Source organism: Miscanthus floridulus, chromosome 15 (assembly GCF_019320115.1).
Source record: "Miscanthus floridulus cultivar M001 chromosome 15, ASM1932011v1, whole genome shotgun sequence".
NCBI classification, from domain to species: Eukaryota; Viridiplantae; Streptophyta; class Magnoliopsida; order Poales; family Poaceae; genus Miscanthus; species Miscanthus floridulus.
The window spans coordinates 51,333,209-51,621,566 of record NC_089594.1 but is presented as its reverse complement, the minus strand read 5'-3'; the positions used below and the strand labels follow the sequence as shown (position 1 = coordinate 51,621,566).

General features: G+C 43.4%; 1 protein-coding gene across 1 annotated transcript; it reads right to left on the bottom strand.

Annotated features, from left to right (window-relative positions):
- Window positions 1–78,770: 78,770 nt before the first annotated feature.
- LOC136507471 (uncharacterized) lies at window positions 78,771–79,073 on the bottom strand. Its single transcript, XM_066502185.1, has one exon. It carries the CDS (start codon window positions 79,071–79,073, stop codon window positions 78,771–78,773), a length of 303 nt encoding a protein of 100 aa, XP_066358282.1.
- Between the last annotated feature and the right edge of the window lie 209,285 nt (window positions 79,074–288,358).

Sequence of the window (288,358 nt, the reverse complement as noted above, 5' to 3'; positions counted from 1 at the left end):
ATACGGCACGAGCATGCATCATGTTAAATTACCATTCACATAATTACATTGTTCCTCCTCTTATAAAATTCTTACTCGGTTATGTAACTCTTATCCATTATGGCATTGTCTCACCAAGTGGTGCATGTTAATGGTGCAGATGGCACGCACCAAGTAGACTGCTCGCAAGTCCATCAGAGGCAGAGCTCCTAGCCATCAGCTTGCTCCACGTACCCATCAACGTCACACGTTCCTTGGAGAGTTTGGGATGCCTACACTCTTGTGGAGAGTGCTCAGCTATGTAGGCTATCCTGATGGAATGGAACCCCGCTACTTCTGGGCGAATGAGCAGTTGGGAGAAGGTCTCTTAGTTACTGTGGAGGCCATTGTTTGTCCCCGAGGTGATGATTCTGAGTGGATCGGTTGGTGTTATGAGTCAACTGGCAGGACTGCTGAAGAAGCAGCTGGCCGGGTAGCCTTTGGGATCCTAAGGGATATCATGGATCATTTTCCTCAGGAGCTAGCAGCCGCTTTGGTTGGAGTTTTTCCGAGGGGCAACCCTTCCACTGACTCATGGCAGTAGGCAAGAGGAAGACCCTTGGAGATTGGTGCAGCAGAAGGGCAGAACAGTGACAACCCTACCATGAGTGCCATGTTCGCAATGATGAGAGTGTTAGATGGAGTGGAAGGTAGCCTCAGACGTGTATCTGGTGCTCTTGGTCATGCCCGTGACGACCGACGTCAGCTTCAGAGGGAGCATGACGCCAAGATTGAGAGGCTCACTGAAGAGATGACTCGGTTAACTCACCAGCAAAATGCAGCCTAGACCAGGGAAGATGTCCTGAGAGCTCGACAGTTTGAGCTAGTGCAGCAGCTGGCCAATGCAGAAGAATACAATGATAATCTACATGAAGAGGTTCATCTACTAAACAATCAGCTCCACCCTTATGTCCCACCTGGAGCCGTGGAAATGGATCTAGAAGGGTACAAGGTAGAAGAAGAAGTGGAGCCTGAAGAAGAAGTAGAACCTGAGGAAGGAGATGATCCTACGTCCGACCTCGATAGTGATCATGATGAGGATTAGATTGCTTAGCACTTAGTGGAAGGACTAATGTATCACTTTTATTCATATAATGGACCTGTAGTTCGAATTTGGTAATAGTAATCCAACTATCATGTAAAGTTGTTAATCGTACGACTATCGCACTTTTGGTTGAACATCAATGTTATTCTAGTCCTTTGTTGGTGATCACGATTTAAATTTGCATGCGTTATGAGCACGATAAGTGGTCAAATTGGGGATGTCATGTTGCAAGAATGAATTATTATGCCTCTGTTTTTATTGTGATTTTGAGAATTTTCTCTAGTAATTGCAGTTTGGCATGAGTACATAATTCTTCTGCAATCTCTTGATCTCAACCAATAATCGCTTATTGTTGTAACTTCGCAGATGACGCGCACCCGTGCAGGAGCTAGTAGCAGCCAGGATGGCAATGGTGATGACTTACCACCACCGTCGCCGCCGTCTGCTCAGGAGTTCTTTATGCAGTTCCTAGGGAGCCAAAGGACAATGGAGGAAGCTTTGCGCCTCATCGCGCAAAACACTGCTCATGGCCACCCACATCAACTTGGGGCCGAGCCAAATCAGCACAGTACATTCAAGGAGTTTCTAGACACGAAGCCTCCAATCTTCAAGGTGGCTAAGGAACCACTATAGGCCAATGAGTGGCTGAATACCAATGAGCAGAAATTCCATCTGTTGAGGGTCACGGAGCATCTGAAAGCAGAGTATGCTTCTCATCAATTGCAAGGACCAGCAGGGATCTGGTGGACACATTTCCTATCGTCTTTGCCTGCTAATGCATGAGTTACCTGGGAACAGTTCAAGCTGGCTTTTAGGGGACACCATATTCCCCCAGGCCTGATGCGCATGAAAGCAGCCGAATTTATGAGGCTCACTCAGGGAACAAAGTCACTCACAGAATATATGCACGCATTCAACAACTTGTCAAGATATGCTCCCAGTTTCATGGATACCGAGGAGAAAAAGATAGAGAGTTTCAAGTGAGGTTTGGGTACCAAACTGATGAAGACTATGGCAAATTCTAGATGTGCCATGTACAATGAGCTTATTAGTGATGCCTTGACCCAAGAAAACCACAACAACATGCATGCAGTTGCTAAGGGTCGCAAAAGGACATATGAGGCCAGTGCATCCGGATCCTTCCAATCAAAAGCGCCTATCACATCTAGGCCACAATTCCGTCCACCTGCACCCAAGTTTAGGCCTCCACCACCTAAAGCTCAGAATAACAGGGCACAGAAACCATTCCGTAAGGCGTTCACTATTGCCTTACCAAAAGGAAATGGCAATCAGGACAGCTCCACTGGATTTAGAAGTAATCAACCATGTTTCAACTACAACCAACTGGGTCATTGGTCCAAGGAATGCCCCCACCCCAAGAGGAATAGCAACCAAAATCAGAATAATCAGAGGCAGGTGAATGCCAGGGCACGCCAGGGACAAGTGCATTATACCGCTGTAGAAGAGGTGCCCACCGGAGAAGTTGTCACGGCTGGTATGTTTCTTGTCAACAAGCATCCCGCTGTTGTTTTATTTGATTCAGGAGCTTCTCATTCATTTATGAGTCAAGCATTTGCATCTAGACATGATCAAGAAATAATTGAAGTAAGCAAAGGGGGTTTTAACATAAGTTTAGTAGGGGGAACTGTTACTACCAAAAAGATAGTCAAAAATGTACTCATCTCGATACAAGGGAGGGAGTACACAATAGATTTGATAATATTGCCGGGGTTGTCGATAAGTGTAATCTTAGGCATGAATTGGATGAAGTATCATGGTGCTCTTATTGACACTAGCACCCGTACTATCATGTTGAGAGAACCCACGGGAGGGAATGCTTTTCTAGTACCACTCTCCTGTGATTTCAAACCCCAACATTTAGCCTATGCTATCCAAACCACCACAGTATGTGATATCCCCGTGGTTTGTGAGTTTCCGGATGTATTCCCAAAAGAATTACCAAGTCTACCACCAGATAGGGATGTGGAATTTAAGATTGAATTAGTGCCAGGTACCGCACCCATATCTAGAAGGCCCTATAGAATGCCACCCAATGAGTTAGCGGAACTTAAGGTTCAATTGCAAGATCTATTGGACAAGGGTCTTATCCAACCTAGCTCATCTCCATGGGGATGTCCAGCCTTGTTTGTGAAAAAGAAGGATAAGTCACTGAGAATGTGTGTAGATTATAGACCACTCAATGTTGTGACCATCAAGAACAAATATCCGTTGCCCTGCATCGACATCTTGTTCGATCAGCTAGCGAAGGCAAAGGTATTCTCCAAAATTGATTTGAGATCAGGTTGCCATCAGATAAAGATCAGACCAGAGGATATACCTAAAACTGCTTTCTCTACTAGGTACGGCTTATACGAGTATTTGGTTATGTCTTTTGGACTAACAAATGCTCCAGCCTATTTCATGTACCTGATGAACTCGGTATTCATGCTCGAACTTGACAAGTTCGTGGTCGTGTTTATCGACGACATATTGATTTATTTAGAAAATGAGTCAGATCATGAGGAGCATCTAAGGATTGTCCTATCTAGACTGAGGGAGCATAAGTTATATGCCAAGTTTAGCAAATATGAATTTTGGATGAGCAAAGTACCTTTCTTAGGTCACATTTTATCAAGAGATGGAATCTCAGTAGACCCATCAAAAGTACAAGAGGTCATGGATTGGAAAGCCCCAACTTCAGTTCATGAAGTTCGGAGTTTTCTAGGGTTAGCAGGGTACTATCGTTGGTTTATTCCAGATTTCTCAAAGATAGCTAAGCCTATGACTAGACTACTTTAGAAAGATGAGAAGTACAAATGGACACCAGAATGTGAAACAGCTTTTCACACCCTCAGAACTTTGTTGACTACCGCACCTGTGCTAGCACAACCAGACATTGAAAAGCCTTTTGATGTATTTTGTGATGCATCTGGAATAGGTTTAGGATGTGTGCTTATGCAAGAAGGGAGAGTAATTGCATATGCCTCTCGGCAATTGAGAAAACATGAAGTCAACTACCCTACACATGATTTGGAACTTGCAGCCGTTGTTCATGCATTAAAGATATGGAGACATTACTTGTTGGGCAATGTATGTCATATCTATACTGACCACAAAAGTCTCAAGTATATCTTTACCCAGCCAGAACTAAACATGAGACAACGAAGATGGTTAGAATTGATTAAGGACTATAATTTAGAAGTGCATTACCATCCGGGTAAAGCAAATATAGTAGCCGATGCACTTAGTCAGAAGTCCCATTACAACACTATGGAAGCATTGTTGGAAGATGGATTCAACTTGTTACATCCTGCTATACTACACAATATCACAATCAGTTGTTCACTGGAGAGCAAAATCATAGAGCTACAGCAGACAGATGTAGGAATAAGTCACATCAAGAGAAAAATGCAAGAGCAGGAAACCAAACATTTTAGATTGGATGAAAGAGGTGTATTATGGTTTGAGGACCGACTGGTGGTACCAAAAGACTATGAGCTAAGGAATCAAATTTTAGAAGAAGCTCACTCATCCAAATTGTCTATCCATCTGGGTAGTAGTAAAATGTATCAAGATTTAAGAACCCGTTTTTGGTGGACTAAGATGAAGAAAGAGATCGCAGCCTACGTTGCTAGGTGCGATAACTGCAGTAGAGTAAAAGTTGTCCATATGAAAACTGCTGGATTACTTTAGCCATTGCCTATTCCAGGATGGAAATGGGAGGAAATCAGCATGGACTTTATCACAGGCCTTCCAATGACGCCAAAAGGTCACGATTCAATATGGATCATTATTGATCGTCTCACCAAGTCAGCACACTTTATACCCGTGAACACACGGTATATAGTGGGAAAATACGCTGAGATATACGTTTCCTAGATTGTGAGACTACATGGAGTACCCAGGACTATAATCTTAGATCGAGGACCACAGTTCATAGCTTGTTTTTGGGAGCATTTACACCAGGCTTTGGGAACCAAGCTAATCAGAAGTTCAGCTTACCATCCGCAAACTTCAGGACAGACAGAGCGAGTGAACCAAATCCTAGAAGATTTACTTAGAGCTTGTGTTATATCTTCAAAAGGTTCATGGGAGAAATGGTTACCTTTAGCTGAATTCTCCTATAACAACAATTATCAAGCAAGTATCAAAATGGCTCCATTTGAAGCCTTGTATGGCAGAAAGTGCAGAACTCCATTGAATTGGATTGAGCCCGGTGAAAGGAGATACTTTGGTATTGACTTTGTCAATGAAGCCGAAGAGCAAGTACGTATCATCCAACAACATATGAAGGTAGCTCAATCAAGACAAAAGAGTTATGCCGACAAAAGAAGAAGACCACTGACTTTTGAAGTGGGTGACTATGTATACTTGAGAGTATCACCCATGAAAGGTGTGAAAAGATTTGGGATGAAAAAGAAGCTTTCACCAAGATATGTAGGGCCATACAAAATTTTGGAACGAAAAGGGAAGGTTGCGTATAAGTTACAACTTCCACCAGAGATGAGTGCAATCTTTTATGTGTTCCATGTTTCTCAGTTAAAGAAATGTCTTCGAGTACCGAAAGAAGCTATTGCACCCACCAACGTGCAGCTTCAATTGGATTTGACCTATGAAGAAAAGCCAATTTGAGTATTAGAAGAGATGGAGATAGTAACAAGGAGTAAGATTATTAAGTTCTATAAGGTGGTGTGGAACAATCATAGTGAACAAGATGCTATGTGGGAAAGAGAAGATTATCTACGAGAAGTTTATCCCGCCTTTTCCAAGAATGGTAGGTCTTGCAAATCTCAGGACGAGATTTTTATAAGGGGGAGGGGCTATAACACCTCGGGTGTTAGCCTTGCATAACATGAGCATGAGCATCAAGCATTCATAAATCATCATTTACAATTGAAACATTTGATGGAAACATATGAAACATTGCTTGTTATCTCGTGTTTCTTGAAACATATGCAACGTTTGCTTGTTTTTGCATGTTTCTTTGTACTTATGCAAATAATCATGAATGAAAACATGTACTTGGTAGATGTGAGTCACAAAAACATGTAACCACACTTGGGTTAGCAATTAGTGCATGGTTCATGAAAGTCACTTTTCATAATCAAGCCTTTAAGGCATATTTCATGTGATTACTTTAAATAGCTCTATGAGTGACTACTACATGAAATGATTAAATGACCTTGAAAATTGCTTAAACATGTTTAGAGTATCATTATAAACAACTTTGATATTCATGGTTAGGGGTAAATAGGTCATTAAGCCATGCTTTGATGTGTTTCATCTTTTAAATGTGACATGTTTGATCAATTTGGAACTAGGTGTTAGAGACCTTGCATGGAGGAGTTCACTAAAGCAAAGTTGTAGTATTTGACATAAGGAACAACTTTTATTTTTGGGTCATTGACTGATTTAGCTTCTAACATGCTTGAATTGGTCTCACAAAAATCATCAAATCACTGATTTCAACACTTAGCAAATTTCACCAAGTCTTTTTCAACTGACAGACTGACAGCCGATGTTTGGGGCAATATTACTCTGTTTCTGTAATGAATTAGAATGAGTTCTTTGAACAAGATTTGTAGCTGGTACTTAGGTCTACAAAAGTTGTTTAGGTCAGTTACGAATTGGAGCCATGGATTAGCCATTGCATCAGCGTGAAAACTTGGCGTCAGGCTCGGCTTCGGGTTGTCTGAACGAACTGAATCACGGCGTCAGTGGCCGATCGCCTTCAGGCCATGGCCACCGCATGGAGGAGGAGAGGCCATGCGTCGCCTCTGCTCTGCCCAGCCAGGCCACGTCGGGCCAGTACACGCCTTCAACACCCCCACGCTCGCCCGCATCGCCCTGCGCTTCCCATTTCGCTTATCTGGCTTCTCCTTCACCATAGCGTAGCCTCTGAGCACCCGCCATGCCATCGCCATTGTAGCCACTCCACCGAGCTCACCAGCGCTCACCATCGTTCCATTCGCCAATCAGTCGCGCTCGTAGCTCCATCTCCACTTTCCCCACCGTTTCCACCTTGCAGCACCCACGATTTTGCCTTGGTAAGCCACGTTCAGCGTTGCGCCGTCGTGGGTTTGCCTTCACCGGAGCTCCGCCATGGCTACTGCCATGGCCGTGCTTCGTCGGAGCCGCTCTAGCCGTCTTGGTCGCGTAGCCACCGTCGTAGAGTCTCCGTAGTCCTGTAGAGTGCGTCACTTGACTTTGCCATGGCTTCCACCGGCGCCTCGCCGTCGTCCAGCGCCACCGCTCCGCCATGAGCGCCGCCGCCATTGCTAGCACTGACGAGTAGTCCCACCAAGTAGATGGTTGGGTGCGCAATGTCGAGTAGAACATCCGGTGATGATGTCACCGCCGGCAACCCCGCCGTCGGTGAGCTCCGCCGTTCCCACATTGATTCCACGCCGTTGCTCTGTTCCATTTCACTGACATGTGGGGTCCCCTGACTTATGGGTCCCGTTTGTCAGTGACTCCAACTTGAAAGCTAGTTCATTCTTTTTAGATTTAAATCCTGATTTCATGTGTTTTTGTTATTTTTAGATCTCTAGTTTGGTAACTTCAAAAATTGTGAAATAAAGTTGGTTGTGTTCCTTAGGAAGTGTAGTATTTAGGAAAAATATGATTTTATCTTCAATAGTAGAAATTTTTGGAGATTTAAATAGGGATTTGAAATGTGCTTTTGAATGCACTCAAATTTGTTTATTTTATATCTAGAGTTCCTTTGCTCCAAAATTTATGAAATTTTTGTGGTAAGCTAGTCTTAGCATATATGAGCTCTGGTAAAAATTTGAGGACCAGTGCATGGGTAGATTTATAGTTATAGATTTTTCTTTTATGGATAGTCAATCCTTGCATGAATTTTCATAAATTAATTATGAGTCCAAAATTCATGAAATTTGTTGGAGGTAATCCTAGTACCATATGGATGTTAAGAAAAATAGGAATTCTGTTGCTTGACACTTTTCAATAGGATTTTCCATTTATGCTATTTCAATCCTTGCTTCCTTGTCATTTTTGTATAGGATGTTCTACTTGGTAAAATGACATGAAATTTTTATAGTAGTCCTTTGATAGCATTAGTAAGGCACTGTAAATTTTTGAGAATTTATTAAGTATATCTGATATATGTTTATTATTTAACCTAGATATCTAAATAAAATAATAAAGGTAATTAAATAAATAGTTTGGGCTTCACCATTATATGATCTTAAATGTATTTGGTATGCTTAAACTGTTGGTAGATTCTATGTTGTCAAATTTTGAATGATTACATGAAGTAGAAGTATTGTTACTTTATATTGCATGTTGAATAGTTTCCAGATAGATTCTGTAGTTTGATGAGTTACATGTGGAAAATGATGTGTACTGTAAAAATGGTTAATAACAAAGTTGTAGAGAATTTGATAAGCTTTCTAGAAAGTCTAGGATCACTAGATTTGGATTTGTAGAACTCCAGTTATGAGTGAAACAAGTAGCTGCTATTTTATGGTATAATCGATGCCTTATGGAAGTAGATAATTAAATAACCGAGAAGAGATATGCACCTACTCAATAAACATGATGCACTTGTTAACATATATGCATTCGTAATACTTATGCCATATTCATGCATCTAGGATCAGAGGAAGAGATCACGTTGCTGGAATTTGAAGAAGCAGAGGAAGGGAATCAGCAGGAGGATCCGCAAGCCGCAGCTCCCGAAGGCGTGGAGCCAAACCCTGAAGAGCTTCCGGAGTGTCCTAACCACCGCCCAACTTCCTTTCTACAAGGCAAGACCTAGAGCATTATAAGTCTCCCAGTAATTTACAAATGTTTACTTAAGTACTTATGATTGCTGCATTAGATTATAAGAGTTGAATGAAACCACTTGATGCATGTACATTCCTTGTCCAGATATTACACCTTTAACCAGTATAGGTCTAGGATCGAATATATATGCTTAGCCATGCTTAGACCGGTAGAAGTCGGGTGATGTCCTATCACCTGTGAGATATAGGTGGATACCGGAGCACGGTTGGCTATATTTGCTATCGTGGAACAAGAACCATGGGGTAAAAGTAAATCGAGACCGGATGGGAAGTCGATAGAGAAGCGACAAGACATGGAGGTCTTGGGTGTGGATTTATCCCCGTCTATGTCGATTAAGGACTGTACTGTTGTTGGCGCTTCTGACAAGATTGAACGCATGCCTCTCACTTAGCTGGCCGGATAACTCGTTCCAACCACGAAGCCGAGTAATTCAACTCAGGCCGGGAATCGTTCTATTGTGCGCTCCTTCTGGGGAACGATCAGACTGAGCCCAAGGGCAGGCTTGGCCTGAGCATCCTGGCTCTAGTGTTCCAGATTGTGCGGTGCAGTACGGACCCATGAAATGTGTACCAGAGTTGTACCAAAGGTGACCTAAGTCTATCATGGCTGGTAGACCTGGGTTTGTGTTAGGAATAAATTCCCAGCTGGTTGAAATCGATTTGAATCACCGTCTCTCTTGGATAGTGAGAAACTTGGGTAGTCCCAACATCGTAGCAACTATGTTATGAAACATGATGGTTCGGATAAAAAGGGAATTACAATACCTGCTATGGTTACTATTGTATGCTTCTAAATGATATACCACATGTTTGGCATAGGATAGTTGCTAACCTAGAAATGGATAGTCATAATTAACCTGGTAAAGAATTTGTAACTATACCATGATTCAATTGCTTTTACGCAAAAATGTTGCCGAGTTACGCCCACTTATATAGCCTTGCATAATCCTTGGAGTCATTTTATTTCTGGTTCATGATGAGTAAGTCTAGCTGAGTACCTTCTCGTACTCAGGGTTTATTTTCCCATTGTTGCAGATGGCACTATGTATCATGGTATTGCAAGAGTTGCTTCTATCTCGCTGTGGATGAGGAGTAAGCCTTGGGTAGGCTTCTTTATTAATTCCTATCCTTGCTTTTGTGGACCATGATCTGTTTTGGCACTGTATCAAACTATGTTGGAAACTTTATCTTTGAACTTATTTGCTTTCGCTTTATTTATCAAACTTGGTTTGTAATAACTTTTATTCGTACTCTAATGATGAAATGTATCTGTGAGCTTTATGTAATATGTGGCATGTATGTTGAATCCTGTACGATCTTGGTTGTTGTAAATCGTTTATCAAGACCCGTCATGGTACTTGACGGACTACCGGGTTTATATGGGTTCAAGTATGATAGTGTGACCGCTTGCGGGATACTATTATACTTGTACTCTTATAAATTGGTCGGTTCTACGACAATCAGCGTCACCTACGTTTGTGAGAGGCAAAGCTTCATGCTCAAAGAGGCTACCGACATCTCCATCTGCATGTAGGACTGCCTCGCCGCTGCCCAGTAGGTGCCACTAGAGGAGTAGGAGATTTCTACCATAGAGGCCCCTCGAGCAGCTACCAAGTCCATGGAGGTCAAGGAGGTGGTCCTCATCCCCGTCAACCAGAGCAAGATAGCTCGGATCGAGGCCAATCTTGACCCCAAATAGGAAGAAGCACTCATCAGCTTCCTATTTGGGGTTGACATGTTTGTATGGAAACCTATAGACATGCCTAGTGTACCTCGAGAGCTGATCGAGCAGAAGCTTTGATGATTCACATAGGACAAAAAGGAGGCAATTAGGGTAGAAGTATTATGGCTCTTAGAAGTCGGTTTTATTAAAGAGGTGTATCACCCAATGTGGATAGTCAACCCGGTCCTTGTAAGATAGAAGAATAAAGAATGGAGAATGTGCATTGATTACACCAATCTCAACAAACACTACCCTGAAGACCCCTTTGGCTTACCTCGCATAGATGAGGTCATAGATTCTACTATCGGTTGCGAGCTCCTATCCTTTTTGGATTGCTACTCTGGTTACCTCCAGATGTCCTTAAAGGAGGAAGACCAGATCAAGACTTTGTTCATCACACCCTTCAGCCCCTACTACTACACCACCATGTCCTTTGGGCTCAAGAATGCTGGTGCTAAAGCCATCCAGCGTTGCTTCAAGGACTAGACCGGGAAGAACATGGAGGCCTATGTTGATGATATAGTGGTTAAGTCTAAGACTATCGATAAAGTCATCTCCAACCATGATGAAATGTTCAAAGCCCTAAAGGAGTACTGATGGAAGCTAAATCCCACTAAGTGCACTTTCAGCATTCCGTCCAACATCCTCCTGGGCAATATCGTTAGCTGTCGTGGCATTGAGGCCAATCCAGAGAAGATAGAAGCGATGACCAAGATGAAACCACCAACCTATGTTAGAGACATCCAAAAGCTAATGGGGTGTATGGCGGCGCTAAGTCATTTCATATCCTGACTAGGCAAAAAGGGACTCCCTTTCTTCAAATAGCTCAAGGCTCAAGAGAACTTCACCTAGTCGGAGGACGTAGACTAGGCATTCGCCAAGCTCAAGCATTTCCTCACCTGACCTCTATCATGATGGTGCCCCAAAGTGGTGAAACCCTACTAGTCTATATCACGGCGACCAATCAGGTGGTCAGCACAGCTATCGTCATTGAGCACGAAGAGGTTGAACATGCCTAAAAGTCTAGCGACTAGTCTATTTCATTAGCGAGGTCTCAAACGAGACTAAGACTTGCTACCCTTAGGTCCAGAAGCTACTATACCCCATCCTAATCACATCCTGGAAGCTCCATCATTACTTTGAGATGTTTCCCATAGCAGCGGTGATAGAGTAACCAGTTGGCGATATCCTCTAGAAATAAGGAAGGCAATGGCCACATCATTAAATGGGTGGTCGAGCACAGCACCTATACCATTGATTTTAGACCACACAAGACAATCAAATCGTAGGCGCTTCATAGCTCAGTGGATGGATATGTAGACTCCTATCCCAGTTAATCACCCCAAGCACTAGACCATGTACTTCAACGGTTCCCTTAACATCAACAATGCTAGGGTAGGCATGTACTTTATTTCTCCATCCAGGGATAAGCTTCGCTATGTCCTTTGGATTCACTTCTGTGCCTCCAATAATGCCATGGAGTACAAGGTGGCACTACACGGTCTCCGCATTACCATAGAGCTTGGCATTAAATGCTTCATGGTGTTCTATGACTCCGCACTTGTGATCAACCAACTCAATAAAGGTTGGAATTGCACCAATGAGAAGATGGATGCTTACTGCGCTAAGATGAGGAAGCTTGAAGGCAATTTCTATGGTATCGAGTACCATCATGTGGTTCAGGTTGATAATCAAGCAACCAATGAGTCATCAAAGCTAGGGTCGACTAGAGCCAAAGTTCTAGCTGGAGTATTCGTTTAGGACCTTGTGACTCCATCAATCAAGCTAAGGCAAGAAGTCATTGAAGAAGCACCACCTGCTGAGTAGATAGTTGTAGTGATCCTTGGGCTGAGCAGTGACTAGAGAGAACCTATCATCAAATACCTAACAATGGCAGACATCCTAACTGATAGGATAGAGATGGAGTGCCTCATTCATCATAGCAAGCAATATGTCCTAGTTTCATCATAGCAAGCAATATGTCCTAGTTGATGGGAAGTTGATGCACAATAATGCTAAGGAAGAACTACTCCAAAAGTGTGTCTCCATAGAAGGAGAGAAGATACTCAAGGAGATCCATGCCGGCACTTGTGGCAACCATGTAGCCTCTAGAGCAATGGTCGACAAAGCTTTCTGAGCTGGTTTCTACTAGCCTTCAGCCATAGCCGATGCTGAAGCACTTGTTTGTCGGTGTGAAGGCTGCTAGTTTTTTGCTAAGCAAATCCACGTTCTAGCCTAGGCTCTACAAACGATTCTTGCTACCTAGCCTTTCACATGCAAACTAGATATGATTGGGCCATTCAAGCCCATGCTAGGAGGTTTCCGCTGGGTCTACGTCGCTATTGACAAATTCTCCAAATGGATCGAGTACAAGCCCCTTGTTCAGGCTACGACAAAAAAAGCCTACAGAGCTCATCGACGATATCATCCACAAGTTTGGCCTACCGAATGACATCATAACCAACCTAGGGTCTACATTTACCGATAGTGACTTCTAGAATTTCTGCGATGAGCAGTGTATCTCAGTCAAGTATGTTTTGGTCATGCACCCTAGAGCTAACGGTCAGGTCAAATGCACTAACGGCATGGTCCTCGATGCCCTAAAGAATTTACTATATGAGAAAGAGAAGAAGCACCTAAGCAAGTGGCTTAAAGAATTGCCAGCTGTGGTTTGGGGACTAAGGACCCAACCTAGCCGCAACACTGACATCTCCCCCTACTTCCTAGTGTTTGGCTTAGAAGTCGTGTTACCTACTGATGTTGCCTTCCGAGCACCAAGGGTGGAGCACTATGATGAAGAGGACTCTGACCATGCCCCACTTGTGGATGTTGATTGCCTAGAGGAGGAGCACCTGGTCACATGTGTTTGGATGGCCAAGTACTTAGAAGGCCTATGAAGGTACTACAACTGCAACATCCAAGACATATTCTTCATGGTCGGCTATCTAGTACTCCATAGAAAATAGAAGACTGAAGGGATGCACAAGCTTTCTTCACCTTGGGAAGGCCCCTACATCATCAAGGTAGTCACTCGACAAGGGTCCTATAGGCTATGCAACATGGACAAAGTAGATGTCCCAAACTCTTGGCACATCAATCTCCTTAGATGTTTCTATCCCTAAAATGTTCCATACAAAGATATGTACCCTTTATATTTGATTATTCAATTAAATTTCTGCTATGATGTTTTCTCCATGTTGTTTTCTTCGTAATTATTTTCAAAATGGATTTTCTCCATGTATACCTCTTAAAGATGACATACGCCTTTGCCTCAGCAGCTCCCCGAACAGACATGTTTACGCTTGTGCTTTCCAAAGATGGCCCTGTCTCTCGTTTCTCCCTACACATGCACGAGCGCTAGCCCTCTGCATTATGCGTGGTTAGTGTAACAGAGCTGTCTAATGTATAAGAGCACAAGAACAATAGCAATCACCAAAGCGATCAAACTATCATACTTGAGACCATATAAACCCGGTAGTCAGATGAAATCATGAAGGATCTCAAACCAACCTACATACAAACCAAGATTGTACATGATTCAACATAACCAGTCACATGTTACATCATAGTTCACAAATAGTTCACAAGTATCTCACATACATCGGAGTTCACATAGTTATTACAAACCAAGTTTAAATAGCGGAAAGCAAAGTAGTTTGACATCAACATCACACTTAGTTCAAATACATGCTAGTAACACGGTTATTTCTAGCAAAAGCAGAATAGAGAGGATATCTTAGGAGTACCATGCCCCATGGTTTAGTCCTTATCCACGACAGGATGAAGGCAGTTCTTACAGTACCCATGATACATCATATCATCTACAACAAGAGAGAATAAACCCTAAGTACGAGAATGTACTCGACTAGACTTACCCGTCAAAAACAAGAAATAATATGACACCAAGGAGTACGCAAGGCTTTATCGATGGAGTTAGCTTGATAACATTTTGCATAAAAGCTTAAGTAACATAACTTGGAGATTTAATACCTCTAGCATCAATTTGAATACCTATTGAACTAAGCATCTCTAGATTAGCACCTGTACTAGAGTAATCACATGATTAAGCTAATCAAGCATTAGTAACCATATTCGGTGTATTAATTTGAGCATCATCATAACCATCAAGTTCTATAAATTAATGCTACATTGCCATTGCTCAGTCAAGTTCTCACTTTTTGGGAGAGATGGCGACTCAAATCGATTCCAACTAGCTAGGGAGTTATTCCTAATACAAACCCATACTTCCCCATCGGGGTCATGTAGGGTTACCTTTGGTACAATTTAGGTACAGTTGTGGGTCCGATCAGCGCCGCACCCTCAGGGATACTACTAGTCTGCCAGGAAGTTCAGGCCCGGCCTACCCTTGTACTCATGCCACTGGCTCCCCGCACAACCTTACTACCTCTAGTGTGCGTACTTTCACTTACTGGGTCCCAGCCTAAGTTGAGCTACTTGGCTTGTGGTCAGAACAACTTATCCAGTGAACTAAGTACTAGGCATGCATTCAACATGACATGAAGATGTACAGCGAATCAGTCCTTAACCGACATAGACAGGGATAAATAGGCACCAAGACCTCTAAGCCTTGCTGCTTCTCTATCACAATCCCACCTAGGTCTCCTTTTTATTCATCAACATATGGTTATTTCCACGATAGCAATTATAGCCAACCGTAATAAGATATCTAACTATATCTTGTAGGTGATAGGAAATCACCCGACTTCTACTGGACTAAGCATGGCTAAGCATATATTCAATCCAAGACCTATAAAGGATTCAAGATATATTAGTCTAGGCAAGGAAAATATATGCAACAAGTGTTTTCAATCAATTCCTATAACCTAATGCATCAAACATAAAGGACAAAAGTGATATTTGTAAAAACATAGGAGGCTTATAATGCTCTGGGGCTTGTCTTTTCAGAAAAGAGCAAGGTTGGTGGTTTAGACACCTAGGAAGATCTTCCACAATGACTCCTCCTTCTGCCTAAACCTCCTGCTCCTGGGCTGCCTATTGCACCTCCTAATGCTCGGGTTTGAACTCGAGTAGAGTCACTCCTTCCAGGGAACCTATTTCATGCATATGCACAAATGAGTATCATGAATGCATAAGAGATGATATGATAAATTGTATACGCATGAGCATGGTTATCTACAAGATGTATGATAAGTTTAACATTTGTTGACCAACTAAATGTATAACTTTCTTCTAGTTGATCTTTACTGAGTAGGTGCATATCTCTTCTATAGTACAAGAAACATACACTCACCAAGTTCTAGTAACTAAAGGTAAAATTGTTCATCATCAGTAAGACGCTTAGAACCTACAGCTAACAACTAATCTCAATTAGCCTAAGCATCTACACAAGCATCACATAAGACAAACAATTACAATTTGACTTCGTCATTTCCAGGACTATAAATAGAAGCTACTTATTTTGGTCATATCTAGAGTTCTACTCAACCAAATACTAGGATTTTGGACTTTCTGGAAAGCTTATAAAACTTCCTACAACTTTCTTACAGTCATCTCAAGATGATTCAATGGCTATCAAGGTCAAACAAAGCAATATCCTAGATCTATCCAGAAATTCCAAAGAATAAGCATTTCTAGAGACTAACTTCTAATAGCTATAACTCTCAAACCATTTATCCTATTGCCATGAAAATTTGACACAAGCAATATAAGTAAGTTATCTACAACTTTGTTATTGACAAGATTCACAACAAACATAATTGTACCCATGCATTTTACTTAACAACAGAAACTATCAAAAATAGTAACTAAAATTGAATTATAGAGCAATTAATATTTCATTGCATACAAACCATCAAATTTGGGTACATACCAACAATTCATAGACATCATATACACTTTAGAAAACATAATGGTCAAGCCCAAATAAATTATTTAGATGCCTTTATTAATTTATTTGGACACTAAGGTGAAATAAGGAACATATATCTAAATTGAACAGTAAATTCTAAGAAAATTATAGTAGCCTACATATGACCCCAAAAGTGTACTGTACAAATTTCATGTCATTTGAATAAGTATAGCCATCTCTACAAAAATGACAAGTTGCATAGGCTTATTTTAGCAAAAAGAGTTTAGCCTAGTGAAAAGTGTCAAACAACAGATTTTATATTTTTTTACTTTCATCCTAGCATCATAACACTGTATAAAATTTTGTATGATCATTAGTTATGTATTTTTACCCCATTTATTTTCACTAGAAACTAACAATTAGTTAAGATTAAATAGGAAAACCATATTCCAATTATGCTTACTGTATGTTTAGTATTTTTCTTAGCTAGAGCATGTTAATACAAACTCAACAAAATTGGAATATTATTTGTACCACTTTGCTTGCTCAAGATATGCATTCTACAAGATTGAAAACAATTTAAAAGCACTTGCATAGCTTAATTTAATTCTCCCAAAAAAACATCCCAAACAGTGGATTTCATATTTTATCAAATGGTACACTTCATGATGAATCCAACAAATTTTGGTTCACCCAAATTGGATACTCCTATATCTAGATATGAATTTTTGAAATACGTATTCAAATCTGTAATAAAAATTAGAAAATCAAAGACACACAAACTGACAGATGGGATCCGCGGTCAATGGGGCCCATTCGTTAGTGAAACAGAAGTAGGGACAGAGGTTGACCGGCGATAGCTCACCATCTGTGAGGTCACCAGCGACAAGATTACCACCATCATGTTCCCCACCCTCTCGCACACCTAATGGTACCCTCAATTAGTTCAGTGGATCACCGAAGTTACATCGTCGGCGAGCATGGCGGCCTAGCGGCGGCGTGTGGTGGCAGACTCACCATCTCTGGTGATGACACGACCATAAGCATGGCTATGGCTTCCACAGACTCTAGCGGAGCTCTTGGGTTAGGTCTAAGCCATGGTAGAGCGGCGGTGAGGTCCGGCCATGTGCGCGGAGCTAGGCGACGCTCGGTGCATAGCGGTTGCGCTTGCCGTTCCGGCAAGGGGGCTATCGGTGACTTGCCTCCATCATAGGCTATGGATCTAGAGCTTAATGTGACTCGGTAACAGGCACCAGAGCAAGCTAAGTGTGACCGGTTGGGGTTGGCCACGGCAAGCTTGAGCTCATGACCATGGCGGGTGCACATGGTGCGATCGCACATTCTCATGCGGTGGCGGCGGTAGCGGATTAAATGGATGGTGGCTATAGCTTCTAGGACCTACAATGAAGACCATATGAGGGAGAGAGAGAGCGGATGTGCATGGGTTGTAGTTGGCCATGGGTGAGTTCATCCTCGGTGGCACACCTGCGGCCATGGCGGTGACAGTGACTCAGAATGTGGCCTCACTTGGGCTCGAGCGTCTACAATGGTGGATCGGGGAAGTAGAGCAAGTCACGGTAGAGCTATATGCATGACTAGATTGAATAGAGGGGCTACGATGGTGGCTTGTGAGCATGGTGGAGGTGCATGGTGATTGTGATGGTGGCGCTAGCTGCTGCTTGCTCTGCGTGCGTGGGCGAGAGAGGAGTGTGTGAGTGGGTGTGGAGCAGTAGGGGCGCGGCCCTCTTGTCCGAGCACTGGCTTGACCAGCCTGGCCATCGCTGGTGTATGACCACCATGTGGTGGCTATAGCCTGGCGCGGTCGGCCACTAACGGCATGTGGCACCCGGTTCAAACCCAGCCATTAGGCCATCTGACATCACATGTTCAAACCATTAGTACCCCTAATCCGTGTCGAGTTAGAAAAAATTCCATTTCTAAGAATTATAAAGCTACTCGTGATCTCCAACTTTGCTTAAATGAGCATGGTCTAATTTGAGCTAGTTTTCAAATTGCAAAGCTTCAAAGTATGGTACATGAAACTATAAATTAGTTCTTAGACTTAGAAAAAATTTCTAAGTTTGAAAACAACATTAAGTTGCTACTTGTGAGTAGTTTTTGACCATGCTATGCACTAAATTAGGTCTTGGCCCAAAAATGAAAGTTATTACTCTAGTCAAGTACTACAACTTTCCTTAAGGGTGCACTGCCATGGAAGCACTCTAAAGCATAGTTCAACTTTCATCAAACTAGTAACATGAAAATGGAAGTTTAGGGTAACTAGGACTTAGAAGCAAAAATTGGCCCATGTCATGAATACAAACATTGTTCCATTTACCATCCTAGATATGTCTAATGTGTTTTTGTGACCTCACAACCATTTCTCACATTGGTCATCCATGATCACAAGCAAATGTATGTATCTAAGCAACATCACATGTGATAAAGATAAAGTGAATGAGATGAAACTTCTTATGCTCATGCCCATGAATGGTTGAATGAAGCTTGTGCTCTTGAAATGCAAGTGCTAAATGCAATGCTTGACACTAGGGTGTTATAGCACCTCCCTTTTATAGAAATCGTGTCCCGAGATTTGAGAGACCTACCATTTTTCATAGAAAGTTGGATAAACCACATGTAAATAATCTTCTCGTTCCCACGTAGCTTGCTCCCTATGATTATTCCACATCACTTTGTGAAACTTGATCACGCGGTTGTGAGTTACTCTATCCTTGCTATTTATGATTTGCACCGACTTCTCTTCATAGGCTAGATCCGATTTCAACCTGATATCTCTAACCTCCTCTCTTTCTTCTGGAACACGTAAGCATTTCTTTAATTGGGATACATGACAACATTGAAGATAGCCCTCATTTTAGGATTTAACTGGATCTTGTAGGTTACTCTTCAGTTTTTCTCAATGATTGGATATGGACCTACATATCTGGGTGCAAGCTTTCTTTTGACCCCAAACCATTGTACCCTTTTCATTGGTGACACTTTTAGGTATACATAATCACCTACTTCAAATTCAATGGGTATTCTTCTCTTGTCGCATAACTCTTCTGCCTTGATTGAGCACTTCTATATGTTGCTGAATGATATGCACCTGCTCTTCAGCCTCTTTGACAAAATCAATACCATAGTATCTTCTTTCTCTGGGTTCAACCCAATTCAAAGGAGTTCAACATATACGGCCATATAAAGCTTCAAAAGGAGCCATCATAATACTCTCTTAATAATTATTGTTGTAGGAAAACTCAGCTAAAGGTAGCCACTTTTCCCATGAACCCTTTGAAGAAATGACACAAGCTCTCAACATATCTTCCAATATTTGATTTACACGTTCAATTTGTCCGAAGGTCTTAGGGTGATAGGCAAAACTTCTGACTAAGTTGGTGCCTAACATCTTGTGCAAATTTTCTAAAAAATGAGCAGTGAACTGAGGCCCTCTGTCAGACACAATGGTCCTTGGTACACCATGTAGATGTACTATGTGGGAGAAATACAACTCAACATACACATGTGGTCGATAGTTGGTTCTGACTAGAATGAAATATGCAAACTTGGTTAGGCGATCCACAATCACCCATATGGAATCAAAATTCTTCTAAGTAGGTGGAAGTCCAACAATAAAATCCATGCTAACTTCTTCCCACTTCCAACCTGAAAAAAGGACTAGTGGTTGAAGCAGTCTAGCAGGTTTCAAATGAACTGCCTTAACACGACAACAATGATCACATTTAGCAACATAAGCTGCAATTCCCTTCTTCATTTTGGTCCACCAAAATGGGTCTTCAAGTCCTGATACATTTTACTACTACTGCAGATGAATGGATAGTTTAGAAGAGTGAGCCTCACCTAAGATATGGTTTCCAAGTTCCTTATCCTTCGACACTACCAGTCTATCTTTAAACCATAGAACACCATTCTCATTGATCCTAAAATGCTTAGTCTCTTGCACTTTCATCTTTCATTTGATGTGGAACACACCCGGAATCTATGTTTTGAAGCTCAATGATCTTGCTCTTAAGAGAACAACATATCATAATATTGTGTAGCATAGCAGGATGTAACAAATTGAAGCCATCTTCAAACAAAGAATTGCAATGAGACTTTCTGCTCAAAGCATCTGCATCAATATTTACTTTGCTAGGATGATAATGTACTTCTAAATTGTAATCTTTGATCAATTCTAGCCATTTTCTCTATCTCATATTCATTTCAGATTGAGTGAAGATATACTTAAGACTCTTATGATCTGTGTAGATATGACACATATTGCCAAGCAAATAGTGTCTCCAAATCTTCAATGCATGGACAATCATTGCTAATTCCAAGTCATGGGTTGGGTAATTGACTTCATGCTTCTTTAGCTAATGTGAGGCATAAGCAATGACTCGGCCTTCTTGCATAAGAACACATCCCAACCCGATACCTGATGCATCACAAAACACATCAAAAGGTTTATCGATATCAGGTTGTGCCAAAATAGGAGCTGAAGTCAACAAAGTTCGTAAAGTGTTCAAAGCAGCTTCACACTCCAGAGTTCATATAAACTTCTCATCTTTCTAAAGCAATCTTATCATTGGCTTAGAGATTTTGGAGAAGTCTGGAATGAACCGATGGCAGTAACCTCCTAAACCAAGAAAACTCTGAACTTCATGAACTGAAGTTGGGGCCTTCCAATCCATTACTTCTTGCACCTTAGAGGGGTCTACAGAGATCCCATTTTTTGACAGCACATGCCCTAGAAAAGGTACATTCTGAAGCCAAAACTCACACTTGCTAAACTTAGCATACAACTTATGTTCTCTTAGTTAGAACAACTCTCAGGTGCTCTGCATGATCCTCCTCATTTTCTAAATAGATCAGAATGTCATTGATGAACACAACCACGAACTTATCTAGCTCGAGCTTGAACACTGAATTCATCAGATACATAAAATATACAGGAGCATTTGTTAGCCCAAAAGACATGACCAAATACTCATACATGCCATACCTAGTGGAGAAAGCAGTTTTAGGTATGTCTTCTGACCTAATTTTAATCTGATGGTAACCAAATCTCAAATTGATCTTGGAGAACACCTTAGCCCTTGATAATTGATCAAACAAGATATCAATTCAAGGCAAGGGATACTTGTTCTTGACAGTTACAGTATTAAGTGGTTAGTAGTCCACACACATCCATAAGGATTTGTCTTTCTTCTTCACAAATAAGGTAGGACAACCCCATGGAGATGAGCTAGGTCGAATGTGACCTTTCTCTAAAAGCTCTTGCAATTGAACCTTAAGCTTGGCTAGCTCATTTGGTGGCATTCTATAAGTCTCCGAGACATGGATGTTGTACCTGACAATAACTCAATCTTAAACTCTACATCCTTGTCAGGTGGCAACCCTGGGCAATTCATCTAGAAACACATCTAGAAACTCACATACCACCAGAATATCAAGTTGGATCATGGTCTGAATAGCATAGGCTAAGTTTTAGAGATCAAAACTCCTAGGAAGTGGCACTAGGAAAGCATTGTTACTTTGGGGTTCCCACAACATGATGGTTCTAGTCAAAGTGTCAATGAGAACTCCATGGCCAGTCATCCATTTCATACCTAATATTACATCTATCCCCAACCCTAGCAATACTACAAGATCTGAGGTATACTCTCGATTGCTTATTAAGATGCGCACATCTCCGACTATCTAGTTGGTAGATATATTATTTCTGGCTACACTTATGCAATAGCCACCCTTATCTACAGTAACTACCCCCTGATCATGCTTGGATGCAAATGTTTGACTCATAAATGAATGTGAAGCTCCAGAATCAAACAAAACAACTTGTGGGGCTTTGGTTCATAAGAAACGTACCCATAGTATGAACTTCACCAGAAGGGATCTCTTCTAGGGTGGTATAGTGCATGTGTCCCTAACATGCATTTGGATTACCTAGCTTCTAGTTGTTGTTCTTCTTGGGATAGGGGCAATTTCTTGCCCAATGGCCAGTCTTGTAATTCCAGCATGGCATGCTGCTAAGTGGAATGCTAGAGCTTCCTTGCCCTATGCTACCCTTTGGTAGGGCAATAGAAAAGGCCTTGCAATACACTTTCTTGGTCTAACTGGTCTGTACCTTCTTCTGAAGTGGTCTATACTTTGGAGTAGGTGGGCGGAACTGAGGTCTCATAGCAATAGGAGATTTTGACTAAGATGCACCTACTTCATAAGCTCTCTTATGACCCTTAGATGCTAAATAGATGTTGTTTTGATTCTCCTGAGTTAAAGCATCACTAACAAACTCATTGAAAGTGGCACACTTGCTGTTAGCTAGAGTCTTCGTCAGCTTTGGACTAAGCCCCCTCTTCAAACTAGCAATCCTCTTTGCATCAGTGTCAACAAACTCTATGGCATACCTTGGCAGATTATTAAAGGCATGCAGGTACTCAGTTAGGCTCTTGGTACCCTGTGTTAGCTTTATGAATTATGTATGCTTCATGCTCATAAGCCCCGAGGGAATATAATGTCCCCTAAATGTATCCTTAAACTAATTCTAGGTAATTTGAGCATCCTCAGGCAAAGTGGATCGATGATGACTCCACCAAATGCCTACAGGCCCCTATAGCTGGTGTGATGTGTATTCTACCTTTTGGTGCTTTGTGACCCTTAAGAGATGGAACTTCTATTCAATTATATTCTACTAATCATCTGCCTACAATGGCTCCTCTGCTTCCTTAAAGATAGGAGGCTTGGTGTCAAGAAAGTCCTTAAAATTGTTGAACTGGTTAGGTTTAGGCCCTTGGCATTGGTCCCTTCCCCGTGCATGGCTGGCATTCTACGCAAGACCGCGCAAGCACTTCTCCCATGGAATGTTGGGTTTCCTTGAGTTGGTCCATCATCTCTACTGGCGTGTGATGCTTGTGGTGGTGGGAGGTCCTCATTGTCATTGCCAAGTGAACCACTACCACCCGCATAGTCTCCACCATCTCCCCTACAGGTGCGCATCATCTGGAGAATTGCAACCACAAGTAATTATTGATGATATCAAAAAAATTGAAGAGGAATTATATAATTATGCCAAACTAAATTTACTGGAGAGAATTTACATTCATACAATAAAACATAGGCATAATAATTCATTTCCACAACACAACATCACCAATTATATTACTTAGCGATCACACAATGCATTCCCATACATGCCAAATACTTGGCCAGCACATAAACTGGACATTTATTAAGGTTCAACAACGACATAGATTAAACATGCAAGGTTATGAGATTACATCAAAGGAGTACATCATGAGATTGAAACCTAAATTATGAGTTCATTACATAAAGGATCGCAAAAAGACATCATCTAGCTCATCCAGCTAGGTACTATAGCTAAGCTACGCCTTGGAGTGGTCACTGTCAATGTCGGACACATCATCACTAGTGGTCATCCTCAAAAGGCTCGACCTCCTCCTCAGGCTTAGCCTCGGCATCCACCTCCATGCCATCATCCTCAGTAATCAACACATTGGGATCTTCTTCCACCGCTGGAGCTAGAGGAAGAATTGGGTTCACCATGTTGTTGAGACAATGAACATCCAGCTGAAGCTCCTCAATCTGGCATATGAGTTCCTACTCTCTGTGATCACACTATGTTGCCTGCCTAGCAGCCTAAAACACAGTCTAGATTCTAACTACCTCCCTAGCCTCAGCAAGGCGAATGACCTCATCCCTCTCAGCATGGACGTCCTGTATCTCTGCCCTAGCTACACTCTTTCTGCAACAGCATTAACCAACTAAACCCAGCGAGCTTCCAAATCTATAATAACATTATTGGTTTCCCGCTGAGCCTCTCTAGCTACCCTTCAATGCTTACGCACATGCCCTCGCAGCTGGCATTGCATGGCCTGTGCTCACTGGAGCTCTAGCATGTTGCTGACATAGCTTTCTTGGCAGGAGTAGAACATCTTTAGGACGGCGAACATAGCGCTCATAGCAGCACTAGAGCTCTCTGCTTGCTCATCATGGTCTCTCATCAGTGCATTATAGCCTGACTGCATCCAAGCAGTCATTGACGGATCCACCCGGGGAAAGGTTCTGGCTAGACCATTGACGAGCTCATCACCAAACTCCTGGCAGATCTCACTCAGTGCCTTCAAAGCTACCACTTGGGCACCTTCCCAAGGAGACTGCCCATCTAACTCAATACTCCAACCTTGCCACTGTGGATTGTCTGCATGGGCTAGAATGGTCACACGCACATCATACTACAGCTACCCCTCAGCTGCCACTTCCTGTCCAGAAGTAGCGGGGTGACTTAGCATACCCAACTAAGTTTAGCACCCTCCACAACAAGGTAGGAGTGCCAAACACAGCCAAGAATGTGTCACTTAGAGGCGGGTCTCCTAGTGCTACCATCTGTCGCAAAGTGTGCAACTTTTGTGAGAGGATATCATACGTGAGAAGAAATTTAATGAATGGGGTGAGCAATTATAAGGGAGGGAGGAATGCAAAAATGTAAATGCATGAGTGAACATGATGCTTGCACATTTCATACGTCCTCACGAATCTTAGGAAAAATTTAAAATTCTAACAACATACATGGTGGCATACATATGTTCTCTCAATATACGTAACTAAATGGGCTACACATTTCGCTGATAGTGTACCTGCACAAGAATTTATTTTTAGCCCAACCCAACAATCATATATGCCAAAATGTAAATCTAGGCTCTAGGTTGCAACTAAATACTTCTATATATATACCTATACATATACTTCTGTATCAAAGCTACCTAAAAGTAAATACGTGCCATAAATACATATAAATGTGCATCTACAGCCATATGAAAGCTAACCCACAATTAAATACCTTAGTATATATATATGGGAGATATATAAATACTGCAGTACCAAAGCTACCTCCCCTTAGACCACACGCTCACCCTTGTGGTCATGCCACTCTTACCTTGGGCGTAGAAACAATTGATCCATACACTACCACTCAAGTGAATGGCATCCATACAATAGCACGTTGTATGGACGATGAAAGTAAAACCCCCATGTCAGTAGTTATTTTGCCACCTGATAGTCCTTAACTGGGCATAAAGGATATGACCACTTGGCACACTCTAAATTTAAAATTTAGATTTTAACACACCTATATATATAGCTATAAGTTATCAAACTAATTTTATAAAACAAAACCTTTGTTTTAAATACCCATAAGACAAGTTTAGTGTTGAATCCTTGCTCCGATGCCAGTTGTGACAGAACCGTCCAATTTATAAGAGCACAAGTACAATAGCAATCACCAAAGCGATCAAACTATCATACTTGAGCCGGTAGTCCGATGAAATCATGAAGGATCTCAAACCAACCAACATACAAACCAAGATCGTATATTATTCAACACAACCAGTCACATCTTATATCACAGTTCACAAATAGTTCACAAGTATCTCATATACATCGGAGTTCACATAGTTATTACAAACGAAGTTTAAATAGCAGAAGCAAAGTAGCTTGACATCAACATCACACTTAGTTCAAATACATGCCAGTTACACAGTCATTCCTGCAAAACCTGAACAGAGAGGATATCTTAGGAGTACCATGCCCCATGGTTTAGTCCTCATCCACTGGTAGGATGAAGGTAGTTTTTATAGTACCCATGATACATCATATCATCTACAACAAGAGGGAATAAACCCTGAGTATGAGAATGTACTCAACTAGACTTACCCATCATAAACAAGAAATAATATGACACCAAGGAGTATGCAAGGCTTTATCTGTGGAGTTAGCGTGACAACATTTTGCATAAAAAGCTTAAGTAACATAACTTGGAGATTTAATACCTCTAGCATCAATTTGAATACATATTCAATTAAGCATCTCTAGATTAGCACCTATACTAGAGCAATCACATGATTAAGCTAATCAAGCATTAGTAACCATATCTGGTGTATTAATTTGAGCATCATCATAACCATCAAGTTCCATCAATTAATGCTATGTTGCCGCTGCTCAGTCAAGTTCTCACTATCCAGGAGAGACGGTGACTCGAATCGATTCCAACCAGCTAGGGAGTTATTCCTAACACAAACCCATACTTCCCCCATTGGGGTCGTGTTGGGTCACCTTTGGTACAATTTAGGTACAGTCGTGGGTCCGATCAACTCCTCACCCTTAGGGATACTACCAGTCTGCCAGGAAGTTCAGGTCCAGCCAGCCCTTGGGCTCATGCCACTAGCTACCCACACATCCTTACTGCCTCTAGTGTGCGCACTTTCACTTACCGGGTCCTAGCCTGAGTTGAGCTACTCAGCTTCACAGTCAGAATGGCTTATTCAGCCAACTAAGTGCTAGGCATGCATTCAACATGACATGAGGACGTACAACGAATCGGTCCTTAACTGACATAGATGGGGATAAATAGGCACCAAAACCTCCATGACTTGTTGCTTCTCTATCACAATCCCACCTGGTCACCTTTTTATTCAACAACACATGGTTATTTCCACGATAGCAATTATAACCAACCATGATCAGATATCTACCTATATATTGCAGGTGATAGGAAATCACCTATCTTCTACCGAACTAAGCATGGCTAAGCATATATTTGATCCTAGACCTACAAAGGATTCAAGGTATATTTGTCTGGACAAGAAAAATATATGCAGCAAGTGTTTCCAATCAACTCCTATAACCTAATGAATCAAACATAAAGGACACAAGTGATATTTGTAAAAACATAGGAGGCTTATAATGCTTTAGGGCTTGCCTTTCAATAATGAGGAAGGTTGGTAGTCAGGACACTCAGGAAGATCTTCCACGTTGAATTCTCCTTCAACTTGAACCTCCTGCTCCTCCTGATGCTTAGGTTCGAACTCAAGTAGAGTCACTCCTTTCGGGGAACCTATTGCATGCATATGCACAAATGAGTATCATGAATGCATAAGAGATGAGATGATATGATAAATTTTATATGCATGAGCATGGTTATCCACAAGATGTATGATAAGTTTAACATTCATTGACCAAGTAGATGTATAACTTTCTTCTAGTTGATCTTTACTAAGTAGGTGCATATCTCTTCTATAGTACAAGAAACATACACTCACCAAGTTCTAGTAACCTATAGCAGAACCGACCAATTTATAGGAGCACAAGTACAATGGCAGCCCACAAGTGGTCGCACTATCATACTTGAGCCCATATAAACCCAGTAGTCTATCGAGTAGCATGACGGGTCTTGATAAATGATCCATAGAGAACCTAAGATCGTATAGGATTCAACATACATGTCACATATTAAAAGTTCATAGATACATTTCATCCATCAGAGTGCAGAATAGGGTTATTACAAACCAAGTTTGATAGATAATAGCGGAAGCAAATTAAGTTCAAAAGTAGCATTTGCCAACATAGTATAATATAGGGCCAACATATGATCACAATCCATAAAAGCATAATAGACGGATTATTAAAGATGCCCACCCAAGGCTCACTCCTCATCCACAGCGGGATAGAAGCAATTCTTATAGTATCCATGATAAACTATGGCATCTGCAACAATGGGAATAAAACCCTAAGTACAAGAAGGTACTCAGCTAGACTTACCCATCATAAACTAGAAATAAATTGACTCCAAGGATTATGCAAGGCTGTATAAGTGGAGGTAGCTTGAAAACATTTTGCATAAAAAGCGATTAACTCAATTATACAATTATAGTTCTATCATCAAGTTAATTATAACTATCCATCTCTAGATTAGCAACTATCCAATGCCAAACATGTGATATATCATTTTAAGAGCATACAATAGTAACCATAGCAGGTATAGTAATTCCATGTTTATCCGAACCATCACATTCCATAATACAATTACTACGATGCTAGAGCTAGCCAAATTTCTCACTATCTAGGCAAGACGGTGATTCAAATCGATTTCAACCAGCTAGGAATTTATTCCTAATACTAACCCAGGTAGACTAGATCAATGGTCACCTTAGGTCACCTTTGGTACAACTCAAGTACACATTTTGTGGGTTCGCCTAGCGCCGCACAATCAGGGACAATGATATGCCTAGGATGATCAGGACTACCCTGCCCTTAGGCTCACGCCTAGCTCCCTGCACATCTTTACTACCATTCAGTGTGCGCACTCTTATAGAGTGGGCCTAGCTTGAGTTGAGCTACTTGGCTTCACGGTCGGAATGAGTTATCTTGGCCAGCTAAGTGATAGGCATACGTTCAATCTTGTCAAAAAGTTCCAACAACGGTATGGTCCTTAATCAGCATAGATGGGATCACTATGAGTCAACCCACACATAGATTCCATCTAGCCTCCATTTACATTACCCCATAGTTCTTTTCCACGATAGCAAATATAGCCAACCGTGCTTCGGTATCCACCTATATCTCACAGGTGACAGGAAATCACCTGACTTCTACCGGTCTAAGCATGGCTAAGCATATATTCGATTCCTAGACCTACATAGGGTTAAAGGTGTATATATTTGGACAAGGTAGTTCCATGCATCAAGTGTTTCTAGTCAACTCTTATAACCTAATGCATCAATCATAAAGGACTTAAGTATTATTTTGTAAAACAATGGGAGACTTAGAATGCTCTGGGGCTTGCCTTTCAGAAAAGAAGTGGGGTGGTGTTCAGGGCACTCTAGGAGCTCTTCTAGATTCTGCTCCTCTTCTTTGGGAGCTGCAGCTTGAGGAATCTCCTGCTGGTCCCCTTCCTCTTCTTCGTTGAATTCCAGCAACGTTATCTCCTCGGTCGATCCTATATGCATGATCAGGGAATAAGATATCGCGAATGCATGTATGATGACAAGTACCATATGGTAAAATGTGATGAATGCATCCTTGTAAGTATTTTCAATAGCATGGTATAAAGGTAACAACAAGTGCATCCTATTTTACTGAGTAGGTGCATATCTCTTCTTGATTACTTAATCAAACACTTCTGCAATTCATTTACTAAACCGCAAAACAACAGCTACTTGTTTTACCCATAACTAGACTTATATACATCGAAATCATATAATTGTGGACATTTTGGAAAGCTTATGAAATTGTATACAACTTTCTTTTGAATACTCTTAAGGTGATTTAACAGTTATCTATGTCAAACAAATCAGTCAAGCATATCTGTCCAGAAAGTAAACATTTCAGACAGGAAACTTGTAACAGCTACAACTCTTAAACCCTAAGGCCTATGACTATGAAAATTCAACACAAGGGAGATTAGTAAGTTATATACAACTTTGTTATTAACAAGTTTTACAATAAAGACAAGTATCCAAATGAAATCATCCACACAATCAAAACTATACATGCAACCATCTTTTTGAATTACAAAGTAACAATTAATTAATTGCTTACAACCAATGGCTTCTAAGCCTTACTATGAATGTCAACAGTTACTAGGCATCACAAGCATCATAGAAAACATCATGGTCAACCCCAATTTAATTACTTAAATGCCTTTATTAGTTTAATTAAATAATTAGGGTAAATAACAAACATGCACCAAATTTGCACAATAAATTCTTATAAAATTACTGTGGCTTCCTAATGCTCACAGTAGACTACCATAAAAATTTCATACCATTCGAATATGTACAACATTCTATGCAAAAATGACAAGCTAGCAAGGCTTATTTTAGTAAAAATAGTAAACCCTATAGAAAAGTGTCAAGCAACAAATTATATATTTTTCCTAACTTCATATTAGTTCCATACTACCGTACAAAAATTTGCATAGTAATATGTTACATATTTTTATCCCTACAAATTTCCTTAGAAAATAACATTTATTAATAGATAAATAGAAAGACCATATTTCAATCAAGTTTACTGCAAGTGTAACATTTTTTTCTAGCTAGAGCATGTCAACACAAACTAACTAAATTGAAATCATAATTTTATCACATTTCTAGCTCAAGATATCTAATTTACAAGTTTACTAACATTCAAAAAGAACTTATATAAATACATTTTAATCACCAATAAAAATATCAAAAATTGTACACATCATATTTTTATAGAATACTACACTTGCTAAGGAACACAAAAAAATTTGGTTCACATGATTTGGATCTCTAGAACTCCACCTATCATTTTCCAAAGTTGGCATCAAATTTGAAAATAAATGAACTACCCTTCAGCTATGTGCCACTGACAGCCGGGACCCGCCACTGATAGGCGGCACCCACGCATCATATGGGCCCGCATGTCAGCGACTGGCAAAAATAGAGGAACGCACAGGACGGTCAGAGTTCACCGACGACAAGCCTCTCTGGTGTACCATCAGTGATCTACATCTTCCCCCACATCGAGTGATACCCCAGGTGGTAGTGGGACACACCGGAGCTACCTCATCGCTGGCCATGGTGGCACGACTGACGCTACTTAGTGGTACATCGGCCGATGCTAGCCATGGTGATGCTCGATGAGAGGCGCATGAGATTCGGGGCGACCAGGCGACTCTAATGTGACTACCCTAGCTAGATGAGATGCTCCGACGAGCCTCGACCACGTGTGCAGTAGCATGGCAGCGAGAGTGGGATGGCATGGGTCGTCGTGTTCAGCATGGTGACACAACATTTCATGGTAACATCATGCTACAAGCAAGAACACATCCTAGACAAGCCCTAACGCAAGGAAGGAGGGAAAATGCACAAGCGAACAGTGCAGCGGTGAGCTCGCCATGGAGGCGGTCATGGGAGCTAAGATCTCCGGTGAGGATGAAAATGGCGAATACGCCCTCACCAAAGCTCATGTGGCGCTAGGACTGTGCTAAGGAGGTGGAGAGGAAGTGTCAGTGCAAAAAGTGACCAACAAATAAATATTTGTAGTTTTTCTATACATTGTGATCGAAGGTGGCCTAACACTCAATGACATAGGATTTATACTGGTTCAGGCAATGTGCCCTACATCTAGTTTGAGTCGATCGGTGACTTTATTCCTAAGCCTAGGTGCTCGAAGATTGCATTGGGGTCATAAATGAGAAGGAGAAAGATGGGGGGTACAAGAGGTCCGGTCGGCTTTGGTCGGAAGGGCTGAGAGCGATAGGAGCTCCGCTATGAGCTAAGTGTTCAAGCATGTGCTTGAGGTCCAAACCTGGCAGTCCTATGGTTGTTCAAGAATGACTTTGATCAACTTGGATCAACTAAGTCTTTTGGGAGAGAGCGCATCCCCTTTTATAGATGAAGGGGATGGCCTTACAAGTGAGAGGGAGAGAGTATGTATGCTTGTAAACCTTGTTGCCCACGCCGGTAGGTACAGGATGATGGTAGGCACCCACAATACTGTTGGATGTCAGATGCACATGGGAGGTTCCATTGTCCTTGTTTGGGTATGGCAGATGTCAGTACCTGCATATATTGTTGATGCCCAAAGGCATGTGAGGAGTTTCACCATGTGCACTCGGTACGGTAAATCTTGGTGCCCACAACACTATTGATGCCCAGAGGCATGTGGGGGAGCCTGACCATATGGGAGTTTAATGGCGCCCACAATACTATAGGGGAAATGTAGGCACCTACAACACTGTTTGTGTCAGGGCAGTTCTAGAGTACTGTTCCTGTAGGTATACAGGGTATGGTCCCTGGTATCGTGGTTTGACTTGTGTGTCTTGCCCTGCTTTCTCCATCCGTTGCCTGATCCTTTCCGAGCAGGCGTTCCCGGTTGGTTACTCCTAGTCAGCTCTGGTCATGCCAGTCATAGAAGAGCAGCGAGCAGGGTTTTTGCGTACCCTAGATGGAGACGCGGGGTTGGAGTCAAAAGTGGCACTTCGGCCAGGCCTTTCAGTCGGAGAGGCCGTCTAACGGTGACTAGAGATCAAAGTGAGTGCTTCAGTCACAGAGGTGGGCTAGAGTCATAAAGTAGGTGCCATTCATCCTCGGTCAGGCCTTTCGGTCAGTGATTGCATCACCGTTCTGGCCTGTTGTTCTGATATTTGGGCCAGCCCAAGAGTTATGTGTTGTCTGCTTGGGCCAAGCTCTTGTGAGGAAGCCGGTCCATGAGGGACCTCAGGTTTATGAACCCGATAGGAGCCCCCAAGCCCCCAGGCGATTTGGGCAAAATCATCTAGGGGATTTTTTGTCTTGACGGTGGGTGTGCGCGAGCACACCCGTGGGTGTAAACCCTGGGCCCTAGGCGGTTTTGACAGAATTGTCTAGGGGGTTTTGTGCTGCCAGCGGGGGAGGTTTTTGTTTTGTTGGTGGGTGCGCGTGAGCGCACCCGCGGGTGTAGCCCTCGAGCGGTTCGGCAAGAACCATCTAGGGGTGTTTTGTTTAGTGGGCGTGTGTGCATGTTCTTCAGTTGAGATGGAGTTTTGTTTAACCAAGGCATTGTTACACAGCCAAGGTAGTTTGGTTGTTTTAGGGATCGGGTGAGATGGAGCTCGTGGATCCTAGCGTCAATGCGCGCCGTGGGATCGGGCGAGGTAGTTAGTCTATTTAGGGATCAGATGGGACAGAGCTCATGGATCCTAGGGTCGGTACATGCTGTGGGATCGGTGAGTCAGAGTCATGGATCCTGGCCTTGGTGCGGCCTGCGCAACCAAGGTAGTTAGTTTAGTTAGTTTGGGATCGAGCGAGCTGGAGCTTGTAGATCCTGATGGGGCAAGATTGGGGTCGTAGACCTAGGTATTTTTGGAGTGCAGTCGATGCGTAGCTAGATGGGGCAAGATTAGGGTCACAGACCCAGGTTATTTGGAGCATAGTCGGAGCATAGCCAGATGGGGTGAGTTCGGGGTCACAGACCTAGGTGTTTGGAGCACAGTCAGAGCATAGCCAAATGTGGTGAGTTTAGGGTCACAGACCCAGGTGTTTAGAGTGTAGTTGGAGCATAGCCGGATGGGGCGAGTTCATGGTCGTAGACCCAGGCGTTTTGTGTCTTGAGCCCCTAAGCCCTATTGGGCCTTAGTAGGGGTCGTTGTGAGTTGTGTGCGTTACCCTATCCTCGGTTCCTCACAACCGGAGGGGCTAACTTTTGTCGCTTGTCTCGATCGCTCGGGCTCGAGTGACGCACTTGGTGAGTTCGCTAACGGGTATGATCGAGTGGAATCTGGGTCCATCATTCATGATGGGGTTGACATAGCCCTCTTATGACATTCCACTACTCCTTTACTAGCATCCTGGTAGATGCCTAAGTCATTCCAAAGAAGGACCTGGGTGGCCTAACGGCCTCCCCTCGATGGAGACTCTATGGGCTTGGCAAGACATTCAGGATTGAATGAGAAGGTTGAGATGACCCTATCAGCCAGACTGGGCAAGGGCCACACAAGGCTCATCTATGTTTTTCTCCCCTGGCTCTGTTGGTTGCTCATGTCGAATGATGCAACCACCGCTTTGTGACGCAACACGGAGCGTTGTGATGCATTTCGCTACACGTGCAATGCTTAGGTCCTGAGCCCCTAGGTGGTTTAGGGCCCAAATCATCCAGGAGGCATGAGCATACAGAATGAATGCATGTATGGATGTATGAAATGATTTATAAAGAAATAGAGGGGGTTGGTAGTGTTACCACGATGACCCGAGTGATGGGGTTTGAAGAGCTCTAGTCAGAAATGTCCAACCGAGACCCATGCTCATCATTCATGATGGAGTCAGCATGACCTACATGGGGCGTCCCTTTGCTCCCTACCCATCTCTTGATGTGTTTCCTAAGCCATTTGATTGACTTGAGAAGCTCGACGATTTCTCCCAGTGGAGATCTCATTTTGGGTTTTTTTCTAAGTCCCGCCTGGGGATGCGGAGAGCTGCCTGTGTGCTTTGGCGCTTTGGTTCTTGTGCCCTAATGTGTAGTAGTGGCTAGTGTGTAGTAGTGGTCGGCCATACCTAGGCCACATCCCATCTGATCAGGAGTCGTTCCATCGGGCAGGTCAAGTCTCATCGGTTAGGGCACGTCTCATCTGCATTAAATGGGAAAGAGAGAGGGTTTTTTGCTCTAACATTTTGTCTTCCCTGATTGGTGCGCTCTCCCCTAACTGTTGTTCTCTTTTCCTTAAGTAGGAGAAGGGAGAATGTTTTCGCCCTGTTCTTTCACCTATTCCTCATTTGCCGCCTCCTTTTCTCTTTCTTCTCGCCGAGAGTGTTCTTGAGAGTCGCTGAACGGGAGAAAGCGAGGGAGAAGAGAAAAAACTCACCAATCCTTTCTACTGATCCCAAAGCGAAATGTTGGACTGGAGGTCATCCACTATGAGGGAGTTGGTGTTGAAGGCCTTTGTCGTGAAGGGGTTCCTGCCACCAAAGGAGGTGGCGCATTAGACTGCTCCTAGGGAGGGAGGAGTTCCCACAACCTTGGCATGACAAGGTGGTGTCCTTTCTCACATTCTATGAGCGCGGGTTAGGGTACCCCATGCACTGGTTCCTGTGTGGGCTCCTTAATGAGTGGGGTCTAGAGTTGCAGCACCTTAATCCAATGGGGGTGCTACACATCGCTGTCTTCATCACCATCTGCGAGGCTTTCCTCAGTGTGGAGCCACACGTGGACTTCTTCCGACAGCTATTCTCTGGGAGAGCCTTGACGGTGGGGAATCTAGCCGATATCGCGCTAGTCGAGGGTTTCGCCCTACAGAGGAAACCGAGCACGGGAGGCTCGTATCCCATGTACATCCCCTATGACTCCAACTAGGGGTGGCATGGGGAGTGGTTTTACATCAGGAATCCAGTGGAGACATCGTTCTCGGCATTCACTGGTGGGAGGCCAAAGAAGAAGGATAGTTGGTCGTGGGGTTGTGCCCGCAAGGAGAAGAAGAAGGTGGAGGTCATCGAGGAGGAGCTATGGAAGATCATGTGGTGCGGTCTTGACGGGGTGCGGGTGTTCCACACCCTCTACCGCCACTGGGTTGCACTGTTGGCAGAGAGGATGCGACTGATGTGGATGTACGGTGGCCCGTGGGACTAGGACTACGCGTCACCTAGGATCTACTGAATGATGAGGTCTGGAGTCACCTTGGCTAGGTGCTACAACTGAAGCCCAAAGAGAGGGTCAAAGGGAAGCCCGCACCTTTCAACTCCACGATCATGTCCAGACTACTATGCTCCCTTCTATTCATCCGTGCTTCTTCCTCTGCTTTTCCTATTTCTTGATTTTGGGCCATCCATTCCATAGGGGCTTAGAGTTTACAAGTCCCAGCTGCTCCTTCCCAAGGGACCGGAGGGCGTGGCCCGGCAGGCCACCCTGAAGGAGGTGGTAGATGCTAGGAAGAAGTAGAGAAGCAGGGAGGTTCGATGGAAGCATGAGAAGGAGCAAGAGATTGCCTGGCGCATGAAGGCCAGGGAACATAGGAGCAACGTTGAGTTAGAGCTCGCGTCAAAGGATCCAACGGATGTAGATGACATGGTTTTCTCCAAGGAGGAGGAAAGTCGGGAGGTCATTGTGACCATGGATGGAGCATCGCAACCCTGCGGCGACAGTCCACTGGTGATGAGTAGGAGGCAGAGTGGTGCGTAGCAGTTCCCATACCGAGGAAGCACGTGGCGAGTGCAGATGCCATCGGTGAATAGGAGGCAAAGCGGACGTGGTCACTATGCCTCTTGGTGGCGTCGCCGGTCCCTTCACCGCCTACCGCGGATGTGGTCGACCAAGCCGGGTGGTCCGAGGAGCGGACTGGCACCCATGTGTTGCTAGTACCAAGTGCCAGCATGCAACTCATAGCTAGAGGATGCCCCACCTATTGTGGAAATGGTCGAGCAAGCCTGGTGGTCCAAGGAGCGGACTAGCACCCTGTGCGTCGCATGACTCGCAGCTAGAGGAAGCCCCACCCACTACTCCGGTCAGGAAGTCCCGAGCCAGGGTTGTGGCGACCCATAGGCCGAGCAGGAGCCGATTGGGATGACTCCGCTCCTAGCTAAAGTGATGGGGTGTGGTTCATAGCCTGGGAGCAGCCCTTGCCTCATAGGCCCATCAACGTCGAGTCTTACCTTCAGAGTTGTGTTGCTCACCTCCCGGTATGTTTTTCTTTGTTTCTTTTTGATATTTCGCCATTGAGTCTTTTTGGAGTGTGATTTACCTACACTTTCTGTCAGTGGTTGGGCGATGACAGGGTTGAGCATCACCCCAACTCCCATGCAGGAGGCTCAGAGGCCCACCCTACAGCATGTCACGGTGAATGACGGGTAGAATAGGGCGGCGGTAGTGAACCCTTCCCTTCCAGGGGTGGTGCCCCAAGGTCAGTTGCTGGTACAGTGGCGGCATCGACATTGGTGGCGATCCCGATGCCGATGGCAGAGGTCGCGTTGGAGGTGACTCTCGTAGCCCCTCCTCCACTAGCTGCGATGGAAGAAAAGAGGGAAACTAAGCTCCCTGCCTCACTGGGTGGAGAGCTGCAAGGCTCACCCTTGCAGTCAAAGCCAAAGGCACTGGGGGGAGATGTGGCTAGGACAGAGTCAAAATGCCTAGCGGTGGCCCGTGCAACTAAGGTGGTGGAGATCCCTGTCTGATGACGAGGTGATTGACATGGTGGAGCTATCGGTGTCGTTGTGGGAGCTGGCGGTGGTTCAGTCGGAGGCTAGGCCCTCCGGTGGGCTGCCAGAGGGCAACCTGGAGTGGCCCTGCCCCAAGGACCTAGCAAAGGTGTGGTTCATCCTTTGGGATTCACAAGAGCGTTAGCTCTAGGACATCCTTAGGGAGCAAGGACATGCCACGGTGTCTAAACTCACCAAACTATCCATGAAGCTTGGAGACGCTTAGGAGCTATTTAAGTCCACCCTATAGTTAGTCGAGGTTAACCTATAGCTTGCTGTGGAGGTGAGTTTCCTGTACTTGTCCTTGACCTCTAATTTTTTGTTGGTTGCCTTAGCATGCTTGTTTTTTCGTAGAGTCTCAAGGGATGTCGTCCCACAAGTTCCAATTCCTCCGAATGGAGCATTCTCGGGTGGCTGAGCTTGAGCATTAGCTAGAGTCTGCTCATTGCGAGTCCCATGACCGAGTGGCTGAGGCGACCATGGAGCGGGTGGACATGCAGCATGCAGTAGAGTGGGTGACTGCCATCGAGTGAGGGCTCAAGGTGGTGAAGGCCCGCTAGGCGGAGACCTAGGTGGGGTTGTGGACATCCCTAGTGGACACTGAAGTGGTGCTCCAGAAGTCCCTAGAGACCCTTGAGTCAGAGCAGAGCACCTTGGTGTCAGAGCAGAACACCCTAGAGTTGGTGCGGAAGGCCCTAGAGTTGAAGCGGAAGGCTCGGTCGGAGGTAGATCGGGAAGTGCTCGCGCTTTGGGGCCAGGTGATGGGGATGGAGGAGGTGAACGCCTAGCTGTGCACATAGGCGACTCGACAAGCAGAGGAATTCTCTAGTCCTTGAGAACTTCCACATCAGTATGTACCTTTTCTGTTTTTTGTCATGTTGGTTTTTTTCTTCAGCCTATTTCTTAGCTTGTCGCCCTTCTTTCAGAGCTAGGTGGAAGGGTGAAGATGCTAGAGCGGGACCTAGAGATGATCAAGGCGACCTTCAGCTAGAATGCACAGGAGCTAGGCCAAGTCCTGTGAAGAGCAACGTGCTCTCGAGGGGGAACTTGACCAGATCTGCAACATTGCCTAGCTCATCATCTTGGAAGTCTTTGGGTCGGTGCCAAGCACTAGCACGCCCGCCGTCTAGCTAGCGGAGGTCCTAGATGCGATCTACCTTATCATGAGCGGGCTGTTATACGAAGCATTGGGGGTGCTGACTTCAGTGGCGATGCACCACCTAAACCCAAACTTTGCTACTATCTGCAGTGGGTATGCTGAAGACTTCAGCATGGAGGACATCCTATCGATCGGGGAGAGCTTGCTGCCGCACGCAAGGTCGGTGGCAGAGCAAGTCTCTGCTTAGTGGGTGATGGATGTCCATTGTGAAGACATGGCCAGAAGCATGTGTGGGGAGGATGTTGTCTAGCCTATGGATGGCTAGAGCCTGGGTCAGAGTTGGATGTCGCCCCAGCTTTGACGGAGCCAAATGTCGTGCCACCAGGGAGTGAGCAGCCCACGCCTTTGCTAGTCGCACCGACAGCAAATGCTGCCGAGCCGGTCCAATAGCTTGTAAAATATAAGTAGTTTAGTGAATGTAAAAAGTTTAAGTTCATGGGGGAGCCCCCATGTAAATGTTCCTATGTGCTTAATGACTACATTTGGGTTCATTTTCTATGATGGAGTCACTCCATTCGGGGAAGCTTGTTCCCTTTTGTTCCTTAGTTTTCCCTTAGCATAATTTTGTTTTTTATTCTTTCTTTCTCATACCAGCCCATTTGTCCTATAGGCTGCAACCTTGGGAGCCTGGGGCATGGCCCATGAGGCTTAGCTGCTCGTAACCGTAGGGAAAGGCAGGGTGCGATTGGTTGGAATGTTTTAAAGTAAAGCTATATAAGGGAAATTAAAGGAACGAACTCCCCTTTTGATCGGGTAGGAAGGAATTTAACCATATGATAGTAAACAAAATAGAGAGGGAGTAGTGCCCCCTAGTGGAGCTCCCAAGTGCCCTGGGCCGAAAAGTGTTTGGGTCAGGGTGCTTTTATAGGAGCATATGCTAAGTAAACAATGGTAAGACTAAAACTTAGGGGAAGAAAAATGACATAGCTGCTCCAAGTGTTTAGAGAGAATGTCGTCATTATTGTCCTTTAGTCAGTAGGCATCTAGTCGGATCACTTCAACCTTCAGTTGTCTGGATCCTTGCCTGCTACGCCCCCTTTCTCGATCGCTGCTTCTTTGCCTTTTTCTTCCTTTAGCCTGCCAGCTTGCCACAGAAGGTGCTTGAGGAGCTAGCAGTCCATGTAGAGGTGTTTGATGGGGTAGTTGTGGTTGGTGCACGGGCTCTCCATGAGCTCATGGAAGTGTCCCATAGGGTCCTGCTAGGGCTGCGTGCCCACGTGGTCAGCCATGGCAACCAACACCGAGTTGGCCGGTCGGCGGTGGTCCTTTCTGTTCTTTTTCCCCCTCTGCATGGAGGGGCTCTTGTCCTGATCCTAGCGCTTGGCCTTGCCTTTGCCTTAGTCTCCATTGGAGCATGGCAGGAGTGGCGCTTGCTAGAGGTTTTGGACAAAGGTCCATGGTCCTAGGCCATCAGGGTTGGGACTCCGGTCGCTACTGTGTGTGTCTCGGTTTGGCCTGAGCCACTCATAGATAGGCGGTCGGTATGGAGTGGTCATCATGTCAAGATGAGGTGCCAATGTGGCCTCTTGTGCCATGCTCGTTGGTCATCGTGGTGATCAGGTGGGGCAACCCATCTGCTGTGTCCCTATTCCCCTGGTGGGGAGTGAGGCCATGAGTCGGCATTGCGATACGGAGCTCTCCGCTTGTTGCATGATGGCGGTCTCCACTAGTGCCCGAAGGTTCTGTTGGATCACCTATTCATGAGGGTCGTTCGGCTCAGATAGGCCATGTAGAAGCATTGTCGTAGTGGCATTGTTCTGACTGGCCTGAGTGAACTATGGTGGATCGTTCCCCCTATCCATGGTGTTGTGCTAGACCCGATGGGCCCGACCCCGGGCACCGCTCACTGGTCTAGCGCATGGGGTGCAGTGTGGTGCGCCGAGCACTGCTAGCGTAGTCGGAGGCTAATGCAGACACTATTGTCATAGTGCCCCACCATGCTCCCGTGTGAGCTTAGGGGTCTTCACATGAGAGTCCGGTGAGGTGTGAGTCTATGAGGACTCTGCTTCCACCGGTGGGTGTCCCGAAGCATCCGCCATAGCACACTCCCAAGACAGATGATGGCTAGGTGCCATGTCGCCGATGCTAGAGCCATCACTCTCACCATCGTCATCCATGAGGTTGAGGAAATAGGTGGGAGAATAGATTGCCATTCCCACGAATTTGGACGTGAGAGGGGGTGGTGCCAGCATCCTTCGGAGCCCCTAGGCATACATGTTCATGGGAGACATGAGGCCATAGGGGAGCTGGTCATATGGCGGTCGCGTTGAGGACAATGGGGTCTCTCTAGGTAATTGGTGGAAGATAGGGAATAGTAAGTAAATAACAGCATGTACATTACTCATAGTGGGGTTTGAGCAGAGAGTTTGCTCAGAATGAAGCGTAGATGCTGCGTCAGTCGAAGTCATTTTTCCCAGAGTCGATGGAGGGCACCCCTTCGACGGGTACTAGAATGTGAGCCTCCTCGCTGAGGTGTAGTACGCCGAGCCAGTCGGCGACAAACTCCAGGCTTTCAAAGAGGAAGGCCTAGGATGGCTCGAAGATGGGTGGAACCCGCATCCCAAACAGTGGGAGAGCGGGAAACTCGAGTGAGCCGAAGTGAATCATATCACCTAAGCCCACCATAGCAAGGGTGGCAGAAAAGTGGGCCATCTGATGACCAAAAAGTGTTGAACGTACATTGTCCTCTCCACGGACGGCGCCAACTATCGGTGCAGAAAGTGACCAACAAGTAAATATTTGTATTTTTGCCGTATATTGTGATTGGAGGTGGCCTAGCACTCAATGACATAGGGTTTATACTAGTTCAGGCAATGTGCCCTACGTCTAGTTTGAGTCGGTCGATGACTTTATTCCTGAGCCCAGGTGCTCGAAGTTTGTAGTGGGGTTACAAATGAGATGGAGAAAGATGGGGGTACAAGAGGTCCAATCGGTTCTGGTCGGAAGGGCCAAGAATGATAGGAGCTCTGCTATGAGCTAAGTATTCAAGTGTGTGCTTGAGGTCCGAACCTGGTGGTCCTGTGGTTGTGAAATAGTGAACTTGATCAATCTAGTGAAAATGGAATGACTTTGATCAACTTGGATCAACTGAGTCTTTTGGGAGAGAGCACATCCCCTTTTATAGATGAAGGGGATGGCCTTACAAGTGAGAGGGAGAGAGTATGTATGCTTCTAAACCTTGTTGCCTATGTCGACAAGTACAAGATGATGGTAGGCACCAATAACACTATTGGATGTCAGATGCACATGGGAGGTTCCGTCATCCTTGTTTGGGTATGGCAGATGTCGGTACCTACATATATTGTTGATGCCTAGAGGCATGTGAGGAGTTTCACCATGTGCACTCGGTACAGTAAATCCCAGCGCCCACAACACTATCGATGCCTAGAGGCATGTAGGGGGAGCCTTACTATATGGGAGTTTACTAGTGCCCACAATACTGTAGGGGAAATGTAGGCGCCTACAACACTGTTTGTGTCAGGGCGGTTGTATAGTACTATTCCTACAGGTGTATAGGGTATGGTCCCTAGTATCATGGTTTGACTTGTGTGTCTTGCCCTGCTTTCTCTGTCCGTTACCTGATCCTTTCTGAGCGGGCATCCCCGGTCGATTAGTCCCAGTCGACTCTGGTTGCGCCAGTCGTAGAAGAGTAGCGAGCAGGGTTTTTGCGTACCCCGGTTGGAGATGCAGGGTCAGAGTTGGAAGTGGCGCTTTGGCTAGGCCTTTCGGTTGGAGAGGCCATCTAGTAGTGACTGGAGACCAAAGTGAGCGCTCCGGTCGGAGAGGTGGGCCAGAGTCAGAAAGTAGGTGTTGTTCCTCCTCGGCCGGGCCTATCGGTCGGTGATTGGATCACCGGTCTGGCCTATCATTCTAATATTTGGGCTAGCCCAAGAGTTGTGTGTTGTCTGCTTGGGCTGAGCCCTTACAAGGAAGCCAGTCTGTGAGGGACCCCAAGTTTATGAACCCGATAGGAAGATTGCACAGCTGATGGCAAGACAGAGACGGCGATGGTGTGATAGCGAGAGCAGGCGCTAGAGAGTGTGTGAGTGAGCACGGGTGCGTGGAAATGAGGCGCAAGGCATGCAGATAATGGGCGCTAGCACACAGCATCAAGGGTCCATCGCCAGCCAGCGGTGACCATGCTTTGTTCCTGATCGGCCATGACAGCACACGGCGGCGTTCTTCAGAGCGCATGGATGAGCCTGACAGTGTATTTTCAATCCGTTCTAACTCCTAAATGAAAGCAAATCCGCGAGCAATCCCTTAATCAAAGTTGGAGATCTACAAACTAGCTACGAAGTTGTTTTAGAAATCAAAACCTAATTCACAATGGTTAGGAAGATATAACAGCCCAAAGTCGAGCTCATCACATTGTCGGCATCAAACACTTAGCAAATTTCAAGCATGTTAGGAGCTGAACCAGCTTATGACCCAAAAATAAAAGTTGTTTCTCTCATCAAATACTACAACTTTGCTTTAGTGAACACATCGATGCAAAGTCCCTATGACATAGTTCAAACTAGGTCAAACATGCTACATTCAAATGATGGCATACACTTAAACTATGACTTAGTGACCAAACTAGCCCTAGTCATGAATACCAAAGTTGTTCATAATGACATTCTAAACTTGTTTAATGTATTGCTAAGGTCGCACAAGCATTTCATACTTTGATTACAGATAAAACTCCCTAGGTCAACATGTATATCATCAATTAGGAGCTTAATTAGACAAAGTGGTCTACATGAACAATGTTCCAGTAGTCATCCTAAGTATAGCTAAGATGTTTTAGTGACTCACATCAACCATTTACATATATTCACTCATGCTCATAAGCATATACCAAGGGAACATGAAATAACAAAGCATGTTTCATATGTTTCGATCATATGTTTCAAATGTAAAAGCTTATATATGATTGCTTGATGCTCATGCTCATGCTCATGCAATGCAAGTCAAATTATGCAAGCCTAACACCTAGGGTGTTACACCCCCTCCCCTTATAAAAATCTTGTCCCGAGATTTGCAAGACCTACCATTCTTGGAAAAAGGCAGGATAAACCTCACATAAATAATCCTCTTCTTCCCATGTGGCATCTTGTTCACTGTGATTATTCCACACCACCTTATAGAATTTAATGACCTTACTTCATGTTACCCTTTCCATCTCTTCTAACACTCAGATTGGTTCCTCTTCATAGGTCAAATCCAATTAGAGCTTAATGTTGGTGGGTGCAATGGCTTCTTCAGGTATACAAAGACATCTCTTCAACTGAGAAACATAGAAGACATCGAATATTGCACTCATCTCTGATGGAAGTTGTAACTTGTAAGTGACATTCCCTTTCCATTCAGTAATCTTGTATGGCTCTACATATCTAGGAGCAAGCTTTCTTTTCACTCCAAATCTTTGTACTCCCTTCAAGTATACATAATCTCCCACTTCAAAAGTCATAGACAATTTTTTTGACACTAAAGAAAAACTAACGGGTCACACACTAAGCATAGCAAATATATTAAAAGATTTATTAATTTTCATTAAATCTTATAGAAAGAGGGATATTGTTGATGTTTTGGACCGGCGGGCCCTCAACCAACTAGTAAAAACGTCCTGTGTGCCCCTAATCCCGAATGGTGATACAAAGAGACACAAGATTTATACTGGTTCGGGCAATGGGTGCCCTACGTCCAGTCTAAGAGATCGATGTTGTATTCCTTGCACCAAAATGCTCGTAGTAGGGGGTTACAAGGAGGGCGAGAGAGGGAGCTAGTCCCAGGTCTCTGCACGGAGCAGCGTGGATTGCTTGAGATGTTGATCTCAGGCGGCGGAGAAGTGTGCGTGTTATAGAAAATCGAGTGTGTGTTCATCTACTTCATGAGTTCGTCTGCCCCCCGAAATGGCCCAAATCCCTCCCTTTTATAGTTGAAGGGGGGACAGGGGTGATACATGTGTTTAACCATGTGGCGTCGTGCGAACAGGGGGGCATGTCCAAGCCCTATAGCCTATTACTATGATGGTATGGTTGATGGAGACATCTCGTCCTCGAGTGCTGGAGCAACGCTTCGGTCACATCTGATCTTGTGCGGCGTGGGAGCTCCAATGATGGCTAGACGCAGGGCCTAGCGAGCCACGTGCAGGTTGCAATGCGTTGACTACGTGAGGAGTCGAGGCCTAGCTGGTGCTGAGGCCGAGCCATCATAGGGGGCTTGGCAAGCACGAATGTCGAGGTTGCCGAGACCCTGAAGTGAATTGCCGAGGCATGGAGGGAGCAGATGGTTCCGTGCACTGCTTCCGAGGCTATAGTAACCTGGACTTGACTCCGCACGCCGCGTTGTTTCTAGAGCAGGGGTTAGGTAGCATAGTGTAGTTCAGGTGCCGGTCATGGGCACAGTACCGAGCATAGTGGTTGGTAACCCCTGTCTAGTCCTTGTGACAGAACCGCCCAATTTATACAAGATCAAGTATGGCTGTCCCCACTTAACACGTTGACACATGCATACTCTCACTTATATAAACCCGGTAGTCCACCGAGTGTCACACAGGACCTCGGTAAATCAACATCACAACCAAGATCGCGTGATTAAACAAATACACATCACATACGCAGAGTTGCAGCGGAAATAATATTACAAATAGATTCATAAATAATAATACAAGTTTGGATTTCAAAACCGATTAGTGAAAACAACATTTCTTTCGAAGGATTTCATTAATGAGTTCCAAATACATTGCTAGCATAAGTGACATCCTCAGACAAAAGCATGTAGATGAGAAGTGAATATAGAGTCACCGAGCCCACCGGTGGTTAGCCACCCTCCTCAGCAGGTCAAAACCTCACCTGCAACATGGTGGGATAAACCCTGAGTACTCGAATGTACTCAGCTAGACTTACCCGTCATAAATCAGAAATAAAATTGACTCCAAGGAGTATGCAAGGCTTTATAAGTGGAGGTAGCTTGACAACATTTTGCATAAAAAGCGATTAACTCAATTATACTATTATAATTCTGTCATCAAGTTAATTAGAACTATCCATCTCTAGATTAGCAACTATCCTGTGCAAAACATGTGGTATATCTTTTTAGAGCATACAATAGTAACCATAGCAGGTATAGTAATTCCATGTTTATCTGAACCATCACATTCCATAATCCAATTACTACGATGTTGGGACTAGCCAAGTTTCTCACTATCTGGGAGAGACGGCGATTCGAATCGATTTCAACCAGCTGGGAATTTATTCCTAACACAAACCCAGGCAGACCAGATCAACGGTCACCTTAGGTCACCTTTGGTACAACTCAGGTACACATTTTGCGGGTCCGTACCACGCCGCACAATCTGGGACACCAGATGCCAGGATGTTCAGGCCTAGCCTGCCCTTGGGCTCAGTCTGATCGTCCCCCGGAAGGAGCGCACAACAAAACGGGTCCCGGCCTGAGTTGAATTACTCGGCTTCACGGTTAGAATGAGTTATCTGGCCAGCTAAGTGAGAGGCATGTGTTCAATCTTGTCAGAAGCGCCAACAACGGTACGGTCCTTAATCAACACAGACGGAATCACATGAGTCAACCTACACATAGACTCCGCCCGGCCTCGATTTACTTTTACCCCATGGCTCTTTTCCACGATAGCAAATATAGCCAACCGTGCTTCGGTATCCACCTATATCTCGCAGGTGACAGGATATCACCCGACTTCTACCGGTCTAAGCATGGCTAAGCATATATTTGATCCTGGACCTATACCGGTTAAAGGTGTAATATCTGGACAAGGAATTTATAAGCATCAAGTGGTTCCATTCAACTCTTATAACCTAATGCATCAATCATAAGTACTTAAGTAATCATTTGTAAAATACTAGGAGACTTAAAATGCTCCGGGGCTTGCCTAGGATCCGACACAAGTCAGTTCAGTTAGCTTGCAACGACTTGGTGACATCTCCGGTCCTAGCACTTGCTTAGTCCTTCCATCTTCGAGATAGATCCACCAAACACCGTCTTCGGGTTTGACCCCACATCACATCCTTCACGTGGTTCATCTAGCGTACCTAAATGAGATGCAAGATGCATGTGTATGAGTACATGGAAGTGCAATAGGCAATGCATCGCATGTAGTAAGTAAGACAAGCACAAGGTTACATTAACATGCACAAGCACTTCACATTGTTTACTATAAATATCGCACAATTTATCATGCCACGATAGCAAGGAAGATGTCAACACCAAGCATCACACAAGTTTCCCAAGATCTCAGGTACTCTAACTCAACCATCATCAAAGGTATGAGCCACACTTAGCAATATTCAAGCAAACAACAAAAATGGGAATCTGTCAATTTCTGGACATGCAAATAGCAGCTACAAGATTTAGCTATAACTGGAGTTACAAAAATCCAAATGACTTGAAAGAAGACATTCTGGAAAGCTTATGAAATTTTTGACAATTGATATTAAATCATCTTAGCATGATTCTCAAGTTAACTAAGCCAAATATACCCATTTACAGAAACTGGTCTAAACAAGGCAGAGAGTAATCAATTCTGTAACCCAACTTTAAACAGGCATAGCTCACAAACCACAAGGCCAAATACCACCAAATTTTAACAGGAGCTAGATACATGAATTATCTACAACTTTGTTATTATCACCAAAAACTCATTCAAATCCTAACTAGATCAAACCCTAGCCTCTTTCAGATCTGCTCAGACTAAAATCAAAACCTGACAGAAGACTTAAAAGTCATGTAACTCCTACACTATCTGGCCTATGACCTTACAATTTGAACACAAGCAAGATCATGAAATTTGCTACAACTTTTGTATGCACTACAACCATAGCAAACATCATTTACACCACGAAAATAATTGCACAAGCAAAACTGCAAATCCAGCCCAACAGCAGTGGTATAGAAAACTGATAGCATCTTCAGAGAAGCATAACTGGAGTTCTAGACCTCCAACAAACATGAACCATAAATTTTTGAAAAGCTTAGGAAGTTACCTACAACTTTCTTATTCTCATATTAAGATGATTCTACAGTTAGAAGGGTCAATTAATCCAATAATTGCATCTCTGTCCAAAACATAGACAGAAACTGACATGCCACTTTAAACAGCTATAAATGGAGTTATCCATGTCCAATAAATGTGGTTCTGGACTTTTTAGAAAGCTTAGCAAATTCTAAACAACTTTGTTGTAAACACCTAAAGCTAATTCTACTAGTAAGAAGGCCCCACAGTGAGAACAAGGAAACCCTGTCTGGGTTTGGGCAGAAACAGCCACAGAGATTTAAGCAAGTATAACTCAAGATCTACTTAGCCAAAAATCATGATATTTAACTTTTTGGAAAGCTTAAGAAAAGTACTAAAACTCATGTATTGTCATCAAATCATGATTCATAACTTAACTGAGCCAATTAATTCAAACATGCAGAACTGTTCAGAATAGGAGCAAATCAAAACAGGGCATTTGTTATTTTTATAACTCTTAAACTATAAATCCTAAACTCATGAAATTTTTACCAGACAACAACAATCACCTTAGTAGCACTCCACAAAAAGTTCACATTTATTCGAGCACATCAACTGCAGTTATAAAAAAAACAAGTAAGACTAGCATTCAAACCTTGACTGCACAAATCCATTTTTACAGCTAAAACTTTAAACTAAAACCTGACATATTATAGATCTAGTGCATAGAGAATTTCACACGGATTCCAAAAAGCCCTCATTTACTATTTTACGAATTTTCTATGATTTACTATGAATTTCCAAAGTTTCACCCGATTTACAACAAATAGGTCCCTCGAGGCACTATTCACTTGAGTCAATGACATTGCATTTAGGCCCTTCCCTTTAGTCAAATTTTAAGACGAGTTCCCTGACGGGATTTGGAGCAGAGGATGCACTGGACTTCGTTGAATCCGGCCGGAGGAGGCTCGTCGGCGACGATGGGGCGGCGGCGGAGCACCAGGGGGTTGGTGCGCACTCGAAGGTGGCCGTAGCTTGCTCTGAGGAGGCCCAACGCGGCCTGGCCACGAACGCCGGCGGCCTGGGCGACGGCGACAGGCGGCACCAGCGCCATAGGGTGTGGCATGGCCAACGAGGAAGTGCGGGAGGGGCGTCGGGGTGAGAGGAAGATGATGGTGTAGTCGGTCATGGACAGAGGAAGGGCAGAGCAGCGGGGATGCGACGAGGCTGAGCTCAGCCGGTCGGCAATGGCAGACGCTGCACGGGAGCGAGGAGAGCGCGAGATGGAGCGAGTAGGGAGTGGAGAGGGGGATGGAGAGGGTGTGCTGGTGCCCCTCCTCATCGGAAGTAGGGCGCAGGGCATGGCAGTGGAGGCGGACCACGTGGCAAGAAAGCTCAGCCATGGTGGCCATGTCCATGGACACGCGTCGCCGTTCGGGCAAATCCTCGAGCACGTGGTGGGCGTCGGTGTGGGCGAGGTGGGGAGCCAATTTGGGCCACTTCCAGGCCGAATCAGACCTTGGGCCAAAAATAAAGTTTGTTCACCTCAGCATGCTCTACATTTTTGATTAAGGCACTCTAGTCATTTGAGCATCATAACAGTGGGTAATTTAGTCTCCAAAGTGGCATTGTCAATGCGTTGACGGCGATTAACAAACTCCAAAAATCGATGGTCAAGACAAGGTCCAACGAGTGCCATCTTTATACATGCTCTTCGCTATCATGTACACTCCAACTTTTATCTTTGGACCAAATTGAGTTGCTTAACAAAATTTAGAGAACGCGAGACGCCAATGCCGATGTCGATGAATTTCTAGACTTCGAATATTTCTAAGTGCTGAAATCAGCAGCAGGTTCCAACATCGAGCCTCTGTTTGACTTATTTCCAAGTTGATCTAGCTCTTGGTCCAAAAACAAAGTTTGTTCTACATGATATGGACTACAACTTTCATTTAAGGTCCAACCTCAAAACTGGTATAGAACCTACTGTTCTACTTTGACTAAAGTAGGTTCACTATGGAGCTTAAATTATCCTTTTTGATCCATTGGAGCGTTTTCTTGGCATTTGCCCAACATGAACCTTTCATGACTTTTGTTGTAGATCTCAATTTGAGTCGTTTGGGCAAGGTAGCAAGGTTTGGTTGACGATCTATAATTCCATTCACTTAATAAAGCAATCCAAGAAAGATTATAACTTATCATTTCATGTAACTTTTTGATCCCAAACTTCACGAAACTTTTCCAATCATCCATGTGGGTGGAAATTGATGTGAGGCACATGAAAGAAGTAGATCCAACATTACTCAAGCATACTTTTTGGAAAGGGCAACATGTAAGCAATGGTGCATGGTCCAAGTTTAAGTGGTCGCTCATTTTGTAGATTTGATCTTGAAACTTTCATCACCACTTAACATGTCATGTTTGAGTTTAAACCCATTGCATAACTGGTGACAAACACCTGGGGTGTTACAGCCCTCCCCCTTAAAGGAATCGCGTCCCGAGATTCGGTGCAATAGACTTTTAAGAGAAGAGAAACATGTCAACCAGTTTCCAACATCAGTGATAGCATTAGGCTACTTAACTTTGGAGTATCAGAGAGGCTAATTTGGTCATGACACTTTCTGATACTTGCTCTTCTTCGTAAGCTATTGTCTGAAGAATCTCCTTCGTTGGCATCCATAAAGCATTGTTACATTGGAAGAAATCTAAGATAGCACTGTCCTGCGTACTTCGTCCAATAGAGCCTGGGACAAATCTGTTTGTGGTACCTAGGGGCACAATGATGCTGATCAAAACTAGGGATATACTTTCTCTAGTTCTTTACTTAGCTGATATAACATCTTGCACTATATATGTGATTGTCCAAGATGGAATTGACTTGATAGCACATTTGGAGAAGAAGTAGCACTTGCATTGCAGGGCCAGGTTTGTTGTTTCCTTTATCAACATTGTTCTGTGAGATCTGGTCTTCATAGTTACCAAATAGTCGTTACCTGACTGAAGACTAACTTTCCTACTGGTAACTAATCAGTTGTCTCTCAACACTAAAAAGGTTCCAAATCTTCACTCTTGATAACAAAATTGTGGTCAAAGCATACAGATGGTCGCCCTTGAAGTCAGCAGAAAAGGGTCACACCAAAGAAGGTCGGATCGTCCATGTGATCCTTATGCACCTAAAGATTGAGAACTTGGACAGGAACTCATATATACTAGGTGACCTATTACAGCACATAATATCTTGGTCCCTTTATCTTCCGACTGATAACTTGTCCAACTTTAAGTGTGGTGCACCTTTCTGATCCAACATGGATGACATAAGTTGCTCATTAGATGACCGATGTCATTATAGGGACAACCAAGTGGAGTCACTTGTCTACCACCTCTTGCAGTCTGTTTATGTTCCTGTTAGTGACCTATTCTTCAAAGGTTAACCATTGGACAACTTCAAAAGGGAGTCCAATTGCATTTGATTCAACGTACAGATCTTCTACCATGCTACGGAGAGATAACCAAGGAAGAGCTCATGTGAAAATAACATATCGGTGTAGTTTTGTAATGGATCACAACTAGAAACCTCGATACCAGTGCGTGCCGAGTAGCATAGCCTTGTGTGTGCACCCACAGGGGGCTCTCGGTTTCGTCGCGGCACCGTAGATTGCTAATTATGGCACCATTACTGAACATACAGCCCACAAGAAATCTCACATGGCACAAATTGGGTTGCATAAGAGCAAGCACAATACGAAGGAGGGATAGCAAACAAAGGTAGTCACAAGGTTGGGAGTCAATAAGCAGGGGATCCAAAGATTAAAACACAGCACGAGAGAGCATAGCCTAATTGCCGAAGGCAACTAAGCAGGAGACTCTTGCTGAATTTCCATATATGCCTTGTGTCCACCAAGTGATTACCAGATAATGATTACCCTGAGATTTGGTCTTGTCGAGCAGCAACATGAGATCAAGACTGATAAATATTCAGAGACTTGAAAGAGTTGGGGACAAAACAAACGAGATTCGAGGAATAGAGATAAGGCACTAACTAAGGATTTAGTTGATAAAGCAATGATAGGATCTACGAGGATAAGGTTCCAAAGCCAGGGTAGATAGCGATTAGCGTTGCACCAGATCATCTGTAGAAGAAGGAGCAATGAAGTCCGACAAGGATTTCGGAGCAAGGTCCTTCCACACAAGAGTGGGACAACCACGACACATGCAAGAAATCATGGAAACTAAGCTTGGGCCTAAGGTCAAGCAAAGGCATGGATAAAGGTCTTCGTAGCGCAACATTCAAGGGCTAGCAACCACATGTATACAGGCTTACGCTCCTAAGAGAGAACTTAATTGGAGACGACAACCATGAGACTACCAAAACTTGGACGTTGTTCCAGGATAGCGCTCTTCAACACTCAAATGCTTTCCGAGGACCAAAGGAGTGACAGCTACGGCACTACCTAGATTACGAGCATCCACACCTACTTCATGGTCTTAAGCAAGCATTTCGAAATACTCAATCTAATTAGCTTAAGCGACTATTACTAAGCACAAAGATCACACCTAACAAGTAGTCACCTACAACAACACTGCTACACATATCATGCAAAACATGGTGGTAAAGTATTGTTATCTTTTATTTCCTTTTTACTGAGTAGGTGGATATCTCTACAAAACAAGTTTTACTTACATTTAGCAATTTAGTTTTCAAAGGGGTGAACCTTTTGCTAACTATTAACTTTGTCATCTATTTCCTTTGGAAGCAAACATACAAGGCAAAGCTAATCACCCACTACCTTCAAGCACATCTATTCAAGCGGCATGGAACAAGGCACTTTGTCTAGCTTCACACAAGGAAGATAGTAGCATCACATTGATCACAAGTTACTTAGTATTAGGACAAGGTGAGGGAAGCATATTTATGCACAAGCACAATCATGATGCATGCTCGTCCTATTCGTCCTCACAAAATTGCCAGCCTAAGGCGGCAATCACGTTCTATGTCGGTGGCATAACATGTACTCTCTCGATATATAGCTAGTCGTTAGCTACATTCAATCTACGCATTCGTGGTTAGCATACCTGCAGGCAAACTCATTGCAGCCCATCCCCACAAGAGATAAATAAGCACACAATGAAAGCGGTAAACTAAGACACTCTCCATATACACATCCCCAGATGTATATACTTTGATATCCATAGCTACTCGATAAATATACCCGCAATTAAGTACCTTCATATATACATGTATGTAACATGTAAATATTCCAGTAACCATAGCTAACTCTCCCCTAGACCGATAGTTGGACGGTCATGCTCTCACAACTCACACTTACCTGGGCGTAGAGGCAATTGATCCATACATTACCATTCAAGTGAATGGCATCCATACAATAGCACGCCATATGGACGACGAAAGAAAAAATGCAATAAAGTACATCCCCCAAAGTTAGTACTTAGATGGCCACCTAATAGTCCTTAACTGGGCATAAAGGAGGATGTCGCTAGCATAGTTTTGTAATTAAGTTTTGACAAATTTGCCTATCGCTAAAGTTTTAGTCAAAATAGGCTTTTTAAAACCAAAACTTTATTTTTAAAATGACGTACATGACAGTATTATGCTTAATCTCGCTCTGATACCAGCTGTGACAGAACCGCCCAATTTATACAAGATCAAGTATGGCTGTCCCCACTTAACACGTTGACACATGCATACTCTCACTTATATAAACCCGGTAGTCCGCCGAGTGTCACACAGGACCTCGGTAAATCAACATCACAACCAAGATCGCGTGATTAAATAAATACACATCACATACGCAGAGTTGCAGTGGAAATAATATTACAAATAGATTCATAAATAATAATACAAGTTTGGATTTCAAAACCGATTAGTGAAAACAACATTTCTTTTGAAGGATTTCATTAATGAGTTCCAAATACATTGCTAGCATAAGTGACATCCTCAGACAAAAGCATGTAGATGAGAAGTGAATATAGAGTCATCGAGCCCACCGGTGGTTAGCCACCCTCCTCAGCAGGTCAAAACCTCACCTGCAACATGGTGGGATAAACCCTGAGTACTCGAATGTACTCAGCTAGACTTACCCGTCATAAATCAGAAATAAAATTGACTCCAAGGAGTATGCAAGGCTTTATAAGTGGAGGTAGCTTGACAACATTTTGCATAAAAAGCGATTAACTCAATTATACTATTATAATTCTATCATCAAGTTAATTAGAACTATCCATCTCTAGATTAGCAACTATCCTGTGCCAAACATGTGGTATATCTTTTTAGAGCATACAATAGTAACCATAGCAGGTATAGTAATTCCATGTTTATCTGAACCATCACATTCCATAATCCAATTACTACGATGTTGGGACTAGCCAAGTTTCTCACTATCCGGGAGAGACGGCGATTCGAATCGATTTCAACCAGCTGGGAATTTATTCCTAACACAAACCTAGGTAGACCAGATCAACGGTCACCTTAGGTCACCTTTGGTACAACTCAGGTACACATTTCGCGGGTCCATACCGCGCCGCACAATCTAGGACACCAGATGCCAGGACGTTCAGGCCTAGCCTGCCCTTGGGCTCAGTCTGATCGTCCCCCGGAAGGAGCGCACAACAGAATGGGTCCCGGCCTGAGTTGAATTACTCGGCTTCGCGGTCGGAACGAGTTATCCGGCCAGCTAAGTGAGAGGCATGCGTTCAATCTTGTCAGAAGCGCCAACAACGGTACGGTCCTTAATCGACACAGACGGAATCACATGAGTCAACCTACACATAGACTCCGCCCGGCCTCGATTTACTTTTACCCCATGGCTCTTTTCCACGATAGCAAATATAGCCAACCGTGCTTCGGTATCCACCTATATCTCGCAGGTGACAGGATAACACCCGACTTCTATCGGTCTAAGCATGGCTAAGCATATATTCGATCCTGGACCTATACCGGTTAAAGGTGTAATATCTGGACAAGGAATTTATATGCATCAAGTGGTTCCATTCAACTCTTATAACCTAATGCATCAATCATAAGTACTTAAGTAATCATTTGTAAAATACTAGGAGACTTAAAATGCTCCGGGGCTTGCCTGGGATCCGACACAAGTCAGTTCAGTTAGCTTGCACCGACTTGGTGACATCTCCAGTCCTAGCACTTGCTTAGTCCTTCCATCTTCGAGATAGATCCACCAAACACCGTCTTCGGGTTTGACCCCACATCACATCCTTCACGTGGTTCATCTAGCGTACCTAAATGAGATGCAAGATGCATGTGTATGAGTACATGGAAGTGCAATAGGCAATGCATCGCATGTAGTAAGTAAGACAAGCACAAGGTTACATTAACATGCACAAGCACTTCACATTGTTTACTATAAATATCGCACAATTTATCATGCCACGATAGCAAGGAAGATGTCAACACCAAGCATGACACAAGTTTCCCAAGATCTCAGGTACTCTAACTCAACCATCATCAAAGGTATGAGCCACACTTAGCAATATACAAGCAAACAACAAAAATGGGAATCTGTCAATTTCTGGACATGCAAATAGCAGCTACAAGATTTAGCTATAACTGGAGTTACACAAATCCAAATGACTTGCAAGAAGACATTCTGGAAAGCTTATGAAATTTTCGACAATTGATATTTAATCATCTTAGCATGATTCTCAAGTTAACTAAGCCAAATATACCCATTTACAGAAACTGGTCTAAACAAGGCAGAGAGTAATCAATTCTGTAACCCAACTTTAAACAGGCATAACTCACAAACCACAACGACAAATACCACCAAATTTTAACAGGAGCTGGATACATGAATTATCTACAACTTTGTTATTATCACAAAAAACTCATTCAAATCCTAACTAGATCAAACCCTAGCCTCTTTCAGATCTTCTCAGACTAAAATCAAAACCTGACAGAAGACTTAAAAGTCATGTAACTCCTACACTATCTGGCCTATGACCTTACAATTTGAACACAAGCAAGATCATGAAATTTGCTACAACTTTTGTATGCACTACAACCATAGCAAACATCATTTACACCACGAAAATAATTGCACAAGCAAAACTGCAAATCCAGCCCAACAGCAGTGGTATAGAAAACTGATAGCATCTTCAGAGAAGCATAACTAGAGTTCTAGACCTCCAACAAACATGAACCATAACTTTTTGAAAAGCTTAGGAAGTTACCTACAACTTTCTTATTCTCATATTAAGATGATTCTACAGTTAGAAGGGTCAATTAATCCAATAATTGCATCTCTGTCCAAAACATAGACAGAAACTGACATGCCACTTTAAACAGCTATAAATGGAGTTATCCATGTCCAATAAATGTGGTTCTGGACTTTTTAGAAATCTTAGCAAATTCTAAACAACTTTGTTGTAAACACCTAAAGCTAATTCTACTAGTAAGAAGGCCCCACAGTAAGAACAAGGAAACCCTGTCTGGGTTTGGGCAGAAACAGCCACAGAGATTTAAGCAAGTATAACTCAAGATCTACTTAGCCAAAAATCATGATATTTAACTTTTTGGAAATCTTAAGAAAAGTACTAAAACTCATGTATTGTCATAAAATCATGATTCATAACTTAACTGGGCCAATTAATTCAAACATGCAGAACTATTCAGAATAGGAGCAAATCAAAACAGGGCATTTGTTATTTTTATAACTCTTAAACTATAAATCCTAAACTCATGAAATTTTTACCAGACAACAACAATCACCTTAGTAGCACTCCACAAAAATTTTACATTTATTTGAGCACATCAACTGCAGTTATAAAAAAAACAATTAAGACTAGCATTCAAACCCTGACTGCACAAATCCATTTTTACAGCTAAAACTTTAAACTAAAACCTGACATATTATAGATCTAGTGCATAGAGAATTTCACAAGGATTCCAAAAAGCCCTCATTTACTATTTTACGAATTTTCTACGATTTACTATGAATTTCCAAAGTTTCACCCGATTTACAACAAATAGGTCCCTCGAGGCACTATTCACTTGAGTCAATGACATTGCATTTAGGCCCTTCCCTTTAGTCGAATTTTAAGACGAGGTCCTGACGGGATTTGGAGCAGAGGATGCACTGGACTTCGTTGATTCCGGCCGGAGGAGGCTCGTCGGCGACGATGGGGCGACGGCGGAGCACCAGGGGGTTGGTGCGCACTCGAAGGTGGCCGTAGCTTGCTCTGAGGAGGCCCGACACGGCCTGGCCACGAACGCCGGTGGCCTGGGCGACGGCGGCAGGCGGCACCAGCGCCACAGGGTGTGGCATGGCCGATAGGGAAGTGCGGGAGGGGCATCGGGGTGAGAGGAAGATGATGGTGTAGTCGGTCATGGACAGAGGAAGGGCGGAGCAGCGGGGACACGACGAGGCCGAGCTCAGCCGATCGGCAATGGCGGACGCTGCACAGGAGCGAGGAGAGCACGAGATGGAGCGAGCAGGGAGTGGAGAGGGGGATGGAGAGGGTGTGCTGGTGCCCCTCCTCATCGGCAGCAGGGCGCAGGGCACGGCAGTGGAGGCGGACCACGCGGCAAGAAAGCTCAGCCATGGTGGCCACGTCCATGGACACGCGTCGCCGTTCGGGCAAATCCTCGAGCACGTGGTGGGCGTCGGTGTGGGCGAGGTGGGGAGCCGATTTGGGCCACTTCCAGGCCGAATCAGACCTTGGGCCAAAAATAAAGTTTGTTCACCTCAGCATGCTCTACATTTTTTATTAAGGCACTCTAGTCATTTGAGTATCATAATAGTGGGTAATTTAGTCTCCAAAGTGGCATTGTCAATGCGTTGATGGCGATTAACAAACTCCAAAAATCGATGGTCAAGACAAGGTCCAACGAGTGCCATCTTTATACATGCTCTTCGCTATCATGTACACTCCAACTTTTATCTTTGGACCAAATTGAGTTGCTTAACAAAATTTGGAGAACGCGAGACGCCAATGCCGATGTCGATGAATTTCTAGACTTAGAATATTTCTAAGTGCTGAAATCTGCAGCAGGTTCCAACATCGAGCCTCTGTTTGACTTATTTCCAAGTTGATCTAGCTCTTGGTCCAAAAACAAAGTTTGTTCTACATGATATGGACTACAACTTTCATTTAAGGTCCAACCTCAAAACTGGTATAGAACCTACTGTTCTACTTTGACTAAAGTAGGTTCACGATGGAGCTTAAATTATCCTTTTTGATCCATTGGAGCGTTTTCTTGGCATTTGCCCAACATGAACCTTTCATGACTTTTGTTGTAGATCTCAATTTGAGTCATTTGGGCAAGGTAGCAAGGTTTGGTTGACGATCTATAATTCCATTCACTTAATAAAGCAATCCAAGAAAGATTATAACTTATCATTTCATGTAACTTTTTGATCCCAAACTTCACGAAACTTTTCCAATCATCCATGTGGGTGGAAATTGATGTGAGGCACATGAAAGAAGTAGATCCAACATTACTCAAGCATACTTTTTGGAAAGGGCAACATGTAAGCAATGGTGCATGGTCCAAGTTTAAGTGGTCGCTCATTTTGTAGATTTGATCTTGAAACTTTCATCACCACTTAACATGTCATGTTTGAGTTTAAACCCATTGCTTAACTGGTGACAAACACCTGGGGTGTTACAGTCCTGTCTCAAGCGGCATGGCTTCGATGTGACTAGCATCCAGTTGTCCACGCCGCTATGTCGAGCCATCGTTCGGCTGATATTGCGGGAGCAGTCAAATGCACCGATCGGACACAATGTCTTGTCCGAGAAGTTGGTCAAGGCGGAAGCAACAGGGATGTTTTGCCAAGCCGGCCTTGAGCGAGGAAGAGAATCGGTGTCTCATCCGAGGTAGGACGCGCGGGGCCTCGGGCGAGATAGAAAATTAGTTCCTCGGTTGAGGCCTTTCGTGCAGGGCCTCAGGCAAGATAGAGAATCGGTTCCTCGATCAAGGCCTTTCACGTGGGGCCTCAGGCGAGACGGAGATTCGGTCGGCCAGCTGAGGCCTTCTATGCGAGGCTTCTAGCGAGGCAGAGAGTAGGTGGCATCAGACATGGCTGGGGTTTGGTCAACAGTTGTCCCTTGGCTTTGACCCTGATGGGGTCTAAGTGATTTTTTCGATTGTCGCTTAGGGGACGCCTTCTCGTGGTACCCGATAGTAGCCCCCGAGCCTCAGGGAGAGTGTGAGCGCTCTCTTTGAGGTTTTGTTAAGACTCGGCTCATAGCAGCTCTTGGTGGGATGGTGTTTCATACTCGAGGCCTTGGTGGGTGTGCGCGAGTGCACCCACCGGGTGTAGCCCCCAAGGCCCTGGAGGAGTGATTTCATTCCTCCAGGGGCTTTTCTTGCGTCGTGAGTGAGGTTTTATTGCATTTACTGGGCCCATGAGTGCGAGTTCAGGTCACTGAGCCTCGGCAAGATTGTAGGAAGAGCCCCCTAGCCTCTGCGCGGAGCGAGAGGGCCGTCAAAGGTTCCCCTAGCTTTTTGTGTGGCCCTCATGCATCCTTTTCGTTTAGAAGGAGGGGTGGAGGGTGCCATGCTACCCTCGGTGGGCATGAGCAGTGACACCCCCAGTGAGCTGTTATTGGGTAAGTCCGAGTGGAGGCCCGAGCCTCGTTCGCTAGGGGTTGGCTAGCGGTCTAGAGACGCACTCCAAGAGTACCAGAGGGTTTCTCTAGTGGGTGCCAAGCCGTTCGCTGGGCCTCGATGGCTCAGTGGCTCCCTACGGTGGGATCCCATTTGGAGACCTCCCTGTCGGTCTTGGACATGACTTAGGGTGTCCTGAGCAAACGTTTGCTTAGGCCTCGGCCATGCGTAGGCTCACCCCTAGTCGTCCCTGACTCTGCTGCCCTAGGGCAGCTATCAAAGCCCTCGGGGGCCTAGCCTTCAAACCCCTGGACCATAACAGGCTCGATGCCCTTTATCGTGTTTTTCGGGTCTTCAAGTGCAAGCTTAGGTTGTTTGTCTTCGTCCTAGGTGCAGGAAGAGCCCCCGAGCCTCCGCATGGAGCGAAAGGGCAGTTGGGGGTTCCCCTGGCTTTTCATGCCACATCGTATATCCTTTTCGTTCGGATGGAGGGGTTGTTTGCTGAGCCCCCTCGAGTGCAAGCCTAGGTCGCTGGGTCTCGGTAAGGTTGCAGGAAGAGCCCTCGAGCCTCTGCACGGAGCAAGAGGGCAATCAGGAGTTCCTCTAGCTTTTTTGTGCGCCCCTCGCGCATGAGGGTCTGTTTGCTGAGCCACCCTCGGGTACGAGCCTAGGTCGCGGGTCTTGGCATATTTGCAGGAAGAGTTCCTTAGCCTCTGCATGGAGCGAGAGGGCCATTAGGAGTTCTCCTGGCTTTTTGTACAACCCTCATGCAACCTTTTCATTTGGAAGGAGGGGTTTGTTTGCCGAGCCCCCTTAAGTGTGAGCCTGGGTCGTGGGTCTTGACAAGGTTGCAGGGAGAGCCCCTTAGCCTCTGCACAGAGCGAGAGGGCCATCAGGGGTTCCCCTGACTTTTTGTATGACCCTCGCGCTTCCTTTTCTTTCAGAAGGAGGGGTGGAAGATGCCAGGCTACCCTCGATGGGCGCGAGCGGTGGCATTTCCGGCGAGCTGTTATCGGGTAAGTCCGAGTGGAGGCCCGAGCCTCGTTCGCTAGGGGTTGGGTTGTAGTCTAGAGACGCACTCCAAGAGTACCAGAGGGTTTCTCTAGTGGGTGCTGGGGCCGTTCGCTGGGCCCTGGTGGCTCGGTGCCTCCCAATGGTGGGATCCCATTCGGAGACCTCCCTACCGGTCTCGGACAAGACTTAGGGCGTCCCAAGCGTTTTGCTTGCTTGGGTCTTGGCCCCGTATGGGCTCGCCCATAGTCGTCCCTCACTCTATTGCCCTAGGGTGGCTATCAAAACCCTCAGGGGCCCAGCCTTCGAACCCCTAGACCATAGTGGGCTCGGCGCCCAGTTCCTTCGTCTGAAAGGAATCGGGTGGGGGATATTCCCTCCCCCCATCGGTTTGACAATGGTAGGCGTGCCTTTTGAGGTGATTTTCTCAAGGAGGCAGAACAGCGCCTGCTGCTGCCATGGTCGGATGCGATGTCATGTCAACGGAGGGAACATAACTGTTCACGCGATTAATGAGGGAAAGCTGGGTACGTGGGTGGTAAAATTGGATCTGGATTAACTGCGCCGGATCTAGGGGAAACTTTCCCAATTTTGTCGCTCGCCCATTTCACCTCTTTCCTGCATAAATACGCAATGAGCCTCACCCCTCCCCTCCTTACCTTGCCTGCATTTGCCCTTGCTGCCCTTGAGCCCTTGAGGCTCTGCGTCTACTTCCATAACCTCAGGCTTGGCCGAGGGGGTCTCGGCGATGAGGGGGGGGTCTTGAGCCCTGTGGTGAGCTCAACTAGTGGGCCCTCTCCTACTGCCGAGACGTGGTCGATGGAAGGCTTGTGGAGGTCTCTGGCGAAAACGTTCGGGGGACCGGAGCCCGCGCCAACGCCATTTTTGCCAATTCGTCCACGGCCTCGTTGAATTTACGCATGATGTGGTTGAGTTCGAGACCGTTGAACTTGTCTTCAAGGCGATGTACCAGCTTGCAGTATGCCTCCATCTTGGGGTCTTGGCAGTTTGACTCCTTCATCACCTGATCGACAACAAGCTGCGAGTCGCCCCACATGTCGAGGCGCCGTACTCCGAGTTCAACGGCGATCTACAAGCCATTGACAAGGGCTTCGTATTCGGTTGCGTTGTTGAAGGCGGCGAAGTGGAGCCGAATCATGTAGCACATGGTACTCCGAGGGGTGAGATGAAGAGCAGACCCACACCCACCCCGGTCTTCATCAGGGACCCATCGAAGTACATGGTCCAGCATTCCGCCTAGAATGGGGCAGGTGGCAGTAGGGTGTCGGTCCACTCTACCATGAAATCGGCCAAGACCTAGGATTTGATCGCTTTTCGAGGCACAAAGGACAGAGCCTCCCCCATGAGTTTAGCGGCCCACTTGGCTATCCTACCTGAGGCCTCTTGGTTGTGGATTATCTCCCCCAGGGGGAAAGACGACACCACGGTTACCAGGTGGGATTCGAAGTAGTGACGCAGCTTGTGTCGAGCCAAGACTACGGCACAGATTAGTTTCTAGATGTGGGGATTGTAACACCCCAGGTGTTTGCCTTCCACATTTGCACTTGCATTTCATGAACATGAGCATCATTCATCCATTCATAAGCTTGTGTTGCCTGAAACATGTTTTTGAAACATTGCAACGTATCGTTATATTTCATGTGTGTTGTTTCTTTTATGAAATGAAAAGTGTGCAACACTTAAGTGCAACATGTGCAACTCACTTTAGTGAAATATGGTTAGTTCATACTATGCAACAAGATCCTAAAACATGTGAAACATGACTATGAAATAGATGTAACATTTAATGTGTTTTTCATTGTTTCAGTACATACAATGCTTGATTCTTGTGTGATCAAGGTGTGGTGTGACTAATAATTCTCTTAAACAACTTAGTGACACCTAGAATGTCATTTGGAACATTGTTCATATTGATCATGTTGCCTAAATAGGATTTCAAAAAGTGGTTTGACTTGTTTTGACCCCTAAACCCCTTTTGTTTGACTGTTTAAAAAGTGTAGCTTAGAATGTTTGCATGTCTGAGCAACCTAAAACAAAGTTGTAGCAAATTTTATAAGGAACAAACTTTGTTTAGGAGCCAAGTCATGAAAATGTGCACAACATGTTAAAAAATGGCCCACAAGTCAGTTTTGAGATCTATTTTGTAACTCTGAAAATTTTCTAAGTCACATAGCAAGTTTCAGTTCCTTGTACTGATGTTTACCGCAGTGTATCTCCCAAACCAAGCCAAACCAGCTCAAGATCCAATTGTAAAAGTTGTAGCCTGCATGTAGATCTCCAACTTTGTTAACTACGGCATGAGCTAGATCATCACGATTTGGAAGTTATAGATCATAGAAATGGCGTTATCAATTGTCACCATGGAGCACTGAATCGAAATTTCAGATCGCTATAGTGACATGACCGTTCAGACGTTCACCGCCGCATGGTGCCGCACTGTTGCCGGCTGCCTTGATCGCGCAGGCCATGCACCATGGCTGGCCTGATGCCGCTGCCCGCTGTCCACTACAAAAGCCCACGCCCTGCTGCCCTCTGCACTGCGCTCTGCCTCCTCTTTCGCCTTCTCTATTCATTCACCGTAGCTGAAGCGGAGCCACCGCCCCGCCATTGTCCTGCCAAGCTTGCGCATGCTTGCCGTCATGTCCTGCCTCGCTCCAGCTAGCCAGAAGCTTTGCCTTGCTTAGCTCCGTCATCTCCACCAACTTGTAGCATCAAATCGACCTTAGGTGAGGACCCTTGGCCAGTTTCCGACGCCGTAGCCATGGCCATACCTCGCCGAAGTTGCAGTTCGTCGTGGCCAGCGCATCACCGCATCGCTCCTCCATCCCTAGCCTTTGTCTCATCTTCTCCATCATGTGTAATTGCTCTAGTGAAGACGCTACCGATAATGCTGGTCTGGCCAAGCCGGAACATGGCCGCGCACCGCCGTGCCATGGTCACCACCGGTGGCCTCACGTGGCCAGCTCGTCTCCAACCACTATGGGTCCTTCTATAGGGTGTGCTAGAGTCACGTTGGGTTGGGGAAGCTTAGAGTAGCCAGCAATTGCGCTATTTTGGTCGCCATCGATGCCTCTCCGTCGGGCCAAACCACCGCACCACCATGGCCGCCGCCACCGTCTTGGTCACCGGCAATTGGCCAAGCCAAATAGGTCTATAGACATGGGAGGTCGATGTGAACGTGTTGGTACCCGTGCCGTCACCGGGGACGTCGCCATCGGCAAGCTCCGCCGGTCGCTGTCGCGCTTGGCAGCATAATCTGCTTCGCTGTCGCTGACAAGCGGACCCACTGACATGTGGACCCCACTTACCAGTGACTGTTAGTAAATAGGATAGCTCATTTATGCAGATTTTGATGCTGTTTTGTGAATATTGTATCTCCAAATGTGTAGATCCAAATGGTGTGATTCAAATTTTGTTAGACTCACAGGGAGGTCTGGTATTTAATAAAAATATGACATGAGCACATGATGTAGAAATTTTGGATGAATTAAATAGGAACTTGAAATATGTTTTTGAATGCATGCAAACTTGTTTAAATCATATCTTGAGTTTCTATGATCAAAAAATTATGAAATTTTGTGGGTAATCTAGCCTTGCTTAGTAGAACCGCTGGTTAAAATTTGAGAATCATTGCATGTAGGGTTTTTGAGTTATAGATTTTCCTTTTATCATTGATTGATACTTGTGTGAATTTTTGTAAATTATCTAGGAATCATATGACCATGAAACTTGGTGGATAGTATCTTAGTACCTTAAGGATACTAGGAAAAATATGAAATCTATTGCTTGACACTTTTCACTAAGGTTTCCTAATTATGCCATTTTAAGCCATTATGCCTTACCATTTTTGTGTAAGCTGTTATACTCACTCAAATGGTGTGAAATTTTTATGGTAGTCTACTTAGAGCATGTAGTATCTACTGTAATTTTTATAGATTTAATGGTGTAGTTTTCATATATGTTTACCATTTCCTTGAATTAATTAAATAAATTAAGAAAGGTATTAAAAGAAATGTTTTGGTAATGAACACCCTACTTTCTGGTGTTCTTGTGATATGAGTAATAAGTGAGTAGAGTTAGTTTTGTCCAATTATGTGTTTACATCATAAGTTAATAATTATTTCGTTTGCATTATGTCCCTCTGGACAGATCAGGGAACTTTAGAAAGTTCCCCATGATATTTTGATTTGCTGTGAATGTGATGAATACAAGAGTTGTAGATAATTTATGTATCTAGCTCCTGTCAAAATTTGAGGGCCTTTGGCCTAGTAGTTTAGAAACTACAGCTGTTTAAAGTTAGGTTCCAGTTTTGCTTACTCTCTGTCTTGTGAGGACAGAGTTCTGTTGATCAAAGAATTCGACTTGGTAAAGTGTTGAATCATGCTTTGAGGTATGAAAATGAATTGTATACAATTTCATAAGCTTTCCAGATTGTCTTGTTGCATGTCATTTGGATTTATAAATCACCAGTTATGGCTAGTTTACTGTACCACTATATAGTCTTCATTTTTCTGAAATACAAATGCTTGAGTGTATGCTTGATGCAATATTCTCGTTGATTGTTTAGGGGTTAGCCTAACTTGAGAATATGCTTAGGTGCAGGTGCTAGGTCATTAACTGAAGATGAACAATTATACATTAGGTTGTATAAACTTGGTAAGTAAAAGTGATTTGAATAGGGCTTAAGTTGGAATATGCAAACTACAGCGAACATGTGCATTCCACGAGCATCCCTGATATTCGTTCATGTGCATCCACGATATTTATCTTGCGCATTCATGCAATAGGTGTGCCGGAGAGAGTGACGTTGCTGGAGTTCGAGGGAGCCAACTAGGAGGAGCCCGAGGTGCAGGAAGTCGACGAAGCAGCTGCCGCAGAGGAGTTGCCCGAGTGCCCTGACCACCAGCCTTCCTCGTTCCTGAAAGGCAAGCCCCAGAGAATATTAAGCCTCCCATGTTTTTACAAGTACATTGAGTATCTTTTATTCATTGATGATGCATTAAGTATAGGAATTGGTTGGAACCAATTGCTGCATTATATATCCCTCCTTGTCCAGATATCGCACTAGAATCCTATTTAAGTTCAGGAATGGGTTAAATTCTTAGCCATGCTTAGTGCGGTAGAAGTCAGGTGATTTCCTATCACCTGCGAGCTTTAGGATGAGGTGGATCACGGTTGGCTATATTTGCTATCGTGGAAAAGAACCATGTTAATAATGAATTAAGACTGGGCGGAGTCCTGTGTAGGTTTGGACATAGTGACTCCATCTGAGTCGTTTAAGGACAGATACGCTGTACGTCCTTATGTCATGTTGAATGCAGCCTAACACTTAGCTAGCTGGATAAGTCATTTCGACCACGAAGCCTAGTAGCTCGACTCAGGCTAGGGACGCGAGCAGTGGCGTGCATTCTAGAGGTAGTAAGGATGTGCGGAGAGCCATTGGCATAAGTCCAAGGTGGGTTAGAGTCCCGAACAACCTTGGCAGAGTGGTTCTCTGAGAATGTCGATCTGTTTGGACTCACGACTCCTGAATCGTACCAAAGGTGACTCATTTGCGACCCTGACAGGGGAAGCAGGGTTTGTGTTTAGGAATACCCCTCCAGCTGGATAGGAATCAATTCAAATCGCCATCTCTCCCAGATAGTGAGAACTTGACTGAGCAGCGGCAATGTAGATTCAGTTAATTTAACGATATGGTTAAATGGATGATGATGATGAGGTTACCACAATGAATACCTGATATGGTTATTAATGTTTGCACCCTAATAAAATGATTGCTTAGTACAGGTGCTAATATAGATGACAGGTTAATGGCTAAAAGTCACTGCTAGTCAGGTTAAGAGTTGATCATATTACTTATGCTTTTCCGCAAAAAGAAGGTGTCAGTCAGATCCACTACATTAAGCTATGCATAATCCTTGGTGTCATTTGTTTGGTTTTCAACGGGTAAGTCTAGCTGAGTACATTCTCGTACTCAGGGTTTATTCTCTCTTGTTGCAGATGACCTCCTATATCAGGGATTCTGTAAGTATTGTCTCCACCCGGCGAGTGATGAAGACTAGATCATGGGCATGATCTCTGTTCTCTTATCTGAATACTTTTGCGGGCTGTGATCAGCGAACCAGTATTTGTATTTGAACTCGGGTGTGTAAGTCAAACTATTTGCTTCCGCATGTTTTACAAGACTTGTTTTGTAATAATGATGACTCTGTGATGATGTAATCTATTTGCAAACGTCTGCGAAATGTTGTAACGTACGATATGTTATGTTAAATTACTGTGATCTTGGTTGTATGCAAGTTGGTTTGAAATCCTTCGAGATTTCAGTTGACTACCGGGTTTATATGGGCTCAAGTTCGAGAATTTGATCATTTCGGCGATTGTTTTTGTACTTGTGCTCTTATAAATTGGTCGGTTCTGTGATAGCTGGCATCAGAGTTATATTCAACATTAAACATGTCTTATGGCTATTTAAAACAAAAGATTTTGTTGTAAAAATGGTTTTCCAACTCATAGTTATATATAAGTGTTCAAAAATCAAAATTTTTATGGTATACTGGTGATCACATCCCTTATAGCCCACTTAAGGACTTCTAGGTGGATTATATATAATTACTAACTTGGGGGAAAATTGGTTGTTTCTATTTTGTCGTCCATGCGGCGTGATATTGCATGGGTACCATTCGTTTGAATGGTAATGTATGGATCAATTGCCTCTATGCTAAGGTAAGTGTGAGTTGCGAGAGCATGACCGTCCAACCATCGGTCTAGGGGAGAGCTAGTTGTGGTTACTAGAGTATTTACATGTTGCATACATGTATATATGAAGGTACTTAATTGTGGGTACATTTGTCAGGTAGTTTGGATACTGAAGTATATATATCGGGGGATGTATATATGGAGAGTATCTTAGTTACTACTTGTGATTATTAGCATTATATCTTGTTGGGTTGGGCTGCAATGAAGTTTTTGCAGGTATGCTAACAATGCACCGTGTAGATCGACTAGTTCCCACTAATTGAGAGAACGTATGTATGCCACCGTATATTCCGCTAAAGCTTAAATTTTCATAGGTTTGTGAGGACGTACGGAATGTACATGCATCATATTCACTCATGTCATTCATATTGCATTACTCCCTCCCTTATAATTGCTTATCCCAAGTGGAAAGTGCAATCTCTCAGCAAAATAATCCTCTCACATGAATTGCATCCCTTTTTGATACAGATGGCCGCGCCCGTGTTTTCTACTGGTAGCAGCACCTTTTTGGACCAGTTCGGTACTCCCACCTTGCTCTGGAGGGTGCTCAATTCAATTGGGTACCCGGAGGCACCCAGCTACACATGGAGGCAGGCGGTACCATTGGGAGATGTACCATGGTACGTCGTGACCTTTGTAGTGCTACAAAACCCCACAAGACCATTGTGGCATGGGTGGAGCATTGAGACTGATGGACGAAGCCCTTGGGAAGCCGCTCAGGTTGCTGCCCTTGATGTGCTGATGGATATAGCATAGAGCTTTGGGGATGAGTTAGTGGGTGGACCAGCTTCATCCATTCCCTGAGTGTCTCCTACTGAGGCTGAGTGGACACAGGACGTTGGTCAGGCTTTGGTTCGAGGCCGTGGCGAACATGTGCAGAGCGACAACGCTGGAATGAGTGCTATGATGGCAGTCTTGAAGCTTTGTTGAGTTAGGCAAAACACCCTTTCAAGTGTGCGAGATGAAGCTGGCAAGCCAATGGAAGCCCAGCACAAGTTTAGGTTGCGTGTCTGCAAGTATCTCCGTAGGGCGGATGCATGTGGGAGAGCTCAGCAAGAAGTTGAGGAGATTCGCGGTATTGCAAATTATCGTCTGCAATAGTGGGGTCAAACAGCACGTGAGAGAGATGAGCTTCATAACCAGCTGATGAACCTCACTATTGAGAGAGATGAGGCTGCGCAAGAATTAGGTCATGTGACCCATCATAGAGATGCAGCTTTAGAGTTAGCAGAAGAAAGACGTAGGGGTTGGATTTTGGCTAACCACAACACCTTTCAAAGGGAGCAAGCACTACAAGAACAGCTTGAAGAGCTTTAGGTTGAGCTCCATCAGCTTCACAACCGTCTATTTCCTATTCCTTGCCCCATACCAAGGTATCCAAATGTGGGTGGACCTCAAGTGATTGAGGCCGATGAGGAAGAAGAGGACGTGTAGATGGAGGACAATGCAGCTGACCCTGCAGATGAAGAAGAAGAGGAAGACCCAGAAGAAGTCCAAGGTGTCTCCGATGTGGACAGCGACCACTTCGACGAGTAGTTCGTTAACAAGTCTCACTAGTTAAGCTTTTGCAGTCATTGATGTAATGAACTTAAGTACGAAGACTGATGTTGGATGTACCTTTTTAAATTCAAACTCAGGCATGTAATGTACTTTAATTCGCTCCCTTCGGGATGCGTATCGTAATGGTTAAGTTTAAAACTTGTCATGTTGGAATGCACTACGTATGGCGCTAGTAATCTACTTGATGATGTGGTGATTGGAGAATGAATTATTGCCTCTGTTTATTGTATGAAGTTTTCATTCTCGTCAGTAAATTTAGTTTGGCACAATTACATTGTTCCTCTCCAATGTGCTAACATCATCAATAATTACTGGTTGCGCATTGTGTAGATGCCTCGTACTCGTTCCACCGGTGCGGGTGATGATGATGATCTTCCACCACCACCACCACCCACACCAACGGAATTAATAGCAGTGCTTGCGGAAGGACAACGCACTATGGCTGAGGCTCTCCGTACGATTGCGAATCGAGATGGCCATGGTCCATGCTAAGGACCAGAACCAAATCAATACAGTGATTTCAAGGATTTCCTTGACACAAAACCCCTGATCTTCAAGGAGGCTAAGGAGCCTCTACAAGCTGATAAGTGGTTGAATACTCTCAAGCAGAAGTTCTAGCTGCTCCACTTGACTAAGGTGCTAAAGACTGAGTATGCATCTCACCAACTGCATGGGCTAGCTAGCATTTGCTGGAGTCATCATCGATCCACGATGCCCGCTAATGCCCAAATCACTTGGGATCAGTTCAAGTCTACTTTCAGGGGAAATTACATTCCTCTTGGTCTCATGGCGATCAAGCATATAGAGTTCATAAAGCTGACCCAGGGGAACAAGAGCTTGAATGAATACCCATAGGCTTTCAACAATCTTGCAAGGTATGCTACCGAGTTTGTGGACATAGATGCCAAAAAGATTGCTAGCTTCAAGCGGGGACTTAGCCCCAAATTGATGAAGACCATGGGAAATTGCAAGTGTGCTCTTTTTAATGAGTTTGTGAGTGATGCCTTATCGCAAGAGAACAACAATGCTGTGTATGCGGCTTTGAAAAGTCGTAAGAGGGCCTATGAGGCAGGAACCTCACAATCCAAGGCTCTAGTCGCATAGAGGGCTCCATTTTGTCCTCCAGCATCAGCCGCTAAGTTTCGCCCACCACAGAAGAAGAATTCCCGCCAAGACTAGGGTTTTGCAAGGCGTTTACAGTTGCTCCTCCCAAGGGCACTACCATTCAGGGTAGTTCCAAGGCTCCTCCAAGCAACATGCCATACTGGAACTACAACAAGATAGGCCACTGGGCAAGGGAGTGCCCTTACCCTAAGAAGAATAACTACCAAGGTGGCCATCTGGGGCAGGTGAACCACACTAATATTACTGAGATTCCTTCAGGAGAGGTAGTGATTGCTGGTAAGTTTCTGATTAATCAACACCCTACAGTTGTACTATTTGATTCAAGTGCTTCGCATTCCTTTACTAGTCCAGCATTTGCATCCAAGATTATGTAGAAAACATATACTGTTGAGGGTGAGGGTTATTGTATTAGGGTTGCCAGTGGTATTATCCCAACCAAGCTAGTAGTTGGGGATGTACAATTTGAGATAGAGGGGCAAAGTTATCAGGTTGATCTGGTAGCTTTACTGGGGCTAGGTATCAATGTGATATTGGGAATGAATTGGATGAGCCATCATGGAGTGCTTATTAATACATCGACTAGGGTAGTCATGCTCAGAGATCCTAGTAATTAGGAGGGTTTTCTAGTACAGTTACCTTGAGACATCAATCTTTCTTGCATGACCAATGCGGTGCAAGCAAAGTCTCTGGCAGATATCCCTATTGTGTGTGACTTTCTAGATGTTTTTCCCGATGATTTGCCTGGATTGCCCCCAGATCGAGAAGTGGAGTTCAAGATAGAGTTGCTTCCTAGCATAGCTCCCATCTCTAGAAGGCCATATAGAATGCCTCCCAATGAACTAGCTGAACTTAAGACCTAGTTGAATGAACTTCTAAAGAAAGGTCTTATCCATCCTAGTTCATCTCAATGGGGTTGCCTAGCTATCTTTGTGAAGAAGAAGGATCAATTCCTATGCATGTGTGTAGATTATAGACCCTTGAATGCAGTTACAATCAAGAATAAGTACCCTCTAGCCACGCATAGATATCTTATTTGATCAGTTGTCTAAAGCTAAAGTCTTTTCCAACATTGATTTGAGATCTGGTTATCATCAAATCAAAATTCGGCCTGAGGATGTCCCAAAAACTGCATTCTCTACAAGATATGGTCTGTATGAGTACCTTGTTATGTCTTTTGGATTGACCAATGCCCCTGCACATTTTATGTATCTAATGAATTCGGTATTTATGCCCGAGTTGGACAAATTTATGGTGGTATTTATAGATGATATCCTGGTCTATTCTGAGAATGAAGAAGATCATGTTGAACATTTGTGGGTGGTTCTCACTAGATTGCGGGAACACCAGCTGTATGCAAAGTTCAGCAAATATGAATTTTGGCTTCACGAGGTACCTTTTCTTGGACACGTGTTGTCCGATGGTGGAATTATGGTTGATCCCACCAAGGTGCAAGAAGTGTTGAACTAGAAGGCTCCAATCTTGGTGCACGAGGTTCAGAGTTTTCTAGGGTTGGCTGGCTATTATCGTCGCTTCATCCTAGATTTCTCTAAAATAGCCAAGCCTATGACTTGATTGCTGCAAAAAGACATGAAGTTTGTCTGGACTCTAGAATGTGATGCGGCTTTCCACACCCTGCGAACTCTTCTAACATTGGCTCTGGTTTTAGCACAATCGGATATCGAGAAACCTTTTGATGTGTTCTGCGATGCATCAGGTATTGGGTTAGGAGGTGTTCTTATGTAAGAGGGTAGAGTCATTGCTTATACCTCTCGCCAACTTCGAAAGCATGAAGTGAATTATCCAACGCATGACTTGGAACTCGCTGCTGTTGTTCATGCTTTGAAGGCCTAGAGACATTAATTACTTGGCAATGTGTGCAACATCTACACTGATCATAAAAGTCTCAAGTACATCTTCACTCAACCTAGAGTTGAATATTCATTAGAGAAGATGGCTTGAGTTGATCAAGGATTATAACCTCCAAGTGCACTATCATCCTAGCAAGGGAAACGTCGTAGCAGATGCCTTGAGAAGGAAATCTCATTGCCACTCATCGATTGAGAGCGATGTCCATTTGTCAAAGCTCCTTCATCCTATAGTCCTTCACAACATCACTGTCAGTTGTACTCTACAGAGTCGAATTATCAAGCTACAGAAGATAGATGCAGGTGTGTTTCACATCAAGCACAAGATGAAAGAGCAAGAAACCAAACATTTTCGAGTAGATGAGGAAGGCGTGTTATGGTTCAAGGATAGGTTGGTAGTTCTGAAGGATAGAGAGCTTAGAAATCAAATCATATCCGAAGCCCATTCCTCTAAATTATCTATTCATCTTGGTAGTAGCAAAATGTATCATGATTTGAAGCCTCAATTTTGGTGGACCAAAATGAAGAAAGAGATAGCCGCTTATGTGGCTAGGTGTGACACTTGTTGTCGAGTCAAGGCTGTGCACATGAAAGCTAGGATTACTTCAGCCACTCTCTATTCCAGGTTGGAAATGGGAGGAGATCAGTATGGATTTTATTGTTGGACTCCCTACTACTCAGAGGAATTTTAACTCAATTTGGGTGATTGTAGACCGACTGACCAAGTCTGCACACTTCATTCCTGTCCGCATAGATTTCCGTCCAACCGACTATGCGGAGTTGTACTTTAATCAGATAGTCCGACCTTCATGGGATCCCTCGTACTATTGTATCAGGATAGAGGACCATAGTTCACTGCTCGCTTTTGGGAGCACTTACATGAATTATTAGGAACTAAGTTAGTAAGAAATTCTGCCTATCATCCACAAACCAATGGACAAACTGAACGAGCGAATCAAATCTTAGAAGATATGTTGAGAGCATGTGTCATCCTGGTGAAGGGCTCATGGGAAAAATGGTTGCCCCTAGCTGAATTCTCGTACAATAACAGTTATCAAGAGAGTATCAAGATGGCACCGTTTGAAGCTTTGTATGGACAGGAAATGTAGAACCCCGTTGAACTGGGTAGAAGCCGGTAACAGGAGATATTATGGAATTGATTTTGTTCAAGAAGCCGAAGAACAAGTCCATACTATCCAAACCCACATGGCCGCAGCTCAAGCTAGGCTAGAAAAGTTATGCTGATCGACGTAGAAAACCTATTGAGTTCAAAGTTGGAGACTTCATTTATCTGAAAGTCTCACCCATGAAGAGTGTCCAACGCTTTGGTGTGAAGCGAAAGCTTGCGCCGAGATATGTTGGTCCATTTGAAATCATTGGACAAAGTGGTAAGGTGGCGTACAAGATTCAATTACCTCCTGAGATGAGTGCTATCTTCAATGTCTTTCATGTATCCCAATTGAAGAAATGTCTTCGTGTCCCTGAAGAGAGAGTTCCATTGGGGGATATCGAGTTAAAATCTAATTTGACCTTTGAAGAAAAGCTGGTTCGAGTGATTGACACTCATGAACGAGTGACTCGGAGTCAGGTGGTCAAGTTTTACAAAGTCATGTGGAGTAATCAGGGTAGTGAACGCGATGCAACAGTGGGAAAGAGAAGATTATTTGAGGGATGGTTATAAGGAATTCTATCAACAATGGTACGCTTTTCAAATCTCAGGATGAGATTTTTTGAAGGGGGAGGGCTGTAACACCCCAGGTGTTTGCCTTCCACATTTGCACTTGCATTTCATGAAATGAGCATCATTCATCCATTCATAAACTTGTGTTGCCTAAAACATGTTTTTGAAACATTGCAACGTATCGTTATATTTCATGTGTGTTGTTTCTTTTATGAAATGAAAAGTGTGCAACACTTAAGTGCAACATGTGCAACTCACTTTAGTGAAATATGGTTAGTTCATACTATGCAACAAGATCCTAAAACATGTGAAACATGACTATAAAACAGATGTAACATTTCATGTGTTTTTCATTGTTTCAGTACATACAATGCTTGATTCTTGTGTGACCAAGGTGTGGTGTAACTAATAATTCTCTTAAACAACTTAGTGACACCTAGAATGTTATTTGGAACATTGTTCATATTGATCATGTTGCCTAAATAGGATTTCAAAAAGTGGTTTGACTTGTTTTGACCCCTAAACCCCTTTTGTTTGACTATTTAAAAAGTGTAGCTTAGAATGTTTGCATGTCTGAGCAACCTAAAACAAAGTTGTAGCAAATTTTATAAGGAACAAACTTTGTTTAGGAGCCAAGTCATGAAAATGTGCACAACATATTCAAAAATGGCCCACAAGTCAGTTTTGAGATCTATTTTGTAACTCTGAAAATTTTCTAAGTCACATAGCAAGTTTTAGTTCCTTGTACTGATGTTTACCGCAGTGTATCTCCCAAACCAAGCCGAACCAGCTCGAGATCCAATTGTAAAAGTTGTAGCCCGCATGTACATCTCCAACTTTGTTAACTACGGCATGAACTAGATCATCACGGTTTGGAAGTTATAGATCGTAGAAATGGCGCTGTTAGTCGTCACCATGGAGCACTGATCGAAATTTCAGATCGCTACAATGACATGACCGTTCAGACCTTCATCGCCACGTGGAGCCATGCGTCGCCGGCTGCCTGACGCCGCTGCCCGCTGTCCACTGCAAAAGCCCACGCCCTGCTGCCCTTCGCACGCGCTCTGCCTCCTCTTTCGCCTCCTCCATTCGTTCACTACAGCCGAAGCAGAGCCACCGCCCCGCCATTGCCCTGCCAAGCTCGTGCACGCTCCCATCACGTCCTACCTTGCTCCAGCTAGCCAGGAAGCTTTGCCTTGCTTAGCTCCATCATCTCCACCAACTTGTAGCATCAAATCGACCTTAGGTGAGGACCCTTGGCCAGTTTCCGACACCGTAGCCATGGCCATACCTCGCCGGAGTTGCGGTTCGTCGTGGCCAGCACATCACCGCATCGCTCCTCGATCCCTAGCCTTCATCTTGTCTTCTCCATCATGTGTAGTTGCTCTAGTGAAGATGCTACCAACAATGCTGGTCTGGCCAAGCTGGAACACGGCCAGTGCATCGCCGTGCCATGGTCACCGCCGGTGGCCTCACATGGCCAGCTCGTCTCCGACCTCTACGGGTCCTTCCATAGGGTGCACTAGAGTCATGTTGGGTTGGGGAAGCTCGGAGTAGCCAGTGATTGCGCTATTTTAGTCGCCGTCGATGCCTCGCCGTCGGGCCGAACCACCACACCGCCATGGCCACCACCACTGTCTTGGTCGCCGGCAATTAGCCAAGCCAAGTAGGTCTATAGACGTGGGAGGTCGATGTGAACGTGTTGGTACCCGTGCCGTCGCCAGGGATGTCGCCGTCGGCAAGCTCCGCTGGTCGCCATCATGCTTGGCAGCGTGCTCTGCTTCGCTGTCGCTAACAAGCGGACCCACTGACATGTGGACCCCGCTTACCAGTGACTGTTAGTAAATAGGATAGCTCATTTATGCAGATTTTGATGCTGTTTTGTGAATATTGTATCTCCAAATGTGTAGATCCAAATGGTGTGATTCAAATTTTGTTAGACTCATAGGGAGGTCTAGTATTTAATAAAAATATGACATGAGCACATGATGTAGAAATTTTGGATGAATTAAATAGGAACTTGAAATATGTTTTTGAATGCATGCAAACTTGTTTAAATCATATCTTGAGTTTCTGTGATCCAAAAATTATGAAATTTTGTGGGTAAGCTAGTATTGCTTAGTAGAACCTCTGGTTAAAATCTGAGAGTCATTGCAAGTAGGGTTTTTGAGTTATAGATTTTCCTTTTATCATTGATTGATACTTGTGTGAATTTTTGTAAATTATCTAGGAATCATATGACCATGAAACTTAGTGGGTAGTATCTTAGTACCTTAAGGATGCTAGGAAAAATATGAAATCTATTGCTTGACACTTTTCACTAAGGTTTCCTAATTATGCCATTTTAAGCCATTATGCCTTACCATTTTTGTGTAGGCTGTTATACTTACTCAAATGGTGTGAAATTTTTATGGTAGTCTACTTAGAGCATGTAGTATCTACTGTGATTTTTGTATATTTAATGGTGTAGTTTCCATATATGTTTACCATTTCCTCTAATTAATGAAATAAATTAAGAAAGTATTAAAAGAAATGTTTTGGTGATGAACACCCTACTTTCTGGTGTTCTTGTGATATTAGTAATAAGTGAGTAGAGTTAGTTTTGTCCAATTATGTGTTTACATCATAAGTTAATTATTATTTCATTTGCATTATGTCCCTCTAGAGAGATCTAGGAACTTTAGAAAGTTTCCCATGATATTTTGATTTTCTGTGAATGTGATGAATACAAGAGTTGTAGATAATTTATGTATCTAGCTCCTATCAAAATTTGAAGGCATTTGGCTTAGTAGTTTAGAAACGACAGGTGTTTAAAGTTAGGTTCTAGTTTTGCTTATTCTCTGTCTTGTGAGGATAGAGTTCTGTTGATCAAAGAATTAGACTTGGTAAAGTGTTGAATCATGCTTTTAGGGCTGAAAATGAATTGTACACAATTTCATAAGCTTTCCAGATTGTCTTGTTGCATGTCATTTGGATTTATAAATCTCCAGTTATGGCTAGTTTACTGTACCGCTACATAGTCTTCATTTTTCTGAAATACAAATGCTTGAGTGTATGCTTGATGCAATGTTCTCGTTGATTGTTTAGGGGTTAACCTAACTTGAGAATATGCTTAGGTGCAGGTGCTAGGTCATTAACTGAAGATGAGCAATTATACATTAGGTCGTATAAACTTGGTAAGTAAAAGTGATTTGAATAGGGCTTAAGTTGGAATATGCAAACTACAGCAAACATGTGCATTCCCCGAGCATCCCTGACATTCGTTCATGTGCATCCATGATATTTATCTTGCGCATTCATGCAATAGGTGTGCCAGAGGGAGTGATGTTGCTGGAGTTCGAGGGAGCCAACCAGGAGGAGGAGCCCGAGGTGCAGGAAGCCGACGAAGCAGCTGCCACGGAGGAGTTGCCCGAGTGCCCTGACCACCAGCCTTCCTTGTTCCTGAAAGGCAAGCCCCAGAGCATATTAAGCCTCCCATGTTTTTACAAGTACATTGAGTATCTTTTATTCATTGATGATGCATTAAGTATAGGAATTGGTTGGAACCAATTGCTGCATTATATATCCCTCCTTGTCCAGATATCGCACTGGAATCCTATCTAAGTTTAGGAATGGGTTAAATGCTTAGCCATGCTTAGTGCGGTAGAAGTAAGGTGATTTCCTATCACCTGCGAGTTTTAGGATGAGCTGGATCATGGTTGGCTATATTTGCTATCGTGGAAAAGAACCATGTTAATAATGAATTAAGACCGGGCGAAGTCTTGTGTAGGTTTGGACATAGTGACTCCGTCTGAGTCGTTTAAGGACCGATACGCTGTACGTCCTTATGTCATGTTGAACGTAGCCTAACACTTAGCTGGCCGGATAAGTTGTTCCAACCACGAAGCCTAGTAGCTTGACTCAGGCCGGGGACGCGAGCAGTGGCATGCATTCTGGAGGTAGTAAGGATGTGCGGAGAGCCATTGGCATAAGTCCAAGGTGGGTTAGAGTCCCGAACAACCTTGGCAGAGTGGTTCTCTGAGAATATCGATTTGTTTGGACTCGCGACTTCTGAATCGTACCAAAGGTGACTCGTTTGCGACCCTGACGGGGGAAGCAGGGTTTGTGTTTAGGAATACCCCTCCAGCTTGATAGGAATCGATTCGAATCACCGTCTCTCCCGAATAGTGAGAACTTGACTAAGCAGCGGCAACATAGATTCAATTAACTTAACGATATGGTTAAATGGATGATGATGATGAGGTTGCCACAATGAATACCTGATATGGTTATTAATGTTTGCACCCTAATAAAATGATTGCTTCGTACAGGTGCTAATATAGATGACATGTTAATGGCTAAAAGTCACTGCTAGTCAGGTTAAGAGTTGATCATATTACTTATGTTTTTCTGCAAAAAGAAGGTGTTAGCCAGATCCACTACATTAAGCTATGCATAATCCTTGGTGTCATTTGTTTGGTTTTCGATGGGTAAGTCTAGCTAAGTACATTCTTGTACTCAGGGTTTATTCCCTCTTGTTGCAGATGACCTCCTATATTAGGGATTCTATAAGTATTATCTCCACCCAGCGGGTGATGAAGACTAGATCATGGGCATGATCTCTGTTCTCTTATCTGAATGCTTTTGCGGGTTGTGATCAGTGAACCAGTATTTGTATTTGAACTCAGGTGTGTAAGTCAAACTATTTGCTTCCGCATGTTTTACAAGACTTTTTTTGTAATAACGATGACTCTGTGATGGTGTAATCTATTTGTGAACATCTATGAAATGTTGTAACGTACTGATATGTTATGTTGAATTACTGTGATCTTGGTTGTATGCAAGTTGGTTTGAAATCCTTCGAGATTTTAGTTGACTACCGGGTTTATATGGGCTCAAGTTTGAGAATTTGATCGTTTCGGCGATTGTTTTTGTACTTGTGCTCTTATAAATTGGTCAGTTCTGTGACAGGGATAGCGCATCTTGGTCTCAGAAAGCACTTCGCTGATGAAGTAAACTAGGTCATTGGATGGGTAGAGCATGCCCCTCTTCCTGCCTCTCGACTACTATGGCTGCGCTGACCACTTGGGTTCGTCGTGGCGACATAAAGTAAGAGAGCCTCACCCTTGGGTAGCGGTACCAGGACAGGAGGATTAGTGAGCAATGCCTTGAGTTTGGCGAGGGCTTCTTCAGCCTCAGGGGTCCACAAAAAGCGTTCTGATTTCCTCAAGAGGCGGTATAGAGGCAAGCCTTTTTCGCCAAGGCGTGAGATGAAGCGGCTCAGAGCCGCAAGGCATCTTGTAACCTTCTGTAATCCCTTGAGGTCTCGGATCGGTCCCATGTTGGTCATGGCCAAGATCTTCTCCTGAGTTGGCCTCGATGCCACGTTCCAAAACTATGAATCCTAGGAGCATGCCTTGAGGAACCCCAAACACACACTTCTCGGGGTTGAGCTTGATGCCCTTCTCTCTGAGGCATTTGAAGGCTATCTCCAGGTCATCGATGAGATCCCTGGCCTTCCTAGACTTGACCATGATGTCATCCACATAGGCCTCAATGGTTCGCCTAATGTGCTCGCTAAAGACCTAGGTCATGCACCACTGGTAAGTGGCCCCTGCGTTTCTGAGGCTGAATGGCATAGTCACGTAGCAGTACATGCCGAATGGTGTGATAAAAGAAGTCGCGAGCTGGTTGGACTCTTTCATTTTGATTTGATGGTAATCAGAATATGCATCAAGGAAAAGACAGGGTTTCGCATCCCATAGTGGAGTCAATGATTTGGTCGATCCGAGGTAATGGGAAAGGGACTTTTGGATAGGCTTTATTCAAATCGGTGTAGTCTACACACATCCTCCACTTCCCATTTTTCTTTTTGACTAACACAAGGTTAGCTAACCACTCTAGATGGGATACTTCCTTGATGAATCCAGTCGCCAAGAGCTTCTATACCTCCTCGCTAGTGGCTCTGCGCTTTTCCTCGTCGAATTGGCGCAGGCGCTGCTTTACCAGCCTGGAGCTAGCCCGGACATCCAAGGCATTGCTCGGCGACCTCCCTTGGTATGCCTGGCATGTCCAAGGGACTCCATGTGAATATATCAGCATTCGTGCAGAGAAAGTCAACGAGCACAGCTTCCTATTTGATGTCGAGGGTGGCGCTGATCCTCAGCATCTGCTCATTGGGGCAGGTGGGGTTGACTGGGACGAGTTTGATGGCCTCCACGGTCTCGAAAGTCCCGGCGTGATGCTTAGAGTCGGGCACTTCACTGCTGAGTTGGTCGAGGTTGACAATGAGGGTCTCAGCCTCCATGATAGCCTCAGCGTACTTGATGCACTCGATGTCACAGTCGTATGAATGCTCGTACGCCGACTCGATAGTGATGACGCCGTTGGGGCCCAACATCTTGAGCTTGAAGTATGTGTAGTTAGGGACCGCCATGAACTTGGCGTAGCACGACCGCCCCAAGATGGCAGTGGTAAGTTCCCTTGAACCCAACCACCTCAAAAGGTGAGGACTTCCTTGTGGTAGTTGGAGGAGGTACCGAAGCAAACGGGCAAGTCGATGCGCCCAAGGGGCCGCGTGCGTTTCCCCGACACAATGCCATGGAAAGGCGCAGTGCCACCCCTAGAGCTATGACTGGTTGAGCTCCAAGAGCTCCAGGGTGTTGGCTGTAGAGGATGTTGAGGCCACTGCCTCCGTCCATCAGGTACCTTAGTGAGCCGGGTGTTGCCGATGATGGGGTCGATGACAAGTCGGTACTGCCCTGGGCTTCGGGACGTAATCGAGGTGGTCGTCCTAGTCAAAGGTGATTGCCTCCCAAGACCAGTTGAGGTACTAGGGGGGTAGCCACCTTCACCGAGAAGACCTCTCGATGTTCTTGTTTCTGCTGTCATGCCGTGAGGCACACCAAAGCCCCGCCGAAGATCATGAAAGCATTGTGCACTTCGGGGAATCCATCGTCCTTGTCATCGTCCTTATCGTCGGCGTCCCTCTTCCTAGCATCGTCGTCGGGGAGCCTGAGCTTGGCATAGTAACGCCGGAGCATGGTGCACTCTTTCGAGGGCATGCTTCACCGGGCCCTAGTGGTAAGGGTAGGGTTTCTTGAGCATGTCGTCGAAGAGCCCGGGGCCTCGAGGGCCTTGGGGTTTTTTGCGCTCTACGGCCATGACTAGACCAGCCTTGAGGACTTCTTGCTTCCCCTGGTGACCCTTCTTCTTTTTCTTGGGGAGGTGGGGAGCCGAGCCCCCGGGGGTCTCGTCCCTCTGCTTCCCCTTGGCGTCATCATCAGGGAAGATGGCCCCAACGGCCTCTTCGCCCGAGGCAAAGTTGGTGGCAATGTCGAGGAGTGCGACCACCAAGGTTGGTACGTTCCAGCCCAATTCTCGGACCAGGTCTTGGTAGGTGGTGCCTAGAAAGGAAAGCCTGGACAATTTTTGAGTCGCCTGATGCTTGGCAACTCAGTGCACTTTTTGGAGAAGCGCCGGATGAAGCCTTGGAGAGACTCATCTGGCGCCTAGCGACAACTCTTGAGGTCCTAGGAGTTCCCAGGGTGCACGTATGTGCGCTAAAAATTCCCGACAAAGACCCTCACCAAGTCGCGCCAGTCGTGGATCTATGAGGGAGGGAGATGTTCAAGCTAGGCTCGCACCGAGTCTGACAGGAACAATGGGAGATTGCGGATGATGAGCAGGTCATCGTCCGTGCCGCCTAGCTAACATGCTAGGCGGTAATCAGCCAGCCAAAGCTCAGGGTTGGTCTCACCGTTGTACTTCATGAGGTTGGCCAGTTGCTGAAATCGGGCAAGGAAATGAGCAACGCGGATAGCTCTACTAAAAACTCAGGGGCCAGGCGGCTCAGGAGAAGGACTGTGGTCCTCCTCACTGTCGTAGCGGCTGCCCCGGTGTGGATGGTAGCCCTAGGCAGGCCCTCACTGTCGTGGCGCCATCGTCGGCCGACCACCTCGTGGTCGCCTTGTGCCTCGCGTCGATTGTCGAGGCGGATGCAGACCGAGGGGACCCTATTGGCTATCGATACCTGAGCAGGCTTAGGACTGAACTGAGGCCCCCCTATCCTACTGAGGCGGTGCTGTGGGAAGTTCTAAAGCGCCCCCAGTACCACCTAGAGGTGAAACTCTTGGCCTACTATACCACGGTGGTCTCGAGGAGATCCCAGAGCTCGCCATGGACCCATCGCCCCTCCGTTGTAGAGGGCTCGAGCATCATTCAGACAAGCATTGCCATGGCCACGATGTTCTGGCTGGCGCAATTGAAGATTGGAGGTTGCTCACCCCGTTCGTCATTATTGATGCGGTGGTGGACGTCGCGGGCCCGCCGCTAGGCTCCTCCGCCATCACCGTGAGCTTGTGGCTCCTGCTCGAGAGTGTCTCGGAGCTGCTACAGGAGGAGTCGATCTTGGTCAACCTTGGCCTAAAGCTCACAGAGCTGCTCTAGGTTTGGTCGTCGAAGTTGTCTAGGGGGCAAGGTTCTCATTCCGTGCTGCTGGTGGGACAACGCGTGAGGGTGTGGCATCGCCTGCTTTCTGGCGAGGCGGGGTATGGTTGCCTGCTCCCTCATCCTCATCGCCCAGTGCTCAGCATCTCGAGTCCAACGTGGAAGCATTCATGAGTTGGATCGTAAGTGCCTTCGTCGTCAGAGTTGGAGTACCGAAGCAATAGTTGCTCATGGCTAGGAAAGCGACGCATGGCTTTAGGGTCGCGAAGTCCAGAGAAGTCCGCTCCAGCCCATGCCTCGTCCTCCTCCGAGGAGTCAGCATGGGAGTGAGTTGAAGTCGTGTTGCCGAAATCGAGGGTGAAGCGTTGGTGGCGTCCTGAGGGCTCTGTGTGAGTAGAAGCATAGGCGGAAGCATAGGTGGCAGTGGCATTTCTCAACCCGAAGGGATACGGGGATGGTGCCATTGCCAAGCCTTGCTCCACCAAAGTCGACTCCTCAGGATGTGGTGGGGCAGAGCTCGATGTCGAGGCATCGTTGTGTGCCACCGGCATCATTCCCCTATCTAGGCTCAGGCTAGATAGGTCCCCAACTAGGGACCTTGTGCCAACAGCTGGGGGTGGGATACCGGTGGAGAGTGGTGTATCGCCCTGAGTTCAGTGTGGTGTCAGGGTGGCCCCGCTCGCGTCATGCCTGGCGAGCATGACGAGAGCGGCCGCCCAGGCGCCGCCTGTGCCTAGGCTGTGGGTGCGTGATGTCGTCATTGGTCGATGGGGCTCGGGGTGTGAGAAGTACCATATCGTACTCACATCCTAGAGACATGAACTCTAGGCTCCCGAACCAGATCACCGTGCCGAGACGCAGTGGTCGTATGGGATCTGCCATCCGGAACTTGTTAGGGATATGAGGCTGACACACAGAGCCCCTACCTGGTGCGCCAACTGTCAGTGTTTTGGACTGGTGGGCCCTCAACCAACTAGTAAAAACATGCTGCGTGCCCCTAATCCTAGGATGGTGATACAAAGAGACACAAGGTTTATACTGGTTCGAGCAATGGGTGCCCTACGTCCAGTCTAAGAGATCGATCTTGTATTCCTTGCACCAAAATACTCATAGTAGGGGGTTACAAGCAGGGCGAGAGAGGGAGCTAGTCCCAGGTCTCTGCGCGGAGCGGTGTGGATTGCTTGAGATGTTGATCTCAGGCGGCGGAGAAGTGTGCGTGTTATAGAAAATCGAGTGTGTGTTTGTCTACTTCGTGAGTTTCGTCCGCCCCCCCCCCCCTCGAAATAGCCCAAATCCCTCCCTTTTATAGTTGAAGGGGGGATAGGGGTGATACATGTGTTTAACCATGCGGCCTCAGTGCGAACAGGGTGATGAGGACATGGCATCTTCGGATACGAACAATGATTATAAGGTGTGCTCATTCCAACATTTGCATAGTGGCTTTGGTTATAATTCACTTGGTTCCACATGTACATGTCACTATTTGATTGTAGGTTCAAATGTGTTTCATAATGGAAGTTCATCAAAGTTGAACTTTCGGTTCGTCGGCAGCCCGACAGTGCCTCATTGGGAAGGCCATAACTCATCCATTCAGAGTGCGATCGAGGTCAATGAGCACATGATGGAAAGCTTGTTTGATAAGATTTCAAATAGATCTAGTTCCATCTCAATATCATGTCGGCAAGGCCTCCAAATCGCCAATATATTCTATCGCTATTTCTGGCGGGAGCTACACTGTCATCATGGGTTTGTTAGACATCCTTGGGACCCAGGCCCAAGTTGGAGCATGTCCCAAGAAGATGGAGAACTGCCTAAGAGATGGCCTTGTACGTCCTCCTCCTTGGCCACCACCTTAGGAGGCCAGCAAGGACGTCCAAGCCAAGCCAGAGGCCCAGTCCAATCCAAGATCGAGTCTGCCTCGGCCGTCAGGACTAGTCTACAATAAAACGGATGTCCAGGATGCATCCGATCTCCGTTTTTGATGATCCACATATGGATGGAAAGATAATTTCATAAGGAAACCAATGGAAGTGGTCCCACATCAAAATTCCATCAGAATCAATGGGAATAATCGAAATAAGTTGATGTCCAGAATCTGTCACGGCGCTACGTCGTCGTCTTATGGGCCGTTGGGCCTTGTAACGTGTTGGGACACCTTTAGGATGTGAAGAGGGATCATTGGACGTCCTCTTAGGATATATAATCAGTAGCCACCACCTACATTAGGTTTTGGGTTTTGTTTTAGATCAATCTGTCATTGAACAGTCGCCGTTATCGGTTTGCAAGACCCCAACTTCGAGTGCTTAATCATGCATCTGCAATTGTCACTTTAATTGAGTTGCTTTTTATCTTGTTCTTGCTTGTGTTCTTTGATTCGCAGTAGGGATTAGCCTTCTTGGCGAGGTCAACTAGATTATGACACGGTTGATAACCAGAGGAGACGTGGTGCTAAGGTTGCAGGGTTTGGGTCTTTGTGATCTGAAGCCGGATCGGTGTGTCGCTCTCCGAACAAATCAGTTGTTTATCTTGAACCTAATGGAAGATCGGGATCCCCGTCTACATTAAGTGGTATCAAAGCTTCAGGTATACCGTCAAGTTCATATCTTACCCTTAGTTCGAGTGTTTTTGCTTTTATCCCATAGTCCAATGCCATATTTGTTTCCTGTCCTATAACCATCCGCGCCATAGCCTTTGCATGATTCAGTTTCAGAGTCCGCTTTGTTGAGTGTGTCCTAGGTCAAAGTCTTGTTGCTTGTTTAGATTGTGTTCTTTTCTAGTTTGTGTTGATCCCTTCACCCGCCGCTATTCCTGTATCACCATCGGTTTGCATCTTGTGTCCACTAAAATCCTGATTCGAGCAGCTTCCTTAAAACAGTCATAACTTTTGCATCCGAACTCAAAACAGGGGAAAATTTTATATCTACGGAGAATGCCAGAAAATTTTAGATCTATTTCATCCCAGCATTTCTAGGTTCGCAAAAATTAGATTTGCAAAATTCAATTAGGAAAATTGAGTTTCTAGGCCCACAAGTTTTGGTATGCTTTTTAGCATAGTCCTAATTTTCTATAGGCCACATCTTTTATTCAATTGAGCTCAAATTTTTTGTGGTTTATTCTTGTGTGCTCCTTGCTGAGAAAAAAAATATCAAAAGAGCAAAAGCAAGAAAAAAAGATTGGACAAAAAAAATAAAAGAAAAAAATAGTAAAAGAGAATAGAAGATATCAAAAAGGAGCACATAAGGAACACACAATAGCTCTATTGTTTGTGGTATCTTTTGTCTTGTTCATATCCATTGCTACCTTTAATACTTGTTTCCTTTCATCCTTGTTTCCTCTCTTGTTTATCACAACTAGTGATAGAAACACGTATAGGCCAGCAACTAGGACAAGTGCTCTGGACATTTATTCAATATTGCTGTCTGTCACTGACTTGTGTGCCACATATATATATTTGTTCTTTTTTGTGCCTCCCAAGCTCCACATATACTTCAGATCGGTACAGAAAAAGACCCTTGCAATCTTAGTGTCACACCCTCATAGGTATCACGAACCAACCACCGGTTGTACCATCCACTGCTTTACGTTGGTAAGAACCTTGTAAGAACTTGGTAAGACGTGTGAGAGTGTGATTCCACTGACCAATAAATAGTTGATAGGGCATTTATTTTGATTGCTAACAATGCCAAACAACGAGTTTCTTTTTAAGTGTGAAATACAGGACATCATGGACCGACTGACTACAAGGATGGATGAAATAATTGTAAAAGCGGTCACTAGAGCGTGCACACAACCTTCCTCCTCCGCTGCTACAACGTCATCACCGTCACCTCCCGCATGTACTACAGAGTTTGCATAGCGCATGCTCAGTTCTCAAATGGAGAAGGCAGAGCAAAACCAGTTCAACAACTTGTTCCAAACATACTTTGTTGTGAAGGAATGACGTTGTTGTGTTATGATTGATGGTGAGACTTGCAACAACCTTGCAAGCTTAGAGATGGTTGAGAAGCTTGGTCTGACCACACAGCCACATCCACATCCATATTACATGCAATGGGTAAATTCTTGGGATAAGATAAAGGTAACTGAAATTGCTCGTATTGAGTTTTCAATTGGTCTTTATAAGGACAACGCAGAATTTGACATAGTACCTATGCAAGCATGTCAATTATTGCTAGGCAAGCCATGGATATCTGAAAATAATGTTTTGTACAACACAACTACTAATAAATATTTGCTCAGATATAATGGTAGAAAAATTACTTTTATACCTATGACTGCTACTAAAATTTTAAGAGAAGATCTCATGAGAGCAGAGAGAAGAAAAAATGAGCCTTTTAGAAAAGAATGGGCTATTTCAGATGTTACAATACCATCATCTAAATCTGAATTTTTACAAAATGGAGATAGTGCTTTGCCTCTTGTTGGAACTAATATTTTTGCAGCATGTATCCCAAAAAGAGGACAAGGTGACTGAGAAAGAACAGGTAAATGTATCAGGTAAGAGCTCTCTTGATGTGCTGATTTTTTCCACCAATGATGCTAATAATTCTATACTAAAATCTTCTATTGATTTACCTTTGACACATGGCGAATGTTCTACTGATCTTTGCGATAGAGAAGAGTTGTGTGATAGTGATATGATTATTAATGTGCCGCAACTAGTGAATGAGAATGATTCTTTTGTTTTGGAACCAAATACTTGTGCTAAAAATAAACAATTGCTTCCAATTGCCACTGAACAAGATGAACTAAAATTGTTGTCTTCTCTAAATACTTTGGGGTATATTGAGTTTGAGACACTATGTGCTCTGAGTAGTTTAGAGGAGAAATTTAATTGTGTAGGATTGCCATGGTTATCTAGATGTACATGTCACTTTATTGGCAAATATAATTGTAAAGGAGAGTATATGGTGCATCGTGTCTATATTTGTTCAACTCTGAAATCTCCTTTTATTGTGCAAAAATATGATCAACTAGAGGGCACCAATAGCGATAATGTTGTCATGTCAAAATCCCCAAGTTTTGTAATGAGGCAACATGTTAAATTTCAAGAAGGGGAGCACTGTTGGCTACTACTGGCAACTTGTCCACCAGCTAAGCTCAAACCGAGGATGGTTTGTTGTCAAGAAGGGGAGGATGATGAGGACATGGCACCTTCGGATACGAACAATGATTATAAGGTGTGCTCGTTCCTACATTTGCATAGTGACTTTGGTTATAATTCACTTGGTTCCACATGTACATGTCACTATTTGATTGTAGGTTCAAATGTGTTTCATAATGGAAGTTCATCAAAGTTGAACTTTCGGTTCGTCGGCAGCCCGACAGTGCCTCATTGGGAAGGCCATAACTCATCCATCCGGAGTGCAATCGAGGTCAATGAGCACTTGATGGAAAGATTGTTTGATAAGCTTTCAAATAGATATGGTTCTATCTCAATATCATGTCGGCAAGGCCTCCAAATCACCAATATATTCTGTCGCTATTTCTCGGCGGGAGCTACACTGTCGTCATGGGCTTGTTAGACATCCTTGGGACCCAGGCCCAAGTTGGAGCACGCCTCAAGAAGATGTAGAACACCTAAGAGATGTCCTTGGACGTCCTCCTCCTTGGCCACCACCTTAGGAGGCCAGCAAGGACGTCCAAGCCAAGCCAGAGGCCCAGTCCAATCCGAGTTCAAGTCTGCCTCGGCCATCAGGACCAGTCTGCAATAAAATGGACGCCCAGGACGCATCCTGAACTCCGTTTTTGATGATCCACATATGGATGGAAAGATACTTTCATAAGGCAACCAATGGAAGTGGTCCCACATCAAAATTCCATCAGAATCAATGGGAATAATCGAAACAAGTTGACGTGCAGAATCTGTCACGGCGCTGCGTCGTCGTCTTTTGGGCCGTTGGGCCTTGTAACTTGTTGGGACACCTTTAGGACATGAAGAGGGATCCTTGGATGTCCCTTAGGCTATATAATCAGTAGCCACCACCTACATTAGGTTTTGAGTTTTGTTTTAGATCAATCTGTCATTGAACAGTCGCCGTTATCGGTTTGTAAGACCCCAACTTCGAGTGCTTAATCATTCATCTGCAATTGTCACTTTAATTGAGTTGCTTTTTATCTTGTTCTTGCTTGTGTTCTTCGATTCGCAGCAGGGATTAGACTTCTTGGCGAGGTCAACTGGATTATGACATGGTTGATAAATAGAGGAGACGTGGTGCTAAGGTTGCAGGGTTTGGGTCTTTGTGATCTGAAGCCGGATCGGTGTGTCGCTCTCCGAACAAATCAGTTGTTTGTCTTGAACCTGACGGAAGATCGGGATCCCCATCTACATTACAGGGGGGCAAGTCTGAGCCCTATAGCCTATTACTATGATGGTATGGTTGATGGAGACGTCTTGTCCTCGAGTGCTGGAGCAACACGTCGGTCACATCTGATCTTGTGCGGCGTGGGAACTCTAGTGATGGCTGGACACCGGGCCTGGCAAGCGACATGCTGGTTGCTGTGCATTGACTGCGTGAGGAGCCGAGGCCTAGCTGGTGCCTAAGGCCGAGCCATCATAGGGGGCTTGGCAGGCATGAATCCCAAGGTTGCCAAGACCCTGAAGTGAACTGCCAAGGCGTGGAGGGAGCAGATGGTTTCGTGCACTAGTTCTGAGGGTATAGTAACCTGGACTTGACTCCGCACTGCCGCGTTGTTTCTAGGAGCAGGGGTTAGGTAGCACAGTGCAGTTCAGGTGCCGGTCATGGGCATAGTACCGAGCATAGTGGTTGGTAACCCCTGTCCAGTCCTATCTCGGGCGGCATGGCTTCGATGTGACTAGCAGTCTAGTTGGCCACGCCGCTGTGTCGAGCCGTTGTTCGGCTGATATCGCGGGAGCAGTCAAATGCGCTGGTTGGACATGATGTCTTGTCTGAGAAGTTGGTCAAGGCAGGAAGCAACAGGGTTGTTTTGCTAAGCCAGCCTTGAGTGAGGCAGAGAATCGGTGTCTCGTCCGAGGCTGGACGCACGGGGCCTTGGGCGAGACAGAAAATCGGTTCCTCAGGCCGAGGCCTTTCGCGTGGGGCCTCGGGCGAGATAGAGAATCGGTTCCTCGGCCGAGGCCTTTCATGCGGGGCCTCGGGCGAGACGGAGATTTGGTCGGCCAGCCGAGGCCTTCCGTGCGAGGCTTCTAGCGAGGCAGAGAGTAGGTGGCATCAGACATGGCTAGGGTTTGGTCAACAGTTGTCCCTTGGCTTTGACCCTGATGGGGTCTAAGTGATTTTTTCGATTAGTCGCTTAGGGGACCCCTTCTCAGTGGTACCTGACAGATACTTTCTTCTCTTTTGTCTTGATTGAGCTGCTTTCATATGTTGTTGGATAATCCAGTACTTGCTCTTCAGCTTCAGTGACAAAGTTAATGCCAAAGTATCTTCTTTCACCGGGCTCGACCCAATTCAACGAAGTTCTGCATTTCCTTACCGTACAAGGCTTCAAAAGGAGCCATCTTGATGATTGCTTGATACTGTTATTGTAGGAGAACATGGCTAAAGGTAGCCATTTCTCCCATGAACCCTTGGAAGATATAACAAAAGCTCTCAACAAATCTTCTGAGATCTGGTTCACTCGCTCAGTCTGTCCAAAAATTTGTGGATGGTATGCTGAACTTCTAATTAGTTTAGTCCACAAGACCTGGTGCAACTGTTCCTAGAAACTGAGCTATAAGCTGTGGTCCTCAATCTGAGATTATAGTCCTAGGTATTCCATGTAGTCTCACAATCTAGGAAACATACATCCCAGCATACTTCGCCGCGTGATATGTTGTGTTAACCGGTATAAAATGTGCTGACTTGATGAGACGATCTATAGTGACCCATATTGAATCGTGACCTTACTGTGTCATTGGAAGGCCTATAATAAAGTCCATACTAATTTCTTCCCATTTCCAACCTCAAATAGGCAAAGGCTAAAGTAATCCGATAGATTTCAAATGAACAACCTTTACTCTACTACAATTATCGCACCTAGCGGCATAGGCAGCGATCTCTTTCTTCATCTTAGTCCACCAAAAATGGGTCTTCAAATCTTGATACATTTTGCTACTACCCGAAATGGATTGACAACTTGGACGAATGGGCTTCATCTAAAATTTGATTTCTAAGCTCATGGTCCTTTGGTACCACAAGTCGGTTCCTCAAACCATAGCACACCTCTTTCATCTAATCTGAAATGCCTGGTTTCTTGTTCTTGCATCTTTCTCTTGATGTGAAATATACCTACATCTATTTTCTATAGTTCTATGATTTTGCTCTCAAGTGAACAACTAATAGTGATATTGTGTAGTACAATAGGATGTAATAAATTAAATCCATCTTCCAACAATGCTTCCATAGTGTTGCAATGAGATTTCTGACTAAGTGCATCTTCCACAACATTGGCTTTCCCTGGATGGTAGTGCACTTCTAAATTGTAGTCCTTAATTAGCTCTAACCATCTTTGCTGTCTCATGTTCAGCTCAGGTTGGGTAAAGATATATTTGAGACTTTTGTGGTCAGTATATATATGACATAGGATTGCCCAACAAATAATGTCTCCATATCTTAAATGCATGAATAACTGCTGCAAGTTCTAAATATGTGTAGGGTAATTGACTTCATGTTTCCTCAATTGTCAAGAAGCATAGGCAATCACTCTTCCTTCTTGCATGAGCACACCCCCAAACCTATACCCGATGCATCACAAAATACATGAAAAGGCTTTTCAATGTCGGGTTGTGCTAAAACTAGAGCGGTAGTTAACAGAGTCCTTAGGGTGTGAAAAGCTGCTTCACACTCTGGTGTCCATCTAAACTTTTCATCTTTCTAAAGTAGTCTAGTCATGGGCTTAGCTATCTTGGAGAAATCTAGAATGAAAACAACAATAATAACATGTTAAACCAAGAAAACTCCAAACTTCATGAACCAAAGTCGGGGCCTTCCAATCTATGACCTCTTGTATTTTTCATGGGTCTATATATATTCCATCCCTTAATAAGATGTGACCTAATAACGGTACCTTACTCAACCAAAATTCAAACTTGCTAAACTTTGCATATAACTTATGTTCCCTCAATCTAGATAGAACAATTCTCAGATGCTCTACATGATCTGCCTCATTCTCTGAATAAATCAAGATATCATCGATAAACACAACCATGAACTTATCAAGCTTGGGCATGAATACTGAATTCATCAAGTACATGAAGTAGGCAGGAGCATTCGTTAGTCCAAAAGACATGACCAAATACTCAAACAAGCCAGTACCTAGTGAAGAAAGTTGTTTTAGGTATATCTTCTGGCCTGATCCTTATCTGATGATAGCCTAACCTCATGTCAATCTTGGAGAATACCTTTGCTTTTGCCAACTGATCGAACAAGACATCGATATGAGGCAAGGGATACTTGTTTTTGATGGTCACAACATTAAGTGGTCTATAATCCACACACATTCTCAAGGACTTGTCCTTCTTCACAAATAATGCTGGACATTCCCATGGAGATGAAATAGGTTGAATGAGACATTTGTCCAATAGATCTTGTAGCTGAATTTTAAGTTCAATTAGCTCATTTGGTGGCATCCTATAGGGTCTTCTTGAGATAGGTGCCATACCTGGCACTAACTCAATCTTAAACTCCACATCCCTATCAGGTGGCAAACCTGGTAACTCATCTGGGAATACAACAGGAAACTCACAAACCACTGGAATATCATAAAGGGTAGTGGTTTGGATAGCACAAGCCAAGTGTTCAAGTTCAAAGTTACAGGAAAGTGGTACTAGGAAAGCATTACCTCCCTTTGGTTCTCTCAACATAATAGTACGAGTGCTAGTGTCAATGAGAACACCATGATCTTTCATCTAATTGCATGCCTAAATTTACACTTATGGATCATCCAGGCAATACTAACAGATCCATTGTATACTCCCTCTCTTGTATAGAGATGAGCACATTTCTAACCATCTTATTTGTAGAGATAGTAGCCCTAGCTAAACTTATACTATAACCACCCTTGCTTACTTCAACTACTTTCTGATCATGTCTAGATGCAAATGATTTGCTCATAAATGAATGAGAAGCTCCTAGATCAAATAAAACAATAGCGGGATGCTTGTTGATAAGAAACATACCAGTGGTGACAACCTCTCCTATAGGCACCTCTTCAATAGTAGTATAGTGCACGTATCTAGGACATGCCTTAGGGTTCACCTGCCTCTGATTTCCTTGGTTCTGATTGATGTTCTTCTTAGGGTGGGGAGCATTCTTTGGACTAATGGCCCAACTGATTACAGTTGAAGCAAGGTTGGTTGCTCTTAGGTCCTATGGAGCTTCCTTGCCCTCCATTCCCCTTAGGTAAGGCAATAGTGAACACCTCACGGGATACCTTCTTAGGTCTGCTATTCTAAGCTTTTGGTGGAGGAGGTCGGAACTTGGGTGCTGGTGGTCAAAACTGTGGCCTAGCTGCCACTAGAGCTCTAGACTGTGAAGATCCTGAGGCACCTGCCTCTACTACCCTCTTGTGGCTGTTTGTTGCCACATGCAGATTGTTGTGGTTTTCCTAGGTCAAAGCATCACTAATGAACTCATTGTTGGTGGTGCACTTTGAGTTGGCCATAGTCTTCATCAACTTCATGCCAAGACCTCTCTTGAAGCTCTCTATCTTCTTTTTCTTCAGTGTCAACAAAACCTGGGGCATATCAGGATAGGTTGTTGATAGCATGCATATATTTAGTAAGGGCCTTCATCCCTTGTGGGAGCCTCATAAATTCAGCCACCTTCAAGTGCATCAGCCCTAGGGGAATGTGATGTCCATTAATGATGTAGACTAGGCCCGATCTTCCGAAAGGTATGATAGCATCAATTGGTGGAGACTCGATGTTCATGATCTAGGCTTCGAACCAAGATTGATTCAGACCCCCCCCCCAACCGTTATACCACTGCTCCGTTGGTTATCAACCACGCGAACGTGATTGACCTCGCCGAGAAGGCTTTTCTACAAGCGAAACGAGAACACAAGCAAGAACGAGATGAACGCAATCTGAAATTGCAAATAAATATGAGGCTTATAAAATCAAGAAGGAGTTCAAGTCTTTATTCAAAAGGACTAATCACCACAGGCGAACAGGATCAATAACTGGGGCCCTAGTTCACAGCAAGCGGCCTTGGCGACGACAGTTGCAGCAAAACGACATCTGTTTCACGAGGAAATCAAGAACTAAATAAAACCCAAACCCTAAGGAGAGCAAAGGCTGCTATTTATAGAGTCTTGGGCGTCACCTCCTGGATGCGCCCCCTAATGGGCCCAAACATGATCAACGGTCCAACGGACCAAAAGACGGTGTCACAGCACCCTGGCAGATTCTGGATGCTGACTTGTTTCGACGATTCCTGTTGATTCTGAAGGTCTTTTGACATGAAATCAATTGGGTTGGCTTCCTTATCCAATTAGCATTCCATCCAAATGTGGATCATCGAAAGCAGAATCTAGATGCGTCCTAGGGTGACCAGTTTAAGGTAGACTGGTCCTAGAGGCCAAGACAGACTCGAACTTGAGTTGCTTTGGGCCTCCACCTCGGGGACTCGAACCGAATTATCCTCGGGCCTCCTTGTTGACTTGGACACCCTTGCTGATCTCCTTGGTCTCTATATGGTTCTCCAAGCATGGTCATATGTATGGAGGTCATGTCCTCATCATCCTCCCTTTCTTGACGAAAAGCCGTCCTCGGCGTCGATTTTGTTTGAAGTTGACCCTACACAACATGAGGACAATCGAGGTTTCCAAAATAATGAAAATGGACAATGTTGTGAGAAAGAATATGACCACATGTCCAGGTTTGTATCATGTCTTGTCCTACAGACATGTAGTCTGCTCGATTGAAAGACACACGATCTTTGCCAATACTATCCTGCAAAAGATTAGTACTAACAAGAAACATATACTCCCTTTCTTTAGATTCCACTTGTGTTCGAATAGCAAAACTAGAGGAATATAGCATAACAATAGTGGTGATTTTACTATCCTCTAGTTGATCATTACTTTGCACAACAAAAGGAGAATTCAAATTTGTACAAATGTAAACTCGTTGTATCAAATATTGCCCTTGGTTGTTATATTTACCAAAAACATGATATGTATGTCTAGAGAACCATGGTAAATCAGCATATGCATAAAGTTTGTCCTCTAAAGAACTAAGATTACATGGAACATCAAATTCAATGTAACCCAAAGTATTTAAAGAAGACAACAATTTTGGCTCATCAATTTCACTAGCATTATGAATAACAAGTCTATTTTTAGCACAAGTGCTCGATTTCAGCACTACATATAGCATGATCATTCTTCAATGATTGCATGGGTATAACATAAATATCATCATGCAAGTCATCATTCATCACAAAAAACATCAAGCAAATCATCTTGTGACAAAGGTAAATCAAGTGAAGGCTCTACTAAAATTTGCTCTATCATAGCATGATTGGTGGAAAAATTCAGCACATCAAGAGAACTCTCACCTTCCTGTGAGTTTAGCATCGTGGGCTTTACCTTTGCTCTCATGTTCAGCAGGAGTAATAGTTGATAGTTCTGAATTGTCACATGAGACTATGAGCATCTCATTTTCTGTCACGTCATCCTCGCTCTTTTGTACATTGTCCTGCAAAAGGTTAGGCATAGCAGGAGGAATAACAAGAGATTGATCTAGTTGATGCACCTCATCATTTGAATTAATTACAAGAGATGGATTAACAAAATTTTCTCTCATAAGATCTTTCATATCATTCCAAGTTTCAGGTTTATCAGAAGGATCTAAAGACTCCCACCAAGATAAAGCAGAATGTCGCAAAACACTAGATGCATTTTTTACCTTCCTCATTGGACACATAAAGCGAGTAGCAAATATGATATCTATGGCAATTTCCCACTCTATGTACTCATCAGCACCTATACCATCATAAGTCGGTGGATATGAACAACCTATCATTGTTAGAATCAAACAAGAAAACACACAAGTATGTATTTTCCTATGAACTACTATAGGATGTAGACAAGGAAAAACAAGGCACTCAACTCTCAAGCGTCTTACCAGTGTTCTTACCAAAGCAACAGGTGGTGCAATCGGTCGATGACTGTGATACCGTTGTAGCTTGAGTGTAACAGTTGCAAGGTGAACCTGTACTTGTTTAGAAGAAAGTGGAGCTTGGATAGGCACAATACAGTAGCAAGGAATAGCAATAATTTAATTTAGAAATTACAAGATTGAAAAGTAGTCCCAAGCTAGTCTATGTCGCTGGCCTAAACTCGTCCTGAACCTAGTTCAAGCAAGCAATACAATACAACTCAGCACAAGGACTCAAAAGGATGCAAGCACTTCTGAACTTTTTTTTCACTTTCTTTTTCTTTCCTTCTTTATTTATTTCTCTTTTTTTAGGTACGGCTTTTTTTCCTTCTTTTGGTTTTTGCACCTCTTTGCCTTTTTCTTTGTTTTATGTTTTTTATCTCACAAAAGTGCCACACATAAGAGATTAGACTTTAGATATTTCCACCGTGGAAGAAAAATACTTAACTGAGGAAGTCATAGAAGGAATTGCTAGACAAAATAAACTCAATCACGCAACCCACTTCGTGACTATTTCAGATCCTAAAAAAACTAGAGATCAATCTGATGCAAGCCACACTAGGAAACAAGACTTGACACTAGACCAAGAACAAGATCAGAACATAACGAACACTAAGACGCGGCGAGGGACGACAGTTCAATAAAGCAAACTGAAATTAAAAAAATTGCAAAGGCACAACGGGGCTATAGGACTAGAGATATGTGATAGTGTATATTTTTTTGGGCTTTTTGTGGATTATAGGTAAAATAAAAATAGTAGCAATCTAAAGGGGGAAAACAAAGTTATACCTAACGGGCAACAAGGTCTCTGATACCACTTGATGTAGACTAGGCCCGATCTACCAAAAGGTATGATAGCGTCAATTAGTGGAGACTCAACATTCACGATCTAGGCTTCGAACCAAGATTGATTCGGACCCCCCCAACCGTTACACCACTGCTCCGTTGGTTATTAACCACATGAACGCGATTGACCTCGCCGAGAAGGCTTTCCTGCAAGCGAATCGAGAACACAAGCAAGAACGGGATGAACGCAATCTAAAATTGCAAATAAATATGAGGCTTATGAAATCAAGAAGGAGTTCAAGTCTTTATTCAAAAGGACTAATCGCCACAGGCGAACAAGATCAAGAACTGGGGCCCTGGTTCACAGCAAGCGGCCTGGGCGGCGACAGTTGCAGCAAAATGATGTCTGTTTCACGAGAAAATCAAGAACTAAACAAAACCCAAATCCTAAGGAGAGCAAAGGCTGCTATTTATAGAGTCTTGGGCGTCACCCCCCTGGACACGCCCCCTAATGGGCCCAAACACGATAAACGGTCCAACGGACCAAAAGACGTGTCACAGCACCCTGGCAGATTCTGGACGCCTACTTGTTTCAACGATTCCCGTTGATTCCGAAGGTCTTTTGACATGAAACTAATTGGGTTGGCTTCCTTATCAAATTAGCTTTCCATCCATATGTGGATCATCAAAAACGGAGTCCGGATGCGTCCTGGGTGACCAGTTTAAGGCAGACTGGTCCTAGAGGCCGAGACAGACTCGAACTTGAGTTGCTTTGGGCCTCCACCTCGGGGACTCGAACCGAATTATCCTCGGGCCTCCTTGTTGACTTGGACACCCTTGCTAATCTCCTTGGTCTCTATATGGTTCTCCAAGCATGGTCATATGTATGGAGGTCATGTCCTCATCATCCTCCCTTTCTTGATGAAAAGCCATCCTCGGCGTCAATTTTGTTTGAAGTCGACCCTGCACAACATGAGGACAATCGAGGTTTCCAAAATAATGAAAATGGACAATGTTGTGACCACATGTCCAGGTTTGTATCATGTCTTGTCCTACAGACATGTAGTCTGCTCGATTGAAATACACACGATCTTTGCCAATACTATCCTGCAAAAGATTAGTACTAACAAGAAACATATACTCCCTTTCTTTGGATTCCACTTGTGTTCGAATAGCAAAACTAGAGGAAAATAGCATAACAATAGTGTTGATTTTACTATCCTCTAGTTGATCATTACTTTGCACAACAAAAGGAGAATTCAAATTTGTACAAATGTAAACTCGTTGTATCAAATATTGCCCTTGGTTGTTATATTTACCAAAAACATGATATGTATGTCTAGAGAACCATGGTAAATCAGCATATGCATAAAGTTTGTCCTCTAAAGAACTAAGATTACATGGAATATCAAATTCAATGTAACCCAAAGTATTTAAAGAAGACAACAATTTTGGCTCATCAATTTCACTAGCATTATGAATAACAAGTCTATTTTTAGCACAAGTGCTCGATTTCAGCACACATATAGCATGATCATTCTTCAATGATTGCATGGGTATAACATAAATATCATCATGCAAGTCATCTTCATCACAAAAAACATCAAGCAAATCATCTTGTGACAAAGGTAAATCAAGTGAAGGCTCTACTAAAATTTGCTCTATCATAGCATGATTGGTGGAAAAATTCAGCACATCAAGAGAACTCTCACCTTCTGTGAGTTTAGCATCGTGGGCTTTACCTTTGCTCTCATGTTCAGCAGGAGTAATAGTTGATAGTTCTGAATTGTCACATGAGACTATGAGCATCTCATTTTCTGTCACGTCATCCTCGCTCTTTTGTACATTGTCCTGCAAAAGGTTAGGCATAGCAGGAGGAATAACAAGAGATTGATCTAGTTGATGCACCTCATCATTTGAATTAATTACAAGAGATGGATTAACAAAATTTTCTCTCATAAGATCTTTCATATCATTCCAAGTTTCAGGTTTATCAGAAGGATCTAAAGACTCCCACCAAGATAAAGCAGAATGTCGCAAAACACTAGATGCATTTTTTACCTTCCTCATTGGACACATAAAGCAAGTAGCAAATATGTTATCTATGGCAATTTCCCACTCTATGTACTCATCAGCACCTATACCATCATAAGTCGGTGGATATGAACAACCTATCATTGTTAGAATCAAACAAGAAAACACACAAGTATGTATTTTCCTATGAACTACTATAGGATGTAGACAAGGAAAAACAAGGCACTCAACTCTCAAGCGTCTTACCATGGTCTTACCAGTGTTCTTACCAAAGCAACAGGTGGTGCAATCGGTCGATGACTGTGATACCGTTGTAGCTTGAGTGTAACAGTTGCAAGGTGAACCTGTACTTGTTTAGAAGAAAGTGGAGCTTGGATAGGCACAATACAGTAGCAAGGAATAGCAATAATTTAATTTAGAAATTACAAGATTGAAAAGTAGTCCCAAGCTAGTCTATGTCGCTGGCCTAAACTCGTCCTGAACCTAGTTCAAGCAAGCAATACAATACAACTCAGCACAAGGACTCAAAAGGAGCAAGCACTTCTAAACTTTTTTTTCACTTTCTTTTTCTTTCCTTCTTTATTTTTTTCTCTTTTTTTAGGTACGGCTTTTTTTCCTTCTTTTGGTTTTTGCACCTCTTTGCCTTTTTCTTTGTTTTATGTTTTTTATCTCACAAAAGTGCCACACATAAGAGATTAGACTTTAGATATTTCCACCGTGGAAGAAAAATACTTAACTGAGGAAGTCGTAGAAGGAATTGCTAGACAAAATAAACTCAATCACGCAACCCACTTCATGACTATTTCAGATCCTAAAAAAACTAGAGATCAATCTGATGCAAGCCACACTAGGAAACAAGACTTGACACTAGACCAAGAACAAGATCAGAACATAACGAACACTAAGACGCGGCGAGGGACGACAGTTCAATAAAGCAAACTGAAATTAAAAAAATTGCAAAGGCACAACGGGGCTATAGGACTAGAGGTATGTGATAGTGTATATTTTTTTGGGCTTTTTGTGGATTATAGGTAAAATAAAAATAGTAGCAATCTAAAGGGGGAAAACAAAGTTATACCTAACGGGCAACAAGGTCTCTGATACCACTTGATGTAGACTAGGCCCGATCTACCAAAAGGTATGATAGCGTCAATTAGTGGAGACTCGACATTCACGATCTAGGCTTCGAACCAAGATTGATTCGGACCCCCCAACCGTTACACCACTGCTCCGTTGGTTATTAACCACATGAACGCGATTGACCTCGCCGAGAAGGCTTTCCTGCAAGCGAATCGAGAACACAAGCAAGAACGGGATGAACGCAATCTAAAATTGCAAATAAATATGAGGCTTATGAAATCAAGAAGGAGTTCAAGTCTTTATTCAAAAGGACTAATCGCCACAGGCGAACAAGATCAAGAACTGGGGCCCTGGTTCACAGCAAGCGGCCTGGGCGGCGACAGTTGCAGCAAAATGATGTCTGTTTCACGAGAAAATCAAGAACTAAACAAAACCCAAATCCTAAGGAGAGCAAAGGCTGCTATTTATAGAGTCTTGGGCGTCACCCCCCTGGACACGCCCCCTAATGGGCCCAAACACGATAAACGGTCCAACGGACCAAAAGACGTGTCACAGCACCCTGGCAGATTCTGGACGCCTACTTGTTTCAATGATTCCCGTTGATTCCGAAGGTCTTTTGACATGAAACTAATTGGGTTGGCTTCCTTATCAAATTAGCTTTCCATCCATATGTGGATCATCGAAAACGGAGTCCGGATGCGTCCTGGGTGACCAGTTTAAGGCAGACTGGTCCTAGAGGCCGAGACAGACTCGAACTTGAGTTGCTTTGGGCCTCCACCTCGGGGACTCGAACCGAATTATCCTCGGGCCTCCTTGTTGACTTGGACACCCTTGCTAATCTCCTTGGTCTCTATATGGTTCTCCAAGCATGGTCATATGTATGGAGGTCATGTCCTCATCATCCTCCCTTTCTTGATGAAAAGCCATCCTCGGCGTCAATTTTGTTTGAAGTCGACCCTGCACAACATGAGGACAATCGAGGTTTCCAAAATAATGAAAATGGACAATGTTGTGACCACATGTCCAGGTTTGTATCATGTCTTGTCCTACAGACATGTAGTCTGCTCGATTGAAATACACATGATCTTTGCCAATACTATCCTGCAAAAGATTAGTACTAACAAGAAACATATACTCCCTTTCTTTGGATTCCACTTGTGTTCGAATAGCAAAACTAGAGGAAAATAGCATAACAATAGTGTTGATTTTACTATCCTCTAGTTGATCATTACTTTGCACAACAAAAGGAGAATTCAAATTTGTACAAATGTAAACTCGTTGTATCAAATATTGCCCTTGGTTGTTATATTTACCAAAAACATGATATGTATGTCTAGAGAACCATGGTAAATCAGCATATGCATAAAGTTTGTCCTCTAAAGAACTAAGATTACATGGAACATCAAATTCAATGTAACCCAAAGTATTTAAAGAAGACAATAATTTTGGCTCATCAATTTCACTAGCATTATGAATAACAAGTCTATTTTTAGCACAAGTGCTCGATTTCAGCACACATATAGCATGATCATTCTTCAATGATTGCATGGGTATAACATAAATATCATCATGCAAGTCATCTTCATCACAAAAAACATCAAGCAAATCATCTTGTGACAAAGGTAAATCAAGTGAAGGCTCTACTAAAATTTGCTCTATCATAGCATGATTGGTGGAAAAATTCAGCACATCAAGAGAACTCTCACCTTCTGTGAGTTTAGCATCGTGGGCTTTACCTTTGCTCTCATGTTCAGCAGGAGTAATAGTTGATAGTTCTGAATTGTCACATGAGACTATGAGCATCTCATTTTCTGTCACGTCATCCTCGCTCTTTTGTACATTGTCCTGCAAAAGGTTAGGCATAGCAGGAGGAATAACAAGAGATTGATCTAGTTGATGCACCTCATCATTTGAATTAATTACAAGAGATGGATTAACAAAATTTTCTCTCATAAGATCTTTCATATCATTCCAAGTTTCAGGTTTATCAGAAGGATCTAAAGACTCCCACCAAGATAAAGCAGAATGTCGCAAAACACTAGATGCATTTTTTACCTTCCTCATTGGACACATAAAGCAAGTAGCAAATATGTTATCTATGGCAATTTCCCACTCTATGTACTCATCAGCACCTATACCATCATAAGTCGGTGGATATGAACAACCTATCATTGTTAGAATCAAACAAGAAAACACACAAGTATGTATTTTCCTATGAACTACTATAGGATGTAGACAAGGAAAAACAAGGCACTCAACTCTCAAGCGTCTTACCATGGTCTTACCAGTGTTCTTACCAAAGCAACAGGTGGTGCAATCGGTCGAATGACTGTGATACCGTTGTAGCTTGAGTGTAACAGTTGCAAGGTGAACCTGTACTTGTTTAGAAGAAAGTGGAGCTTGGATAGGCACAATATAGTAGCAAGGAATAGCAATAATTTAATTTAGAAATTACAAGATTGAAAAGTAGTCCCAAGCTAGTCTATGTCGCTGGCCTAAACTCGTCCTGAACCTAGTTCAAGCAAGCAATACAATACAACTCAGCACAAGGACTCAAAAGGATGCAAGCACTTCTGAACTTTTTTTTCACTTTCTTTTTCTTTCCTTCTTTATTTTTTTCTCTTTTTTTAGGTACGGCTTTTTTTCCTTCTTTTGGTTTTTGCACCTCTTTGCCTTTTTCTTTGTTTTATGTTTTTTATCTCACAAAAGTGCCACACATAAGAGATTAGACTTTAGATATTTCCACCGTGGAAGAAAAATACTTAACTAAGGAAGTCGTAGAAGGAATTGCTAGACAAAATAAACTCAATCACGCAACCCACTTCGTGACTATTTCAGATCCTAAAAAAACTAGAGATCAATCTGATGCAAGCCACACTAGGAAACAAGACTTGACACTAGACCAAGAACAAGATCAGAACATAACGAACACTAAGACACGGCGAGGGACGACAGTTCAATAAAGCAAACTGAAATTAAAAAAATTGCAAAGGCACAACGGGGCTATAGGACTAGAGGTATGTGATAGTGTATATTTTTTTGGGCTTTTTGTGGATTATAGGTAAAATAAAAATAGTAGCAATCTAAAGGGGGAAAACAAAGTTATACCTAACGGGCAACAAGGTCTCTGATACCACTTGATGTAGACTAGGCCCGATCTACCAAAAGGTATGATAGCGTCAATTAGTGGAGACTCGACATTCACGATCTAGGCTTCGAACCAAGATTGATTCGGACCCCCCCAACCGTTACACCACTGCTCCGTTGGTTATTAACCACATGAACGCGATTGACCTCGCCGAGAAGGCTTTCCTGCAAGCGAATCGAGAACACAAGCAAGAACGGGATGAACGCAATCTAAAATTGCAAATAAATATGAGGCTTATGAAATCAAGAAGGAGTTCAAGTCTTTATTCAAAAGGACTAATCGCCACAGGCGAACAAGATCAAGAACTGGGGCCCTGGTTCACAGCAAGCGGCCTGGGCGGCGACAGTTGCAGCAAAATGATGTCTGTTTCACGAGAAAATCAAGAACTAAACAAAACCCAAATCCTAAGGAGAGCAAAGGCTGCTATTTATAGAGTCTTGGGCGTCACCCCCCTGGACACGCCCCCTAATGGGCCCAAACACGATAAACGGTCCAACGGACCAAAAGACGTGTCACAGCACCCTGGCAGATTCTGGATGCCTACTTGTTTCAACGATTCCCGTTGATTCCGAAGGTCTTTTGACATGAAACTAATTGGGTTGGCTTCCTTATCAAATTAGCTTTCCATCCATATGTGGATCATCAAAAACGGAGTCCGGATGTGTCCTGGGTGACCAGTTTAAGGCAGACTGGTCCTAGAGGCCGAGACAGACTCGAACTTGAGTTGCTTTGGGCCTCCACCTCGGGGACTCGAACCGAATTATCCTCGGGCCTCCTTGTTGACTTGGACACCCTTGCTAATCTCCTTGGTCTCTATATGGTTCTCCAAGCATGGTCATATGTATGGAGGTCATGTCCTCATCATCCTCCCTTTCTTGATGAAAAGCCATCCTCGGCGTCAATTTTGTTTGAAGTCGACCCTGCACAACATGAGGACAATCGAGGTTTCCAAAATAATGAAAATGGACAATGTTGTGACCACATGTCCAGGTTTGTATCATGTCTTGTCCTACAGACATGTAGTCTGCTCGATTGAAATACACACGATCTTTGCCAATACTATCCTGCAAAAGATTAGTACTAACAAGAAACATATACTCCCTTTCTTTGGATTCCACTTGTGTTCGAATAGCAAAACTAGAGGAAAATAGCATAACAATAGTGTTGATTTTACTATCCTCTAGTTGATCATTACTTTGCACAACAAAAGGAGAATTCAAATTTGTACAAATGTAAACTCGTTGTATCAAATATTGCCCTTGGTTGTTATATTTACCAAAAACATGATATGTATGTCTAGAGAACCATGGTAAATCAGCATATGCATAAAGTTTGTCCTCTAAAGAACTAAGATTACATGGAACATCAAATTCAATGTAACCCAAAGTATTTAAAGAAGACAACAATTTTGGCTCATCAATTTCACTAGCATTATGAATAACAAGTCTATTTTTAGCACAAGTGCTCGATTTCAGCACACATATAGCATGATCATTCTTCAATGATTGCATGGGTATAACATAAATATCATCATGCAAGTCATCATCATCACAAAACACATCAAGCAAATCATCTTGTGACAAAGGTAAATCAAGTGAAGGCTCTACTAAAATTTGCTCTATCATAGCATGATTGGTGGAAAAATTCAGCACATCAAGAGAACTCTCACCTTCTGTGAGTTTAGCATCGTGGGCTTTACCTTTGCTCTCATGTTCAGCAGGAGTAATAGTTGATAGTTCTGAATTGTCACATGAGACTATGAGCATCTCATTTTCTGTCACGTCATCCTCGCTCTTTTGTACATTGTCCTGCAAAAGGTTAGGCATAGCAGGAGGAATAACAAGAGATTGATCTAGTTGATGCACCTCATCATTTGAATTAATTACAAGAGATGGATTAACAAAATTTTCTCTCATAAGATCTTTCATATCATTCCAAGTTTCAGGTTTATCAGAAGGATCTAAAGACTCCCACCAAGATAAAGCAGAATGTCGCAAAACACTAGATGCATTTTTTACCTTCCTCATTGGACACATAAAGCAAGTAGCAAATATGTTATCTATGGCAATTTCCCACTCTATGTACTCATCAGCACCTATACCATCATAAGTCGGTGGATATGAACAACCTATCATTGTTAGAATCAAACAAGAAAACACACAAGTATGTATTTTCCTATGAACTACTATAGGATGTAGACAAGGAAAAACAAGGCACTCAACTCTCAAGCGTCTTACCATGGTCTTACCAGTGTTCTTACCAAAGCAACAGGTGGTGCAATCGGTCAATGACTGTGATACCGTTGTAGCTTGAGTGTAACAGTTGCAAGGTGAACCTGTACTTGTTTAGAAGAAAGTGGAGCTTGGATAGGCACAATATAGTAGCAAGGAATAGCAATAATTTAATTTAGAAATTACAAGATTGAAAAGTAGTCCCAAGCTAGTCTATGTCGCTGGCCTAAACTCGTCCTGAACCTAGTTCAAGCAAGCAATACAATACAACTCAGCACAAGGACTCAAAAGGATGCAAGCACTTCTGAACTTTTTTTTCACTTTCTTTTTCTTTCCTTCTTTATTTTTTTCTCTTTTTTTAGGTACGGCTTTTTTTCCTTCTTTTGGTTTTTGCACCTCTTTGCCTTTTTCTTTGTTTTATGTTTTTTATCTCACAAAAGTGCCACACATAAGAGATTAGACTTTAGATATTTCCACCGTGGAAGAAAAATACTTAACTGAGGAAGTCGTAGAAGGAATTGCTAGACAAAATAAACTCAATCACGCAACCCACTTCGTGACTATTTCAGATCCTAAAAAAACTAGAGATCAATCTGATGCAAGCCACACTAGGAAACAAGACTTGACACTAGACCAAGAACAAGATCAGAACATAACGAACACTAAGACACGGCGAGGGACGACAGTTCAATAAAGCAAACTGAAATTAAAAAAATTGCAAAGGCACAACGGGGCTATAGGACTTGAGATATGTGATAGTGTATATTTTTTTGGGCTTTTTGTGGATTATAGGTAAAATAAAAATAGTAGCAATCTAAAGGGGGAAAACAAAGTTATACCTAACGGGCAACAAGGTCTCTGATACCACTTGATGTAGACTAGGCCCGATCTACCAAAAGGTATGATAGCGTCAATTAGTGGAGACTCGACATTCACGATCTAGGCTTCGAACCAAGATTGATTCGGACCCCCCCAACCGTTACACCACTGCTCCGTTGGTTATTAACCACATGAACGCGATTGACCTCGCCGAGAAGGCTTTCCTGCAAGCGAATCGAGAACACAAGCAAGAACGGGATGAACGCAATCTAAAATTGCAAATAAATATGAGGCTTATGAAATCAAGAAGGAGTTCAAGTCTTTATTCAAAAGGACTAATCGCCACAGGCGAACAAGATCAAGAACTGGGGCCCTGGTTCACAGCAAGCGGCCTGGGCGGCGACAGTTGCAGCAAAATGATGTCTGTTTCACGAGAAAATCAAGAACTAAACAAAACCCAAATCCTAAGGAGAGCAAAGGCTGCTATTTATAGAGTCTTGGGCGTCACCCCCCTGGACACGCCCCCTAATGGGCCCAAACACGATAAACGGTCCAACGGACCAAAAGACGTGTCACAGCACCCTGGCAGATTCTGGACGCCTACTTGTTTCAACGATTCCCGTTGATTCCAAAGGTCTTTTGACATGAAACTAATTGGGTTGGCTTCCTTATCAAATTAGCTTTCCATCCATATGTGGATCATCGAAAACGGAGTCCGGATGCGTCCTGGGTGACCAGTTTAAGGCAGACTGGTCCTAGAGGCCGAGACAGACTCGAACTTGAGTTGCTTTGGGCCTCCACCTCGGGGACTCGAACCGAATTATCCTCGGGCCTCCTTGTTGACTTGGACACCCTTGCTAATCTCCTTGGTCTCTATATGGTTCTCCAAGCATGGTCATATGTATGGAGGTCATGTCCTCATCATCCTCCCTTTCTTGATGAAAAGCCATCCTCGGCGTCAATTTTGTTTGAAGTCGACCCTGCACAACATGAGGACAATCGAGGTTTCCAAAATAATGAAAATGGACAATGTTGTGACCACATGTCCAGGTTTGTATCATGTCTTGTCCTACAGACATGTAGTCTGCTCGATTGAAATACACACGATCTTTGCCAATACTATCCTGCAAAAGATTAGTACTAACAAGAAACATATACTCCCTTTCTTTGGATTCCACTTGTGTTCGAATAGCAAAACTAGAGGAAAATAGCATAACAATAGTGTTGATTTTACTATCCTCTAGTTGATCATTACTTTGCACAACAAAAGGAGAATTCAAATTTGTACAAATGTAAACTCGTTGTATCAAATATTGCCCTTGGTTGTTATATTTACCAAAAACATGATATGTATGTCTAGAGAACCATGGTAAATCAGCATATGCATAAAGTTTGTCCTCTAAAGAACTAAGATTACATGGAACATCAAATTCAATGTAACCCAAAGTATTTAAAGAAGACAACAATTTTGGCTCATCAATTTCACTAGCATTATGAATAACAAGTCTATTTTTAGCACAAGTGCTCGATTTCAGCACACATATAGCATGATCATTCTTCAATGATTGCATGGGTATAACATAAATATCATCATGCAAGTCATCTTCATCACAAAAAACATCAAGCAAATCATCTTGTGACAAAGGTAAATCAAGTGAAGGCTCTACTAAAATTTGCTCTATCATAGCATGATTGGTGGAAAAATTCAGCACATCAAGAGAACTCTCACCTTCTGTGAGTTTAGCATCGTGGGCTTTACCTTTGCTCTCATGTTCAGCAGGAGTAATAGTTGATAGTTCTGAATTGTCACATGAGACTATGAGCATCTCATTTTCTGTCACGTCATCCTCGCTCTTTTGTACATTGTCCTGCAAAAGGTTAGGCATAGCAGGAGGAATAACAAGAGATTGATCTAGTTGATGCACCTCATCATTTGAATTAATTACAAGAGATGGATTAACAAAATTTTCTCTCATAAGATCTTTCATATCATTCCAAGTTTCAGGTTTATCAGAAGGATCTAAAGACTCCCACCAAGATAAAGCAGAATGTCGCAAAACACTAGATGCATTTTTTACCTTCCTCATTGGACACATAAAGCAAGTAGCAAATATGTTAGCTATGGCAATTTCCCACTCTATGTACTCATCAGCACCTATACCATCATAAGTCGGTGGATATGAACAACCTATCATTGTTAGAATCAAACAAGAAAACACACAAGTATGTATTTTCCTATGAACTACTATAGGATGTAGACAAGGAAAAACAAGGCACTCAACTCTCAAGCGTCTTACCATGGTCTTACCAGTGTTCTTACCAAAGCAACAGGTGGTGCAATCGGTCGATGACTGTGATACCGTTGTAGCTTGAGTGTAACAGTTGCAAGGTGAACCTGTACTTGTTTAGAAGAAAGTGGAGCTTGGATAGGCACAATATAGTAGCAAGGAATAGCAATAATTTAATTTAGAAATTACAAGATTGAAAAGTAGTCCCAAGCTAGTCTATGTCGCTGGCCTAAACTCATCCTGAACCTAGTTCAAGCAAGCAATACAATACAACTCAGCACAAGGACTCAAAAGGATGCAAGCACTTCTGAACTTTTTTTTCACTTTCTTTTTCTTTCCTTCTTTATTTTTTTCTCTTTTTTTAGGTACGGCTTTTTTTCCTTCTTTTGGTTTTTGCACCTCTTTGCCTTTTTCTTTGTTTTATGTTTTTTATCTCACAAAAGTGCCACACATAAGAGATTAGACTTTAGATATTTCCACCGTGGAAGAAAAATACTTAACTGAGGAAGTCGTAGAAGGAATTGCTAGACAAAACAAACTCAATCACGCAACCCACTTCGTGACTATTTTAGATCCAAAAAACTAGAGATCAATCTGATGCAAGCCACACTAGGAAACAAGACTTGACACTAGACCAAGAACAAGATCAGAACATAACGAACACTAAGACGCGGCGAGGGACGACAGTTCAATAAAGCAAACTGAAATTAAAAAAATTGCAAAGGCACAACGGGGCTATAGGACTAGAGATATGTGATAGTGTATATTTTTTTGGGCTTTTTGTGGATTATAGGTAAAATAAAAATAGTAGCAATCTAAAGGGGGAAAACAAAGTTATACCTAATGGGCAACAAGGTCTCTGATACCACTTGATGTAGACTAGGCCCGATCTACCAAAAGGTATGATAGCGTCAATTAGTGGAGACTCGACATTCACGATCTAGGCTTTGAACCAAGATTGATTCGGACCCCCCCCAACCGTTACACCACTGCTCCGTTGGTTATTAACCACATGAACGCGATTGACCTCGCCGAGAAGGCTTTCCTGCAAGCGAATCGAGAACACAAGCAAGAACGGGATGAACGCAATCTAAAATTGCAAATAAATATGAGGCTTATGAAATCAAGAAGGAGTTCAAGTCTTTATTCAAAAGGACTAATCGCCACAGGTGAACAAGATCAAGAACTGAGGCCCTGGTTCACAGCAAGCGGCCTGGGCGGCGACAGTTGCAGCAAAATGATGTCTGTTTCACGAGAAAATCAAGAACTAAACAAAACCCAAATCCTAAGGAGAGCAAAGGCTGCTATTTATAGAGTCTTGGGCGTCACCCCCCTGGACACGCCCCCTAATGGGCCCAAACACGATAAACGGTCCAACGGACCAAAAGACGTGTCACAGCACCTTGGTAGATTCTGGATGCCTACTTGTTTCAACGATTCCCGCTGATTCCGAAGGTCTTTTGACATGAAACTAATTGGGTTGGCTTCCTTATAAAATTAGCTTTCCATCCATATGTGGATCATCGAAAACGGAGTCCGGATGCGTCCTGGGTGACCAGTTTAAGGCAGACTGGTCCTAGAGGCCGAGACAGACTCGAACTTGAGTTGCTTTGGGCCTCCACCTCGGGGACTCGAACCGAATTATCCTCGGGCCTCCTTGTTGACTTGGACACCCATGCTAATCTCCTTGGTCTCTATATGGTTCTCCAAGCATGGTCATATGTATGGAGGTCATGTCCTCATCATCCTCCCTTTCTTGATGAAAAGCCATCCTCGGCGTCGATTTTGTTTGAAGTCGACCCTGCACAACATGAGGACAATCGAGGTTTCCAAAATAATGAAAATGGACAATGTTGTGACCACATGTCCAGGTTTGTATCATGTCTTGTCCTACAGACCTGTAGTCTGCTCGATTGAAATACACACGATCTTTGCCAATACTATCCTGCAAAAGATTAGTACTAACAAGAAACATATACTCCCTTTCTTTGGATTCCACTTGTGTTCGAATAGCAAAACTAGAGGAAAATAGCATAACAATAGTGTTGATTTTACTATCCTCTAGTTGATCATTACTTTGCACAACAAAAGGAGAATTCAAATTTGTACAAATGTAAACTCGTTGTATCAAATATTGCCCTTGGTTGTTATATTTACCAAAAACATGATATGTATATCTAGAGAACCATGGTAAATCAGCATATGCATAAAGTTTGTCCTCTAAAGAACTAAGATTACATGGAACATCAAATTCAATGTAACCCAAAGTATTTAAAGAAGACAACAATTTTGGCTCATCAATTTCACTAGCGTTATGAATAACAAGTCTATTTTTAGCACAAGTGCTCGATTTCAGCACACATATAGCATGATCATTCTTCAATGATTGCATGGGTATAACATAAATATCATCATGCAAGTCATCTTCATCACAAAAAACATCAAGCAAATCATCTTGTGACAAAGGTAAATCAAGTGAAGGCTCTACTAAAATTTGCTCTATCATAGCATGATTGGTGGAAAAATTCAGCACATCAAGAGAACTCTCACCTTCTGTGAGTTTAGCAATGTGGGCTTTACCTTTGCTCTCATGTTCAGCAGGAGTAATAGTTGATAGTTCTGAATTGTCACATGAGACTATGAGCATCTCATTTTCTGTCACGTCATCCTCGCTCTTTTGTACATTGTCCTGCAAAAGGTTAGGCATAGCAGGAGGAATAACAAGAGATTGATCTAGTTGATGCACCTCATCATTTGAATTAATTACAAGAGATGGATTAACAAAATTTTCTCTCATAAGATCTTTCATATCATTCCAAGTTTTAGGTTTATCAGAAGGATCTAAAGACTCCCACCAAGATAAAGCAGAATGTCGCAAAACACTAGATGCATTTTTTACCTTCCTCATTGGACACATAAAGCAAGTAGCAAATATGTTATCTATGGCAATTTCCCACTCTATGTACTCATCAGCACCTATACCATCATAAGTCGGTGGATATGAACAACCTATCATTGTTAGAATCAAACAAGAAAACACACAAGTATGTATTTTCCTATGAACTACTATAGGATGTAGACAAGGAAAAACAAGGCACTCAACTCTCAAGCGTCTTACCATGGTCTTACCAGTGTTCTTACCAAAGCAACAGGTGGTGCAATCGGTCGATGACTGTGATACCGTTGTAGCTTGAGTGTAACAGTTGCAAGGTGAACCTGTACTTGTTTAGAAGAAAGTGGAGCTTGGATAGGCACAATATAGTAGCAAGGAATAGCAATAATTTAATTTAGAAATTACAAGATTGAAAAGTAGTCCCAAGCTAGTCTATGTCGCTGGCCTAAACTCGTCCTGAACCTAGTTCAAGCAAGCAATACAATACAACTCAGCACAAGGACTCAAAAGGATGCAAGCACTTTTGAACTTTTTTTTCACTTTCTTTTTCTTTCCTTCTTTATTTTTTTCTCTTTTTTTAGGTACGGCTTTTTTTTCCTTCTTTTGGTTTTTGCACCTCTTTGCCTTTTTCTTTGTTTTATGTTTTTTATCTCACAAAAGTGCCACACATAAGAGATTAGACTTTAGATATTTCCACCATGGAAGAAAAATACTTAACTGAGGAAGTCGTAGAAGGAATTGCTAGACAAAACAAACTCAATCACACAACCCACTTTGTGACTATTTCAGATCCAAAAAAAACTAGAGATCAATCTGATGCAAGCCACACTAGGAAACAAGACTTGACACTAGACCAAGAACAAGATTAGAACACAACGAACACTAAGACGCGGTGAGGGACAACAGTTCAATAAAGCAAACTGAAATTAAAAAAATTGCAAAGGCACAACGGGGCTGTAGGACTAGAGATATGTGATAGTGTATATTTTTTTGGGCTTTTTGTGGATTATAGGTAAAATAAAAATAGTAGCAATCTAAAGGGGGAAAACAAAGTTATACCTAACGGGCAACAAGGTCTCTGATACCACTTGATGTAGACTAGGCCCGATCTTCCAAAAGGTATGATAGCGTCAATTGGTGGAGACTCGACATTCACGATCTAGGCTTCGAACCAAGATTGATTCGGACCCCCCAACTGTTACACCACGGCTCTGTTGGTTATCAACCACACGAACGCGATTGACCTCGCCGAGAAGGCTTTCTTGCAAGCGAATCGAGAACACAAGCAAGAACAGGATGAACGCAATCTAAAATTGCAAATAAATATGAGGCTTATGAAATCAAGAAGGAGTTCAAGTCTTTATTCAAAAGGACTAATCGCCACAGGCGAACAAGTTCAAGAACTGGGGCCCTGGTTCACAGCAAGCGGCCTGGGCGACGACAGTTGCAGCAAAACGACGTCTGTTTCACGAGGAAATCAAGAACTAAACAAAACCCAAACCCTAAGGAGAGCGAAGGCTGCTATTTATAGAGTCTTGGGCGTCACCCCCCTGGACACGCCCCCTAATGGGCCCAAACACGATAAACGGTCCAACGGACCAAAAGACGTGTCACAGCACCCTGGCAAATTCTGGACGCTTAATTGTTTCGATGATTCCCATTGATTCCGAAGGTCTTTTGGCATGAAACTAATTGGGTTGGCTTCCTTATCAAATTAGCTTTCCATCCATATGTGGATCATCAAAAACGGAGTCCGGATGCGTCATGGGTGATCAGTTTAAGGCAGACTGGTCCTAGAGGCCGAGACAGACTCGAACTTGAGTTGCTTTGGGCCTCCACCTCGGGGACTCGAACCGAATTAGCCTCGGGCCTCCTTGTTGACTTGGACACCCTTGCTGATCTCCTTGGTCTCTATATGGTTCTCCAAGCATGGTCATATGTATGGAGGTCATGTCCTCATCATCCTCCCTTTCTTGATGAAAAGAATCCTCGGCGTCGATTTTGTTTGAAGTCGACCCTGCACAACATGAGGACAATCGAGGTTTCCAAAATAATGAAAATGGACAATGTTGTGACCACATGTCTAGGTTTGTATCATGTCTTGTCCTACAGACATGTAGTCTGCTCGATTGAAATACACACGATCTTTGCCAATACTATCCTGCAAAAGATTAGTACTAACAAGAAACATATGCTCCCTTTCTTTGGATTCCACTTGTGTTCGAATAGCAAAACTAGAGGAATATAGCATAACAATAGTGTTGATTTTACTATCCTCTAGTTGATCATTACTTTGCACAACAAAAGGAGAATTTGAATTTGTACAAATGTAAACTCGTTGTATCAAATATTGCCCTTGGTTGTTATATTTACCAAAAACATGATATGTATGTCTAGAGAACCATGGTAAATCAGCATATGCATAAAGTTTGTCCTCTAAAGAACTAAGATTACATGGAACATCAAATTCAATGTAACCCAAAGTATTTAAAGAAGACAACAATTTTGGCTCATCAATTTCACTAGCATTATGAATAACAAGTCTATTTTTAGCACAAGTGCTCGATTTCAGCACACATATAGCATGATCATTCTTCAATGATTGCATGGGTATAACATAAATATCATCATGCAAGTCATCTTCATCACAAAAAACATCAAGCAAATCATCTTGTGATAAAGGTAAATCAAGCGAAGGCTCTACTAAAATTTGCTCTATCATAGCATGATTGGTGGAAAAATTCAGCACATCATGAGAACTCTCACCTTCCGTGAGTTTAGCATCGTGGGCTTTACCTTTGCTCTCATGTTCAGCAGGAGTAATAGTTGATGGTTCTGAATTGTCACATGAGACTATGAGCATCTCATTTTCTATCACATCATCCTCGCTCTTTTGTACATTGTCTTGCAAAAGGTTAGGCATAGCAGGAGGAATAACAAGAGATTGATCTAGTTGATGCACCTCATCATTTGAATTAATTACAAGAGATGGATTAACAAAATTTTCTCTCATAAGATCTTTCATATCATTCCAAGTTTGAGGTTTATCAGAAGGATCTAAAGACTCCCACCAAGATAAAGCAGAATGTCGCAAAACACTAGATGCATTTTTTACCTTCCTGCTTGGACACATAAAGCGAGTAGCAAATATGTTATCTATGGCAATTTCCCACTCCATGTACTCATCAGCACCTATACCATCATAAGTCGGTGGATATGAACAACCTATCATTGTCAGAATCAAACAAGAAAACACACAAGTATGTATTTTCCTATGAACTACTATAGGATGTGGACATGGAAAAACAAGGCACTCAACTCTCAAGCGTCTTACCACGGTCTTACCAGTGTTCTTACCAAAGCAACAGGTGGTGCAATCGGTCGGTGACTATGATACTGTTGTAGCTTGAGTGTAACAGTTGCAAGGCAAACCTGTACTTGTTTAGAAGAAAGTGGAGCTTGGATAGGCACAATATAGTAGCAAGGAATAGCAATAATTTAATTTAGAAATTACAAGATTGAAAAGTAGTCCCAAGCTAGTCTATGTCGCTGGGCTAAACTCGTCCTGAACCTAGTTCAAGCAAGCAATACAATTCAACTCAGCATAAGGACTCAAAAGGATGCAAGCACTTCTGAACTTTTTTTTCACTTTCTTTTTCTTTCCTTCTTTATTTTTTTTCTCTTTTTTAGGTATGGCTTTTTTCCCTCTTTTGGTTTTTGCACCTCTTTGCCTTTTTCTTTGTTTTATGTTTTTTATCTCACAAAAGTGCCACACATAAGATATTAGACTTTAGATATTTCCACCGTGGAAGAAAAATACTTAACTAAGGAAGTCGTAGAAGGAATTGCTAGACAAAACAAACTCAATCACGCAACCCACTCCGTGACTATTTCAGATCCAAAAAAAACTAGAGATCAATCTGATGCAAGCCACACTAGGAAACAAGACTTGACACTAGACCAAGAACAAGATCAGAACACAACGAACACTAAGACGCGGCGAGGGACGACAGTTCAATAAAGCAAACTAAAATTAAAAAAATTGCAAATGCACAATGGGGCTGTAGGACTAGAGATATGTGATAGTGTATATTTTTCGGGCATTTTGTGGATTATAGGTAAAATAAAAACAGTAGCAATCTAAAGGGGGAAAACAAAGTTATACCTAATAGGCAACAAGGTCTCTGATACCACTTGATGTAGACTAGGCCCGATCTTCTGAAAGGTATGATAGCGTCGATTGGTGGAGACTCGATGTTCACGATCTAGGCTTCGAACCAAGATTGATTTGGACCCCCTCAACCATTACACCACTGCTCCCTTGGTTATCAACCACGCGAACACGATTGACCTCGCCGAGAAGGCTTTCCTGCAAGCGAATCGAGAACACAAGCATGAACGGGATGAACGCAATATAAAATTGAAAATAAATATGAGGCTTATGAAATCAAGAAGGAGTTCAAGTCTTTATTCAAAAGGACTAATTGCCATAGGCAAACAAGATCAAGAACTAGGGCCCTGGTTCACAGCAAGCGGCCTTAGCGGCGACAGTTGCAGCAAAATGTCATCTCTTTCACGAGGAAATCAAGAACTAAACAAAACCCAAACCCTAAGGAGAGCGAAGGCTGCTATTTATAGAGTCTTGGGTGTCACCCCCCTAGACGCACCCCCTAATGGGCCTAAACACGATAAACGGTCCAACGGACCAAAAGACGGTGTCGCAGCACCCTGGCAGATTCTGGATGCTGACTTATTTCGACGATTCCCGTTGATTCTGAAGGTCTTTTGACATGAAATCAATTGGGTTGGCTTCCTTATCCAATTAGCATTCCATCCATATGTGGATCATCGAAAGCAGAATCTAGACGCGTCCTAGGTGACCAGTTTAAGGTAGACTGGTTCTAGAGGCCAAGACAGACTCGAACTTGAGTTGCTTTGGGCCTCCACCTTGGGGACTCGAAGCAAATTAGCCTCGGGTCTCCTTGTTGACTTGGACACCCTTGCTGACCTCCTTGGTCTCTATATGGTTCTCCAAGCATGGTCATATGTATGGAGGTCATGTCCTCATCATCCTCCCTTTCTTGATGAAAAGCCATCCTCGACGTCGATTTTGTTTGAAGTTGACCCTACACAACATGAGGACAATCGAGGTTTCCAAAATAATGAAAATGGACAATGTTGTGAGAAAGAATATGACCACATGTCTAGGTTTGTATCATGTCTTGTCCTACAGACATGTAGTCTACTCGATTGAAATACACACGATCTTTGCCAATACTATCCTACAAAAGATTAGTACTAACAAGAAACATATGCTCCCTTTCTTTAGATTCCACTTGTGTTCGAATAGCAAAACTAGAGGAATATAGCATAACAATAGTGTTGATTTTACTATCCTCTAGTTGATCATTACTTTGCACAACAAAAGGAGAATTTGAATTTGTACAAATGTAAACTCGTTGTATCAAATATTGCCCTTGGTTGTTATATTTACCAAAAACATGATATGTATGTCTAGAGAACCATGGTAAATCAGCATATGCATAAAGTTTGTCCTCTAAAGAACTAAGATTACATGGAACATCAAATTCAATGTAACCCAAAGTATTTAAAGAAGACAACAATTTTGGCTCATCAATTTCACTAGCATTATGAATAACAAGTCTATTTTTAGCACAAGTGCTCGATTTCAGCACACATATAGCATGATCATTCTTCAATGATTGCATGGGTATAACATAAATATCATCATGCAAGTCATCTTCATCATAAAAAACATCAAGCAAATCATCTTGTGACAAAGGTAAATCAAGCGAAGGCTCTATTAAATTTATCATAGCATGATTGGTGGAAAAATTCAGCACATCAAGAGAACTCTCACCTTCCGTGAGTTTAGCATCATGGGCTTTACCTTTGCTCTCATGTTCAGCAGGAGTAATAGATGATGGTTCTGAATTGTCACATGAGACTATGAGCATCTCATTTTCTGTCACGTCATCCTCGCTCTTTTATACATTGTCCTACAAAAGGTTAGGCATAGCAGGAGGAATAACAAGAGATTGATCTAGTTGATGCACCTCATCATTTGAATTAATTACAAGAGATGGATTAACAAAATTTTCTCTCATAAGATCTTTCATATCATTCTAAGTTTGAGGTTTATCAGAAGGATCTAAAGACTCCCACCAAGATAAAGCAGAATGTCGCAAAACACTAGATGCATTTTTTACCTTCCTCCTTGGACACATAAAGTGAGTAGCAAATATGTTATCTATGGCAATTTCCCACTCCATGTACTCATCAGCACCTATACCATCTTAAGTCGGTGGATACGAACAACCTATCATTGTTAGAATCAAACAAGAAAACACACAAGTATGTATTTTCCTATGAACTACTATAGGATGTTGACAAGGAAAAACAAGGCACTCAACTCTCAAGCGTCTTACCACGGTCTTACCAGTGTTCTTACCAAAGCAACAGGTGGTGCAATCGGTCGGTGACTGTGATGCTATTGTAGCTTGAGTGTAACAGTTGCAAGGCGAACCTGTACTTGTTTAGAAGAAAGTGGAGCTTGGATAGGCACAATATAGTAGCAAGGAATAGCAATAATTTAATTTAGAAATTACAAGATTGAAAAGTAGTCCCAAGCTAGTCTATGTCACTGGCCTAAACTCGTCCTGAACCTAGTTCAAGCAAGCAATACAATACAACTCAGCATAAGGACTCAAAAGGATGCAAGCACTTCTGAACTTTTTTTCACTTTCTTTTTCTTTCATTCTTTATTTTTTTTCTCTTTTTTTAGGTATGGATTTTTTTCTTTCTTTTGGTTTTTGCACCTCTTTGCCTTTTTCTTTGTTTTATGTTTTTTATCTCACAAAAGTGCCACACATAAGAGATTAGACTTTAGATATTTCCACCGTGGAAGAAAAATACTTAACTGAGGAAGTCATAGAAGGAATTGCTAGACAAAACAAACTCAATCACGCAACCCACTCCGTGACTATTTCAGATCCAAAAAAAAAACTAGAGATCAATCTGATGCAAGCCACACTAGGAAACAAGACTTGACACTAGACCAAGAACAAGATCAGAACACAACAAACACTAAGACGCGACGAGGGACGATAGTTCAATAAAGCAAACTGAAATTAAAAAAATTGCAAATGCACAACGGGGCTGTAGGACTAGAGATATGTGATAGTGTATATTTTTTGGGCATTTTGTGGATTATAGGTAAAATAAAAACTGTAGCAATCTAAAGGGGGAAAACAAAGTTATACCTAACGGGCAACAAGGTCTCTGATACCACTTGATGTAGACTAGGCCTGATCTTCTGAAAGGTATGATAGCGTCGATTGGTGGAGACTCGACGTTCACGATCTAGGCTTCGAACCAAGATTGATTCGGACCCCCCAACCGTTACACCACTGCTCCGTTGGTTATCAACCACGCAAACACGATTGACCTCGCCGAGAAGGCTTTCCTGCAAGCGAATCGAGAACACAAGCAAGAACAGGATGAACGCAATCTAAAATTGAAAATAAATATGAGGCTTATGAAATCAAGAAGGAGTTCAAGTCTTTATTCAAAAGGACTAATCACCACAGACAAACAAGATCAAGAACTGGGGCCCTGGTTCACAGCAAGCGGCCTTAGCGGCGATAGTTGCAGCAAAACGACGTCTGTTTCACAGGGAAATTAAGAACTAAACAAAACCCAAACCCTAAGGAGAGCGAAGGCTGCTATTTATGGAGTCTTGGGCGTCACCCCCCTGGACGCGCCCCCTAATGGGCCCAAACACGATAAACGGTCCAATGGACCAAAAGACGGTGTCGCAGCACCCTGGCAGATTCTGGACGCTGACTTATTTTGATGATTCCTGTTGATTCCGAAGGTCTTTTGACATGAAACCAATTGGGTTGGCTTCCTTATCCAATTAGCTTTTCTTCCATATTTGGATCATTGAAAACAGAGTCCGGATGCGTCCTGGGTGACCAGTTTAAGGCAGACTGGTCCTAGAGGCCGAGATAGACTCGAACTTGAGTTGCTTTGGGCCTCCACCTCGGGGACTCAAACCGAATTAGCCTCAGGCCTCCTTGTTGACTTGGACACCCTTGCTGATCTCCTTGGTCTCTATATGGTTCTCCAAGCATGGTCATATGTATGGAGGTCATGTCCTCATCACCTAAAGGCTAATTTGAATTGTTCCCACATGACCTGTGCATTCATAGGTAGAGAGGACAGGAAATGGGTCCACCAAATCCCTGCTGGTCCCTATAGCTGATGGGATGCTTGCTTAGTCTTTTAGTGCTCGGTGACCCTTAGCAGATGGAACTTCTGCTCAATAGTGTTGAGCCACTCATCCACCTAGAGCGGTTCCTCAGCCACCTTGAAGATAGAAGGCTTTGTATCTAGAAAATCCTTGAAGGTGCTGTACTGATTTGGCTCAGGCCCCTGTTGCTATGGGTGGGCATGAGGCGTGTTATGCGCTATGAGGCATAGGGCTTCCTCCATAGTCCTTTGGCTTCCCAGAAATTATGCAAAGAACTCATTAGCAGATGGTGTTGGCGGTGGTGGTAAGTCACCATCATTGGCCTCTTGGCTGCTGCTGGCTCCTACATGAGTGCGAGTCATCTAGAAAGTTGCAACAATAAGTGATTATTTGATGATGTCAAGAGATTGCAGATGAATTATATAATCATGCGAAACTAAAATTACTAGAGAGAATCTTAAATTCATACAATAAAAATAGAGGCATAATAATTCATTCTCGCAACATGACACCACCAATTTGATCACTTATCGGGCTCGCAGCGTGTTAATATTCAAATCATAATCACCGATAAAATGAACTGGAATTGCATTAATGTTCAACCAAACGTGAGATAACATGCAAGTACCAATATTACATGATTGTCCAATCCCAAATACCAAACTTAAACTATAGGTCCATTACATAAATAGCGAGGATACATCTAGCATTTCCACTAGTCACTAAGCGCTACTAATCCTCATTATGATCACTATCAAGGTCGGAGATACGATCATCTCCCTCCTCCGGCTCCACTTCGTCCTCATCCCAGCCATCATCTTCTAACATATCTAGACCATCTTCTTCCCTGTCAAGGATTAGGTGCAGTTGGTTGTTCAGATATTGCACCTCATGCCGAAGGTCCATCACTGCAAGCTAGGAGCTGCTGACGCAAGTCCCTCTCACCACGGTCTTACATGGAACTTATGGTGCGGTGCCTATCTTGTTCTGCTTTTGTTGTAGTGGCACGATTGTTTGCTATGTCCCACTGGCATGTAGCTATGGACGCCTCAGCACGGGCAGCCTCCATCTGCTCCTACAGTCCTACTAACATAGCTTGATCATCAGCTCTAGCTTCTTGGGCTGCAGCTCTCTATTGATCCACTTGCTCCATTTGAGTGTGGAGGTTCCCTAAAGCTACATAGGCTTGGCTAGATTCCCATCGGGCTTCACTTGCTACCTTCTTGTGCTTGCGCACATGCTTCTTGAGCTCAGAGATAAGTTGAAAGATGTGTTAGCCCCATAATCTTGTCATTATGTTGCGGCCTGCATGATTCTACCTCATGCCCCCATGATATTAGTAATGAGTTAGGGTCATCGAGTCTATTGTTGTTTCTACGGCCTGCATGATTTTGCCTCATGCCCCACTGGTCATGGCAATAGATGAGATATAACATGTTCATTAGATTTATCTTTATTAAATGATTAAGTGATGTTGAATTGTTTCTTTATATAAAAAGGAGTTTGGTTGCTTGTAATCATTGGCTCAGTATGGACCGATCATCATTGATATCTTATTGCCATTGGTTTATATTCATTTAAATGATGTTTATCCTAAATGATAACCGATTCTCCTCACACGACCCCATGAGCTCTAACTGACTTATTCTCATGAATATACTGGAATCGGCTATTTAGCTGATTTCCTTTCATATCAGCTCTCACAGCCGTACATTCGGGACTATCTAGCAACACCGGCAAGTTCCGCCCTTAAATACTGATGAACTTTCTCTCCTTATCAATTGCAGGGTCAAATTGACTGGCATGCCTCAAGAGGATTGCATAGGATCAACCACCCCTGTGCTAAAGCTAGGCAGATCTGCTCCATCGAGTGGACCCTTTCGGTTTCCTGCGTGTGTCCTCGGCACGGGATGAAATTCTGTGTTGACACACGTTTCTAGCATGCCTAGTGGGACACCATAGTCATCATGGTAGTTCACAACAACAACAACATCCTTATGGTATGTTATGAAGACCTACCTGATGAAGATAAGGATACCATCAACAAAGCTATGGAAGAATTTCAGAAGAAGTGTTTGTTGTCCTACACCAAAACACGTGACAGCACAATTATTTAGAAATTTCCACTACCAAGAGTTCTACTACATGGGCAGACAGATATGGTCAAAGCTGAAGATAGGCGTTTCTTTACAGAAGCCATAGACAAGTCTGTTCGTGATGCCATATCAAGCCACAATGAAGCTTTCGTTGACACATTTCACAACGTCATGAAAGAGGTGATTCATGGAATTCTAGTTGGTCAGGTTGGATCAACTTGTTATAATATTCTAGATCCATTGACCCAAGGGACTAATCAAGTCGGTACTAGTCATTAAGAAGCAGCACCAACTAGTAATGGTGGCATCCAGACACTTCAAGGTTCATCTGAACAAACTCTGGGTACTTCTACAAATCAGATACAGTACAATCCTGGACCATTAGTGCAGCATGTGCAATAGCCGGCGGGGCAAAGTCAAAACCAGGTGATCAATTTTGGCACATCAGGCCACATACCATCATCGGCTCAGAAGATAGCACCATCCATTCAGAGGATCCATAGAGATATAGATCCTTATGTCTATAATCAGAGACTTCAAGCAGCAAGCCAGCAAAGGACCCAATAGATTGAGATTCCACAAGGCTATCATTATGGCACAGATTATAACACCCTCCACATGATACCAAATCTAGGATATCAAGACACGTGGGATTTCAATCCATAGATGGGTCAGCAAGTACCAAGAAATCCAAACCCGCAAGCTAACGAGTTGCTGCTTAAGGTGACCGAGATGATGAAGAATCAGTTCAGTCTAAAGCCAAAAGGAATGACTTTTTCATACAAATGTCCATATCCAGAATGGTATGATCTGATCGCCCTTCCTACAAATTATAGGCTCCTGAAATTCACCAAGTTCACTAGTCAAGATGGTACAAGCACAATAGAACATGTCAGTCGGTATCTTACATAATTGGGCGAAGCGTCAGTTGAGGATGCCCATCAAGTTCATTTCTTCTCCTTGTCCCTATCAGGGCTAGCCTTCACTTGGTTCTCGTCACTACCAGTCAACTCCATTGCCAATTGGGCTAACCTGGAGAAGAAGTTTCATACATATTTTTACACTAGGACTAGAAAGAAGAAAATAACTGATTTGGCAACCATGAGACAGAGGACTAATGAATCGGGCACTGAATTTCTTTAGAGATTCCGAGAGACTAAGAATCTATGTTTCTCGTTGAGCTTGGCCGATGATCAACTAGCTGCTTTAGCTGTCCAAGGAATGTTGCTGATGTGGAAAGAGAAACTACTGGGATTAGAATTTGACAACTTGGGTCAATTGGCTCAATGAGTGGCAACACTTAACAGCCAATTCCAGAGCATACATAGAGATACCCAATTCCAAAAGAGTACCTTAGTGGCCAAAGCTTACAATCCATATTCAGTCAATGATGACTATGAAGAAGAAGAAGAAGAGGTTGCTGCAGCTGAATGGAATTGTGTCAAGAAGACAGTGATGGTGCCAAATCCTTGGGGAAGAGGAGTTGAGGAGAGTTATGACTTTGATGTTACCAAATCGAACAAGCTCTTCGATTTCTTGCTTGAGAAGGGGCAGATCAAGTTGCCCAATGGTCATGTCATGTTGCCCCCTGATCAGTTGAAGAACAAGAAGTTCTACAAATTCCATAATGCTACTTCTCATTCCACTAATGAATGCAGAATCTTCAGGCAGCATATACAGAGAGCTATTCAGCAAGGGAGGCTCAAATTTGATACACCTTGGAAGATGAAAGTTGATGATAATCCTTTCCTAGGAGATCAGAACATGGTTGATGCTGGGCTATTCAAAGGAAAAACCAAGGTCCTAACATCGACCAAATCAAGGGAAGATGGGACAGTCGATCCTAAAATGCAAATATCAGCTGATGAGTATAGAGAGATTAGAAGACATTGTGCCAAACAAAAGAGCCGATACGAGCAGAGGAAGATGTCAAAAGCAGAGACATCAAAGCTGTGGGTCACATCTCAGATTCTATTGAATAAATGGCAGCAGTAGAAGGAAAAGGATTATCAACATTGGTTAAAAGATCAAGCATACCAGCATCAATTAGAAGAACAGAGGTATGAAAGGGAACAAGCTAAATTACATTGGAGTTGTCCCTTCTTTAGGCATTGCTAGAATGAAGGTTTGAAGTTGCCTACCAGACATGACTATCTAGAATGTTGCAATCAATATCAGGAGTATAGGTAATCTCGAACAAACCACCAATCTATCCATGCTCAAGATGCATATCATCATAACAACATGGATCGACGCTTAAAAAATGAAAGTGTTCATGATCGGTTGGGAAAAAGAGTCATTGGACAGGACTGGGCTGATCATAAAGAGGAAGGCACTAAAAGAAGATACACATGGCAGGAAGGCTAGTGGTGCCTAGGAGATTTGATGAGAAGACAAAAGAGGAGGGTGTAGCGCCTAAGGAACAGAGAGATGGAACAGGCTCAGGCACTGGGTAAAACTCAAGTATGGCGTACCAAGCAGATAGCTAATAAGAAGCAACCATCGGCTAATATCCAAATGGTTTTTTCTGTTACCATCAGAATTCAGAGCTCTAGCAGATCAGGAAGTTTATTTAGACTTTGATGAGTTAGAGTATGAAGAGATGGTTGCCAAGTTAATAGTTGTGCAGCAAACAATATTTGATAAGACAATCAAGCATCAACACCTAAAGGCTTTATATATGAAATGTTTTGTTGATGGGAAGCCGATGAACAAGATGTTGGTGGATGGAGGTGCTTCTGTCAATCTTATGCCATACACCACTTTCCGTAAGCTTGGCAAGGGACCAAGAGATTTGCTTGAGACTGACATGATTCTTAGAGACTTCGGAGGAAATACATCCAAGACCCAGGGGCAATAAACGTCAAACTAACAATCAAGAGTAAAACTCTGCTCACCACGTTCTTTGTCATTGATGGGAAAGGATCATACAGTTTACTCCTCGGTCATGATTGGATTCATGCGAATTGCTACATACTGTCGACCATGCACCAGTGTTTGATTCAATGGCATGGAGATGATGTTGAACTAGCTTGTGCTGATGAATCTATAAGCATCGCAACAGCCGATCCAGTCTTTTGGGAACTAGGAGATTTCGAATGTTTTTTTGACAAGTCATGGGAAGGAGGCTTCATTAAGATCAGCAATGGAAGCCAACAGCCGACACAAGCGATCAGCTCTGAGAGTTTATTTTAGTAAAAAAAAGGTTATGGCTTCATATCGGCCATTGGAATAAAGGAAAACAAGTGTTAGTTATGAGGTTTAGGCCAATGTATGAATGCTAGATAAGGTGGTGAATTCAGAGTTAATGAATTTGAAGAAGTCATGTTTCACTTAACAGGATGTTCGACCTAGGTTGATTGCTCGTTCGACTTTTGATGTGAAAGTTTCTATGGTACGTTATCCTGACACCCGGGCAACATTTGATAGCCGATTCATTCTCGGCTCTAATAGCCGATACCAGAAGGGTATCACCTCTGGTTCAGAAAATAAAGATCTTCAAAGGCATGAAAGCTGATATGATGTGTATCGCCTCAAGAGCAAAAAACAAAAAGAGCAAGAGACATTCACAGTCAATCACGAAGGCATCACATTGAAACATATTCATGAAAGAACAAGAGTTGTTGTTCATCAGATTACCCTAAGCACAGACTAACCAAAGACCTTGTTCACCACATCCTAAGCCAATGTGATTTCTACTACAGCCTCTGCTGCCACGGTGAATTCTCCAAGCAGGTCCTCGTGCTCCTAAGGGCCGTCGCCCATTGGGAAACCTATTTCCATGGTGTGAAGCTCGTACCCAGTTCGGACTTGTGCTCTAGTCAGCGCCACCACCACACCATGACAAACTCCATGGAGGGTAATCTCTCGAATGTGGATCGAGACGTCTTGGAGACAAGCATCGATGGAGGAACCCTGGGCATTGACAGTGTCTATGGCTGCGTTTGCCACTAGTTGGAGAGATTCCAACTGTGCTGTCAGGGCTGATAATCATGAGAACAAGAAGACAGTCCAGATGAAGATAATGGAAGTCAGAGTAAAAAGCCTTCATGGGATTCATCTTACCCGCCACCATGGCATCAGTTTCAGCCAGTCATGCTCAAACGGTGCTGGCCTCCTCCTTAGCCGCATGAAGGGTGGCCTGAGAAACCCCGAGGTGAATCTCCAATTGCCCGTTCTCCCAAGTCGCCTTAGAATAATGATTCTAGGCCATCCTCCACTCATGAAGGTAGTGCCGGGCGTCATCTCCATTATAGGAGTCAGAGGAATCTGATGACGAAGTCGGGATGAAAGATGTGGCGTCAGAAGGCCCACCGGCCCTTAAGAGAGGACGAAGGCTGTCATTCACAACAAACCTACAGGCGAGTCAGAACTATTCATCATCATGAACAAGAAATGTTGATCTCACCTCATACGTCGGAGACGCTGGTTCATGGGCATACTCTCCTCTAGGATTTCCTCCGCCGCGTGCTTACCTCGGTTATGTTCGCCGGCCATGGAAGAACAATTGGATCTATGAAGGGGAGAAAGAGAACCGCTATAGGGTTTTGACAGGTGGAGAAGAGTGGAGAAACAATTGTGAGTAAGGATGTATTCAAGGCTGAAACCACCAATTGGTATTTGAAGACCTAAAGCGAAGGGAGGGGCGCCTCGGGACGTGTAAAAGGCTGTTGATGCAAAAGTGATCTGCAAACACAAAGGGCTAATACCCGAATCAATATCCAAAGCGTGCCAGTCGATTTGACCTGCTAATCGACAAGGATGAAGATACGAACACTTTGGTCCTGACAACAGCGATACGCCCGGAAGTCACGGCCAAGAGGTGCTCACGCGGAACTCGAGAATCGCCGAAGGTCGCACTGAAACGATGCAGCTCGCCGAATCAATGAGAACTCGTAAAAAAGGAAAAATATGCAAATTGACGAAGTCGCCGAAAAGTAAGTAGATGCAAATAGGAGTAAAAATTGGTTTTGATATTGATTGATATATCTATTACATTGCCCCTTACTCCATATTTATACCCTGATCTAAAGAGACACAACCAAACACAACTAGGACACCAATCCCATATCTAAGGAAACACGTGACTCTTACATGAATCATACCCTAACAAATATAGAAAAGGAAATCAACTCCTATCTATTTCCCTGTCCGCCTCAATTACGATGGAAATCTCACCGTCCTCCTTCCCATCGGCATACTCCCTATTTCATCGGCAGTATTCTTCAAGTCTTCCTTCATCAGCATACTCCCTGTTTCATCGGCAGTAGTCTTCAAGCCTTCCTTCATCGGCATACTCCATGTTTCATCGGCAGTAGTCCTCAAGCCTCCCTTCATCGGCATCGACAATAACACCTCCAACCTCATCGGCAACGCCCGAGTCCAAATCAACCTTTCCATCGACCATCACCAGCTATCGGCAACCATCTTTACAAACTGGCTTTCATCGGCTATCAAAGTATTCAATAACTTTCCCCTTGCCGATTAGTCCACTCCGATTATTTTGACACGTGCAAAAAACGGTGTCAACACATGCCCCCCAATTTCGGAGTATAAAACCATTAATGCTCCAAAATTTACTCCAGATAACGCTTGCCTTTGCCCGATTACCGTAACTCATTCTCCAAGCCAAAACTTGATTTGTTATCAAATCCAATCAAATCTAATCTTGATTCACGCACTTCAGTAAATATCGCACAATCGCCAACCACTCTTGCCTTGATTATGGTTAAGATACCGAAACAATAACCCATCGGCAAGATCTTAACATGATAATGCTGCCATTTTCAGAATTAAAATATCATGTATCGATATCCCCTCCAAGTCATGATTACTTGTCATCAACTCATCTGTACAATCCCCTGATTATCGCGCGAACAGTTACCATATCCCTCTGAACCGCCTTGACCTATATGCGCGCGACATAGAGATAAGTCCAAAATACCCTTATTCCGGGCGGCTTATAAATAGATTTCTCCGGAACCCTCATTTTCTACCTTCAGCCTCCAATCCTTGGCATTCTCTCTCTCCGGCGGCGATTCCGACGAACAACCGCGCGACCTCAACCAACAAGAACCCTTCTCCGACGCTAACTTCAAGTTTCTGGCTCGTACCTCCACCTTCCTCAAGACAATGGCCATCAACTTCGATGTCCCCGCGGTTCGCTCCACTTCCATTACCTTTTACTTTGATCTTTTTGCAAATTCATTCAGTTGGTGATTTTTCCTTTCTTCTGTCTTCTGGATTCCATAACCTTAGGAACTACGCAACAAATTAGTTATCCCAACCGATCAGCCGCACGTCCAATGCCTTGGACCAATGGGCAACCCAGATCCAACCGATCTGATCAATGCAGAGGTTAACAGAATCCCCTTTAGAGCCCAAAATTTCTCTCTGAATTTGTGGAAAGACACATTCCGATCTTGGCCCAAAACCACCAAAGGGTGGAAAGATTGGTACTTGAGGGTTAATAGATCGATGCAAGTATACTGGGCAGAACGAAGGTTAGACCAATGCATTAGGCTCTCTATTGCTGATATGCAGAAAAATGAATCAATGATAATTGCAGCTGCTTATTTCTGGTCAGACACGACCAATACTTTTATGTTTGGACATGGCCCAGCTACTCCTACCCTTGCCGATATCCACATGCTTACTGGCTTGGACATCTCAACTGCCGATGAAGGCTCCATCTATGGTAGAAAGTCTGAATATAGGGTGAATACCCGTAACATCGGCGGTTGGATAGGATATATTCAAGAATACCAGAAAACTGGGACACTTAGCCAGAGGGAACATGCCACATTCCTGAATATGTGGTTAGAAAAATTTATCTTCTGTGGTCGATCAGTAGGACCAACCAACGCCTTCCTCCCTGCAGCTGAACTTTTGGCTAATGGCGTAAGGTTTCCTCTTGGCCGATACCTTCTGAGCTCCACTTATCATCTTCTTCATCAAGTGTCTCAGAAACTTTTGCTTGGCGAACCCATCAGCAACCTGGGAGGCCCGTGGTGGTTTATCAACATGTGGCTGAATGCCCATATGCACAAACGTTTGCAATGGGACTTTTTTGCTCAACAATTCCCACGAGAAATTGCTGAAGACTATGTGCTTGGGGATGATGAATCGGCAACACGCTCACCCCTCAATTTTGGTGAAGCCATAATTGTCCTTCCTGGAACAGAAGCCAACGAAGACCAAATCGGCAGATTCTTTCAAAGCTTCTACAATGGTCTTTCTCGTGATCATAGGGCCTGGGTGCCTTATATTGACGAAGAAAACAGATTCCCCCTTCTTTTCAACTTTGCCGATGACACTCTGAATCAAGATAATGAGCTCATGATGGCTATCATCACTCCCAGGGCAATTCCAGTAAACACATTCGGCAGCGGGAAAAACACCAACATTACATATGAATTTTACAACCCATCGGCAGTATCCCGCCAATTGGCTTTTGGGCAACTGCCAATCAAACTCTGCTTTGCCGATGTGATCAAACCCAGGGAAACAATCACCTGCGGAACAGATTGGAACAAGGTAGTACAACTCTCCCCCGATGCCGATACTACAGATGTTGATATATCCACCTGGACACCAATATCTTTCATCACTGAGTCATATAAGCAATGGTGGCGAGAGTGGAAAGAACAACTGTTCGCAACTTCTGCTCACACATATCGGCACATGATCGACCCTGAATATGCCATCCCTGACGACGCGGTAAGTTTCCTTTAACTCCCTTCTGCTTTTCCCTTCATATATCAGTAACTGATTCTCTTGTAACAGGTTAACAACCCAGCACCATCGGTGAGCAAAAGTGGGAAACCCTTCAATCTCCGACCTGTTTCCCCAACATCGCCGATCGGCTACAACGCTCCCACCTTAGCCGCTTTGACCCACCAGAAGATTCGTACCAAGACCATCACTTCTAAGTCCAAATTGGCTACATCCAGGGCTACTCCATCGGCCGCTGCTACAACCTTGGTCAAAGCATTTAAGGTAACAACCTTGTTTATTTTCACTTATGCCGATCACAAACTGTATTAACCTTAATCATCAGGGGGTAAGAGCTGCTACTGGATCGTCATCGGCAATTCCACCGATATCAAGCACCACTTCTTTCGATGAACCTTCAGAGGTAGCTTCTTGACTTTACATTTTATCTGTTAAATATCATATCTTACACTTGTTTTGCAGCAACAATTGGGTACATCGGCAAACGTACCAGATGTCCAAGCTTCACAACCAACAAGTGTCGATGCCCCCCAGCCAATCGTTGCCGATGCCCAAGCAAAGCGCAAAGCTTTAACAGATACTGAAGCACAGCCAAAACGACAAAGGTCTATGCCGATCCCTACATCTGCCCCAATGTCATCGGTCATCATACCTCAAGAGCCCACCACCGATGAAGTCACAGAGGATATCCCATCGGCAAGCTCAGTCGATCCCCCACACGACATACTCCAGGTTGCTTCCTCCAGTCAAGCACAGGAAATTGCCTTGAAACAGGTAAACCAATCAACCTAGCTGATTTTACAATACTCATACTTACCCCTAACTGATCTCCTTTTCTCTCTCTCAGGAACAAGATTCCCCGAACAGCCTATTTTCCTTTGCCATTGACATTTCTGACGACGATGGAGAGGAGACAAGTTCTTCCCTTGCACTGGGAACAATATCGGCAGAGACTAAATCCAAGTTGGAAACCCTCCTGAACTTGCTACAGCAAGGTACCGCCCAACTGGTAGATGACTCGGACCCCGCAAAGGCAATTTTCAAAACAATTCGTGGCCAGGTCCCTGCCGATGTTGAAGAAGTACTCTTCCCAGCAGCTCACTTAGAAAGCCGCCAACTGCAATATCAACGGGCTGCTCAGCGCATTGCCGATAGAGTAGCTCAAGCTCAACTCAAAGAAGAGATGCTACAACTGAAACAAATCGCTGATGAGAAGCACAAGGGCATCGTCAACTTGCAGACTTCGGGTGCTGCACTTAAGCAGAAAATCTTGGATCTATCAGCAAGGAAGATAGCTCTATTGGCTGAATTGAAAGAAATCGATGCAGCCTTAACTCATGCTCAACAAGAAGAAAGCCAGCTACCCAATGCCGTCAAAGCCCTTCAGCAAGAAAGAGATATCCAAGCTCGCAAAGCTTTAGCCATGAAGAAAAAACTCAAGCCTGTGGAGGGTGCTGCCGATGACGATATCAAAGAAATGGAGGAAGCCGACCAGATTCGCCTGCGTGCGATATTAGCTATCCAATCCTTGTTGAACGTGTAATCTTATTTATTGTATCGGCACTTTATGAGACATTGACATCCTTGCATAATTCTAGCCGATAGTACTGTTATCGGCACTTATACTTTTATGCATCTATCCAGATACTAGGGTAATATTTCTTTAAATATTTTCCATTTAACGCTCTGGGAAACACAACCCCTTCGAGGGTTTCTAAAATATATGCATTACCAGGAACAGACTGATTTATCCGATATGGACCTTCCCAATTAGGAGACCACTTTCCAAACTTTGAACTTTTAGTCCCAATCGGTAAAATCAATTTCCAGACCAGATCTCCATCGGTAAACTCTTTTACTTTCACCTTCTTGTCATACCATCTAGCTACTCTTTTCTTATTTTCTTCGATACTAACTAAAGCCCTTAACCGATGACCCGCCACATCTTCCAACTCATCCTTCATAAGAGTATTATAATCATCGGCTGTCAGCTGATTTTGAGAACGTATTCGTCTAGAGCCAACCTTAATTTCCCAAGGCAATACTGCATCGTGTCCATATATTAACTGATAAGGCGTTACTTTGGTTGCACCATGACATGACATCCGATATGACCACAAGGCTTCATTTAATACTGTATGCCACCTCCTAGGATTTTCTTCAATTTTGCGCTTAATGAGTTTGATGATCCCTTTGTTAGAAGCCTCAGCTTGACCATTAGCTTGAGCATAATATGGAGAAGAATTTAAAATTTTAATTCCCATACCTACAGCAAACTCATCAAATTCTCCTGATGTAAACATAGTGCCCTGATCGGTAGTGATAGTCTAAGGAATACCAAATCGGTAAACAATATGCTCTTTCACAAAATCAATCATATTGACCGATGTTACCTTTTTTAAAGGAATTGCCTCAACCCACTTTGTGAAATAATCGGTAGCAACCAGAATAAATTTATGTCCTTTACTCGATGGCGGATAAATCTGACCAATGAGATCAATAGCCCATCCCCGGAACGGCCATGGTTTGATTATAGGATTCATAGCCGATGCAGGCGCTCTTTGAATATTACCAAACTTTTGACACCCCTGGCATCCCTTAAAATATTTAAAACAATCTTCAAGAATAGTTGGCCAATAGTACCCATTCCTTCTGATCATCCATTTCATCTTGAAAGCCGATTGATGTGCCCCACATACTCCTTCATGAATTTCACCCATCAAGCTTTTCGATTCATCATTGCTAACACATCTAAGTAAAACTCCATCTATAGTTCGATAATATAATTCATCATCGAGGAGCACATATTTGGTAGCTTGGAACCTTATACGTCTCTCAACCTTTCTATATGGATCCTTTAAATAATCGACAATCTCTTTCCTCTAGTCATCGGTATCAACTGCCGATGTTAGCACTTCCTGAATAGGCTGATACCCTGAAGCATGCTGAGCTAGTCGATTAGCTTCCTCATTATGCAATCGAGAGATATGTTCAAGATGAAAATCTCTAAATCCTTTCAACAATTGCAAACATCTTTCATAATACGAAATCAAAGCTTCACTTCGGCATTCATAAATTCCAGCCAATTGATTTATAACTAGCATAGAATCACCAAAGATTTCAACAACATCGGCACGTATCTCCTTTAGCAATTCTAACCCTTTTATCAAGGCTTGGTATTCAGCTTGATTGTTTGTCGCTGTAGCAACAATCGGCAATGAAAACTCATACTTTCTTCCTTGAGGTGAAATTAACACAATGCTGATACCTGCTCCTTCACCACATGTGGACCCATCGAAGAAAAGTGTCCAGGGAGCAATCCCCAGAGAGTCCACTGTATTACAATGCTGAGTGACAAAATCAGCCATCACTTGCCCTTTAACTGCCTTAGTTGATTTGTAGCGTAGTTCAAATTCTGATAATGCTAAAATCCATTTGCCGATTCTACCACTTAATATCGGCATCGACAGCATATACTTGACCACATCGTCTTTGCATATGACCGTACATTCGGCAGATAACAAATAATGCCTTAATTTGACACAAGAAAAGTATAAACACAGACACAATTTTTCGATGGCCGAATACCTCATCTCAGCATCCACTAATCTTCTGCTCAAATAATAAATAACACGTTCTTTCCCTTCAAATTCTTGAATAAGAGCTGAACCGATAACTGTATCATCAGCTGACAAATATAACCTGAAAGGCTTCCCATGTTGAGGTGGAACTAGCACTGGAGGATTTGATAAATATTTCTTAATTTCATCAAGGGCTAATTGCTGTTCAACTCCCCATACAAATTCCTGATCAGCTTTCAATTTAAGTAGTGGGCTGAAAGCCTTGATCTTACCCGACAGATTAGATATGAATCTTCTAATGAAATTAATCTTACCGATCAAAGATTGCAATTCAGTCTTATTGGCAGGAGCAATCACCTTGTTAATTGCATCAATAGACTTCCTACTAATTTCAATGCCCCGCTGATGCACCATAAAACCCAAGAATTGTCCTGCCGATACACCGAATGCACATTTATTAGGATTCATCTTCAATCCATGCTTCCTTGTGCACTCCAGTATCTTTCGCAGATCGGCTAAATGTGCTGTGATATCTCCAGACTTAATCACTACATCATCAATGTAGATCTCCACTAATGTGCCGATGTACTCATGAAAAATAAAGTTCATAGCCCTTTGATAAGTAGCACCGGCATTTTTCAAACCAAACATCATGACTATCCACTCGAACAACCCCACATGACCTGGACATCTGAAAGCAGTCTTGGGAATATCTTCCTCAGCCATGAATATTTGATTGTAACCTGCATTACCATCCATGAAGCTGATAATTTGATGTCCAGCCGCAGCATCAATCAACAAATCAGCAATCGGCATTGGATAGCCATCCATCGGTGTGGCTTTGTTGAGATTCCTAAAATCAATACAGACACGAAGTTTTCCATTTTTCTTATAAACAGGAACCACATTAGAGATCCACTCTGCGTATCGACATTGCCGAATAAACTTTGCTTCAATTAATTTAGTTATTTCGGCCTTAATGTCAGGAAGTACATTAGGGTTGCATCGGCGCGCTGGCTGCTGATGTGGCCGAAATCCAGATTTGATAGGTAACCGATGTTCAACTATCGATCGGTCTAATCCAGGCATCTCAGTATAATCCCAAGCAAAACAATCTTTATACTCTTTTAACAAATCTGTTATTCGCTGCTTACACTTGGAATCTAACTTAGCACTAATAAAAGTAGGTCTTGACCTATCACCATCACCGATATCTACTTCTACTAAATCATCTGTCGATGTAAACCCTTGACCTAATTTTCCATCATCGGCAAACTTATCCATTAAAACTCCTCTTCAGAACCGACTGCTTGGATCGGTGGAATTTCATAATCAGCAACTCTAAGGAACTCTTTTTCCCAAGCTTCTCCTGATATGCATTTAGTTCGCTCATAAGTATCTGATTCTGCCGATGCGATGATATAAGAAGAATCACCAGGGACGACCTCAATCTTATCCCCAATCCACTGTACGAGGCATTGATGCATTGTAGAAGGAACACAACAATTAGCATGAATCCAATCCCTCCCTAGAAGCAGATTATATGCACCCTTGCCGTTGATAACAAAGAACGTCGTTGGCAAGGTTTTGCTGCCGATGGTCAATTCAACGCACACTGCCCCTTTAGCCGGTGACACATTGCCTTCAAAATCTTTCAACATCATATCGGTTTTGGTCAAGTCTTGATCTCCCTTACCAAGTTTCCGATACATCACGTAAGGCATAATATTAATCGCAGCCCCTCCATCAATAAGTACCTTAGACACAGGCTGCCCATCAACTCTGCCCTTCACAAATAAAGCCTTAAGATGCTGTCTCTCGTCATCGGTAGGTTTCTCAAAAACAGCCATCATTGGATCTAGTGTTAACTGAGCTACTTGATCAGAGAGAACAACTTCTTCCTCATTATCAGATAGTGCCAAAAACTCCATCGGCAACATGAATACCATATTAACATCTGCCGATGGACCCTTATTTTTGTGTTTTACCTGCCACTGCTGATGACCAGGCCTTTCATTGGAGGAATTTTCCTCTTGGTATAAATCCTCCTGACGCTCACGTTGCATCCTCCTTCTCTGCGTCTTTGTCAGACCCTCTGGGCACCATCGAGGAAACTTGGTTTTCCAAACCGGCTGATAACAAGTCCTAGTTGGTTCTACACGACGTATATTAGGGTCCCTGTAGAATATTTCCTCATCGGGAACTCTTGCGTTTGCCATCTCCTCAAGCTCCTCTTGATTCCTTGGAAAATATCCAGCGCGTTTACCAAGCCTCTCATGTACACTAAGTCTGCCCCCCAGCCGATCATGCACTGATGCTCTGCCTCTGATCGGCTCATTGATAGACAGACCCTGATTACCAAGTTGAAACCTCCTTTCTGAGCGATTGACTCCGTAATAACCATTACACTCAGGGCAATTTTCAACAGTTGGCAATTTAATACCTTCTTCCCAGCAATGGATGAAAAACGGACATCTCCAATGATCTTTATGTCGATTCCATTCTTCCTGACGTCTCATTTCTTGCTGTTGTCGATATCGGTCATTACGTTGACGCCAACCCTCCTGCTGCCTTCGATGAGTAATCACAATGCCAGGTCGAGGAGGATTTTTGGAACTACTGCTTTCTCCTAGCAAACCCTTACTCTTTGCATCATCGGTAGTTATCCGATGTTGGGGGTCCACTGACGCGTTTTTCTCAGCAGCCTCTGACGTCAATACCTTGGTCTTTCCTTTGGCATCCAACATATTTGCTGGAAAAGGGTGTTGATCAATTTTCATCGGCTTCTAGGCCTTGGAAGTACCAAACTTAATTCTCCCAGATTCAATAGCCGATTGTAACTATTGCCTGAATACCTTGCACTCATTTGTACTGTGTGAAGTTGCATTGTGCCATTTGCAGTACAAAATCTTCTTCAACTCTTCTGCCGATGGGATCACATGATTAGGTGACAGCTTAATTTGGCCCTCTTGAAGCAGAAGATCAAATATTTTATCGGCCTTGGTGATATCAAAGGTAAACTTTTCTGGCTCTTTTTGACCAAAGGGACATGATATCGGCTTTTTATTCTTAACCCACTCAGCTAAGCCGATAACTGGTTCTTCATCAGAGTCAGAATCTCCTACTTCTTCAACAAATGATACCTTTTTACTCCAGTTCTTTTTAGGTTCAAAAACCCTAGTATTTTGATCAGAGATCCTTTGCACAAGATGACTGAGGCTTTCAAACTCCTGAGAAGCATATCTGTCTTTAAGATGTGGCAATAACCCTTGGAAAGCCAGATCGGCAAGCTGCCGATCATCCAGCACCAGGCTGTAGCACTTATTTTTTACATCTCGTAGCCTTTGTACAAAGCTCTCTACCGATTCATCATTACGCTGTCTCAATTTTACTAAATCAGTAAGCTTCTTTTCATAGATTCCAGCAAAGAAATACTTATGGAATTGTTTTTCTAGATCAACCCAAGTAATAATAGAATTTGGTGGTAATGAAATGAACCATGTAAATGCTGATCCAGACAAAGATGATGAAAATAATCGAACTCTTAATTCATCTCTGTTAGCTGCCTCTCCACATTGAATAATGAAGCGATTGACATGTTCCATTGTTGATGTATCATCTTGCCCAGAGAATTTAGTGAAATCCGGTACCTTGTACCGATTTGGGAGAGGAATTAAATCATATGCAGGAGGGTATGGAGTCCGATAAGAATAAGTATTGACCTTGGGCTTTATCCCAAACTGGTCCTTCACAATTTCTGCTATCTTATTGGCCCAAAAAGCATCAGCCTCCTGCTGACGAACTGGTTGAATTTCTACAGGAGGTGCCTGCTGACATCCCTCCACATATCTTTGTAGCCCACGATCTCCAGCAATCGGCATATTTGCCGTTACTTGTGGCTCATTAGCCTATTGGAAAGGATTCATCGGCTGGGCTGCCGATGCTTGATTCTGGAAACCAGCTTGCATATGACCTTGTTGAATCCCTGCAACCTGCTGATTTTGCTGAACTGTATGTTGAACAGGTAACTGTCCTGACCAATCATTATTAGAACTCATCGGTACAAAACTTACCGATGGCTGGTAATTTGCTGATATTGTTGGATAATTATAACTGGTTTGAGGCATGAACTGAACCCCAGTTTGACTCATAGCAGGGGCTTTCTGCTGCATCGGCAGTAAGCTCGCCGACGGACCTGAATTGAATGTTTGAACCATAGGCATCTGGAAACCTCCTGGAGTTGGTTGCACAGAAGTAGTTGCGGCATATTGAGGCACTTGAGCCATCGGCGAAATGGCCGATGGTATAGGCGCTCTTCCTACTGCATCAAACACTTGAGGTAATCTAGGATTGAAAGCAGATGACTCTGGAGGCATGCCATATCCCCACCAATTAGTAGGAATCTGGCTATTCTGAGACACAGGGCCTGACATAGCTGATGCCGATAGATCTGTATTAAGCTGAACTCGCCCTCCTAGTAGTACCTGATCTGATTGTATCGGTGTAGATTGAATATTAGGTGAGCCTGCCAATACTAGAAGGGAAGTAACTTCTGTACCCACAACGGCCGAAGGAGCCGATGGAGTTTTGACAGATGCCGGCTCTGGTTGATGATAGGCAGGCCCAACGTAATGTGGTGCCGCTTGTCCTTCTTTGAGAGTTCGAACCACAGCATTATGAACAATATTGGACAGCACATTGGAATGATTAATCAAAGCATGATTTACTGCAGAATTAACCATCTCTTGAAGTTTACCAGGATTGGAGTCAAAGGTAACCTGCCGAGGCAATGGCAAATCTTGCTTCTGGATGACTTGTCCACTCTTGTTCAAGCTAAACGATCTCAAACAAAGCTGCTTGTATTCTTCTACAGCCTTTTCCATAGCCTGCCTCTGTTCTTCCTTGAGATCTTCTTCTGATACTGCGATAATGTTCCCTGAATCGATCTTGGGATTGAACATATTGATTGATTGGTCCCACCGAGCGTGCCAAAAGATGTGTTGATGCAAAAGTGATCTGCAAACACAAAGGGCTAATACCCGAATCGATATCCAAAGCGTGCCAGTCGATTTGACCTGCTAATCGACAAGGATGAAGATACGAACACTTTGGTCCTGACAACAGCGATACGCCCGGAAGTCACGGCCAAGAGGTGCTCACGCGGAACTCGAGAATCGCCGAAGGTCGCACTGAAACGATGCAGCTCACCGAATCAATGAGAACTCGTAAAAAAGGAAAAATATGCAAATTGACGAAGTCGCCGAAAAGTAAGTAGATGCAAATAGGAGTAAAAATTGGTTTTGATATTGATTGATATATCTATTACATTGCCCCTTACTCCATATTTATACCCTGATCTAAAGAGACACAACCAAACATAACTAGGACACCAATCCCATATCTAAGGAAACACGTGACTCTTACATGAATCATACCCTAACAAATATAGAAAAGGAAATCAACTCCTATCTATTTCCCTGTCCGCCTCAATTACGATGGAAATCTCACCGTCCTCCTTCCCATCGGCATACTCCCTATTTCATCGGCAGTAGTCTTCAAGTCTTCCTTCATCGGCATACTCCCTGTTTCATCGGCAGTAGTCTTCAAGCCTTCCTTCATCGGCATACTCCATGTTTCATCGGCAGTAGTCCTCAAGCCTCCCTTCATCGGCATCGACAATAACACCTCCAACCTCATCGGCAACGCCCGAGTCCAAATCAACCTTTCCATCGACCATCACCAGCTATCGGCAACCATCTTTACAAACTGGCTTTCATCGGCTATCAAAGTATTCAATAACTTTCCCCTTGCCGATTAGTCCACTCCGATTATTTTGACACGTGCAAAAAACGGTGTCAACAAAGGCAATAGCAATTAATGGAAGGTGAAGTGCCACTTCACTAATGCCAATGGAAGTACAGCACTGAGCAACTGAAAGGCAGGAAATCAAAGGGTTCTCTTAATAAAAGCCGTGTTTTTAGACTTGGTTAAACTAAGGGCCTAGATCGGCTATATCAAATCGGTTCTTTAGCCGAAGAAGGAAGCATGAGTAAACTACGAAGAATATGATCAGTTCTACACAAGATTCGTGATGACATGCAGATCTCGAGTCTAGGGCACCATGGGTCACTCTTGATATTTCTAGTCAAGTGACATCAGCTCCCGCAGGCTATTGACTTCTTCGCTGATCTAGAAATGCTCTCAAAGACGCACTTATGACGACCAAAAAGCAAGATAGCCGGTATGGTCACCTAATTAGGGGAAACCTTATCGGCTCAGGCATTGCGCGCCTGATACATTTTGGAGACACTAGGAGGAGGAGAAGGATTTAGCAGATCAATAGGGAATATTTGAAGGAATATTACCCTAATGTTTGGATTAATACTCAATGACCAATTCGCTTGACTGATAGCTCTAATGGCCAATACCAGAAAGGTATCGCTGCTGGTGCAAAAATAGACTTAGAAGAGTAAAAGCTGGTACAATGCATATCATCTGTGGGGGAAAAGCAAGCATAAACAAAAGTAATGCGCATGGTGTCAAGACAAAAAAATTATCTGCTAAATATCGCCTATTACAAACTATGGGCCAAGGAAAACCTTGCCTACTATGTCATCGGCCAAGGTATTAAAAGCTACAAAATTGGTGGCACTCATGAAATCCTCGACCAAGCGATCCTGCTCCCTAGGGTATGCTGCATCTAGAAAACCATGGGGGAGAAGCTAAAGATTTTGGCCCGAACGAGCTTGGGCGGTAGCCAACACCATGGCAGCGCCATGACAAACGCCATGGAGAGCAACCTCCCTAACACGATTTGGGATGTCATGCAAACAAACCACTGGAACGGTGCCCCTAGCATTGACAAATCCCGCCGCATGATCCACAGCTGATCGAAGGCTCTCTAGTTGGGTAGATAGATCTAAAAGATTCAAAGGGGAGGTGATCAGAGTCTTAGAGACAAAATTGAAAATAACCAGAGGTTACGACAAGTATCTGTAACAACCCAAAAATCCACACACCAAAAATCACAACTACAAAATTTTTGTGTTAGTCTTATGTGATGTTGAGTGACACATGTAGAAGCCCAACCCTAGTTTTGGATTGGATGTGACCCAACTAGGTTAAAATCATAAGCATAGTTTGGTTTTATGCCACATGTGTAATTAAATTCCTAAATAAAAAAATCATGCATGCATCCTTAGACCCACATGTGATTTGGATTCTTATGCCTTATGTGGTGTTTAACTAACTTACTTAATATTTATGATAAACCCTAACCAAATTGGTAACAAATAAAAGAGAAAGGAAAGAAGCCCAGGCCTGCTCGGCCTTGCGAACCAGCCTCGCCTGCCCTTTCATGCGCGTAGCCCACAAAGCTGGCCTAGCATCGTCGCCCACATGCGCATAGCCACTGATAAGCCGAGCCCGCTCGTTAGCCATCACGCGCAGCACGCAGCCACATCGCGCCAAGCACCTGATGACCCAACCCCGCTTGTTAGCACAGTAGCGTCTTCTTCCCCTTGCCCACGCATTCTCCCCGCGTGATCGGAGATCGACCAGCGTGGCAAGCATGGGCCCAGGGTCACACAAATCACCTGACCTTGTTCCCCTTGCGTCGCGCCTACGCTATCGCACGTAGGCCGTCGAATGCGCTGCATGTATCACTGCCACCGTTCACCGTGGCTAGAGCCCTAGGAAGCCCTAGTCGTCGCCCCGACCCCACCATCGCAATCGCCATGGCATGGGGAAGCTATTGCCTACCCTAATCGGACGCTAGTGCTGCCACAGGGGCTCGCCAGTGACCTCACCGTCGGTGGGAGCCCCATCGGGGAAGAGAAGGGGATTTTTACCACATCGACCACATCCCGAGTAGCTCCGACCATGACCTCACCGACCACGATCACGTCGACCACGTCCCGAGCAGCTCCGACCACGACCACGTCGACCATGACCACGCCGACCACATCCCGATCAGCTCCACCGAGCAGCTCCGACCACAACCATGTCGTGCACATGAACCAAACCCTAGGAAGGAGTAAGTGGACCAAGTCCTTCATAGACCGGCTCTATGGTCTATGGACCAACGCAGGCAGGTTCACCATGAACCGTGCCTCACCTGTGCCCATGGACCACGGCCCGTTAGTGGCCTAGTATGATGATGTGGCCACACCAGCACGCGCCACATGGTAGGCAAAGCCCAGCCATATCTAGGCCCAACCGGCCTAGTTTGGACCCGGCCTGTATTGACCATTGACCGATCAAATGTTGACCGTTGACTGGGGCCCACAAGTCAGCGACACAGAGCCGCTGGACCCACTTGTCATTAAGTGATGTCATGCTGATGTCATACGGGACCCCACCTGTCAGTACTAGAACCGAGACTATGACGTTATGCTGACATCATACTGATGTCAGCATACCACGTGGACCAACAAGAGTGTGACACGTGTCAGCACGATATTAATTCAGCCTTCTTCCCATTATCAGAAATGATTTAAACTTCAGAAATTCATAACTAATTCATACAAACTCAGAAAAATACAAGACTAGGACCAAAATTCATCTAAAATTGAGCTCTACGCAATGAACCCATGTTTGAGTGCATTTGGCTCTTTTTGAATTTTCATTGCTTTTTGTGCTATTCTATAGACGTCGCTAACACGACTATAATGCGATTGCAGACTCGGAGGAGAACCAGACGGACGAGGACCGAGAGTACTGTGAGGAGTACGAAGACAACTTCACTAAAGGTGCCACATCCCACCCAACCTTGTAGCACCTATTACGCATGGCTCATATAGAACTGCTATTGCTTTACTTTATTGTTATACTCACACTATGATAGGAGTTGCATGGTAGTATGCTTACTTGATGGCCTTTACCTTGACGCAACCTTACCCCTGCTTACCCTGCTATTAGGCTAGACACAAGCTTGCTACTATATTTCATTGCTTATACTTCTACTATGCTTATACTACATTGATGCATGGTGAAAACTAGAGTTATCTGGACTATGGGGAGAGTGCTGCGTGTGTGACTTGGGTGCATGGAGGGTGAGGGTTGTGTCGACCAAGTTGGAGTATACGACGAGCCTAGGGCAAGTCTTGTCGTGGGGTGCTACCTAGGCACCCCTAGAATGGATACCTATGGTGGGTAAATGGTATATAAGGTGGTCCTGGGTGTGAACCTATGATGGGAGGAGCCCGGGGTGGAGGTGCTATGGTGGCACGGTAAATGGAAACCCTAATGAAGACTTTCTGGCTTGGTCATCCCTAAGGACTTACTAGTACTCAGATTCACCGAGAAGCCTTACATACCACTCGCTCTATATGGTGTGGGACGGTCGGACTACTTGGTAGGATATTTGCCACTACTGCTAGGTTGATAGCGGACAGTGTAAGGAGGTACAGGGCATAGAGGATTCCCCCACACCCTTCTAAGACTTAATGGAGACCTTGTGGACTCGGCTCATGACTCACAGTTTTAGCCGCCTAGACTAGACTTAGGGTGTACCAGGGCTGAATGGTAGAGTGGCATTATCCTAGGCTAGCAAGCGGCCAGAATCAACCCAGTTAATGACGGTTAGTGAAGAAGGCAGATCTTGTGGTTATGTAAAACCTCTGCAGAGTGTATGGTTGATCGATCAATACATATGCTGACTTGTCAGCTATGGACCTTTCCTGGGTTTCGCTTAAACTAGATAGTGAGATGAGTCCTTCTCTTCTTCCCCTATGAGAGAGTGTTGGTCATAGCCAAGGGCTATGGGCCTTGAGACAGTGCCAAGAGGGAGTTGGCCTATCGACTGAGTGATGGTATGGTGATGGTGTGGAGATGGTGGTGTATCGATCCCTGGATCGAAACCTAGCTCTGGACGGAAAGGGGGTGGAATGGGTGTGGGAATGGTGTTAAAACTTGACCAACTATTATTATATACTTGATATGATAAAACATAGGAAACCCTAGCCTTATAGGTTCCTTTTGAATATATCCAACTTGCATCCAATTTCCACAAAGCAATGCTCATAGGGTGGGAGTGGCCAGTACAAATCATACTGATAAATTTTGGCACACAGGTTCTGCTGAGGATTATAGCTCTGAGGAGTTTGACAATTGAGGGGTTCGTTCCTACGCTCGAGTTTGGCAATCTTATCTTCAAAGTTGTTCTGAATGAATGCTACTTTTGTTTCCGCCAATGCGGCGATGTAATAAATTATGTAATTCCACACTATTTGTACTCTGATATTATCGTTGTATGGATGTGGTATTCAACTGGAAATTTGGGTAATATGATCTACAATGGTCTTATTACACTTTGACTCTGTGGATTTCCCATTGTGGAAATTAGGTCACTTCAGTATCTCACCCGCAATTCTGGCCTCAGCCTTGGCCAACTTATCCTCCATCGAATCGACCATAGGAGGTGATCGGCATCGAACCATGGCCAGGGCTGATTCTATGAGGGATAAACACTCAGTGAGACTCTGGCCATGTCGATCAATGGAGGCAAGCAGATCGTCATTATCAATCTACCTCATTTGATGGTAAGGGGGCTGGCGGCAAGCTGTCGATGAGGAAGGCCCTGAAGGCCAAATGGAGTTGGCCTTGTTCCCTGAGGCAACGAAGGCATCATGAGATATACCCTCCTGATGACGAAGGCGCTGACACGATGATGCAGACCCGATGAAGACCTTTTCTATAAACCTCTTGCTGTTCTCCATGATCTCTAACCTACGAAAAAGCAGGAACTATGCTAGGGGTGCAGAAGGTTTGAGGCAAAGTGAGTTATCCTTAGATCAACTGCCGAGATCCATTTATATAGCCTAGGAAGGCGAGAAGATAGATTTTGCCAGGGGTGTGAGGTTGGAATTAGAAACAGAAATGGATCGGCACTCTAGGAATTTAGGGGACAGATAACGGAAGGATAACAAATTCGAACTTATTGTTTCCCCAAATTATGAAGCATCATGAGACCATACAAAGAATCTATATTGACTAGAGATCTACCCACCAAGGCTTCTTTGGATTGAAGGGAGTCTAGATCCCCATAAGGCCGAGGGTCATCATGAACCAAGTCACATTGGCCCATTGACAAGATTGTGCAAGAGAAAGGGAAGAGCCGCCTGCCTAACAGATACCCAACTAATTCCTCAGTGACTGGGAGACCGCTAAAAAGAAGCTTGTGGCTTTCCCGATAGACATTTGATGGAAAAAACAAGGGGAAGGTGTCCACATATTCTAGCCTTCACAAAACACTAAAATAGCTTTGTGAGCATGGAGAAAAGACTCAGGTGATTTCACAAGAGTTCTTCTAACCACAATGGCTGGTCTTCTTGCTCAACGAAGCGCTAGAATAAGTGAAACAATCACCCCATGCACAAGAATTCTTCTAACCGCTTGAGATTATCATAACAAAACGATAGGCCATGGAAGGTCCAGCGGAGTTGCGAGCACTCAAAAAGACGGATGGAAGGAAAACATGGCTGAAGGGCTAAGTTGCTCTTGCCAGGGTAGGATAAGCGTTTTATAGCCGGCCCGGGAAGATGAATCCAAACGCCCGTGAAACAGTGATGCTCTTGTAAGAAGTTTTGAGGCATGGGCTCATGAATGGACACAAGCGGTGACAAATAGTGGGCCCCAGATCAAGGTTCTCTACCCATGACTGTGGACCAATCAGGGATGCAGACATGATAATTTTGGAATAAAATTACTTTTATTCCAAAATTAGGGGGCATGTGTTTACATCGGAATTTGATAGAAGGATCTCAGAAGCTCGAGAGCTCCTAGGATCATGACAGCAGGGGATCAGCTGTGTGCAGATCAAAACCAGTTGATTCAGATGCAACACTAGAATTGGCTTTCTTTAGATAGCGCCAGCAGATAACGACAGAGGCTATGATCGGTGCTGAGACGAGACATGCTGGACTCTACGAAAAGAGAAAGATTAGAGTCCAAGTTATCTTAAATTAGGAATGTTTTCATTATGCCAAATATTGTATTAAGTCATACTCGAGTAGGGTTCATTTTAGGCCCCGTGTATAAATACCAAACCCTAGCTATTGTAAACATCAACCAATCAATCAAATACAAGTCAATTACTTTTTCGGCTCTGGCCACCCCTTAGGAGTAGGAGTAGAGTAGATCTTGGCGAGTTCTTTAGCAAGTACGGCTGCATCGATCTGGTCGACCTCCACTGCTTGTTGTAAGTACCGTCATGGTTTATACCTCTGTTCGTATGGCTGCATCAATCTGGTTGACCCCCACTGTGGCTCTGGTATAAGCTAGTTATCGACTCTTGCCTAATTCAAGTATGGCCTGTGTGATTTTGCCTCACACCCCACTGCTTGAATTGGATCAAGGTTAAGTTATCATCTCTATCTTAGAATGGCAGTCTTTGGTAGATTCATTAAGTTACCGATATTGCTTATTGCTTTCATTGCTTATCTAATTACAACAATATCACTCTGCCCGATTGAGATTGATCTAGATCAGCCTTATATCTTGTGTAACTCATTGTTTGCTAATCTAAAACTAATCTAATCTACATCTTAAGTGATGAGTTATATTTTTATCGACTGTTTTGAGTCAATCTTAATTGTGCATAGCATGCGGTTAAGTCATGTTCGATCTTGAATAGATCTATCGGTTAGCGAGAACCGTTTCATGGCCCGTCATCATAGCCTATGGGATTCTACCTCTCACCCCACTATTGGCACCATGGAGTGGGGATCGTTGGTTAATAGACCCATTCCTGAGAAGACATGACCTTAACTGTGCGCTATGCCTGAATCGGCTATTTAGCTGATATCAAATGCTTTTATGGATAGTTCAAATCACAAGATCGTTGAAGTAGAGATAAGTTGAAAGATGTGTTAGCCCCATGATCTTGTTATTGTGTTATGGCCTGCATGATTCTGCCTCATGCCCCACTGATATTAGTAATGAGTTAGGGTCGTCGAGTCTATTGTTGTTTCTACGGCCTGCATGATTCTACCTCATGCCCCTCTGGTCATGGCGATAGATGAGATCTAACATGTTCATTAGATTTATCTTTATTAAATGATTAAGTGATATTGAATTGTTTCTTTATATAAATAGGAGTTTGGTTGCTCGTAATCATTGGCTCGGTATGGACTGATCATCATTGATATCTTATTGCCATTGATTAATATTCATTTAAATGATGTTTATCCTGAATGATAATCGATTCTCCTCACACGACCCCATGAGCTCTAACTGACTTATTCTCATGAATACACTGGAATCGGATATTTAGCCGATTTCCTTTCATATCGGCTCTCACAGCCATACATTCGGGATTGTCTGGCAACACCGGCAAGTTCCGCCCTTAACTACTGATGAACTTTCTCTCCTTGTCAATTGTAGGGTCAAATTGACTGGCATGCCTCAGGAGGATTGTGTAGGATCGACCACCCCTGCGCTGAAGCTAGGCGAATCTGCTCCATCGAGCAGACCCTTCTGGCTTGCTACGTGTGTCCTCGACACGGGATGAAATTCTATGTCGACACGAACCCTGCAATCTTAGCACCACAACTCCTCTAGTTATCAACCGAGACACGAATCCAGTTGACCTCACCAAGAAGACTAATCCCTTCTTGCGCAACAAAGAACATAAGCAAGAACAAGAAAGAAAGCAACCAATTTGTAGATGAATGATTAATCTGATGAAGTTGGGGTCTCACAAACTGATGAACGGTGAAACTGTTCTTGATAGATTAATGTAAGCAAAACCCAAAACCTAATGACGGTGATGGCGTATGATTATAAAGGTCTTAGGGTCATCACCTACCCTAGACGCGCCCCCTAATGGGCCCAAACATGATACACGATCCAACGGACCAAAAGACGGTGTCGCAGCACCCTGGCAGATTCTGGATGCTGACTTGTCTCGACAATTCCCATTGATTCTGAAGGTATTTTGGCATGAGACCACATGGATTGGCTTCCTTATCAAATTAGCTTCCCATCTAGTTTAAGGCAGACTGGTCCTGGAGGCTGAGGCAGACTCAAAATCATGTTGGACCAGGCCTCCAGTTTCTGTTGAATGTCCTTGCTGGTCATCAATGCCTCCACCTCTTCCTCTAAGTCCCTCATGACCCTCTCCAATGTTCCTAAGCAAGATAACATCATTAGGTAGTAGTCTATTCTCAAAAGTATGAAAAGGATCGCTTAAGAACGAGCTCACCTCTAAATTGAGTTAACGCATTCGAGCCTGGGTCATTGGACCTTGCATGACAATTGGAGGATCAGCGGGTACATCCAAAGGAGTGATGTCCTCATCATCCTCCCCCTCTTGAAACTGAGTCATCCTCGACTCAAGCTCATCTTGTTCTCCCAAATAAGGCTTCAAATCTGCAATATTAAAGGTGGGACTAACCCCGAACTCGGGAGGAAACTCAAGTTTATAGGCATTATCATTTATTTTCTCAGTTATCTTATAAGGTCCAGCTGCTCTTGGCATTAATTTAGACTTACGCAGCTCAGGAAATCTATCTTTTCTCAAATGTAACCAAACCAAATCACCTGGTTCAAGTTTAATTTCTTTTCTACCTTTACTACCAGCAATTCTATACTTTTCATTCATTCTTTCAATATTTGCTTTAGTTGTTTCATGCAACCTATGAATGAAATCAGTATGCTCTCTAGCATCACTATGTGTTCTCTCAGTGGTAGGTAAAGGCAAAAGATCAATAGGAGTGTGAGGGTTAAAACTATACACTACCTGAAAAGGACTTACCTTGGTGGTGGAATGTTCTACCCTGTTATATGCAAACTCCACATATGGCAAACACTCTTCCCACATCTTCAAATTGTGCTTCAAAACTGCTCTCAACATGGTGGACAATGTTCGATTCACTACCTTAGTTTGCCCATCAGTTTGGGATGACATGTTGTAGAAAACAACAACTTGGTCCCCAATTTATTCCACAAAGTGCGCCAAAAATGACTCAAGAATTTTGCATCATGATCTAAAACAATAGTAGAAGGCATACCATGCAAGCGAATGATTTCTTCAAAGAAAAGGTCAACAATATGAACAACATTGTCACTCTTATGACAAGGAATAAAATGTGTCATATTAGAAAAATGATCAACCACCACAAAAATACTATCCCTCCCCCTCTTAGTCCTTGGCAAACCCAACACAAAATCCATAAATATATCAGCCCAAGGAGTAGAAGGAACTAGGAAGAGGCATATACAAACCATGTAGGTTCAACCATGACTTAGCTTTTTGACATGTGGTGCACCGAGCCACGTACCGTTCTACATCTTGCCTCATCCTAGGCCAAAAGAAATGTGTGGATAGCAGCTCCTCTATCTTCTTGGCTCCAAAATGTCCCATCAATCCGCCTCCATGTGCCTCCTGCAACAACAAAAGATGAATGGAGCCAACTGGAATGCATAGGCGGTTAGCTCTAAACAAAAACCCATCATTGATCATAAACTTATTCTATGTACGTCCTTCTCTGCAATTTAGTAACATGTCCTTAAAATCAAGATCAAGCACATATTGTTGTTTTACTGATTCAAGCCCAAAAATCTGATAATCAAGTTGGTATAGTAATGTATATCGTCTAGACAAAGCATCAGCAATCACATTATCCTTCCCTTTCCTATGTTTGATAATATAAGGAAAAGATTCAATAAATTCAACCCATTTAGCATGCCTACAATTTAGATTATGTTGAGAGCGAAGATACTTAAGTGATTCATGATCAGAATAAATAACAAATTCTTTAGGCCACAAATAATGATGCCAGTCTCTAAAGAATGGACAAATGCATACAATTCCTTATCATACATGGAGTAATTCAGAACAGGACCATGCAATTTTTCACTAAAGTAAGCAATGGGTTTACCATCTTGCATCAAAACACCCCCAATGCTAACTCCACTAGCATCACATTCTAGCTCAAAAGTCTTACCAAAATTTGGAAGTTGCAGTAATGGTGCATGTGTGAGCTTGTCCTTCAAAGTGTAAAAGGACTCCTCATGTGCCTTTCCCTAATGAAACACCATCCCTTTCTTCGTCAACTCATGCAACGGGGCAGCAATGGTGCTGAAATCTTTGATGAAGCGGCAGTAGAATCTTGCAAGACCAAGAAAACTCCTCACCTATGTGATGGTTTGAGGAACCGACCAGCTCTTTATGGCTTCAATTTTCATCTCGTCCACCTCAATTCCCTATGGAGTTACAACATAGCCAAGAAAAGAAACTCAATCCATGCAAAAGATGCACTTCTCAAGGTTACCAAATAAACGTGCATCACGTAAAGTATTAAAAACATCACGTAAATGATCCATATGTTCATCAAAAGACTTGCTATAAATCAATATATCAACAAAGTAAACTACCACAAAACGACCAATAAAAGGTCTCAAAACCTCATCCATTAAGCGCATGAAAGTGCTAGGTGCATTGGTCAAACCAAAAGGCATTACTAACCACTCATACAACCCAAATTTGGTTTCAAACGTGGTTTTCCATTCATCTCCAGTTTCATTCTAATTTGGTGGTAGCCACTTCACAAGTCAATCTTGGTGAAAATTATAGAACCACACAACTCATTAAGCATGTTGTCCAACCTAGGAATAGGATGATGATACCGAATAGTGATATTATTGATGGCTCTACAATCAACACACATACGCTAAGTTCCATCTTTCTTAGGGACCAAAAGTATAGGAACAACACAAGGACTAAGGCTTGCACATACATACCCATGGTCCAAAAGGTCTTGGACTTGCCACTAAATTTCCTTAGTCTCCTCGAGATTGGTTTGATAGGCAGCACGGTTGGGCAAGGTTGCTCTCGGAATCAAATCAATTTGATGCTCTATCCCTCTCATAGGTGGTAGCCTCGGGGGTATCTCCACTAGAAAAATGTCCTCATACTCCTACAAAAGGGTAGTGATGGTAGGAGGCACCGAGCTAACAATATCATCAAGCGAATACATAGCTCGTTTGCATACCAAAGCATAGCAAATATCATTATCAGAAATTTTAGCAAAGTCACATTTTGTTGCAAGCATAACACCACCTTGAATTTAATCCCTTCAGCCCTAGAAATAGGTGTAGACTTATCCTTTTTAGGTGGAAGAATGGAATTAGCAACTTGCTGATTTTCAGATTGAACATCATTCAAACTAGCAGCGCGTTCTCTAACAGCTTGTACAATTTGAGCAGGGGTCAAAGGTACCAAAGTAATTTTCTTTCCTTTATGCACAAAGGTGTATTTATTACTTCTACCATGGTGTGTAGCATCAATATCATGTTCCCAAGGACAACCTAATAAGAGTGAGCAAGCTTGCATAGGTACCACATCACAATCAATAGAATTAGCATAAGAACCAATGGAAAATGATACTCTGCAAGTTTGTGTTACCTTTGCTTTACTAGAATCATTTAGCCACTAAATATGGTATGGACATGGGTGCAGACATGTGGTCAAGCCAAGCTTCTTGACCAATTCAAAACTCACCAAATTATTGCAGCTACCACCATCAATAATGACATGTGCTCAACGGTTGCTGATGACGAAGAAAATCTAGAACAAGTTATGGCATTGTAGCTTCTCAGGTTGTTGTACTTGTGAGCTGAGCACCTGCTGTACAATGATGCTCCTATAGGATGCTGTGGCCTCATCACCAAGGACTTTGCCATCCTCCTCATCTGTATCTTGGTCTTCTCCATCCTCAATGTTAGAGGTGCTGATGTAACCATCTTCTATAGCAATGTATGCCCGCTGACTTGGGCAGTCCTTCTACACATGGCCAATGCCATGGCAGTGGTGGCGCTGAATGCCCGAAGTGCGTCCCATCGATGCAACGGATGAGGCACTGTTGGTAGGCACCTACAAAGAATTTTTACCTGAATCTAAAGGTCATGCGGGAGGTGCCTTAGGTGTAGCGGTAACTCTAGAAGTTGCTGGTTGCTTGCTCACTGGTGGAGGTGCCCAAAAAGTGGTTGGCTTGGTCAGCCTCGAAGATGGTGCCCAGCGTGGCATGTATATGGTGCTGACCTTGCTCTTGCTCTATTGTTCACAGCCCCTGCAATTCCTTTTCTGCAAGCATAGCAAACTAAACAATTGGTTGACAAGTGTTAAATTCTTTAGAATCAACAATGTCCTAAATCTCGCACCTCAAACCCGAATAAAAATGACAAATGGAATCTTTGTTCCCCTCCACAACACTACAACGCATCAATCCCTTTTGGAGCTCATCATAGTAATCCTGTACAAATTTCTCTCCTTGTTCTAAACGTATCAATTTCTTACACAAGTCTCTATGATAAGGAGGAACAAAATGATCACGCATAGCTATCTTAAGTTCTTCCCACGTACCAGGTAAAGCATCCTGTGCAGCTAGCCCATTCCACCAAATAATGGCAAAGTCCTTAAACTCACTAGTAGCTTGTCGAACTCTATGATGCTTAGGCACAAGGTGGGCACTAAACTTTTGTTCTACCATCATCTCCCAATCATGATATCCCTCAGCATCATAATGACCCAAAAAAGATGGTATTGTGAACTTAATCTTAGCATAAGGATCATTTCGATGATTATTACCTTGATGGTGGTGGACACCACCCATACCTATCATGTTGCGACAAAGACATCATCGTAATCTTGCTTGTCGAAAAGCTGCTCAATCTATGTTTCTAGTGGCATCATGCACCATGTCTTCTAGTAAGAGACCATCGGTGTTGCTGCCGAAGACATCGTTGTTGACCGCCACCAAGGTTTCTAACTTAGTAACCTTGTCAGTTAGCGTGGAAATTCATTTGTCCAATCTCTCCATGCTATTGCCAATGTTGAGTTCAATGAGTGCAGTTAGTGACGGCCTTCCTGATGGCCTCATTCATCCTTTTTTGGGCATTATCTACAGCAGCTTGCAGTTGCTCTTGGCTGACACACTCATTGAAATCCTTAAGACTGTTATCTCTAATCTGATCACCTCCTACCATTGTAAACACAAAAACATGAACAAACGGTGAAAGTTATCCCTACCAAATGACTACGTGGTTGTAGTGGTGTCACTTTTCACAGCTAGTGGAAGCGTCTTACCAAGCTCTTACAAAGCTCTTACCAACAGAAGCAGTGGATGGTACTAACCGGTGGCTGGTTCGTGATACCTGTGAGGCAGTAGTACCGAGATTGCAAGGCCCTTTTTCTATACTAATCTGAAGAGTTTGTATAGCTTGGAAGGCACACAAAGAATAATATGTATATTTGTCACACAAGTTAGTAACAGAAAGTAATGCTGAATTATAGTCCAAAGTATTTGTTCTTGTTGCTAGTCTAAAATGTTCTAACTACCAGGTGTGTAACAAACAAGTATGGTGGATAGCAAGGTGACAGGGGTGTGAAAAATATGTATGGCGGATATCAAGAGCAACACAAACAAGGAACCAGACAGCACACGCTAACACAGCTCACTTTGGCCTTCTCTATGTGCTCCTCTAGATATTGTTCCTCTTTTGCCCCTCTCTTTTTTCTATCTTTTGGGGCTATCATTGTTTTTTTGGGAAATTTCAACTTTTTATTTTATTTTTTAATATTTTTTGTCACTTAGGAGCACAAAAGAAGTAACCACATAAATATGAGCTTAAACAAGTGAAAGGCGTGGCCTGTGGAAATTTTAGAATATGTGCTCAAAATTAACAAAAAGCTTATGACCACGAATAGAGGATCTTGTGACCAGTTTTTGACCAAATTAAAAATTTTCGACCCTGAGAAGACAAGGGATGGACAGATCCGAATTTTTTTTCTAATCTATTTTGATATATGGAATGTCAAAATCCGAGTTCGTATGCGAAAACTAGACCAGTTTTAAGAATTGACTCCGAATTAGAGGACAAAACGGTAACAATGTGTGCAAAATTGGTCACTACAACAAAGATTTGATGGAAACGATTGGGGGAAACACACGAATTGGAATCTAACATGACCTAACTAGCAACAAGACCTCGACTAGGACACAAACTTAACACGACGGACTCTGAAACTGAAATATACAAATGCTATGGCGCGGAAGGTTCTAGGACAGGAAAAAAATATGGCACTAGACTATGGGACGAATGCGAAACACTCCAAACTAGGGGATAAATGTGAACCTGATGGTATACCTTAGCTCTAATTACCACTTAATGGGAATGGAGATCCTAATCTTCCGTCAAGTGGTCATAACTATCATTGTGGTGGAGAATGACACACCGATCCGGCTTCAGATCAAAAGATCAAACCTTCCAATCTTAGCACCACAACTCCTCTGGTTATCAACCAAGACACGGATTCAGTTGACCTCACCAAGAAGGCTAATCCCTACCTGTGAAACGAAGAACATAAGCAAGAACAAGAAAGAAAGCAACCAAATTGCAGATGAATGATTAATCTCATGAAGTTGGGGTCTCACAAACTGATGAACGGTGAAACTATTCTTGACAGATTAATCTAAGCAAAACCCAAAACCTAATGATGGCAGCGAACATATGATTATAAAGGTCTTAGGGTCATCGCCTACCTTGGACGCGACCTCTAATGGGCCCAAACATGATACACGGTCCAACAGACCAAAAGACGGTGTCGCAGCACCCTGTTAGATTATGGATGCTGACTTGTTTTGACAGTTCCCATTGATTCTGAAGGTCTTTTTGACATTAGATCACTTGTATTAGGCTTCCTTATCAAATTAGCTTTCCAACCATATGTGGATCGTAAAAAACGGAGTCCGGATGCGTCCTGGGTGTCTAGTTTAAGGCAGACTGGGCCTAGAGGCCGAGGTAGACTCAAAATCATGTTGGAATAGGCCTCCGGTTTCTGTTGAACATCCTTGCTGGTCATCAACGCCTCCACCTCTTCCTCTAAGTCCCTCATGACCCTCGCTAATGTTCCTAAGCAAGATAACATCATTAGGTAGTAGTCTATCCTCAAAAGTATGAAAAGGATAGCTTAAGAACGAGCTCACCTCTAAATTGAGTTGATGCATTCAAGCCCGGATCATTGGACCTTGCATGATGGTTGGAGGATCAGTAGGTACATCCGAAGGAGTGATGTCCTCATCAATTACTTAATCAAACACTTCTGCAATTCATTTACTAAACCGCAAAAGAACAACTACTTGTTTTACCCATAAATTGAGTTATATACATCAAAATCATATGATTCTGGACATTCTAGAAAGCTTATTAAATTGTCTACAACTTTATTTTAATACTCTTAAGGTGATTCAATAGTTATCTAGGTCAAAAAATCAGTCAAGCATATCTATCTAGAAAGTAAACATTTTGGGCAGCTAACTTGTAACAGCTACAACTCTTAAACCCTAAGGCCTATGATCCTGAAAATTTAACACAAGGTAGATTAGTAAGCTACCTACAACTTTGTTATTAATAAGTTTTATAGTAAAGAAAAATATCCACCTAAAATCATCCACACAATCAAAACTATACATGCAACCATCTTTTTGAATTACAAAGTAACAATTAATTAATTGCATACAACCAATGGCTTCTAAGCCTTACTATGAACATCAATAGTTACTAGGCATCACAAGCATCATAGAAAACATCATGGTCAACCCCAATTTGATTACTTAAATGCCTTTATTAATTTAATTAAATAATTAGGGTAAATAACAAACATGCACCAAATGTGCATAATAAATTCTCATAAAATTGCAGTGCCTTCTTAGTGCTCACAATAGACTACAGTGAAAATTTCATACCATTTGGACATGTACAACATTCTATGCAAAAATGACAAGCTAGCAAGGGTTATTTTAGTGAAAATAGTAAACCCTATAGAAAAGTGTCAAGCAACAGATTATATATTTTTCCTAACTTCATATTAGTTCCATACTACTGTATAAAAATTTCATAGCAATATGTTACATATTTTTATCCCTACAAATTGCCTTAGAAAATACCATTTATTAATAGATAAATAGAAAGACCATATTTCAATCAAGTTTACTGCATGTTTAATATTTTTCCTAGCTAGAGCATGTCAACACAAGACTAACAAAATTAAAATCACAATTTTATCACATTTCTACCTCAAGATATCTAATTTACATTTTTACTAACATTCAAAAAGCACTTATTTACATACATTTTAATCGCCAATAAAAATATTAGAAATTGTACACATCATATTTTTATAGAATACTAAACTTCCTAAGGAACACAACAAAATTTGGTTCACAAGATTTGGATCTCTAGAACTCCACCTATCATTTTCCAAAGTTTGCATCAAATCTGAAAATAAATGAACTACCCTTCAGCTAAGAGCCACTAACAGCTAGTACCCAGGCATTAGACGGGCCTACGTGTCAGCGATGGCAAAAATAGAGGAACGCGTGGGACAACCGAAGTTCACCAACAATGAGCCTCTCCGATGAAACAAACTATACCATTGTGATCTACATCTTCCCCGCGTCGAGTGATACCCTAGGTGGCAGCACAGACACACTAGAGCCACCTTGTCGCCAGGCCATGGCGGCACGGCGGTGCCTGCTCGGTGGTACGCCAGCTGATGCTGGCCATGGTGATGCTCAGCGAGAGGCACATGAGATCCGAGGAGACCAGGTGACTCTAATGCAACTACCCTAGCTAGATGAGATGCTTCGATGAGCCCCGACCACGTGCGCGGTGGCACAGCAGGCGAGAGCACGACGGCGCGGTTCGCCATGTTCAGCGCCGGTGACACAACTATTCATGGTACCATCATGCTACAAGCAAGAACACATCCTAGACAAGCCCTAACATGAGGAAGGAGGGAAAATGCATAAGTGAACAGTGCGGCGGCGAGCTCACTGTGGAGGCAGCCATGGGAGCCGAGATCTCCAGCGAGGATGAAAATGGCAAATGCACCCTCACCAAAGCTCGTCTGGCGTTGCGACTATGCCAAGGAGGAGGAGAGGAAGATTGCACAGCTAATGGCAAGACAAAGATGGTGACGATGTGGTGGCGTGGGCACTAGGCGATGGCGGAGGGGTGCGGTGCTTAGTGGTGCTACACTTTTCCATGTTGAGAGCGAGAGTAGGTGTTGGAGAGTGAGTGAGTGAGCGCAGGTGTGTGGAAATGAGGCGCGGGGCGTGCAGATAATGGGCGCCAGCGCGCAGCGTCGAGGGCCCATCACCGGCCAGCGGCGACCACAGCGGCGGCCATGCTCTGTGCCTAGTCGGCCATGACAGCACGTGGCACGGCGTTCTTCAGAGCGCGAGGGACGAGCCTAACAACGTATTATCAATCTGTTCTAACTCCTAGACGAAAGCAAATCAGCGAGCAATCCCTTAATCAAAGTTGGATATCTACATACCAGCTACAAAGTTGTTTTAGAAATCAAAACCTAATTCACAATGGTTAGGAAGATATAACAGCCCAAAGTCAGACTCGTCACACTATCGGCGTCAAACACTTAGCAAATTTTTCCTAAGTGCTAAAAAGAGGGAATTGCTAATTTTTGTGAGCAAATTTCAAGCATGTTAGGAGCTGAACTAGCTTATGACCCAAAAAATAAAAGTTGTTCCTCTCATCAAATACTACACCTTTGCTTTAGTGAACACATCCATGCAAAGTCCCTATGACATAGTTCAAACTAGGTCAAACATGCTACATTCAAATGATGGCTTACACTTAAACTATGACTTAGTGACCAAACTTGCCCTAGTCATGAATACCAAAGTTGTTGATAATGACATTCTAAACATGTTTAATGTATTGCTCAGGTCACACAAGCATTTTGTACTTTGATTACACATAAAACTCCCTTGGTCAACATGTATATCATCAATTAGGAGCTTAATTAGACAAAGTGGTATACATGAACAATATTCCATTAGTCATCCTAAGTGTAGCTAAGATGTTTTAGTGACTCACATCAACCATTTACATATATTCACTCATGATCATAAGAATATACCAAGGGAACATGAAATAACAAAACATGTTTCATATGTTTCGATCATATGTTTCAAATGTAAAAGCTTATAATGAATGCTTGATGCTCATGCTCATGCAATGCAAGTCAAATTATGCAAGCCTAACACCTAGTGTGTTACATAACTTAAGGTAAAATTGTTCATCATCAGTAAGATGCTTAGAACCTACAGCTAACAACTAAATTCAATTAGCCTAAGCATCTACACAAGCATCACATAAGACAAGCAATTACAATTGGACTTCGTCATTTCCAGGACTGTAAACAACAGCTACTTATTTTGGCCATATCTAGAGTTATACTCAACCAAATACTATGATCTTGGACTTTCTGGAAAGCTTATAAAATTTCCTACAACTTTATTATAGTACACTCAAGATGATTTAATGGTTATCAAGGTCAAAAAAAGTAATTTCCCAGATCTGTCCAGAAATTTCAAGGAATAAGCATTTCTGGAGACCAACTTCTAACAACTATAACTCTCAAACTATTTAGCCTATTGCCGTAAAATTTTGACACAAGCAATATAAGTAAGTTATCTATAACTTTGTTATTGACAAGATTCACAACAAACATCATTTTACCCATGCAATTTACTTAACAACAGAAACTGTCCAAAACAGTCACTAAAATTGAATTATAGAGCAATTAATATTTCACTATGTACAAGCAATCAAATTTGGGCAAACCCAATGGTACCAACAGTTCATAGACATCATATACACTTTAGAAAACATAATGGTCAAGCCCAAATAAATTATTTAAGTGCCTCTATTAATTTATTTGGACACTAAGGTGAAATAAGGAACATATATCTAAAGTGCATAGTAAATTCTGAGAAAAGTACAGTAGACTACATATGACCACAAAAGTATACTGTAAAAATTTCATACCATTTGGATAAGTATAGCCATCTCTACAAAAATGACAAGTTGCATAGGCTTATTTTAGCAAATATAGTTTAGCCTAGTGAAAAGTGTCAAACAATAGATTTCATATTTTTCATACTTTCATCCTTGCACCATAACACTATGTAATAATTTGCATGATCATTAGTTATGTATTTTTACCCCATTTATTTTCACTAGAAACTAGCAATTATTTAAGATTAAATAGGAAGACCATATTCCAAGTATGCTTACTATAGGTTTAGTATTTTTCTTAGATAGAGACTGTTAATACAAACTTAACAAAATTGGAATCAAATTTTTATCACTTCCCTAGCTCAAGATATGCATTTTATAAGATTGAAAACAATTTAAAAGCACTTATTTAGCTCAATTTAATTCTCCAAGAAAAACATCCCAAATAGTGGATTACATATTTTTATCAAATGATACACTTTATGATGAATCCAACAAATTTTGGTTCACCCAAATTGGATACTACTATCTCCATATATGAATTTTTGAAATAGGTATTCAAATTTGTGAAAAAATAAGAAAATCAAAGACACACAAACTGACAGATGGGGCCCAGCGGTCAACGGGGCCTGCTTGTTAGTGAAATAGAGGTAGGGGACAGAGGTTGACCGGTGATAGCTCGCTGTCGGCGAGGTCACTGGCGATGAGGTTACCACCGTCGTGTTCCGCACCCTCTCGCGCACCTAATGGTACCCTCAGGTTGGCTCGGCGGACACCAAAGTTACCTCGCTAGCGAGCATTGTGGACTAACAGCGGCACGGGGTGGTGGACTCATCGTCTCTAGTGATGACATAACCAAGTAGGCATGGCTATAGCTTCTATGGACTCTAGTGGAGCTCTTGTATTAGGTCTAATCCACAACAGAGCGCTAGTGAGGTTCGGCCGCATGCGCGAAGCTAGGTGGCGCTGGGTGCATAGCGGTTGCGCTTGCCGTTTCAGCGAGGGGGTTAATGGAGACTTGCCTCCATCATAGGCTTTGAATCTAGAGCTCAATGCGACTCAATAATGGGCACTAGAGCGGGCTAAGGGTGACCAGTTGGGTTGGTGGTGAGCTTGAGCTCGTAGCAATGGTGGGCGCGCACAGTGCAATCACACATTCCCACGCGGTGGTGGCTATAGCGGTTAAATGGATGGTGGCTCTAGTTTCTAGGACCTACAATGAAGACTAGATGAGGGAGAGAGTGAGCAGAGGTGCACGGGTTGTGGCTAGCCATAGGCGAGCTCAGTGCTCGACGGTGCACCATGGCCATGGCTGGTGACGGCGACTCAGAATGTGGCCTCACCTAGTCTCGAGCGGCTATAATGGTAGGTTGGGGAATTAGAGCAAGTCACGACGGAGCTATGCGCATGACGGATTGAATGGCGAGGCTATAGTGGTGTTGTGCGAGCATGGTGGAGGCATGTGGCTGATGGTGATGGTGGTGTTGCTACATGCTCTACGTGCGCGGGCAAGAGAGAAGGACTACTGGGGGGGATATACCCCCGGGTACCACAAGATGGTACATGGGTCCGCACCATCCAAAGTGGCCTAGCCCGTGAGATCAAGGCAGTACATGGCAAGATTACAAGTTGTACTAGATATTGCAATAGTACCAAATAGGATGCTTTACTTGTAACCCTCCTCCTCCAGAGTATATAAGGAGAGGTAGGGGTCCCCCTCAGGGATAGATCATACAGTATACATCTCAATACAATACACCAAAGATATAGGACGTAGGGTATTACGTCGATTAGACGGCCCGAACCTATCTAAATCGCTGTCTCTGTGCCTTGTGTCACCATCTGGTTCCTGATTACACGCATCCTACCGATAATCTACCACCATGGGCACCCCCCTCGGTGGACTGCCGACCATATTTCGTCGACAGTGGCGCGCCAGGTAGGGGCCCCCTTTAGGGGCATGCGCGCTAATCCATGGTGAACTAGATGGAATTTTCTTCACCAACAACGTTAGCCGCAACCCGGACGACGTTCTTTGGTGGACTACGACGATCAAGCCCTGGTGCCAAATGCAACTCGCAATAGCGCTTTGAGCATGCGGCAGCGGATGTCCTTCGGCAACAACAACTACGGTCTACAACCGGACTAGCCACGCTTCCTGCGCGAGCCATCTTGGCAGATCAAATCCTAGCAAGATATGGCTATAGAGCTCGGAGTACTCAGCGGCGCCATGCGTGGACCAGCCAACAAGATCCCAGAGCAAATCCAAGATGTATCTCATGTGGAGCATGTACACCAAGCAATTAACGATAGAAGAGTGCCCACATACCTCATTGGTTGGACATGCAAGCAATCAGCACTCACGCATTCTTCAAGATCCAATCGGCTACCAGGAGTCATACTGCATGATAGCATGCATGATGCCTTGATCTCCGTGGCCTCTCGATGACATGATGATCTACACCACCGTGCAAGGCTAATTTAATTGCTCGTATGGGTGTATGTACACATACGTACAGCATATACGTGCACGAATGATGCAAGCCTACACGTGCCCATAATGAGCTAAGTCATGTTTCTATTTTTTAGATTAAGCATTCTATTGCGTGTCGTATGCTTCTACCATCTGCTTCATGATTATCTGTAGCTTCCATGGCAGTAGGACTAGCAGTGTACTTCGATCTCGCTGGGCAGAGGCAAGACGATGCCAAATTTGGCACAGAAGAACGATGGTTTTGCACCGAACGATGCATAACCAGTCCAAGCAACCCACAGTGTTGAGTCATCAAGTGAGCCGTCGGCGAGCCACGCTGAGCCATCAAGCGAGTCATGTCGAACCAAGCGAGCCGCTAAGCGAGCCACTGCCGAGCTTCGACCACGTCGACCGCGACCACGTCGACCACATCCCGAGTAGCTCCACCAAGCTCTGACCACATCGATCATGACCACATCGACCACGTCCTAGAGTAGCTCCACTGAGCTCTGACCATGGACCACATCGACCATGTCCCGAGTAGCTCTACCGAGCTCCGACCACGACCACGTCGACCACGTCCCAAGCGGCCCCGCCAAGCTCCGACCATGTCGACCACCAGACCACGACGACCACGTCCCGAGCGGCTCCACCGAGCTCTGACCACCAGACCACCAGACCACAGTCGCAAATGATGATCGCCGCGAAGAACGGCGCTACGACAACCACGACCACCGTTAGAACAGGCCAAAAAGCTCAAGGACCGGACAACTTCATCGCCACCGACCAGATTTATATCTAAAGATAAGTACACTTCTAATATTTATAATTAATACAATTTTCATTACAACATTTCTCCACAAACGTCCTCATTATGATTATTCTTCAAATAACATTTGTCCATGTATACCATCTTAAATATAACATACAGCTATACTTAATGCAAATCCTCGACCAGTCATGTTGATGCTCGATGCCTCTAGAGACGGCCCTATCTCCTGGCTCCTCCCTACACATGCACGAGCGTCTGCCCTCTACATTATGGGTGGTTGGCAGCGGCTCCTTAGCGACTGCTTTGTTCTTCCTACACGTGCACGGGCTCCGTGCCCCGCGTTATGGTTAACGAGCTAGCTAGGGCTGGAGACTTAGCTACATACTAACTGGTTAGGCAGTTTATATTAAGTATAAACACAAACTTCACATTAACACTGATGTTTATAAAGCACCAACTGCTTTATCACATCATGCTCATTTGCAAATGACCGCTGAGCGTCATACGCTATTTCTTCACCGCTGATTTTTTCTCCATAATTTATTATTTTATACATCATGTACTACTATTCTACATATTTATCTACAGGAATTTCGAGCTATGCTCGGGGACTTTGTCGCTCGCTCCTCAACCTATGCTCGAGGACTGCCTCGATCACTCTCCGACCACAGCTCGGGGACTTCGTCACTCGCTCCTCAACCTGTGCTTGGGGACTTCCTCGACCGCTCTCTGACCATGGCTCGGGGACTTTCGTCGCTTGCTCCTCGACCTATGCTCGAGGATTGCCTCGATCACTCTCCAACCACAGCTCAGGGACTTCATCGCTCGCTCCTCGACCTATGCTCGGGGACTGCCTCGACCGCTCTTCGACCACGGCTCGGGGACTTCGTCGCTCGCTCCTCGACCTAGTGCTTGGGGACTGCCTCGACCACTCTCTAACCACGGCTCGGGGACTTTGCATCTCGACTACATGTGACTGGCAACTCGCATACAGTTGGGATATTTTTTCTCACTTAGACCTTGCTACAAGGCTCATACCTCGCCTTCCAGCAAGCTCGGGGACTACATCGGTACGATGCACCTGCCGGTGCATCTCATATCGCCTGTATGACGATTGGATTCTCAACTTAACTGGGAATTCTTTTTAGACCCTGGCACCATGTGCCTGCATCACCTACTACTAGGCTCAGGGACTAAGTGGGCACACTTCACCTTGCGGTGAATGTGCTCGATCTGATGATCAAAGACGCTACGCTTCAAGACGCACTTACATTTCTTTTTAGAAATACAAGTGGGCACACTTCCCAGGACGAAAATCTTTTTCTTTCTTTTTAAGAGCACCATACATTCTTCGGACAACCTATTTCTCCGGCGACGACGGTGGTCAGAGATGTCGAGAACTCAAGCCTCACTGTTCGGAGAAGGTTAAAATGGCGTGTTGCATCAGAATACATGGCGCTCGGGGACTAGCTATGGGGGATATACCCCCGGGTACCACAAGATGGTACATGGGCCGCACCATCCGAGGTGGCCTGGCCCGTGAGATCAAGGCATACATGGCAAGATTACAAGTTGTACTAGATATTGTAATAGTACCAAATAGGATACTTTACTTATAACCCTCCTCCTCCAGAGTATATAAGGAGAGGCAGGGGTCCCCCTCAGGGATAGATCATACAATATACATCTCAATACAATACACCAAAGACACAGGACGTAGGGTATTATGTCGATCAGACGGCCTGAACCTGTCTAAATCGCTGTCTCTGCACCTTGTGTCACCATCTGGTTCCTGATTACATGCATCCTACTAATAATCTACCACCACGGGCACCCCCCTTGGTGGACTGCCGACCATATTTCATCAACAGACTGCGTTAGTGGGAGTGGAGTAGCTAGGGCATGGCCCTCTTGTCCGTGCGCTAGCCCGACCAGCCCAGCTATCGCCGGTGTACGACCACCACATGGTGGCCACAGCCTGGCACATTCAGCCACTGATAGCGCAAGTTTAAGGCATTAGTACCCCTAATCCATGGCGAGTTATCAAAAATTCCATTACTAAGAATTGTAGAGCTACCCGTTATCTCTAACTTTGCTTAAATGAGCTTGGTCTAATTCGAGCTGGTTTTCAAATTGCAAAGCTTCAAAGTATGGTACATGAAACTATAAATCAGTTCTTAGACTTAGAAAAATTTTCTAGTTCAAAAATAGCATTTCGTTGCTACTTGTGAGCTATTTTTGACCATGCTATGCACTGAATTAGGTCTTGGCCCAAAAATGAAAGTTGTTCCTCTAGTCAAGTACTACAACTTTGCTTAAGGGTGCACTGCCATGCAAGCAATCTAAAGCATAGTTCAACTTTGGTCAAACTAGTAACTTGAAAACAGAAGCTTAGGGTAAACTAGGACTTAGAAGGAAATTTGGCCCATGTCATGAATACAAACATGTTCCATTTACCATCCTAGATATGTCTAAGGTTTTTGTGACCTCAAAACCATTTCTCACATTGGTCACCTATGATCATAAGCATATGTATGTATATAAGCAACATCACATGTGATAAAGATAAAGTGAATGAGATGAAACTTCTTATGCTCATGCCCATGAATGCTTGAATGATGCTTGTGCTCATGAAATGCAAGTGCTAAATGCAATGCTTGACACTAGGGTGTTACAGTTGGTAGCGGCTCCTCGGTGATGCCTATCTTCCTACATGTACATGAACTCCAGCGCTCTGTGTTACGGTTCACAGGCAAGCCGGGGTTGGGGATCCAGCCACAAACTAATAGCTCAGGGCAATTTATATTAAATATAAATGACCCTTAGTGTTCATAACTCCAAAATAACGCTTAGTGTTTATGCCAACTGTTAGGAAACTTTATATAACATTTCCATACAAATGTTTTTCCTAATCTACTCGGCATTGTTTTCTGCCTCACCAAATAGGTCTACATCTCTAACAACCTTTGCTGCTGCCTCCTCTACCTTGTCCTCTAGCTTTGTGATCTTCACTGCACTAGTCCCTTAGGCAAAGCTGGTCATTATCACCTCAGGCTTTACTGAAGGATAGTGTGACTAGAGCACTACGAGTGCGTGGATGATGGTAGAATGGGCGGTGCTATGGGTGAACCCTTTGAAGTCTTCCTAGGCGTCCTAGCACCGATTGAGAATTAGCCATGGAGGTCTATCACTAGGTAGCAGCACTGTACCCTTCAGTGGCTCAAAGCTGTTGCAGTCGAGCATGGGTTTCATCTAGGCAACCACTACCTCAAACTTATTCTCTTGACCCTAAACCCGGTCTCAGAACACCTTGAACTATGCCTATGCATTATATCGGTATTCTACAAAGCATGACATCAGCATGTTAAACATGTTCACTACACTGCAAAAATGGACCCAATAGAAGATTTACTTATGTTTAAGATCTCTGGTGACCTTATCGGCTTTCTCCTCCACCTCCTCCTTCTCCTTTTGAAGTTGGGCAACAACTTCATGGGAAAGGCTGACCTTCGTCTTTAGATCTGCACAAGACAAGTTACATATGTGGACAACTTATGGAACTGAGCATCAACACAGCAAGGCCTAAGGTCATACCTTTTCTACTGGTTGGCACTATGGCTAAGCCACTCGGTCAGCAATCATTTTTCTGCCTCCAGTGCCTCACGCCCCATTTGCATATCCAGCACCTATAGCTCCAACTCCCTCTCCCAGTCACATGCTCAAGTCAAGCTAGCATCAAGATCATCAATGCAAGGAGGTCGCCTTCGCAAGGACTAAAGCCATTTCATCTAGCTACCGCTGGCAACGCTCAAATGTCTCCATCACCCCTTGTAGCAGCAATAGCTGTAGATTGCACCTCAAAGGGGTTTAGCGATAAAGTTGTTCTTAACTTACCTTAATGTGATGCATCATTGCCATCAGGTCAGCTCTCAGCACCTTCACCTCTACGGTGGCCACATCTTCTTTCAGCATGTCAAACTCATCTCCGCGGTGGACAACTATCCAAAAGACTTGAGGGATGGCATTCATTGGCTCCCGCTGATTTCTCCTCCACCTCTTTAGCAGCAGGCCTCGAAGGCAACCTCCTTGCGTGAGCTTATGGCCACACAAGACCTCTGAGGCCCATCTCCACTATAATAGAACCAACCAATTTATAAGAGTACAAGTACAAAAGCAATCACCAAAGTTATCAAACTATCATACTTGAGCCCATATAAACCTGGTAGTCCACTGAAACCATGAAGGATTTCAAACCAACTTGCATACAACCAAGATTGTACATGATTCAATATAACAAGCCACATGTTACATCCATTTCTCAAGTATCTCACATACATCAGAGTTCACATAGTTATTACAACACAAGTTCACAAATAGCGGAAGCAAAGTAGTTGGAAACCCTCACACACACTTAGTTCAAATACAAGCCAGTTCCATAGTCATATCCAGCAAAAGCATCATGATAAGATAACATAGAAGATCATGCCCATGATCTAGTCTTCATCACCAGTAGGGTGGAGACAATACTTGCAATAACCATTATAAAGCACGTCATCTACAACAAGAGGGAATAAACCCTGAGTACGAGAATATACTCAACTAGACTTACCCATCATAAACCAGAAATAAATGACACCAAGGAGTATGCAAGGCTTTATTGGTGAATCTCACTTGACAACCATTTTGCATAAAGCTTTAATGATACAAGAGCATAATTTAAATTTTGAGTTAAGCAGCAAGTTACCAATATTAAACCTATCATCTAGATTAGCACATGTACTAGAGCAAGCACATGATTAGAGTCCAAACATTAGTAACCATATCCGGTATAACGTTGTAACATCATCATCATCATTATAACCATCAAGTTCAATTAAGTGTCTCTTCATTGCCACGGCTCAGTCAAGTTCTCACTATCCAGGAGAGATGGTGACTCAAAACGATTCCTACCCAGCTAGGGAATTATTCCTAACACACACCCAAGCAAACTAATCAGTGGTCGCCTTGGGTCACCTTTGGTACAGCTTAGGAACTAAATTCATGGGCCTGAGCAGCACCACACTCTTAGGGAGTGCACTCTGCCAGGACGTCAATTTGTCCTTCGACTTATGTCAATGGCTCCCCGCACATACTTACTACCACTAGAGTGCGCACTTTCACTTTCCAGCTTATGGCCTGAGTTGAACTACTCGGCTTTGTGGTCCGAATGAGTTATCCGGCCAACTAAGTGATAGGCATGCGTTCAACATGACATGAGGACGTACAGTGAATCGGTCCTTAACCGACATAGACGGAGATAGATTCACACCCAAGACCTCCATGCCTTGTTGTTTCTCTATCGACATCCCGTCCGGTCTCCATTCATTATTAGCACATGGTTATTTCCACAATAGCAAATATAGCCAACCGTGACTAGATATCATCCTATCTTGTAGGTGATAGGAAACACCTAAATTTACCGGTCTAAGCATGGCTAAGCATTGATTCGCTCCTGGACCTAAATAGGATTCAGTGTGCACTTACTGGACAAGGAAGAGATAGGTATGCAACAAGTGTTTGCATCCAACTCCTATAACTTAATGCATCAAACATATAAAGATACTCAAAGTAATATTTTTAAAACATAGGAGACATAGAATGCTTTGAGGCTTGCCTTTTAGAAAAGAGGAAGGTTGGTGATCCAAGCACTCAAGCAGTTCTTCTTCGTTGACTCCTTCTTCTAAGGCCTGCACCTCCTGCTCCTGAACATGCTGCTGCTCCTCTGGAAGTCGTTGTTTGAATTACAGAAGAGTGACTCCCTCCGTAACACCTATTGCATGCATATGCATAGCATAAGAGTCATGAATGCAAAAGAGATGGAAGGTGATGATGAAATGTAGATCCATGTATAGGTGGACACATGAACGACATGATGATACAAGATTAATGTTACTTTACTGAGTAGGTGCATATCTCTTCTTGAAAACAAGAACTACACACTCACCAAGCTCTAACAACCTAAGATAAAGTTGTTCATCTTCAGTAAGAGTTCTAGCACCTGTAACTAACAATTTATCTTAATCATCCTAAGCATCTAAATCATCACATCAACTCATATAAAGCAATCAAGTCATTCACTGCATTCACAGATTCACTGCTGTAGACAACAGCTTCTAGTTTAACTGATAACTGGAGTTGTACTGACCCAAAAGATATGCAACAAGACCATCTAGAAAGCTTATGAAATTATATACAATTCATATTTAATCATCACAGTATGATTCCCAAGTTAACAAGGCCAAATGGGCACATTGATCAAACCTGGTCCAAAAATTCCAGAGAACAACTAGTTCCGATAACCAACTTTGAACAGTCATAACTCACCAACCATTTGGCCAAATGCCATGAAAATTTAACACAAGTTAGATAAGTGAGTTATCTACAACTTTGTTATAGACAAGATTTATAGCAAACATCATCTTCACCATGTAATTTGCTAACTCTAGAATTTGTCCAGAAAAGTCACTATAAGTGAATTTTAGGGAAAATAATATTTTACTACATACAAGAATGGTACTTTGAGCACTACCAATGTTACCATCAATTAATATACATCAAATGAGTAGTAGAAAATATAGTGCCCATTCCTAAATAAATTCTTTTCCTGCCTTTATTAATTTATTTAGATAATTAGGTGAAATAATAAACACATAGAAAAAGTGTACAGTAAATTCCACAAAAATTACAGTAGGATACACATGTTCCCAATAGACAACTATAAAAATTTCATAGGATTTGAATAAGTAGAACATCCTGTGCAAAAATGACAAGCTAGCCGGGCTTAAAGTAGAATAAATAGGAAATCCTATTGAAAGTGTCAAACAACAGAATTCATATTTTTCTTAGCTTCATCATCGCACAAGAACACTGTGCAATAAATTTCATGCTCATTGGATACATGTTTTTACCATGAAACATAGCACAAGAATCTAGCATTTATTCAATATAAATAGCAAACTCTTATTTCCAGCAAGATCACTGTGCAACCAATATTTTTCCCAGGGAGTACATGACAAGACAAGACCAACAAAATTGGAATCACATTTGTATCACTTCCTAGCTCAAGTTTTGCATTTTACAAGTTTGGAAACATTCAAAAGGCATTTATCTAGCTCTATTTTATTCCCTAGAAAAATACCAGAAACAGTGTATTTCATATTTTTATCAAATACTACACTTTATGAGGAATCTAACAAAATTTGGTTCAATCAATTTGGACACTCCTAGCTCTAGATATGATTTTCCAAATTTATCACAAAATTTTGGAAAAGAAATAAACAAAACCCTAAAGTATAGCCGCTGACGCGTGGGACCCAGACCCACCCTTCAGTCTGACAGAGATAGGGGAGGAGATTTGACCGGCGCTAGCTCGCCGACGGTGAACTTTTCGGTGAAACCGACCCCACCATCATGGTCCTCACATCCTCCCACGTCTATAGGTGTAGGAGGTAGGAGCACAGGCACACCAGAGAGGGTTCATCACCAGCCATGGCAGCACGGTGGCGCTGCGCGGAGGTGCGCTGGCCATCTCCGGCCACGACAAGGTTGGGTGGGAGCAGCTATGGCCTCACGGTCCACCAGCGGAACTAGCAAGGCTACCTAGAGTTTTAGTGGGAGTGCTGGTGGGGTTCGTCCACGTGCAGGCGGTGCGACGGTGAGAGCGTGGCGGCGCTGATCATCATTTTCAACCCTAGGTGAGGCTATGGTTCGCCGTAGGGTCACCCCCAAAGCTAGATGACCGGCATGTCTACCACGGCTGGTGTCTAAACACTGGTTGTCATGCCCGCTAGCCTCTCCTTGCCATGAGCCTCACTGACCTTCGGTGGTCGGTCGCATAGCCGCTGGCTCCTCTTCAGTCGGAGCGATCGGATCTGCCTTGACTTAGGGCTACTCAGTGCTCGGTGGCACTGGCTCTGCCTCGCGCTGGTCATCAGTAGCGCCCAACGGCCATAGGTCCTCGGTCGATTCTGCACTACATCAAGGAAATACCTCATCAATCCTTAAACAAAAACTAGAGTATCCACCTCGTGGACGGATGATGAACCTACAAGCAAGTAAGAGTACAACTTAACTAATCAATAGGCTCGTATAACCAAAGGAACCACAAACACTTACTAGGATACCCATCAAGGTACAAAGCTTATGTTCGTCAAGGTACAAGTGGGGGAACATTACTGACAAGTCTAGCACTTCTTCCCCAAACTCCCCCTCACATCTCTCCCTACTACTTTGCTAGAGCTAGCTAGGGCCTAAGCCCACGGAGTGATGATGCTCTTGCTCTTGCTTTTCTCTTCTTGTCTCTTGTGTGTTATTGAAATGAGGAGGAAGGAACCTCCTTTTATAGGTGGAGAGGAGGGTGTATTCCTTCGAATATTCCCTGGATCCCCTCAAATGGAAGGAGCAAACCACCCTCAACATTTAATTTACCACCATCCCCACCTGAACCGACCAAAGAGAGGCGATGTGAGGCGGTCCGTGTAGTTTGGGCCCGAACAGAGCCACTAGGGGTGCGGCAGCACCCCCACTAAGGCCTTTGGGCCCAATCTTTCTTGGGTGACCTTCTATTGACTTCTTGAGTGAGCCTGTGTCATGGCTTCATGGAGATGGGGTGATTTGATTTGGGTTTGTCCTTATTCTCCTCTCTTTTGGGCCCTATTTTGCTTGGTTGTGGGCCTTATCTCCCTTGGGCTCATGTCGGGTTTATATTTTGCTAAGTTTCTTGTACACTTTAGGCTCATTTTATGTGCAATCCCAGCATGCCCTCCTGCAAATGAATAATCACCAAAACTCATGAAATTGATTAGTTATAAACTCTATCACTAAGTTTGATGTTTAATTGGTTGGATTTTTATGTAAAGATTGGCGGTTGAAAATATGAGTTAAGGACCACCAATAAACTCCCCCACACTTAGCCCTTTGCTCGTCCTCAAGCAAAGCTTAGGGATTAAAGTAATCATGAGCATAACATCCCAAGATATACAGCTATACATGAAAGTTATTCCAACACATTTTTTTACACAAGTGGGATATGTGGCGTCAGCTAACATGTTTCCTTGGATTGTTGAAAAGTGGAATTGTTCTCGAAACAAAGTCATCTTCCCAATTTCACATCTTAGCACTTGGCGTTTTGAAAGTTTTTCTTAAGAAAAGCATAGTTCACTTTTATACTCCTCAAATGGCACTCTCAAATCACTCAATGGTGTATACTTCCTCACCAAGGCATAGCAATGTTTTGCTTTCTTTTGTTTTCTCCTACTTCTAAAAGGTTTATGTGGAGCTTTAGGTAGGGATAAACAAAATAGCATACTCGTATTGCATATGTTGTGTTGGTGTTTTGTAAACTGGACTAGTAAATTTATACGGTTATCGCGCTGATCTAGGAAGACGATGGTAGCATCCAAAAGACATGAGGATTTATACTTATTCAGGCCTAGAGACCTATGTCCTAGTCTCAGAGATGATCAAGTGCGTATTCCTCGCTTGAATGCTCTAAAGTTCTTACATTGGGGGATGCAAGAATGGTGGAAGACATTGGAGAGCTAGAGCTAGGAAATTTGGTTCACTCAATTTGGACACTCGTAGCTCTAGATATGATTTTCCAAAGTTAGCACAAAATTCTGGAAAATAAATAAACAAAACCCTAAAGTACAGCCAGTGACGCATGGGACCCTAGAAGTCAATGGACCCACCCATCAGTCGAACAGAGATAGGGGAGGAGATTTGACTAGTGCTAGCTCACCGATGGCAAACTTTCCAGCAAAATCGACCCTACCATCATGGTCCTCACATTCTCCTACGTCTATAGGTGTAGGAGCTAGGAGCACGAGCACACCGGAGAGGGCTCATCGCTGGCCATGGTGGCACAGTGATGTTGTGCGGAGGTGTGCTAGCCGTCTTTGGCCATGACAAGGCCAGGCGAGAGTGGTTACTGGCCTCATGGTGCTCAAGCGGAACTACCAAGGCTACCTAGGTTTGGGTTGGAGCACCGGTGAGGTTCGTCCACGTGCGCGGCGGCGCTGACCATCATTTTCAACCCCGATGAGGCTACGGTTTGCTATAGGGTTATCCCTAAAGCTAGGTTACACCCGTATCTAGTGCTAACATGAAGAAGAACACAGACTGAGCAAGGGAGCAGAGCAGCGTCGAGCTAATCGTGAAGGTGGCCATGGAGACAGTGACTTCAGCGAGGACAAGAATGATGAATTCGCCCTTACTGTCTCTTGCCTGGTCCAGTAACTATGTCAAGGAGGTAGAGAGGAAGACTGGTGATGCTATTGGCTAGCTAGAGGCAGTAATGGTGCAGTGGCGAGGGAGCTATGCAGTGGCGGGGCTATCGACGGCAATGGCGGTGGCGCTGTTGCGGCTTGCGCATGGGAGCAAGACAATGCGGATGAAGTGAATGAAGGCAGCAGCGCATTATGCCGACTTTGCTGCTCCTTCGGCCTGATCGATGGACCCGGCACTAGCATACAGACATCACATGGTGCCAGCGGCCAGCGCCCAGTCGACCACGATGGCCAAGCCGAGATGGCCATCTGGCCCATCATCAATGTCTAACAGCGCATTTTCTCCCCCTCCTAAATCCTAAACCGTGGCACTTAGTTATCAACCAATTACACTACTGTGGTAGAGCTAAGTGAGTACTCCAACATTGCCAATACCAACTTAGTCCAGATCTCCATAGTTTTCAAACTATAAAGCACCTAAGTACCCTACACGAAATCTGAAACTCATTGCAAGACTTACAATAATTTCCAAGTTTTCAAATAGCACTGCATTGATTTTTGTGAGCCAAATTCAAGCATGTTAGGAGCTAAATTAGCCTATGACCCAAAAATAAAAGTTGTTACACTACTCAAGTACTACAACTGTGCTTAAGTGTGCATGGCGATGCAAACAATCTTTGCTATAGTTCAACTTAGGTCAAACATATATCATGAAAATGGCAACTTACACTATAACCATGACTTAGAGGCCAAATTGGTCCAACTCATGAATATTAAAGTTGTTCCATATGACATTCTAAACATGTTTAGGGTACCCCTAAGGTCCCACAAGCATTTCATACATTGGTCACACATAAGTACTTCCTAGGTCAAACTAAGCCTATCATCACTTAGGAGCTTAATTAGGTAAGGTGATCCACATGAATATTGTTCCATTAGGCATCCTAAGTGTAGCTAAGGTGTTTAAGTGACCAAACACCACCACTTGCCTTAGCCACACATGATTATAAAGCATACATACAATGAAACATAGAAGAACAATAGTATGTTTCACATGTTTCATAGCAATGTTTCATATGAAAATGCTTAAGCATGAATGAATGATGCTTATGCTCATTCAATGCAAGTACAATTATGCAAGCCTAACACCTAGGGTGTTACATCCATCGGGTGTACTAGTAGGGGCATAGGTGGATCTTGCGCCCTCCCTACAGTTTTAGTTTCCCCTTCCATAGGGGTGACCAGCATGTCTGCCACGGTCGGTGTCTCCATAGTGGCTGGCATGTCTGTGGCCTCCGATGTCTAAACACTGGTTGGCATGCCTACCGGCCTCTCCTTGCCATGAGCGTCACCACCTTCGGTGGTCGGCTGCATAGCCACTAGCTCCTCTTCAATCGGAGTGACTGGATCTACCTCCGCTTGGGGCTACTCAGTGCTTGGTGCCACTGGCTCCGCCTCGCGCTGGTTGTCAGTAGCACCTGACGGCCATAGGTCCTCGGTCGATTCTGCACTACATCAAGGAATTACCTCGTCAATCCTTAAACAAAAACTACAAGGATATTGTGAACAAAGATAACTTACAACTATGATTCTTATCGAGCTATTCTGATGTGACCCAGTCAGGTAGCAGAACTAACTGGTGTCCTAGCAGTTCTTAGGCTGGTAGCCTCGGTCGTTGCCACTAGGGTCACCCAAGTAGGCTTGGGGACTTGCCTAGTGGCCCTAGTTGCCACTGTCGGGGCTGCTCGAGCAGTCTCGTGGACTAGGGCCATGGCCTCCCATGCATCGGTGCATCTTCCTTGTCTCCGCCCTAGCACATGTAGCTGGTGGGGGCATCTCTATGGTCGAAGGAGGGGGAATTGCCACCCCAATGTTGTCAGATGAGTCTAACACCACTAGCCTTTGACTCCATTGAGGGGCAGGGCCTCTAATGTTAAACGTCCCTTATCAAGGAGGAGGAACTCGATGTCCTTTTTCCTCTTCGGGGATGGCCTGTCCTTAGTCGGCCACTTGCCCCGTAGCCTCACACAGACATAGGCGGTCCTCTCACCCTCCTATCCACCTCTAGGGCCATCTAACCTTTCCTTGGAGCTGGACTAACACTGGGAATTGCCTCACCTGGCATCAACTGTAGTCGACTAGCTGTTCGATGGCACAGCAGAGAAGTACACCACCCCATCTTGTCCATGAATCTTCAAAAGCACAAATGAATACATTGATCAAATGTCAAAAGAGAAAGTATACATGCTTAACAAATCATTACCGCTAGGGGAAGGCTTGTGATGTTGTAAGCCCTCTGCTAATCCCTGATGGCAGTGTGCACCATGAGGTTGAACAACATCGTAGTGTAATGCTTGACTTTGTCTGGATCTATTTCCTCATGCACCTCATGGGTCCTGTCGGTCTCTCCCCTGAACTCATATCCAAAATGTGTCCTCTCTTTACAAGGTTGAATCCGCTAGAAAATGAAATTCATTGCCATGACTCCATCAAGCATTTTGCGGTTCCACAAAGTCAGAAGCTCGCTCACCTGCTCCATGCCATTCGAGTTGGGCCATTCTGACCACCTCATGTTGCTTGCTGGGATCTGGTCCACATCGCATTGCACAAACAGTTCTACCTGTCTAATGTAGAACCACCTGGAGTTCTAGTGCTTCATGTTTGTATTGAGGGGGATTGAGATGTACTGACTCATCATCCCATCCCCTAGTTGTAGATAGGCGCCTCTGACCACCCGGGAGCCACTTCACCCTTTCACTCTGAGACAAAAGAAATGGCAGAACAAATCAAAGATGGGGAGGATTCTGAGATATGATTTACATAGATTGAAGGAAGATAGCCACATGCAAGATAGAATTGGGGCTTAGATTGCACAGGCTGATGCTGTAATAGGCAATCAGTCCACGAAAGAAGGGATGAATAGGAACGCCAAAGCCACGAAAGAAATAATCCTCAAACATGACCAGTTGCCCTATAGAGGAGGACACGAAGGTTACTTTGTGCTTGGTTTTGCCTTAATGGCAGAGTGTTGTAGATGAGGAGGCGCGTGCACAAGGAAGAAGCGATGAGGCGCTGGAGAAATGGGGACTGTGCATAGTAGCTATGGTGGATTTATATTGATTCGACCCTAACCTTTTGACATCCAGGGTTTTTGGGAAACTGTGCCCCACCATGCCGCGTTCACTTCCGAATCCTCCACGTGCTATCCTAGGCCACTAAATGGGCCCGGCGGAATACACAGTCAGGGCCGCTTCACGCGTGGGCTGCAAGGAGAAGGTAAGTGCTAAGCACTATTTAGTTGAAGTTCTTGGATTTTTAAGCATTTTTTCTTTGATCTTGATACAAGATTTTTCCATAATCTTCTAGCAGGCTCGGGGACTACGTGTGTATACATCATCTGGTAGTGACTGTACTATTTTTTCTACATTGGTTTTTCTCAGCTAAGTTGGGGACTGGTTTCTATCTAAGCTGGGGTCTGGTTTGGCACTTGAAGTTTATTGTTTTGGACCCTAGCACCACGTAACCTACTACTAGGCTTGGGGACTAAGTGGGCACACTTCACCTTGTAGTGAATGTGCTTATTTCTATGACCCAATGTTTTCCTAAATGAGTAAGTCATGGATTGTAATCATCCAACTTCTCTGTTTGGCTCTAAGAGACCCCTTTTACCTAAGGCATGGATGCTAAGCATCTATCTTCACACATGAGGGACTAAGTTCCTCCATACTGACTAAGTCAGAGATGATAAGCATCTAACTTCGCCACATGGAACCTAAGTGGGCACACTTCACCTAAGGTGAATGCCTCAAAATTTTTTACTTGAGCTCCTCACATCCTTCCGGCAAACCTAGCTTTGAGTAAGTCCGAGGTCGGCCAGCCAGTTAAACTAGGTGGACATTTTATTTAACTGCTCGGTTCTCAGTTAAACTGGTCAGACCCTTGCCACTATTGATTGATTACACGTTGAACTGCTCGGACAAGCTCAAGACATCATTGCTCAGCGGATACGAGGTGCTCAGGGACTAGCTGTGGGGGTATAACCCTAGATACCCACAGGGCTCCACATGGACTGAGTCACTAGGGGAGGCCTAGCCCACTAGATCATGCTAGGCAGTGCATGGCATAGGTCGGCGTGTGTCACAAGGCTACGTCAAGCATCCTTGATGATGAAGGAAAATCCATTTGGATATGCTAAGATATCACAATCTCTATAAAACCTATCATGTAAACCGATTAGGGTTACATTTAGTGAATCAGGGATAGACTCAACTGACTTGTAACCCTACCCCCCATGCTATATAAGGTGGGTAGGGACCCACCTCAATTTCATCTCATCACAATATATAATCCACCAAAGACACAGGACGTAGGGTATTATGTCGAGTTGATGGCCTAGACCTACCTAAATTACTGTCTCTGCATCTTGTGCCACCATCTAGTTTGTATCTCGCATACCTCCATCGATTAATCTACTACCATGGGCATACCCCTTGGTAGACTACCGACTATATTTTGTCGACACCCAAAGTGGGGGGCTAGGTCTGTTGGGCCAAGAGGCCAACTAGGAGGCCTGGTTGGAAGAAAAGGAGTTGGGCTTTTCCTATTTTTCCTTAGGGGTTTTTTATCCAAACTAATGACTAACTAAACCTACAATCAAACAACAAACTCCCAATAAGAACAAACTCAAGGCACTCAACTATGCAACTAAATTATATGTATTGCACAAGATTATGAAGTCCTAGTCTTGTAGTAAGGGTGAGAAAGGAAGGGATTTGGCTTGGGTTTGACATAGCGACTACATGTAACTCACATTGCAGGAAAAAAATTAAAAAGTTCATATTTTTGGGTGCACAAAAACCCAGGTTGTTATAGATGTGTTCCATGTGGCCTAGCACATGGATTGGTGACATGGCTGTGGCAGGGAGAGGTGGTTTGGTGCTCCTAGGCCGTTGCCTGACGTGGCCTAGGGTCCTCTAGGGTCAAGAGCACCTCCTATGGCCTCCCTAGGGATTTAAGAGGCTTTGGGACAAGTTTGGTGGCCTTTGTACTCTTGTACATGTCACCCAACATCTAGTGTGACCAAACCAAGCTCAGCCCATCTTGCGATCTTCCAGAAGGCATAACTTTGTCATCCGGACCCTGAATTGGGTGAACCAAAACTCGATTTCATGTATCTCGATGACCTCTTCAACATGGTGTTGTAAAAATGAGCATTTGATGAACTGTTTTTGCATGTATATAGCCACCTTGTTCCTACACTCACATAGTCATCGCAACTCATGGAAATGGTTAGAAATAAGCCCAATGACTATGGTTTTCTATCATTTATATAACTAATTTAGGCATTGTTGATGGTATAAAATGGGGTGTTAAGGACCATCAATAGGGAGTAGGTTGTCATAGAACCGACCAATTTATAAGAGCACAAGTACAAAAACAATCGCCAAAACGATCAAATTCTCGAACTTGAGCCCATATAAACCCGGTAGTCAACTGAAATCTCGAAGGATTTCAAACCAACTTGCATACAACCAAGATCACAGTAATTCAACATAACATATCGTACATTACAACATTTCACAGACATTTGCAAATAGATTACATCATCATAGAGTCATCGTTATTACAAAACAAGTCTTGTAAAACATGCAGAAGCAAATAGTTTAACTGACACATCCGATTTCAAATACAAATACTGGATCGCTGATCACAACCTGCAAAAGCATTTAGATAAGAGAACATAGATCATGCCCATGATCTAGTCTTCATCACTCACCATGTGGAGATAATACTTACAGAATCCCTGATATAGAAGGTCATCTGCAACAAGAGGGAATAAACCCTAAGTACGAGAATGTACTCAGTTAGACTTACCCGTCGAAAACCAAAACAAATGACACCAAGGATTATGCATAGCTTAATGTAGTGGATCTGGCTGACACTTCCTTTTTGTGGAAAAGCATAAGTAATAAGATCAACTCTGAACCTGAACTAGCAGTGACTTTTAGCCATTAACCTATCATCTATATTAGCACCTGTACTAAGCAATCATTTTTATTAGGGTGCAAACATTAATAACCATATCAGGTATTCATTGTGGCAACCTTATCATCATCATCCATTTAACCATATCGTTAAATTAATTGAATCTACATTGTCGTTGCTCAGTCAAGTTCTCACTATCTAGGAGAGATGGCGATTCGAATCGATTCCTATCTAGCTGGAGGGGTATTCCTAAACACAAACCCTGCTTCCCCTGTCAGGGTCACAAACGAGTCACCTTTGGTATGATTCAGGAGTCACGAGTACGAGCAGATCGACATTCTTAGAGAACCACTCTGCCAAGGTTGTTCGGGACTCTAACCCGCCTTGGACTTATGCTAATGGCTCTCCGCACATCCTTACTACCTCTAGAATGCACGCCATTGCTCACATCCCTGGCCTGAGTCGAGCTACTAGGCTTCGCGGCTAGAATGACTTATCCGGCAAGCTAAGTGTTAGGCTGCGTTCAACATGACATAAGGACGTACAGCGTATCAGTCCTTAAACGACTCAGACAGAGTCACTATGTCCAAACCTACACAAGACTCTGCCTGGTCTTAATTCATTATTAACATGGTTCTTTTCCACGATACCAAATATAGCCAACCATGATCCAACTCATCCTAATGCTCGCAGGTGACAGGAAATCACCTGACTTCTACCGCCCTAAGCATGGCTAAGCATTTAACCCATTCCTGAACTTAAATAGGATTCCAGTGCGATATCTGGACAAGGATGGATATATAATGCAGCAATTGGTTACAACCAATTCCTATACTTAATGCATTATCAACGAATAAAAGATACTCAATGTATTTGTAAAAACATGGGAGGCTTAATATGCTCTGGGGCTTGCCTTTCAGGAAAGAGGAAGGACGGTGGTCAGGGCACTCGGGCAACTCCTCCGCGGCGGCTGCTTTGTCGGCTTCCTACACCTCGGGCTCCTCCTCCTGGTTGGCTCCCTCGAACTCCAGCAATGTCAATCCCTCCGGCACACCTATTGCATGAATGCACAAGATAAATATCATGGATGCACATGAACGAATGCCAGGGATGCTTGGGGAATGCACATGTTCGCTGTAGTCTGCATATTCCAACTTAAGCCCTATTCAAATCACTTTACTTACCAAGTGTATACAACCTAATGTATAATTGCTCATCTTCAGTTAATGACCTAGCACCTGCACCTAAGCATATTCTCAAGTTAGGCTAACCCCTAAACAATCAATGAGAACATTGCAACAAGCATACACTCAAGCATTTGTATTTCAACAAAATGAAGACTATGTAGGGGTACAGTAAACTAGCCATAACTGGAGATTTATAAATCCAAATGACATGCAACAAGACATTTTGGAAAGCTTATGAAATTGTCTACAATTCATTTTCATACCTCAAAGCATGATTCAAACTTATACCAGGTCAAATTCCTCAATCAACAGAACTCTATCTTCCCAGGGCAGAGAGTAGGCAAAACTGGAACCTAACTTTAAACAGCTGTAGTTCCTAAACTACTAGGCCAAATGCCCTCAAATTTTGACAGGAGCTAGATACATAAATTATCCACAACTTTTGTATGCATCACATTCATAGCAAACCAAAATATTATAGGGAACTTTCTAAAGTCCCCAGATCTGTCCAGAGGGACATAATGCGAACGAAATAATTATTAACTTATGATGTAAACACATAATTGGACAAAACTAACTCTACTCACTTATTACACATATCATAAGAACACCAGAAAGTAGGGTGTTCATCACCAAAACATTTCTTTTAATACCTTTCTTAATTTATTTAATTAATTAGGGGAAATGGTAAACATATATGAAAGCTACACCATTAAATCTACAAAAATTACAGTAGATACTACATGCTCTAAGTAGACTACCATAAAATTTTCACACCATTTGAACAAGTAAAACAGCCTACACAAAAATGATAACACATAATGGCTTAAAATGGCATAATTAGGAAACCTTAGTGAAAAGTGTCAAGCAATAGATTTCATATTTTTCCTAGCATCCTTAAGGTACTAGGATACTACTCACAAAGTTTCATGGTCATAGGATTCCTAGATAATTTACAAAAATTCACTCAAGTATCAATCAATGATAAAACGAAAATCTATAACTCAAAAACCCTACATGCAATGACTCTCAAATTCTAACCAGAGCTTCTACTAAGCAAGACTAGCTTACCCACAAAATTTCATAATTTTTGGATCACAGAAACTCAAGATATAATTCAAACAAGTTTGCATGCATTTGAAAACACATTTCAAGTTCCTATTTCATTCATCCAAAATTTCTACATCATGTGCTCATGTCTTATTTTTCTTAAATACTAGACTTCACTATGAGTCTAACAAAATTTGAATCACACCATTTGGATCTATACATTTGGAGTTACAAAATTTACAAAATAGCATAAAAATATACCTAAATGAGCTAGCTTTTGAATCAAACAGTCACTGACAGCAGGGACCCCCATGTCAGTCGGGCCCACTGGTCAGCGACAGCAAAATAGGGGAGGCGGCATTTGATGGTGCGGCGGTGGTCTCGCTCGCTGACGGCGAGGACTCCAGCGACACCAAGGCCACCTACGTGCTCTACGTGACGAGAGGAACTAATTGGTGCAAGTGGCAAGACCTAAGACCTAGTGAAGGCGGCTCGTCGCCAGTGATGGCGGCATGGCAAAGCTCCGGCACGAGGTGTCGGCGATGGCGAGCCATGGCTGCCTTGACCAAGCTCGGTATGAGCTTCAGGAGGTCACTACTATGCTACCCAAGCAAAGAAAAGAGGACAGGAAAGCCTCGGTGGTAGTTGGCCGCATAGAGCTCCAACTCCGGTGAGACCCCATCATGGCAGCGGTGGTGGAAACGGCCAATGCGCCCTTACCAAGACCCAACTGGCTCGGCTAAGAGGTGGAGGAGGTAGAGGAGAACACGGCGGAGCTGTGGTGAAGACATAGTTCATGTTTTTGTGGCGGCGAGCGCGCACGAGCTCGTCGGAGCTGCTGCGGCTGTTGCTGCGGCGCTTCAGGCAAGCGGAGGAAGCGAAAGAGAAGGCAGAGCGTGTGCGGGCGAGCTAAGAGGCAGCAGGGCGCTCTCCACTTCAAGCCGGCTAGCACGCAGCATGGTCAGGCCAAGCCAGGTGCGTGGCGGCCATGCAGCGGCCATCTTCTAACCTTGGTCAGCCATGACCGGTCTGAACCTTGCATTTCAGAGTTCAACGGTCCCGACTGACAGGCAAAGTTTGACAGTGATTAACTCCTAATCCGTGATGATATAGCTCAAGGTATAATTGACAAAGTTGAACATCTACATGTGAACTACAACTTTTACAATTAGAGCTCGAGCTAGTTTGGCTTTGTTTGGGAGATACACTGCGCTAAACATCAGTACATGGAACTAAAACTTGCTTTGTGACTTAGAAAATTTTCAGAGTTACAAAATAGATCTCAAAACTGACTTGTGGGTCCTTTTTGAACATGTTGTGCACATTTTCATGACTTGGCTCCTAAACAAAGTTTGTTCCTTATAAAATTTTCTACAACTTTGCTTTAGGTTGCTTAGACATGCAAACATCCTAAGCTACACTTTTTAAATAGTCAAACAAAAGGGGTTTAGGTGTCAAAACAAGTCAAACCACTTTTGAAATCCTATTTAGGCAACATGACCAATATGAACAATGTTCCAAATGGCATTTTAGGTGTCACTAAGTTGTTTAAGAGAATTATTAGCCACACCACACCTTGGTCACATAAGAATCAGGCATCGTATGTACTGAAACAATGAAAAACACATGAAATGTTACAATTGTTTCATAGTCATGTTTCACATGGTTCATGATCTTGTTGCATGGTACTAACTAACCACGTTTCACTAAAGTGAGCTACACATGTTGCACTTAAGTGTTGCACACTAACCATTTCATAAAAGAAACAACACACATGAAATATGCCACATGTTGCAATGTTTCAAAATCATGTTTCATGTGATATAAGCTTATGAATGAATGAGTGATGCTCATGTTCATGAAATGCAAGTGCAAATGTGGAAGCTAAACACCTAGGGTGTTACAGCCCTCCCCCTTATAAAAATCTTGTCCCGAGATTTGAAAAGCGTACCATTGTTGATAGAATTCCATATAACTGTCCCTCAAATAATCTTCTCTTTCCCACGTTGCATCGCGTTCACTACCCTGATTACTCCACATGACTTTGTAAAACTTGACCACCCGACTCTGAGTCACTCGCTCACGAGTGTCAATCACTCGGACTGGCTTTTCTTCAAAGGTCAAATCTAACTTTAACTCGATATCCCCCAATGGAACTCTCTCTTCAGGGACGCGAAGACATTTCTTCAATTGGGATACATGAAAGACATTGAAGATAGCACTCATCTTAGGAGGTAATTGAATCTTGTACGCCACCTTACCACTTTGTCCAATGATTTCAAATGGACCAACATATCTCGGCGCAAGCTTTCGCTTCACACCAAAGCATTGGACACTCTTCATAGGTGAGACTTTTAGATAAACGAAGTCTCCAACTTTGAACTCAATAGGATTTCTACATCGATTAGCATAACTTTTCTGCCTAGCTTGAGCTGCGACCATGTGGGTTTGGATAGTATGGACTTGCTCTTCGGCTTCTTGAACAAAATCAATTCCATAATATCTCATTTCACCAGCTTCTACCCAGTTCAACGGGGTCCTACACTTCTGGCCATACAAAGCTTCAAATGACGCCATCTTGATACTCTCTTGATAACTATTATTGTATGAGAATTCAGCTAGGGGCAACCATTTTTCCCATGAGCCCTTAGCTGATATGACACATGCTCTCAACATATCTTCTAAGATTTGATTCACTCGTTTAGTTTGCCCATTGGTTTGCGGATGATAGGCAGAACTTCTTACTAGCTTAGTTCCTAATAATCCGTGTAAGTGCTCCCAAAAGCGAGCAGTGAACTGTGGTCCTCTATCCGAGACAATAGTATGAGGGATCCCATGAAGTCAGACTATCTAATTAAAGTACAACTCCGCATAGTTGATTAGGCAGAAATCTATGTGGACATGAATGAAGTGTGCAGACTTGGTCAGACGGTCTACAATCACCCAAATGGAGTTAAAATTCCTCTACGTAGTAGCGAGTTCAACTATAAAATCCATACTTATCTCCTCCCATTTCCAACCTGGAATAGAGAGTGGCTGAAGTAATCTAGCTTTCATGTGCACAGCCTTGACTCGACAACAAGTGTCACACCTAGCCACATAAGTGGCTATCTCTTTCTTCATTTTGGTCCACCAAAAGCGAGGCTTCAAATCATGATACATTTTGCTACTACTAGGATGAATAGATAATTTAGAAGAATGGGCTTCGGATATGATTTGATTTCTAAGCTCTCTATCGTTTGGAACCACCAACCTATCCTTGAACCATAACATGTCATCCTCATCTACTCAAAAATGTTTGGTTTCTTGCTCTTTCATCTTGCGCTTGATGTGGAACACACCTGGATCTATCTTCTGTAGCTCGATAATTTGACTCTATAGAGTATAACTGACAGTGATGTTGTAAAGGATTGCAGGATGAAGGAGCTTTGACAAATGGACGTCACTTTCAATCAAGGAGTGGCAATGAGACTTCCTGCTTAAGGCATCCGCCATGACGTTTGCCTTGCCAGGGTGATAGTGCACTTGAAGGTTATAATCCTTGATCAACTTGAGCCATCTTCTCTAACGCATATTCAACTCTGGTTGAGTGAAGATGTACTTGAGACTTTTATGATCAGTGTAGATGTTGCACACATTGCCAAGTAAATAATGTCTCCAGGCCTTCAAAGCATGAACAACTACAGCGAGTTCCAAGTCATGCGTTGGATAAGTCACTTCATGCTTCCAAAGTTGGCGAGAGGTATAAGTAATGACTCTACCCTCTTGCATAAGAACACCTCCTAACCCAATACCTGATGCATCACAGAACACATCAAAAGGTTTCTCGATATTCGGTTGTGCCAAAACTGGAGCTGAAGTTAGAAGCGTTCGCAGGGTGTGGAAAGCCGCATCACACTCTGGAGTCTAGACAAACATCATGTCTTTTTGTAGCAACCGAGTCATAGTCTTGGCTATTCTAGAGAAATTCAGAATGAAGCGACGATAATAGCCAGCCAACCCTAGAAAACTCCGAACCTCGTGCACCAAGATTGGAGCCTTCTAGTTCAACACTTCTTGCACCTTGGTGGGATCAACCATAATTCCACCATCGGACAACACGTGTCCAAGAAAAGGTACCTCACGAAGCCAGAATTCACATTTGCTAAACTTTGCATATAGCTGGTGTTCCCACAATCTAGTGAGTACAACTTGCAAATGTTCAACATGATCTTCTTCATTCTCAGAATAGACCAAGATATCATCTATAAATACCACCGCAAATTTGTCCAACTCAGGCATAAACACTGAATTCATCAAATACATAAAATGTGCGGTGGCATTGGTCAATCCAAAAGACATAACAAGGTACTCATACAGACCATATCTTGTAGAGAATGTAGTTTTTGGGACATCCTCAGTTCGAATTTTGATTTGATGATAACCAGATCTCAAATCAATCTTGGAAAAGACTTTAGCTTTAGACAACTAATCAAATAAGATATCTATGCGTGGCAGAGGGTACTTATTCTTGATTGTAACTACATTCAAGGGTCTATAATCTACACACATGCATAGGGATTGATCCTTCTTCTTCATAAAGATAGCTGGGCAACCCCATGGAGATGAACTAGGACAGATAAGGCCTTTCTTTAGAAGTTCATTCAACTGGGTCTTAAGTTCGGCTAGTTCATTGGGAGGCATTCTATATGGCCTTCTAGAGATGGGCGTTGTACTAGGAAGCAACTCTATCTTGAACTCCACTTCTTGATCTGGGGGCAATCTAGGCAAATCATCAGGGAAAACATCCAGAAAGTCACACACGACAGGGATATCTACCAGAGACTTTGCTTGCACCGCATTGGTCATGCAAGAAAGATTGATGTCTCAGGGTAACTGTACTAGAAAACCCTCCTGATTATCAGGATCTCTGAGCATGACTACCCTAGTCGATGTATCAATAAGCACTCCATGACAGCTCATCCAATTAATTCCCAATATCACATCAATACCTAGCCCGATAAAACTACCAGATCAACCTGATAACTTCACCCCTCTATCTCAAATTGTACGTCCCTAACTACCAGCTTGGTTGGGATAATACCACTGGCAGCCCTAATAAAATAACCCTCACCCTCAATAGTATATGTTTTCTGCATAAACGTGGATGCAAATGCTGGACTAATAAAGGAATGCGAAGCACCTGAATCAAATAGTACAACTACGGGGTGTTGATCAATCAAAAACTTATCAGCAGTCACTACCTCTCCTGAAGGAATCTCAGTAATATTAGTGTGGTTCACCTGCCCCTGACGGCCACCTTGGTAGTTATTCTTCTTGGGGTAAGGGCACTCCCTTGCCTAGTGGCCTGTCTTGTTGTAGTTCTAGCATGGCATGTTGCTTGGAGGAGCCTTGGAACTGCCCTGACTAGTAGTGCCTTTGGGAAGAGCAACAGTAAATGCCTTGCAAAACCCAGTCTTGGTGGGATTCTTCTTCAGCGGTGGGTGGAACTTAGCGGCTGACGCTGGAGGACGGAATGGAGCCTTCTGTGTGACGGGAGCCTTGGATTGTGAGGCGCCCACCACATAGGCCTACTTATGACTTTTCAAAGCAGCATACACAACATTGTTGTTCTCTTGTGATAAAGCATCACTCACAAACTCATTAAAAAGAGCACACTTGCAATTTCCCATGGTCTTCATTAATTTGGGGCTAAGTCCCCGCTTGAAACTAGCAATCTTTTTGGCATCAGTATCCACAAACTCAATAGCATACCTTGCAAGGTTGTTGAAAGCCTACAATTATTCATTCAAGCTCTTGTTCCCCTAGGCCAGCTTCATGAACTCTGTATGTTTGATCGCCATGAGACCAGGAGGAATGTAATTTCCCCTGAAAGCAGACTTGAACTAATCCCAAGTGATTTGGGCATTAGCAGGCATAGTGGATCAATGATGACTCCACCAAATGCCAGCTAGCCCATGCAGTTGGTGAGATGCATACTCAGTCTTCAACACCTCAGTCAAGCGGAGCAGACGGAACTTCTGCTTGAGAGTATTCAACCACTCATCAGCTTGTAGAGGCTCCTCAGCCTCCTTGAAGATCAGGGGTTTTGTGTCAAGGAAATCCTTGAAGTCACTATATTGATTTGGTTCTGATCCTTAGCGTGGACCACGGCCATCCTGATTCACAATTGTATGGAGGGCCTCGGCCATAGTGCGCTGTCCTTCCACAAGCATTGCTATTAATTCTGTTGGTGTGGGTGGTGGTGGCGGTGGAAGATCATCATCATCACCCGCATCGGTGGAACGAGTATGAGGCATCTGCAACAATGCGCAACCAGTAATTATTGATGATGTTAGCACATTGGAGAGGAACAATGTAATTGTGCCAAACTAAATTTACTGACAAGAATGAAAACTTCATACAATAAACAGAGGCAATAATTCATTCTCCAATCACCACATCATCAAGTAGATTACTAGCGCCATACGCAGTGCATTACAACATGACAAGTTTTAAACTTAACCATTATGATACGCATCCCGAAGGGAGCTGTCGACGAAATATGGTCGGCAGTCTACCTAGGGGTATGCCCAAGGTAGTAGATTATCGGCAGACGGTGCGCGTGATCTGGAACCAGATGGTGACACAAGGCGTAGAGACAGCGATTTAGACAGGTTCGGGCCGTCTGGTCGACGTAATACCCTACGTCCTGTGTCTTTGGTGTATTGTATTGAGATGTATACTGTATGATCTCTATGGATCTGTCCTCTAAGGGACCCTTGCCCCTCCTTATATACTCCGAAGGGACAAGGTTACAAGTAAAATATCATATTTGGTACTATTACAATATCTAGTACAACTTATAGCCTTGCGATGTACAACTTGATCTTGCGGGCCGGGCTACCTCCGGTGGTGCGGCCCATGTATACCCATGAGGGTATAGGGGGTCTATCCCCCACAGCTAGTCCCCGAGCGCCTTGTATCCTTCGAGTAGCGCCGTCTTGAGCTTGCCAGAAGGATGTAAGGGGCTCAAGATAAAATTTGAAAAATATTTCCCCCGAAGTGTGCCCACTTGTATTTCTGAAAAGAAATGTAAGTGCGTCTTGAAGCGTAGCGTCTTTGATCATCAGATCGAGCACATTCACCGCGAAGGTGAAGTGTGCCCACTTAGTCCCCGAGCCTGGTAGTAGGTGACGTAGTCCCGTGGTGCCAGGGTCTAAAAAGAATTCCCAGTTAAGTTGAGAACCCAATCGTCGTACAGGCGATACGAAATGCACCGGCAGGTGCATCGTACCGATGTAGTCCCCGAGCTTGCTGGAAGGTGAGGTATAAACCTTGTAGCAAGGTCTAAGTGCGAAAAAAATATCCCAGCTGTATGCGAGTTGCCAGTCGCATGTAGCCGAGACGCAAAGTCCCCGTGCGTAGGTCAAGAAAAGAGCGACGAAGTCCCCCAGCTGTGGTCGGAGAGTGATCGAGGCAGTCCCCGAGCACAGGTCGAGGAGCGAGCGACGAAGTCCCCAAGCTGTGGTCAGAGAGTTGTCGAGGCAGTCCCCGAGCACAGGTCGAGGAGCGAGCGACGAAGTCCCCGATGGCGATGAAATCTGGTCGGTGGCGATGAAGTTGTCCGGTCCTCGAGCTTCCCGACTTGTCGCACGACGATGGTCACGGTTGTCACAGCGCCGTTCTTCGCGGCAATCATCATTGCGACGTGGTCTGGTGATCGATGTGGTCGGAGCTCGACAAAGCCGCTCGGGACGTGGTCGGAGACTCGGACAGCTCGCGATCGGCGATGGTGTAGATTTGTATGTGGTCTTCATATTTGGAGTCGGTGATGCTTTTCATCTTCTGCATGGAGTCGACGCGTAGTCTTGATCGGATCTTTTGAATCTGGTGGTAGTTCGTAGGGGCAGCTCTGTGCATGTATACGCACGTGTACGAGCACATGCAAGTCTCAGCTCAACAATTGATTAGCTTGTATGGAGCTTGCATTGCATGGCACTGTAGATGTGGCCTTTGCTTGCTGATGATCATCTCGCATGGATGTGCACATGTGGACTTGACGCAAGGGCATGTACATTGCCTCCAATAGCGACATGTCGCGACTTGATGGCAGCGCCGCTTGCGTGCAGTCTTGTTGAGATCCATTGGACGAAGATTCTGAGATTGGCCCCTGCGACGAAAAATAGTAACCCGTGGATGTAGTCCCCGAGCTTGCTGTAAGGCGAGGTATGAGCCTTGTAGCAAGGTCTAAAGGAGAAAAAATATCCCAACTGTATGCGAGTCGTCAGTTGCATGTAGTTGAGACGCGAAATCCCCAAGCTGTGGTCGGAGAGTGGTCGAGGCAGTCCCCGAGCACAGGTCGAGGAGCGAGCGACGAAGTCCCCAAGCTGTGATCGGAGAGTGATCGAGGCATTCCCCGAGCACGAAGTGGTCTGGCCAGAAGTCCTAGAGCACGGAGTGGTCTGGCGAGTCCCCGAGGGTCCCAGAGCACGGAGTGGTCTGGCGAGTCCCCGAGCACGAGGGTGGTCTGGCCAGAGTCCTCGAGCACCGTAGTGGTCTTGGCGAGCCCCGAAGCATGAGCTCGTTTGACCGAACTATGTTCCTGAAAAAATAAACACGGAGAGCGGTAGTACATGATGATGTATGAAATATATTGACCTCTCTGTAGGAGGTGAAGTAAATACTTGGCGATGAAATATACTTGGTGTAATATTCGAAAAATAACATTAGCTGTTTTTAGCCCTTTTGTTATGTAGCGGCGTAGCGCGATGTATTAACCTATCCTGGAGAATGCGCCAGCTCTGGGCTGACCAACATCTCGTAGCGCGAGGTACGGAACGCTGCCGCACGTAGAGTGCCAGTGTTACCAGGGAGCGACTGCCGACTACCCGTAGCGCAGAGGGCGGACTCTCATGCACGCGTGGGGTGGAGGCGGAGACAGTGCCGGCTCTGGGATTCTCAAGCAGGAAGGAAAACGTATCGGCGAACCGTTGTAAAAACTTATACATGTTTTGGATTGTATGTATGGAGAAAATTCGACATGGAGCGCGCCCTTAGGGTGGTCGGCGGAGGTGTACGATGATCGAAGAAATTTTCAATTAAAAATAATACTTAGCTTTATTGACAGCCGGAGGGTGTAGTCGACGTGTTGCGATGTTCGAGAGATGGCTTGATGTGTCGTTGGCGATGAAGTTGTCCGGTCCTCGAGCTTTTCGACCTGTCGTCATGACTGTGGTCGCGATTATCGTAGCGCCGTTCTTCGCGGCGATCATCATTGCGACGTAGTCTTGTGGTCGAGGTGGTCGGAGCTCGGCGGAGCTGCTCGGGACGTGGTCGACGTGGTCGCGGTCGACGTGGTCGGAGCTCGGCGGAGCTGCTCGGGACGTGGTCAACGTGGTCGCGGTCGACGTGGTCGAAGCTCGACAGAGTTAGCGGCTTGCTTGGTGGCTTGGGTGGCTAGCTTGACAGCTGTGCGTGGAATCGTAGCGGCGTCGATATCATGTATATGCTGCCGCGAGTTTAGGATGAGATGCACCAAGACGTCGTGTCGGCGTGGAAGCTGTGGAAAATCATGAAGGCAGATGAAGAAGCATACATGCAATAGAATGCTTAATCAGAAAAAAGAAACACGACTTAGCTTGTCATCAAGCAGCTGCGCGTGTGTGGGCTTGCATCCTTCGTACATGCATACGCTGTATGTGTGCATACGCCTGTACATGCAAATTCAGCCTTGCATGTACTGTAGATGGACCTGGCATGTCGTGTTACAGCTGAATCTTGGGAGGGCATCGAGATGGTTCCTTTGCATCCTGCCGTCGAGTCGATCTGGCCGCGAGTATCGAGCCACCGCTTGATCCCGCGTTCCTTACGTGCTGCCGCCGGAAACTGAGGGCCGTAGCGAGCTGTTGATGATGGCTGCGGCGACAAGCAATGAGTGTTGCCACGAGACGACGCAAAAGGTCGTGACGTGCTACGAGATTATTTTCAATAATATTTACAAGGCGACTCGAAGATAAAAGAACCAAAGGATATTTCATTGAAAACAAAGAATATGACTTAGCTTTCTGAAGTCGCCGTGACGATAGCTTGCACGACCACGTAGATACTTCCATCTTCTCGTTTGGCACAGAGTATCAACGACCCCTGACGCCGATGCAGCAGCGCTCGACCCTGAACTCGTAGCAAGAACGCATCTACGTTGTTGAAGAAACTGTCGCCGTCGGAAGCCAGGTCGCCACGAATGATGTCGGTAAAGAAATTCCCATCTGGTTCGCCAGGGATCAGCACGCACACCCCCTACCTGGCGCGCCACTGTCGACGAAATATGGTCGGCAGTCTACCTAGGGGTATGCCCAAGGTAGTAGATTATCGGCAGACGGTGCGCGTGATCTGGAACCAGATGGTGACACAAGGCGCAGAGACAGCGATTTAGACAGGTTCGGGCCGTCTGGTCGACGTAATACCCTACGTCCTGTGTCTTTGGTGTATTGTATTGAGATGTATACTGTATGATCTCTATGGATCTGTCCTCTAGGGGACCCTTGCCCCTCCTTATATACTCCGAAGGGACAAGGTTACAAGTAAAGTATCCTATTTGGTACTATTACAATGTCTTGCGGTGCACGCCAAGCAGCGCTGTGCACGTCTTGATCTCACGGGCCGGGCCACCTCGGATGGTGTGGCCCATGTACCATCTTGTGGTACCCGGGGGTCTATCCCCCACAGGAGCGAATTAAAGTACATTACATGCTGAGTTCGAATTTAAAAAGGTACATCCAACATCATTCTTCATACTTAAGTTCATTACATCAATGACTGCAAAAGCTTAACTAGTGAGACTTGCTAACGAACTACTCATCGAAGTGATCGCTGTCCACATCGGAGACACCTTGGACTTCTTCAGGGTCTTCCTCTTCTTCTTGATCTGCAGGCTCAGCTACATTGTCATCCATCTGCACGTCCTCTTCTTCCTCATCGGCCTCAATCACTTGAGGTCCACCCACATTTGGATACCTTGGTATGGGGCGAGGAATAGGAAACAGATGGTTGTGCAGTTGATGGTGCTCAACCTAAAGCTCTTCAAGTTGTTCTTGTAGTGCTTGCTCCCTCTGAAAGGCATTGTGGTTAGCCAACATCTAACCCTGACGTCTTTCTTTTGCTAACTCTAAAGCTACATCTCTGTGGTGGGTCACATGACCCAACTCTTGTGCTGCCTCATCTCTCTCAATAGTGAGGTTCATCAGCTGGTTATGAAGCTCGTCTCTCTCGCGTGTGGTTTGACCCCACTGTTGTAGACGATAATTTGCAATACCATGAATCTCCTCAACTTCTTGCTGAGCTCTTCCACAAGCATCCGCCCTACGGCGATACTTGTGGGCATGCAACCTAAACTTGTGCTGGGTTGCCATTGCCTTGCTAGCTTCATCTAGCGCACTAGAAAGGGTGTTTTGCCTGACTCGACAAAGCTTCAAGACTACCATCATAGCACTCATTCTAGCGTTGTCGCTCTGCACACGTTTGCCATGGCCTCAAACCAAGGCCTGGCCAACATCCTAAGTCCACTCAGCCTTAGTAGGAGACACTCGGGGAATGGATGAAGCTGGTCCACCCACTAACTCATCCCCGAAGCTCTATGCTATATCCATCAGCACATCAAGGGTAGCAACCTGAGTGGCTTCCCATGGGCTTTGCCCATCAGTCTCAATGCTCCACCCATGCCACAACAGTCTTGTGGGGTTTTGCGGCACTATAAAGGTCACGACGTACCATGGTACATCTCCCAATGGTACCGCCTACCTCCATGTGTAGTTGGGTGCCTCTGGGTACCCAACTAAACTAAGCACCCTCTAGAGCAAAGTGGGAGTACCGAACTGGTCCAAAAAGGTGTTGCTACTAGTAGGAAACACAGGCGTAGCCATCTATATCAAAAAGGGATGCAATTCACGTGATAGGATTATTTTGCTGAGAGTTTGCACTTTATACTTGAGATAAGCAATTATAAGGGAGGGAGTAATGCAATATAAATGACATGAGTGAATATGATGCATGCTCGTTCCGTACGTCCTCACAAACCTAAGAAAATTTAAGCTTTAGCGGAATATACGGTGGCATACATACGTTCTCTCAATTAGCGCTAACTAGTCGATCTACATGGTGTGTTGTTAGTGTACCTACAGAAAACTTCATTGCAGCCCAACCCAATAAGATATAATGCTAATTACACAAGTAGTACTAAGATACTCTCCATATATACATCCCTAGAGATATATATACTTTGGTATCCAAACTACCCGACAAATGTACCCACAATTAAGTACCTTCATATATACATGTATGCAACATGTAAATACTCCAGTAACCACAACTAGCTCTCCCCTAGACCGACGGTTGGACGGTCATGCTCTCGCAACTCACACTTACCTTAGCGTAGAGGCAATTGATCCATACATTACCATTCAAGCGAATGGCATCCATGCAATATCACGCCGCATGTATGACGAAATAGAAAAAATCAATTCCCCCAAGTTAGTAATTATATATAAGCCACCTAGAAGTCCTTAAGTGGGCTATAAGGGATGTGATCACCAGTATACCATAAAAATTTTGATTTTTGAACACTTATATATAACTATAAGTTGGAAAATTGTTTTCACAATAAAAGCTTTTGTTTTTAAATAGTCGTAAGATATGTTTAATGTTGAATCTAGCTCTGATGCCAGCTGTCATAGAACCGGCCAATTTATAAGAGCACAAGTACAAAAACAATCGCCGAAACGATCAAATTCTCGAACTTGAGCCCATATAAACCCGGTAGTCAACTGAAATCTCGAAGGATTTCAAACCAACTTGCATACAACCAAGATCATAGTAATTCAACATAACATATCGTACGTTACAACATTTTGTAGACGTTCGCAAATAGATTACATCATCATAGAGTCATCGTTATTACAAAACAAGTCTTGTAAAACATGCAGAAGCAAATAGTTTAACTTACACACCCGAGTTCAAATACAAATACTGGTTCACTGATCACAACTCGCAAAAGCATTCAGATAAGAGAACAGAGATCATGCCCATGATCTAGTCTTTATCACCCGCCGGGTGGAGACAATACTTACAGAATCCCTGATATAGAAGGTCATCTGCAACAAGAGGGAATAAACCCTGAGTACGAGAATGTACTCAGCTAGACATACCCATCGAAAACCAAAACAAATGACACCAAGGATTATGCATAGCTTAATGTAGTGGATCTGGCTGACACTTTCTTTTTGTGGAAAAGCATAAGTAACAAGATCAACTCTTAACCTGAACTAGCAGTGACTTTTAGCCATTAACCTGTCATCTATATTAGCATCTGTACTAAGCAATCATTTTTATTAGGGTGCAAACATTAGTAACCATATTAGGTATTCATTGTGGCAACCTTATCATCATCATCCATTTAACCATATCATTAAATTAATTGAATCTACGTTGCCGCTGCTCAGTCAAGTTCTCACTATCCGGGAGAGACGACGATTCGAATCGATTCCTATCCAGCTGGAGGGGTATTCCAAAACACAAACCCTGCTTCCCCCGTTAGGGTCGCAAACGAGTCACCTTTGGTATGATTCAGGAGTCGCGAGTCCGACTAGATCGACATTCTCAGAGAACCACTCTGCCAAGGTTGTTCGGGACTCTAACCCGCCTTTGACTTATGCCAATGGCTCTCTGCACATCACCTCTAGAATGCACGCCACTGCTCGCGTCCCCAGCCTGAGTCGAGCCACTAGGCTTCGCGGTCGAAATGACTTATCCGGCCAGATAAGTGTTAGGCTGCGTTCAATATGACATAAGGACGTACATCGTATCGGTCCTTAAACGACTCAAACGGAGTCACTATGTCCAAACCTACACAAGACTCCGCCCGGTCTTAATTCATTATTAACATGGTTCTTTTCCACGATAGCAAATATAGCCAACTGTGATCCACCTCATCCTAATGCTTGCAGGTGATAGGAAATCACCTGACTTCTACCGCCCTAAGCATGGCTAAGCATTTAACCCGTTCCTGAACTTAAATTGGATTCCAGTGCGATATATGGACAAGGATGGATATATAATACAGCAATTGGTTAAAACCAATTCCTATACTTAATGCATCATCAATGAATAAAAGATACTCAATGTATTTGTAAAAACATGGGAGGCTTAATATGCTCCGGGGCTTGCCTTTCAGGAAAGAGAAAGGACGGTGGTCAGGGCACTCGGGCAACTCCTCTGCGGCGGCTGCTTCGTCGGCTTCCTGCACCTCGGGCTCCTCCTCCTAGTTGGCTCCCTCGAACTCCAGCAATGTCACTCCCTCTGGCACACCTATTGCATGAATGCGCAAGATAAATATCATGGATGCACATGAACGAATGTCAGGGATGCTCGGGGAATGCACATGTTCGCTGTAGTCTGCATATTCCAACTTAAGCCCTATTCAAATCACATTACTTACCAAGTCTATACAACCTAATGTATAATTGCTCATCTTCAGTTAATGACCTAGCACCTGCACCTAAGCATATTCTCAAGTTAGGCTAACCCCTAAACAATCATCGAGAACATTGCAACAAGCATACACTCAAGCATTTGTATTTCAGCAAAATGAAGACTATGTAGAGGTACAGTAAACTAGCCATAACTAGATATTTATAAATCCAAATGACATGCAACAAGACAATTTGGAAAGCCTATGAAATTGTCTACAATTCATTTTCAGACCTCAAAGCATGATTCAAACCTATACCAGGTCGAATTCCTCAATCAACAGAACTCTGTCTTCCCAAGGCAGAGAGTAGGCAAAACTGGAACCTAACTTTAAACAGCTGTAGTTCCAAAACTACTAGGCCAAATGCCCTCAACTTTTGACAGGAGCTAGATACATAAATTATCCACAACTTTTGTATTCATCACATTCACAGCAAACCAAAATATTATGGGGAACTTTCTAAAGTCCCCAGATCTGTCCAGAGGGACGTAATGCGAACGAAATAATTATTAACTTATGATGTAAACACATAATTGGACAAAACTAACTCTACTCACTTATTACACATATCACAAGAACACCAAAAAGTAGGGTGTTCATCACCAAAACATTTCTTTTAATACCTTTCTTAATTTATTTAATTAATTAGGGGAAATGGTAAACATATATGAAAGCTACACCATTAAATCTACAAAAATTACAGTAGATACTACATGCTCTAAGTAGACTGCCATAAAATTTTCAAACCATTTGAGCAAGTAAAACAGCCTACACAAAAATGATAAGGCATAATGGCTTAAAATGGCATAATTAGGAAACCTTAGTGAAAAGTGTCAAGCAACAGATTTCATATTTTTCCTAGCATCCTTAAGGTACAGGATACTACTCACAAAGTTTCATGGTCATAGGATACCCATCAAGGTACAAAGCTTATGTTCATCGAGGTACAAGCGGGGGAACATTACCGACAAGTCTGGCACTTCTTCCCCGAACTCTCCCTCACATATCTCCCTACTACTTTGCTAGAGCTAGCTAGGGCCTAAGCCCATGGAGTGATGATGCTCTTGCTCTTGCTCTTGATTTTCTCTTCTTGTCTCTTGTGTGTTATTGAAATGAGGATGAGGGAACCTCCTTTTATAGGTGGAGAGTAGGGTGTATTCCTTGGAATATTCCCTGGATCCCCTCAAATGGAAGGAGAAAACCACCCTTAGCATTTAATTTACCACCATCCCCACCTGAACTGACCAAAGAGAGGTGGTGTGAGGTGGCCCATGCAGTTTGGGCCCGAACAGAGCCACTAGGGGTGTGGCCACACCCCCATTGAGGCCTTTGGGCACCATCTTTCGTGGGTGACCTTCTGTTGACTTCTTGAGTGAGCCTGTGTCATGACTTCATGGAGATGGAGTGATTTGATTTGGGTTTGTCCTTGTTCTCCTCTCTTTTGGGCCCTATTTTGCTTGGTTGTGAGCCTTGTCTCCCTTGGGCTCATGTCAGGTTTATATTTTGCTAAGTTTCTTGTACACTTTAGGCTCATTTTATGTGCAATCCCAACATGTCCTCCTAGAATTGATTAGTTATAAACTCTATCACTAAGTTTGATGTTTAATTGGTTGGATTTTTATGTAAAGATTGGTGGTTGAAAATATGAGTTAAGGACTGCCGATAAACTCCCCCACACTTAGCCCTTTGCTAGTCCTCGAGCAAAGCTTAGGGATTAAAGTAATCATGAGCATAACATCCCAAGATATACAGCTATACATGAAAGTTATTCCAACACATTTTTTTTACACAAATGGGATATGTGGCGTTAGCTAACAAGTTTCCTTTGATTGTTGAAAAGTGGAGTTGTTCTCGAAACAAAGTCATCTTCACAATTTCACATCTTAGCACTTGGCATTTTGAAAGTTTTTCTTAAGAAAAGCATAGTTCACTTTTATACTCCTCAAATGGCACTCTCAAATCACTCAATGGTGTATACTTCCTCACCAAGGCATAGCAATGTTTTGCCCTCTTTTGTTTTCTCCTACTTCTAAAAGGTTTATGTGGAGCTTTAGGTCGGGATAAACAAAATAGCATACTCGTATTGCATAAGTTGTGTCAATGTTTTCTAAACTAGACTAGTAAATTTATATGATTGGCATGCTACTCTAGGAAGATGATGGTAGCATCCAAAAGACATGAGGATTTATACTGGTTCAGGCCAGAGACCTACGTCCTAGTCTTAGAGATGATCGAGTGCGTGTTCCTTGCTTGAATGCTCTAAAGTTCTTACATTGGGGGATGCAAGAATGGTGGAAGACGTTGGAGAGCTAGAGCTAGGAAATTTGGTTCACTCAATTTGGACACTCCTAGCTCTAGATATGATTTTACAAAGTTAGCACAAAATTCTAGAAACAAATAAACAAAACCCTAAAGTATAGCCGCTGACGCATGGGACCTAGAGGTCAACAGACCCACCCATCAGTCGAACAGAGATGGGGGAGGAGATTTGACCAGCACTAGCTCGCAGATGGTGAACTTTTCGGCAAAACCGACCCCACCATCATGGTCCTCACATCCTCCCGCGTCTATAGGTGTAGGAGCGCAGGCACACTAGAGAGGGCTCATCGCTGGCTATGGCAGCACGGCAACATTATGTGGAGATGCGTCGGCCGTCTCTAGCCACGACAAGGCCAGGCAAAGCGGCTATGGCCTCACAGTGCTCAAGCGGAACTACCAAGGCTACCTAGGGTTTGGGTGGGAGCACTGGTGAGGTTCGTCCACATGCGCAAAAGTGTGGTGGTGAGAGCATGGCGGCGCTGACCGTCGTTTTCAACCCAACCGAGGCTATGGTTCGCCATAGGGTCACCCCTAAAGCTAGGTGACCGGCATGTCTGCCATAGCTAGCATATAAACCTAGGTTAGCATACCCACTGACCTCTCCTTGCCATGAGCCTCACCACCTTTGGTGGTCGGCCACACAGCCGCTGGCTCCTCTTCAATCGGAGCGACCAGATCTACCTTCGCTTGGGGCTACTCAGTGCTCGGTGCCACTGGCTCCGCCTCATGCTAGTTGTTAGTAGCGCCCAACGGCCATAGGTCCTCAGTCGATTCCACACTACATCAAGGAATTACCTCATCAATCCTTAAACAAAAACTACAAGGATATTGTGAACAAAGATAACTTACAACTATGATTCTCATCGACCCAGTTAGGTAGTAGAACCAACTGGTGTCCTAGCAGTTCTTAGGCTGGTGGCCTCAGCCGCTGCCGCCAGGGTCGCTCAAGTAGGCTCAGGGACTTGCCTAGTGGCCCTAGCTGCCGCCGCTGGGGCTGCTCGAGTGGTCTCATAGACTAGGGCCATGGCCTCCCATGCTTGGCACATCTCCCTCATCTCCACCCCAGCACGTGTAGCTAACAGGGGCATCTCGGTGGTCAAAGGAGGGGGAATTGCTGCCCCACCATCATTAGATGAGTCTGACACCACTAGCCTCTGACTCCATTGAGGGGGCCTCTAATGTTAAACCTCCCTTATCATGGTTGGAGGAACTCGATGTCTTTTTCCTCTTTGGTGATGGCCCATCCTCAGCCAGCCGCTTGCCCCATAGCTTCACACAGACATAGGCGGTCTGCTCACCCTCCTCTCCACCTATAGGGCCGTCTGACCTTTCCTTATAAGCCCCCAAGCTGGACTAACACTGGGGACTGCTCGGCCGGGCATCAACTACAGTCGACCAGTTGTCCAACGACAAAGTAGAGAAGTACACTGCCCCATCCTATCCATGAATTTTCAAAAGCATGAATGAATACATTGATCAAATGTCAAAAGAGAAAGTATACACGCTAAACAAATCATTACTGCTGGAGGAAGGCTTGTGATGTTATAAGCCCTCTGCGGATCCCTAATGGCAGTGTGCACCATGAGGTTGAACAGCATTGCGATGCGGCACTTGACTTTTCCCAATCTATTTCCTCAGGCACCTCATAGGTCCCATTGGTCTCTCCCCTAAACTCATATCCGGGATGCGCCCTCTCTTTACAAGGTTGAATCCACTAGAAAATGAAATTCATCACCATAATGACTCCATCAAGCATTTTGTGGTTCAGCAAAGTCAGAAGCTCGCTCACCCAGTCTTAGAGACGATCAAGTGCATGTTCCTCGCTTGAATGCTCTGAAGTTCTTATATTGGGGGATGCAAAAATGGTGGAAGAAGTTGGAGAGCTAGAGCTAGGAGATGGACTGCCTAAAGAGAAGCTCTAGGAACCCTACTATGATGGAGAATGCGTAAATTGGTAGAGGATAGAGAGCTAGAGCTAGGAGGTGGACTAGGTGAATGGAAGCTCTAGGAGCCCTACTATGATGGAGAATGAGTAAAAAGGTAGAGGATGTCTAAAGATGGTGCCCTTGCTACCCGTATGTAGAGTTCAACGCCAGGGCTTGTACAAAGAATAAGGTTCTCTTGACCGAAGGGTCATGAGCTTGAGGGAGGTCCAAGCTAACTTGTCTTGCAAGCTACACCATCTTGTGGAGCATGTCTATGTGTGGTTGTTGTCATGGTCTTGTGGCCATGTCATGGCATGGTGTGACATGGTGCTACTATGTTGGCCGTGGTGGCACTGTAGGCATGATGGTGCTCCACCAGCCATCCTGTGTGATGTGGTCCTCGCCGTGGTCTTCGTCATTGCCTCCTAGTTTCCTGGTGGTGTCGTACAGGAGTTGGTAGCTACCCCTCATTCATCAATCACCTTGTTGGTTTAAGGTGCTAAGGGCCATGATCCTGATCATTGGGGTCATGGCTCCCACAAGTCTAGTTGGCCTCTGAGTCAAGGCCTTCATCATGGATCCCACCCCATAGTGGGTGGAATTGTACAAGTGTCCTATTAGGCCATATTTAGCTAGTGGTTGTTGTACCAGTTGTCACCGCCTTGGGTGGTGTTGTCTTGTCTAAGTTGTGTGGCATAGGGGTGGCATCTGACTGAACTGAGGTGACTACTATCCTCTCGGTCCTTACAGGGTCAGTGTGGCATGCTTGTTCTTGTCAGAGCAGGCATGAATGGCTATGCTCAACCTCTCCTTGCTCCTCCTAGGGATCAGGATGATGGTGAGGTCATGTGTCTCTCGTATATCCTGTGGCTAAGGTGGGAGCAAGGATCATGGCAAACCCTAGCCTCGGTGTCTGGTCCATTCTACTTGGCTTAACTAGGCCTCAGTCATTTGGGCCTTTGCTAACTGATGTGTTGTGGGCCACTTGGCCTACTAACTAATCGGTGCCTTAAGACACCCTAGGGTTATAACCCCGATAGTAGCCCCTGAGCGTTTTTACGATCATGAAGTGATTGTAAAAGCATTGAGAGGCATGTGCATTTGAGCTCAGGTTCATAGTCTTGGCCTATCCGAGCTTCATCACTCAACCCCTTATGGGCTAGTGCGTTCGATGCAGTAGGTGGTCATTGCGTTTGGCCTTGTCAGGATGCCCTGATGATGTGGTACATGACTGTTAAACCTTGCCATGCCAGTGTGCCATGTTCTGGGTTCGTGACCCACGTAGGGCCGAGTGGTCTCATCGACGTTGTACTGGCCTACCTTTAGGAGGGTCTTGATTTCCTTGACCACTCATGGGCATCCAACTTTGCCTATGACCTCCCATGATTTGCCACACGGTGTGGGGGTCTTAGGTTGTTCAGTCTACTCTTGGTCCTATAAATATAGGTTCTCTACTGCTTGAACTACACAAGGTGGTGCCTATGTATTTGTTTTTTCCTTTTCACAAAACTAAGCTAGAGAAAGAGAGAGAGATGAGATGAGAGAGTTTTTAGAAGGAAGTGTGAGGGGATTGCGTTGTTCCCATTATGCATTCTGTTGTGGGTTATCTATGGTGGCCGAAAGCCATTGCTGCTCTTTCTAGTAGTTGGTGCTAGATGGAGCCTTGCGAGCAGGGTCGGATGAGGTGGCATGGCTATCGGAACTATAGCTTTGCAACCTCCTTGCCTTCTAGGGCCCTTTAGCTAGGATGCACGAGGTGGTCCTTGCTGTGGATAGTTCCACCATGTTGTCACTGTCCTTGTGAGATGATGGTGCTATTGCCATTCTCTCCCCTATGTTCTATGCTTCGAGAGCTATGGTGCCAGGAGGAGGTTTGTGAGGTACTCCTCTCCATTGCATTCACTTGCAATAGTGGAGGGGAGCGTCCCACAAGCCCCCTTCTAGAATCATAGCTTCTAGGGCTTCGGTCGCTACTACCATGTTGGAATGAGGAAAGATTTGTTTGTAGAATGTCATAGTGCTTGGCTAGGTTTGTTTGTATTTTAAGTTATATTTTCCAATTTTTTGGCCTAGGATTGTCTTGTGTTTTTGTGGGATTCAATTTATGTTTTGTGGGCGATGCTAGGGTTTCTAAGATGCCTTCCTAACTAGGCGTCGATGTCTCAACCTAGCACCATCAGGATTGTGACTCTCGATGGATTCATTGCTATCCTTTCGGAGGTCAAGAACTCAGGGCTTAGCGAGGAAGCAATTGACGCTTGGCCTTGACCTAGTGGTGGGGCCATTGGCGCCCACCTCCTCTATTCCCCGATGCCCCTCTTGACCTGAAGCATCATGATGCCTTGTTATAAGAAAATTTTGGTTTCGCCCCATGTAGGGAGAGGCATGTCCACTGTAACCATGCAGTCAGAGCAGTGTGCCTCATCGGGGTCGATGGGTAATTTGAGCGGGACTCGATATCCTCCTGAATCAACTTGGAGTTCGGCTGTGCCTCATCGAGAGACATCCCATAAATCATCGGTCGTCAAGCCCCATGGTCCCCAACCTCCTCCGTAATGGTCAAAGGGAAAGATGCCTCACCCTAGAGGGGGCAACCTGGGCGACTTTGAAGTGTATGACTCAAACACAAAGAGAGATGGTCGTGTGGTTCCGCACCGTCGATTAGAGTCGTAGGGGTCATCTGCTCCCTGCCCTTATCCCTTGGTGGCCTTGAGCCCTTCTAAGGACTAGCACATGAGTGGGTTTCCTATGCATGATGCTAGGTCATGGTCATGACTGTCACAATGGAGGCCTGAAAGCCCCCAAGCCCACATGCGAGGCAGTCATGACTTATAGGCGTTCACATGGCATGTGATCGTGTATGCACCCTGCGGTCATGATGACCAAGGGCTGCTCTAGACGCGAATCCTAGGGTGGTCAACCTCCCTAGATTCTCTACATATTATGGCACATTAGGTCATTTTCCAAGGGCTTGTGGGGCCAGTACTAGAATAGACTCCATGTGGGTGTAGTTCACTTCCCTTATTGTCGCCACATAAATATTTCCCTCTACCCGAGATGGCCCCTTATCTTGTTCTCACCTCTTGCCATCGTTCTTGCAATCTGGAGGAAAGATAGAAGGAAAGAGGTTGAGTTTGTGAGGTTTACCTCTAGATCGTATGCAGTTGCCACTATCACCATCTGCTCCACCGCCTCTACCCCTTCTTTTGCCTGTGTTATAAGATGGGAGAGTGGGTACCTTCATTGGTGATGGTGGTGAAGTAGCAGCACCTTGTTGAGAAGTGTCTCCTTCTACCAAAGGAGGTCACTTGATGGAGAGCTCCTACCAGTGAGGTGGTGCCGCTCCCACAGCTTGGGGAGGCGGTGTCATTTATTGACTTCCACAAGCATGGGTTCAGGATCCCAGCATCTAACTTCCTCCGTGGTTTCCTTTATGAGTATGGAGTCCAGCTGCAGCACCTTCCTCCTAATGTGGTGTCATAGCTAGCGAGCTTCGTCTTTGTGTGTGAGGCCTTCCTAGGGATAGCTCCCAACAAAGACCTATTCTAGAGGGTTCTCGAGGTGAAAACCCACAAGGTGCATGTTCTGACGGTGGTGTGCTTGCTCCTATGGGCAGGATGAACCTTTAGATGTGCTAGTGGTTCCCTCTTAGTTATCCGTGCTTGCCGTTGAAGTCTTCAAACTCAGGCTAGGCATGCCACTGGTTCTACATTCGGGATGACGCCGCCACCCCCCTCCCACCCTTCTCCAGCATCGCACCGATGAGGTTGACCTCATGGAATTGGGGGTGTGATAGAACATGGCTATCTAAGGTGATAGAGATCATAGATATCCTTGAGGGCTAGGTGTTGGCCAGCTTGGATGGCATCACTATTCTACAAACCAAGGTGGAGTGATGGGTTCAACCATTGAAGCAATGGGTGACCCTGCTGTGTAACTACTCTAGGGTCAAAGATTCGACCCGCGAGACCATGGAGATGCTTGAGGTCTCTAAAGTCATGAAGCAGGTTAGGGGATTTGTCTCTTCTAGGGACCATTGTTGCGACTGAAGGTGCAGTGGAGGCATTCTCGGCAAACTTTTGGCCTAACCTAGTAAGCTGCCTTGATTTGTTTTCCTTTCTTCATTGAAAGTTGTTGGCTGATTAGTTTGGTTTCCATAGCCTATGCCCTTGTTTAGCTCCTATTTCCATCTCCCTTGTCCTAGAGGCGCCGAGCGCGCTGCTTGGGAATAGGCAGGCCATTAAGGAGAGGAAATGCCTCAAGCGCAAGAAGGCATTGAAGCACATGGAATGTCAGAAGCATGGTGATTCATTGTTAGATGATGATAATGATGATGAGGAGGAGGACTCTAATGGAGAAGATGAGGACCTAGCAGCCCTTCAGAGTGCCCTCGATGTCTTGCATGGATTTGGCGATGGTGCTAGACCGAGTGGTGCTGATTGCCCAGCGGGTGTCACGACCGAGGAGAGTTTCACCCAGAAGCAGGTGGCTTCATTGCTGCTAAGGGGGCCAAGCCCGAAGCATCCCTGTGCCACCACCAATGCTGGCCAAGACTCCTCGCACGTGGCTCCTATCGCCCCCTCCCTGATAGGGCCTGAGGCTCCTGTCCAGGGAGAAGATACCAAGGACACAACTGGAGACTGGGCACCATGACCAGGGTGGACGGTGGGGTTTGGTGCCCTTCCTTAGAGATGCCTAGGGGAGAGGACCAAGACCTCCTCTAGCACCTTTTTGCTAATGTGGGTGTTGAGCACCCTACGTCCTTGGCACTTCATGTGGGGCTATCCGAGCCTAGGGATGCAGGGACTGCTAGAGGTCATGGCATGGAGGGGACAGACATTGCCGATGCTACTAGGGATGCCTCGCTAGCCTCTGGTGCGGTGGTGTCGGCATCGGTGGCCGCTCCCATTACCCTTTTCACTGAGTCGCTGTTGGCGGTCACTAGTGATCAAAATTCGACCACCAATTACTATCCAAAATAGGAGAAACAAATAATCTTTTGACACATATGCATTTACTTTGACATAGTTCCACTTGTATTGGAAGAAACATGTTTTGAATAACACACATTCAAATACAAGTGGAAAACCAAGCAAAAGGCACAATCAAGTAAAGTGTAAAGTAGATTCACGCAACAAAATATCAAAGAAGGAGAAGAAAGCCCACCTACATGTCAAACTTGGGCCAAGCATCGACGTGGAAGGGGCCTAGGCCCACCCAAGGACCAACCACATGAAGGTGGTCATGAGGTAGGCCACCAGGGTACAGCCGCACCCTAGAGGCTACCTCCTAGGTCTAGCTACCACCGACTGATGCATGGCGGCATGCTAAGGCAGTATAGGGTAGTGTCCTAATTTACCAGGGCCCAACCGACCTCCATGCTTCTATAAATGTAGGGGTAGCTCTCTCCTTCAACACACACATCATTTGGAGCTACACCTCACTACCACATCCTGTACTTTTACTTTCTTAGTTGTATTTGGATCTAGAAAAGCTATCAAGGATGGCTTGGATCCTTGGAAGAAGAGTGACATCTTGATATGAATAATACTATGAAGAGTTCATCCATAGTCATGCTCTCATAGCTTTTATATAGTAGTGCATATGAACTAGAGTATAGTTGTCTTGTTATAATCATGATATATGAACTAGCATATAGTTTGTGTGTTATGATCTTAACATGTTCAACTTCATGCTTAATCATTCATATTGTTTGTATGAGTAGAAGTAGAGCTAGGGTTAAGGTGACAGTTCATCATTCCTTTGAGTTTGCCCATATTCTTGCTTGTCGATCCATAGGGTTAGAGTCCAAGGGGGATATGGGTAGTTTCTTTGTACATGGGTGTGGTGCTCGGGTGCATAGAAACCTTCAGATATGATGGTGCCCTACTGTTGAGGGGTAGGTGATAGGTGGTGATAGCCCTGTCCGTCCCTTGTAACCCCCACATTCGGGTATTGTAGGAGTTTTAAAGTCTCTTGTGCTTGCTAGCAGACCAGTGCTTAGAGATCTCCTCGTCTATCTTAAACTTAGTTCTAACTCTAATCATATAACTTGTATGATCATTAACTATTCTTTGCATGGCTATATTAGAACATGTCGGCTTTAGTAGGAACATTCTTTTATTCTTTATTTTCCTTTTATCCTTGAGGTTGGCCCAGATGTGTGTCCACTATCCTTAAAATATCGTTTTTACCCCTGTCATGAACTATTGGTCCACTATGCAAGTATGTAATCATGTTCATGCTCATGCTAGACTCTTCTACATTTCCCTCCTTTGGGAAAATATAAATAACAATACACTGAATAATTCTAGGTGAAATGGTACAACAATAGATCTATGTGCTTGCGGATATTTTTTGTAATCGTTAAGAACTATCGTAGTTGTTGCTTCTTGGCAGTGTCGCTAAGGTTAACTCAATCTTAGTGATGGTGTTAAGAAATACCAACAGGCATTTCTAGCGCCGTTGCCGAGGAGGGACTTAAAACCTCCATACTTGGTGATTGCGCTAAGAAATGCCAACAAGCATTTCTAGCACCATTGCCGGGGAGGGCATAGGTTAAAAGAATCTAGTAGGACATTATCATGAGCACAACCGCTATGGCCAAGGACTCTCCGTGACTACTCCACCCCCGTTGTTGCCAACATGCCCGTTGGGCTCAACATCAATACGAGAAACTTTGAGCTGTGCACTATCCTAATCACAAAGGTATAGGCGAACCAATTCTGTTGTTTGCCAAGTGAGGATGCAAGTGCACACTTGCAACACTTCCTAGAGCTGTGCGACACCATAGTCATCAAAGACATCGCACAAGCTAGCATCAGGCTCTGTCTGTATCCCTTCTCCCTTGTGGGGAAGGCAAAGCAATGGTTTTATAAGGAGAAGGAAGCTGTTAGTATGTGGGATAATTTTTCCACAATGTTCCTCATGATGTTTTTCCCCATGAGAAAAACCAATGCCCTGAGGGGGAAATTTCAAACTTCTAGCAAAATCACATGGAATCCATCCCCGAGGCGTGGGAGAGGCTGCAGAATTTTATCCAGGCCTACCCACACCACAGAATGGAGAACTGGCTCATGCTCTAGAACTTCTACGAAGAGCTCACGCCCATGTCAAAGGGGCACGTAGATGCCGCTACTAGAGGAGCATTTCTCTCACTCACCATCAATAATGCCACAACACTCATCGAGAAGATGGTGGCCAACCAGAGCTAGGGAGAGGAACGCAAACAACAAAAAGGCATGCATACCATGAAGGAGATGGATATGCTTGCTACAAAAATAGATTTGTTACTCTTAAGACTGAACGAAAGGGCCCACGAAATGGAAGCAATGAAGCCCATCATTCTAGCCATGGACTCGCAAATGACATGCAAAGTGGTGAGGTCGAACATTTGGGGAACAACTGTCCTAAAACCTGTGAAGTAGCATCATACATCAACAACGGGTTCCGACAAGGTAACAATAACAGGTGTAACAATTAGTTCCACCCACAAGGAGGTAATTCGAATTTCATCTCCAATTACAATTTGAATCAACCTTCCTTAAAAGACCTAGTTCTAGGTCAAGCTAAAATAAATGAAAATCTCACTAAACAACTAACTTATAATGACAAAATGCTAGAAAAATATTAACTTTAAAATAGAAGGTTTATCTCCCTCTATTAAAAATCAACTGAGCTTTAATAAAATGATAGAGTCAAAGTTAGCTCAAATTGTTGCTGCCATTCCTACTAATAATGAAGGAAAGATCCTGGGGCAACCCAAAAATTCTTTTGGAAAAGACAATGTGGTGACCACGAGGAATGGTAAGTCCACTCATGATCCAACAAATCCTAACAATAAAGCAGGAAAAGCACAGGGGAAATGGGAGGAAGGACCTTCACCATCAACAAAAACACAAAAAAGATCAAGAAGAAGATGAGGAAATGGCACCACAAGATTTTGTTGATACAAGTTACATGTCATTTCCAACAAGGAAGAGAAAGCAGGCCACGGATGAGCAATTCGCTCATTTTGTGGAGATGATAGAGAAGATACATGTCAATGTCACACTAATGGATGTGTTACATGTACCTTCCTATGTAAAATACATCAAAGATATCATCAACAACAAATGACCTCTGCCATCCACGGAGGTCATAAAGCTAATGGAAGAGTGTAGCGCAGCTATACTCAACCATCTACCAGAAAAGAAAAAGGACCCTGGGTGCCCTACAATCATGTGTTCTATTGGTACCCAGCAGTTTGATCATGCCTTGTGTGATCTTGGGGCGCATAAGTGTGGCAGAACCGTCCAATTTATAAGAGCACAAGGATAATGGCAGCCCGCAAGCGGTCGCACTATCATAGTTGAGCCCATATAAACCTTGTAGTCCATCGAGTACCATGAAGGGTCTCGATTCATCGCCAACATACAACCAAGATCGTACATGATTCAACATGCATGCCACATGTTACATAAGGTTCACAAATACATTGCCATACATCAGAGTGCGATTACAGTTATTACAACCCAAGTTCCAAATAAAGTAGTAGTAGCGGAACCAAAGTAGTATTAAAACCAACACCTCACACCATTGTTTAATACAAGTCAATTCGTGATCACCATCCCACAAAATCACCACAGATAAGATAAGTAGAAGCGCCTTGCCCGGGCCCTACTCCTCGTCCATAGTGGGACAAAAGCAATTCTAACAGTAGCTGTGATACATGGTATTATCTGCAACAAGTGGGAAATAAACCCTGAGTACAAGAAGGTACTTAGCTAGACTTACCCATCATAAACCAAAAATAAAGTGACTCCAAGGACCATGCAAGGCTTCATAAGTGGAGCTAGCTTGATAACATTTTGTATAAAAAACCACTAATTCAGCTATACATTTTATAATTTGGTCATCAAGTTAATTATAGCCATTCATCTCTAGATTAGCAACTAACCTGTGCCAAACATGTGGTATATCATTTAGTAGCTTAACAATAGTAACCATTAGCCGGTGTAAGATTTTCATATTCATCAGAACCATCATATTCCATAATGCAATTGCTACGATGAAGAAGCTCTGTCAAGTTTCTCACTATCCTAAGAGACGGTGATTTGAATCGACTACAACCAACTGGGTAGTATTCCTAACACAAACCTAGGTCTACCAGCCTCGGTAGCCTTAGGTCACCTTTGGTACAACTCAGGTCCACATTTTGTGGGTTCGATCAGTGCTGCATAATCAGGGACACTACCGAATGCTAGGTTGATCAGGAGTCTAACCTGCCATTGGCCACACACCAGCTCCCCGCAAATTCTTACTACCTCCACTATGCGCACTCTAATAGAACAAGGCCTAGCCTAAGTTGAGCTACTCTGCTTCATGGTCGGAATGAGTTATCTGACCAGCTAAGTGAGAGGCATGTGTTCAAAATGACAAGAGGGCCTCCAATGATGTGGTCCTTAATCATCATAGATGGAATTACATGAGTCAACCTACACATAGATTCCACCTAGCCTCCAGTTACATTACCCCATGGTTCTATTCCACGATAGCAAATATAGCCAACCATGCTCCGGTATCCACCTATATCTCGCAGGTGACAGAAAATCATCTGACTTTTACTAGTCTAAGCATAGCTAAACATATATTTGATCCTAGATCTATACAGGGTTAAAGGTATATATATATGTATATATATATATGTAGTTTTATGCATCAAGTGTTTCCAAATCAATTCTTACAACCTAATGCATCAAACATAAAGGACTCAAGTAATATTTTGTAAAACATAGGAGGCTTAAAATGCTCTAGGGCTTGCCTTTTAGGGCACTCTGGAAGTTCATCAGTGGCCGGCTCCTCTCCTTCTAGAGCTACAGGTTGGGGTGTCTCTTGAATGTCCTCCACCTCTTCTTTGAATTCCAGTAGGGTTACTCCTTCGGGCGATCCTATATGTATGAGCATGAAATAAGATATCATGGATGCATAGATAATGACATGTATGATATGATATGATAAAATGCATAATTATAAGTGTCCTTAATAGCAATGTATTAAAGTGACAACAAGATAAATTTTATTTTACTAAGTAGGTGTGTATCTCCTCTCTAGTTCCATTTAAGCAGTTTCTAGATTCCAAACAATAGCCACTTGTTTTGATCATAACTGGAGTTTCACACATCCAAAAAATATGATCTTGGATTTTTTGGAAAGCCCATGCAATTTCCTACAACTTACTTATGATCATCTTAAGATGATTCACTAGCCATCTAGGTCAAACAATTCACACATTTCAGATCTCTCCAGAGGACAAGCAAATATGACAACAGACTTCTAACAGTTATAACTTTTAAACCATTTGGCCTATGGATATGAAATTTTAGGACAAGCTATATGAGCAAGTGATCTACAACTTTGTTATTAACAAGTTTCACATAAGATGTCATTATCCTTATGAAATTGTCACCTCAACAGAAACTACTCATACAACCTTCTAGTTGAATTATATGGAATAATTATCTAGCTGCCTATCACCAATTACTTCTAAGCACAACTATTCATCTCAACAAATCATATGCATCACATGCACCACAGAAAATATCATGGTTAACCCCAACTAATTTATTTATATACATTTATTAATTTCCTTATATAATAATGAGATTTAAAGGATAAATATTTCTAATGCTCAATAAATTCTGAGAAAATTACAGTAGCTTACATATGACCCCAATAGTCTATTGTACAACTTTCATACCATTTGGATAAGAATAACAACCTCTACAAAAATGACAAGTTGCATAGGCTTATTTTAGCAAAAAATAGTTTAGCATAGTGAAAAGTGTCAAACAATAGATTTCATATTTTTCTTACTTTCATCCTAGCATAAGAACACTGGGTAGAAATTTGCATGATCATAAGTTAGCCATTTTTACCCCATTTATTTTCACTAGAATCTAGCAATTATTTAAGATTAAATAGGAAGACCATATTCCAAGTATGCCTACTATAGGCTTAGTATTTTTCCTAACTAGATCATGTCAACACAAGACTAACAAAATTGGAATCACATTTTTATCAATCCTCTTTCTCAAGTTATGCATTTTACAAGATTAAAACTAATTTAAAAGCACTTTACTGGCTTAATTTAATTCCCCTAGAAAAATACACCAAACTATAGGTTTCATATTCTCATCAAATAGTACACTTCATTATAAATCTAACAAAATTCAATTCACTTAACTTGGACACTCCTAGCTCAAGTTACAAATTTCACAAGTTGGTATTCAAATCTGGAAAGAATAAAGAAAGCAAGAAAAACCCTAAATGCCAAGGACACCTGACCCAATGCACCTAGAGGCTGATAGCGGGCCCAAGTCAACCCTAATCCCATGCGTCAGTCAGCCGATGTAGTGGTGGTAGTTTGACCGGTGAGAACTCATCATCAACGAGGTCACCGGCGACAAGGTCTTCACCGACGTGAGAACTCATTGGCACCCTTGGTTGGCCCAATGGATCACCAAAACTGCCTCGCCGGCAAGCATGGTGGCTCGGTGGCGGTGCATGGTGGTGGACTCGCATGGTTACGGCTTCAACTAACCCTAGCGAAGCTCTACGGTGCGGATCGAGCCACGGTGAAGCGACAGTGAGCTCCGGCCATGTGCATTCTATCACGATGAAGCACAGCGCTCGTAGTGGCGCTTGCCGTTCCGACGAGATGGGGGTTGGTGATGGGTCTCTGTAATACCTTGGGAGTTTAAATACTAAAACCTGCCATGTCATCATATGCATTGCAAAGCATTTGGCATTTAGTAAAAATTTTGATATACATACAATAAAACAAGTTTACCTTTATGTGGTATGTGTTGAATTGTATTGTTTGAATCAAGTTTGAAATTTGGTTTGAATTTGAATTTTCAAGAAAACCCTGATTTTCAGTATTTAAATTCTACCCTGAAAACTCATTTCAAAATCTAAGCACATTTTGGAGTTGGGTATTAAAGCAAAAGTGTAGAGCTTGGCAAGTTATACAAAGTTTGTTTTTGGAGTTTTCAAAGTTGTTATGAAAAAATTGAAGTAATTTGAAAAGGCGAAATTCGTTAAATGTCCCCTATATGAATTAAAAATGTCATTTCAAAATGTATACTGAATTAGGGGGTGGTTATAAAAGCAAAACTGTAGAACTTTGGATTTTGAGCAACTTTTATTTTTGGAGATTTTTGAGTTGTTATACAAATTTGGGAGTAATTTGGAAATTTAGACGAATGGCAATTTTGTAAATATGGTGAACAGTGTCACGACCACCGCCCCACCGCTGGCGACCTTCTGCTCAGTTCCAGACGCGCCTGTGGCTGCCCTTGCCTTCGCGCTGGCGTGGAGAAGGCCACTGCGTGTCGCCTCCTTGCTCTCTTGGCCGCTCTATAAAGCTCAGACGTCGTCGTCGATCTTCCTTTCGTTGCTCTGCTTTTCCCGTCGCCCTTGCTCAACTCCAGCGAGCTCGCACCAGTCGCTGTAGTGCCTCCACCAGTCACAGCAAAGCAGCTCAATAGCTTTGCCTACTCCTTGCGTGCCTAGCCATCCAACTATGGTTGCCTGATTTCGTCGAGAACCCACGGTGTGAACCCTTCATCCTCGCGGCCAGCAACTTCACCATCGCAAGCGCATCTCCGTGGTCAGCGCTCTCCGGTGAGCCGTTGTCCTTGCTTTGCATACCTATAGCTTCATCTCGATGTCGTGGTTCTTAATACCTTGTTGCTTGGTCATTTTGTCCAGCACAGTCATCGGAGCACCACCATCGCCGTCACTTGTTCCGCCGTGGCCGCTGTCAACGTCGACCCACGTCACCGTTGCTTCTCCGGTCTCACTCTTTGCTCCAACGTGTTCGTGGTGAGCTGCTGAACCTTCCCGTGCCTTTTGTTTACACTCTACCACCCTTGTTTCACTAGTGTGGCATCGTCGAGCCACCACGTCCGCCATGGCCGACGTCAAGCTCGTAACTCGCTATAATTGCTCAAGCTAGTGCCTTCATGCGATGCGGGGTGGTGTGGGGAGTGTTTTGGTACTTTGGACCATCGCCGTTGGACTCACTGTCGGCTAGTTTTCGTCGGTCAGTGTCATTGCCATCGTGGTCAAAGCTAGAGGTCGGGGATGACAGGTGGGGTCACCCTGTCAGCGACTGTGTAGTTGAAAAATGAATTTTCTATTTTTCAGATTTGAATGAATAGTGATAAATTTTGTTATTTTTGTGTAGATTTATTTAGAGCTCCAAAAATTATGAAAATTTTTGTGTCACCTCTATGTGATGTATATTATTTAATAAAAATATGAAATGTTGTTTTTCAGTAAATTTTGAATGTGATAAAAATTGCTCAATTAATTAATAAATGGGTTTCCATGATTTTTTAGGCTTAATTAATTATCCAAAAATTATGAAAATTGTTTTGCCACTTAGTTATCTTGTGATGAACATTTACAAAAATTATGAGCTCAATTGGAATAAGTTGATTTATTTCATAATTTTGAATTAAATAATTAATTCATAAAAGCAAATAGTAACTTTTAATGATTTAGGTTTTGTTTGAAATTTTGGATTGAGTGATGACCTTGAATCATTAGTTGGTAATGATCCTTGGCAATTGATGTATGTGTTACAAAAAAGGTTTAGTTTGGTTGACTTGCAACTGTACCGCGAGGGAAAGTTGTATTCGAATTGTTAATTTTACATCCATCATCAAGCATCATGTTTTGTATTCCGCATCATGTTGAACATGGCATTGTTACTACGTGTAGTGAACGACGGTGAACAAGTGGTAGTTAATCAAGTTGCAGAGGAGGTTAATCCGTCTATTGAGGTTGGATCAGGATAATTATGGAACATCGCAGGAACCTAACCTTTCTGTCAACGAAGGCAAGCCCCGGATGCATTTAACCCTACCTTGTGTTTTACAAATTTTATCGCTTTTGCTTTTCTATACTGCATTAAGTGATTAGGAGTCAAGTGGAAACCTAATTGGTGCATTACCAACCTTGTTTTTCCATATCTACCTTGATTACCTGTTTTATTCGTAAATGTCTAGTTATGCTTAGTCATGCTTAGTCGGGTGATTACCTATCACCTGAGAATTTTAAATGAGTCTTTGGTTACTTATGTTATCATGAGATATGAGCATGGAAGTAATAAATCTAGATCGGGTAGGCTCGGTGTGTGAGAGCCACAAGACATGGAGGTCTTGTGAGCGGCTTCTTTCCACCTATGTCGATTAAGGTCCGTCCGTTGTTGAATTGCATGAGGTGAGACTTTATAGTACTAACCACATACTCCGGTAAGCCTTAACTCAGCTATTCTATTATGAGAATGGCTACTCACGCACTGGGAGTAGAGAGATGGTAGGAATAGCATGTACCCACGTGGCATTGGGCTAGATTGGTGGAGTACTATATTCTTGGGTGGCGCGAACCCATTCTTATTTTAGAAGGTCCGAGGGTAGGTTGATATATGTAAGTCAGGGACCTACATATGTTGTGTGGTCTAGAATCCCCAGCTAGGTTTATAATCAGTTTGAATTGTCATTGCTCCTTGGTTATGGAGACTCAACTCACTGTTCATCATCGTAGTTTAATAACTAAAACTTGAGCTGGATTTGAGAAAGAGTTTGATATGAAGTTCATGATCTCATTATGGATCATGGTAGATTCATATATTGTTCTTATGAAGTTTAAATATTGAAATACTGAAATTTTGTAAAGAGCTTTTACGCAAAAGAACTTTGATTATTGCTTAAGCCAAACCTTGAATCCTTGAGCCTACATTCCTGAGTCTTCTCAGTTTTTATTTCGGTTAAGTCTTGTTGAGTACTTTTGTACTCAGGGTTCGTTGACCCTTATTGCAGGTGAGCCTCATGAGCAGGTCTATTTTGGACCTTGCTGCATGATTGTTGTTCAGGTCGATGACGATAAATGAATGTGTGATCCTTGGGCAGGATGCTTATTTTGTGTGTTATGTTTATGTTAATTATGCCACTCCACTACTACTATGGTTTGTAATAATTATCAAACGTAGTTTGTAAGGTTTGAAACAACTGGTTTGTAAACTATGTTATCGTAAGACTTCCGCTATTTTACTCTGAGGTATATATTTGAATAAATGTTGTAATACTACAATGATTCTATAATGTGATCCTGCTCAGAAATCATAGATGATTTAGGGTTCCCCGAAAACACCCGACAGACTTCTTAAGTTACCAGGAACATATGCATAGTTGTCAAAGGTCATTGTACAGTGACAAGTGCATGTGGGTCCTATAATTTAGGAGGTCCTGCCATAGTCTCCATCATAGGAGAAGGTGCTACAAGTCATGGCCATGTGGAAACAAACACAGGACAGGGAAGATAGGGTCCAATTGGTGCCTACCACTACCATGGTGGACGTGTATGGTGTGGTCGCGCATTCTTGAGCGGCGGTGGTGGTAGTGATTAAACTGGCTATGACATGAGCTTTTGTGACCTAAGACAAGGATAGACTAGGGGAGAAAGAGGTAGGAGGAGCGGTGGATAAGGCTGGCCATGGTGAGTCAGAGCTCAGCGGTGCTCTATGGCCATGGCAGCGATGGTGACATGAAATGTCACTTTACCTTGGCTCAAATAGTGGCAGTGGTAGGTTGGGGAGGTAGAGGAGATGATGGTAGAGCTGTGGGCATGATGGATGAGATGGAGATGCAGCGAGGACAGTGAGCGAGCATGGTGGAAGAGAGTGAGGGCACGAGTGAGTGGAAATGGGAAGCAGTCAGCTCACTCTCCCTCTTGACATAGCGACGCATGGGTAGGCGAGTGGTGACACACGGCACATCGCGTCTAAGCTGGTCAGCCATGACTAGCGCGTGTCTAGTAGGTTTGAAAAGGCCATCAGGCTGACTGAAATAGCTCTATTCACTAACCTTTATCTCCTAATCCATGGTGATTCAGTGAAAACAGTATTGGTGAAAGTTGTAGAGCTATGTGAGATCTCCAACTTTGCTTTAGGGAGTAACATCTAATTTGTCATGGTTAGCAAGTTACAAAGCTCCCAAGTGTGCTACTTTGAAACTATAATTAGCTAACTAGCAATTTTTTCTATGTTTGAAAACATCATTTCATTGCTATTTGTGGGCTCTATTTGACCATGCTGGCACTGAATTAGCTCATGGCCCTAAAACAAAGTTTGTTACCCATGTCAGCAACTACAACTTTTATTAAGGGTGCACTTCCATGCAAACAATCTATGCTATAGTTCAACCTTACTCAAAGTAGGATCATGAAAAATGACATTTTAAGTAAACTAGGACTTAGAAGCAAAATTGGTACATGTCATGAATACAAACATTATTCCATTTACCATCCTAGATATGTATAAGATGTTTTTGTGACCCCACAACTATCTCTTACATTGGTCACACATGATCACAAGCATATGCATGTATATAAGCAACATCACATGTGATAAAGATAGAGTGAATGAGATGAAACTTCATATGCTCATGCTCATGAATGCTTGGATGATGCTTGTGCTCATGAAATGCAAGTGCTAATTGTATGCTTAACACTAGGGTGTTACAGCCCCTCCCCCTTATAGAAATCTTGCCCCTAGATTTGAAAGACATACCATTTTTCATAAAAATGGGATAGACCCCACATAGATAGTCCTCTTGTTCCCACATGGCATCTTGTTCGCTGTGCTTATTCCACACCACTTTGTAGAACTTAATGTCCTTGCTCTAGGTCACTCTTTCCATTTCTTCGAACACTTGAATAGGTTTTTCTTCATGAGTGAAATCCGACTAGAGCTTAATACTAGTGGGTTCAATAGCTTCATCAGGTACGCGAAGGCACTTCTTAAGTTGGGAACCATGAAAGACATTGAATATGTCTTGCATCTCTTGAGGTAACTAGAGCTTGTAAGCTAACCTTCCACTTCGCTCGATGATCTTGTATGGGCCTACATTCCTAGGTGTTAGTTTTCTTTTCGCACCAAACTATTGCACCTTCTTCATGGGTGATACCTTTAGGTATACATAGTCACCCACCTCAAATTCAATAGGCCTTCTTCTCTTGTCAGCATAGCTCTTTTGCCTAGACTGAGTGGCTTTCATATGCTGTTGGATCATACATACTTGTTCTTCAGCTTTTGTGACAAAATCAATGCCATAGTATCTCCTTTCTCTGGGCTCAACCCAATTCTAAGGAGTTCTACATTTTTTACCATATAAGGCCTCAAAAGGAGCCATCTTGATGCTTGCTTGATAACTGCTATTGTAGGAAAACTCAGCTAAAGGTAGCAATTTTTCCATGAAACCTTGGAAGAGATCACACATGTTCTCAACATGTCTTCTAAGATTTGATTTACTCAGCTCAATCTATCTGGAGGTCTAAGGGTGATATGCTGAGCTTCGAACCAAATTGGTATCTAACTACTTGTGCAAGTGCTCCCAAAATCAGACAGTGAATTGGGATCCTCGATCTGATACAATGGTTCTTGGTATTCCACATAGTTGCACTATATGTGCGATATACAATGTTGCATAATCATAAGATCGGTCTTGACTAGGATGAAATGTGCATATTGAGTCAAGCGGTCTACAATTACCCATATCGAGTCAAAACCTTTCTGAGTAGTTAGGAGTCCAACAATAAAATCCATGCTGATCTCCTCCCACTTCCATCCTAGAATAGATAAAGGTTGGAGCAACCTAGCAGGTTTCAAATGATCTACTTTGATCGTACTACAAGTATCACATCTAGCAACATAGGCGGGTATTTCTTTCTTCATCTTAGTCCACCAAAAATGGGTTTTCAAATCTTGGTACATTTTTCTACTACCCGGATGGATGGACAACTTGGACGAGTGAGCTTCATCTAGGATTTGATTTCTAAGTTCACGGTCTTTTAGTCCCACTAGTCGGTTCTTGAACCATAGCAAACCTCTTTCATCCCACCTGAAATGCTTGGTTTCCTATTCCTTCATCTTTGTCTTTTTGTGAAACACACCTACATCTGTCTTCTATAGTTCTATGATTTTGCTCTTAAGTGAACAACTAACAGTGATGTTGTGTAGCACAATAGGATGCAATAGATTAAACCCATCTTCCAACAAGGCTTCTAAGGTATTACAATGAGATTTCTGACTAAGTGCATCTGCTACAACATTGGCTTTGCCTGCATGATAGTGCACTGCCAAATTATAGTCCTTGATCAGCTCTAACCACCTTTGCTGCCTCATGTTCAGTTCTGGTTTAGTGAAGACGTATTTGAGACTTTTGTGATCAGTGTATATGTGGCATACATTTTCCCAACAAGTAATGTCTCCATATCTTCAATGCATGAGCAACTGTTGTGAGCTCTAAATCATGTGTGGGATAGTTGACTTCATGCTTTCTAAATTGTCGAGAAACATAGGCAATAACTTGACCTTCTTGCATGAGCACACACCCCAAACCTATACACGATGCATCACAGAACACATCAAAAGACTTTTCAATGTCGAGTTGTGCCAGAACAGGAGTAGTGGTTAGCAAGGTTCATAGAGTGTGAAAGGCAGCCTCACACTCCAGAGTCCAATTAAACTTTTCATCTTTCTGGAGTAATCTAGTCATGGGCTTAGCTATTTTGGTAAAGTGAAGAATGAAATGATGGTAATAGCCGGCTAGCCCTAGAAAACTCTGAACTTCATGAACCGAAGTTGGGGCCTTCCAATCCATGACCTATTGAACTTTAGATGGGTCTACAAAAATTCCATCTTCAGATAAAATATGACCCAAGAAAGTTACTTTTCTCAGCTAGAATTCATACTTGCTAAATTTTGCATATAATTTATGGTCTCTCAACCTAGACAAGACAACCCTCATATGTTTTGCATGATCTGCCTCATTCTCTGAGTAAATCAGGATATCATTGATAAACATGACCATGAACTTGTCGAGCTCAGGTAGGAATACCAAATTCATCAAGTACAGGAAGTAGGCGGGAGCATTTGTTAGTCCAAAAGACATGACCAAATACTCATGCAAGCCATACCTAGTGGAGAAAGCTATCTTAGGTATACCTTCTGGCCTAATCTTAATCCGGTGATAGCTTGATCTCAAGTCAATCTTAGAGAACACCTTTGCTCTTGCTAATTGATCAAACAAAATGTCAATACGAGGCAAAGGGCACTTATTCTTAATGGTTACGGCATTGAGCGGCCTATAGTCCACACACATCCACAAGGATTTGTCCTTCTACTTCACAAATAAAGCTAGACAACCCTAGGGAGACAAACTAGGTCAAATGAGACCTTTGTCCAAAAGGTCTTGTAGCTGAATTTTAAGTTCTGCTAACTCATTGGGTAGCATCCTATAGGGTCTTCTTGAGATAGGTACTATACCTAGCGCTAACTCAATCTTAAACTCCACATCCCTATCTGGCGGCAAACCAAGCAACTCGTCTAGGAATACATCAGGGAACTTGCAAACTACTGGAATATCATAGAGAGTAGTGGTTGGGATGGCACATGACAAGTTTTGAAGATCAAAACTTCTGCGAAGAGGTACTAGAAAAGCATTACCCCCCTTGGGTTCCCTCAGCATAATTGTTCTAGTGGACATGTCAATGAGAACTCCATGACCACTCATCCAACTCATGCCCAATATCACATCTATCAGTAACCTAGGCAATACTATGAGATCCATAGTATATTCCCTCTCTTGTATTGAGATAAGCACATCTCTAACTATTTGGTTTGTATAGATAGTAGCTCCAGCAAAACTTATACTACAACCACCCTTGTCTACCTCAATTATCTTCTAATCATGCTTAGATGCAAATGTTTGGCTCATAAACGAATGAGAAGCTCTAGAATCAAATAAAACAATTGCGAGGTGCTTGTTTACAAGAAACATACCAGCAGTCATGACTTTCCCTATGGGAATCTCCTCCACAGCTATATATTGCATGTGTCTAGGACGTGCCTTTAGATTAGCTTGCTTTTGGTTGCCTTGATTCTGATTTGCACCCTTCTATATGGGCATTCCCTAGCCCAATGGCCAGTTTGGTTGCAATTAAAGCATGGTAGATTGCTTTTTGGCCCTATGGAGCTTCCTTGGATTGTTTTACCCTTGGGTATGGCAATAGTAAAGGCTCTACAAAACACCTGCTAAGTACGACTGCCCTGGGCTTTCTACTAGGGAGGCCTAAATTTAGGTGCTAGTGGATGAAATTGTGGCCTAGCTACCATTGGAGCCCTAGAGTGAGAAGAACCTGGGGCACCTACCTCAGCTGCCCGCTTGCAGCCTTTTGCTACCGCATGTAGAGTTTTCTGGTTTTCCTGTGTCAGGGCATCACTAAAAAGTCATTGTATGTTGCACATTTGGAGTTGGCCATTGTTTCAATCAACTTGGTCCTAAGGCATCTCTTAAAACTTTAAATCTTCTTTGCTTCTGTATAAACAAATTTTAGGGCATAGTGGCACAAGTTATTGAATGCATGCATATACTTTGTAAGAGTCTTGGTCCCTTGGGTGAGCTTCATGAACTCAGCTACTTTCATGCATGTAACACCCTAGGTGTTTGTCACTAGTCAAGCAATGGGTTTAAACTCAACCATGGCATGTTAAGTGGTGATGGAGATGTTAGGTCAAACATATGAAAATGAGCCACCACTTAAACTTCAACCATGCACCATTGCTTACATGTTGCCTTTCTAAAAAGTATGCTTGAGTAATGTTGGATGTACTTGTTTCATGTGTCTCACATCAATATCCATCTATATTGATCCATGGAAAAGTTTCATGAAGTTTGGAATCAAGAAGTCACATGAAATGACAAGTTATGTCCTTGCCTGAATTGTTTTACAAAGTGAATGGAATTCTAGATCATCAACCAAACATTGAAACCTTACCCAAATGACTCTAATTGAACTCTACAACAAAAGTCATGAAGGGTTCGTGTTGAGTGGAGGACAAGAAAATACCTCAATCGGTCTAAAACTTAGATTTAAGCTTTACCATGATGCTACTTTGACCTATGTTGACCAATCACTTACATTGCTTGCATGGAGTTGCACCTTAAATAAAAGTTGAAGTTTGAGTAGAGTAGAATAAAATTTGTTTTTGGACCAAGAGCTAGATCAGCTTGTAAGCAAGTCAAACTGAGGCTCAAACTTGGAACCTGCAGGTGTTTTTGGACCAAGAGCTAGATCAACTTGTAAGCAAGTCAAACAAAGTCTGGGAACTAAAATTTGTGTTTTAGGTTAGCTTATTTGGATCCTTGTATCTCCCAAACTAGGCTGAACTAGTTCATGAACCTTTAATAGAAGTTGTACTCCCTTATATCTACAACTTTTATTATTGAGGTTTTTGCTAAAACTGGCTAGAATAGGGAGTAGAGGGGAGAATAATGTAGTTTCAGTCGGTTTGAAACCGAACTGTAGAATTCAGCTTTGGGGTGTCCTCCTTTAGACCTTCATATATTCTAATACAGTCTGAGTTAGCTCTCGATTCTTAAAGCAATATTGTTCACCTCGCATAGACCTACAACTTTTCCTCTTGCGCCGTTATCAAATAACCACTGGATCAGGAGATAGAGGATGGTAAAGTTAGAGTTTCAGTCATAATTTCATAGTGGTATTGGCTTTGTTGTGCTTGCTCGCATTCATGGCAGACTACGTGTAGGTGATCCGCACCGCATGGCCTCGTGCATTCATGCATGCATGCCATGGTGCCACGCTCGCTCATTTTCAATGCCCGAGTGCCCTCCTTGTTCTCTTATTCACTCACTCTCTGCTCCATCCATCGCACTCTGGCATCGCACGCATGCTCTAGGACGCGGCCGCCATTGATTCCACCAGCTAGCTTCCATTGCTGCTCACGCAGGCTATGGCCGGGCCGTTGCTACAGGTGGCTGGCCGAGACAGGGCCCCAACGTGGCCACGGTCCTCCTTCATAGCCGGCCGGCAAAGCCCTAGAGCTCGCCCCCGCCTGCTCAGTCCACCGCCGCCGCTGCATGTCAATGGCCGTGCATGGCCAGGCCACTATAGGCCACCGTGGGCCATGCCGAAGCCATGCACCGGTTCACATGGGCCCATGCATGTTGCGTCGCCACTCCACCGTCACCGACGCACCGCCTCCGGCGAGCTCCCACGCATCCTCTGTTCCAAAGCCACGCCAGGGACCTCGCACAACAATTCGAGAAAAGGGAAGGATCTAAGTGCGAACCAGTGACTTAGATGAATAGTGTAGTAAAGGATCTGTTTGTTCGGATTTAATTTGTGGAAACTTCAGGGTTCCCAATGCAAGATTTACATCCCTTTTTCTTTGATTTTGCAGATTTGATTGATCAGCTTTGAAAATTCATAGTAATTTGTAGAAAAATCGTAAAATAGTAAATGAGGACTTTTTGGAATCCATACAAAATTTTCTATGCAGTAGATCTATAATATGGCATGTTTTAGTTTAAATATTGTGCTGTAAAAATAGATTTATTCAGTTAGGTTCTTAATACTAGTTATGTCTTGTCTTTTTCGTAACTGTAGTTGTTTTGATCAAATAATTGTGAAATTATTGTGGAGTGCTACTAATGTTATTCTTGATGTATGGTAAAAATTTCAATATTTTAGGCTTGATAGTTTAAGATCTATAAAAATAACAAATTACCTGTATTGCTTTGCTCCTATTTTGAATAGTCCTGTATGTTTGAATTAATTGGCTTAGTTAAGTTATGAATCATGACTTTATGATGATACATGAGTTGTAGTACTTTTATTAAGATTTTCAAAAAGCTAAATATCATGATTTTTGGTTAAGTATATCTTGAGTTGTACTTGCTTAAATCTCTGCAGCTGTTTCTTCCCAAACCCAGAGAGGGTTTCCTTGTTCTTATTGTGGGGCCTTCTTAATAGTAGAATTAGCTTTAGGTGTTTACAACAAAGTTGTTTAGAAGTTTCTAAGATTTCTAAAAAGTCTAGAACCACATTTATTGGACATGTATAACTCCATTTATAGCTGTTTAAAGTGGCATGTCAGTTTCTGTCCATGTTTTAGACAGAGATGCATTTATTGGATTAATTGGCCTTGTCATCTATAGAATCATCTTAAGATGATAATAATAAAGTTGTAGACTACTCACTTAAGCAACTTTTTTAAAATTTTCATGGCATTTGGCCAAATATTTTGGGAGTTATGACTGTTCTAAGCTGGTCTTCAGAAATTGTAGTTCTCTAGAATTTCTGGACCAGATTTGATAAATGTGACTGTTTGACCATTTTAATTTGGGAATCATGCTGGGATGATTAAATATGAATTGTATACAATTTCATAAGCTTTCGAAATTGTCTTGTGTCATGTCATTTGGATTTGTAAATCTCCAGTTATGGTCAGTTTACTATGCTGCTATATAGTCCTAGTTTTACTAAAATATGAGTGTTTGTGTGAATGCTTTGTAGCATAGTTCTTGTTGATTATTTAGGTGCTAGGTCCTTAACTGAAGATGAGCAATTTGTATATTAGGTTGTCTAAACTTGGTAAGTTAAAAGTGATTTGAATAGAACTTAAGTAAATTAATATGCCATGCTTGATGTACTTGCTATCTCTATGATGGACTTGATGTGAATAGCTTGCTCTCTAAGTACTCATGTCATGTGGTGTAGCCTTGTGCTTGCCTTGAATGTTTTTATGTGATGCATCTTTTAGTACCATTCCCCACATTCATGTACTTGCATCGTGCATCTCAATTAGGTACGCTAGATGAACCACGTGCCGGATGGGATGTTGGAACCGAACCTGAAGATAGTGTATGGTGGACCTATCCCAAAGATAGAAGGACTGGACAAGTGCTAGGATGTGAGATACTCACCAGGCGAGTGTCGTCTAACAAACACTAACCTAGTGTTGGATCCCAGGCAAGCCCCAGAGCATTTTAAGTCTCCCATGTTTTTAAAAATATCTTGAGTATCTTTTATTATTGATGATGCGTTAAGTATAGGAATTGGTTGGAACCAATTGTTACATTATATCCTTACCTTGTCCAGATAAAATCCTATGAATCCTAATTAAGTGTAGGATCGAATGATGCTTAGCTATGCTTCGACCGGTAGAAGTCGGGTGATTTCCTGTCACCTACAAGATGTAGGATTTGCTCTGGTCACGGTTGGCTATATTTGCTATCGTGGAAAAGAACCATGTGTTAATAATGAAAAGAGACCGGATGGGGTGATGGTAGTGCAGCAACAAGGCATGGAGGTCTTGGGTGTGAATCTATCCCCATCTCTGTCATTTAAGGACCGATTCGCTGTACATCCTCATGTCATGTTGAATGCAGCATAACACTTAGCTGGCCGGATAAGTCGTTCCGACCGTGAAGCCTAGTAGTTCAACTCAGGCCAAGAATTGGGGGGGATGTGCGCATTCTGGAGGAAAGTAGGGATGTGCTTGGAGACATTGGCGTGAGTCCAAGAGGTTAGGTGTTTAAAAGTCCTGCACTTCCTGACAAAGTGTCAACCTTGAGAATGCGGCGCTGTCCAGAACCACGACTCTAGAGTTGTACCAAAGGTGACTTGATTGCGACCCTGATGGGGGAAGCAGGGTTTGTGTTAGGAATACCCCTCCAGCTGGATAGGAATCGATTTGAATCACCATCTCTCTCGGATAGTGAGAACTTGACTGAGCAGTGGCAACGTAGATTCACTAAAATTAAAGATATGGTTAAATGATGATGATAATGATAATGAGCCATGAAATATCTGATATGGTTATTATTGTTTGCTACTTAATCAAGTGATTGATTAGTATAGGTGCTAATATAGATGGTAGGTAATGGCTAAAAGTCACTGCTAGTATAGGTGAATAATAATAATGATTACTCAAGCTTTTATGCAAAAAGGTTGTCTAGCAAGATTCACTGATAAAGCCTTGCATACTCCTTGGTGTCATTTATTTTTGGTTTATGACGAGTAAGTCTTGCTGAGTATATTCGAGTATTTAGGGTTTATCCCACCAAGTTGCAGGTGAAGTTCTTGGCCTGTTGAAGATGGTGGCTAACCACCGGTGGGCTCGGTGATTCTATATTTACTTCTCATCTATATGCTTTTGTCTGAAGATGTCACTTATGCTAGCAATGTATTTGGAACATATATTAATGTAATCTTTTGAAAGCTATGTTGTTTTCACTAATCGGTTTTGGAACCCAAACTTGTACTATTATTTGTGAACCCATTGGTAATATTATTTCTGCTGCAACCCTACGTATGTGATGTGTATTTGCTTAATCACGCAATCTTGGTTGTGATGTTGATTTATCAAGGTCTTTTGGGACACTCGGCAGACTATCGGGTTTATATAAGTGAAAGTATGCGCGTGTCAACGTGTTAGCGGGGATAGCTATACTTGATCTTGTATAAATTAGGTAGTTTCCTTGAATTGATCATATCTTATGCCCCCTAAATGTTTCCTTGAATTGATCATATCTGACATTTGCATTTGTAGGTAGGGAAGACAGGCCACTAGATTCCTGCTGCCCCCTACAACTAATGGGATGCGTACTCTACCTTCATGGGTTCAGTGACTCTCAGTAAGCGAAACTTTTGCTCAATGGTATTCAACCACTCATCTGCTCAGAGCGGTTCTTCTACCTCTTTGAAGACCAGAGGCTTAGTGTCCTAAAAATCCTTGAAGGAGCTATACTGGTTTGGTTTAGTGCCTTGGTTTTGCTGGTGGGCATGAGTGGTATTCTATGTAATAAGGCATAATGTTTCTTCCATCGCACTTTGATTCCCCAAGAACTACGTAAAAAATTCATTCATGGAAGGTGGCGGTGGTGGTGGGAGGTCACCATCATTGCCACCAATTTGGCTGGTGCTGGCCCCAGCGCATGTGCGAGGCATCTACAAAATTGCAACAATAAATGATTATTGGATGATGTCAAGAGATTGCAGAAGAATTGTATAATCATGCCAAACTAAAATTACTGTAGATAATCTTAAATTCATACAATAAAACAAGAGGCACAATAATTCATTCTCACAACATAACATCACCAGCAAAACGCGTTAACATGCATGTCACATTTCACCAGCAAAATGAAACTATGATTTAATTAAAGTTCCAACCATCATGGACCAACATGCAAGGTTCCAATATTACATTAGCGATACATTCGGAGAATGAAACTAAAATCACATGTCCTTTACATAAAAGATAGATAAAGATAAGGAGCTAGTGCATCTAGCTAAGCACTATAGCTAAGTTATGCCTCGGAGTGGTCATTGTCAACACCAGACATAGCATTTGCCTCATCACTGTCAACAGGCACAACTTGTTCTTCCTCTTCCTCTTCCCAACCATCATCTTCCACGAACATTTTAGGATATTCCTCTTTTTCTTCCCCCGCTACTAGGGAGAAATAGGATTGATAATGTTGTTGACATGATGAACATCATGCTGAAGGTCCATAATGGTGTTCTAGTGTTCCAAAATCTAACACCGATACTCCGCCTCCCTCCGATGGTAGCCATTCTCCAGCCACCCAGCTAGAACCATAGTTCTAGTCCTAGCGTCCTCTCTAGCCTCTACAAGATGGTAGGCCTCATCCCTCTACTGGATGGCCTACAACCTCTGAGCATGGGCGGCCCGTGTCTCTACCTGTGTTGCATCCATATCTGCAACAACATTCTCCACCTAAGTCTAGAGGTTTCCAAATGCGGTATAAGCCTCATTTGCATCCAAACGAGCCTCCCTAGCAGCCTTCTTGTGCCTACACACCTGTCTCTTCAACCTTTGCTACACATCCCTAGCTTCCATGAGCCTGTTTACACAGATAGTGTAAGACTCCTACCAAAAATAGTGGGCATCTTCTAGGGCATAAAACATTTGCATGACAATGAACATGGCACTCATAGCAAGACTCGAGCTCTATGCATGCTTGTCATGGTCCTGCACCACAGAAACATGGTTGTGCTGCCTCCAAACTGCTGTAGCTGGATCCACTTGAGGAATAGATCCTGTTGCACTATTGGTGAGTGAATCACCATGCTACTAACATCGTGTGCTCAAGATCTCAAAGGCTGCAACTTGAGCGCCTTCCCAAGGGGTTCTCCCCTTAGACTTTGCTTTCTAGCCCTGGTACTGCAGCGTCTGTGTACATGCTGGGAAGGATACTTGCACCTCAAACCATGGTTCCTCCTGCACATGACTCTATGTCCAAAAGTATTTGGGCTGCTCTGTGTACCCCACAAAATGCAATACTCTCTAGAGCAAGGCAGGTGTGCCAAAGATACCCAAGAATGCCTCATTCCCTTCTGGTGGGTAATAGGCTACCATCTATAGTAAAAATTATGCAACTCTCATGAGAACAATGTTATAATATAAAAGAGTTATTTAACCGAATAAGAAACTTATAAGGGGAGGAACGATGCAAGTATGTAATGAATGATTTATCATGATGCATGCATGTTCTATACAGTCCTCACAAACTTGGGAAAATTAAAACTTCTAGCAGCATACACGGTGGCATACATACGTTCTCTCATATATAAACGTAACTAGTCGGGCTACACATTTTGTTGTTAGTGTACCTACACAAGAGTTTCATTTTAGCCCAAACCCACAATTATATATACAGAAATGAAAATCTGGGCTCTAGGTTGCAAGCTAAATACTTCCATATATATATATATATATATATATATATATATATATATACTTCCGTATCAAAGCTACCCAAAAGTAAATATGTCCCATATATACATATAAATATGCATATACCGCCATATCAAAGCTAACCCACAATTAAATACGTTAGTACATATATATGAGACATATATATACTTCAGTATCAAAGCTACCTCTCCCCTTAGACCGCACGCTCACATCTTATGGTCGTGCCACTCATCATCTTACCTTGGGCGTAGAGGCATTTCATCCATATATTACCACTCAAGTGAATGTCATCCATACAATAGCATGTCGTATGGATGACGAAAATAAAAACCCCCATGTTAGTACTTATTTAGCCACCTAAAATCGTTAAATGGGCATAAGGAAAGTAATGACTAGCACACTTAGATTAAAATTTTAGATTTGAACACCTATACATATATAGCTATAAGTTGCTAAAAATAGGTTTTTGTAAATCAAAGACATTTGTTTAAAATACACATATGGCCATAATATTGAATCTTGCTCTGATGCCAGCTATGATAGAACTATCCAATTTATAAGAGCACAAGTACAATGGCTGCCCGCAACCACCTATCCAACAATTCTAGTTGCAATGATTACTTAGGCACACAAACTTGCTAGTCTAAAGAGCTCAACTAGATGAATGTAAATAACAAAGCAAGCTCTCAATTCTAATTACACTAAAGAGCTTGTATCAACTAGTTTGCAAGAATGTAAACAAGCAAGTAGGGTGATTATACCACCGTGTAGAGGATGAACCAATCACAAGATGAAGATCAAGCCAATCACTGGGAGAATGTAAATGATAAGAGACAATCAATTTTTCTCCTGAGGTTCATGTGTTTGCCAACACGCTAGTCCCCGTTGTGTCGACCAATACTTGGTGGTTCGGCGACTAAGAGGTGTTTCACAAACCTCATCCACACGATTGGACACCGCAAGAACCGACCCACAAGTGAGGTAACTCAATGACACGAGCAATTTACTAGAGTTACCTTTCGACTGCTCCACCGAGGAAAGGTACAACTCCCCTCATAATCACCGAAGGTGGCCACGAACAATCACCAACTCGTGCTGATCCTTCACCGCTGCTCCAACCATCTAGGTGGTGGCAACCACCAAGAGAAACAAGCAAAATTCGCAGCGCAACATGAATACGAAGTGCCACCAGATGCAATCACTCAAGCAATGCACTTGGATTCTCTCCCAATCTCATAAAGATGATGGATCAATGATGGAGATGAGTGGGAGGGCTTTGGCTAAGCTCACAAGGTTGCTATGTCAATGAAAATGTGCAAGAGGTTTTTCCTTGAGCCGGCCATGGGGCTATAAATAGAGCCCCCATCAAATAGAGCCGTTGTACCCCTTCACTGGGTAAAACACGCTCTGACCGGACGCTCCAGTCATACCTGACCGAACGCTGGCCCTTAGCGTCTGGTCACCCGTTGGACGCCACGCGTCACCAGCTTCAAACACTATTCGTCAGATTTCAACGGCTACGAAGCCGACCGGATGCTCTGGTAAAACTGACCGGACGCTGAAGCCCCAGCGTCCGGTCATTTCCTAGTAAGCTCCCCGAGGCATATTTTTTTGACCGGATGCGTCCGGTCCACCTTGACCAGACATAGACTAGTGTCCGGTGCTCAACCCTAGCCACTATGCCGTCTGACAGCTCGACCGGACGCAGCCTTTCAGCGTTCGGTCGCTGAGTGACCCGAGCATCTGGTCAATAGACCGATGCCAGCATCATTTCGACCAACTCCATTTCAACTCTAACTTCTTCACCCTTGCCCAAATGTGCCAACCACCAAGAATTTTGCATCCGACGCAATAGAAAATAGGCATTTCATTTTCCCGAAAGCGCCGAACCCATCTCAACCCTGCAAACACCACCTCCTTTGTAGATGTGCCAACACCACCAAGTGTATCATCTTGTGCACAAGTGTTAGCATGTTTTCACAAACATTTTCAAGGGTGTTAGCACTCCACTAGATCCTAAATGCATATGCAATGAGTTAGAGCATCTAGTGGTACTTTGATAACCGCATTCCGATATGAGTTTCACTCCTCTTAATAGTACGGCTATCTATCCTAAATGTGATCACACTCACTAAGTGTCTTGATCACTAAAACAAAATGGCTCCTACATTTTATACCTTTGTCTTGAGCCTTTTGTTTTTCTCTTTCTTCTTTTCCAAGTTTAAGCATTTGACCATTACCATGCCATCACCATTGTCATGATCTTCGCCATTACTTCATCATTTGGAGTAGTGCTACCTATCTCATAATCATCTTGATAAACTAGGTTGGCACTTAGGGTTTCATCAATTAACCAAAACCAAACTAGAGCTTTCACACTACTAATCAAATACAAAATAATCTTAGATCATCAGTGTAGTATGTGCAACAGCCGATGGGGCAAGTTTAGAATCAAATGGTTAATTTTGGCACATCAGGCCAAATATCGTTATCGACTCAAAAAACTAGCGCCATCAGTTCAAAGAATTCGTAGAGGTATAGATCCCAACATTTACAACCAAAGACTTCAAGTAGCAAACCAGCAAAAGACCCAATAGATACAGATTCCACAAGGATATCATAATGGCACATATTACAATACCCTTCATATGATTCCAAATTTAGGGTATCAAGGTACCCAAAATTTTAATCCATAGATGGGTCAACAATTATAGAGAAATCCTAGATTCAAACACTGATGAGTTATTGCTCAGAGTGATCGAGATGACGAAGAATCATTTTGGTTTGAAACCAAAAGGGCAGACCTTTTCGTACAAACGTCCATAATCTAGAGTGGTATGATTTGGTCACTCTTCCTACAAATTATAGGCTCTCAGGATTTGCTAAGTTCATTGGTCAAGATAGCACAAATACAATAGAACATGTTAGTTGGTATCTTACACAGTTGGGCGATGCATCCATTGAAGTGGCTCATTCGAGTTCCCTTCTTCTCCTTGTCCCTATCAGGACCAGCCTTCACTTGGTTTTCATCGTTGCTAGTTAATTCCATTACCAATTGGATTGACCTAGAGAAGAAGTTTCATACATATTTCTAAACTATGATAGGAGAAAAGAAAATCATAGATTTGATGACCATAAGGTAGAGAACTAATGAATCAGGTGTTGACTTTCTTTAGAGGTTCTGAGAGACCAGAAATTTGTGCTTCTCATTGAATCTAATTGATGATCAGCTAGTTGTTTTAGCTATTCAAGGAATGTTGCCAACATGGAGGGAGAAGTTGCATGGGCAAGAGTTTGACAATTTAGGTCAGTTGGCTCATTGAGTGGCAACACTCAATAGCCAATTCTAGAACATGCGCTGAGATACCCAATTCCAAAAGAGTGCCGCAATTGTCAATGCCTATAATCCATATTCAGTTGATGATGACGATGAGGACAATAAAGAAGAAGAGATTGATGTGGTCGAATGGAATTGGGGTAAGAGACAGTGATGGTGCAAAATCCTTGGGAAAAGTTGTTAAAGAGAGCTATGATTTTGACGTAACAAAATCCTTGGGAAAAGTTGTTGAAGAGAGCTATGATTTCAACGTAACAAAATCGAACAAGCTCTTTGATTTCTTGCTTGAGAGGGGACAGATCAAGTTGCCCCCAATCATGTTATGTTACCTCCTGATCAGTTGAAGAATAAAAAGTTCTATAAATTTCATAATGCTACTTCTCAATCTACTATCAAGTGCATAATTCTCTGTCAATATATACAGAGGCCTATTTAGCAAGGGAAGCTTAAATTTGATACACCTCAGAAGATGAAAGTTGATGATAATCCTTTCCCAAGAGATCAGAATATGGTCGATGTTAAGTTCTCAAGGGAAAGACTAAAGTCCTAACATCAACCAGGGAAAAGAAACTGGAACCATTGATCTAAAGATGCAAATATCTATTGATGAATATAGAGAGATTAAAAGGCTTCATGACCAATAGAAGAGCCGATATGAGCAGGGAGAGATGTCAAGGAACGGAGCGATAAGGCCATGTGTCACATCTCAAATTTTGTTGAATAAATGGCAATGATAGAAGGAAAAGGATTATCAACATTAGTTGGAAGAGAAAGAATACCAATATCAGAGGTATGAAAGAAAACAAGCTGAATCACATTGGAATTGTCCTTTCTTTAGACATTATTGGAATGAAGGTTTGAAATTGCCTACTACAAATAATTGCCTATAGTGCAGTGAGCAATATTGGGAGTTTAAGCAATCTCAAGCCAACTGCTGGTCTATCCATGCTCGAGATGAGTATCATCATAATAATCTGGATTAGCACTTAAAAAATAGAAGTGTTCACGATCGGCATGGGAAGTGAGTTGTTGATCAAAATTAGGCTGATTACGAGGAAGCAGAAAATGAGGAAGAATATATTTGGCAGAAAGGGCAATGGTGTCTAGGAGGTTTGACAAGAAGCTAGAAAAGAAGGGTGCAACGCCTAAGAAACAGAGAGTTATAATAGGCTCAGGCATCTGGTAGACCTCAAGTGTGGCGTGCTAAACAAACAACTGATTGGGGTCAACCATCAGCTAATATTCAAATGGCTTTTCTATTGCCATCGGAATTTAGAGCTCTAGTAGACCAAGAAGTCTATTCAGATTTTGATGAATCAGAGTATGAAAAGATAGTTGCCAAGTTGACAGTTATACAACAAGCTATATTCGATAAGCCAATAAAGCATCATCACTTAAAAGCTTTATATGTAAAAGGTTTCATTGATGGGAAGCCAATGAGCAAAATATAAGTGGATGGAGGTGCTTCTATTAATCTTGTGCCTTATACTACTTTTCGCAAGCTTGGCAAGGGACTAGGAGATTTGATTGAGACCGACATGATGCTTAAGGATTTTGGGGGTAATGCATCCAAAACTAGGGGGCAATAAATGTTGAATTGACAATCAGAAGTTAGACTTTGCTCACCTAATTCTTCATCATTGATGGAAAAGGTTCATACAATTTACTCCTTGATCATGATTAGATTCATGCAAATTGTTGTGTACCATCGATTATGCATCAATACTTGATGCAGTGGCATGGAGATGATGTTGAGATAGTTCATGCTGATGATTCTATGAGTATAGCAATAGCTGATCCAACGTATTGGGAACTAGAAGACTTTGAGTGTTTTTCTAGTAAGCTATGGGAAGGAGGCTTCATTAAGATCAATGATGAAAGCCAACAGCTGATCTAAGCAATTAGCTCTAAGAGTTTGTTTCAATGGATAATCCAATAGATGGTACAGATGGTAAACTAGGGCATGGCTTCATGTCGAATCGATGAATTAGAGGAGATAGATATTGGTCCTAGAGATAGGCCTGGGGTGATGTATGTAAATGCTAAGTTGGATCCTAAGTATAAGCAAAAGTTGATAGATTTATTAAAGGAATTTAAAAATTGTTTTGTTTGGGAATACTATAAGATGCTTGGTCTAGATGAATCAATTATTAAACATCGGTTACCAATCAAACCTGGATATCAGCCGTTTAAACAAGCTTCGAGGAGATTTAGCCCAAATGTTCTTGATGATGTAAAAAAGGAGACTATTTACACCAAAATTTGGGAGAAGAACGCGGGAATTCAAAGGCTTCCAAAATTGTGCCCGTCAAGGAATCGATTGCATAAAGATCGATATTAGCTGATTCAAATAAGACTCTTGAATCAGATCTCTTTAGATGATGTCAGCAGATAGCAATGATGAGCTGCAGTTGGCGCCATGAAGCTACATATTGGACTCTACAAAAAGGGAAAGATTAGGGTCCAAGTTATCTTAAATTAGGAATGTTTTCTTCTATGTCGAAGATTGTAACGAGTCATGCTCGAGTAGGATTCATGTTTAGTCTCCTGGTATAGATATCAATCCCTGGCTATTGTAAGGGACACACAATTAATCAAATACAAGTCATTTACTTTTTTCAGCTTCGGACACCCCTTATGAGTAGGACTAGAGTAGATCTTGGTGAGTTCTTTAGCAAGCGGGGCTGCATCGGTCTGGCCGACCTCTGGTTACATCGATCCGGTCAACCTCCACTACTGACTATGGTATAAGCTAGTTATCGATTCTTGTTTAATTCAAGTATGGTTGCATAGATCCTGGTTGACCTCCACTGCTCAAACTAGATTAAGGTCAAGTTATCGGCTCTATCTAAGGGTGGCGTTCCTTCGGATAGATTCATTAAGTTACCGATATTGCTTATTGCTTTCATTATTTATTTAATTATAGCAATATCACTTTGCCCGATTAGGATTGATCTAGATCAGCCTTATATCCTTTTTAACCCATTGTTTATTAATCTAAAATTGATCTAATCTATACTTGAAACTGATGAGTTATGTTGTATCGGCTATTTTATGTCAATCTTGATCGTGCATAGTGTGTGGTTAAGGCATGTCTGATCTTGAGTACATCTATTGGATAGCAAAAACCATTCCATGGCCTGTTATCATGGCCTGTGTTATTTTGCCTCACACCCCTACTGTTAGCACCATGGAGTGGGATTGTTATTTGGTAGATCTATTCCTGATAGGGCATTACCTTAAATGTGTGTTATGCCTGAATCGGCTATTTTAGACGATATCGAGTGCTTTCACCTACAATTCACATCACAAGACTGTTGAAGTAAAGATAGGTTGAAATATATGTTAGACCCATGATCTTATTATTGTATTATGGCCTGCATGATTCTGCCTCATGCCCCACTGATATTAGTAATAAGTTAGGGTCATCGAGTTTATCGCTGTTTCTATGGCCTGCATGATTTTGCCTCATGCCCCACTGGTCATGACGATAGATGAGATCTAATATGTTCATTAGATTTAACTTTGTTAAATAGTTAAATGATGATAGCTGCTTCCTTTATACAAAAAGGATTCGGTTACTTGCAGTCATTGGCTTAGCATAAACTTATTATTGTTAACATCCTATTGCCATTGACTAATATTTGTCTAAATAACGATATTCATCTAGAATGATAACCGATTTTTCTTTCACAACCCCATGAGTTTTGACTAATTTTTTCTTATGAATATGCTGGAATTGACTATTTAGTCTATCTCCTTCCATATCGGCTCTCAGAGCCGCACATTTGGGACTGTCTGGCAACACCAACATGTTGCGCCTTAAATTACTGATTAGCTTTCTCTCCTTGTCAATTGCAGGGTCAAATTGACTGGCAGTTCAGAGTTCATCTGAACAAGCTCAAGGTACTACTATGAATCAGATATAGTATAATCCTAGATCATCAATGCATCATTTGCAATAGTTAGCGAGACAAGGTTAGAACCAGGTGATTAATTTTGGCACTTTAGGCCATATACCATCATCGGCTCAAAAAATAGCACCATCAATTCAAATGATCCATAGAGATATGGATCCTAATGTCTATAACCAGAGACTTCAAGTAGCAAACCAGCAAAGGACCCTAGTGGATAGAGATTCCTCAAGGGTATCATTATGGCACAGATTATAACACCCTTCACATGATTTCAAATCTAGGGTATCAAGGCACATGGGATTTCAATCCACAAATGGGTTAGCAAGTGCAGAGAAATCCAAATTCACATGATGACGAGTTGTTGCTGAAGGTGACCGAGATGATGAAGAATCAGTTTGGTCTGAAGCCAAAAGGGCTGACCTTTTCGTACAAATGCCCATATCCAGAATGGTATGATTTGGTCGCTCTTCTTGCAAATTATAGACTTCCAAAGTTTGCTAAATTCACTGGCCAAGATAGCACAAGCACAATAGAACATGTCAGTCGCTATCTTACACAATTGGGTGAGGCAACAGTTGAGGAGGCCCATCGAGTTCGTTTCTTCTCCCTGTCACTATTAGGGCCAGCCTTCACTTGGTTTTCATCACTACCAGTCAACTCCATTGCCAATTAGGCTGACCTGGAAAAGAAATTTCATACATATTTTTATACTAGGACTAGAGAAAAGAACATTACCGATTTGACAACTATAAGGCAGAAAACTAATGAATCGGGCACTGAGTTTCTTCATAGGTTCCGAGAGAGTAGGAATTTGTGCTTCTCATTAAACTTGGTGGATGATCAACTAGCTGCTTTGGCTATTCAAGGAATGCTGCCAATGTGGAAAGAAAAACTATTGGGACAAGAATTTGTCAACTTGGGTCCATTGGCTCAACGAGTGGCAGTGCTCAATAGACAATTCTAAAGTATGCGCAGAGATACCCGATTCTAGAAGAGTACCACACCGACCAAAGCTTATAATCCATACTCAGTCGATGATGGCTATGAAGATGAAGAAGAAGAGGTTGCCATGGCTGAATGGAATTGAGGCAAAAAGACAGTAATGGTACCAAATCCTTGGGGAATAGGAGTTGAGGAAAGCTATAACTTTGACGTCACAAAATCAGACAAGCTCTTCGATTTCTTGGTTGAGAAGGGATAGATCAAGTTGCCTAATAAACATGTTATGTTGCCCCTAATCAGTTGAAGAATAAGAAGTTCTGCAAGTTCCATAACGCTACTTCTCATTCCACTAATGAATGTAGAATTTTCCAACAACATATACAGAGGGCTATTCAGCAAGGAAGACTCAAATTTGATACACCTCGAAAAATGAAAGTTGATCATAATCCTTTCCCATGAGATCAAAATATGGTAGATGCTAGGCTGCTCAGAGGAAAGACTAAAGTCCTAACATCGACCAAATCAAGAGAAGCTGGAACAGTCAATTCTGAGAGGCAAATATTGGTCGATGAATATAGGGAAATTAAAAGACGTCGTGACAAGCAAAAGAGCTGATATGAGTAGGGAGAAACGTCAAAAGAAGGGGCGACAAAGCCACAAGTTACATCTCAAATTCTATTGAATAAATGGCGGCAGCAGAAGGAAAAGGATTATCAGCATTGGTTAGAACAGCAAGAATACTAGCATCAACAGGAAAAAGAGAGGTATGAAAGAAAGGAAGCTGAATCACATTGGAATTGTCCTTTCTTCAGACATTGCTGGAATGAAGGTTTGAAGTTGCCTACCAGGAGTAACTGTCCAAAGTGCAGCGATCAGTATTAGAAGTTTAGGTAATCTCAAGCCAACCGTCGGTCTATCCATGCTCAAGATGTATATCATCATAATAACATGGATTCGGCGCTTAAAAAATGGAAATGTTCATAATCGGCTTGGAAAAAGAGTTGTTGATCAAAACTAGGTTGATTATGAAGAAGAGAGTAATGAGAGAGAATATGTTTGGAAGGAAGGCTAATGATGCCTAGAAGGTTTGACATGAAGCCAGAAGAGAAGGGTGCAACGCCTAAAAAATAGAGAGTTGGAATAGGCTCAGGCATCCTAGTAAACCTAAAGTATGGCGTACTAAGCAAACAGCCGATAGAAAGCAACCATCAGCTAATATTCAAATGGCTTTTCTGTTGCCATCAGAATTCAGAGCTCCGATAGATCAAGAAGTTTATTTGGATTTCAATGAATCAGAGTATGAAGAGATAGTTGTCAAGCTGACGGTTATACAGCAGGCTATATTTGATAAACCAATCAAGCATCGGCACTTAAAGGCTTTATATGTAAAAGGTTTGGTTGATGGAAAGCCGATGAACAAGATGTTGGTAGACGGAGGTGCTTCTGTTAATCTTATGCCTTACACCACTTTTCATAAACTTGGCAAGGGACTAGGAAATTTAATTGAGACTGACATGATGCTTAAAGACTTTAGAGGTAATGCGTCTAAGACCCAGGGGACAATGAATGTCAAACTAACAATCGGGACTAAGACTCTACTCACCACATTCTTCGTCATTGATGGAAAAGGGTCATACAGTCTACTCCTTGGTCGTGATATCCATCGACCATTAATCAGTGTTTGATTCAATGGCATGGAGATGATGTCGAGCTAGTTCCCGCTGATGAGTCTGTGAGTATCGCAATAGCCTGATCCAGTCTTTTGGGAACTAGCAGACTTTGAATGCTTTTCTGGCAAGTTATGGGAAGGAGGCTTCATTAAAATCAGCAATGAAAGCTAACAGCTGATGCAAGCAATCGGCTCTGAGAGTTTGTTTTAGTAAATAGTCACGGCTTCACATCAGCCATTAGATTAAGGGAGAATAAGCATTAGTCCTGGAGATGGGCTTAGGCCAATGTATGTGAACACTAAGTCGAATCATAAGTGCAATTTAAAGTTGATATATCTATTAAAAGAAGTTCTATTTCACTTAATGAGATGCTTGGCCTGGATTGATCGATCATTTAACCTTTGGTATGAAAAGTTCTGGTGCAATCTATCAATAGCGATCGACGAAAAATATTTAAAGGGATGTTATCCTAGCATTTGATCAACACTTGATAGCCGACTCGTTTAGTCATCGGCTCTAATAGCCGGTACCGGAAGGTATTGCCTCTAGTTCAAAAATAAAGATCTTTGAATATATAAAAGCCGATATGATATGTATCACCTCCAGAGCAAAAATGAAAACAAAGACATTCATGACACATACAGGGGCATTGCACTAAGATACATTCATGAAAGAATTGAAGGTTTCATTCATCAGTTTGCCCTAAGTACAGACTAATCAAAGACCTTGTTCACCACATCCTGAGCAGATGTGATGTCCACAATGGCCTCTGCCACTATGATGAATTCTTTGAGCTAGTCCTCATGTTCCTCAGGGACATTGCCCATTAGGAAGCCAGTCTCCATGGCGTGGAGCTCATACCCGGTCTAGACTTGCGCCGCGGTCAGCGCCATCGACATGCCATGATGAACACCAGTGGAGGGCGATTTCCTGAATGTGGGCTAGGATATCTTGGAGGCGAAGCATCGATGAGGGGACCCTAAGCATTGACAGTGTCCATGGCCACATTCGCTGTTAGTTGGAGGGACTCCAACTGCACTGTTAGGGCTAATGATCATAGAGAATAGAAGAACTATCAAGATAAAGACAATGGAAATTAGAATAAAAATGTTCATAGAGCTCATCTTACCTACCACCACAGCGTCAGACTTAGCTAGCCGTGCTTGAGCAGCACTAGCTTCCTCCTCGGCCATATGAAGGGCCGCTTGGAAGACCCTAAGACAAATCTCAAGCTGGCCATTTTTCTAAGTCACCTTAGAATAGCGATTCTAGGCCGCCCTCCACTATCGGAAGAAGCATCGGGCATCATCGCTGTTGTATGAGTCAGAAGAATCCAACGACGAGGCTGGCGCAGAAGATGCAGCATCAAAGGGCTCACTAACCCTAGGAAGAGGATGGAGACTGTCATTCAAAATGAATCTAGACAAATCAGAACAGTTCATCGTCATAAGCAGAAGATGTCGATCTCACTTCATGCGTCGGAGGCGCTGATTCACCGGCATGTTCTCCTCCAGAACCTCCTCCACCATGCGCTTGCCACAGTTCTCCTCGCTGGCCATGAAGTTGATCGGATCTATAGGAAGGGATGAAGGCCGCTATAGAGTTCTACGAGAGCGAAGAAAAGCAAAGGAACATGAGTGGTTGTGAAGTGCGGATGTGTTCAAGGCTAGAGCCCTCAGCTAGTATTTGAAGCCACGGAATGAAGAGGTGGACACCTTGGGATGTGGAAAAGGCAACCACAATTAATAGGAGGTGAAGCGCTACCTCACTAATACCGAGGAGAATACGGCACCGAGTGACTAAGGATAGAAGATCGAATGACTCTCTTAATAAAGGCCATGTTTTCAGACCCAAATGGATTAAGATCGGGAGTCTAGAATTGGCTATTTTCAAATCAGCTCTTTAGCCAAAACAAAGAAAAAACATAGTGAGACAACAGAAAGTATGGTTGTCATTGGTGCTACATAAAACATATGTTGATACACAAATTACAAGTCTAGAACATCCTAGATCGCTTTCAACACTTCTAGCCGAATAACATTGGCTTCTGCAATTTGTTGTTTATCTTCTTTGGCTGATCTAGGAATGCTCTTGAGGCTACTTTGGATGGCTCTACCTTCTCTGACCTTGGCCAGCAGTTCCTATTTCTTTTGTTGGATGGCATTAGGTATTTGAGCTAGGGTGGACTTATGACGATTAATGGTAGCCTTCATGTTTTCTAGCTCCTTCTCAAGTTCTGCATGCCTAGCTTCTAGTTGAGACAATTCTAGGTTAATACTGAGGGAGGAGTTCTTCATGTGATCAATCAACGGTGATAGTTCTTTAGCCTCTTGCCTGTTAGAGTACCCCTTGGCTAATAAAGTTTCATGATCAAATAGATTCCTCTAAGCTTGTTTCACCTTCAGGACCTGATCTTCAAAGATAGAAAAAGGAGACAAGACTCTAGAGAGAGGTAGGGATGGATTACCCTTGATGGCCAAGAAGACTCTATGCATTTGATCAGTGTCTTGGACCAAATTGGCTATATTTTTCTCAAACATTGGCAGAACATATCTTAGCTGATTATTGGTCTCTTCTAGCAAGGTTTCCTTGGAGGAAGTGGCTGACAAACTGATTTCATCTTCATGAAAATACTCCTCAAGATTGAAAGAGTAACTCAGGGCTAGAAGATTGAGTGCCTATGTATAAGGAAATCTTGATTGGGAGGCTTAAATCAGTTTATGACAAATGGATGGCAAAGAGGATATAGTACCTTCTCTGCAATAGCCTCTATCTAAAAAGAAGGAACAACTGATGATGCACCAATAGCATATGGTTGAATTGGCTCTAAGCTTTCAACATTGGTATCTGCAATGTCAAATTTTAGTTCATAATTATTGCTGAAGAATAAAAGGGACGTTTAACTTCCTTACCATCAGTTGCATGCTGAGCTGGGGAGTCAACAGGATCACCTTCGATGCCAATAGGATCATTAAGTGGACTGTTAGGCTCCTGCTCTTATGTAGGTGTTTCCTCAGGAAGTATCTAGCATGGTAAGAAGCCAGATGAAGAATGGAAACTGAGTAGCTCAAAAGGTTAAAGAAAATGCTCTGACAAATATCAGGGATAAAACTCACATATTCTGCTGTTATGGAAGCATCGGTTATTTCAACTGAAATTGGCTCCTTTTGAGGATTAGCCGATGGGGGTTTAGTTGGTGCTACATCAAATGCCTAGGATAGCAGTCCCGCACCTAGAGCTGGTTGGGACACAATGCTCGATAGTTGTGAAGAGACAAGATCAGTAGTTGAATATCATTTTTGAGAAGGAGATAAATTCTTTATCTAAGTAGCTGATGGTCTCATTCTACGGAGTCTCTTCCCTCTGGGTTATCCCTTGAGTTGTTGAAAGCTCTAGTTTGGTTTTGGTGAATTGATGAAACCCTAAGTGCTAACCTAGTTTATCAAGTGATCATGACATAGGTAGCACACTTCAAGTAGAAGAAGCTAATGAAGATCATAGCATGACAATTGTGATAGCATGGAGATGATCAAGGGCTTAAACTTGAAGAGAAGAAAGAGAAAAACAAAAAGCTCAAGGCAAAGGTATAACTTGTAGGAGCTATTTTGTTTTAGTGATCAAGACACTTAGAGAGTGTGATCACATTTAGGTTTGATAGCCGTACTATTAAGAGGGGTGAAACTCATATCGGAATGCGGTTATCAAAGTGCCACTAGATGCACTAACTCATTGCATATGCATTTAGGATCTAGTGGAGTGCTAACACCCTTGATAATATTTGTGAAAATATGCTAACACATGTGCACAAGGTGTATGCAGGGTTGAGATGGATTTGGCGCTTTCGAGAAAATGAAATGTCTATTTTCTATTGCGCCAGATGCAAATTCTTGGTGGTTGGCACATTGGAGCAAGGGTGGAGAAGATAGAAGTGAGAACAGAGCTGATGCCAGCGTCGGTCTAGTGACCGGACGCTGAATCTAGAAGCACCGGACGCTAACTGTCTATGTCCGGTCATGTTGACTGTCGGTACAGTGGCTAGGGTTTACCACCGGATGCTGGCTATGTCCGGTCGAGGTGGACCAGACATGTCCGGTCTAGGAAAACCAGGTTTTGACCCTTACTGTACTCGACCGGACACTAAGGTTCTAGCGTCCGGTCAGTTTTAACCGGACGCGTTCGGTCGAGGTCGGTACCTTACTAGAAACGACCGGACGCTGAGGTTCCAGCGTCCGGTCAGTTGAAGCTGCTACGTCCGATCAGTGTCATAGCCGTTGAATTCTGATGAACAGCATTTGAAGCTGGTGACACATGGCGTCCATCGGGTGACCGGACGCTGAGGGCTAGTGTCCGGTTAGTATGACCGGAGCGTCCGGATCAGAGTGCGTTTTGCCCAGTGAAGGGGTATAACGGCTCTATTTGATTAGGGCTCTATTTATAGCCCCATGGCTAGCTCAAGGGATATCTCTTGCACATTTTCATTGACATAGCAACCTTATGAGCCTAGCCAAAGGACTCCCACTCATCTACATCATTTATTCATCATCATAGTGAGATTGGGAGTGATCCAAGTGCATTGCTTGAGCGATTGCATCTAGAGGCACTTAGTGATCATGGTTTGCTGTAGATTTCACATGTTACTCTTGGTGGTTGCCGCCACCTAGATGGCTTGGAGCAGTGAGGATCGTCGAGCAGAGGTGGTGATTGTCTCTGGCTCCGATCGTGGTGATTGTGAGGGGTTCTTGACCTTTCCCCGGCGGAGCACCAAAAGGTACTCTAGTGGATTGCTCGTGGCTTGTGTGATCCTCATCTTGTGTTGGTTGTGCAGCACCCTATTGAGGGTTTGGCGTGTGAAGCCAATTAGCGCATGAACCTCCAAGTGAGTGAATCGCCACAACGAGGACTAGCTTGCCAGCAAGCAAGTGAACCTCGGTAAAAACCATTGTCTTCATCATTGATTCCGAGGTGATTGGTCATCATTGTTATTCATATTCGTGATTGATTGGTTCATTCATCTACACGGCGGTATAACCCTCTTGATCACTCTCTTTACTTTACCACAAACTAGTTGACAAGCTCTTTAGTGTAGCTAGTTGTGAGAGCTTGCATGCTTGGTTGGTGTGACTCTTTAGTTAGCCTTTGAGAGCACACTAACATAGGGTAGTGTCATTGCTCTTGTGTGAATTGACACTTTCTAAACTAGAATTGTGGTAGGTGGCTTGCATTTTGAGTAGGCTAGCGCAACACTCGCTTTGCCTCATAATTGTCTAACCATTTGGTTAAGTGTTGTTGTAGAAATTTTTATTAGGCTATTCACCCCCCTCTAGCCATTAGGACCTTTCAGCTGTCTTGCACTTTGAAGATTGATATGTTATGAAGGTGGAGGCAGCATGAGTTTTCATCAACTTCTTCAGTGAAGGTGCGACCGATCCCATTCTTGAAACTAGGCATGGTGGTTGATAGTCTATAGGACGCCCCTTCCTATCCAAGCTTGGGGGATCAAATTCAACATCCTAAAAAAATTGGTTAGAATAGTTGGCAAGGGGACTCATTGAATAATATTCTTAAGAAGAGATAAAAGGTTACCTCATTGTCAGAAGTGAATTCCCCATCCAGAGCTATGCACAAAGGGTGGACTAACCCACCAAAAAGATGGGAGTGTCATTCTTGCCACCAGGAGTCAAAAAGAATGGAAGAGAAGCTAACACAGATCTAGTCATGCAAGCAAAGGGAAGGAAGATCTGATCCCAAACAGAAGACTCTAGAAGCTTCCATTACCTCACTGATATCTTCTCTTGGCTTCAGTATGTTTTTGAAGAACAATTGAGGGGGAAGTTGACCAAAACCAAACTGGTGAGCTACAAAGGACTAGTGATAGAACTCATAAGTTGGAAGATTGCATGGAAGGAAGGAGACTGTGGCCATCTTGCCACAACCATGGTGAAATTCGGCTAAAAGAATGTAGGTCTTGATGAAAGAATTAAAGATTATAGCCGCTGCCTCGTCCGAATAGCCTGATTCAAATCAGAATTTGAATCAGCTCATTGTTCTCATCCTCATTATATGGTAGCCAAGTCAGGATGCCTGCATCCAATCCTCTAGTAAAACTTTTTGAAGAGATGGCCAATATTGATATTGATTGTTATGGCCGATGCAGCCTCACCATAACTTGTATGCTGATGGGTTCTTCCTTCTTCACCTCTATATTCCTCATCAAAGTTGGAGGAAGGGAAACTTAGGTTTCTGAGATCAAGCCTTACAATCTTGTGCATGTACAAGTTATGCCATAGTTGTATCAACCACCAGGGGCCACTGATAGCATGCACTGGTTCATTTTTCAGTAATTAGGTAGATGCCTGATACATTAGATGATAAGTGGCTCCTAACAGATACTTTCCGAGAGGGATGTCCTTGCCTACTGCTAGATGCTTGGCCATGAGTTTATGATTGTAAGTCTGCCCACAAGATGGTCCACATTAGATGAATCTCTCAAGCCACATGTTCAGAAAGGCTACATAATCCCTTTCACTAACATTTGATTCGTCTCCGATATGGTTTAGAATGTAACTGGCCCATCCTATACAGTCTGATATCTTGGCTAATTTCTTGGATCCAGCACTCAAGTACTCATAAAGCTGCATTGATCTAGTAATTCTCAGGCCGGTCAACATGTAAACATCGACTAGGGTAATGGTTATTGGACCATGACCAAATACAAAAGCATTAAGGGCATTGGACCTAGAAATAAGATGTGGAAATCAAGAGTGAATCATTCCTCTCTATCCCGGACAACGAGAGCATCAAGCATTGATTCAAATCATAAAGCTCCCAATCTCCACCCTTTTTCTTAGACACCCTACGAAACCAATTTCTCCATCCCTTTGGCATTTTGGGCCAATTTCTGAAGGGATTTTGGTATTACAAGAGGACAAATCCACTGCTAGACTATTTGAAGGGAATTTGGTTGGTTTCTTGACAGATGAAATCAGATGGATCATGATCACACATAGGCCCAAGAAAATAAACATTAGGAGTAATAGCTGATGGAATCAAGATTTCGTTCTTCATTTCCTAGAAATCGGATAAAATAAATTTGAGGACAAAGGAAATATAGGGTAGCGACTGATATTTTGAGGATGGGAATTTGAAAGCATACCTTGTGGACGTGGTTGCTGGTCGCCATTACCGCCGAGATAGATGTGAATCTAAGGAAGACTGCTTGAATAAGAGCTTAACAGGGCGGAAGATTTGCTACGGTTGAAGCTTTGGCGATGGCGGCGTTGGCTGTTGAGATTTGCTCGAGAAAGAACGGGAAAGCAAACAAGTCAAGTGAGTCAGAAAGGATACTATTGGGACATTATATAAGACTCGGCCTAGGAAGTTAGGAGTCGTGCGTATATCTTGGAACAAACCGATTACAGCATGGTAAATGGATAAATAGAAATTTTGGAATAAAATCACTTTTATCCCAAAATTGGGGGGTATGTGTTTACACCAAAATTTGGGAGAAGAACACGGGAATTTGAAGGCTTTCAAAATTGTGCCCATCAAGGAATCAATTGCATAAAGATCGATATTAGCTGATTCAGATACGACTCTAGAATCTAATCTCTTTGGATGATGTCATGTAACGCCCCAGAGTCCAAATGGCTCAGATCCACTCTGCACGCTGAGCGAACCACACCTACCACCATCCCACTTACGCTTTTGTCCTTGCTTCACATAAAAGGATTAACCCGAGGATGGTGGGATGAACTCTTGAAGCCTTATATATTGGTCTGTCCCACCTTTAACAACCAAGGTGGGACTAAACTCTCCACAATATCTCATTAACATGCGTATGGGCCAATATGGGCCAAATTCCAAACTAGGCCGGATGTCACATACACCCCCTCAAAGGAATCGACGTCCTTGTTGGCCCAACACACCCACAACCAGGCAAACGATGACCAGGAACGTTCCCTCTTAGCACATGCAACTATGCGCCCAATGCCGGCACATGTGCCATGCCGTGCACCCCGTATGGCCTACACGCGTAATGAACCCCATGTCCACGCCCCTGGCCCACACATGCCCGTGGCCATGAAGGTTGGCTCGGATACCATTTGTAACGCCCCAGAGTCTAAACGGCTCAGATCCACTCTACACGCTGAGCGAACCACACATACCACCATCCCACTTATGCTTTCGTCCTCGCTTCGCATAAAAGGATTAACCTGGGAATGGTGGAATGGACTCTAGAAGCCTTATATGTTGGTCTGTCCCACCTTTAACAACCAAGGTGGGACTAAACTCTCCACAATATCTCATTAACTTGCATATGGTCCAATATGGGCCAAATTCCAAACTGGGTCGGATGTCACAGATCCGAACTCCTTATAGTTCACCAACTCGCAACACTCTTAGTTTGGCTACCCCCCTTAAGAAGAGATGAGATAGGGGCACCAACATCCAACATGTAACTTTCTTCATGGTGTATTATCATCCTCTGACATCCCAGAGAGCTTGTGGACATAGATAAGAATAAGAAAAATTGATCCTTCCCATAGATAGAAAACAGCAGCGCACAAAAACATCCATATATCGAGTTACGTTTATCCAATAAAGTTGCATCTTAAACCGTTGGAAAGCTTATAAAATTCCCCACAACTTTCTTTTAGACCACTTCTTTAGATTCTGTAGTTAACTTGCTCGAAATCTTTGCTCAACAAAAACTATTCCAGATTCTAGACAGCGCAGATGTATCACCTTGTGATTTTCATATCTGCCAAACCAGAACATCTATCAAGGTGAATCTTGCGGGAAAAGACAAATCTTGAAGTCTGCATTCACCCAGAATTTTCTCAGAATTTTTTGTTGCCTAGAGGTTGGAGACATAGGCCATAGAAGTCAGACTGCTCTAGAAGTAAGAAAGCAGGAAACAAGAGAAAGAGAACACAAACTATTTATTTTCATATCCCTTATACCTTAAACCTTTAATATAAATGAAATTGTGAGCATAACCCACAAATTCACTTCACTCATTACAAAGATCCAACTCAACCATAACATAAATATAAACCATTCAAACATGAAATACAAGCTCGTTACTAATCATTCCTTCTAGCTACTTGGTAGACATTCTTAGGGGAAAACTTCTTAACATGGCTTTAGAAATTTGAATAGAGGTGAGACTAGAAAGTTTGCAAGAGATCAAGAACAACAACTCAAGGAGATAAGAAAGTATAGCTCAAAGGGAGTTATCAAGGAGAGGAGACAATAGGTCAAGGATTGGAAATATTTAATTCCATGAGTCAAGGAGGTGGAGAAATAGTTTTATAGTAAAATAGGTTTTTACAAATGACCAGTGCTGACTAGGCTTGCGTCCTATAGTCAGCATTGCTCTGATACCACTTTGTCACACCCGGTTTTAAAGACAAAACCAGGTACACACTATATGTGAGCCCAGGAAGTCAAATCTCACATATAGCCACAAATAAGGGCAATATCAATAGACAATGCTTAAATACATAATATATTAGTATAAAGAATATAACCTTAGAGTATAGATAGCGGAAAGATGACTCCGATCTTTAGGCAAAGACTCCAAATCCACAGGGATGACTAACTGGTTGATAACAAGCCTAACTCCTCCAGACTAGCAATCTGTTATGCATCCGGGGTTTTCATTGGATGTAAAGCAAGTGTAAGATCACCATGCTTAGCAAGTATATCAAAGGGACCTATGAGGCTCAAAAGGCTTGACACTGTTTGACTATGGTTCGTAATTTTAGTTGATCAAGTTTTAGCATCCTGTATTACTACTTTAGTGTACAATCCCAATCCCCAAGTGATATTAAAGTATAGTCAAGTTTATCTTAATTCCCAACCATCCACCATCCATAGTAACCACTAATCTTGAAGGATCCAGACTGCTCATATCTGTGAGCACGGCTATTATAGCAGTTCAAATATTTATGTAGAAATTGTACATCTTTACCCATTGAGCCATGATGCCCAATACCAGAGTTTACAAGACCCACTACACCTCTACCTAGGAAGTGTGGCAGGGTTTCACTATGAAACCCTTAGCTACTTGGACTAACAAGTCATAGCTACTAAGGAGTGGCACACGTGGGCAACGCAGCACGGTACACACATCCTAGCAGAAAAAGGAAAGATACCCTCTTACCCTTACTAGAAGCTACAAATGAGCTAGTACAATCTAGTTAACAGGTTAAAGTCAGAGCCATATGACACTCGGGGTTGTACGGAACCTCCTGGGTTGCTGCTTTAAGATTAAGTCCTTATGGAGAGGCACTAGAGTACTCAACCCCGTACTCTAGCCCCTATCTGTTGCTAAAAAGCTTCATGTTATCATATTGCATAATGGCTTTAGTCATATTTAACTATTATTCTATGTTCAGCACCGCAGCATCTATCTTAAATGCATACCCAAACCCTAGGTAACAAGGATATGTCGTATAAGTATTCATCTAGGTAAAGTCTTTAAGGGTATATCAAATTAGACACATGCAAGAATATGAAGTGTAATAATTCATAGGTACAAGGGGCCTTTGGTACACTTGCCTTAAATACCGATCCTTCGGTAAGCTATAATCTTCAATATCCTTCATCTTCTTCTGGATCACCACGTATATCTCACCGACTGGACGTAATCGTAGAACACCACACAACATCCATACACATACATGCATAGCATACAATTGCATATATATCAGAATAATACACCAATCATAGAAAAATAAGGAAAAGAGTTTGAAATATGATTCTACACATTGCTACGAGCACACAGACGAAAGAGGCACGCTAATGAGAGCTATGGTTGAAAAGATACATCTACAGGAAGATTTTGCTTATAAAACGGAAAACCATAAGCTTTAAACAATATACTAAAAAAGTGGAATCATCGCTACAATCATGAGAACGCAAGAATCACCGATAACGGAACTATTATTAAAAAGAAACGATTATCAGGATTTTATATTACAAAAGAGAGAAAAAGCCTATATGCTTGATTTATTTTAATTGAGCAAAACTATATGAAGCATATTAATTCAGATTACATAAAATCACATTTTATTTTAAAAGTCGAGTTGAACTAGTCATATTTTATACACAAACATGCACATATCATTTAATCAAATTAACTTTGACTTTGCAAGAGAAAAATGCATATGAAAGCATCTTAACTGACTTTATATAAATCATGTTGAAACTAAGCAAATTATAATTAATAAATACATATTTAAGTTGACATTAAGTAACAAGTAATTATAAAAAGGTAGATACTGTCCTAGATTGCTGTTATTTAGAAACAAGTTTACGTAATCATTAATTAAATTAATATTTAAATTATAATATTATGAACATGGGACGGTGATAAACATTGCTACTAACGCGTACCTTACTTTGGCACGATTTAACACGACAAGAACGAAGTTAACCCTATGTAGTTGCTTTTAATTAAAATCTATTGTGTGCCAGAACCACCCAATTTATATAAGATCAAGTATGGTTGTCCCCATTTAGCATGTTGACGCACATATACTTTCACTCATATAAGCCCGATAGTCCGCCGAGTGTCACGAAGGACCTCGGTAAATCAACATCACAACCAAGATCGCGTGATTAAGCAAATACACATCACATACGTAGGGTTGCAGCGAAAATAATATTACGAATGGGTTCATAAATAATAGTACAAGTTTGGGTTTCAAAACCGCTTAGTGAAAACAACATAGCTTCCAAATGATTGCATTAATATAAGTTCCAAATACATTGCTAGTATAAGTGACATCCTCAGACAAAAGCATATAGATGAGAACTAAATATAGAGTCACCGAGCCCACTGGTGGTTAGCCACCATTTTCAACAGGATGAGAACTTCACCTGCAACATGGTCGGATAAACCCTGAGTACTCGAATGTACTCAGCTAGACTTACCCATCATAAACCAAAAATAAATGACACCAAGGAGTATGCAAGGCTTTATCAGTGGATCTTGCTAGATAACCTTTTTGCATAAAGCTTGAGTAATCATTATCATTATTCACCTATACTAGTAGTGACTTTTAGCCATTACCTACCATCTATATTAGCACCTGTACTAATCAATCACTTGATTAAGTTGCAAACAATAATAACCATATCAGGTATTTCATGGCTCATTATCATTATCATCATCATCATCATTATTTAATCATATCTTTAATTTTAGTGAATCTACGTTACCGCTGCTCAGTCAAGTTCTCACTATTCGGGAGAGATGGCGATTCGAATCGATTCCTATCCAGCTGGAGAGGTATTCCTAACACAAACCCTGCTTCCCCCGTTAGGGTTGCAATCAAGTCACCTTTGGTACAACTTAGGAGAAAAAAAAGAAAAGTCACAGGTCTAGATAGCGCCGCATTCCCAAGGGTGACACTCTGCCAGGAAGTGCAGGACTTTTAAACACCTGACCCCTTGGACTCATGCCAATGTCCCCAAGCACATCCTTACTTCCTCCAGAATGTGCACGTCCCCCCAGTTCCTGGCCTGAGTCAAACTACTAGGCTTCGCGGTCGGAACAACTTGTTCGGCCAGCTAAGTGTTAGACTGCATTCAACATGACATGCGGACATATAGCGAATTGGTCCTTAAACAATACAGACCGGGATAGGTTCACACCCAAGACCTCCACGCCTTGTTGCTGCAATACCGTCATCCCGTCTAGTCTCTTTTCATTATTAACACATGGTTCTTTTCCATGATAGCAAATATAGCCAACCGTGACCAGAGCTCATCCTACATCTCGCAGGTGATAGGAAATCACCTGACTTCTACCGGTCTAAGCATAGCTAAGCATCATTCGATCCTACACTTAATTAGGATTCATAGGATTTTATCTGGACAAGGTAAGGATATAATGCATAAATTGGTTCCAACCAATTCCTATACTTAATGCATCATCAACAATAAAAGATACTCAAGATATTTGTAAAAACATGGGAGACTTAGAAAGCTCTAGGGCTTGCCTGGAATCCAACACTAGGTTAGTGTTTGTTAGACAACACTCGCTAAGTCCTTCCATCTTCAGGATAGGTTCACCATGCACCTTCCTGGGGTTCAGCTCCAACATCCCAACCGACATGTGGTTCATCTAGCATACCTAATTGAGATACACGATGCAAGAACATGAATGCAGGGAATGGTAATAAAAGATGCATCACATAAAAACATTCAAGACAAGCACAAGGCTACACCACATGACTTGAGTACTTAGAGAGCAAGCTATTCACATCAAGTCCAACATAGAGATAGCAAGTACATCAAGCATGGCATATTAGTTTACTTAAGTTCTATTCAAATCACTTTAACTTACCAAGTTTAGACAACCTAATATACAATTGCTCATCTTCAGTTAAGGACCTAGCACCTAAACTGTGGGGGTATTAACCCCTATACCCTTATGGCTAGGCTTGGGCCGGCCCGGATCAGGGGGTCTGGCCCACTAGAAGACGACGCGTGACCCAGCCAACCTGTTTGGAATCCTGCGCAAGGAATCAAGATAGATTTGGAGATCAAGCAAGATCCTAGTCAGTTAGAATAGGAATCCTTATCCGGCCACCTATGGCAATTATAACTGGCTAGGATTAGTTTCCAAATCTGTAACCTTGCCCCCAGACTATATAAGGTGGGCAGGGGACTCCTCTAAAAAACATCTCTCATTGACATACAACAATACAATCAGACGCAAGACATAGGTATTACACCTTTATGGCGGCTGAACCTGGATAAAATCTTGTGTCTGTCTTGCGTCACCATCTTGTTTGTAGCTTGCGCATCTGTCTGCCAATAATCTACTACCTTGGGCATACCCCTAGGTAGACTGCCGACCATATTTTGTCGATAGTGGCACGCCTGGTAGGGGGTATGCGTATTGCTCTCTAGGCAAACAAGATGGTCATCATCCCCATTTCCATGGCAATGCCGAACGGCCTCACGTTCACCATTGGCCGGATCACCTAGACCACCGGCTCCGACCACTTCATCGCCATGACCCCAGAGGAGGTGCGGGTTCAATCTGCGCTAACCATTGCTTCACCTACATTGGCTATGTCTCCGACCATGGTGGATCTGGCTCTGACCACAGTGGATCTGGCTCCGACCATGCTAGTGTCGTCTTCAGCCACGCCAACAACCTGTCATCCGCTTCCTCGCTACAAAAGGAGGTAGATCGACAACACCAGCTTGCTCAACTCCATCGATCGGGTCAGCACCAAACTTGCCGAAACCTGGCTCTGGTAAGTTCAATTCAAAGTCAACCTAATGAGCAGGTAACTATGACCCATAATAGATCTACCCAACCAGCTTGGGCCAGTCGTCCTGCACGACTCGGTACGGATCTTGTGGTCACATCTACTCCTAAAGGGCACTCCGTTTGTTGCCGGCCAGCCCCTACGATGGGTCTCTGGCTCTCCAAGTACAATGCCTCAATGGAGAACCACCAGGTCTAGCCCTACGGCCTGTGCAACTTTGTCAACATGGTCCGAATTGAGGATTATCAAGAAGGATCGGTCCACATAGTTCAAGAGGGTGGCTCAAGCTCCTCGTCCAGCATCGCATCTAATGCCTCCGTTCACACCAAGCTCCAGCATCATGATGATGAAGGCATTGAATATGATCTGGATATCCTAGACCATGCCTCGGGATTCCCATGATTCCCATCCTTCCCACCAAGGCGAGGAGACTTGATCAATGTTGTCAGTAATGATGAACCACCGGCAGTCGGTGAAATAGAACAAGAAAGGCTAGCACATGAAGCACACAATAGTGACCAGTTCAATCGCCGACAAATCAAAGCCGAGGTAGAAGAGGAGGCCTGATGCATAAGGGTCCAGCCACGTGACCTTAACAATGCCTTTGATAGGGTGGGGGACAAGCAGGTCTTCTGGACTCCAAGCACCAACATAGCTATTGCTATGGCGATAATGCAACAACTACCCAACACCCTAGAAACACAGGCAGTTCGTGATGATATACAAGCTTACCTGACGACTGCTATGGCCCAGACCATAGAGATTGTAAATCAAGTCTGGGCTCCATCCATCTCGGTCGAATCAAGCCACAGCTGCCAGTACTCAAGTTGCTCACAACCACCCAATCAACATGGCTCACGTAACAACGACCCATTAGATGACCATCAAGGCAGAAATGGTGGCCATGATGGTGGTCGGGACGACAACCACCGTTAGGATGACAACCGCCGCGACTTTCAGGACGACAACCACCGGGACAACCATGATAATCGCCACGATAACCATGGTCATAGGGTTAATCAGGGTTGCAACCGAGATCACCATGATGGCAATAATGATCTCTGCCATTACCTCAGAGAACGTGATCTATGCGATCGCATCAACCAAAGAGCCAACGATCGTGCATCCCATGAAAGCTATCATTGTATGGAATATGATACTGTCCATGGCCCTCTGGGGTTGAAGCAGTTCACTCCGCACCTTCGCCAAGTCATATGGCCCAAAAACTTCAAGCTCGAGAAACTTCAGAAGTACGACGGCAAGGAGAACCCTAAATTATGGGTCATGCTCTATGAAACTACGTGCAGATCAGCCATGGATGATGAGCATGTCATGTCTAACTACTTCCTAGTCACTATTGGCCATGCAAGTCACCAATGGCTGGTTAGCTTGCCGGTGAACTACTTTGATTCTTGGCAAGAGCTCAAGCAAGCTTTCATCGACAACTTTATTGCTACTTGCGAGCAACCCGGCAACAAATATGATCTGTAGCGGATTCGAGATTGGAAAGATGAGCTACTACATGCGTACATCTGGTGTTTCTTAGAGATGCGCATCGAGGTCCCATCAATCTCCGACAACAAGGCAATCGAGGCTTTGTGACAGAACCGACCAATTATACGAAATTAAGTAAGAAAATCATCTATCAGAGCAGACGATTGAACAAACTTAAGCCCGTATAACCCGGTAGTCCGTGAAATCATGAAGGATTTCAAACCAACTCATGTCCCAGCCATGATCGTAATAAGTTTAGCGGTCACCATCACAAATTACATAAAAGTTCGCATCACAGATACATCAGAGTTTAAACATACTTATTACAACCCAGTTCGAATAAAAGTAGCGGAAGTCATTTGTTCAAACCACACACACTCACACGGAGTTTAAATATAGTGCCAGCGAATGATCATCTCCAGCAAAAGCATCAGATGAGACGTAAGGAATGACCATGCCCATGGTCCTAAGCATCACCCATCGCAGGATAAAGGCAGTTGATACAGTAGCCGTAATACATCTGCCCATCTGCAACAAGTGGGAATAAAACCCTGAGTACGAGAAGGTACTCAGCTAGACTTACCCGACATAACCGAAAATAAATGACACCAAGGATTATGAAGGGCTTTATAGTAGGGTAGCTGACTCATTTGCAAAAAGAAGCATTTTTAGCATTTCGAGAACCTTTAGAAAAGCATTTTTGCCAAGTTAATTATTATTAACCTGTCGACTAGATTTGCACCTATACTAGAGTAAACATGTGATTAAGCAGATAATGATAACCAATGATCATTAAACAACTTCCATACTGTCATATTCATTATAACTGTCCAAGTGTTCCATAACATTTACTACGATGAAGTAACTCAAGTCAAGTGCTCACTATCCAGGAGCGATGGCGATTCGAATCGATTCCTAACCAGCTGATGATTTGTTCCTTACACAAACCTCACTCACCCGCTAAAGTGAGATATTGATCACCGAGTCAACCTTCTAGGAATCTCGAGTTTGCCAGGAACCACATGTACCCGGGGGCCGACCGACTGCACTTTGGTCTTATCATCCCGCCCCCGTGTCCTACCACACCTGCTCCGGCACAGTGCGTTGCGGGCAATCTACTCGGCCCGAAAAATCTCCCAGCTTCGCGGTCGGAAGGTACTTTATCCGGCCAGCTAAATGTAAGGCATATGTTCAACATGACTCGAGGCCCAACAACGGTCGGTCCTTAATTGACATAGACGGAAACACTACAGCCCAAAACTCTACAAGTCTCCGTCCGGTCTCAACTTCATTTAACACTTAGTTATACCATGACTTCATAGTCATCCAAGCAGATCCAGGTAACCGCCTATAGCTCGCAGGTGACAGGAAATCACCTGACTTCTACCGGTCTAAGCCAGCTAAGCATTGACTCGACTGCGGATACCAGGGTAACAAGGATATAGTATAACAAAGGTAAGCAAGGTATAATGCAGCAATGGTTGCAAACAACTCCTGAATGTAATGCATCAATTAAAGTAAAGCATTTAATTAAATAATTGCAAACCGGGAGAAAAATGCTCCGAGGCTTGCCTCTCTCGAAGGAGCTCGGGCGATGATCGGGGCACTCTGGAAGTTCCTCAACGTCCTCCTCGTCGGCTTCTGGCACTTCCTGCTGCTGCACCTCGAGCTGCTCCTCGGGCTCCTCGGGTATGACGACTGGGTTCTTGGTTTGCGATCCTGTATGATGCAATGCGCGTAAGTAATTATGCAAACGGTGCATCGAAGGAGATGAATGCAATGGATATGTTTAAATGCAAGGTAGTCAACATCATCCAAGAAATTATACTACAAGCACATGTCATCTACTGCATTCTCTTCTACTACTAATATGTTAAGTCAACATATTTTATGGAATGCCTCAAAGATACACCAAAGATATTATTATTAACTAATCTTGTATTAAAGATGATTATTTTTATTTCCTTTTAAATTAGGGCTACAACAGAAATCTATATTTCTGGTGCTTATAAAAATCTGAGAAAATTACAGTAGCATGGTACTATTCTAATTAGACTACCATCAGATTTTCATGGTGTTTGAATGAGTGAATTAGCCTACACAAAAATCACAAACTATGACATGATTTTGTACATAAAAATACTTTGAACTGTGAAAAGTGTCAAACAATAGAATTAATATTTTTCCTAGGTTCTTCATAGCATATAATGACTGTACAAAAATTATCACATGCATGTTTTATACAAAATTTGTTCTCTAGCAAAAATAACAAAACTCAGCCATTAAAAGTACTTGAACTACACCTCAAAATTTTCCCACAGCACATGCATGAAACATATTTTTCCTAGGAAGTACATGACATAATAAGATTAACAAACTTGGAATCACATTTTTCTGAAGATTACAGATTTTTCAACACATTTTTCAAGTTATCAGCAATATCCATGATTAAATAAAACCCTACAGAAGAGTATTTCAAAAATGACATGCACAATTTTTCCCCAGTAGATCTGATGATAAGGAACCTAGAAAAGTTTGTTTCAACAAATTTGGAGCAAGTTTGATCACCCAAACATTTTTCAAACCATTTTAGATTTCAAATAATAAAGAATAAAGGGAAATCAAATCACTTAAACGTTACTGGGCTAGCCCGTGGAAACGAACTGGCCCACTGGCCACAACCGGCCTGCACGGCCCGAGCGCGAGGGAGGGGCAGACAGCCCAATAAGGCGTCAGCCCACGGCCTGGCTCGGCCTGGCCGGCTGAGGCAGAGTGCCCCGCCGGCGCGCGCGCTGGCGCGGCGGCGCGGCTCGGGCAGTGGCCGGCGTCCATCTCTGGCCACGGCAGTGCAAGCAAGCGAGCACAGGAGGTTCGCGAGGCATTGGCGAATGCGAGTAGGCAGCTAAGCAGGGTGGAGAAGGGGAGGAAGGGGGAGTCCCACGGCGGCCGTGCACGGTGGCGCCATGGCCGTCGGTGGCGAGGCGCGGGGAAGCTCACCCTGGGCTCGGAAGGCGGTGCAAGCACGAGCGTGAGTCAAGGGAAGGTGAGGCAGAGTTGTGGGTGTGAGCAATCAGGGAATGGCGCGGTGGTGCGGGAGCTCGATGCCGGCGGAGCTGCGGGCATAGCGAGCGGCAGAGCTCGAGCTCTCGGCTCTGGAGGGGAGGAGAGGAAACGCGGGCGGGAGTGAGCAAGCGCGCGGGCTCCAGCAGGTGAAGGCAGGCGCGTGGGCGCGGTGTCAGGCCGTGGCTGCTGCGCAGCGAGCGACGCCGGCGCGTGGTCGCCACGCGGCGGAATTTCTCTGCCGCGGTCACGGCGTGGCGCAGCGACGGGCGCACGAGTGCGGGCGAGCGGGAGGCGCGGCGTGGGCCTGGGTCGGCGAAGCGGCTGCGGGAGCAAGGCGCGGCGTGAAGGCAGGCCGGGCCACCGGTGCGGCTGGGCCAAAAACGAGGCGCAAGGCCCACGAAGGTAAAAACAAGATTTTTCAAATTAATTTGAATTCCTTTTTCATTCAAACGAATTTTTGGACTAAATCAAAGCAGTTTCAAACTTTGGGCCAAAAATCAAAGTTGCTCAAAATTTTATCCTCTACAACTTTGATTTTAATACCAACGTCCAATTCATTATAGATTTTGAATTATAAAGTTAAAGTAAATTTTGACTTCAACCCTAATGTCTGGAGAATTATTTTTAAAGCAAAATTTGACAATAATTCAAATACAAACCTTGCTCCAAAAAAATTGTGATAAACAATTCTAGATGATTTACAATCATAACCAAACAAGTTCTACTAACCTAGCAAACAAAATCAGGGCAAAACAATTCTAACAAAGGCATGCAACATTCAGGTTTCATAACATGTTTCAGATGTTTCGAAGCAGTGTTTCACTTGTTATTCACATGATTAAGCATGTATGATTTGGATGCTTGATGATGCATGATATGCATGATTTGCAGTGCCTAAATGTAGGCATAACACCGGGGTGTTACAACCCTCCCCCCTTATAAAAATCTCGTCCCGAGATTTGGGTTACGAACCATTTGTTATAAAATTCTTCATAAGCTTTTTGTAGATACTCTCCTGTTTCCCAAGTTGCATCTCCCTCATCATGATGATCCCACTGTATCTTGTATGTTTTCACCACACTATTCCGAGTAGCACATTCCTTAGTGTCTAACACCCGGACTGGTTGCTCACGATACACCAAATCTGATTTGAGTTGAATACCTTGAGGTTCTATTCTTTCCTCTGGAACACGCAAACATTTCTTGAGATGTGATACATGGAAAACTGGGAAAACGGTACTCATTGTTTCAGGTAACTCTAACTTGTAGGCTACCGAACCTCTTCATTCCAGGATCTAGTATGGTCCTACGAATCTCACGGCAAGCTTCCTTTGGATTCCAAACCTTTTCTTCTTCATTGGCGTGACTTTCAGATAAACATAGTCACCAACTTCAAATGCAAGGGGTCTCCTTCTTTTGTCTGCATAGTTTTTCTAACGTGATTGGGCAGCTTTCATATTCTGCTGAATAATATGAACTTTCTTCTCGGCTTCTTCTACAAAGTCAATGCCATAATATCTTCTATCACCAGGCTCTACCCAATTCAATGGTGTTCTACATTTTCTGCCATATAAAGCTTCGAATGGGGCCATCTTGATGCTTTCTTGATAACTATTATTATAAGAAAACTCAGCTAGCGGTAACCATGACTCCCATGATCCCTTGGAAGACAATACACAGGCTCTTAACATATCCTCCAAAACAGCATTTACTCGTTCAGTCTGACCATCTGTCTGAGGATGATAAGCGGTACTGCGAATCAAACTAGTTCCCAAGCCTTTGTGTAAATGTTCCCAAAAATGAGCCGTGAACTGTGAGCCTCTATCAGATACTATGGTCTTTGGTATACCATGCAACCTCACAATCTCTGCGATATACCTCTCGGCATATTGAGGTGGTCGATAGTCTGTTTTGACCGGCAGGAAATGAGCGGTCTTGGTAAGACGATCCACAATTACCGAAATCGAATCATGTCCTTTTTGAGTAGTGGGCAAACCCGTGATAAAATCCATACTTATATCGTCCCACTTCCAACTAGGGACTGACAAGAGTTGCAACATACCGGCAGGTTTCATGTGAATGGCTTTCACTCGACAACATGTGTCACATCTGGCAACATATGCTGTAATTTCTTTCTTCATTTTGGTCCACCAATAACGAGATCTTAGTTCTTGATACATCTTACTACTTCTAGGATGGATAGATAGCTTAGAAAGGTGAGCTTCATCCATGAGTTTATTCCTAAGCTCTCGATCCTTGGGAACCACAAGACGGTCGTCAAACCACAACACGCCCTGTTCATCCACTTTAAAGTGTTGAGACGGTTTCACTTTTATTTTCTCTTTGATGTGGAATATCCCCTTGTTGGTTTTCTGGCCTTCTATGATCTTACTTTCCAAAGAGCAACTAATCTGAATACTATGTAACACAGCAGGATGCATTAGATCGAACCCATCTTCAAGTAATGGTTGTACATTCAAGTAATGTGACTTTCTGCTCAAAGCATCTGCCACTACATTGGCTTTTCTAGGATGATATTGCACATTCAGGTTGTAATCCTTGATCAATTCCAACCATCTACGCTGTCTCATGTTTAGCTCTGGTTGGGTAAAGATGTACTTAAGACTCTTGTGATCTGTGAAAATATTGCACACATTACCAAGTAGATAATGTCTCCAAATTTTTAGGGCGTGCACAACTGCAGCAAGTTCAAGATCATGTGTTGGATAGTTGACTTCATGCTTTCTCAATTGTCGTGATGCATAAGCAATGACTCTCCTTTCTTGCATAAGAACACAACCCAATCCAGTCTTCGATGCGTCGCAAAATACATCAAATGGTTTCTCGATATCTGGTTGTGCTAGAACAGGAGCAGTGGTCAACAGTTTCCGCAAAGTGTGGAAAGCTGCTTCACACTCCTCTATCCACACAAACTTGTGATCCTTCTATAGGAGGCTTGTCATCGGTTTGGCAATCTTCGAGAATTCTGGTATAAAGCGACGGTAATAACCTGCTAGTCCTAAGAAACTTCTAATCTCAAGAACTGTGGTCGGTGCTTTCCAATTCATAACTTCTTGCACCTTACTTAGATCGACTGAAACTCCATTCTCTGACAGAATGTGACCAAGGAAAGGAACTTCTTTCAACCAGAATTCGCATTTGCTAAACTTAGCATACAATTGATGATCTCTAAGTCTGGTCAAGACAGTTCTCAGATGCTCTTCGTGATCTTTCTCGTTCTCGGAGTACACCAGAATGTCATTGATGAACACTACCACAAACTTATCCAATTCTGGCATGAAAACTGTATTCATCAAAAACATAAAGTATGCAGGAGCATTTGTCAAGCCAAAAGACATGACAAGATACTCATACAACCCGTATCTAGTGGAAAATGCAGTTTTTGGTATATCCTGTGGCCTAATCTTGATCTGATGATAACCGGATCTCAAATCTATTTTTGAGAACACCTTGGCCTTGGATAATTGGTCAAACAGAACATCAATATGTGGCAAGGGATATTTATTCTTGATGGTCACAGCATTGAGTGGCCTATAATCTACGCACATTCTCAACGTGCCCTTTCTTCTTTTTCACAAACAAAGCGGGACATCCCCATTCAGACTTGCTTGGCCGAATAAACCCCTTTTTTGACAAATCTTCTAATTGCTTCTTCAGCTTAGCTAACTCATCTGGAGGCATCCGATAGGGCCTCCTTGAAATCGGAGCTGTTCTGGGGACTAGCTCAATTCCAAACTCAATCTCCCTATCTGGCAGAAGACCAGGTAGCTCATCTGGGAATACGTTCGGAAATTCACACACTACCGGAATCTGATGAATAGGAATGACTGCCATAGCACATGTAACACTTATCAGGTCTGTTCTCCGAGGCAATGGTACTTGGAAAGTACCCTCACCCAGGGGATCCTTAAGGGTAAGTACTCGACTTCCAGTATCTATGACTGCTCCCCAATCCTTCATCCAATTCATCCCTATAATGACATCCAAGACTAACCCAGGCATAACTATCAAGTTCACTCGGAACTTCCTGCTACCTAATTCAAGGGTTGCCCCTCGAATCATCTGGTTGGTCAGAACATCAGCCCCTGCTGAGCTTATACGGTACCCATAACCCAATTCTGTGCATCGTTGTCCATGTTTCTGTGCAAATGCTTGACTCATAAAAGAATGCGATGATCCAGAATCAAATAGAACAACTGTAGGGTTTTCGTTGACAGGAAACTTACCAGCAGTGACGGGCTCTCCTTCTGGAATTTCATCCACTATCGTACTATGCACTCTAGCATTATAAGTCTGCTACTTCTTCTTGGGCAGGTATGGACAAAACCTTGAGAAATGACCAGGTTGATCACAGTTATAGCAGGGTCCTCTTATTGTCCCAGCAGATCCCACAGCTCCCTTGGAACTGCCTTGTACCAGTGGTTGCGACTGCTTTGTTGGGTTGTACTGCCATCTTGTATGACTTTTGAGGTCCACAGGAAATTCTGAACTTCTTGGCTGAGGTGGCCGAAACCTAGCGCCAGGTGCCGATGGGCGATATGGGGGATGACCTCCCATAGGGGCTCTAGCTTGAGACGGCCCACCTTTAAAGGCTCTCTTACGTGTCTTGGCTGTGGTGCTGGCGTTGTTATTCTTCTTCCTGCTTCAGATAGTCGCTGATGAAGTCATTGAATCTGACGCGGTTGTTGGTACCAACATGCTTCATCATTTTTGGATTGAGACCCCTCTTAAAACTAGCTATCCTTTTAGCATCTGTGTCAACCATGTTGGGAGCATAGCGACACAAGTTGTTGAAGGCATGCAGGTATTGCATCACGGTTTTGGTGCCCTGGTTCAACGCCAGAAACTCTCCCAACTTCATCTCGGTCAGCCCTGGTGGAATATAGGCTCCACGGAAGGCCTCAGCAAACTCTCTCCAAGAAATCTGAGCATTTGGAGGGAAGGTAGTACGATGGTGCTTCCACCACATTCCCGCCGGTCCTTGCAATTGAAGTGCAGCATACTCCTGTTTTAGAACCTCAGTCATCCTCAACACACGGAATTTATCTTCCATCGTGTTGATCCATTCCTCCGCATCGAGTGGCTCTGTTGCTTCCTTGAATACTGGCGGCCTGGTGTCCATGAAATCTTTGAAGCTGCTATATTGGTTCACTCCCATGCCACCACCTTGATTGTTACCACGTTGAACGTTGTTGGCGATGGTTCGAAGAAGATCCTCCATGTTCTTCTGGGATTGTTCCGCTGTTGCGCTGACTCCCGAGCAGCTGTGCGAGGAACATCTCGGGGGTAAACGGGGAAGGAGGTGGCAAATGCGGTTCATGGGGAGGTTCATTGTTATTACCGTGGTTTCCACCACCACCACCACCACCGGTCCCCGCACCGTTGGCACCGGGCTCAGCGGCCTCATACGTGGTTCGGCGAGTGTTTGTCATCTACATATTTCAGCAACAAGTAATGATTGAGTGAAGCTGTAATAATTGTGAGTGAAGGAAAAATTTATGCCGTACTGAATTTACTGGAGAGAATAAACTCATACAATAAAACAGAGGCACAACAATCGCATCCCAATTAAAACAACAGCACTTAATCGAATTACTTCAACGGCAAACATCGCATCCATGCAGTCACATTGCCAGCATACATACACTGGACTTTTTATGCGTTCAGATATCGCATTCAAAAATCAAGTTCCAACCACATGCCAAGTCTCATACGTTCGAAGCAACATACGATAGATTACATGCCAACAAAAGAAATGCCATCGCGACGAGACCTAGATACTAGCGCAAGGCAACTAGCCTACTCCTCGGGGCCATCGTCGGGATCGGAGACGTCACCATCGCCTCTAGGTGAAACTGTAGGCTCATCCTGGTTGTCGTCGTCGATGTCCATGCCAGCAGCGTTCGGTGGAGCATATGGGCCAACCCCATTGTAGAGCGCGTGAAACTCCTCGTGCAAGTAGCCATTGTATTCCTCTAGCTCATCGACCCTCTGCAGCAAAAGGTTTCTTGTGTTCCAGGCTTCATTCCTTTCCTGAACCAACTGTCCAATCATGCGGTCTGCATTGTTGTTGGCTTGAGTCAACGTATGCACTCGCTACATAGCTCTATCACCTCTTTCAACCGCCTGATCTCGCTGTAAGTTCATATCAGCCAACTGCTCCTGCAAGCTAGCTATAGCACGTGCCTGTCTCTTCTTCTGCCTCTTCCCTTTTAGCTTATCCTCACTACGCAAGCCAGTCAAAGTCCAGTAGGTACTCTCGAGACCCTCATACGCTCTGATGGCGGCGAACATAGCACTCATTGCCTGGTTGTCGCTAGCCTATCCCTCAGCTGGACCTCTGACCAATGCGCTTCCCTAAGGTTGAACCCAAATGGCATCATGAGGATCATCCCTAGGAAAAGTACCAGCTAGAGCTGCAGCAAGCTCACTGGGAAATCTGCTCATAATGTCCTTGATGGCATAGAAGGCTGCTCCCTCTGCACCCTCAGCTGGAGTGCGACCCTCAAACTCCAAATGCCAACCATCCCAATCTGGAGCATCACCGAGAGCGGGAACCGTGATCTCCACCATCGCGAGTCCATCCTCTGCTAACTGGCTCTCATTCCAAGAGTACACCGGCTCTTGACCCTCTGGGTACCCCACATCATGGAGCACTCTCCAAAGCAAAGTCGGCATGCCAAACTCGCTCAAGAAGGTGTCCGTGGTGCGGTGCTCCCTCAGGGCCAACGGACGTCGGGGTGCTCTTCCTCCAGTGGACTTACGGGCGGTCTGCTTCGTGCGGGCCATCTGTAGCAAAAGTTCTCTTATTACCTCGGGGAAACATATTTTAGGTGATACAACTTTTATCAAAAGGAGATAATCAATTTATAAGGGGAGGAATGCATGAGATGAATGAAATGCATAAGTAACATGATGTATGTACGTGTCGTATGTTCTCACAAACTTAGGAAATAAATAAATTCTAACGACGAATTCGGTGGCATACAATGATCTCTCAATACATAGCTAATACGTTCTACATGATAGCGTTGTTATGTACCTGCAGAAAATTCATTTCAGCCCAATTCCAATGAATGCATAAAAGCAGTAAAGTTTTATCTACACGCTCTACACGAATCTCCAGATACGTGTACAACGGTAGTAACTACCTGAACCATCATCCTACTGACGGCATCGCCTCCACAGACGGAAGACCCATTCATGAGATACCTTTGTAAAACATGCGTAGAACATGTAATTACTCTAGCATCATATAAGCATTCACCCTAGATCGGCGGTGTATCCGATCATGCTCTCACAACTCACACTTACCGAGGCGTAGAGGCAAATGATCCATACATTACCACTCAAACAAGTGGCACTCATACAATAGCACGCCGTATGAGCGACGAAAGAGAAATATGATGCAAGAACCCCAGTCAGTACTTAATTAAGCCACCTAAAGTCCTTAACTGGGCATAAAGGATATGATCAATGGCACACTTTATAGTTTTAAAAATCACGTTTTCCAAATGCCTTTTTGTTTTAAATACACTTGTGAACAGTAACACGCTAAACCTATGCTCTGATACCAGCTGTGACAGAACCGACCAATTATATGAAATTAAGTAAGAAAATCATCCATCAGAGCAGACGATTGAACAAACTTAAGCCCGTATAACCCGGTAGTCCTATGAAATCACGAAGGATTTCAAACCAACTCGTGTCCCAGCCATGATCGTAATAAGTTTAGCGGTCACCATCACAAATTACATAAAAGTTCGCATCACAGATACATCAGAGTTTAAACATACTTATTACAACCCAGTTCGAATAAAAGTAGCGGAAGTCATTTGTTCAAACCACACACACTCACACGGAGTTTAAATATAGTGCCAGCGAATGATCATCTCCAGCAAAAGCATCAGATGAGACGTAAGGAATGACCATGCCCATGGTCCTAAGCATCACCCATCGCAGGATAAAGGCAGTTGATACAGTAGCCGTAATACATCTGCCCATCTGCAACAAGTGGGAATAAAACCCTGAGTACGAGAAGGTACTCAGCTAGACTTACCCGACATAACCGAAAATAAATGACACCAAGGATTATGAAGGGCTTTATAGTAGGGTAGCTGACTCATTTGCAAAAAGAAGCATTTTTAGCATTTCGAGAACCTTTAGAAAAGCATTTTTGCCAAGTTAATTATTATTAACCTGTCGACTAGATTTGCACCTATACTAGAGTAAACATGTGATTAAGCAGATAATGATAACCAATGATCATTAAACAACTTCCATACTATCATATTCATTATAACTGTCCAAGTGTTCCATAACATTTACTATGATGAAGTAACTCAAGTCAAGTGCTCACTATCCAGGAGCGATGGCGATTCGAATCGATTCCTAACCAGCTGGTGATTTGTTCCTTACACAAACCTCACTCACCCGCTAAAGTGAGATATTGATCACCGAGTCAACCTTCCAGGAATCTCGAGTTTGCCAGGAACCACATGTACCCGGGGGCCGACCGACTGCACTTTGGTCTTATCATCCCGCCCCCGTGTCCTACCACACCTGCTCCGGCACAGTGCATTGCGGGCAATCTACTTGGCCCGAAAAATCTCCCAGCTTCGCGGTCGGAAGGTACTTTATCTGGCCAGCTAAATGTAAGGCATACGTTCAACATGACTCGAGGCCCAACAACGGTCGGTCCTTAATTGACACAGACAGAAACACTATAGCCCAAAACTCTGCAAGTCTCCGTCTGGTCTCAACTTCATTTAACACTTAGTTATACCATGACTTCATAGTCATCCAAGCAGATCCAGGTAACCGCCTATAGCTCGCAGGTGACAGGAAATCACCTGACTTCTACCGGTCTAAGCCAGCTAAGCATTGACTCGACTGCGGATACCAGGGTAACAAGGATATAGTATAACAAAGGTAAGCAAGGTATAATGCAGCAACGGTTGCAAACAACTCCTGAACGTAATGCATCAATTAAAGTAAAGCATTTAATTAAATAATTGCAAACCGGGAGAAAAATGCTCCGGGGCTTGCCTCTCTCGAAGGAGCTCGGGTGGTGATCGGGGCACTCTAGAAGTTCCTCAACGTCCTCCTCGTCGGCTTCTGGCACTTCCTGCTGCTGCACCTCGAGCTGCTCCTTGGGCTCCTCGGGTATGACGACTGGGTTCTCGGTTTGCGATCCTGTATGATGCAATGCGCGTAAGTAATTATGCAAACGGTGCATCGAAGGAGATGAATGCAATGGATATGTTTAAATGCAAGGTAGTCAACATCATCCAAGAAATTATACTACAAGCACATGTCATCTACTGCATTCTCTTCTACTACTAATATGTTAAGTCAACATATTTTATGGAATGCCTCAAAGATACACCAAAGATATTATTATTAACTAATCTTGTATTAAAGATGATTATTTTTATTTCCTTTTAAATTAGGGCTACAACAGAAATCTATATTTCTGGTGCTTATAAAAATCTGAGAAAATTACAGTAGCATGGTACTATTCTAATTAGACTACCATCAGATTTTCATGGTGTTTGAATGAGTGAATTAGCCTACACAAAAATCACAAACTATGACATGATTTTGTACATAAAAATACTTTGAACTGTGAAAAGTGTCAAACAACAGAATTAATATTTTTCCTAGGTTCGTCATAGCATACAATGACTGTACAAAAATTATCACATGCATGTTTTATACAAAATTTGTTCTCTAGCAAAAATAACAAAACTCAGCCATTAAAAGTACTTGAACTACACCTCAAAATTTTCCCACAGCACATGCATGAAACATATTTTTCCTAGGAAGTACATGACATAATAAGATTAACAAACTTGGAATCACATTTTTCTGAAGATTATAGATTTTTCAACACATTTTTCAAGTTATCAGCAATATCCATGATTAAATAAAACCCTACAGAAGAGTATTTCAAAAATGACATGCACAATTTTTCCCTAGTAGATCTGATGATAAGGAACCTAGAAAAGTTTGTTTCAACAAATTTGGAGCAAGTTTGATCACCCAAACATTTTTCAAATCATTTTAGATTTCAAATAATAAAGAATAAAGGGAAATCAAATCACTTAAACGTTACTGGGCCAGCCCGTGGAAACGAACTGGCCCACGGCCACAACCGGCCTGCGTGGCCCAAGCGCGAGGGAGGGGGAGATAGCCCAACAGGGCAGTCAGCCCACGGCCTGGCTCGGCTTGGCCGGCTGAGGCAGAGTGCCCCGCCGGCGCGCGCGCTGGCGCGGCGGCGCGGCTCGGCCAGCGGCCGGTGGCCATCTCCGGCCACGGCAGCGCAAGCAAGCAAGCGCAGGAGGTTCGTGAGGCATTGGCGAATGCAAGCAGGCAGCTAAGCAGGGTGGAGAAGGGGAGGAAGGGGGAGTCCCACGGCGGCCGAGCACGACGGCGCCATGGCCGTCGGTGGCGAGGCGCGGGGAAGCTCACCCTGGGCTCGGAAGGCGGCGCAAGTGTGAGCATGAGTCGAGGGAAGGTGAGGCTGGAGTTGTGGGCGTGAGCAATCGGGGAATGGCGCAGTGGTGCGAGAGCTTGACGCCGGCGGAGCTGCGGGCGCGGCGAGCGGCAGAGCTCGAGCTCTCGGCTCTAGAGGGGAGGAGAGGAAACGCGGGCGGGAGTGAGCGAGCGCGCGGGCACCAGCAGGTGAAGGTGAGCGCGTGGGCATGGTGTCAGGCCACGGCTGCCGCGCGGTGGGCGACGCCGGCGCGTGGTCGCCACGCGGTGGAATTTCTCTACCGCGGTCGCGGCATGGCGCAGCGACGGGCGCGCGAGTGCGGGCGAGCGGGAGGCACGGCGTGGGCCTGGGCCGGCGAAGCGGCTGCGGGAGCAAGGCACGGCACGAAGGCAGGCTGGGCCACCAGTGCGGCTGGGCCGAAAAACGAGGCGCAAGGCCCACGAAGGTAAAAACAAGATTTTTCAAATTAATTTGAATTCCTTTTTCATTCAAACGAATTTTTGGACTAAATCAAAGCAGTTTCAAACTTTGGGCCAAAAATAAAAGTTGCTCAAAATTTTATCCTCTACAACTTTGATTTTAATACCAACATCCAATTCATTATAGATTTTGAATTATAAAGTTAAAGTAAATTTTGACTTGAACTCTAATGTCTGGAGAATTATTTTTAAAGCAAAATTTGACAATAATTCAAATACAAACCTTGCTCCAAAAAATTGTGATAAACAATTCTAGATGATTTACAATCATAACCAAACAAGTTCTACTAACCTAGCAAACAAAATCAGGGCAAAACAATTCTAACAAAGGCATGCAACATTCAGGTTTCATAACATGTTTCAGATGTTTCGAAGCAGTAGTTTCACTTGTTATTCACATGATTAAGCATGTATGATTTGGATGCTTGATGATGCATGATATGCATGATTTGCAGTGCCTAAATGTAGGCATAACACCGGGGTGTTACAGCTTTCATTACTGGTCTCCGCTTCCATGATGCCCTATGGGACAAGCTCCTTCACAAGAGACCTAAATCAGTCATAGCGCTCCTGGCCACTGCCAAGAAATATGCTAAAAAGATAATCATCAAAGAAGTAGCAAGGGTTCCATGCTCTGACCACCCCCCACAACATGACGACTACCATGGCAACCATGGTCGGAACAACAATTTTGATCGCCGCAACCAGCGCAATGACCCCCACGACCACCACGACCAGCGTAATCAATGACGTAATCGCCGTGATGATTACAGGGGCAAGCGTGCTCAGGAAGACGATGGTGAGGTCAACACCGTTAAGAAAGGTGGCGGATGTCGCAACTACGAAGAAGACTATGCCAAAGCATTGAAAGGACCCTACCAGCTCCACCCCAAGTCAAACCATACCATGGAGAATTGCCGCATTCTCAAGTCTATCTACATGTGTCAACAGGCTCTGGATACGTCCGACAAGCCTAACGACGTAGGGGAACAGCACAACGAAGATAACGATGATGAAGACGCAGATCCCCGTCACAAGTACATCAAGCCAACCGATCACGTCCACACCATCATTGGAGGCAAAGTGTCCATCGAGACCAAACGAGAATGCAAGTTGCTCGCCCACGCCTGCTTGAATGTGGCCAACACCGATAACCTCATCACCGATCTGTGGCTCCCTCCTTGGTCTCACCGTGAGATCTCCTTCAGCAGAAAGGACTAATGGGCGGCAATACCTGAGCCAGGATGTTTTCCCCTAGTCCTCGATCCTTGTATCAACAAGGTTCAGTTTGATAGAGTGCTGATTGACGGTGGCAGTTCCATCGATATTCTATTCAAAAATAGTCTACCAGCCCTGAAGATAACCTAGGCGGATCTCAAACCATACAAGGCATAGTTCTGGGGTGTTCTCCCCAGTTAGAGCTCTACACCTCTCAGGCAGATCACGCTACCTGTGCAGTTTGGTACCCCAGACCACTTCCACACCAACTATGTCAACTTCGTGGTCGCTGACTTCGACGGCACCTACCATGCTATCCTTGGTCGACCATCGCTCACCAAATTCATGGCCATACCTCACTATAGGTATTTGGTGCTCAAGATGCCTACCGAGAAAGGGGTTCTAACTCTTAGGGGCAATGTATACACAACTTATACCTATGAGGACGATAGCTTCAAAATAGCAGAGGCTCACAACCTCTCTATTTGCATGGCTGAGACCATGCTTGACGCCAAGAAGACCTCAGTTGACCACCTAGAGATCCCAGAGCTCAAGGCTCCACACAAGAACATCAAGTCCAAGGAGCACAAGGTGATCTAGCTGGTCGATGGTGATCCCAGCAAAATGGCCCTTATCGGGGCCAACCTAGATCCTAAATAGGAAGATGCGCTCATCAGGTTCTTGAGGAGCAACATGAGTGTATTTGCATGGAAACCTGCTGACATTCTCGGTGTACCTTAGAACTTGATCAAGCACTCCTTGAATGTCAACAACAAGGCCAAACCTATCAAGCAGAATCTACGATGGTTCGCTCGCAACAAAAAGGAGGCGATTAGGGTAGAAGTTACACGGCTTTTGGTAGCCGGATTTATCAAAGAAGTGTATCATCTAGAGTGGTTAGCCAACCCAGTTCTTGTATGCAAAAAGAATAATGAATGGAGAATGTGCATTGATTACACTGATCTCAACAAACACTGCCCTAAAGACCCCTTTGGCTTACCTCGCATAGATGAGGTCGTAGATTAAACCACCGGTTGCGAGCTACTTTCCTTTCTTGATTGCTACTCTGATTATCACTGAATCGCTCTAAAAAAGGACGACCAGGTCAAGACATCCTTTATCACGCCTTTTGGCGCCTACTGCTACATGACCATGTCATTCAGGCTCAAGAACGCCGGGGCTACCTACCAACGTGCCATACAGGCCTACCTCAAAGACAAGATAAAAGATGACCTCGTCGAGGCTTATGTTGACGATGTAGTTGTCAAAACCAAGGAAGCACATACCCTTGTTGACAACCTAGAATGCACCTTTGCAGCCCTTAATACATTCCAATGGAAACTAAACCCAAAGAAGTGCATCTTTGGTGTTCCTTCTGGTATACTGCTCATAAACATTGTTAGTCATGATGGCATACACCCTAACCCAGAGAAAGTCAAAGCTGTCTTAGACATGAAGCCACCCAAAAAGGTGAAGGATGTCTAGAAGCTTACCGGATGCATGGCTACTCTTAGTCATTTCATATCAAGATTAGGCGAAAAAGAACTACCATTTTTCAAGCTGCTCAAAGCATCCGAGAAGTTTGAGTGGTCGGAGGAAGCAGACGCTGCCTTCACACAGTTGAAACAAATTCTTACATCACCTCCAGTCCTCACTGCTCCCAGAGAAGACGAAACCCTCTTGCTTTACATTGCGGCAACTAATCAAGTGGTCTCCACTGCCATGGTGGTCGAGCGCGATGAGCCTGGCCATGCCTACAAGGTACAGTGACCAATCTATTTCATTAGTGAAGTACTCAATGAATCCAAGACCAGGTACCCATAGATTTAGAAACTGATATATGCCATACTGATAACATCCCGAAAGTTGAAACATTACTTCGATGGATATCGTGTGGTGGTCATGACCGAGTACCCTCTAGGGGACATCATTCACAACAAGGATGCGAACGTGCGAACGGGCACATCATCAAATGGGCAATGGAGCTATGCCCTTTCTCCTTGGAATTTGCAAGCCGTACTACAATCAAGTCTCAGGCACTCATCAATTTCATCATTGAGTGGACAGATTTAAGCACACCTGCCTCTCAGGGGGCCGATGAGTATTGGAAGATGTACTTCGATGGCTCTCTCAACATCAATGGCGTAGGAGCAGGAGTCCTTTTCGTGTCACCATCCAAGGAGCAGTTCTGGTACATCCTCAGGATTTATTTCCCAGCATCTAATAACACCGCCGAGTACAAAGCATGCCTATATGGTTTGTGCATTGTGGTTGAGCTTGGTGTCAAATGTCTCTATGTCTACGAAGACTCGGCTCTGGTCATCAACCAACTCAACAAGGACTAGGACACGACCAGTGAAAAGATGGATGCATACTGCAAATCAATCAAAAAGCTAGAAGGCAAGTTCTATGGCATCGAGTACACACACGTGGTCTGGGACAAAAATCAAGCAGTAGATGCGCTGTCAAAGTTAGGATCATCCCAAGCCAAAGTCCCACATGGCGTATTCGTTCAAGACCTGCTCATGCCTTCCATCGAAGAGGAAGATCCCACGGTCGACAAGCCTCTAGACCAGCTATTGGTGGCTACGGTTCTAGCATCAAGCACCACCGAGCCACCTTTGACCACTAATGAGCCCGACTAGAGAGTACCTTTCATCAAATACCTGACAGATGGCAGTGGTTACACTGATCGGATAGAAAACGAACGCCTAATGCGTCACAGTAAGCAGTATCTGCTCATCGATGGCAAATTATGGTGCAAGAACACAAAGGAGGAAATCTTGATGAAGTGTATAACCCAGGAGGATGATGAACAACTCCTGGACCAAATCCACTCTGGCTCCTGTGGCAACCACGTGGCCTCGAGAATGCTGGTTGGCAAGGCTTTCTGAGCAGGGTTCTATTGGCCATCAGTTGTAGCTGATGCAGAGAAGCTAGTCCACCACTGTGAGGGTTGTCAGTTCTTCGCCAAGAGAATCCACATACTAGCACACGAGATCCAGACAATACCAGCCTCTTGGCCCTTTGAATGCTAGGGACTAGATATGATTGGGCCCTTCAAACTAGCTCCTAGGAAATTTACATGTGTCTTTGTGCTGATCGACAAATTTTCTAAGTGGATAGAGTACATGCCTCTGGTACAGGCATCCTCAGAAAAGGCTATCACGTTCATTGACCAGGTCATCCACTGCTTCGGCATACCCAATAGCATCATCACTGATCTGGGTACTCAGTTCACCAAGAATGCTTTTTGGGACTTCTGTGATGAAAGGAGCATAGTAGTAAAGTACGTCTCGGTGGCACACCCTAGAGCTAATGGACAGCTCGAGCGGGCAAATGATATGATCTTGGATGCACTTAAGAAGAGGATGTATAGAGAAAATGACAAAGCTCCCAGAAGATGGCTCAAAGAGTTACCAGCCGTGGTCTGGGGCCTTAGAACCTAGCCTAGTCGCAATACCCACGTATCACCATATTTTATGGTCTACGGTGCTGAGGCAGTGCTCCCAGCAAATATAGCCTTCAGGTCAGCAAGGGTAGAGAACTTCGATGAAGACAAGGTCAATGAAGTGCAGGAGCTAGAAGTGAATAGTGCAGAAGAGAAGCGGCTTGATTCTTGCGTACATACAGCCAAATACCTTGCTGTTTTGCATAGGTACTACAACAAGAATGTTAAGGAGCATTTCTTCATGGTCGAGGACCTGGTCCTAAAGTGGAAGACAAATCAAGCTGGTGTCCACAAACTCACAACTCCATGGGAAGGGCCCTTCATGATCAAGGAAGTTACACGACCAACATCTTACAGGTTAGCTCACCTAGATGGTACGGACGTACCCAATTCATGGCACATCGACAAACTTAGGTGTTTCTATGCTTAACTACTAAGATATGTACTCCTCTTGTACTTTTGATTTAATTCAATAAAACTATTATGATTTCTCTGACCACTCTAATGTGTCACTTTGAAGTCTATCGTTATCCTAACTCAACTAGTCAAAATCGACCACCATTCCTTCCCGAATTTTCAGAGCAGGCCCTATCTCCGATTCCTCCCAACACATGCATGGGATCTGCTCTCTACGCTATGGGTGATTGGCAGGTCCCCTCTGGTTTGACTTGTCTGCATCTACGTGTGCACAGGCTATGCACCTCACACTCTGACCATAGGACAAACTAGGGCCATACAAACCTATCAGGATGACATGTTGACTAAACTAGTACAACTAAACAGAATGCTAATATGTTCTTAGTTAGTTACACCAACACAAGATCCAAGCTTAAATACGTTTTCTACAAAACAAACAAGCTTATGCTGATATATAGTTACGTTATTACAAGCTTGCCTGAAAAGGTCCAAGTTTACAATAACACAACTACATCTTCTTCTATAGCTACATCCTATACTATTAGCTGGTCGGGTCATGCGGCACCTACTGCTCGCTAGGCCTGGCATCATGCTCAAGTCCTAGGGACTCTTGTACTGGTTGAGCTGAAGAAGATGGCCCCGCCGATGCCTGGCTGGTCGAGACTGCAGGCTTCGCCAGTTGGCTCAAAGCTGATGGTGCTTCTAGTTGACTTGTTGATGGCGTACCCTGTACAGGTGTTGTCCCACCTCCACATAGGTTAATGTCACCAATTATTTTTGCCAACTAGTCCAGATGGGTCATTCAAAGCTCCTCATCCTTGTTTGGATCTACCTCCTTCGGGTATCCAGCCTCCAGGTGCTTGAGATCAATCAAGGGGTAGTGAGCACGCACCATGCTTAACACATGTGCACTGGTGTACTCACCCGCCTCCTTCATGAACTCCTAGAACCATCCCCATGCCTTTCGACATCTATCGACCAGTCTGAGCTATGGCATCCTTGGCACGTCCTCTGTAAGCGCTGGATCGATAAGGTTGACGACCGGCAAAATGCCCGTTGCCACTTCCTGGCACCAGTTCTTCCACGTGCCTTGATCCTCAAAGATCTCTTGGCATCGCACCTTCTAGTCATCATGATCTTTTATCATGGCTTCCAGATGCTTCTTGGCATTGACTTTTAAAACTGCAAACCGCACAAGCCATTAAAATGTCATACCACGACAAGATAAAGCGGGCAACAAAAGTGAGCAAAGGGGTTTGGAAAACTTACTTTTCAGTTCCTCTTCATCTTGGTCATGTGGTCCTAGAGCTATGACTAGTCGTGCGCTAGTTTTCTGTTGTCCTCCTTTAGGCGATCACACTCCACGATCGCACGATTGTTCTCCTCTCAGAGATAGACCACTTCGGCTTCTAAGCCTGCACTACAGCTATTACTACCAACAACGCAACAACACTCATCATGCACTCGTTGTGATAAAGTGACTACTTACTTGTTCTTTCCTGCTCTTTGTTACTGAGCTGGACGACCAAGTTCTGGTTCTGGGACTCTTGCTCTGTCCTCTCACGGTTGGCGACTTTAAGTTGGTGGTGCAAGCGTTCCACTTCCGCCGTCAGCTCTTTATTGCTTGCAGTGATCCCATCGATCTGGTCGAAGCATTTCTTATGGTACCTTGCGGTCTTCATTAAGTCCTATGTGCAAAAAGCTAAGTAAGAAAGTTGGACTACACAGCAAGATCAGGTGATGAAGCAAAACATACCTAGACCTCTATCACTAGTCGTTTCACCGCTCGTTCAACCTTCTTGGTCTCTTCGACCTCTGGGATTTCCTCATGAACAACCCATTGGTCATTCCACCAGCATGACACATATACATGTTGTCACTTGTCCTATGGATGGCCTAGGACCTCCTCTACTTCATCCTCTTCGGGTATCGGTGCTGGTCTAGAGTTGGCAGCTTCTGCGATCACTATGGCCTTTCCACGGGCTGCAGCATCAACAAATGTGCTCTATGCTATCACCTCTGGCCACTGCTCCTCGATCTATTCCGTTACTCTTGGTGCTGAGGTGTTGCCCTCAGTAGGGTTGGTGCTCGGAGCACTTATCCTTAGCTCGGCTCTTCCCTCGACTACCTGCTCGGGGACTGTTGTCTGGCTGCTTGTGTGCTGAGGCTCTGACGGACCTTCTGCTGTGGTTTTCTCCATGGCCGGCTGCTGGGCAGTCTTCTCTAAAATTGCTGGTAGAGCCACGCCGCTCCTGGCTAGTTGGTCCAGATTTTCGGTGGACACCGAACTAGTATATCCGAGATAAGTTTAGAAGGCAATCGTAATCAATATAAATTGTAAGCTTACATCAAGGTTACAAATACTTACATGTTGGAAGCATGGAATGATGTGGCAAAGGCACGTCTCTTTGGCCATGCTTGCTCCACGTGCTGTGCGGGTGACACCTGGTCTCCCTCTACGTCCAGCACCAATGCCAGGGCTTGGTGCTCGACCCCTCCACCGCTTGTCCTCGGCACTGCAGTGGTCGGTGATGTGAGTCCCACCGGCATGGAGGAGCCACCTTGCTCCATCGACTCCAGTTGCCTCCTCCTCTCTCGAGGGACGAGTTGAAAGATGTCTGCATCCTTTGTGTCATCGTCCGACAAAGTCAAGATCGCCTAACGATGCTTGTTGGTCGCCGGCCGCTTACCAGTAGCTTTGGCCGCTGCCTCCTCTCCAACTCCGAGAACAACCTAGTCCATGTCCTCGCCCCCGACACTAGTCTGGGTGGTCGGGTTAGCAACTTGCGGCCAATCTACACTAGGGGGTGGCGACACAAACACTATCGCTCTATCCCGACCATTAATCTGGGAAACAAATAGGAGATCACACAGTAAGTTTCTACTACAATATGAGACTACGGGTACAAGGCAAGATGAGTTACCTTTGGGGGAGGTCGGGTAAGCTTGAAAGCGTGCTTGATGTCACTCAATCTAACATAATTTGGATCAGCTAAGTTAAATAGCTCTCCAATTCTAGCTCTGACTTTGATCTTGTCAAGCGCCTCCTGCCTCATCCTCGTTGGGTCTGCGCTACCTTGGTACTCGTAGTCAGGATGTACCCTCCTCTAGCAGGGATGGATCCTTCGGCTGATGAAGTTCCCAACCACGCAAGGACCATCTAGTTTCTTCCATGGTATCATCCCAAGTATTTCTAGAATCTGTTCTAGGCGCTTGGGCTTCTCCGACCAGCTGGTCCTCTTCTCCAGAATGAACCCCACGTTGCACAGTGTGATCGTGTTCAGCTCTTCATGGATGTAAAACCACTTCTTGTACCAGTTGTCAAGCGACGTGTTCCAAGGGTAGTGCAGGTACTAGGCCTTTATCCCGTCATGGAGGTTTAGGTACACACCTCTGGCTATCTTCGAGCCACCGCTTCCTTTCTTCCGTAGATAGAAAAGATGGCGAAAGAAGTCGAAATGGGGCTGGAAGCCACCATATGCTTCGCAAAGATGAATGAAGGTGGAGACAAGGAGAATCGAGTTGGGATGTAGATTACAAATCCCAATCTTGTAGTACAAACGGAGCCCCTGAAGGAAAGGGTGCACTAGAACCCCAAAACCCCGCTTGAAGAAGTCTTCGAAAACCACAATCTCACCTAGTTATGGATCGGGGTACCCCTTGCCCTCCAACGTGCGCCATCCTATGAGTTCCTTGTTGTGGAGTACTCCCATGATGACGAGGTCTTCGATGGTCTACTCGTTGCTTCTTGACTTCCACCACTCCTTCACCATGACTCCTGCTTTCTTCTGGCATGACTTTTCACCATGAATCCGGCCTTGCTGATGAAAGAGGATACGGTGGAGGATTGATTGGTGATGATTTTGGAGGTATTAGGGTTGGCAAGAGGAAGAAGAAGGCTGCGGCGGTGAATGGTAATGGGGTTCAGTAAAAAGTAACTTACCAATTCTATACTATATTTAACCAAGAGTTCCGCCATTTCATCTGCCCAAGATTCTTGGGAGACATGCACACGCACCACAGACGGTTGTTTTCACAACCTCGAGATCTATGCCAATATATGCGCATCTTCGTTATTAGTGTATGTGCCTCTTCGTTACCAGTGTGAGAGGGCCTGTGCTGACGCACCTCCTTATAGGTGCCAAGTGACTGTTTGCTTGAAAGGACAAGAAGGTAGTATGACATGCTATACCCATCTATTTTTTTGACCAGACGTGTCAGATTGGACTTGATAGAGTAAGAAGATAAATAAATACACCAAATAATAGTACAAGTGGCATTTTGTTCTTCGCCGCACCTCTCGTGCTCAGGGACTGTCCAGACCACTATCGTGCTCGAGGACTGCCCAGACCACTACCATGCTCTGGGACTGTCCAGACCACTACCATGCTCGGGGACTGCACCGACCACTACCGTGCTAGAGGACTTTTTAGACAACTACCGTGCTCGGGGACTATTCCGACCACTGCTCGGAGACCACTCTCATCGGCTACATGTGATTTGTACTCACATACAGTCAAGAGGCATTTATTTAGACCTTGCTACAAGGCTTATACTTCGCCTTCTAGCAAGCTCGGGGACTACATCGGTACGATGCACCTGCCGGTGCATCTCGTATTGCTTGTACGACGATTGGATTCTTAACTTCAGTGGAAATTCTTTTTAGACCCTGGCACCACGTGCCTATGTCTCCTACTATTAGGCTCGGGGACTAAGTGGACACACTTCACCTTGTGGTGAATGTGTTTATTTTATCGACCCCTACGCTTTGACTGATTGCCAGAATTACTATTGTCCAAGGGTCACTTACATTTCTTTTCAGAAATACAAGTGGGCACACTTGATAAGGAAAGAAATCTTTTTCTTTTTTCTTTAGAGCACCATGCATTTTTTTGGACAACCAGAATCTTCAGCTATAATCGTGGTTTACTGCTCTCTGTTCTAACCAGAATGCTGGCACATTCGATTGATCAATGTTTCAATCAGTTGGAGATGACATGAAGATGGATCGCATTAGTCAAAGGAGATCGAACGCCGTGTCGCAGCATAATACATGGTGCTCGGGGACTAGCTGTGGTGGTATTAACCCCTATACCCTTATGGCTAGGCTTGGGCTGGCCCGGATCAGGGTGTCCGGCCCACTAGAAGACGACGCACAGCCCGACCAATCTATTTGGAATCCCGCGCAAGGAATCAAGATAGATTTAGAGATCAAGCAAGATCCTGGTCGGTTAGAATAGGAATCCTTATCCGGCCACCTATAGCAATTATAACTGGCTAGGATTAGTTTCCAAATCTGTAACCCTGCCCCCCGGACTATATAAGGTAGGTAGGGGACCCCTCTAAAAAACATCTCTCATTGACATATAGCAATACAATCAGACGCAGGACGTAGGTATTACGCCTTTATGGCGGATGAACCTAGATAAAATCTTGTGTCTGTCTTGCATCACCATCTTGTTTGTAGCTTGTGCATCTGTCTACCGATAATCTACTACCTTAGGCATACCCCTAGGTAGACTACTGACCATATTTCATCGATAGTGGCGCGCCAGGTAGGGGGTATGCGTATTGCTCTCTAGGCGAACAAGATGATCATCATCCCCGTTTCCATGGCAGCGCCGAACGGCCTCACGTTCACCATCGGCCAGATCACCTGGACCACTGGCTCCGATGACTTCATATTTAATCATCCCAGCATGATTCCCAAGGTAAAAGGGTCAAACAGTCACATTTATGAAATCTGGTCCACAAATTCCAAAGAACTACAATTTCTGATGACCAACTTAGAACACTAATAACTCACAAAATATTTGGCCAAATGCCATGAAAATTTAACACAAGATGGTTAAGTGAGTTATATACAACTTTCTTATTATCATCTTAAGATGATTCTATAGATAACAAGGCCAATTAATCCAATAAATGCATCTCTGTCTAAAACATGGACAGAAACTGACTTACGACTTTAAACAGCTATAAATGGAGTTATAAATGTCCAATAAATGTGGTTCTAGAATTTTAGAAAATTAGCAAATTCTAATCAACTTTGTGGTAAACACCTAAAGCTAATTCTACTATTAAGAACACCCCACAATAAGAACAAGGAAACCCTCTCTCGGTTTGGGCAGAAATAGCCACAGAGATTTAAGTAAGTATAACTCAAGATCTGCTTAACCAAAAATCATGATATTTATATTTTTGAAGAGCTTAATAAAAGTACTACAACTCATGTATTTTCATCAAGTCATGATTCATAACTTAACTGAGCCAATTAATTAAATCATACAGACCGATTTAGAATAGGGGCAAGGCAACATAGGGCATTTGTTATTTCTATAACTCTTCAACCATCAAACCTAAACTCCTGAAATTTTTACCAGACATTAACCATAACATTAGTAGCACTCCATAAAAATTTCACATTTCTTTGAGCAAAAAAACTACAGTTATGAAAAAGACAAAGCACAGCTAGTATTAAAACCTAACTGCATAAATTGATTTCTATAGAAAAATATTTAAACTAAAGCATGCCATATTATAGATCTAGTGCATAGAAAATTTCACAAGGATTCCAAAAAGTCCTTATTTGCTATTTTATAATTTTTCTACTAATTACTATGAATATTCAAAACTGATCATTCAAATCTACAAAAAAATCAAAGAAGAGGACTGTAAATCTTGCATCTGGGTCCCTGTAGAAAACTGAAATCACAGATCAGCGATTGACCCTTCTCGTCACTATTCACCAGAGTCATGGTTCCTTCACTTAACCCCCTGTAAAATACCATATTCATGTGCGTGGTCCACCTTCTCCTTCCTCTCGACGGCTACGCAGGGGAGGTGGCCGGCTCGCGGCTCCGGCGGCCACGGTCGTCGCCAGCATCGGCGAAGTTGCGGGGGAGCACCCACAGGCCTACGCACACACGTGGGGCTGCTCAATTCGGCCGGAGGTGTGTCGGGTTGTCCTGGCCGCGCATGGCCATCGGTAGCGACCGATAGCTAGCGACGGCGGCCAAGGTGCGGTTAGCCACAACAACCCGGAGGCGCGGCACAGATAGTAGATCATGGAGCAACTGTGGTAGTGGCAAATGAGAACTACAAGGGCGCTCGACGGAGGGGGAACGACAGTGGCAAAGGAGCTTCCTCGGCGGCCATGGCGGAGCTCGGCGCCCGCGCGCAGGCGTAGAGCGGCTGGGTGAAGCGGGGAGCGACATCATGAAAGAGGGAGGCAAGGGTAGCTTCTGGTGCTCGGTTATGGAGGAGCAGAGTGTGAGGCGGTGCGTGGCCCAGAGGTCGGATGTGCGTTGGCCATGGTGGGGCGCGCTCCGGTGCATGGAGGCCACGTAGGCAAACTATCGAGCACGTGGCGAGCGGCGGAGTGGACATGGCGGGGAGCTGATTTGGGCCGCTTGCAGGCTGAATTAGACAGTGGGCCAAAAATGAAGTTTGCTCAACTCTGATTACTCTCCAACTTTGATTAAGGCCATATGGTCATTAGAGCTCTTCATCAGTGGGTAATTAGGCCACAAACTGCTAGAGTTAGCGTATTGACGGCGACAAGCAAACATTCAAATTGATGGTGAAAACGAGGTCAAACTGGTACCATCTTTTTACATGCTCTTTTCCATGGACTTAGCTCCAACTTTTATTTTTAGGTCAAGTCAAGTTGCTTAACAAAATTTGGAGAACGTGGAATGCCAATGTCATTGCTTAGTGAAACTCCAGACTTGAATATTTCTAAGTCCGAAAACAGCCGCTGATTCAATCTTTGAGCCTCTGTTTGACTTCGTTCCAAGTTTATCTGGCTCTTGGTCCAAAAACAAAGTTTGTTCTACTCCACTCAAACTTCAACTTTGATTTAAGGTGCAACTCCATGCAAGCATTGTACACCATATTTCAAACCAAGTCAAAGTAGCATCACGGTAAAGCTTAAATTAGAGTTCTTGACTGATTAAGGCATTTTCTTGACCTTTGCTCAACATGAACCCCTCATGACTTTTGTTGTGGATTTCAATTGGAGTCATTTGGGCAAGGTAGCAAGGTTCGGGTGATGATCTATAATTCCATTCACTTAATAAAGCAATCCAGGAAAGATCACAACTTATCATTTCATGTGACTTTTTTTTATTCCAAACTTCACAAAGCTTTTCCAATCATCCATGTGGGTGGAAATTGATGTGAGGCACATGAAAGAAGTACCTTCAACATTACTTAGGTATATATCTAAAACGGGCCAATAAGCAAGCAAAGGCGTTTTTCTCAAGTTTAAGTTGGAGCTCACTCTTGTAGATTTGATCTTGACACCTTCATCACCACTTAACATGTCATGTTTGAGCTCAAACCCATTGCTTAACTGGTGCAAACACCTAGGGTGTTATAGCCCTCCCCCTTTATAGGAATCTTGCCCCAAGATTTAGTGCGAAAGACTTTTAAGGGAAGAGAAGCATGTCATCCATTTTCCAACATCAGTGACAGCGTTAGGCTACTAAACTTCAGAGTATCATATAGGCTAATTTGGTCAAGACACTTTCTGATACTTGCTCTTTGTAGTAAGTTTTGTTTGAAGAATTTCCTTCATTGGCTTCCATGAAGCATTGTTACTTTGGGAGGAATCCAAGACAACACAATACTTCATTCTCGGGATCCAAAAAGTATTACGGAGCATAAACCAATCACCCACAATCTCTACTTCCCTAGTGGATATAGCATGGACCATGTGAACTTTGCACTAGACCGCAGTCTGTTGACGGATATTCCTTGCAATGGTGCTATATTTGTTTCCAAGGTTTGAAAAGTAGTTCTCTACTAAAGTGGCTTGAGCACAACTTTTCGTAAAGGATGTGATCATAGATGGGGTAAACATCCTTTAAGGGTATGAGAAGCTAGTTAACCAATATCCAAACTGGTTGTAGCGGTGCAATCACTTAGATGTCAACTGATGGAAAGCTACATAATATTCCATGTGTGTAGTGCTCTTTCTCTAATAACAACACTATATTATCTAAGTCTGTTGAGTGAAGATGAATGTGATAGCTGACTTTGTCTACCCAGCAATTTCGATGCTCATTAGCTAAGGGGACCTTAGAATTTAAGTGGCAACAGGAATTTGGGTTAAGTTGATGCAACCTCTTGGGTAAAACACATGGAAGGCACCAAATGACAAGGCAACATTGGAAAACATTGCCAAGGATGATGGATAGCGAGGCCTAGAGTATAATAAAAGTTGCAAGTATTTCCTCAAACTAGGGAATTAGTTCACTACCATGCATTTTGAGTATGATTCTCCTTCATGGTGCAGTTGCTTAGTACGTTGAGTTGACTTGCACTATATCAAAACTATCTTTGTGGAACTACTTTTGACATTGGGGCTTCATTTCTAATGTCAGTCAATATCTCCTAATCACAATTTAAAATCTGTTGTTTGACACCTTTCAAATTGCTTTCGATTTGCATGGGTACAAATTGACTCATAGAACACCTCGATTGCTCGAACATTGTTGATAGAAGAGGCCAAGAACAAGGTACAAAGGGGTCCAAGGAGTCTTCTTTAGGGCATCTAAAGGATTATCTAGCAACAATTATTGACTGCGTTACATACCTTGGCATCAATTGCAAACATAACTTTTGAATGCGAAGGATGATTGCAGTCACAAAGAAATTACAGATTCTGTACTCTTTGATTTTCTGTTCATATTTCACAAACTATTGCTCCATTGTCCATGAATTTTGGTAGGAATATAGATCCATGAGTCCCCTAACTGCTCACCAAAATTCAGCTCAAACAGACACTGTTTGACTATCCAAACAATGCGGCTACCAAAACTGCTCTATTCTGTAATTATAGCGTACCGAATTGACAAAACATCTCTCAAATCCAATGTTTCACTCAACCAATCCTCAAACAAACTTAAGGCATCAACATGTCCTAAGTGAGGAATGAGGTGACCAAAGTTTGAGGCCATTCCAACCATGTTTGAGTCACTAATCATTGGCTTGAAGATGTTCGGTTTTGTACCCTAAAATCTGGACAGATTTCTCGTTCTTCTCTTTCTTTGCTTCACACGTTGTGGTGTGTGTTCTATACTCTCGATCTCTTTGTATAGCAGCAGCAGCAACTCTTTTCTCTGAGGATGTAGACTAAGGTTTTCCATATGTGGTTCTCAGGAAACAACTTAAATCATTTGATTTAGACACCAACTTAACAACGCACAAGTATTGGACTTGTGGCTATGTTTTTGGGACACAAAGCATACTCTACATGGAGGGACTGTCCTACAGAGATAAGGAACCATTCCTATATATCTTTCGGCACTTCATCCAATAGAGTCCGGACACATGTGTTAGTGGCACCTAAGGGCACAAAGATGCTGACTGAAACTAGGGACGTGCTTTCGCTAGCTCCTACATAGCCGACACAACGTCTTGTACTATTTGTGTGATTGTCCAAGATGGAATTGACTTGACAACATAGGTTTTGGAAAACAAAGCAGTAGTTACATTGCTAAATGGCTTGCTATTTTATTGCTTAACATTGCTCTATGAGACATAGTCTTCATAAATAGCAAAAAGTTGTCACCTAGCCGGAGGTTAAGCTTCCTACTAGTAACTAATCAGTTGTCTCTCAACACTAAAAGTTCTAAATCTTCACTCTTGCCAACATAGTTGTGATTGACGCATAACAGATGGTCATCATCGAAGTCAGTAGACAAGGGGTCACACTAGAGATGGTTGATCTCGACTGTGCGATCAACATGCACATAATGATCAAGACTTGGATAGCTAGGTCATAATCATAATGTGACGTTCGATTCTTATCCGACTAACAACTTGTCCAACATTAAGTGTTGATCCAATGAGAATGACATAAGTTTCTCACTAGATGACCGATGTCATTATAGGGACAGTCATATAGGGTCACTTGCCTACCATCTCTTGTAGTATGTTTATGTTCATGTCAGCGACCTATTCTTCAAAGGTTATCCTCTAGACGACTTCAGAAGGAAGCTCTACTACTTTTGGTCTAATATAAGGATATTCCGATTAGATATTGAGGGACAACCATGGAAGAGCTCATGTGAAAATAACACATCGGTGTAGTTCGACAATTGATCATGACTAGAAACCTTGATACCGGCGTGCACCCAGCAGCGCAACCATGTGTCGGCCGGCCACAAGGAGGCCCTAGGTTCCATCACGGCACCGTAGTTGCTACTAATAACACCATTACTGATCACACACCCAAAGTGAATTTTCAAGTTGCACAGATTGGGTCATAAGAACAAGCACTATGCAAAGGAGGGATAGCAAACAAAGGTAGTCACAAGGTTAGGAGCCAACAAGGAGGCGATCAGAAGATCAAAACATAGCACAAGAGAACATAGCATAATTGCCGAAGACAACTGAGTAGGGGACTCTTTCTTAACTTCCATATACACCTTGTGTTCACCAAAGTGATTACCAGATAAAGATTAACATGAGATTTGGTCTTGCCGAGGAGCAACATGAGATTAAGACTGATAAACATCTAGAGACTTGAAAGAGTTGGAGACAAAGTACACAAGATTCAAGGGATAGAGCCAAGGCACTGACTAGGGATTCAGTTGATAAAGCAACGACATGATCTGTGAGGAAAAGGTTCTAAAGCCAGCGTAGATAGCGATTAGTGTTATACTAGATCATCAGTAGGGGAAGGAGCAATGAGGCTCGATAAGAATTTTTCAGCAAGGTCCTCCCACACAGGAGCAAGACAACCATGACACAAGCAAGCATTCAAGGGAACTAAGCTTGGGCCTAACGATAAGCAAAGGCATGGATAAAGGTCTTTGTAGCATAATGTTCAAGGGCTAATAACCACGTATACAGGCTCAGGCTCCTAAGAGAGAACTTAATTGGAGACGACAACCATGAGATTCCCAAACCTTGGACGCTGTTCTAGGATAGCGATCTTCAACACTTGTATGCTTACCGAGGACACAAGGGTGACCACTATGGCACTACCTAGATAATGAGCATCCACACCTACATCATGGTCTTAAGCAAGCATTTATAAACACTCAATCCGATTAGCTTAAGCGAGTATTACTATGCACAGAGCTCGCACATAACAAGTAATCACCTACAACAACACCACTACACATAAACTTGTAGTAAGGTGTTGTTATCTTTTTATTTCCTTTTTACTAAGTAGGTGGATATCTCTACAAAACAAGTTTTACTTACATTTAGCAATTTAGTTTTCGAAGGGGTGAAGTTTTTGCTAATTAATAACTTGTCATCTATTTCCTTTGGAAGCAAACATACAAGACGAAACTAATCACACCCTACCTTCAAGCATAGCTATTCAAACAGCGTGGGACAATGCATTTTGTCTAGCTTCACATAGGGAAGATAGTAACTTCACATTGATCACAAGTTACTTAGTATTAGAACAAAGTAAGGGAAGCATATTTATGTACAAGCACAATCATGATGCATGCTCCTCCTATTCGCCCTCACAAAATTGCTAGCCTAAGGCGGCAATCACGTTCTATGTCGGTGGCATTATATGTACTCTCTCGATATATAGCTAGTCATCAGCTACATTCAATCTACGCATTCGTGGTTAGCGTACCTACAGGCAAATTCATTGCAGCCCATCCCCACAATAGATAAATAAGCACACAATAAAAGCAGTAAACTAAGATACTCTCCATATATACATCCCTAGATATATATACTTCGGTATCCATAGCTACCCGACAGATATATGCACAATTAAGTACCTTCATATATACATGTGTGTAACATGTAAACATTCTAGTAACCACAGCTAACTCTCCCCTAGACCGACAATTGGACGGTCATGCTCTCACAACTCACACTTACATGGGCGTATAGGCAACTGATCCATACATTACCATTCAAGCGAATGACATCCATACAATAGCACGCCGTATGGACGACAAAAGTAAAAACCCCCACGTTAGTACTTAGATAGCCACCTAATAGTCCTTAACTAGGCATAAAGGAGGATGTCGCTAGCATAGTTTTGCAAATAAGTTTTGACAAATTTGCTTGTAGCTAAAGTTTTAGTCAAAATAGGATTTTTAAAACCAAAACTTTGTTTTTAAAACTATGTACATGATAGTATTATGCTTAATCTTGCTCCGATGCCAGCTATGATAGAACCACCCAATTTATACAAGATCAAGTATGGTTGTCCCCGTTTAGCATGTTGACGTGCACATACTTTCACTCATATAAACCTAGTAGTCCGTTGAGTGTCATGAAGGACCTCGGTAAATCAACATCACAACCAAGATCGCATGATTAAGCAAATACACATCACATACATAGGGTTACAGCAGAAATAATATTACGAATGGGTTCACAAATAATAGTACAAGTTTGGTTTTCAAAACCGCTTAGTGAAAACAACATAGCTTCCAAATGATTACATTAATATAAGTTTCAAATACATTGCTAGCATAAGTGACATCTTCAGACAAAAGCATATAGATGAGAACTAAATATAGAGTCACCGAGCCCACTGGCGGTTAGCCACCATCTTCAACAGGCCAAGAACTTCACCTGCAATATGGTGGGATAAACCCTGAGTACTCGAATGTACTCAGCTAGACTTACCCATCATAAACCAAAAATAAATGACACCAAGGAGTATGCAAGGCTTTATCAGTGGATCTTGCTAGACAACCTTTTTCCATAAAAGCTTGAGTAATCATTATCATTATTGACCTGTACTAGCAGTGACTTTTAGCCATTACCTGCCATCTATATTAGCACCTGTACTAATCAATCACTTGATTAAGTTGCAAACAATAATAACCATATTAGGTATTTCATGGCTCATTATCATTATCATCATCATCATCATTTAACCATATCTTTAATTTTAGTGAATCTACGTTGCCGCTGCTCAGTCAAGTTCTCACTATCCAGGAGAGACGGCGATTTGAATCGATTCCTATCCAGCTAGAGGGGTATTCCTAACACAAACCCTACTTCCCCCCATCAAGGTCGCAATCAAGTCACCTTTGGTACAACTCAGGAGAAAAAAAGAAAAGTCACAGGCCCGGACAGTGCCGCATTCTCAAGGGTGACACTTTGCCAGGAAGTGCAGGACTTTTAAATACCTATCCCCTTGGACTCATGCCAATGTCCCCAAGCACATTCTTACTTCCTCCAGAATGCGCACGTCCCCTTGATTCCTGGCCTAAGTCGAACTACTAGGCCTTGCGGTTAGAACGACTTATCTAGCTAGCTAAGTGTTAGGCTGTGTTCAACATGACATGAGGACGTATAGTGAATCGGTCCTTAAATGACACAGACGGCGATAGATTCACACCCAAGACCTCCATGCCTTGTTGCTGCACTATCGTCATCCCGTCTGGTCTATTTTCATTATTAACACATGGTTCTTTTCCACGATAGCAAATATAGCCAACCGTGACTAGAGCTCATCCTACATCTCGTAGGTGATAGGAAATCACCTGACTTCTATCGGTCTAAGCATAGATAAGCATCATTCGATCCTATACTTAATTAGGATTCATAGGATTTTATCTGGACAAGGTAAGGATATAATGCATCAATTAGTTCCAACCAATTCCTATACTTAATGCATCATCAACAATAAAAGATACTCAAGATATTTGTAAAAACATGGGAGACTTAGAATGCTCTGGGGCTTACCTGGAATCCAACACTAGGTTAGTGTTTGTTAGACGACACTCGCTAAGTCCTTCCATCTTCAGGATAGGTTCACCATGCACCTTCCTCGGGTTCGGCTCCAACATCCCATCCAGCACGTTGTTCATCTAGCGTACCTAATTGAGATACATGATGCAAGTACATGAATGCGGGGAATGGTAATAAAATATGCATCACATAAAAACATTCAAGACAAGCACAAGGCTACACCACATGACATGAGTACTTAGAGAGCAAGCTATTCACATCAAGTCCAACATAGAGATAACAAGTACATCAAGCATGGCATATTAGTTTACTTAAGTTCTATTCAAATCACTTTAACTTACCAAGTTTAGACAACCTAATATACAATTGCTCATCTTCAGTTAAGGACCTAGCACCTAAACAATCAACAAGAACAATGCTACAAAGCATTCACACAAGCATTCATATTTCAGCCAAACTGGGACTATACAGCAGCATAGTAAACCGACCATAACTGGAGATTGAGAAATCCAAATGACATGAAACAAGACAATTTGGAAAGCTTATGAAATTGTATACAATTCATATTTAATCATCCCAGCATGATTCCCAAGGTAAAAGGGTCAAACAGTCACATTTATGAAATCTGGTCCACAAATTCCAGAGAACTACAATTTCTGATGACCAACTTAGAACACTCATAACTTACAAAATATTTGGCCAAATGCCATGAAAATTTAACACAAGATGGTTAAGTGAGTTATATACAACTTTCTTATTATCATCTTAAAATGATTCTACAGATAACAAGGCCAATTAATCCAATAAATGCATCTCTGTCTAAAACATGGACAGAAACTGACATGCCACTTTAAACAGCTATAAATGGAGTTATACATATCCAATAAATGTGGTTCTAGACATTTTAGAAATATTGGCAAATTCTAAACAACTTTGTGGTAAACACCTAAAGCTAATTCTACTATGAAAAAGGCCCCACAATAAGAACAAGGAAACCCTCTCTGGGTTTGGGCAGAAACAACCACAGAGATTTAAGCAAGTATAACTCAAGATCTACTTAACCAAAAATCATGATATTTAACTTTTTGAAGATCCTAATAAAAGTACTACAACTCATGTATTTTCATCAAGTCATGATTCATAACTTAACTGAGCCAATTAATTAAATCATGCAGACCTATTCAGAATAGGGGCAAGGCAACACAGGGCATTTGTTATTTCTATAACTCTTCAACCATCAAACCTAAACTCCTGAAATTTCTACCAGACATCAACCATAACATTAGTAGCACTCCATAAAAATTTTACATTTCTTTGAGCAATGAAACTGCAGTTATGAAAAAGACAAGGCACAGCTAGTATTAAAAACCTAACTGCATCAATTGATTTTTACAGAAAAATATTTAAACTAAAGCATGCCATATTATAGCTCTAGTGCATATAAAATTTCACAAGGATGCCAAAAAGTCCTTATTTGCTATTTTATGATTTTTCTACTAATTACTATGAATTTTCAAAACTGATCATTTAAATCTGCAAAAAAAATCAAAGAAAAGGACTGTAAATTTTGCATCGGGGTCCCTGCAGAAAACAGAAATGATAGATCAGCGATCGACCCTTGTCGTCACTATTCACCAGAGTCACGGTTCCTTCACTTAACCCCCTATAAAATACCATATTCATGCACATGGTCCACCTTCTCCTTCCTCTCGACTGGCTACGCAATGGAGGTGGCCGGCTCGTGGCTCCGGCGGCCATGGTCGTCGCCGGCGTCGCCGAAGCTATGGGGGAGCACCCATGGGCCCAGCGCACATGTGTGGGGCTGCTCAATTTGGCTGGAGGCATGTCGGGTTGGCCTGGCCGTGCATGGTCATCGGTAGCGACCGACAGCCAGCGACGACGGCCAAGGCGCGGTTAGCTACGGCAGCCCGGAGGTGCGGCACAGACAGTAGATCATGGAGCGATTGTGGTGGAGGCGAATGGGAACTACAGGGGCACTCAACGGAGGGGGAACGGTAGTGGCAAAGGAGCTCCCTCAGGTGGCCATGGCGGAGCTCGGAGCCCACGCATAGGCATAGAGCGGCTAGGTGAAGCAGGGAGCGGCAGCACGAGAGAGGGAGGCGAGGGTAGCTTTTGGCGCTTGGTTATGGAGGAGCAGGGCATGAGGTAGCACGTGGCACGGAGGTTGGACGCACATCGGCCATGGTGGGGGGCGCTTCGGTGCATGGAGGCCATGTAGGCAAACTGTCGAGCACGTGGCGTGCGTCGGAGTGGACATGGTGGGGAGCTGATTTGGGCCGCTTCTGGGCCGAATCAGACAGTGGGCCAAAAATGAAGTTTGCTCAACTATGATTACTCTCCAACTTTGATTAAGGCTGCATGGTCATTAGAGCTCTTCATCAGTGGGTAATTAAGCCACAAACTGCTAGAGTCAGCGTATTGACAGCGACAAGCAAACATTCAAATTGATGGTGAAAACGAGGTCAAAGTGGTACCATCTTTTTACATGCTCTTTTCCATGAACTTAGTTCCAACTTTTATTTTGGGGTCAAGTCAAGTTTCTTAATGAAATTTGGAGAACGCGGAATGCCAATGTCGTTGCTTAGTGAAACTCCAGACTTAGAATATTTCTAAGTCCGAAAACAGCCGCTGATTCAATCTTTGAGCCTCTATTTGACTTTGTTCCAAGTTTATCTGGCTCTTGGTCCAAAAACAAAGTTTGTTGACTCCACTCAAAATTCAACTTTGATTTAAGGTGCAACTCCATGCAAGCATTGTAAGCCATATTTCAAACCAAGTCAATGTAGCATCACAGTAAAGCTTAAATTAGAGTTCTTCGATCGATTAAGACATTTTCTTGACCTTTGCTCAACACGAACCCTTCATGACTTTTGTTGTAGATTTCAATTAGAGTCATTTGGACAAGGTAGCAAGGTTTGGGTGATGATCTATAATTCCATTCACTTAATAAAGCAATCCAAGAAAGATCACAACTTATCATTTCATGTGACTTTTTGATTCCAAACTTCACGAAGCTTTTCCAATCATCCATGTGGGTGGAAATTGATGTGAGGCACATGAAAGAAGCACCTTCAACATTACTTAGGTATATATCTGAAATGGGCCAATAAGCAAGCAAAGGCGTGTTGCTCAAGTTTAAGTTAGAGCTCGCTCTTGTAGATTTGATCTTGACACCTTCATCACCACTTAACATATCATGTTTGAGCTCAAACCCATTGCTTAACTAGTGACAAACACCTAGGGTGTTACATATTGAATAAATCTAAATTAAATTAATACCTTATATTAAAATTCAAAAACATTTGTTATATCGGATGACGCTTGTTGGTGTTTCGGATTGGCGGGCCCTCAACCAACTACTAAATTTGCACTGCAGTGTTCCCAATCTTGGATGGTGATGCAAAGAGACACAAGGTTTATACTGGTTTAGGTGATGAGTACCCTACATCCAGTTTGAGAGATCGATCTTGTATTCCTTGCACCGAAATGCTCATAGTAGGGGGTTACAAGCAGGGTGAGAGAGGGAGCTAGTCCCAGGTCTCTATGTGGAGCGGCGTGGATTGCTTGAGATGTTGATCTTAGGCAACGGGGAAGCTCGAGCGTTCGTCTATGCGTTGTGTTAGTTCGTTGCATGGGCATAGGCCTAATCGTCCATGTCTGATCCTAGGAATGGCCCAGGTCCCTCCCTTTTATAGTTGAAGGGGGGACACGGGTGATACATTCGCTAGCTACACGGTGTCGTGCGGACGGAGGTGGCATGTCCGAGCCCTGTAGCCTGTTACTGTGGCGGCATGGGCGATGGAGTGGTCTCATCCTTGAAGTACTAGGGCAACACGCCGGTCACATCCAACCCTGTGTGTCGTGGGAGTTCCAGTGTTATCTCAAAGTGGGCGTGGCGGTCAACATGCTAGGTCACTATGTGTTGACTACGCGAGAAGCCGAGGCTTAGTTGGTGCCAAGACCGAGCCATCATGGGAGGCTTGGTAGACATGAATCCTGGGGTTGCCGAGACCCTAAAGTGGATTGCCAAGGCTTAGAGCGAGTAGTTGGTCTCATACGCTGATTTCGAGGCTATGGTGACCCAGACTTGACTCCCCATGCCGTGTTGTCTCTGGGGTTGGGGTTAGGTGGCACAGTGTAGTGCAGGCGCTGATCGTGGGCATAGCACTAGAGCACAATGGCCGATAATCCCCACTGCGCCCTATCTAGGATGGTATGGCATTGATGTGACTTCCTATCTCGTCGACCGCTCTACAGTGTCGAGCCGTCGTCCTGGCTGATATTACGGGAGTGGTTGGGAAGACTGGTCAAGGTAGAAGTGATGGGTTATTGCCGAGCTGGCCTTGAGCAATACAGAGAATCACCGTCTCATTTTGAAGCTTTACACATGGGGCCTCGAGCGAGATGGAGAATTGGTTCCTCATCGAGGCCTCTCGTGCGACACCTCGCATAAGGCGGAGATTTGGCAGGCCGTCAAGGCCTCCAGTGTGAGGCCTTGTGTGAGGTGGAGAGCCGGTGGGCTCGGACAATGCCAGAGGTCAACCGATGGTTCACCTTTTGGCTTTGTCTTTGATAGGGCTTAAGTGATTCTTTCGATAAACATTCGAGGTACCCCGTTTTATGGTACCCGGCAGTAGCCCCCAAGCCTCAGGGAGAGAGTGAGCGCTCTTCTTGAGGTTTTGACAAGGCTTGACTTGCTGATAGCTCCTAGTAGAA

What these genes read in the sequence shown, in the direction of transcription:
- LOC136507471 (XM_066502185.1), bottom strand. Translation starts at nt 79,073, where the DNA reads ATGGCGGTCCCTAACTACACATACTTCAAGCTCAAGATGTTGGGCCCC.